This window comes from Nipponia nippon, unplaced genomic scaffold, assembly GCF_047370975.1.
Source record: "Nipponia nippon isolate SJK-2023a ecotype South Korea unplaced genomic scaffold, ASM4737097v1 scaffold_11, whole genome shotgun sequence".
NCBI lineage: Eukaryota > Metazoa > Chordata > Aves > Pelecaniformes > Threskiornithidae > Nipponia > Nipponia nippon.
In genome coordinates, this window is record NW_028262302.1 from 6,529,695 (window position 1) to 6,757,810 (window position 228,116).

The following is a 228,116-nucleotide window of genomic DNA, read 5'->3' on the forward strand; positions in this document are numbered from 1 at the left end:
TCTCCTCCATCATAAGATATATGGCATGAGCCATCCTGTGTCCTTCCTGTTTTAGAGAGAATTACTAGCTACAGATTTCTGCCATTTCTCCAACTATCTAGGCCTAGACAAGGACATTCTTCCTATTCTAGTATTTAGTTTTTGAGGAGAGAGCTGTATGTGTATGTTACTGGAAAATAACATTTTTTTAAAGATGTGAAGACTGAGGGGCAATAAACTGCCCCAATTTCTTTGTGATGCAGCTCTGCTCAGAGCCCACTTCAGTTTGCTCCCATGGAAATAGTTTTGCATATTTGTTAGTACAAATCGTCTTTTAGGGCTTTTCTTCTGAAGGATTTGTATTCCTATGGAGAGACATACTGGAGAAGTTGGTACTTCTTCTACAGCACACTGTATTCAGAGTGCTCTGCTGTTGCTGGCAGACTGGTCAGTGGTACTTCCGAGAAGCCATGAACCATTCCCTCACTGGTACTAGAAAAAATGGCTGTGCTTTGGTGGGTCTGGCAGTGGTCAGGGTCAGGTTCCTCACCTTAGATGTATGCCAGTAGCTGTTTTTCTCTCTCAGGGGCCCTGGCCCATCTATTCCATCTCTCTCTATGAGGAGAGCTGTTGTGCAGAGGCAGTAGCTGCAGAGCTGGTGGGGAGTGGTAGCCAGGTCCTGTCATTTCTGTACCTGCTCCTTCTACTCCAGAAATACCTCTGCAAGAAATGAACGTCTTCTGCAGTCTGTTTATAGAATCATTGAATTACAGAATAATTCAGGTTGGAAGGGATGTCAGGAGATCTCTGGTACAGTCCCATGCTTAAAGCGGGGTCAACACTGAATTCAGACTTGGTTGCTCAGGGCTTTATCCAGTTATATCTTGAAAGCCGCCAAAACTGAAGGTTGCACAGCCTGTCTGTGCAGCTCATTCCAATGTTTGACTGTCCTTGTGCTGGAAAAGCATTTTCTTCTATCCAGTCTGAACATCTCTTGTTTCCATTTGTATCTGTTGTGTATTGCCAACCCATGATCCACTGTAAAGAGCCTGTCTCTGTCTTCTTGATAAGGTCCTTATTGAAAGTCTGCTGTTAGGTCCCTCTAAAACCTTCTCTTCTCCAGGTTAAACAAGCAGTTCCCTCAGTCTCTCCTCACAGGGCAAATGCTCCAGCCTGCTGACCACCTTGCTCACCCTCCATTTAATTTGCACCAGTTTATCAATCTCTCTCTTGTACTGGGGCCCCAAACCTGGACAACATGTTCTAGATAGAACCTGACAAGCCCCAAGTGAAGTGGAATAACTGCATCCCTTAACCTACTGACTATGGTCCCATGAATACAGCTCAGGGTGCTGTTGGCTGGTTTTGCTGCCAGGGCATACTGCTGGCTCATATTCAGCTTACGACCTATCAGGCCCCCAGGTCCTCTTCAGCAGAGCTGCTACCCAGCCAGGCAGTCCCTAGTATGTACTGTCACAGTGGATTATTTCTTCCAAGGTGTAGGACATTGCATTTGTCCTTGTTGAATTTCATAAGGTTCATGTTAGCCCAGTTCCTGCAGCCTGTCTAGACCATTCTGGATGGCAGCCCTGCCTTGAGCATATCAACTGGTCCCCCCAGTTTGGTGTCAAGTGCAAACTTGGTAAGAGTGTGCTTTGTTGCAGCCTCTAGGTTATTGATACAGATGTTAAACAGGACAGGTCCCAGGATACGCCCCTGCATACATCTTGTTACTGGCCTCCAGGTAGCGTATAAACATTGCCCTCTGAGCCTGATTATCCAATCGGTTCTTAACCCATTTGATAGTCCACTCATAATAGCTTTATACCAAACTTGAGACATTCTGGGAAACAGTGTTGAATGCTTTGCTGAAGTCAGGGTAAATGGCTTCCATTCCTCTCCCCTTGTCCACAAGTCCCATCATTTTATCATAGAACAGAATCAGGTTGGTCAGGTATGATTTATCCTTGGAATAGCCACACTGACCGTTCCAAATCACCACCTTCTCCTTCATGTGCCCAAAATACGTTCTATGGTAACTCACTACATCATTTTCCCAAAGGCACAGGTGAGGCTGACTGGCCCTAATTTATTGGATTTTGGACCTCTTTTGAAAATGGATCAGAAGGAAGATATAGGTCAGAGAGAAACCCATAGTCTGTAAAGTCAGCTGCGTTCAGCTGCTTTTTCCTTAGTCAGCTCACAGCCAGCACAGATTAGCTGGTAGTGTGCATGGATGGGGTGACAGAACTTTCTGGCTGCCTCAGATTTGCTACCAAGGGACGTGAGAAGCCAGGAAGGAAGGGCTAAGATGCAGGTTGGAGTGGAGGTGGAATCTCAGAGGTGGGGTTTAGTCGACATGGAGGTGCTAGTGGAGAGGTGGAATGGAACAAAGGGCAGGGTAACTCAGCTGCAATGCTGAAGCATGGTGGGCAGAGCACATGGTGGGTTTTCTCATGACCTTTAAGCAATGACTGACGAAGCTGAGGGTTTGCTACTTGTTCCCTAATCACAGGCTCTGTGTGAGTACATTTATTTCACAGAAATGAAGATCTCTGAGGGATTCAATTCAGGGGCCTTAAAGCCCTTTCCCTGCAACTCCACGCAGTGTCACTCTGCCTCTCACTGAGGGAGGGCATCTGCCCTCATGCTGTCTGTTCTGTATCTCTCCCCTTCCTTGAGGAAGAAAATGGACCTGTACTCCAACCCCAGCAAATGTCATGCACATTAGAAGGACACATTTGCCCTGCCCTCTTTCTTAAGAGAAGTTCAGATAAAAATAAATGCATGGTTTTTTGCATGCCTCAGAGTGAGAGAGCTGCAGCATTGGTCTCATTCCTCTTGAGGTGTACCTGTCAGCGTTGTGATTAGTGATCCACAGGCAGCTTAAACACAGCAGTTGTAATCGAAGCTGTGAAGTTCCTCTGTATGTTGAGAGCTTTCTGTGTCCACTTCCATCTTGCAAGAAGTCTAGAGAGACAATTCCCTTGTTGGCAGGCCAGGAGAAGGGAAATAAGGCTGAGAGAGGGGAAGAGGTGGCCATTGGGAGCACCTCTTTTGATCTGCTGCTGGCCTCAGGGCAAGAGGGCAGGTTTCAGCCCAGTATCAGATGTTGGTTTGTTTTTGTCAGCTCACCTGCAGTGGCCTCAAGTGACAGAAGTAGCTCTGCTGAGAAGCTGTCCTACTCCTAGTGTTTTCCCAGAGGGAAAGGGGGATTTCCATGTGCTCCATCTTCTAAATGGGAGTATTTGCAGTGAGAGCCTTTCTGGGGCAGAATGTGACCCTTACATCCACTGGCATGCCTGCATGTGGAAATGCAAGTACTTGCAGCTGCTGCAGACACTTTTATACAAATTCTTGAGCTCTTCAGCACGTATCCTTGTTTTTCCTTCCTGTAGCTTTTGTGTAAGAGAACATTCACAGGAGAAATGTGCTCAAGGGAGGCTGGAAGTAAGGGATAGGGATGGCTGATAGGGATGGTGGAAGCATTGGGGTTCTTGGACATATCTCCTTGGAAACTGAGGTGGAAAGGAGAAAGGAATGATATGGAGTTCTTGAGAGCAGGTAATGACATCTGTAGAGATAGTATGGAGAACAAACCAGGTTGGGCAAGCGCTCTTGGCTTTCAGTTGCTGTTGCTTATTCACTCATGTTTTCTTTGTCTGATATTTTACATGCATCTGAGTGCTGATGAAGCATTTGCTTCCGCTATATGAAATCCCATTAGCAGTGTGCGTTTGTTCTCCAAATAGGAGAGGGACTGGGAACTTAAAACTGGTCAAAGTATGATGATGACTGTAAAAGAATCATGTAAGCTTGAGACAGAAAGATCTGGTCTTTGCCATTGAAAACCTGGTGTTTAATAGCCTGAAATGGCCAGTGAGGTGGGGCAGGGATCAGCATTCAAGCTGGTATGATTAATCCTTTTCATTAGATATGTGGAAGAGGAGGTAAACAGACCATTAATTAAATCTGCAAAGGATACTAAATTGGGAGCACTGTAATTCCTGCAAAGCGATTTGAAATTAGGAACAAAGGTAAGAAATAAAGGTCCCTGCTGCCGAGACATGTACCAGTAAAAGAAAACCACTTTTACCATGACATGTGGAGAGGAGAAACCTAAAAGACTATAGTGCCAGAAGGAGGTGCAGCCACGTGAGGGTATTCATTTGGCGTCTGAATTCCCATTGGGGGAATCCTAAGACTGTGCTCCTTGGAGGGAAAAATTAGTCTGACTCATTGTTTGTGGAAGTCAGTGGAAAGCCTCCCAGAGGCTTCGGTGAGGTTTGGATATGGCCTATAGACTGTGTATGAGTGTGAATGGATGAGCCAGTGGGAGAGTGGTCAGAAGCACTATATGCACCCAGCTGAGTCAGTGGGCATGCTTTGGAGCAGAGTACCCATGTTCTCTGTAAGAAGCTTCATCTTTAGGGTGTCCTCAGGCCAAGGCAGCTAATCACAGTGTCAGAAGGGATCTGAATGGGAAGCAAGGGTGGGAGCAAAAGGATTTTACTGCAGTGCAGGAGCAGGAGAATGACAGGGGAGGAAATGAGTGGAATCAATAACCAAATGCAATATAACCAACCTGCTCTGGCCTTCTTCAGTGTTCCCCTCCCAGCATCTCCAGAGAGCTGCTCAGACATGGCCTCCTGGTCTACACCATCCCCAGGGAAATTTCTGATAGAGAAAGAGGAGCAGGAAAGTAATGAGGTTGGTGCCAGGGAGGTGTTAATGTGAGTGAGCCAGGCTCAGGCCTGGGAGTCCCAGTTTTTTGTTGGGACGTTGGACTCTAGCTTTGTGTTTTGTCTATTTAGCATTTGAGAGAGAAAAGGGAGCAGTAGGGCTCTTAGAGGTTAACATTCACCCCTTGTGCTGCTGGCGAATCTGCCTCATTGTCAGACTGGACTGTGCTGGGCCATTGCTGCAGGTTGTGCTTCCTTATGCCCCTGACATTCCTGTTCAGCTGGGACATGTGGTAAACATGCCTCTACACCCCCCACCAGCCGTAGGTGGCAACTTTGGACAGTCAGATGATGTGAGAGGACTCTGAAAATCCATCCCTTGAAGAGTAGTTCTGCATGTCTCTCTCACAGCTGGGTGCCATGAGTGCTGTGCTACTCTGCATGGGGGCTTCCCAGTAAACGGGGTCATGGATGCCCCCAGAGGTGTCACAGCAGTGATGAAGTCTCTACACAGCCTTCGTAGTGCTCAGGTGAGGCTGGTAGAGGCTGAGGGGAAGTGAATTACCTTTCCTCAGGGTGAGGTTGTACCATGCATCTCACCAGTCTGGAGAGGTTCTGCTGTGCCTGTCCCATCCTCAGTGCAGCAGGGAGAGGCGAGAAGGTTAAAGGGAATATATATTAAAACTGTTTTGTAGGGTAGCGTTGATTCTGACAGGGCCAAGAACCACTTTTACAACGAGCTCTCAATGAGGTACTGCTACTCAGTTCAGGCCGTGTTTGGGCCAGCCACCAAATGGTGGGGCTGGCTGGTCCTGGGCTGTTGCATCTTGTGGGAAACGCTGTGTGCAAGAGGGGGGATCTCAGTGGTAGTGGGTTGCCAGTCTGTAAAGGTCATGGAAGGGTGAGGCAGAACTGGGAAATGTAAGAAGGGAAGGAAGCTTATCATTTTTTCCTTTGATGGCTTTTTGTACCCTGCAGTGCTTTCCAGCCTGACCTCTGCAAGTTGGGTTCACATGGCCAGAACAGTTGTTCTGCCTCTGGGCAACAAGGCAGACTTATCTTGCTGCAGCTTCTGGTGTCCACACCTATCTCCTCATCTAGACAGGCAGAGGAGGGAGGTCTGGAGAGAACGTGGTGCAGGGGTGTTACGCTGAAAGGAGACATCCAGCACTTGAAATGGAGCTAAGTGGGGTGACATGTAGAAGCATAGAAGTTAGTTACACACCAGTTTGCATCAATTATCTCCCTGCTCCCAAGTCCTGTTTCCCAGGGTCGCTGATGCTCCAGAAGAGTCGAGTTTGAGGGTAAGGTTTTGGTTTTTTTTCCCCTCTTTCTGCTAGTTTGAGGTTGGCTTCAGCTTCCAATTTTGGATATTCTTTGCCCTTTCTCCAAGGGTCCAGCTGGTGGTGCATTGGCAGGCTCAGGGACAGCTCCGTACAGTTCTCATCTCTTTCTGTAGGAACTTTAGAGATAGAAACAGCTATTGTGTTGGCACACAAAGCCTAAACACAAATCAGGCACTTAGGCCAAGCAGTCGCCACCCAATTTATCCATAAAGCCTGTGGGAGGCTCCCTCAGCTGGCATGCAGTCACTGATGTGGGGCTGGGTGCACCATTATTCTCTGATGTTCAGAGTCTTATGAGCTTATGAGTTTTAACTGAATCTCTGACTGTCAGGATGATAATTTTACGAGAGGAGATAGATTGTCCCAAACTACTATGAGGTTCTTGCAGCAAGTTTTCGGTGCTGTCAGTAAGAGAACAGAGGACTGGAGAGCCTGTATAGATCACATCATAATTCATATACCGATCTGATCCTATTTTTAATCCTGCTTAATCTGTATCTTCAGTGCTACCTGGTGGGGGTAAGTTCCATGAGTTAATGTGGCTTCATATATTCTATATTCTCCAGGCACTTTTATCTCCCAGCTTTGCACTCCTGTTTCTGCTCTCTTCCAGAAAATACTCAGTGCTAACTGACAATGGTAGCTCTCTCTGAGGGCATTGTTCCCTTCTGCTCTTTATGGTAGTATCTAAGGAAGGAAAAAGAAGGCAGAGATGTTTCCCGTAAGAGATTCCTCCAGCATTCAGAGATAATGCTACTTTAGAGCACAGAACATACGGACAAAAATTCCTATCCATTATCGCTTAGTATTTCCTTCCTGGTGTATCTGAATGAGTACCTTTTTTTTTTTTTTTATTCCCTGCTTTTTATTTTTTCCTTGCCGCCACTGTAGAGTGAAAGGTCATTTCCATTGAACTGTCTATGTTTCCTGTATTCATTTGGAAATTCCAGCCCTATGGAAGTGCTGTCTGAGGGCAGGCTACATTGCCTGGCTTTGGCTGGCGCTGGATTTCGCCCACAATCCTCTGCCTTTCTATCCAGCTTTGTCACTCTGAGGTTCTTCTCAGTCCACTTTTACCTTCATTAATTTAAACAAGGCTGTCATCTGCAGTTTTCTACCTGTTCTTCTCAGTTTGCAGGTCACTTATAATAGGTCACTCAATAGTCCTAGCATAGACCCTGATGTGACTGAGCTTTTGGCCTGGTCTTGTGCTGAAGACTAGCTGTTCATTCTTTGCTAACATTTTCAGTTTCATCCAATTTCTCATTTGTGACAGAACTTTCACTCCACAGATGCTGGTTTTCCAAGAGTGTCTCTGAAAAAAAGCGTTACCTGAAGGTCCTGAGCTGGTTACCTCGCCAACCTGTTTCAGAGGTACCTTGAAAGAAGTTCACTAAGCAAAGGGCCAACTCTTGTTCCAGAATGAGAGAACTGGCTTAATTGTTAGCTGTAAATAAATTATGTATGTATGGTTGTAATTAATTAAGCTCATAATTGTAACTCCTGCTTGCACAGGTGTAGGGATCAGACCCTTGAGTAAGGGAATCATGCAGATCCCCTTCAGTGTGGCATTTTATTCTTCCCTCACATCCATGATGGGTGAGGTCAGTCTTTTGTAGTAGGGACCCATCCAGGTGCTCACTGGGAAAGCTGTGACATACTGGGAGGAGGCATACTCTTCTCAAGCATCAGGTCATGTTTAGGTGCCCTGACTCCAGCCACAGGGAAGTCAAAGGCTACTACAATCCTCACCGATGGGAAGCGGGAAATGACTTTGAGCGGTTATCGAAGATAATTGCCTTTGCACTCTTTCCCCTTGAGAAGTCTCCTTTAGGCTAATTTCTTAGAGGGAAATGAGCACTGAGGAGTTAGTAGGAGGCTAGTTTTGTGGGAAACTTCACTTCTGAGAAGTCATTGTGGAACCGAGGTTTCTCCAGGGCTTGTGGATGGATTCACTTGGTGTATCTCATTGTCTGATGCTTGACTCTCCCCCCGTTCCAGTGTTCCTGGTTCCCTGCAGTACCCAGCCTTACAATACTGCTGCTATTCTCTGTTCCCTGGCATGGACTTCCCAGGTGCTCATACCCTTCTGCTTCTGAGGCTGACCCTGTGATGACAGCTGCCTGGCTGCCTATCAAAGGCTCCATTTAGAGCTAGCCTGAGAGCAGACAGAACGCTGCAGTGTTAGACCCCGAAATCCGACACAGTGTGGCTTACCCGCTTTTCAGTGGGTCCTTGACAGCCTTTCAGCTCATGTCTGTCAGCCCCCCTGCCAGGCACACAAGTTCACTTCCATCTTGGAAGAAGGGGAGAGCGAAGTGACATTTCACCGAGTGGCGGGCGCGCCGGGGGATGTAGGGAGATAAGGCAGGATCACAGAAGCAGCTGAAATCCCCAGAGGATATTGCGTTGCTGGCTGGATTGACAGGTTAAAAGTATTGCTGGGACAAGTCTCCCTGCTCCCTCTGTCCCAGAGGACTGTGCAGTGAGAACAGCACTCAATCCTAATGATTCTTGGCTTACATTGGGACCAGTTCTGCCATAGCCTGGCATGAGGACATCCATGGGGAATTTGTTTCCAACTTTCAACAGGAGCTACCCATAGAATGGCTTTTTAAATAAATAAGTTCACTTAGCAAACAACAGCAGTAAATGAACAGGAACACTGACGTGGCCAAGGATGAAATATTAGCATTTTTCAAATCCGTTTAGCGAAGACAGCCCCTGGGCACTGGTTCAGGTCCTTGTGTTAGCGGGCTGTTTGCAAAGCACTAAGCTAACTTACAGCCAAAGCCGGTCAGCTTCTTCCTGGAGTTGAGGAGGGCAAAACTTGTCTTAGTTGACAAACTAAGTCTGGTCTAAAAACATAATACCTTTGCATTTCTTTCATCCCAAAGTACTTACAACATGTCAGTCAAAGCACAAGCTTCAGGCAGCATTTTGGCCGCTCCAGGCTGCAGGCAGGGAAAGGAACAGTTTTCTTCAAGCCCCACAAAAATGCTACATAGGCAACAGCAAACCGAGGTGACTTGTTCAAAGAGCACCACTTCAGTGATTGTAGATGATCTCGATGCACTGAAAAGGCTCCCTGTCACATCACAGTGAGCAGCAGGCTCAAACAATCCTGGCTTGGAGAACCTCCCTGCGCAGTTAGGAGCTGTGTCCTGCCCATGGCTGAGTTTACTGGGGAAGTGATTTGTCCAAATGCTTATCTAGCCTTGACTGGTTCACCAGCTCTTGTGGGTTGCAGCACAAGATGGTATGGCTGGAGGCTACTGCCTAGCAGAAGTTTTCCACTCTTGGAAAGATGTGACTATGCCCTTGGGTAAGGAGAAAGTTGTATGGGGAGCCTTTTCTTTGAGGTTGCTTGATCCAACCTGATCTCTACCAGTAAACCTGTGCCAGCTGTGTGATGTGAGTGGTAGTTTCAGCCCAGCAGCCACTAGAGAAAATCCCATGTGCGGAAGCTAAGGCTAGGGCTCCTAACCTGGGGAGAGAGGTGTCAGCCCTGAGGAAATGGATATCAGAGCGGGATGAGGGTCTTCCCAAGGAACTTCTCTGTGTGGTCAACAGTGTGTGACCCAAGCTGTTACCTGTAGGTCCCAGACCAGGGCACTCTCCCAGGCAAGTGAAGGGTCCCAGGAGAGAGGGAGAGTGCTGGGGGGATGGGTTCTGCTGGGTCAGCAGAAATTAACTATGCCAATACACTAGTCAGTGACTGGCTAGGGGACTAAAGGACTGTACTTGCTCTGTGAGGATGGTGCCTGAGGCCAGGCAGGTTGCAAGGGCAGGGAGAGGAGGGTACACAATGCCTGGGGATGCAATGCCAGGGAGACAGGGGATATAGCAGTGGAGCAGAGACATGCTGACATCCTGCAGCCAGTGGGGAAATCGCACCAAGGAGTACAGTGTGCCCTGCTTGCCAGCCTCCCCACACCACTCTCCATTCCCTGCCCACTCCTGTATGTAGCAGATGGAGGCACTACCTTTGTTTTATGCTGTGATCCATGTCCTTTCTCCCAGGTACTGCGATTCTGCACTACCTCCTGCCTGTTGTTAATGCCCAGACTATTCAGCCCCAATATCTAGGGCATGTTGTCCACTTCCTTCCCCCTGTTGTGCAGCCACAGTCCCATTCTGCAGCCCTCTTGCTCTGTTCTGCGTGCAGCAGTGCCCCTTGCAGTCCCTACGGAGAGGTTAATAAAGACCTACTGCCTGAGTTACCTTTAGCTTTTATAAACCAAAAAATACAAACAGCATGTAAGCAGCATTCATTACCTTGCATGCCTTCAGCTGCTTATTGGATACACATCCCCCTCCCTCCAGCATCTCTCTCTTTTTTTAATATGTTTTTTTTTTAATTTGTTTTGATGAATGAGTGACAACCCTGACACCCGATTCGCTGAGATTAATAGAAACGACACAATATTTACGTCGCGCCGACGAGCAATTATCCTGCCATCTATCTTTGAGATTATCTTTCTGATTGAAAACTACTCATCCGTGTAATCGGAATTATTTGGAATTAGAAGGGAATTTATGGCCCCTCTCAGTCTCCCTCCTATTTGCCTCTGTCTCCATCCTTCTTCCCCCTCCTTTAAGAGGGATCCTTTCTTCCTTCGTTCCTTCCATCCTTCCTTCTTTCAGCCCTGTGGGTGGAAACGTGTGCTTCACTGTACAAGGCTTTGCTGTACAAGGATGGTTGTTTGTGGTGATGGGGGAGACTGGGCAAGACTGTGGCCAGGCAGGCACTGGCGCCCGTGGGGATGCAGCGAGGCTTGGGCAGCAGCCGGGGCATAAAAGGCTCTTCAGAAGAAGGCCAGCATGGGAAATAGACACGTGGAGTATGTGACACAGCGGAGGCTGGGCAGGCAGCACTGCAGGGACAGAATAAGTGGAGACACCTTGCTTATCTCCCTTCTTTTTTCAGTTTTACAGTTCCTTCCTTATTAGTCTGTTTTGAAGATGCTTTTCACTGTCCCATTGCTTAGTAAATGTGCTTCTTGTGCATTTATTATATAAATGCTTATCTGAAAGTATTTTTCCAGCTCACTCTGTGTAGGAGAACGACCCATGTTTGTGGGCCGCTTCTTGCTTGCTGTGAACCTTTCTGTAGCTGCTGCTGGTGTTTCTGCTGTTTCAACAGTCCCTAAGGACAGCCTGCTGTCCTCCAATGTGTGGGATGGGGTCTGGGAGTCTCGCCTCAATACTGGTGTCCCCCAACACAGTGCTATCTGTATAGGTCTTCTAGGAAACACTCTTGATTATTTGTTATAGCTTTAAGGAGCTGATAGGTGGTATAGGACCTCTATTGTTTTTTCTCACTGGGAAGAGCTCTGTCTTTTGCATTTTTTCAGAAGTACCAGTGTTTCACATGCTTTTCTTTATTTGCTTTTCATTCTTTTGCTGGGCTGGATGCAGAAGCAGCAAATAGTCACGTTGTCTCAGGTCACTTCTAGAGGCAGGAGACACAACTCTCCCTTTTTGGTGATTCCAGGATGGGATAGCAAAATTCACATATGCTCCCTCTCTTCTCTAGAAGCCCATCTCTTAACACAGTCCTCTCCTACCTTTCCCTTCTCCTGTGTGAAGGAAGACAGGAGTGGGACTATCCTGCTACATACAGAAAAAATCGGTGCTGTAGATCAGTCAACACTGAGAACTACTCCTCCTCTGCAGACACACTTCAAAAACAGAGCTTGATTTTTTTACAGGTAGTTGTGGCAGAAACAAAGACAGTGAAGCAGATGTCAGGGGATGTCAAGCAGCAGAGACATTTTAAATGGATCTAGTATCATCTGTGTCCTTTGAGAACCACAGCATGGAACAGTCCTTGGCTCGTGTGAATCCTGCTGGAGAAGAGAGAAGGGAAGCAATGTAGGTTTATGAGCAACTGCCATGTGCTGAAAGAGAGACACAGGCTGAGTGCTGAAGGAATTAATCCTGAACTCAATTGCAAAGATACCAGCTAACGTACAAGCCAGGCTGACAAAGATGTTTGATACAGAGAGCACTGTAAACAGTTAATGACACAAGGATTTGGAAAAGGAAATGTGCTTTGAGTTACAATTGCTCTGTCAGCTCGAGAGATCTAGGCCCAGATGGGAATCCCAGATCCTTCCGCCCAGAAATACCCAATGTTGTTATTAATTAGTATGGAAATATTTTCCTTTCTTTAGAGAGGGCTGTTGAATTGCCAGTGGGATACTGGGGGGATGGGTGTGTGCATGTGTGGGGTAGGCTATCAAGGAACTATTAATTAGGTTACTTCCCACTGCTGTTGACATGCTGGGGAAGGGGATTGTTTGTGGGCCAAAATAAAAAGGAAAGGGAAACGGAAAGACTGGGAATGAGAATGGAAAGCATGAGGAAAAAAAGCAGTTGGGTAGGACAAAGCACAGTCTGAAAGAAGAGGTATGTGTAAAAAGACATTCCTAAGATTCCCAAAGCAGAAGACGGAAGAACGGGAAACCAGGGTATGGTTAGAACTTAAGAGGAAACTCCTTTGAGGCAGCAGCAGCGTGGGTTGGACACAGCCACACAAGGACTGACTGATGCTCTCCTGCCTTGTCACTGGCTTTGTTGTTCATACTTCCACAAACTTGGCACCAAAGCCAATGTCAGAGTAGTGATATTTTATGCCAACTGTCACTATGGAACAGGAGAGAATCTGGATGAGAAACTTCTCCAGTTGTAGGTTACCTTCCTTTGCTGGCTGGGTCTCTTACCCGCTTCCTTTGGAATGGGATCTTTATCAGCTTTGATAAATAATCATAAAAATACTAGGAATTTTTGCTTGGCTTCCTACATAATACTTCAACCACTCACTACTCTTATCAAGGTCTCCTTGTGGTCTCTAGCTCTGTACTTCTGGTCATAGTGTGTACAGTCCTGGGAGAGCCCAGACACAAAAACCAGCATAAAGTGGTAGTGTAGCCCTGTATATAAGCAGTAGGTGCTGCCTTTACAGTTCTGAGAGAGTGACAGAACAAGAAAGAGACAAGGAATGTGTGTGGCAGTATGAGTTAGAATAAGTGAAGGATCTATTCACAGAGGGGAAAGAAAACTGAGCAAGTGGGTTACCTAAAAATATCAGTGCAGGCTCCAGGCTCCCTTGCAGAGGGAAGAAATCAGTGCAGTTGTGATTATTCAGAGAAAATGTTTTGGGTTTGTGAAGGGGGAGGAGTGGAGTGATAAGACAAAGACATAGCATTGATACCTCATACGGGACCAACACAATCCAGACCTATTTATCCTGAGATCTGACTCTAGAGAACACAGCTGTCTGCTGCATTTTCTTCCAAGAAACCTGTCTAGTAGGAAGTTGGATTCTGAGCATGCAGAAGACCTACCCAGCCTCTTTGGAGTAATACAGCACAGAAGGAAAAAAGCTATCCAGGTTGCAGCATCACTTCAAATCCTCAAGTTCCCTAAGAGATCCAGAATGAACAGAGGTGGTTTGAAACAGAGAAACTGGTAAAAGGAGGGACTAAATCTAGAAGGATAACTTGGCTTTCAATTCCAGAGGTTTGTGCACGACAGTGACAATTTATCAGCATGTGAAAGATCGTTGTTAGCCCATGCACATTTGCTGGGGGCCAAGAAAACTGTTGTCCCTAAATCTGCCACCAGTCACAGAATCCAGGAGCACCCACGGGGCCCTTGCCTGCCCTATTCCTATGCTGCATGCAAGGCAGAGCAGGGTTGAGGTGGGATATGCTCATCAGCAAGGAGAGGTATGGCAGCACAAGAAGAGTGAAGCAGGATGAAGATGAGCACTGCACAGGTGAGGGCTCCTGATTCCAGATCCAGCTCTTTTTGGTTTAAAAGTGGGGTGGGGTTTTTTGTTTGGTTGATTGTTTTGGTTGGCTTTGTTTTGTTTTGTTTTGTTTTGTTTTAAAGAAAATGAAATACAGGTTATATTGCAACATTTTGTTCCTTAGAAAAATGCCTTGTCAGTTTAGCTTGGATTTATTGTGTGGCCTGCTTTTCTAAGGGAATATTGCATATGTGATTGCACTGGGTGGGTTTGTGTAACTTTTGAACCTGTTACCTAATTTCAAACACATTTTGCACCCAGTCAGAAGTCTGAAAGGTATTAAGTTCATACAAGTTTCATGAAATAGGTGGCAGGTAGAAGAGGAAGACCTTATTACTATCCCTTAGGGAAAGACTGCGGAATGAGCTCACTCTTATTAGAGTCCAGAAAATCGACATGGGACAGGGACTGTCCAAATGCCCCAATTACAGAAGAGTTCAGCTGAGGCTCACATCTTACTGTGTGTGCATCAGAGGATCCATTGGTTGGTCAGTGTCTTTTGTAGATTCTCTAGTGACTAGTAAGGCACAAGCTTCCTTCTTTCTGGACATTCATAATGCTGCTAATGCATGTGGATTCCCTGGAATTTAATGAGAGGTGAGTAATATTGCAGCTTCAGTATAGTACAGTTAAAAAGCCTGTCAAACACAACAGAGAAAGCTATTGGAAACAAGGTGTCTTTGTCTCAGGTACCTGAGAAGGCCATGAACGCCCAAAATTTTCAGCAGAAGATTCTTTCCGGAGGTAAGTTGAGGTGCAGATGTGAAACTGCTGATGTCTGTACTAACTGCATCTTCTGCCCTCTAGCTTATGTGCGCCCCAGTTTTCATTGCATTAGTCTCAGGCAGTTTGAGTACTGGTTTCACTGTGATTTTGAATCCCAGTATAGTTAAACTGGTACAGTTCTGGCATGAACATTACTTTGGTATAACATACTTAGTTCGGCATAGTTTCTTTGGAGATATAAGCTAGACTAACATAAATGTGGTTATAGTTATATAACTTTGTTCAGTGCAATATTCTTATAAAATCATTTCTGTGAAGTGGGATAGTTACATTTATACAAAAATGATGGGGACCAGGCCTCAAATTACAAAGTATTTGCAGTAGAGACCATATTTGCATATTTACATATGTGTGGTGTTTAGTGTCAAAGGGCCCAGGTTCTGAATGCTGCTTGTAATAATAACAACAACAACAATAACATAAAAGGATTACAAGTTTGGCTGGGGAGTCACCACAGTGTGCCTGTAATTAGTTGTAGTGAAAATTATCATTTATGAGGCATCTGGAAACACAAACTAACTCTCAGAGATGAACAGTAACTATGTAGTCATCTCTGTCATGGCACAGCCTTAATGACATTTTTGTCAGGGAACCTCCTTACTTTTTGCTTGCTCTGTACCATGAAATAAAGGTAATGGCTGAATGGGTTTCGTTTGCAATCTTGCCATTATGTGGACCACTGAGGCTCTCCATGACCACTGAGGCTCTCCATGACTCACTTAACAATGTTTGCAAGGGGAACGGATAACGTTTTGCAAACACAACGTAGCAATGCAGAAGCATTTTCTCTGCACAGACTCACACACTCTGAAGAAGGAGGTGAAACAAGAGTTTGCATTTATGGAGAACCTGGCTGAAGAAATGACCTTTGGAGGAGGGAACCAACGAGCAGTTCAGGGCAGGGGGCTGCTTCCTGATATTGTGGCTTTCGGTGTCAAGTCTTGTTTGCTTGTTTGCTCTTTGATTAAAGTTTTCCAGAGTGAGTAACAATTTCTCCAAATTACCGCCACCACTCAGAACAATAGTAGTTAACACAGAAGACTTCCAAATACTTCCTTCAAAACTCAGCTTTTTGTTAAATTTCATAAAAGAACAACCAAGCTTTAGGAAAGTGTTTTCTTGGGGAATTTGCTGATACAGTCGAGAAAGATAAAATGCCCTATGGTTACGACCAGCAGTCCACCTGCCTCTAAATTAGAGCCTTGCTTTCTTCCTGGATGAGAGCTAGTGACTGGAGAGAAAGTGAAGAATAAAATAACTTTTTTTAAACATAAGCTGTTTTCTTTGGAAACCTAAGAAGGAGACATGAAAAATTTCCACAGACTATATGTTTTCTGACATCCCATTTCTACAAATTTAAAAATGTGAATTGTGTCATCTGGATAATGTGGCAAAAAGAAACGTCTCTGGAAGAATGACGCAGATGTAGCACAACAACTCTGGAGAATAGGCTTCCCAAAGAGCAGAAGGCAGTAAGTCCTGCAAGTTTCCATGGGGTTTCACCAAGTGAATGAATTCCAGGATCTCATGGCAAGGCACATGACATATTCAAGAGAGAGATTCTGTTCTTGTCTATGTTGCTTAAGGTGTATTTACAGGGCACAGGAGAGCACCATGCAATGATAACTCCGCTTAGATAGATACGATCTCATGGTGCTCTCCATTTGAGTTAATATAGTCTGGTTCTCATCTGGATATAAAGTCCATATGAACGAGGCTATCTTTCTGCCAAAATCCAAACCAGCTGATTCAGACCATGCCGCAGTAGCCCTGTATAGCTCTGTTTTGCTAACGTACCCTTATTTGCTGCTTCTCCTGGAGTTTCTGTTACCTGGCTGCTAAGTGCTCTGATGCCGCTGCCCTGCCTTGCAAAGACACAGAGGGCTGAATCCACCACTTCTTGCACAGAGCTTAATGTTGCACAGAGGTGCTAAAGAAAGGTGGTGATTTCATGGTGGGTTGTTCTTTTTTTCCAAGCTTGTGAGTGTGGGAGACCTGCCTGGTACGTGGTGTGTTAGGGAAGAAGCTACTGTGATTGCTTTAGATCTTCCTCTCTGTGCTCAGCGGGGAGTTGCAGCCAGGCCGTGTGTGAGCCAGTGTGTGTGAGGCCATGCCCATGACACATTCCTTGAGGGAGGGGACTGGTGAGGAGCTGGGCCTCACCTCCCAACAGCAGCAGGGCCCTAGGCACAAGCGATGGAAGGGACTGGTTATTCCAGGCAAGGACAGGTCCAGGTGTGGCAAGAGCACAGAGTAAAGCGACAGCAAGGGACTGAGCAACTAAATGTCTGCACCTGCAACACGGACTCGACAGAAACCTTCCTCAAGCAGCTGTTTCCAAGGTGCTTTGGGTAAATCCACTTGAGGTTAAGAATTTGACAGATTTTTTTTTCCCCTCCTCACTGTTAAACCTCAGTGAATGTGACATCTTTTTATGGGGGGGTAGGTGGGGGGTGGGGAGGAGGAGGGGAGGGCGGAGGACAATACAGCTTGCTATAGACTGTGCTCTACCTGAGCTCCAGCTCAGGTTTCAGCAGCTTTGAGTATCTGTGGTGAACTGCAGGGCACCTTTGGGCTCCGAAGCGGCCCATAGCTCTTCCAGGAGCGTGGGGGGCAGGCACTGCGTGCTCCCCACCAGGGCCTCGGAGGCATTGCAAGGGGGCATGCCTCTCTGTGGCACATGCCAAGACTGTCAGTAGGGAAACTGTTGGGTTTTTGGCTCTTCCTCAGCCTGGTGGGCTGTTGGCTGGCAGCACGTAACTCCCGCTGGCTGAGGGGGCAGTTGTGGTGTGCTTGCCTGAGCACTAGCCACATTATCCTGGTACTCCCTGGCACTGCCACCTCTCTTCTGGAACCGTTTGTGTGGCCCTTCCTTCACAGCCTCCCAGTGCAAAACATCCTCAGACCAAATCCTGAGTGACTGAAACAAGCAGTAAAGCTTGGCAGCAGCACAGACGGCCCCTGCAGCTTGTCCCCTCTCTGTGTGTGCTGTAGCCTTGCTCCTGGGATGAGCTCAGTGCTGGGGAGCTGAGTTTCTGACTGCTTGGGGAGCAGTGGAAAGGAATGCTAAATCCTTCTGCAAAATCCTTCTTTCTTGTAAATATGTGTAACTACATGTAAAGAAAAAGCTCCTGCCCTTTTTCCCTTCCCTCTCTCCACTCTCTTAGAGAAGAAATGCTCTGAGTTTTGAGGTGCTCCAGACTGCAGGGCAGGAAGGGTCTGGGTCGGGAGAGCTTTCAGAGATGACTGGCAGCACTGAGATGAAAAAGGACTTGAGGTGATAGAGTGAGGAGGCCAAGGAGACTGCAGCAGAATCACAGTGAAGAGGGAGAAACCACCTCACTTATTGCTAAGATGAAGCTGAGCCCAAGTTCACCAGAACTTGCTATGGTTAGCCTGAAGAAAGAGAGACGAGGGAAGGGAGGGATTTTACCTGGGTCTGTGCCTGTTCAACACATTACAAGGGCTTACAGCTCTCCGCCAAGGGCCTGGCAGCCACAGAGTGGGCTCAGAAGTGATTTTAGATGGCACACAGCTGAGAGGCATTAGCTGGAAATGCAGATCACAGTTTTCCTTGGGGTGCAAGTGAACCTTGCCGTAGCTTTATGTGCTGGAGAGACTTCCGTGAGGGTAATGTTTAGCCTGCCATTTCATGTTTGATTTACCCACAGTGAGGGAGCAATATTATGGCGGCAGAACTTCACTGCCAGCAAGGGAATTGAGGCAGGCATCTGCATACACATTGCCATGTCTGTGAAAGTCATGTGTGCCCTCAAGTGCCTCCCAAATCAGGTGGTTTAATTCCCTCATCAGTCAGGAGTTGTAGGTAGGGTTTTGGTGTGATCTGTGTGGGAGAAAAGTCTCTCCCACAGTAACAAGACAGTTTCCAGTACTGTTCAGGGTTATTTTTGGTGGCCTGTCTCCTCCTACCCAGCCCTGTGGCACATCCTGCCTGGCACAGGAGCCCTGGCGGCGTCAGCCAGAGATCACCTGGCTGGGAGCACTTGCTTGCCTGGGTCTTGGGTGCAGAGAGAGAGCTACTGAACAAAGCGGATTTTTTTTTTATCTGTTGTGAGATACTGTGGTGGGCTGACCTTGGCCAGCTGCAAGCTGCAGTTCCTTCAGGAAATATCCGCCTGCTCCACCGTGGTCTCTGCAGGGGACTGTCTGCTCTGGCACCTGGAGCACCTCCTCCCCCTCTTCTGCTCTGGCCTGGGTGTCTGCGGGGCCGTTTCTCACTCCTCACTGCCTGTGCGGCATTTTCTGTCCTTTCTTAAACACGTTTTCCCCCAGACACCACCATCTTGGCTGAGGGGCTCAGCTGTGCCCTGTGGTGGGCCCATTGGAGCTGGCTGTGTCCAGCACGGGGCAGCCCCGGCCTCTCCTCACAGAGGCCGCCCTGCAGCCATCCCGTGGCCAGCGCCTCGCCACAGACACCTGATGAGGGTATGCTGAGTGACACTTGGCTGATTGTATTTTGATGGGGGCGAGAGCTGCATCATCTCCTTCAGGCCAGTGAGAGTCCCAAACTCAGGGCAGGGGTAAGGGCTCTTCAGACACAATTACTTGACTGGGAGATGAGGCAGGACAGGAGATCAATGGCATTGCTTTGGAGGGGGCTCAGAAGGGACCCACTGCAGAATTTCTCTTTACTTATTTCCTTGCTTTAGAGGCTGAGGAACTTGTGTGGCACCTCACTTTCCTCTGAGAGCTCTGCTGGGTTGTGGTGACCTGCAGGCATGTCCTCAGTGGGGTGGAGGCAGGTGAGCAGCCCTGAAACCCCTCAGCTTGTGCGCAAAGGGCTTCTCCTGGAAAGGCTTATTCCTCATCTGGGTGTCTGCAGCCAGGAACATCCCCTTCCTTTCAGGAACTTCATCAGTTATTTGCCTTCATTTTTGTTGTTTTAAAAAATGTCTTTTAATTGAGCAAGTCACACAATCAAAGAGTATGGAGCCTCTCCTTGGAGAGAAGAGGGAGTGGTAATAACCCCCCTGACACACACATTTGGAAAATGGAGATGATTTTTCTGGAGAGCTGAGCTAACAGTCTGGCTGTAAGGAGTTTAGATCTGGAGCCAGACATCATGGATAGGCCTGTCTGTGGTTATAATATAGTTGTTTGGATTTTGTAGAAGTTGTCTGAAGGGATCTGAATTAAAAACAAAACAAAAACAAAAACCCAAGGGGAACCTGTTTATGGCAATCCTGGTCCCTATTTGATCTGGCACCAGAACTGGTTTAAATCTCACTTTGTCCTCCTTCTCCTGCTATCAAAATTGCTATGAGCTTTGTTATGACAGTTACCATGCTTCCTCTCCCTCCTCACGATGGCCAAGGTCAGTGAGAACATCAAACTATCTCTTGCCTGAAGCTGACCTTAGTAGGCTGTAGGGCTGCTTTGAGATTTGTCTGAGTGCACAGCTAATGCCCTGCCAGCACAGGTGTGGACTTGCTGGTGCTAAACAAGGTCCTAAACAAGTGGTACAACAACAGTGATGAGTTTCTGCAAAGCATCCACAACAAGTTGAAAGCGCAAAAGGTGCCTGCCCCAAATGATGGAATTGACAGCCCAATGGTGAAACGCGTTGCAGCGTGCAATTGGAAGATGATGATGGTGGTTTCCAGTGAGAGAATATCGTGGTTACACAATTTAGGCAAGAGTACACCAAGAAGTCATACTCTGTTTCGTTGCTTTTGGCAGGGTGTAAACACAGAAGCCCTTTTAGGCAAAGGCTCTGCAGTAGAAGTGGAAGTTTAGGAGGGATCTAAATGAGGTAAGGGTAGAAGGGACTGTGTTATCATACTGTACGTGATAGACTGGCAAAGGTTGTGTGTTTAAATGTAATGCAGCATATGATTGTCCTAGTGCTTGCAGGCTTTAGTTAAATCCTTACAGATTTTGTTTCTCTGTGTATGTGTAGAACTGAATGCTTGCTCTGGATAGTCTCTGAACGCACTCTGGTATGTGTTTTGCTGCTCAGGCCAAGCTATTAGTGTATTGTTATTACTGGTGGACTCAGAAAAACAAGGGAGAGTAGCATTCTTCTGTGCTTGGTCTTGTTCCTGTTAAAGCCAATGGCATAATCTCTGCTGAGCAGCCACAGATGGTGCCTCTCCACAGCCTAACTCTGCAAATAGCTATGCCAGGTGAAGACTCTTCTCTGCCCGCAGCTCTGAAAATGGAAGAATAGATTTGGGTGCTGCCTAATCCAGGAAAGTGCCTTGCTCCTAACCTGATGTGCTTTGCTTGAAGCTGTTCAGAAAGTTTTTGCAGGTTCCCTTCTACCAAAGAGCTTTTGGAGTCCTCATCTCCAGCTGGCAGGCAGCTGGAGGGTGGTAACATCTTACGCTGGAATGGCTAAATCTGGTAGGGGACTTCTTTTAAAATCTTAATCATTTTCACATTCCTGAAAAATAATAAAATATATAGGAGCTAAAGAAGGAGCAAAGTTTACAAGTGTATTAACCGAGCAATGTGACTTTCCCCGGTGATGACAGAGCCTTGACGTGGCAGCATAGCATGCACCATCCTGGAGGGTACATGAAGGAACTGGATGCAGTTGTATAGACTTTGGGTTCAGCGTGTACCAAAAAATATCCTGCTGTGGATATTGGTTGCACAGAAAAAGAACGTTGAAGTAATATGAAGTTTGCAGCATTAAAATCAAATAAGGAAATAGTATCAGTGTTTCTCTCTTGAGCATTTGCTGTTTTTCAGAGTACATTCTTTGTATCAAAATGCATAGTATATTTAACTACCTGTTAAATCTGATCTAAGAGTCATCCTATGTGTGCCAAGCATCTAGAAGAGTGTTGCTACTCAAACTTTTCCTTTTGTTTATCTTTTATTCCTTATCTTGTTATTTTCACAGTCTTAGAAGAGGGGGTTTTTGACCTCCATTTCCTTTATGTGAAAAGAATTATCATTTTATAGTATCTTTTTTGGTGTTTAAGTAGTCCCTGTTTGAAATATGTGCAATTGACACCTCACTAAATCCAGCAGGGCACTAACGCAGCTGTCCTGGAATTTTGGGTTTGTAAGACTCTTTCAAAGTAGCATGACTCTGCTGAAGAAACTTTTTGTTGTGTTTTACAATTGTTCTTCTTAGTTTGTGGCTAGCCTTGGAAACCGCAGAGCTGACTTTCAGTTTATCTTTTAAAACTTATATTCATACCTGCATTTCCTGATATAAAAGCAGCAGTGGTTCTGAGCTCTAAACTTATGGCACATAAATCAGATGTGCACAGAAGCATCTTGAGGCTCACAGGAGAAGAGACAAAGATTATCTGTGTGGTTTAATGTGTGGATGGGGGGAATTGGACCAGTATTTTCAAGCTTCAACTGGTTTTGCTGTGTCCCTATATAAAAGGGTAGCTGTGAATTATTGTTTGTTTTTGTCATTAGAAGGAAAGTATATTTTGCATTCTTCTATAATAGCTTGTATGCAGCTGAGCAAATTCTGCCTAGATTTATATGTGCAAAGCTCAAACTCTTTGTGTTTGAAGAAAATTAAGCACTGAAATTTTACCTCCACCATAGACTTGAGAATCTGAGACTGAAATACAGGCTTATGATGGAAGTGGCCCTAGCAAGAAGCATTTAAAAAAATACCTTCTGCAAGTGCAAGCTTCACTTGCACTTTACAGTGTCTTCTACTTGGGTGCCTCAAGGAAAGAGTTGAGCCTTTATACAGTCTATGAGTCACTGATGTTGATCTTTTTTGTTTGGGTTTTTTTTAGTTTGTTTTTTTTTTTTAATGTATCTGAGGGTGCTTTTGAAATCTTCTGGCTTTCTTTTTGCAGTGTTTTGAAGTGGGCATTCAGTCTCATGGCCTCTACTGTTGGATTCTTTCCCTGCTTCACCCTGAGTCTGGAGGCTGGAATTAAGAGATGTTGCTGCACAGGGGTGCTGGCAGTGGGGGTAGGGGACTTGTGTTTGAAGTTTTACCTACAGCAGATCTTCTCTGGATTGATGGGTACCCCAGTGGGGAGCAACTAAAGTCATACATCCTGCTGTCCAAAGGCGGAGGGGAAGGATGGAGGAATGCTGATTCCATTCAGGGTTCATCCATACTAGCTAACTGTGGCATGCTGGCAAGTCCTCAACCCTTCATCCTCCAGGCAGAAATTAGAAGGATGGGGGACTAACGTAGCCCAGGTCTTGCTCTGCTGTGGAGATGGGATGCCAATGATAAGCACTGGACCGGGACATGAGAAGTGAATAGAGCTTCCCAGCTACCTGATTAAGATGTGCCCAAAGTGTCCTCGTGATTTATACTACATTGTGGGGGTTTCCCTGGGCTTGAGTTTGGCCCATGGCAATGTAATAGAGCAGGGATGATGCTGTTCTATACAACACAAGGCTTGATGGAGTAGTATTTGAAGAACTTCAGATGTCAGCAATATAGAACGGCAAAGAACAGTCTGACAGTGGTAACGTGTTCAGGATCTATGTGACTATGCCTTTGTTAAAGCTGAATTTTTTGAAAGTGACTGTTGGATTTAGGTGCCCCCATCCTGGGACCTTGATCTGCCATGCTTCAGCATGTTTATTCTGTGTACTGAGCGTCTAAAATTCCTTCTGATGGCAATGAGAAGTGTAAAATGTTTTACAGCTCTCAGTATTAAAGCCCAAAACATCTTGTGCTAGCCAGCCCAAATGAGACGGCAGAAATTCAAAATTTTCTTTGGTCAGGTAGTTTTTTATCTGACATCTGATTCAACTAGGTGAAGGTGAAGGACCAGAATCTGGCAGGGTATCGAGCATGTGTTTCCACACTGGACCTCAGCCTGTGAGATGCTTTTCTTTTTGCTCCCCTTCATTTGTAGGTCTTCATCTGTAGATATCAAAGTGCTTTAAAGTGCAGTGTTAAGTATTGTTATCTCTGTTTTTTTTAAAGCTGGGGGATATGCAGCAGTGGTAAAGTGACAAGCCAGACTTCGCACAGGGCAGTAGCTCAACTGAGGAAAATGTCTAAATGTTGTGAGTCTTTGCTCAGTGCTTCATCAGGCCCCTGTCCTGTGAGAATGGCATTTTTTTAAAAAACTTGTTGACTAAATCCTACCAGCTTAGACACAAAGCATATTGACAAGAGGTGAATTATGCATGCAGCAGGATTTGGCCCAAAAAGAGGAAATGACTTTATCTTCCCATGTAATCAATGGCTTCAGTTGAACTGACACCTTGGCTATGATGTGGTGGGTCCTTGCCTTGCTTTAGGATAGCTGCTCCTGTTGAAGTAACTTTCTTTACTCCAGCAAGAGCAGCAGCTGCAGTGCAGTGGAGACATGCCTAAACTAGCCTAAATAGTTCAAGTACTGTTAGCCACCGAGCCAAAGAACCATGGAGTTCAGCATGGGCTTGGTGCCTGAGGATTTTATCCTGCTCTTTATGAGTTCAGCATTTCTTTACTATCTCAGCTCAAGCAAGTCCAGCAATATGTTGAAAAGAAGGCTGTTGGATCTGGTACTCTGTCTGCACTAGTACTTTTGCCTGCAGAGCTGAGCATGGTGCTAGGGATGATTGTAGGAGACACTGCCAAAGGTAGCAGTGTAGTGAAAGCTGTTTTGCCTCTCGCTGCCTGCTGTTCTCCCTCTTCTTCCCCACCCTTCCCCTGGTTTTCATCAGGAGCTGTCTTCCTTTTGAGTCTATTTACTATGAAACTGCATAGCCATTAAGGTTCTACTGGAGATGATGAATATCTAGGAGTTGGTGAAGGTTTGGAGAACCATCTGCCTCCTGGGAAAGCTTTTGTTCTTGCCTGACTGTGGCTTAGATATGGAAAAACCCAGGACCATTACCCCTATGTCTGTTAATGGGGACCAGGGCAGAAGCATTCCTGATGCATTCTCTCAAGTCATTGCCCAGATGGTGGGCTCCCAGCTCAGCCTCTGCAAAAAGCTGTGCTGATACCTATAACTCATCAGTTTTCTCCTGGCAGTCAAGGATATGAGCAGGAATGAAGGTTTGGGTCCTTGGGAGCTAAGTAACTTCAGCTGAGTCAATAGGGGAGGTACCATCAATGCCCTCAGTTTTGCTTTCAGGAACAGCCTCATCAAATAGTGTTTGTGGGCAGAGACCCTAAGCAGACTGCCGAGCTGTTAAATTGCTAACCTACCCACTAGCCCTAGTTTATTCTGCAGCAGAAATACAAGCACGCCTGGACCAACCCCCAGAACTCAACTCTGAACTCCTCTCTCATCCTGTCAGAATCCCCAACTTGTTTCTAAAATGGCATTTATTTGTGTTAAATTGCAAAAGAGCTGGATGCAGTCTGCCAGTTGTGCTTTCTCTCTCCTTCTTTGTGCACTGAATTTTGTTCACTAGCTTTACATGCCTCAAGTTGCTGTAATGCTGCTGGGAAAGTAATTGCCTTGCACTTTCTTTTTCTGATGCCCACGGGTGACTGTGGGGGACTCCTCCCTGGGCACAGTGCAGAGTTAAAAGCCCAGCTTTTGCTGCTTTGCTTAAGACCTGGTTATTTCTTTTCTTTTTTTTTTTTTTCTTTCTTTCTCTTTTTTTTTTTTTTTTTTTTTTTTTGTCAGCTGCCTGTTATATCAATCACAGAGCTGGGATCTATTTATAGGTTGGGACTCGGAGTACTGTGTCCTAGTCACAAAGAGAGGCAGAGACGCAGAGGGGACTGTCGGCTGGTGCAGGCGGAACCAAAAGATATTTAATCAGCAATTAGAAACACCTGAGGGCAAGGGAAATTCTACTCCAGCCTCCAGCTTCATCTCTCAGCCTGCAGCATGTAAGTAGCGAACTTCTACCTTTTATTGCATTTATGGTGTTGTTTTTTGTTTGGGTTTTTTTATCCAAATGTTGCTCTGCACCAATCCTTTTATCTGGGCTAAAAATTATGGCGGTATCTCAATATGGTTAAAGGTAATAATTTTTTTTTTTCTATTTTCACACTGTCAAAGGAAGGTCAGTGTGACCCACAAGGAGAGGAGTTGGTTCAGAACTTCGTAGAAATCAGGTGGTTTCACTATTTGAGAGTGGCTTTTTTCTCTGGAAATAAGCAAATGAAAGTTTGAGTGGAACAGTTTTGTTTTGGGAATAGAAACAGTCAGGTTTGCTGGCATTCCAAAAAGGTCAATGTATAACGTAACTCTGCTTAAGGGCTTACCAAGGACAGGTGCTATTTATCCCATGCTGGTAAAGGCAAACCTGGAAACTTCAGCAGTCCTGTCTTAAAAGAACCAAGTGACACCCTTTCCTCTATTAAAAAAACCCAACGTCCCCTCCCAGCTTCATATCAAACCTTCTCTTAGCAGGGAGATGAAATGAAATTTTGCTTTTACTGAATCCATTTATCATTGAGCAGTTGATGTTTCTTTAATTTTAAAAGTCCCAAAGCAACTGAAGTCTCTTCAATGACAAAAGAGGGGTGCAAGTCTTTGCAAAGTCGGTGCAGTGGCAATCAAAGAAGAAACTTACTCTCCCATCGCCAACGAGTTGTTTGCTTTAAAGCAGCCAAAATGCAAAATGTTTAAACAATGATATATTTTTGGAGTATTTTTGTTAACAGGAATGTGAAGAGGAGGAAGGCAATAATTAGTCAGAAATGGTTTTTTATTAATAGCTTTTAGCACAACGTTTTTGTCAAAACACAAAGAGGTTTTTCTTGTTTCATATTTTTGCCTCAGAGGTTTGGGTTATATCTTTTACAAAATTTAGTTTTTAGATTTATTTTTCAGTATAGGAAAATTTCCTTAATTTCTTGTATTTGTAATGTCTACCCCCCCCCGCCCCAAATGCCAATATTACAATTTTTAATTTTGGTATGTTAAGTTTTTTAGTATAAATTTCTCATAAAATATATGTTCTAAAAACTTTTTCCCTCCACAGTTTACCATTTTTGAAAGTAACAACAAATAAAATGAAGCTAAACTTAAAATAAATTGGAGGAACATGTGTCTAATTAAAATAGAATAATAAAACCAGAGCTGTCTTACAGTTAAAATATTAAGTCCTAAGAAATACATGATAGCTGAATTGCTTGGACTGACTGTAGAAAGGTGACAAATAGGCTTGTTCTTTAGTTCTTTATTTTGTTTTTCTTTGATGTACATTTTATAATACTCAAAGTTTTTAACTTAAGTTCTAGGAACAAAAAATACTGACTACAAATTAATTCTAAGTTTTTAACCATTGATATAAATACTCCATCTTTCAGCTAGAATTCTAGATATGAGGAAGGCTTTTAGGACAATATGGATAAACATGGTGAATTTACATACAGAAATAATGCCCAAAATGATCATTACAATACACTGCTTGCTATGAAGCTCCCCTCCCCCCAAATAAAACAAAACTGTCAGCCTGACCATTCTCATCATAGGAAGCTTCATTTTGATTATTAAGGCTTTTTGCTTTACTTAAAAATGAATGTATTTAAATTATTTAAGTCCCTTTTCTGTTTGTTTTGGCATGATATTACATTTATTGCCTCTCTGTGACAATGCAATGTTATTGCGCAATAAAGGGAGAGCAGATTTTTCTGAAAGGCATTAAAGAAATAAAATTGCTGACTCTGTACCTAACAAAGAATCTATCATATAGGTGGTCTGAGGTCTCCCTAAAAATTGAAAACCAAGAGACATCACTTGAAAAATAAGAACTGAATCTTTTTCTTCCCTACACAAACAGAAATATCAGCATGACTATGCTCGGGAATTACTGAAAAAAATAATTTACTGTACATTTTTGCAGAAATCCAAGCATTCCCAAAGAAGTCCTCCAAGTATAAAGCTGAAAAAGATTTAGTCTTAAGAATTTGTTTGGACTATTAAATAGTTGTGTCCACACAATTGCTGGACTTTATCCTTCTCTTTCAACCACGTGTGAGTCTGTTCCCCTGTTAAACCTGCCGTATCTTTTTATTACTGCATTTGGAAAAAAATACCGAGCATCTACTGTCCTGTAGCATACCTATCAATGGTTTATGGGACCAGTTTTATTTGGAAAGAGGGAGGGAGGGAGTTATCTGTGGTTAGAGGGAAGATTGATGCATTATGTGGAAGTCTTTGTTATTTAGTTTCTGCTTTACTAATGTTTCAGGTTTTGTGGACTAAGCACCTATCAACCTCCAAACTGACTTATTCTACACAGTGTAGTTTGTCACAGGGCTGTTGCATGATTTTTTTTTCATTTGTTAAAAAACAAACAACAAACATCTTTTGTTTCATCCTAGTTTATTTGTTTCTTTGACTGCAAAGTAATGATTGACGTGCAGATTCTCTTCTTCACACCCCTCCTTTCATTGCTGAGTATGACATCTCTTGGGAATTATAAATAAAACCTGTGCCAAATCTGCTGCACAGGTGTCTGGAGTACAGCATGCTCAGGTGTCTCGCTGTAAATCCCTGAGAATATGGAGTAAACACCAGCAGGAAAAAAATACTCTTCTTGAAACAATTCTGTGTTTTTAGGGGCCTTCTGAATAAAACCCCCAAAGCCAGCAGCCAGTTATTAAAGATTGTGTAGCTATCTCTCTCTCTTGCTCTCTCTTACCTCTTTTATCGCTTCACCTGTACATCTGTCCATCTGTTTCTCATCTCTCTATTTTTACATTTCATTATGCTATGCTTGCTCTCCCGCTCTCTTCTTTTCCTTTCCCGAAGACACATTTCTATCTGGCACAGAAAATAAACTCAGATTGCGGGTAGTTATGTTAATCTAATTCAATCCTCTGTGGGTTAGGAGTGAAATTCTAATAGTGGAGCTGTTGAGGGCTTTTTTGTTAATGGCTTGGGGATTACATTGAGTTAAAGGCTCATTTCCTAATCAAACAGAGAGGGAGAGAGTGACTCCGAATATTTATGAGTCTCCCAGCGCGAGTTAAACATTGAACTCCAAAAGCAGGATTTCAGTGCTGCAGAAAGAGTTAAAACCCCTCAGGGCTGCTGTGGAGAGGGAAAAAAAAAAGGAAACCAGTTAAGCCATCAGCATTTTCAACTGCTGTATAACTTCAGTTTGGTGAGAGAAAATAATCATCTCACAGAGCTAAAATGGAAACTGTAGCGAGATATTTAAAACAAAGTCAAGTGATGCTTCAAAAAGGCTCTTCTTTAGTGGAGCAGGATACACGCGGTGCATGCAGCAGCCTAATAGAAACTCCAAATAAATACTCTTCTAAATGAGAAGGATTGGAGGGTGGGCTGCCTTTCTTTTATTAGTGCCTGGAAGACCCAATTTAATTTTTTAATGCATTTGATTTTTGGTTCTACTTAACTCTTGAGTAACCTTTTCTTAAAAAAAGAAAAAAAAAAAAAAGAGAAAGAAGTGTGGATGGGTCAATATCTAAATTGTTCTACTTCTGTTGTGTAGACTGGTATCTTTTGAGGCATTTTTTCTGTCCTTCAGTTTAGCTAGACTCTTGAGTCAAGTAGTCTACTTGGAGAACTGGATTCACTGTCACAGGAATGATTGACCAAATTAATGCCGGATTGCTTTTGTGATGAGTTCATCGTACATACTTGGGTAGACCCTGCTGTGGCTGAAAAAGAGCAGGCCTGCATGCCTGCAGCAAGCAGAGGAACTCTGTGTTGCTAAGGCCTGGTGTGTTGTGAACTAGCCAGCAGTAGGCTTTTTTTGCCCCAAGCGTGGACTTAGAAAATCTGTCTGCAGCAGGTGAACTGTGCAAAATCAAGACTGTGCCGTGATCCTGCCTTTCTTCTGTAAAGAAGTCCTGAGAAGGAATGAGGATAGAAACCTGCTGTCTTCTGACACATGGCCAAGTCATACCTCCATGTTCCTCAGTTTCCCTGCCTGTAAAATGATACATGGCTGCCATCATAAGTACTCCAAGATCTACAAGAGAACAATCTTCTATAAATCCCAAATGGCTGGTTCCCCCTGGCAAAAACTGCAAATCAGTGACACAGGTGCATAGCTTGAAAGCAAGAGGGTTTTGTGCTAGCAACAAGAGTTACCCCACTTTGCTTTTTCTGTTTTTTTAAATATGTTTGGTGCAAGCCACCAAAAAGGTTTTCTGATTTTGGTAAGACAAGTAGATAGAAGGCTAACTTACTCCTAGTATAACATTCAATGACGTTATCCTACACACTAGGTCTGAATTCGGTCTTGGTGACTCTTGTTGAGATGAAGCTCCAGGTTTATTACTCAAAAGTGGTGAACTTTGGCAAAAAACAGTAAGTTACTCTGGTTCCGGAGCCATCTGTATCGATGGTCATCCTGTATACACTGAACTTGGTGTTTTCGCTGACATATCTATCTGGGTGCAGCACCTTGAGGTAAGAATTGGCACCTTGCCCTAGTTTAAAAATTATTTAAAACTGCGACCTGATGTGAATGCCTGAGGCCCCTTTCTCTTTGCTCTGTGCCTGGACCTGCTGAGGAGAGCACCACCAGTTAGAGTGTACTTTATTAAACGCATTTGAAATACATAATAATTGTGTTCTTTCCCTCTAATAACTGGCACCCGCAGCAGATCACTTTGAGACAGGAGCTTTCTGTGGCTGAGCTGAATACTGTATAATATTTTTTTCCTGCCTTCCTCTCCTTCCCATCCTAGATTCCTTTCTGTTTGCCTCAGCCTTGTCCTCTCCTGCACTATTCTGCTGTGGCCATGGCCTAGCAGTTTATACTTAGATTTCCCCTGCTCAGCTTTCAGGCAAAATACTCTTCCTTCTCCTCTTTTTGTCCTTTCTGGTGCTATGCTGAATCCTATGAATGACCCTGCTGCTATTTACCCTGAAGGTGGCTGCGTTTCAGTGCAGCTTTGCCTGGCATGTATACAGTTTACGAAGAACTGGGGAACTAAAAGCTGATCTTCAACTTTTCCGCAAGCTACATAGAAAGCTACTGTGTTCTTCTTGTCCTCCATGCATGCCACAAGTACTTAAAAAAATGGTTTTATAGTAGCGTAGGAATTTCAGGGAAGGAAATACTGTGACTCTTTAAACCTTTAAAGCACATGGTTTAGTTGACATGATGACTTGAAAGTAGCGACAGTTTTAAAGTCTCAGGACTCTTGAAAGTCTCTAGAAAAAGGAGTGTGTCTTTAGGGGAAATTACTTTTTCTAATGGGATAAAACTTGCAACTAAATGTTGCTATTTGGATACTGGAAAGCATATGCCCAACATGTATCACAGGGAAGCTTAAGTGGCTATTTTTATTCATTAAGGAGACACTGCCCTTTCCTTTCCCTCAACCATGTGAGATGTGAATGATCCTGCTCACAAGCGTTTCACGCTGCTTTCAGAATGGATTATCTTTTTCATCGTAATTATGTTTGCTGGATCAGCAGGAAATGTACTCCATAAGTTCTTGTTTCACGAGCCTCCCATGATCACCTCTTTGTAGCAGGCCTGAGCAAATGACCAGTAGCTGTATACTAAAACATAGGCATTTCATCAACATCCCTCTAAAGCCCACAGGACCTAGAGGGTGACTTTCTGGGTGAGAAGAGAGAGTACATCTGCCACCAGGCCTGGCAGACAGCTTTTTGTTTGCGTTGTTCTCCATCCTCAGGCCTTTCTTTTACCACAGGTCTCCTGGGCTTTTTAAAATTGCAGTTATTCTCATTGGCAGCTCTTTCTACTGCTTCCCTTTAAATAAGAAGTTCTTGCCTGTTGCATCATGTCCCCATGGCCTAGTACAGTGGATTTCAGCCTTTGTCTGTTGGTGATGTGAACTCCTGTAGATTGGCGAGGAGCTCATGTGGATATGATTTTCTCAGTCATACTTTTTGGACCCACAGTCTGCAGCACAGAGAGTATGGCAGCACTCAAGTTATAACCATTGGCTAATACTGTCCTTGTGTGGGGGAGGACAGCAAGGATGTTGTGAGTGCAGCATAGGCTAGGAAGGAATTCCTTGCCTAAGCATCCTTTCTAAAGCTTTGCCCAAAAGTAATTTTAGGAGCTTATCCCAAGTACCACTGCTTTTTAGGTGGAAACTTCTGTTTAGACCTTAAATATATTCTTGGCCAATCTTTATACCAAGCTGTTTGTTTCACTGATGTTCTTGAATTCTAGCTCTGACACAGACTCCCTCTTCAGTCTAAGGTGAGTCCCTTCACTGATGTGATGTGTTTTGCCCATCTTAAATGGGGTTCCTGCTTGCCTGTTCTCCATGATTTATGGAGAATTGCATGATCACAGCAAAATGCTTTGTGTTACTGCAGGCTCTGAGTACAGTCCTGTGTTTTACCTCCAGTAGCCCCTGTTCCCTTTTTTACATTGCAAATTATCAAATGATTCTTCCATTCTTCCTGAGCTTTGTCCCCATCCCTCTTACTCTCTTTTTGCTATATAGGATTAAACTTCAGTTTTGTGTGTTTCTAAATAGGCTCTACTTTTGTGACTGTAATGACTGTCTATGGCATCTACTGCCTATGCAGCCCCCTTATGTGAGTGTCCGCTGGCACTCTGGGAGCGCCTTACACTCCCTGCACAGAGAAGTAGTGAGGGATAGAGAGCTATAGTTTCTTTGGGACCCTCTATCCCGTACAAAGAAATCAGATGCAAGGATGCCTCCATGTGCTCAAAGGGCAGTATATAGACATGTTACTGCTGTGCTGAAGTAATGGGCCATACCTCTCTGCAATACCATGTTCACCTGGCTGCATTACTTCCAGCTCTGTAGTCTCTTTGGGCACGTGGGCTCATGGAATGTGTGTTTAAGGAGAATAGAATTAATGGGGTTGCTGCTGTGTTTGTGAAGGGTTAAATGATGGGGGATGAGAGCCACAGCTTCTCCTGGGGAATAAGGACTAGCCAGAAGAATTGATTGTCTTGGCTTATTGATCCTTCAGGAAACAGCACTGAAGTGATAATGCTGTTCCTGCCACTTTGAGGCACTTTGTACCAGCAACATCCTCTGTTTACCTAGGATAGCGCAAAGGAAGAGCTGCTCTGTTGCTAACCCATTCCAGAAAAACCCCGTGCTAGACATGTTGAGTTTACCACTTGTCTGCCTGCTCCCAGGGAGAGGTGCATGTGCAGAGAGGTAGCTCAGCAAGTGTTGTTATTTTATAGTGCTTAATGGAGATTGGCTGCAAATGGTAGTTTGTGAGTTACTATACTGAGTCTTTGCTGGCAGTGTCTTGGTCTGTAGCACACTGTGAAGTCTCAGGCTATCATGTCGCAGGGTAACCATCTCTCCCATCCTTTTCCCTCCCTTCCTCTTTCTGGCCCACGGGCAGTCACCCCCCAGTTGGTCTTGCTTGTAAGTTGAAACAGGGTGGTTGAGCGCTTTTGGTCCTATGAGCCCAATGCTAATTATTCTAGCCACCTGTGTGGGCTGATGGGGAGTGGATGATGAAACATCCCACCTGCTTTGCACTGAAGCTCCAAACCTGCCCTGAGAAGTCAGCCATTTCTTTCTGGCCTCAGGGTGGCAGAGGGAGAAACACCCACCTGCCACGGGAGCTGCTGGAGGAGCAGTGCTTTTTGTCTGCTCAGCTACACCATCCCTATAGATGCATGAAACATGTCCAAAGACCGCAGCATGCAGAATGTCAGCCCTAAGAATCTGCTGGGCGCTTCTGCAACTGTGGGCCTGTGAGGGGTGGGGAGGCATATGTTCCTGCCCGTTTCTGGGCTCTCAGTTGTCCTTGTAGCACAGTGGGCTGGGGAACCCTCACACTGTTCCCCCTGAGGCACCAGTTGCAATCAGCTGATGAACTGAGCGTGGCTCACACCCGTAGCTGGACCATTGCTGATAAGTACAAGATTTGGACTCTCGCCTGTAGAAATAAAAGAGCGGCTTGCTCATCATGCTCCCTATCTCCTTTTCTCTCTGCGTTGTACTTGTACATGGTTTGCACCCTTTCTCTTTCTGGATGTGGTGGTGTGTTTTGAGGAATCTCAGGCAGGTCTCTGCAGCTTCCCATAGCCAGGTTAGAAGGCCAGGAAAGCTTGGGACCATTTGGATGGTATTGCAAAATCTTGCACAAAGCCAAGAGGGCAAAAAGCTATTGTGAAATGCTTCTTTATTAAGTCGGGCCAGCTTATATATAGAGATATGCAAATAACTTACAGAGCCATTTATTTACCTTGTATATCATTTTTATACTTCAACCTCTTTGATGTTGCCAACAACTTTATTGCTGTTCTTGATGTTTGACTTTACATCTCCACCATGTGAAAGCAAATGATGAGGAAAATTGCAGTTTTATTTTAAAAGAAGAAAAGTGTCTAGACCACAAGGTTTCAGGGAACAACTAAAAAGCAGTGCCAACTATCTTCCCTTTTTTTTTTTTTAAAAAAAAAAAAAAGGGCGATAAGAATAACCACCAATGTATCATATAATATAATTATGTTTATTTTGGGACTTGATCAGTAGTTGAACATTTGAGGCTCGCAATACGAGGTTTAATATAGTATGCAACACTGTGTATTATGTAATGTAAAATTATCATCTACTACTTAATAAATCTCATGCTGTGACTGTTCCACTTCTTTTTTAACTAGCTCTCAGACTATGGCTATGAGTTGTACTGGCAGCTTTGGCTGTTGCTTCCGTTTTGCCCTCATTGTTTGTATCATGACACATTCCCTACTGCTGGGGCTTCTGCATTTAGCCATGAGACAGCTTCTGTCTGAAAGAGCTTCCAATCTGATTCAAGACAAGAGACTACCCAGGGGGTAGAGTCAGTCATGAAGTCTGTGGCTAGAAGAAAGATGAGGGTAACAGAAATAGGAATTTGTGGTAATGTATTGCTGCAAGTGTGGCTTGTTTGGAGTACAGGTGGCTTTACTTGCTGTGCACTTAACTAAAAGATAACATAAAAAGAGCTTAGGCCTTTATTTTCCTGTGTGACACCTGCCTAATTCTTTGCTTTGCAAAATTAGCACCTCCAATTTCTTAGCTAAGAAGAGAGCTCTGCTACATATTCTTGGTATCTTGATACTTGCATGTGTGTTTCCCCCCTTTTTTCAATGCTGTAGTCATCCTTTTCTCTTTTAAAAAAGTGCTTTAAATAAACCAAAGGAAGTATTTTTTCACATAACACAAAATTAAACTGCGGGATTTATTGGCCTCTGCATCATTCAGTGGCAAAGTTATGGATGGGTTCAAAAAGATATCAGGCAATTTATGGAACACGTGGACGCACCAGTGGCAAGTACACGTTATGGTGTAGAGCGAACAGCCTAAGCCATGGGCTGCCAAGATTGTAAGGTCTGCAAAGGTGCAGCAAGGTGAAGAGCAGGGAAAACATTCTCCTTTCCTATAGTCTTTCCCTGAGCACATGTTAGTGGTTGATATCAGAGGTAGAATATGGGACTAGGTGACTTCCTAACTTGACCTGGCATAGCTGTCCTCACAGCTTCTCTTGCAACTGGAACCGGTGTTGTCATTCTTTGCAGATAGCTGAATTACTTGTTTACATGATACCCTGTTACAGACATGCAGCATCTGTATTTTGGGGTACCTGATCTTGCTTACCCTGAATGTTTTTCTGCTGTTATAGGCCATGTTTCTAAAGCTGTGAAAGTCCCTAGGATAGATAAGCTATGCTACTGTGAAAGTAGCAGTGAAGACAAGAATGGAGCCAGGAAGCGAGGCTGAGCTAAGCAGAAATGAAGCTTCCTGAATTTATCTCTTCTGATTGGTACTGTGTTCCTTCCCACTGACTGGGTGGCTCTTGCGGTGGAATTTGCAGGGCAGAAGTAGGCCTGAAGGGAAAGAGGCAATGGGTTAGAGGATGCTTTCAGGTATTTATGTTTAAGACCACATTATGCAGCAGCTGTGAGTTTGTTTCAATGTGTAACATCCTCTGCTCTGCAATGCATAGGTCTGCAGAAGGTTTAGTCACCTGATGGGTTTTGGTTTGGTAGTGTGTTGAGTCAGAGGAGCATTGCATTGCTGTGTCACCTGCTGGTGAAGGTTTCTTGAAGTAAATGGGCACTACATTCTGACACTCAGCAGGGCCTTTGCCATGCTTGTACTTGTTCCTTGTAATTTCAAAAATGGCTTTTGGCTTCATCTTTCCCCATCTGTGAGTGAGGGGGAGTGATGTGCCTGTAGTACCTTCCTTCTGCAGTGGAGCATCTGGGAACACCTTCGCAGGTTCTACCTGACAGAGGAGGCATTTGGACAGGAACAAGATATTTTGCTTTTAAGATGAGAGTCCAGTGTGAGAAAGAGGAAGGACCACAAACATTTGTGCACTCAGTGGTTATATGGAGCAGCCAGCTTCTTGTACAACACCTGCCCTGTGAGCCCAGAGTACTGAAAAAGTGCCCTGTTGAAAACTGTATCTTGGTGTTTTGGCTTTTTTTTTCCCCAGGATTTCATGGGCCATCCCCAATGCAGCCATCTGTAAACTTGTAGTTGTAAACCTGTGTAAACTTGGAAGCTGTCTCATGTAGTTTTACTGCTTAATGTATGTCTTCAGTAAAACATAAGTGCCTTGGGGCTTCTGAGCAAATTTACTTTCATGGCCCAGAATTCACCTCTGCAGTGAGAGGACAGCTCTGCATTACCTTTTGGGAGCTGGAAGAGGCTAGGCAAGGGGCAACAGTGCCTCCTATCTTGCTTCAAATGTGGATTGTAGTCTTTTGCATGTTTCTTCAGTACTTTGCATTGGTAGGTACTGACCCACATGGGAATCAAACTCAAAATCTCTTACACTGAAGTCCTGATAAGGACTCAGACCTGAAAAACTCATGACAGGCCTGGGGTGTTGGGGAACCATGCTAGTTTTAGCTCTCCATCCCAGCCAGAAATATTCCCAATTTTCCTTTTTTGTTTTGAGCCTATCAATAATGTGGGGCAATTATGTGACTGTGAAGACTGATTTGATATTGTACAAACATCTTTTTGTACCATTTTCTATTTAAAAGCGGAGCCAAGCAGGAATTTATGCTGCTGGTTTCCCATTCATCTGGGAACTGCTGCAACTTTGGTAAAGGCACGTTTCTGCGGAGAGAGGACTCGAGCTGCTAATTTGACTGTAGGAGTTTATTTCTGGAATGCAGCAGTGTTTCACCAACGGAGCAGCTGTCCTGGAAACACTTACCACATGGGGTCATTTTCCTCTCTGTGTGTAATCGACAAAGCCACCCCAGTTAATCTGAATCCTTTTAAGTCTCCTAAACTAGACCACAGGGAGTGCAGAGAGGTCTACAGGACTCTGACCTCCTTCACTTCCTTCTCCTATCATTAAGGAAGAAAAAAATACTCCCATGCTTAAATGTCCCTTAAAGGGGAAGCCTATAATCTTTTCTGAGCACGGAAAACCATTTCTATAAGTAACATGCTATTGATCTGGGGGGAGGTGTTGGTCCTCCATTTTCTATGGAGAGGTTGTGATAGTAGCTACACCTCTCCTAAGTTTACGAGCTATTCCAGGTTGTGGAGTCAGCAGTCAGAGGTGGGAAAAGCTTCTTGGGTTATTCAGTTCTTTTTCTTCTGTTTGATTTGCTTTGCTTGCACAGCTTTCTTGCATCCCAGTTCACTTCTGGGGTGACAGTTCCACAGCTCAATTCCTTCTGCTATGAGAGAAATTTTCCTGGTTATTGAGTTTAAATTATTTCTTAATTTATTTTCTTTTTTCTCCCTAGTTCTCTCTCATGTTGCCCAGTTCCTTCCTCACTGTTTCCACTCTTCAATACTTTTTGGATGTAAGTCCTGTCTCTAAAGCCTCCTTGCCTCTAACAGGCTCTATGGTTTTTATTCCCCCTGCTACAACCTTGCATCAGTCTCTTGAACTGCTGTATAATCTTTATAGTGGTTCTATTGAGAAGGTTTTACACTTTGAGTTTAGTGATTCCTTTCTTTGTCTTAAACCTGTCTTCTAGGCCAGGGCGCAAGGTCTACCAGTCACAGGTAGCAGTTCTTTGTGGGTAGGAGGACATTCTCTCTCAAGCCTGGAGAAGGCCTTTTTCAAGAGGCTACCACCTGGGAAGTCCTGCACCTGTGATCTGGGCCAGCCTTGCTGCAGCCCTCATGGGTGCATTGCTGGAGCTCTGCAGTGGAAGTCTGCATCTGCCAGGATTCAGAGACTGCTTCTTCGGTCAGGTACTTGAAACTGAGCACACAAATTACTCTGATGGCTGCTGTCTCCTCTTTCTCCAGGCTGTGCTAGCGTAGCTTTTCAGATGAGTAAGTATGACTGGAGCTTCCTAAAAATTAACAATGTCGTCAAGCATTTTTGCCCCTACAATCAGTTGTTTCAGAAAGTGATTTTAAAAAAAGACACCTCACTGAATTCAGCTAGAATATTTAATAGTTTAATTTCAGAGTGAAGAAAACTCTAGAAAATATTCAGTGGATGTACAGTTTCTTTTTCTTTTTCTAAGTTCTTTGCCTTTCCAGATGAGTGATGGGGTGAACATAATTAGTCCTAGGTCACCCTTATGGAAAGGTAGAATCTGGAAAGATGAAAAGGTTGGTGTGATCCCTTTAGAGATAAGGCAATATAGATTTTCCTTACTGAGAGCCAAGGGGCAGTAAGTTGTAGTAGGAAAGTGTGTCTTCCTAACATTGTTTTGGAAGCTGAGGTTTGAGAGATGTTGCAGAAAGGACAGGTGATCAGTTTTTAACACAGCCTGCTATGATGCAAATCAGAGAGGGGGTTGGAGAACAGCAGTGTGTGCCTTTAAGAAGCCTTCAATAGGCAATAAAGTAGTAAATTGACATGTAATGGAGAAGAACAGAAAAATATTTTCCCCAATACTATGACAGAGTCTCTTGTGATGGAACACGGTTATGTTCATTTGAAATTAAATGATGGATGTGTTTCATCTGTTAAAACTAGAACAGTGTTTGGTTAACCAGAGTATGTGAGAAACTGGAAGAACAAGGATTTTCCTCTCTCATTTATGAGCATGCGTTACAGCAGAGTTCACATCTTGACTTCAGGCTTTCAGTGCACCCATAGTGAAAATGCATACTGTAGTAGTGAAGACAAACCTGGATAGTGAGGCAAACATATTGGGATTGATTGATTGACAAACAGGTCTCTTCACTCATTTTGTAACCGTGATGGACTGGATTTATAGTATTTGTTCATTGGCAATTTACTTTATGAAGCTTGAATAAAATTTCAAAACAATAAAGGAGATCTTTAAAAAAATAAATCTCATTTTCCTCACCTCCACCCACCCCAAAGATTACTGAATTCAAGACAGGGACAGATTTAACTGACCGCTTTTTCTCTTGTTTATGATTCATGCACTGCACAGCCCTTGCCATTAGCCTTTATACATTCTTCATAGATGTGTGTGTGTATATATATATATACACACACACACATATATATATACACTCTAGTAGATGAAGAATATGTCCTCTGGCAAAAATGGGTAGTTTTTCATAGCAAGGTTACTATAATGTATAAGAAATTGCCTCATAAAAACCATGTATGACTCCTTAATTGAAGCTTATTGGGAACAAGCAAGTATTGGATATTAGATACAGCACAAACACTTCTTAGTGAATGGTTTCAGCAGACCAAAGCAGATGCTGTCTTTGTATGCATTTGTCTTGCTTTCTACAACTCTTAAAGAACCACAAGGAACCTAAACAGATTTTAAGGCAGACCTATACAACTCCGATGCTCTAGGCCTAACTGCGTAGCATACGCCATTAAAATCCACCTAGGAACTCCTGCAATTATCCAGGCAGCTTCTCAACATCAACGTCTTCTAGAGAGACATACAACCTTCATGTAAAGACATTGTGATAGATTATCCAGCATGCCTCACGGCAAGTTGTCCCAATGGCCAGTTCCTGCTGTTTAAAAATGTCTTTATTGCTAAGTGAAATTTGTCTAGTTTTGGATACCGGGAATAGTCTTGTCTTACATCCTTTTAAAGCTAGATTAAAGAACTTTCCACTATTAAATTTTCCCCCACTTACAATTAGATCAGGTCACCCCTTAGCCTATTCTTGGAATTAAATTTATTATGCTTCTCAGATCTCTCAATGGATAGACTTTGTTTCAAGCAGGTATTAGTCTGACAGCACCATGCTTTTCAGTTCAGTAATTTATGTCTTTCAATCTCATTCTGTTTCAACCATGTCATCATTTACCTACAGGAAAGGGGAAGTTTTCAAAGAAAAATACCCCAGATATGAGTGCTTTTAAGAAACCATTTGACATTGCTAATGGTTTCACAACTTTCATAACTGCTGTAATGTGGGGGTCATGTCATGTACAAGTATTTGTGTACACCTGGTTTATAGTAATCCTGCTTGTGATCAGTTTGAATTAAACTAACCTTTTGGCATTTTTAACCCAGATCAGCTCCTCAATCCGAGCTGTACAAACATGTGTTAACATAAGGGAGGAGGCAGGACAAATGTGGCTTGGGTGGGAAGGATGGTGGGATCTCCTCTTTCAGCAACAGAGGTGGATTAAAAAGATTCTGCAGCCTATGTACAGAGACTTCATTTTCCTACAATCCAATTTGCAAAAGCTAAACTCCTAAAAGAAACATAGACAAGAACAATGTAGTTTTACGCTCTTTGAATGTAACACATCTACATTATTTGTATCAAATTAAAGGAAAACCTACACTTTTGCAGAGGGGAGGAAGAGATCTGAGTCTTCCACTGGTAATTTTTAAATAAAAATCTTATACTAAAATCCCCCAGAGACAGAAACTCAATATGGTCTAAAAGCCTTTGGGCTTTGCCTGTACTGTATGTGGCAGAATGTCATTGTGTTGCTCCAGGAAGAATCTGGGGAAGAAATCCTGGCTTGGGTGCTTCTGCGTTCATACTTTCCCCGCTTTGTACAGGAATAGATGTTAAGAACAGAGTTACTTCAAGGAAGCTGTGCTCTGAAAGAAAGTGAGTTTCACACGAGGCCAGAACTAGTCGCCTGTTGTTAAGGGCATGAGATGGTCAATCTGACAGGGAATGGGCTTTCTTCTCACTTGTGGGATTTTAGAACATTTGATTATTTTTTCTGACATCTCCCCCTGACCTGCCTGCTATAATGCCATGAGAAGCCTGCCTCCTTTCATCCCCCTTTGCTAGGATATTAAGGCTAGTCAAAATCAGACCCTGTGAATGGATGTAGTAATGAAGCCCATTCATCAGTCTCAAATGCAGGTGGCCTGTACATCCATAATTTTACCATGAGTTTTATTCCTCTTCTATTAAATTAGAATTTGATTATCAAGAGAGCAATTGTAAGTGCTTTACTAAAGAATTCCAGAACTAGTTGGTAGATATATTGAATTGCTTGTACATTCACTGTAGCTGTATCCCTAAAAAGAAAATACTTGGATTATGAAATCAAGGTAACAGGGCTTCATGCATCAGAATTGCAGCTGCTGGAGTGAAATATACCCTTCTTTGTACTTTCTCTGAATAATGTGATTGTTTGTGGTATGGACAGTCTAAGATTTATAGAAATAGCTTCTCAGCTGGTGTAAACCGGTACAGCTGCAGTGAAACGAAATGAGCTCTGCCACTGTACACCACATTACAATTTGGCCCTTGGTGTTGTTATGTAGATGCTTCCTTGTTTTTAAGTGGTCAGGTTTTGTATGTGCAATAGGAAACTACAGGGTTGTCAGCAACCTAAAACAACCCTGAGCGTGGTTCTAGCAGAGGGTCTTACTTTCAGACTGTACCTACATGAGGGGAAATATTCCCATCAGGTAAGTGGAACACAGTGGAGAATGGAATGAGAGAGTGTGGGGGAATGGTAGTGATGGGCAAGTCTGATCTGAGTTGGCATTGTAGCACAACAGACCAAGGGGGCAAAGTGGGCAGGCTGCAAATGTTGGCCTTTGTATGAGACTTGATTTTGTTGCATGCCGGCAGGACACCATGAAGCAATGAGGTAGTGTTCTTGCTTGGTACCATTCTGGTGAGACTTTCAGCTCTGGGCCCTAGCAGCAAAAAATGCAGAGGAAACTTGGAAGGTAGTAAGAGAAGAACAACAAAAATGATGACAGAGCTGGAGGGATTGTTTTTATGAGGGAAGATCAAAAGAACTAAATATGTGGAGCTCGGCTAAGTGATGACTAAGAAGGGAACATGAAAACTACCTACAACTGTTTGAAGGATATAAACACTAGAGGTGAACAAACAGCGGGGAGAAATAGTCTGTGAATTTGAAAGTCATTTTTGGTTCAACTGCGTTTCCAACTTTTAGTGCTCACTTTCTGTTAAGACTTGTGCTTTACCGAAAACATTTTTGGGGACAAGCATGCTTGTATATTCAAATGTTTCAGTATCTGCAAGGGAATTCTGAAATGTAAATTCAGGCTTAAAATTTGAAATTTGCTTTAGCTTACATAAGTCACCTAGTGTGTAGTACATTGCCCTAATCAACAGTATGCAAATTTTCTGCATGGCAAGTCAAATATGTGGTTGAAAATTGTACTTTCAGTTTTAATATGGTACTTGTGTGCTTACCTGATGGAATTAGTTAGTTAACTGAGCAATGCAGGATCAGTGCCAACTGCTTTCTATCAGATTTGCACAAAAAGGTGAGGCATTTGCTTTTGTTGACAGGCTGTATTTTATAAATGGTATCATTTGCATGTTGATCTGTTGGGAGAAGTAGTTTTTTTTCTTTGACAAGAGTAAAAAGTGACTAGAGCCCAAAACAAGAGTGTGCTATGTATATAAAAGCTGTTGGTGCAGTTTTATGAAGTTGTCCAGATGTGCTTGTGCACTGTGAGGGAAATCTTTTCTAATTTTTTGGTGCACAATTCATCAGCTGAGAAAGGTGAATTTAGCTCCTGTGAACCCCCGTAGACAGAGCAATTGAATTAGGAAGAAATTTCAGGATAAGCTTAAGAAAATGTTGTATTAATGGTGAAATTTTCTCGTGCTGGAGGTCCACTTGTCATTTAAAGCACTTGGGCAAAGCAGTGGAAGCGGTTGCTGGGCAAGCCTCAGGTGAACTGACTAATTTGGTAAGTCATTTTCAACTTTGGTGATTTGTGAATTCAGGCATTAAAATTCTGTGTTAATACTCGTCAATAGGCTTTTCTAAGCATCTTTCCCTGTTAATGCAGGATTGATGCGTGCTGCCCAGCGAATGACAAGAAATATACGGTCAGCTATGTAGATACACTCTTTAAGAAAATGCCTCTGGAAACGACTGTGTGTATGTATGCATGCATGCGTCGATCCATACTGTACACAGAAACTACAGGCATTGACCTATGCAAACACACACCAAATTATCGCTTCCTATAAACAAATTAGCATGCTTTAAAAGGTGAAAAGCTCTATAAAATTGTCTGCCCTGTTGTTTATGGTGTGAGCAGAGGATGCACTACATTACAGAGGAGCTCACATTTCTCTCTTTTCCCCCCCTCTCTAAATGGACGTGTGCTCCGTCCGTTTCACCATTGTTCCTGCCAGCCCGATCCCAGCAGGGGTTCCCTAATTAGCAATCTCTTCATTTCCAATCAAAGCACAAAGCGGCCCCAAAAGCCTCTCTTTATGAGGGAGCTGAGCGGTGGCTGGGGACGTGGAGTGGGATAATTGCCTTCGCCACTGGCAGCAGTAAGCAGCCTGGCTAATTCATTATTGTAATAACTTTGCTTGTCCTTGGGGAGGGGGGGCTAGGGTGAGGAGGACTGAGCCTGGCGGTGCTAGCTGAGGACAGGGGGAAGGGGGAATCCAGCCAGAATTGAGGTAGAAGATGGGAACAATTGGCAGGAAAGGAGAAACTATTCAAGATTTTTCCGTCTGTCCCCCCTAAATAATTTGAGGATTATGTTAATTTGTGGCATGGCAGCCAGTGCTCCCTGAATAAGACTGCTAAGAGCACCCCTCTGCTCTGCCCTTGTCATGTTCACAGAGAAGGCTGTCTGGAAAGGCATGTAACTTGGCCCCAGGACTGCTGGGGAGGCTGGGGCTTGGTGGATGCGCAAGACTCAGGGGTTGCCTTTCAGTCCAGGTAGGAAAAGGTGACACTCAAGCACTGAGATAAGGTTGAATGACTGAGCTGCCCACACCCAGCAGGTTGTGGCTTTCAGTGATGCACAAGAAGTCACCAGTCCTTCTGTGGAGACTGTATGTTGTATTTCTTCAACGGAGCCAGGAGCTGGCAAATCCTGTGGCAGAGCTTTGTTCACAGAATCATAGAATGTCCTGAGTTGGAAGGGACCCACAAGGACCATCGAGTCCAACTCCTGTCCCTGCATAGGACAACCCCAAAATTCACACCGTATGTCTGAGGGTGTTGTCCAAATGCTTCTTGAATATTGTCAGGCTTGGCACCGTGACTGCCTCCCTGGGAGCCTGTTCCAGTGCTCCACCACCCTCTGGGTGAAGAACCTTTTCCTAATATCCAACCTCCCCTGGCATATCTTCCTGCTGTTCCCTTGGGTTCTAATCTATTCCCTCGGATTCTTATCTATTGTCTCTTTAAAATACCTTTAATCACTTACCTGCCTTCATGTGGGCTGCAACTTTGACTTTGCTGGAGCTCTGTTGGCTTTCAGTAGCAATCAAGGCTCTGCCCTTGTGAACAGACCACTAGGCTGAGATGCCAGCAGCTGCTGGAGCTGCTAAAGGGAAGAGGCAGTGGTGGTGGTGACTTCCTCTTACTTGAAGGGAAATGTCTGTGGTGTGACACAGTGAGTTTATTAGGTTTTTGTTTTTGAAATGGGTACATATTTTAGGTAGGTAAGACCAGTCATATATTTCCAGACCCCCAGTTCTTCCTTTTTGTTTCTTTATGCTTATCTCAGATTGGTGTGGCAGGGTCTTCGCTACTCTGGCTGACTGATGGGACAGCTCCTTTTCCAAATTCCTTTCAGCTCTTACTGCTGTGTATGATCATTGAGCCCATTGCTCTGAGACTGTCACTGTTCATGTTTCTGCACTCGGATGGCTGGTAATGTAGCTATGCATTTTACTGTCAAATATTTTTTTACTGAAAATTATTATTTCTGACATAAAATAAAACTAAAGAAACAGTGACATCAAAGTGTAGGTGCCAAACACAAATTTGTGTGTGGCAGGAGCAGTTTAACATTAAATTATGCCACTGTATTAGTAAACACTTCGTTCTGGAACTATTTGTGTTGTATTTGTGTTATGGAGAGGCACATGGAGCAAGTCCTCAGCCTGATGGGCATTTCAATAATATGTAACAGATCCTTTGATTGCCACAGAGTTTAGCCACCTAAGATGCAAAATTCTTACCGGGAGCAGATGGTTTTGGGGTAGTTGAATGAGGCAATGGAGAATTAATAGGTGTTTGGAGCAGAATTTATAGTTGGCATTGTTCTGATTCTTGTGACCAGTGCTGTTTTCCCAGCTGCCTTGTGCTAGTTGCTGTCTAGCAAGTTTCTCCACCTCTCGACCACACAATCAACCTCTTGGAGGCTGTGCTGCCTGCAGCCAAAGAAATGTCAGCTCAGTGAGTTGACAAGCAAGAACAAACTTCCTCTGTCTGGTACCAATGTGCGTGAGCAGTCCACAGTAGTGATGTGAGTCTCGAGAAAATATGCCTTCTGATTTTTATTTTTCCATGATCAGTGCTGTAGTCCTGGTTGCATCGTGCTTCTTGCTGTTTGATGTAAACACCATACAGGGAGAAAGGTTCAAACAGGCCAATGAGTGCGCACAATGACTATTGTGTGGGATTTCAATCACTCGCTGTGTGTCCTGCGCCATTTCTATGCTTCTGGATCCTCTTTGTCAAAGGATCATTGTAGCGGTGACAGGGGAATTGCACATCTCACAGTTCGCCCAGTTAATGAGTTGCAGCAGTAAACAGCGCATAGGGTTGAGGTGAGCTCATGTAGGTAACCATGTCTGCTAGAAATGGAAATACCCTCATGTGTACATTTATGGAATTCTCCATCATGTGGTACGTCCTACCCTTGATTTGCATTTGTCCCTCCAGCCCTTTGAGAGTGCTTTAACTGTGTGGAAAGTGTGGTGACCAAGAGTTAGAGGCACGCAGTGACTAGACTCTTTGAATGAATTGGTTTTTTTCCTTGTATTTCCAGCTGCTCAGGAATGAGGATAATCTTGAATCCCTTTCCTGATGGTTTAAGAGGCTATGGATCTTACAGACCTTTTGGTAGATAAATTGGGGACAGGCAGTGCAAGTGCTGAAAGACACCTGGTACACAACACACTGGCACAAGGTTGATGGGATGCCAGAATATGGGCAAGGGTGGATGAATTCAAGTAACAATGGGCAGTTTAGTCTTGACTTTTCTTCATTTTTAGTCTGAGACCCTAAATTGTTGCATTGTTAGCAATTGCTTGTGGAGAGGTAAGAAATTGTGGCAATAGGCATGAGAAAGAATATTAATGATCCAATTTCCAGCTGGGTTCCACTCCAAGGCTTCGCTGGGTGATGTGCATTTTTAATCATAACAAACCAGAATGAGAAGGAGTTGTTTGCAGCAAAGCAGGCCTGCATGTGGAGCCACAGAGTGTGACACCATCTCAGACCTCTGCCTGCTGCTCAGAGGAGGCAGTCGCACAAGGCTGCTGTGCTTGAGTGCCACCACAAACTAGGTTGGACTATGACCACAGTAAACCTGGATCACCACTAGAAATGGATCCAGGGAGGGAGTCTAGTAACTACCTTGAATAGCCTGAAGCTCTTGAACAGAAGAAATCACTGAATTTGACTGGAGCTTTGGATCAAAACTGTCCCTGATCCAAAAAGGGCAGAAATACGATTTCTAGGTGCTAGACAGCACTGTGCTGTAGCCATGCTGAATTTCCTGCCAGCTAGTTTTTGCAGTCTTGATGGTTTCTGTGGTAAGGTCTTCTCACTTGTTTGTGTTTCTGGAAAGTGATTTCTCTGACTTTCAAGGGCATGCAGTCTGGCTGAGTGATGTGCCCAACAGCAAGACTGCTTTGATCCTTTCAGTCTTAGAGACACAGAGTTTGAGAGAATCTGGGAGAACCCTGGAGGTTTTCTTTACCCTCTGAGGTGCTTTTCATTCTGAACTTTCAGCCACAGAGAGCTTTGCTGTACTTCTTTGGGAGCCCATCATCGCACAGTTCAAGCAGCCAGTAGGAGTTGCTGTTGAGGGACATGAAGCGCCCCTTGCCTGGGGCTAAGTATTCTGTGATGCAGCTCTGTGCTCGATACACGTTTGAGAACGTGCCAGCTACGTACCCTAACTTATCTGCTAAGCTCCAAGCTCCATGTCTCAGGACAGGTCCCTCTTTGCTTGTCCTTCGTCTTTTACTCTGTCTTGGTGACTGTGTAACTGCTTTGTCTGTAGGGTTAAATGGCTAACAGTCACTTACACCAGTGGTTTAGTCCCACAGTTGTCTAGTGTATGTGAAAATATGGTGCAGAAGCACAGTCTTTCTGTGGCAGAGATGTCTGATACATCTCTGTGGCAGAAGAAGCAGCAGCTTAGCTTTCTCAATACAGGACTTACAGAGCACACTAAGCAGGACGGACATTCCATTTAGCAGAGGGCATGGGTGCCACTCTCTCACTATAGTGCAGGAGTTCTGGTAGGAAGAAATACTTGTCTCACATCCCCTCAAGTGTATATTAAGGCCAGAAGTAAGAACTGACTTTCCTCTTGGAGTTCTCGGCAGCCATTCAGTTGCTCCCCTACATGTTAGTGGTAACCCAAACTGGGGAAAAGGGCTGAAGTACTGCGTGCCTGGCCTTTGTAGCATCATGTTTTGTGTATCTGGCAGAGAAAAGGTGTCTGGTGTTTGATATCCCAGTACTCTTGCTCATTATTTTCAAGTAAACAAGGTGGGGAATCTGGAAGAGACATGAGAAAACTCCTGTCCTGATTTTTATCCCATTAAACTGGGAGCTAGCATTCTCTGGGATGGTCCACGCTGATGCAGCCATCTGTATTGTGTTGGCTGGAGTTAGAGCATCGCTGCAGGAAGATGGGATGCTTTCTGTCAGAGGAGTTTCTGAGACAACAGAGACACCTGCAAAATCGGAGCCACCCAGGCCACTCGCGTCTGCCCCAGCTCCTGCCTGCCGCAGTGCCAGGGGAAATGCCAGCAGCTTAAAGGCTTCTGTTTTGCTTAGGAATAAAAGTTACATGATTCGTGCAAGAGCTGTTTCACCTGAGGAAGGGAATTCACTGAAGTGGCTGAGGCGGGAGTGGGGAGGGAATGGGAGGAGTTGCCTTCCAACATCCACAGTAGATGCTGCCTCTGGCGTAAGTGCCATGGTTGGAGGACAGAGTGAGGGGTTTGTACATGTTGTGTTCACGCAGCAAGTGTGGCCCTGAGAGAGGCACCTTTCCACTTGGGAAAGCTGCCTCACTGCTGACGCTTGACACTCAAGCAGCTAATATGCCCCCTTCACAAAAGGCTTTAGTTTGAAATGTTGAAAACTGCAATTCTGTGTGTGAAAGGGTGGAGATTGAAGGGGCAGTGGTCTCCTCCTGGCGGGGGAGGGGCTGCCAAATGCATATAGCTTGTTGTGATTTTACAAATGCTTTTTGGGGAAGATGGATACCATTTGCTGAGATAGGTGTTTGTTGCCCAGGCAAATCTCCCAGTGTATTTACAGCAGCTCTACACGGTCTCTGTGTGTGCGGTAGGTATGCGTGTGTGCATGTACATGCTTGTGTATGCCTTTATTTCCATGCTCCAGCTGCCTGCCTCTGATTTAAGGGCAGGTTTTATTCCCCAGCTGCCTCAGGGCTCCTCTTTTCTGATTGCATTAAAGTCTCCGTAATTCTCCCCTCATTAATGATTGGCATATTTTTACCTCTCACTAAAGGAGCTTGGAGGCAACTCCCGTGGGGCCCTGCTCGCCAAATGAAACAATTTCATCCTGCTCCAGAAACGCATTAAAAAGGGTTTGTCAGGATCTTATCGCTAGTTAGGGAAAGCTAATCAAATTACTTCTATTTATTAGCTGCTGCAGCAATGTGTCATTCCATCAAGTACAGGTACTGGGACAGGCAGGGATTGCATGGAGAACTCTGTGCATCCAGCACTGCTGCCTTGTTCTGCACAACAGCATTTCTTGCCAAGGTAGACTGTAGGGCCAAGAGAGGCTGTGAACTTCCCAGCGACAGTGCTTCTGCCACCATTCCCAGCAGGACCTCTCCTCTGCTGTCTTTCACTCATCTTTTCCAGGAGACTCTCCAAAGTCCCTTCCCAGTAGCACTCCTGAGCTTTTCCCATTGACTCCACTGCTTCTGCATTTGGTTGATCACTTCTTGCTGTTACTGGTTATATTTTGCTATGGACTATTTGTTTTGAGATGGTTTGAGTTTTTTGGCAAGTTTAGCTCAGTATTAAACCAGTCCAGGAATGATTTGTTATTTAGTTTCTCTTTGGGCCTTGGATGACAAAGGGGACAGTGGGCCAGGATTATGACAATTTGGAAAATAATAAATATAGATACTTTTTTACTTTATGAGACTTTCAGGAAACATTTTTTTCAAGCTTTTTTTTTAGTCCATGTGGTCTGGAAAAGTCATTAAAATTGGAGGAGTGGGAAAGAAAATAACTGAGGCTTTATTGAATAAACTAGGTCCCAAGGACCTAACTGGGACTCTGAAAAAAGCACTGGCTATTGCTGGACTGATGCTGATTGCATGAGCAGTAGCGGTTTGTGAAGCAAGAGGTGTGAACTCAGACAGATAAAAGCTCACTCTTTTATTGATTCCATATGAGGAACATGCATTTCCCTCATGCACATACACAGTGCACTCGTATTTGCAACCATATATGCACTCCCATTCTTGCACATGATCCTAATTCCCAGGGCGACTGTACCTCCTGTGGGCTTGCTCAAAAGGGACATGAAGGCAGGTGCCCGAGAGGCACTTTCAAACTTTAGAAAGTATAAATCTGCTTCCATCTCTTTACTATTTCTTTCATCTTGAAACTAAGAGCAATGAAATCTCTGGTTTGCCAGTGAAAATGGGCTTATTTCAATGTAAAGCTGATCTCATATTAGAGAAAAGCACAAGAATAAAACCATTTAGTGGATTATTTGCATAGAGTGAAGTGTGCCTAAATATAGTTATGGTGATTCACGATGATGATATTGCTGTGCACTTCATGTAAACCTTTGCTGTTTCATTTTGCGCATACCAAGAATTAAACCTTAGCACAAAATCCTGGGAGAGCAGTGAAAACACACCATTCCCATGAATAAGTGTCCATGTAAACACAACGGTGTGCACGTTGTGTGGGGTGTTGGCTTCATTTAGGGAAGGTTTGTGCTGGTTCTCAGCATTTTGCAGCGTATGTACACATATGCACGCTCTGTGTTTTCATAGAAATGATGGAGTGGTTAGAGGTTTGACAGTATTCTGGGACTACAAGCAATGATTTCTGGAGCTTAGGTTGCTGGGGGACGGGCAAGTGCCCCAGCTATTATAACTGTGTGAATTCAGTATACAGTGTGAGTGGCTGCCAAGCTGCAGGGGTGCTGGGTGCCGTTCCTGGGAGCAGCAGTATAGCAGGACTAGTCTAGCCCCATCAGCCCCATGCAGTGAGCCACGCTCCAGCATCCTCATTATCCACACAGTTCAAAAGGCAGTCCTGAGCGGTCCGTCACGTCCTACAAAAGGCTGTATCGATTGGTCTGTCGGAACGTTTCCTGGGGTCCTTTATATCTCTCAGCCTCGTCGTCAGTAATGAAGAGGCCGAGCGCAGGGAGAGTCAGCAGACTCCCAGCTGCTGGGATTTCTTCATCTTCTCATCAGGATTTTAATTAGACACGTCCGAGAGGGCAGCACCATGTGAGGGCGGGCGGGAGCTTTATCAAGCAGGCCACATCTTTAATTACTGTTTACTGACAGATAACAAGGGAGGGGAGGTGGCAGCAGAGATGGTTGTAGGGGGAAGCAGGGAAAGGACGGCAGTCCCCAGAGTGTGTGCTCAGCAAAGAAGACCTTTGCTAGGGATCGAGTGGAAATTGTTCACCCTTCACCATCCTGCCATGCTGTTTACCTGTTGCCAGAGTGAGAAAGGTTCCCCTTGCCCCTTTCCTAGGGGGCAGAAGATAGATCTGAGAGGTGTTAAGTGGTAAGGGCCAGAGACACAAGGAATGAAAAGTGTAAGTCTGGTTAGAGAAAAATGAGAGACCTGTCTCCTCTAAGCTGCCAGGATCCTCAGCTGAGCTGTCCTGTGCCTTCCCATCCTTGGGCAGCCCTGTGGGTTTTCTGACGCTGCACAGTAGGAAGCAAAATTATTTCCTTCTCCTTCTGTCTGGAATTGGCAGCCCTCCTCCCTCCCACCGCCACCATTGCTGTTTTGTCCAAAAGAAACCTTCTTCTGTCTTTCCATGTGCCCTCAGCATTGTTGGTATGAGAGCAGTCTGCTCTGTGGCTGCTGCTGGCACAGTCTTCTTCCCTGCTCTCTCATGGGCCAGCTCTCCACCTGGTGTGAACTATATCTTCAGCCATCCCTCTTCTGTCTGGCCCCAGAATCCGTATCTCCCTCCAGCTCTTGTCTCCTTCCCCTTAGGGTGCTTTTTGGACACCATTTGTAACCCAGCTGCTGTGTCCTGCTGGATTATAGCCCTGTTTTTAGTTTCGTGGAGCTGCATCCTGATTGGTTTGTGGTGTCATGGGGGAATGGTGTTCACAGTCCCCACCAAACCAAGTGGTTGGGCCAGACTGCCGTGGTGGATCGCTGCTCCCTGGCGTGGCCAGCCCTTTGGGACATGGGATGCCTGCAGCGGAGTGCAGCAATTGGTGTCCACGTGAGCGGTCCTTTGCTGAACTGAGCTCAGTAGCCTGTCGCTCTCCAGAAATTTGCTCTGAAGTTCATGCCACAGTCTTGCCTGTGTTTGTATCTGCTGTAAGGTAGTCTTGTGCTTCCAAAATACTGTTGCCATCCCAGAATGGAAGACTGCCTGTGCCAGAGCTTGCTTTCCCTTGGTGTCAACAGACTCCCACTGCTCTGAGCAGAACAAGACCTGGAGGATGTGCTTGGGATCAGCAAGGACTCGGTAATTGGACTGTTGTTCTTTCATTTTGCTACGCAGTAGCAAGCAGATTATAGAGCCCACATGTTATAGATTTCCTGTCATCCCTCATGAATCAAGCTCCACTGTCTTATTTACTGTCGGCCAAGGCCTGTGAATAACCTCACCAAGGGATACACTCTCACGCAGTTGTGCAAACACACAGTACAGAGCAGTTGCATCTGCCTTTGAGCTGTCAGTGTGCCTTCCCCCATCACACCACCTATGGTAGAGAAGGGCCCTCCGTTTCCTATCTGCACGGAATGTCTCCTGGCTTCCCCGGGAGCTTACAGTTTAACACTGGAGGCAAATCTGTGTCATCCGAATAATATTAAGTCCCACATTTTTAACTTTATGGCATTTCTAGTTACAACTCTGGCCATTATGTACACACTCATACCCACATGCACCAATGTGGGATGCGGACTTCCAGTTTCCTGGGAGCTGTTTCATATGAACTCTGGCAGGTCTTCATTTCTTGTCAGTGAGAAAAGATTGGTTTGTGCTCAAGGCACAGAACTGGAAGTCAGGACCATGGGCACAGCTCTCAGCTTCATCAAGGACAGCTAAGAAATTTTGCTGCTCTAGCTTGTAGTATAGTGAATGTAATGATAGCCTTGATTTATGAGAAGATATTTGCTTAAGTTTCCCAAAATTTCAGTTCAAGATTTTGAAAGAGCGTGAGAAATTGAATCCAGCTGGGAGATTTGCCTCAGTGAAGGACTAACACTTTTTTTTTGTTTGTTTGTTTTTGTAACTGCAGTGAGGCATTACTACTGAATCAATTGGAGTCCCCTAGAAGTAAAGGGAAGTTTGGCTTGTCTACTGCAAGCCAGCCTGCTAGTTGCAATCTTGTTTCTTGTTGTAGGTGTTCATATAAAATCTGCAGCCTTCCAAGTGATAAACTTGGAGACGCAGGAATGAAGTTAGAGGGACTGAGGTGCTAATTTGTTTCTATTAGACACGTTAATATTTCTGTTGTGGAAATCTAGATATTAGGCAAGGTCTGGGGAATGTGTCCTCAAATAGTAAGAGGCTTTGTCCAAGAGGAGGTGATTAAGCCAGTTGCTATGTCCATTGTTGATGGAGCTGGAAGTAAATGGGCTTTGATTGCAGTGTGGGAGATTTCAGTTTGATGTTACAAACTTGTATTAGCAATGATGAAGGAGCATTAGAACAGACAGTCTGAGAAGGGCTGAAAGTTTTTCAGAACAGGCTGGAAAAACATCTGTCAAAAATAATGCTGCTGTAGCTGATCCTCCATTGGGATGGAGGGATGCACCAACCACCTGGCCTGGCCTGAGCCCTATTTTCTGTGACTCCGTGAAACGTTAAGACGTGTGTAATCTTGTGTCCAGCTGATGCAAGCTTGAGATGGGTGCAGGTGGGTATATCAAATAAGCACTAGCATCTATAAGCTACCAGGGTAGTGTACAAAGGAGTACAAGCATTCCACTTTCCTTCAAAGGCCTGCCATCCGAATGCTTATGTACCCAACCATGATAAGTCTTAAAAAGAGATGGCAGCAGCACTCTTTATTGCTTAACCAGCTTCCTTAATTTTTATCTTCATTTTCACTGCCATTTACAACAAACAGACTAGTAGCACCATCTTTTTTTACTAGTGCTTCCCATAAAATTTAGCTTCAGTTGTTCATACCACTGTCAAGCTTTAATCATTGCTGTAAACACTTTCTGTGCCTCTGATAGACTTGTTTTGTGGAAATTTTTATCAAAACCAGCAATTTTATATATATATATATATTTTTTTTTTTTTTTTAAGAAAAAGTAGGGAGTATGCCATGTTCTTGAATTATGCCTTCCTTCCATTTAAAAACAAATCAAGAAGATTCCTCTTTGCAAAGCTCTAAATCAGTTTGTGTTTTGGAGCCAGACTGCAGGGACAGCTGGTGCTGTGTCAGGGCAGGGGCAGTGTCAGTAAGTGAGGCCACCAAACAGTAATGGAAAGACAGGACAAGTGGAGCTAGGCAAAAAGGCGAGGAGGGGAAGCAAATAGTTATAAGCAGCTGTTGAACGAGGAGGCTGGGGCTGTAGAGTGTGGGGGAATGATGTTTGGAGGGGTGAGATGAGAGCAAAGGAAAGGGATGGGGTGAGAAGGCAAAGGCAGTGAAGAGAAGAAAGCAGGCTGGGATGATCTGTACAGGAGAAAGCAAGAGGCATGACTTGGATTAAATGGTTGGAAGAGCCTCTGAATCATAGAATACCAGGTTGGAAGGGACCTCAAGGATCATCTGGTCCAACCTTTCTAGACAAGAGCACAGCCTAGATGAGATGGCCCAGCACCCCGTCCAGCTGAGTCTTAAACGTGTTCAGTGTAGCAAAGTCAACCACTTCCCTGGGGAGATTATTCCAATGGTTGACTGTTCTCATTGTGAAAAATTTTCCTCTCATGTCTAATCAGAATCTCCCTGGGAGTAACTTGTACCCGTTACCCCTTGTCCTCACCATGTGACTCCTTGTAAAAAGGAAGTCTCCATCTTCTTTTGTAACTACAATTGTTTATTCCTCAGCTGTCATCAGTGTCTGAAATTCACCCAGTGTTTCATGCTCCTCATGTTAGTCTTCACAAAGGACAATGAGCTACCCTTGCAGCCCATTTACTCCGTTACCTTGGTTGTAGTGGTCCACGTGATGGATTTGTCTCTTCTGATAATCCACAAAAGTGTCATTGTGATACTTCATGAGGGAATTTGTTCACTGTAAAAGAAACAACAAACTCTGTGAAAAGGACACTTTGAAGGGTGCTGATGCAAGAACTGGAAGCTGGGGAAAGACCAGTTATCCTCTGCGTACACTTGTCTACCTGACCGTGTGTCTTATACAACTCATCTTTTAGCTATGTCACTGTGTGCTGTTTCTTCCACAGGACCCCTGCCTCATTCACTGCATGCGATGGACCTGCTCTGAGATAAATCAGAGTTGCACAGTGAAAGAGACCATCTGTAGGACCCCTGCCTCATTTGTCAGGTGTGTACTGAGTGAGACAAGGGACTGCAGGAGAGAAAGAGGAGCTTTTATAGCTGAGGCAGTGAAATTCTGACCTGCTGGTTGACTTTTTTTCTGTGACCATTTCTGTATGATAGTTTTCAGGTTTTTTGAAGCACCTGTCATGCCAGTGGTTCTTTAATTGTGCGTTCCTTATTTTATAGGGGACCTTTTTGATGCCAAAGGACCTGCTTTACAGAAACACTGAGTACTTACAGCTGCAAATGAAGTGAATGGGAATCCACTGAACCCAAAGTGCTATACAAGCACAGATCAGTCAGGCTGTTGGTGTCTCAGACTGGGCACCCAGAATTAGCAAATACCTTTTAATATGGTCTTCAGTCATTCACCCATAAATGGGGATAAAAATACTCCCTCCTCTTATAGAGGTGTGTGAAAATAAATGATCTTGGACTGGTGAAGCCCTTGGACAGTGTAATGATAAGCCCGTAGAAAAACACATAAGGAAAGGAATAAATCTCTAGAGCCAGGTTTGAATAATGTGCGGTAAATAAGGCCTGGGGCCACACACTGAACAATGAGCAGAAACCAGCATCTCAAATAACTGCTCATTACATGGGCACAATCCCTTCTGAGTGCAGTCTGAGATGGGGTACTGTGGAAAAAATATGATCATGTAATTAAGGGCTATGAAATGATGCATATGTACATGAGGCCTAAGAGTATTTCTCACAAGTAAACACAATTGTGGCATTTCCCAATTCTTGACTTCATTTGTAGTCTGCCCTATTTAACATACAGATTTTTTTGTTTGTCTTTGTTTCATGGGTCCTGTCATGCTTTGCAGATTTATGTGCTGTAAGATGGTGTTGTCCTGGCCTCTCCATTTAGATTAAGTGTTGCCATTTCAGGTAGCTGCAGATCAGCTAATTGCAGATAGTCAAAACCTGCTCATCTTATATATTATGTATTCCACAAGTTGTAGTCTCCACTGAGGTGCAGATTTGTGTGAGTGAGAAAGGCAGATCTGACCCTGTAATTTGCCATCATGAGCAAAACTGACACCCAGGTGCTGCTGTTCTTAACAGTGAAGGAATTGGGTATATTTGAGATCTTACAACCTGCTAGCAGTAATTAAAACAATAAAAACCCCAGTCATTTTCCCACGCAGCAATGTGCAAGAGAGGAGAATGTCAGTAGGGCTATGAAATGACTTTAAAAGTCTTTGCTGTAATGGGTGGAGGAAGAATGGCAAAGCTTAAGCTCCTAGTGAAAGTAAGCAGAAATGTAATGCTCAAAATACCTAATTTTAAATAACCACATTTTTGGTGACTGACTATGTGCATGCTTAGGAACAAATATATAATGACTCTAATGGTAATGGAGTAGTGTTAAAATCTATCAAGTTGAGAAGTTGAGTGTTAATGGTGCTGGGATGATTAGTGTCCAAACCTAATGCTGGTTAACCTTTCCATGGCATGTCTGGTATTTGCTATAATTCCAAGGGAGAATGTTATGAATAGTACAAGAAGTGGAGCTGTGACACGTACCCCTGACATTTTGTTTGTAGGAAGCAGTATTGTCTATGGCAAATGTCTAAGAAACATGCCATAAAATCTTTTTCTCTTATATTTTCCCCTTCTCTTCCCCATTCACAATCTCAAATACTGGAAGAAGAATTCATTGGCCTATAGAGGCTGTAGAATGTGATGCCTGTCTCAAGGATGACTAGTATCACTGTTGGCCAGTTGATGACTTGGAAAGCACTGGTTCCCACATGTGCTGCAGATAATGGTTTATTCTGCAAATGCAGTAAGCCAAACCTATCAAACACATTTTAATCTGTGTAAGAGACTGAATGAGTGTCCTTTGTGCGGTGGTTTAACTGCTCAGTTTTAACAGTTTCATCAGACAAATGTATGGTTTAAAGAGGACAGAACGAAAAGTGATTCCAGGGTACCCAAGAACAGGAACTCTGACAAAAATCCCCTCAGGCAGGGCCTGGCACTACTGGCCAAAGGAGAGAGGAAAAGGTAATTAAAAAAATACAACAATCTGTTCTTGTAGTGGTCAGACAGCAAGATGCAGCACATGTGCTGGGTGGGAGCCATCAATGAGAGCCAGTTTCCCCATGGGATATGCAGACCTGGACTATCAAAGTAAGCTGGGGCTGGGACAAACAGATGTTATGCCAGACACATCAGCAGAGCTAGTCTGTTTTGCATAGGCGCCTGATCTTACTTGGCATGCTTTAAACTCTCTTTTCTGAATCTCAGGGTGCAATATAACCATTATGATTTAATCCTAACTGCTCTGTTCTCCACATATGATGCAACTCTGGAGTATTACTTCTAACCTACACAAACGGGAAGCCGAGGCACAAGGTGGCATGTTGCCAGGTGCACAGCTCCTGAGTGTGCAACCCCAGGCACACGCCCCTGGCTTTCCTTCAATGAGAGAAGGAAGAGAGGCTGTGGGGGCACTGCATTACCAAAGCAAACAGTCCTTCCCTACAGGTGTCTTATTGACAGAGTTAGGTAGTGTTAGTGCCCCAAAACTGATGTTTTGAAAACACCATCCTGAGGCATCTCTGCACAGCAGGCACTCTGCCCTCTGGAAAACCAGCTTAGGACAGAGTGGTGAAAATGAACCTGAAGATACGGGCTAGCGGCCCCCACACTGCTGTGGCAGTGCAGGGGTAAGGTCAGGCCTTGGCATCACAAAAACTGCGCGTGACCAGAGGGTGTGATCCTAACCGTGCTCAGGGGCAGGCAAATCACAGTCTCACTCTTTACAGACCCGCCAAGTGGAAAATGTTTATTTGCTGCTCTGGATCCACAGTCTAGGAGAAAAGAATAAAAGTGATTTAACCTCCAGTATGAGGAAAATCACCTGACTGAGCAGGATGCAGAGGACAAATGGGACAGAGGGCCTCACCTTGCCTGGCCAGGAGGGGAAACAGAGGTGAGGCACAGGATTAGATTCGTTAATTATTATTTATTATTAATTTTCTAATTTTTCCCTTGCTCGGATTCCATGACTGCTGGAAATAAAGGCTCCTCTAGCTGTCTGGGTGCATCTGTGACATTGACTCTGTCTTTGAGATGGGGAGCACCCTCTGGTGGTTAAGGATAATCTGACGTTTCCCGGGATTGGCACCCATCATCCCTGCAAGCTGCCAGTTAAGCTGGGCGGGAGGCAATGCTGGCTTTCTGTCACTGCTGGGATGGGTGTTTGGGGCACAAATGCGCTCTCTCTGACTTTCTGACCCAGGAGTCTGAGTCGATCCCTTGGGAAACCTTTTTGCCCTGTGAAAAGGGAGCAAGGTGTGTGTGTTCTCCCTGCCCTGCTGTTGCGCAAAAGCTCACATTCATCCCCTTCTTGCTTTCTCCTGGTGAGAGGGCACATAAAGCTCAGTTTGCTTCATTAGTTCCCAGTGGACACAAAATCTGGCCCTGGCTCTCTCCCTAGGGACTACTGTTCCCTGCCTCTTCTCTTGCTCCTGTCTCCCAAAAGCACTAGTCTTGCACCCAAAGCTCTCCCAGTCCAGCTCTGGCTGGATTTGCTCTGCCTAGGTGCTAAAGCCAGCACAGTACAGTCCCTCACAGGGAGCACAGGAATTCAGCTCAGGTTTCCCTTCTCCTTCCCTAAGTGGATTAACAGGCTGAGGGTATCGTCTCTGCCTGCCTGACTCAATCTTCATTAGCTAACATGTTTCGCCAGCCGCAGTCACATCCTGGTCTGGAGAGCTGTTTGACAGGAGTGGATTCTGGCCCCAGCCTTCCACAAACGCTGTTGCGTCTTCTGAGAGGGCTTTCTTGATAGCAAGGCTCTGTGGGCTGCCCTGGGTGGTAGGGGTGTTGGGCAGGATTGCTGCACAGTGTGCATCCTCGCTCTATGCAGTGTTTGCTTTACAATAACTAATCTGCATCCTCTGCTGACGGAGAGAACTGCACCTGTATGTAATGCATATGCTGTACGAGTGTCAGAAAATGGTCTGTGTATCTGAAGGTGCACCCACATGTGGTTTTTTTCCCCATGTGTTTTCCAGCCAAGGGAGCATCCTGAGTATATTGAGATGTCCCTGAAACTTTTGTTAGTTGGCTGCCGCTTCTGGATGCCCTTTCTTGGGTGCTTGTAGGCAGTCAATTTGAATGCAGTATTTCCTAATGAGCTGTGTGCAAGCAACTGACTCTATCTCCTCAGCCGCTTCTCCTCCCTGCTGCTTTGTGGTAGTTGCTAACAGGTGTTGCACCCTTGCACAGGCAGTCATTTATTTTACAAGTGGTGCTGTTTCCTTAGTCCAGAGAAGATCTTTTCTACACAAGGAAGCTGTACGCTTTAAATTGCATCGATTTTAAAACGATCCATTTAAACTAGTAAAAATCCAAACTGTGGATGCTCTCCTGCCAGTTTGAGAATGCTTCATTTTTGCTCATTAGATGTCTAAACAGGTTTAGTTTCAATAGTAATGAGTGCCTTTTGCACCAGCTTAAGTTAATCTATTTAAAACTGTACCTTAAATTATACTGCAGTAATATTCTCATGCAAAGAAAGCCTGTGAGGAGAGGACATGAGCACTGGGCATCACTAATACCAAATGTCATTGGGGGACCCCTATGCCCAGCAGTAGGGAGGCATTTGGTATCTGTGCAGAGGCCTGAGTGTACCTTAGCAGGAGGAAAAGGCCTCCTCCTGGCTGTCAAATGCATGTAAATGGGTGCAGATTAAGCCTTGTATTTCTGCAAAACTGAGACTCTGTGAAAGCACAGAGCATGCTACAGAAATTATTGTGACTGAAAAATCTCAATGGGAAGTGTTTCACAAGGAAGCAAATGTTCCCCTTTTGTTGTTGTAACCTGACCATTGCGGCAGGGGAAGTTGGTGTGCCAGGCTCTGAAAGCAAGGTCGACTGGCCAGGAACAGAATCAAAATGGACTTTTTTTTCTTCTGGCAAGTTGGAAGGGAAATAAAAAAAGGCAAATGAGCATGAAGGGGCAAAGGACACTGCAGACTCTGGAGGATTTTAGAACCTAAAGCTGTATTTGGCAAATTAAGGGATGAATTGAATTTCCCAAACAATGTGTGTTAAAGCACACAAATGAATAACCCCAGCACTTATGAACTAGCAGTGCATTTGGTTTGGCCCTGTAAAGATTTTCAAGCCACAAGTCAATGGTCAAAGCAGAACAGCTCCCCAGAGAGCCCTGGGTTGTCTGTACTCTAGCTCCCTAGGGGATGTGACCCTCCCTGGAGCAGTCCCCTGTCAGGGCTAAGTAGCTACCAGTGCTTAATGATGTTCTTCCCAGAGTGGGGAACAAAGGTCACACAAATCCTAAAAATATAACCTGTCTCTGAATGGGCAGCAAAGGAAGTTTCCTTTGAGAGACCAAATAAGACCTGTTTCACTGAATGGAAAATGGATCCATTTTATACTGCCCTTTGTTTGCAGGAACATAGACTGGGAGGACAAACCTGTTTTTATATATTTACGAGTAGCAGAAATCACTTTGTTATGTGTGGGGAGGAGCAGACTGGGGAGGAAGCAGTCTGAGTTAAGACCTGCTGAAACTCACTGTTAGACTTTGTTCCTTTTTGATGTTGAGGCTACCTTAGATCACTGATCTTGATGAAGATGATACTCTCTTGTTCTTCAGTCCTTTCCTTTTCAAAGGTTTCCCAAAGCACTTTATGCATTAATGAGTTATTTTGCTACCACAACTGGTTTTGCAGTAGCTTTAATGGCACAAAACAATGTACTGATTTGAGACCAGAATTGAGGAAGAATATCATTGCTGGGGAGTAATGCAAGATATATACTAGCAGAGGTGGAGCAGGAATAAATAGGGAATGTTGAATGAGATGTGTCTAAAGCAGTAGTTCACTGTCTGCTCTGCCCTTTTCATCTCAATCTCTGGCATCTCATCAGTAATGAATTGCAGGGAGACACGAATTGACACAGTGCAGGCTGTACCACTCACATAATCTGTTCAGTCCCCATCAGTGACCCTTTTGTAACACTACTCTTCTGTTGAATCTTCCAGTGAAAAATTCTGGTGGTGTTCGATAGTTTCCAAGCCCTGGTTCTCCTTTGTGGCCCTCTGACCAGCGCCAGAACAAGAGGATAGTTGCCAGATCTGTCTGTCTGGCCAGATCTGTCTGTCTCTACAGCTCTTTTTTAGTTAGTGGTGAAGGGTCAACTCCGAATACTGAAGTGAACTCTGTGATTTTAGGGAATAACTCCTCTTCATGCCCCAATTTGGGGAAACAATAAGAAATTGCATCAGGAAAGACAGTACTGTATCTTGAAAAGGAGTTCTTGATATGGTATCAAGAATTCTTGTATTTCCATGCTGACTTCCTCAAATAATATATTTCCTCCTGTTTAATCTGCTAGTCCCTCCCTCCCCCTTAAGTTTAGAATGTTTAGATGAGCTTTGGATACAGACTAGACTGACATGCTTTCTGTGCAGTTAGGATCTGGTTGCATGTAACTTCAGGGTTGCTTTATCAGCTGTGGATTGAATTGACGACGTCTATTGGGAGTTTCAGGTCTTGGTTTTCTCATTGGAGGTCCTTCCATCAGGCAGGTCTGTTAAACGCTTGCTGAGTCCCTAGAGACATTTGATCTGTGTTTAAAGGGAAGCAGCTGAACCAAGAGAAGAGAGAAACGGCTGTGTACTCAAGTACTATTGCTCTGAAGATATCTTACTGTAAGCTGTGCAAAGCTTGCATGGCAATCTGGGTGCCTGGGGCTCTCTATGTGCTCCATCCCAGCAGAGACCTGTGTGATGCTCTTTCTGGCCTTTCCTACTCTGAGAAAGAGAGTTGATGGCTCCTGGATGTTTTGGGCATGAACTGTGTTTAACTCTCCCGAGGCCCAGGTCAGGAAAACCTCTGGGGGATTCCAAGCAGCACCTGCTTCTTGCTCCCTGCTCCTCTTAAAGCTTCCCCAGTGGAGACACCCACTCAGGGAGAGCAGGAAGTTCATAAATAAACAATTCCCTCTGTCTCTCCTGATCAGCCCAAGCAACTGTGATTGTTCCTGTTGCTTTCTTCTTAATGGCTTTTAAACCAATTTTACCCTCATTTGATGACCCAGCTTCTCCTATTTTTGGAGGAGCAATTTTTTCTTTTAGAGAGAGGGTTTTGGGGGGTATTTATATTGTGTCAAGAGTTTTGGCTGAGGTGAAATACTATAGCAGTGCAGGCGAAGGTACAATTGTTCTACTGGGCTGCCCCATGCCTTATTCTGACAAACCTCTACAGGGCACCTCCCTGGGTATTGTAGCTAGCATTGACCCTTGCTTGAGAGCACTGGACACATGTGATGCTCATGGACATCCCACAAACATTTAATAACTCTTACACTACCCTAAGACACTGCACTTTTTGGAATATGTTTCGCTGTTGAGAGAGCTAATCACTGAGACATCTGTGTGCTTATCCTTTGCCCCACAATGTGTAGGTAAAAGTTTGGGAACATAAGTTAGGAGTGCAGGCTCTCACTTGTCTGTTCAGCTGACCTACAACATCTCATTAACGGGCATTTGACAGCTTGCCAAATATTTAGGGCTTATATTGGTGCTCTTGTACTTTGTACATATGTACTGTAATAGCTCAAAAAAAAAAAAAAAGTGGTCCTTACATAGCAAGTGTATAGGCAAATTGAAAGGTGCTTGGTTTGTATCCTAGTGCAACCCCTGGAGATATTTATTGCTCATCTGATTAGGTTTCATCTAGGTTTGTCTCTGCAGAAGTATTCTGTATTTCTGGAAGTATTAGTACTGCCTCTGCAGGCAGAACGTACCTGCTGGGCAGTAGGACATGCAAGGCATGTTCTGAACATCCTTACAGTGCTGGTCAGGTATCCTATGTGATGTGTACTAGCATGGCCTTGTGTTGTGTTGCAGGCCAATGACGTTCCCCATAGTGCCTTTGGAAGAGGCACTAGTCTACCTGGGTGGAATGCAGCTGCCATGACTATGGTTATAATGCCAAATGGGCTGATTCAACTCAAATGATTGCTGGCTAGTCAAGGCTAATGACCTACATTTTTTTTGTTTGTTTTAACCACCCTGCTTGACCAATCAGTTTAATGACTCTCCTCATGAAATGAGCCCCTGGAAACAGAGTGGTCTCTCAAGGTACTCTTGGCTGGTACCTTCTCCCTCAGAAGCAAGGCAGGGCCCTCCTGGGTGCCATGTCATTGGCTGTTTGGCAGACCTCTGTATCTGAAGCAGTGACAGTCTTTCTTTCCTACCATTTTCTTCTGTCCTGCTTCTGTCTAACTTCTTAGTACTCTGAAAAAGCAGTGGGTTTAACACGGAGAAGTGCTGTCCCCAGGCTGTATGGTTCCCAGGACAAACCCTGTGGCAACGATTTCTGGATGTTATGTCGTAAAAGCCTACCCTTTGCTGAGTTGCTGACCACATGAGTTATGAAATACTGCCAAATGTTGAGAGGCAAGGTCTAAAAATTGAGTACTACTGAGTTCAGCTGACTGTAAATATTTAATGGAAGACTGGTACGTTCAACAGAGGAGCAGAGAGGTGAGGCATCGGTAGTCTTTGATCATCGCTAAAATAAAGGTGTTCAAGAGATGAGCAAAAGACCAAAACTGGATTTTCCTTTGTAAGCATTGTTGGAGACTAGGGGGACCTGTTGCTAGGAGGCTGCAGCACCAAAGGCACCCTCAGACCACATGGGACTGAGATTTGAGTTTGCCTTAACAATGACACTGAAAAGTAATCTTTTCTAATGCTGCCACAGGAACAGCGAAGCTGGCAACACGCGACTTTGAAGGATGAAGGCATTTTTGCTGAAATCCAGTGACGCGTGTTCAGGTCCATCAGGAGAAGGCTTTACCACTACCCACAACTGCCTCTGTGCCTGGATCTCTGAGAAACTTCAAGACCTGGAAGTCACGTAAATAAGATCTTTTCGAGACATCCAGGGACTTGTACTTCCACACATGAGAGAGGTTGCTATCTTTTGGAGTACACAGGGCTGCATAACAGAAGTAGGACTGAGCTAGTGAGGCTTCTTTCCTTTGCATAGAAAAACTTTTTTTCTGGTAACCAGCATCTGTGTCCTTGTGACTGGCTGCCCTCTTGATACTGTATGTGCATATATTGTGTAGCTAAAGCAGACGTGTTTATATGGTCCCGAGTTGCCCTGCCTCTTCTCAATGATGTTTTGTGGTATAGGCAAGGATTATTTTTCTTGTTCTTTTTCCATTTCCTGTTTGAAAAAATACCACAAACCCATGATCATTTGTGGTCTGTAGGCAGGGTGTTTGAATGTTAATGACTTGTAGACAGAGCAGTGATTTCCTAACATGTTTTGCTGCAGGTGTCTGAATGGGATACAGTTGATGGAACTCAGAAGTTAAAAGTATGTTAAGAAGCTTGGGATAGTGTTTGTTGGCAAAGCTGTCTAATCAAATAATCTGTCACATCAATTTGCTCTTGTCCAGAAAGTGAAATAAATGTAATTCAAGTGATAAATAACCTCAAGAGGGAGTTGTAAAAAAATCTGTATTGTTGTTCAAACACTAAAGTTAGTACAGAACAAATCTTCAAAATGGTCGTGTACTTAACTGAGCTGTTTGGAGATCCAGAGTAGAGGAGACTTGCAGTTGTTGTGCTGCTGATACAGCGTGTCAGAAGGAAGCTGGCCTCTGTCATGTCTGGCTCTAGCCAAAACCTGTAGCCTGTTATTGTTAGAAACTGGAATATTCTGAGGCTGGAGAAGGTGACCAGGAGAGCAGTCTTGACCATCTGATGATCTCTGCTTTTTCCAGACTGTCATGCATCAGGTTTCCTAAGGTCACTTGGGACCTGCGGGTTCATCTCACTGTTTTGCATAGATCCACTGTCAGTGACCTCCTCTGTATTTGGCCTGGCTGACCTGGTGAAGTCAATAGTCTTCTACTGACTGTGCCCAGATGAGGCCAGATGGAGGTTCCTGCAGGGAAAAGAAGGTCTTTAATCCTTGCTTTCTTCATCCCTTATACCCTGGATGGAAAAGTCCTTTCACTGCTTTGCTTCTTTATAACTGCCTACATCAGTTTCCAAAAGGACTCTGTTACCTACTCAGAGAACCCAGCTAAGAGGAAATTGTGCGCTTACCCACTGTTTTTTTGTCACGTCATAGTATTCAAACAGTAAAGTCTGGGCCACTGCAGCCACCCCATTGCTGTTGCTGGGAAATAAGTTATCTTATATGTGTTTAAGTTCCTGTTTCCATCACAGACTTGGAAAAGTCACCCTCCATCTCTGCTGCCTAGTGGGCAGGCTCTCTTAACAGTAGTAACTCTGAAGCACTTTGGTTCTTTAAGCCCCACTCCTTTTCTGGGTTCAGACACTTGGCATTATCAATGCACATGCCAAAAATGTTTTAATTCTTTGCTTGCAGCATAACAGTAAGTAACTGTTATTTCTCCTGACAAGACAAGATATTTCTTTTGATCAGTTCAGTGAGTAAGCTGGTACTGTGAATGTTAGGGTCCTGAAGTGATTAGAATGCATGGGCTTGGCGTGCATGGGCTTGGAGAGAGAAGCAGCAAATCATCTCCTCAAATTAGCGAAATGAAAAAGCATCCCCTGTTCTCCTGACCTCCCTCCTTGGCCTTTTGTGATACAGGACTTGAAGCTAGTGTACTGAGGTAGCAAAGCTAAAGGTGAAAAGATGCTGTTTGACTTCATGTCCCATCTGACAGGATGAACCACCACACTGGGAAAGCTTCCGTACTGGAGGATTGGCGACAGCTAAGCAGAGGTATTTCCAAGATTCCTTGATGCCTTGTGTTCCTCCTTCCTCCTGGTAGCTGAGCAAATAGCCCAGCTACTGCTCTGTGGACACCTGGGATCATGGATGGGGAAGGATTAATTTCTGCTTTGCTGCAATTTGGAAAGAGGATGGGAAACAGCAGTGAGTGTGCTAGTAAATGATGTATAGCCGTCAGTGTGAATAAAATCACTTTCCAGTCAATGTCTTGGTCGTGTTCTGCCTGACCACAGTGGCCCAGCTGAGGGTTAGCGTAATACATCACAGGGAACAGATCAGCAACAGGTCAAAATCTGGAGCTGGATCACAGCTCTCTATTGAAATCTTCTAAGTCTAGGAGATCCATCTACCTCTGTAATTACCTATTTTTTTTGAGGAAGGCTTCTGTCTGTTTAGTTAAACAAGAGTTAGGCAAAGATTGACTAAGAAGTAGGTTGACAAAACATGAAAGCAGATACGGTGCAGTATTTCTGGACAAGGAGGACAGAAGTTCCTATCAAATACCCTAGCTAACTGATGATGCAAGAGAGAGGAGAAGGCATAATCCCAGCCTCTCCTGCCTCTCTGTATGTTTCTTGCTATGAGTTCTTCCAAAATCTGGAAAACAATATCTCTCTTCCCATGGTCTTTATTCTTTCCCATTTGGTAAAATACTCTGCACGTGCCTCTTACTTTGATGCCCTGTTTTGAATTCTACAAAAGTTAGTATGGCTTTGCCTGGTTCGTCTTTGTGCCTGTGTGTGTCTGCATGTGCACTTTCATCTAAGACGTCAGCAGGAACACGTTGAGCTCTCGAAATGGAGCCCTGCTATTAACACTGCAAAGACAAAAGCAGGTACAGAAGGACACAAGACAGCATTGGCCCTACAAAAATAGGAGTTATTAAATGAAAGTCTTGACTTTTCATTGGCAATGTAGGGACTATGTTTGTCTTATCGCAGGGCTCCTAACACTGTTGTATCCAAGCACAGAACTTAATGAAAGGTCATGTTTTGGGGACAGAGAATTCTCATTCAAAGCAGGACAGTAAGGGTTAAAACATTTGTATTCAGGCTCTTGCTTTGCTACAGATTTGCTCAGATTGATGTGGGGCAAGCCACATAACCTCTTTATGACATGATTTGGCAGTCTATAGGTTGAGAATTATAACACAGATGTTTTAAAGACTAGGTAATGCTTGAAGCCTGTCTAAGGATGTTCAGATGGGTAGTTATTTAAAAATTACAATGTGAAAACTATTTCCTGCTTAAATAGATGTTGAACTTCAGCAGTGATGGTGGTGATACCTTTTAGATGGAAGCATATTGTTCGTAAGGCCAATTAGTTTTTTTGGGAAAAAAAAAATTCTATTGGAGTTTGGTAGAAAACAAGACATTGCCTTTGGTGGGAAGAGCAAACTCTTTTGTTTGGGTGTAGTAAGGGAAAACAGAGCCCAAAACAAAGAAGGCTGTTTTGTCCTCATGGATAGAGTCTGTATCTGGGATAGCTGTTTGCTGTGGAAGGGGATATATGCGGGAGTGGTGAAAGCCTACCAGCAATCAGGGACCTGTGCTCAGGGGACCTAAGTTTCTCTCCAGGGTTACTAGCCTTGCAAACCAGAGGGATCGGGGCATGCAACACAGTGACTTGTGTGAAGTCCAAGCAGTACTATTGGCCTCAAAACTGTGAAAGGGTTGTCTTCGAAATTCATCACAATGACCCTTCTGTAACTGTTGTTTCCTTAAATGAGACAGGGGCTGGGAAAAGTCTCTTGTCATTGAACTCCTCTTTCCCCAGCAGGCAAGATAAGAATGTGCGCACGCAAGTCTGTTCTGCCATTAGGAGCTTACGTCTCCTAATTATTACGTATGTTTTTTTGCCCTGTGCAGATACCACTTTGCTGACTTTCTTGTGAGAATACAATAATAGGGCCTTCATAAAAGGGAAAAAAATCCCAAACCCCCAAAAGTAACTAGATCTCTCCCTCTGCTGCATTTTCCTTATTCACAAAAAACTAGTGTTATCAACAAGTGAAATCAAGTTTGTTTGGCATGATTTGGAGGTTACTCCTATATTAGACCAAATTAAATTTCTGTCAGTCAATCAGTCAGCTTGCTGGAAAGTTGATCATTATTCCATGATAAAAGTTTAAAAAAAAAGTAAAAAATTAATCTATCAAAAACAGATTAGTCGTTAAAGTATGGGGGGAAAGTCTCCAAAAAAAGTCTCTATCCGTCATCTCTTGGAAGAGCCAGCAAAAGTAGAGACGTCTTCGCAATTCTTGCTTTCTTTCTGGGGAGGGGGATTGCATGCCTCAAGGAACTGAGACTGCCTATAGCTCCATCAGCCTATCGCATGTCAGTTGTGCTCTGTCTGAGGGTAACATTGATGGAAAGTTGTTGCTCTGCATTTGGACCAGGCATGAGGAGAACTGGTGACTTCAAAAGCCAGAGACTTATAAAAGTCATCCCAATGGGTAGCACTGACTAGAGCACCTGTGGGTATGCTGTGCTCAGAGGCCACAGACTGAGCGGCCAGGACTGTTCCTGCCCCTGCCGCAGGGAGAGAGCAGCGGTTCCAGGGCAGGATTCGGTTGGGATAGCAAACAAAGGCTGTGCTCACAGGGCAAGCTAATGCTGCTGTTGCATCTGTAGTTCTGCCTTGTATTTACCCAAACTGAGGTTTCTGGCGTCCAGATCTGCCAGCTTAATCTTACAGTCCTTTCTAACCTTGTCCTGGTACTTTTTAAAAAAACACACATATCGGAAGGATGGGCATGTTGAGATCGGTGTTTCCTTCTTTATTCTTTGGGGGGAAGAGAAATTGGCTAAAGCTGTGAGAAGAGCTCAGCAAGTGCTGCATGTGGAGGGGTTTGCAAAAGAAGATGAAGCTTCCTGAAGTTCCAAAATGAGCCTGCAGGACTCTTGTCCTCTTTCTTGGGGAATTCAGGTTGGCAGATAGGCCCAGCCAGCAGAAACTATTCCCTTCTATCCTTCTCAGAAAGGAAGAGCCAGGCTTCTGCACAGCTATTCTCAACGCAGGGGAAGCTCCATTTGTCCATTTGCACTGAGTCAGAAGAGATTAATGTTACATTTCTGCACCGCTCTGTAAATACCCACCTTACCCAGGCAGTCCTCTGTCAGCAGCAGCCCATTTCCAGAGTACAAACCCACTATTGTACTGTTTATATCAGTTAATTTGGCCCTGTGGACCTTGTGCCAGGTGATCACATGGCTCCCTGCTTGCCTCACCTCAGCCTGGATAAAAGTTAAAGTGCAAAGTTAAAACATCAGCTATTGGAAGAGCAGGACCTGCCTGCCAGGCCATTCCCACTGTGGTCTCCCATTCATTGAGAGACCACACCAGAGCTCATCTCTGCACAGTCAGGATCCAGCCAGGGAGTATCTTTCTGGAGAAAATTGCTTTCCATCAAAATCAGCTCCCTGCAAACACCCTGACTGCTCTTGAACCCGGGGTCAGGGCCAGCCCAGGCCCTGACCCTGTGTGCCTCCTCCAGCCTCTCTTACTACTGTGCATCAGGAATCTTCTTCGTGGGGCAACCAGGCCATCACCGAGTCCCTCTCTGACCTCAGATTTTTGTTGGAAGCACACTGGTGCTGGTTTTATCCTTCTTGCCTCTGCTGGGGTCAGGTGTTCTCTGATGTGGTCAGTGAGATTCCTTGCTTACAATCTGGGGCCCTGCTAATGCTAATGCCCTACTAAAGCTCTTGTCTTCTGTCCCTTCAACATTTAAAGAATCTTAGAGTTTCTGCTGGGCTGATATATCACTTAGGTGTACAAAGGTATATGTGTATATGTTCCACTTGTATTAATCCTGCTTCCTGGAAAGATGTATACTCTGAAGTGTGTCACCTGCAACATTCAGATAATCAGATTCTGCTGTAGTCTTAAAAGTGTGGATGAGTCTTTTCTGACTCCCATTTTCTCAACTAACCTGTTTTCTGTGCCAGCTTCATACATACCTTTCACCATAAAAGACCTCTGTTCTGACATCCTTAGGCTGTCCTGTCTTAAGTATAGTTGATCAGAATCACACAGCTTGTCCCCACACGGCCTGGGGACATGCTAGCGCATACCATTAGTTTGTATGGCATTTATTAAGATCTCTGGTAGAGGAGGCAGTGAGGAAGTTGCACTGATACACTTCAATAAAGCAAGGATGGTTTACACTGACTGTGAATTTGGCCATTCCTCTTTTTGGAATATTCTCAAGTTTCTACAAATACTTATTGTATTAAAAGTTTTAGCCTAATTTAGTCAGTGCTTATTGCCATGTTTATAGCTGAACCACACTGCGTTTTCTTCCATGCTGTATCGGCCCCCTCGTCTGAAAAGCTCTAGTCTGCCCTTTGCTCCTCCTGGTGTTGTGCACCCTTTCCTCAAATTAGATTCTGGGGTTTATATTAAGAAATATCCTCTTAGCTCCTATTTTTTTCTTTTTGTTTGCCTGGCATAAGAGAATGAAGCTTTTATCCAAGTGTGTTTGTATGTATTTTCCCTTTAGAAAGTCCTCTGGTTCTTGTTTATCTGTTAAGGATATTTTTATATATTTGAGCACTGGACATCTAAACATGAAGTAGACGCACAGGAGAGAGACAAGTGAGGTTTGCATGAGCGCAGTTTGGAAGGTGGACAGTAGGTAGCAAGGGACAAACAGACCCTGTGGGGCACCTCTAGGTGAGACAGGCTTTCAGTGCAAGACTGCGTGTGCTAGGCATGTTGCCCGAGAGGCTCGCGTGCTTATACGGACAGGTATTGGTACGTTGCTCTAAATATGCAGTGGAAGCGTATGAGTGTGAAAATGCGTGCAGGTATTGTGAAAGCACAGAGACTCCAACGGCAGCGAGTATGTATGCAGAGCTTTGAAAATGTGTCTTTCATGAAGGTAGTTGTGTGTGCCAGTTGTGATGTTTGTGAAGATTTCTGAGGGTCTGCATCTATGGTTTGTGTGCCTGGGAATATGCGCTGTTATCCTCAATGTCTGATTGTGATCTCATGTGCCAGGATTTATTCCAGTGTGGTTTCATAAGCTGCGCTGAAGCGACACCTGAATTACGCTGCTTTGAAACGGGACCCGGGCACTCTCTTGCATGCGTGCGTTGAAGAGTTTGTGTGTGTGCGGGGAAGCAGATGTTTTGGTACAGCGATTAGGCTGCGTCAGTGCGAGACGCGGGTCTGTGCATGTGCACAAAGTCTGTGTATGTGGAGTCATGTGTTTGCGTGTAGCGGTGCCTGTGACACGCGTGTGGGAAGCGGCGCGCCGGTGCGTTGTGCTGCGCGCGTGGGCTGCCCGCGGCAGGGCCCTGCGGGGCGCGACCAGCTGTCACCAGTCCGTGGGGCACCCTCACCTCGAGGTTCTGCTTAGCCCCGAGCTCTACGGCCGGTGCCCACCAGAGACCGGTTAGCGGGTAAGAGGCAAGGGGAGCGTGCGCTGCCGTCATTGCCGTGGTGGGACCGGGCTGGAGCTGCGATTTCGTGTCACCCGCGCTGCCGGCGGCCCCGCCGCAGGGCCAGCAGGGTCAGCGGCCCGCACGGCACCCCAACTCCTCCGGCCCACGCCCCGGCCTGGGACGCCCCGCCGCCTGCCCCGGGGGAGCGCGGCGCCGGCCGGGGCCGGGGCTTGCGGGGCGCCGCCGGGCGCGCTGCGGTGCCGGTGCCGGGTCCGGCGGCCCCCCCGGCCGTGCCTCCCCCAGCCGCGCTCCAAGCCCAGCCCCTGCGCGGGAGCCAATCGCCGCCCTGCCGTCTCCATCCGTCTCCCGGCGTTAAAGCTACAGCGGGGCTCGGGGCGGCGAAATCCCCCGTGGCCGTGTCCTGCGCGCCGCCCGCCGCCCGCCTCCTGCCGCCGCCAGTGTGTCCGCACGCGGGCGCGGGAGCGGAGCGGCGCTGCCTCCCCGCCGCCTCTGCCCCGCCGCCGGGCTCGGGCCGGCTCCCCTTCCCGGGGCTCCCCGCCCGCCCTGCCCGCTGCAGTTTAGTTCTTCTCTCGTGTTTTTTCTTCCTTTCCCTTTTTCCTTTCTTTCTTTTTCTTTTTTTTTTTTTTTTTTCTCCTCCAACCGGGAATGCTCAAACTGGACTGATGGACATTTCCGAGCTGTGCATCTCCGACCCGCTCGGCTACCACAACCAGTGAGTCTGCCGTGCCGTGCCGTGCCGGGACCGGGCGGGCCGGGGGCGGGCTGGGACCGGCGCTGCGTCCCGCTGCGGGTGGGACGGGGCCGGGGCCGGGGCCGGGGCAGCGACCCCGCGGCCCCGCCGCCTCCCTGCCGCAGCGCCGGCCGCCGGCCGCCCCCGCGGGGCACGGCGTGTGCCGGGGTGTCCGAGCGGCCGGCCGCCCGCAGGTGCGGCGGGACCGGCGGAGGAGCGCTCTGGGGGGTCGGCGTGTCGGTCTGTTTCTTTCTTGCCTTGTAACTTCTCCCTCTAATGCTTCATCTCCTAGGAACAGGCAGCTAACAGTGAGCGCTGGCAGTCCTTTCTGCGCAGTTTTACTTTCCATCTGTGCTAGGATTTTTATTAGATGAATTACTAGGTGTCTATAAAGAGATGTGCGTATAAAATTACACAAAGTAGATCCATTAAAGCACTGTCTTTTATTAAAAAAGTCCGTTTTTCACCTCAAATGCCCTATGGAAATTTAGTTTCCCGCAGCTTACTGTTTGGATAGCCTGCCCGGGGAAAGAGTGGAGTGAGTCGGAGGGCTGGCAAGCAGACATCCCGAGCTGGGACCGGTGGCTGATACCTTAGCACCTGCTACTGCTCTTTGTGGGCTGTGCCTGGTAATGCTGTGTTTAAAATCACTTTGGTATGTTAAGTTTGGTTTGATCCTTTTGGGGAAGTTAGGAAACAAGGCAAAATTTTCTCAGCGTTCGCATCCAGCTGACTGGAGCAATTCATTTTAAATGCATTTCTCCTCTCCGATAAATCTCACCCTGAGCAGAGTCCCCTTTTGTGTGTTTGCATGTTAATCCGTGTGTCACCTATGCAGGTTCTGTGGTGTCATCAGAGGTGGGAGTGAAGTAATTTTGCCTATTTCATTGCTTTTGTTTTAAGAACACATTGTATTTAGTAAAATTGAAACAATTAAAACCAAACAAAAACCCCACAATGATACGTACCTCTCTTTCCTCATTACAGCTGTCTTTTATCTGTCTTTCTGTCTCTTGTTTCCTGATATTCCATCTGTCCTTACACTCATTTCTTCTTCCTTTAATCCCCTGCTTCCAGCAGTTTCATTAAAATGAGACAGTATTGTTAATAGAAATTAATAATCTAACCCGTGTGATTTTCTTTTCCCTACTGGTGCTTCACTTGTGGCTGCTCCATTTTGAATTAAAAATAAACAAACAGTTTCTTAAGGGAAATGTATTCTGTATGCCGCTGGGAGTCTTTTAATATTAAGGCAAAAATAGCAAGTGCATTTACCTTCATTAAAAAAAAAAAAGAGCAAAATGCCACAATCAAAAGCTAGATCTTCATCACTTACTATATTGTCTCTTAACTTTTTCCTTTTATTTTTTCTACTTTTGGAATTGAGAAAAGGAACTCAAACAACATGAAAATAGTAGGAAGTAATCTGCACGTTGGATTACTGTTCTCCTGGTTTACTTTTCTACGGGCTCTGAGTCAGCTCTCAATAATATCAAGTGCACCTTACCCATATCCACAACTCTTTGGCCGCTGAGTAGACAGCTGAAGGTGGCCCTGGGGGAAGTGCCGCTGAGCCCCTACGGCTTTACAGTAGGCAGAGTGTGCTGCTTTTTGAGACGAGAAACTGTTGGAGAGCTCTCTGTTTAGAGAAGTGCTTGGCTTGGTTCTGTGTGCCAGCTAACCTTCTCTTTAACATCGTTGAGGTTGGGGGAGAGAGAGACAGAAATATCATTTAAAGTATCTCAACCTCTATTTTTCAATCTCTCTTTAATTTTTTTTTTTTTTTGATTAAAGGAGTACAACGATGCAGGAAAGTATGGCTAAGTCTGGAAAAAGTTGTTGAGAGAGGAAAAGATGTGAGAAGCCTAAAAATACAGTGTATTTAAAGGTATATGTGCAGTGTATCAGGTACTGATTTGATTTACATTCTGGTTTTGTTAAGGTTACATTTCAGATTGTATTCCTGTAGCTGAGGATAAAAGTTGGCCCAATATATATCCCTTTAGCCACTTTTTCCCTCCCTCTGTAACACAATTATATTGTGAACATATAACGTAAATACAGGTATTGCATTTGTGCCTGTATCGCTTCCTAGCTGTGTGAGCATATTATCCTTATTGTACTGATTTACTCTTCTGACTACTAGCCATTGAAAAGATTTTAATAGTTATTTTCCTTTTTTAAAAAAAAAAACAACAAAAACCAAAACAACTGCTTTTAATTACATGGACAGCAATTTTTGTCAAATTAAGGCTTAAATTAGGGGTGAATTTAAAAATATTGCAAACTGTCTCTTCTTGTTTAGTTGCTTCTTAAGCTATAGGAAAAAATAGGAGGAAGAGTAGAATGTAGGAAGAGAAGTGGATGTGGTCACTCAGTACATGATCCATACAGTTACCTGGAAACTGTGTTTCACCTCACAATTATTGAGAGAGAGAGAATGAACAAGGCAAAGGAGAGAACAGGTGACTCCCTTCACCTTGGAGTTTAAGAAGAACTTAATTTTTCTAACACTCAGACCCAAAACTAAGCAAAGAAATTAGTTGTCCCTAATCCCACTCTTCAGGTTTTGGATCTGTCTTCCTCAAGCAGTGAAAGTTCCCTTTCCTTTGCCTGTGTGTGTGGATCTGCGTGATCACACCAGGAGCCTGTGGAAGTTCTGATCAGCGGGTTGTGTGTTTCCCTCGGTGCAGGATCTTGCAGGGAGAGTAAGAAATTGCTTCTTCCTAATTTTGACTCTCTGTGCATGTGTCCTAAGGCAGCGTATGTATTTAATTTCTTGCTTAGGAATCCAGTCTTTAGCAACCGCTTACTACCTTTTGGTACTGACCTTTGGGGGAATTATTTCTGGGGTAGGTGATGCAGCTCCAAGGATGAAGCTTTTGCATGAGTTTGAATTGGGAAACTAACAAAGACAATGATTTGTACCTGCAGTTTGTCTCTCAGGTGAGGGCATATGGCGAGAATACATTAGTTACACTGTACTGACAACGTCTGTCTGCAGTACAGCGGGAAGGGAATGCGTGTGCAGACACCACAAAGGTACACTCTGACATATAAAAGATGTGATTATATTCACACACAAACACATATGTGTATCTATAAATATTTATGTGTAGGAGTATGCACATACATATGTATAGTCATACTGAATATTGGTGTTGCATCTCTCTCATATGCAAACCTAAGGCTGTTTCAAAGGAGAGTGAAATACGGCATTTTTACTTTTCCATATTAACTTCTGCAGCCCAGAGAATTTTTTTCTGCCTAGTTATAGTTGCCACTAGAAATGTTGATAGGACTACAAAATTGCCATCTCTGTTTCTAATTAATATTCTACATGACAGACAGAAACTGACCAAGGAACCATCATGAAGGGAAAATAAAAATCATTGGCAAATGAGGGCATCCTGCCAGATGCTGTGTCTCGTACACTGTTTCCTCTGATGTACAAGAAAGACACATGAGTCATTGATCTGATAAAAATGAAAATTATTTTATGAATAGAAGGAAAAAGTTGAAAGGAGTAAGTTATATATTTGATAGAGAGACAGAAGGGTATAACATTGGAATTTTAGGTCAATGAAGGAGCAAATTCTGGACCCTGCGACAGAGAATTAACAAAGTTGTTGTCACTGAGTCTAATGCGCAGACTGAGGAAATGTGACTTGATTTCAGAGGTTACTGGAAATCTCCGTATTCTGTGAATGGGAGGAAATCTGAGTCAGAGAAGCTGAATACAACTGTCTGCTCTGAGTATCTCTGAAAGTCTGGGATAGGGAGGAGTTGTTAATTGGGGAGAACGGGGAAGGAGTTGTTTGTTTTATTGACAGAATAAATTGAAAAACCTCTGTAAGGGAAATGGCCTAGTTACTGGGTTCCTGAAGAGGTTCCCATCAAAGAATGGGGTCTCGGTACACTAAGCTTATTGAGCAAAAGGTTTATGAGGAAACTGGTACCTTTAAAGTATTTGTATTAACTTTTCCCTCCTCTTCCAATTCCACTTGTAAAAGTAAAGATGATCTAATCATTATCAATTATTGAGAAATATGGAAAGATCAATATATTTAAAAAATAGGATTTTTTTCATTGTATTGATTTGAAGTAATCAATTAATATTGCATTTAGCCTGAGAGGGGAAAGACTTTGGAGAGATTGCATCAGAGAAAGTTGCTGTGACAGAGATTTCACATCCCGTTTTCTTCCTCTCGAAGAGAGCGGTGCTCTATTCTCCGTGCCCTTTCCGCTGTTATTCCCCAGCCCTGTTTCCGTGCTGTTACTGCTGCTCAGAATTTCATGTCATTTGAAGACACCTGTATTCTTCGAGTCATTTCAGTTTAATAAGAAGTATTATGCATTGTGTCAGTGGGTCTCTTTACCAAATCTTCCAGGGCTCAAAGGATACAAGCTCTCTTAGGAAATGGAAGAAGGGAGAAGGTAAAAGGTTTAAACCTGAGACTAGATGAACTTTACAGGTTCTGTTGGGAGCATGGTAGAATTTCTCCAAAGAGCGTAAAATGTCTAAAAGAGGTTTAATTAATGAAAGAAATAGTAAAAGTAGAAAAAGATGGTGACAAAGCTCGGATATGAAAGCCAAATCCTTTCCCCAGCTTCTCCTTCTAACTTGTGCTCCCCGGTTTAGGAGTTGGGGGTCACAGCAGCAGCTAGTGTTGCACGTCAACAATTCCACTGTAGATTTCAGAGACTGGGAAATTCTTCCCAGTAAGACCTGTTCTTTATTCCAGGGAGCTATTGATGGTAACTTTACAGCCAGGGAGCACAACAGACTTTTTAGTTTGTGCAGTGTGAGCAAGTAAATTTAGCATCTGTCCAGTACCCAGCAGCGAGGTTCCTAGGTAATGCTGCTGTAGAAACTGGGGGAAAAAAATTGAAAGATCAGAGCTTCATGGCAAACTATGAATCGGATGGTTGTTTGTTTAGCGCAGGGGCTTAACGAAGAAGATATTAGCCGTACTTGGCTATGTTGACCTTGCCGAAAATAGGAAAACCTTGATTTCTTTCTGTCTTCCCGGTATCGGCTGCATTTGAGTTGTGAATGTAGTCATCTCTGTGTAGCTTGCATGTGTAAAGTGCTTTGTGCCTGTCATCGGGAACAGAACATAATTTAGTATTATTTATTAGTTATAGCTATTGACCTGGTAAGTTTTACTTCTTAGGTATTAAATTGTAGTAACTTATTCTCCGTGTTTGTTTCCATCCTTGCTATGCTGCCTCTCTCTAAAGCTTTGCCCTGTCTCTTCAGAGCAATAGAGATGCCCACAAAATGATCCTTGCAGCTGGAGCACAGTGCACTTTGATTCTTCCAGTGCTTGAGAGTCTGGCTGTTGGCAGTGACTGTCCGTGAGGAGAAACATGTCTGCTCAAGGTGGAACACACTGTATAATAATATATTTGTCATGTTTGTAATTGCAAATGTAATTAGCAAACAAGCTCTGGGGGATTGAGGACTTGAAACTTTCACTGCACATCATTTGACCCTATCTTGACTGGACCGGAGCTTGTATGCCACTGTTAACCCTTGCTGTTCTTGCAAAGAAATGCTCCTTCTAGTCTGACTGCTGCTAAGTTTCCTATCTTCCCCCCACCCTTTTTTTTTTTTTTTTTTTTTTTTTGCTATGAGCAGCGTTGTACCTGTATTTGCTTATACCTTCTTTTGTTGTGATTGTAAGTGCTTATGTTCCTCCTGCGACACCCGCACTAATATTTCCTCTCCTAGCACTTCTGACACAGTGTGGAAAGCATTCTGCAGTGCCCTTTGTGAAGAGCACTGTGTACCAGTAAGTGCTTTTGCATACTGAGCTGTTCAGTGCATTCCTATCACCACAGGCAACCTTACTATTCAGTGCCCCTTGCACTTTGCAAAGACAACTTGCGAAAAGCAGGTGGCAAGCTGTTATCACACAACCTGCGATGGCTCTGTGTCCCTGCTGAGCTGGAATTTTCTTGCGCTCCCTTTCTGAATGGGGGAGGAATAAATATGTAAGAAATCATGTTCATTTTGTGGGATCCTGGCAAATCTCAGTCTATTCACCCTTAGGATGACTTTGTCGTCCTACAAAGAATATTCCTGATCCATAAGTTTTTAGCAAACAACACAGAATCTGTTCATAAAGTCGCGAAGTTATGTGCACGTAGGAAGCAAAGAGGGCTACTTTGCTTTTTCATGTGAATATTGTCTCTTATTTGTTTTCTTTTTTGTTTTTAAGATAGGTCTTAAATTGCAATAAAATTTGTGATAGGACTGTTCTTGTTTTGGACAGAGTTTTATTTATTCTTGCATTTTTGTGTATGTGAAAGGAAATAGCTTAAGCGTAAAGAGGGGTGGCTGTTTTCATACAATTTTTGTCAGGACTGTAAGGACATCTCACAAATATTGCATCCTGTTGAAGGCTTGGAGGGAAAAGGAAGCCTATTCTAGTTTCTTCTTGGTAGGGCAAGAGCCTTTAATGAGAAGCCCTTCGTTCAGTCCAGATTTTCCTTTTCCGTTCCTGAAAATGATGTTGGATTTACCATGCATTTTAAGGGTCATATATTTTTCTTAAATTAGCAGAGCCTATAATGTGGCTGATGGAAGTGGGACCTCCAGCTTAGAGTATCCTGCATAACAGGAGACAATTTCTCATAGCACCTTTTGTTTTGAATTGATTGTCTGTGTTTTACTGCAGCTGTTTTTAGATGAAGATTTCTTGTTGCTCTGCATCTACTGTTCTGAAAGGCTTTTTGTACATAAAGCATATTTAGAAGTGTTATTTTCTAATTTTTCCCCCTTTTTCTTCTGGCACTTTAAAGTTCCCTTTAGTAATAATGGCCCTCAATCTCCGGCGATGGAGCCGTCACTGTGAACAATGCTGGTGAGTGTATTGTCTCGCTGTCCTTTTACTCAAGAGAAAGGTCAAAAGAACAGCTTTAAGAAAATGTTCAATTCTCCTGTTATGATTTTGCATATGGAAATGATCATTTTAAGAATGTGTAAGCACTTGGGTGAAAATAAGACAGAAATATGATTTTCCATCAGTTGCCGCAAGTACGTTTTTTTAAATGTGCTGACATGAATGATTACAAACCAAATTTCTCACTGAGATTTACACCATTTTATATATTAAAAAATTAAACATCTGAAAATAAGGATACTAAAGAATTATTCTTCAACAGATTGTATTTTTCTAAAGTCTTCTGTGTTGTTTTTGTTTTTATTCAGTCAATCTGAGAAGTTTCTCATTCTCAAACATATCATTTGTTTCCCGATTTAAGAAATTACACTTACCTAGATGAGTTTTTCGCAGATGTGGCAACATAGCAGTGGAGAACATAGGGTGTTACTGATTTCAGGTATTTGGTTTAGAATTTTTTTTTTGGTGCACATAACCAGAATTAGTCGATACGCATTTTCAATGTGTACATTTTCTTTGTACTTTGCTTTTTATTTTTTTAAAACAATCTTTGATTTATACAGAAATTTTGAGGAGATGCTGTTGGTTTATTTTTCTTTATTTCTGGACTGCGTATGGCATGTGATTGCTATCTAGTTTTAACAGTTCAGAAAGTGCTGTAGAGGAAGAAGAGCGATTTAATTCTTTAGCACACACAAATTCAGTCCTCCTTCAGCTCCTTTTCAGACATACATGATATTGCTTCTACTTTTATCTCAAAGAGTTTAATTCAGTTTCTTCATAGTTTTTGTATTTCTGTTGATGAGGTTTTTTTGGTCATTTTTGTAGATGAAGGAGGTGATGGTACAGGGAGATGCTGGAAATGTTCTCCTATGAAACTAAAAACGTTGGTGCCTTTTGCCTGACTCTCTTTAGTAGGCAGTTTTTGTTTTCGGATTCTTCGGTAGCGCAAAGGTATCTGGCTGGATCAAGGCTCTCCGTACACCTCACCGTATTAAGCAGCGACTTCCAAGCGATGATGTGCAGCCTATGATGCGGCCTAACCAGGGACTGGGGCAGGGAGGGGGCCACAGCTGTCTGATACAATCGAGACTCACTTTTATAGCCAAGGAAATCCCGCCATGGGAACCTGCATTTCAGTGCTTGGGCTTTGTGAAGGATGTTGACTTTACTTATTGTGGGTTCTTTTTGCCTTAATAGAGTGTAGCAAATATGACTTCTTGAAAATGATGGTTAAGTGTATCGATGTGTCTATATGTATTACTTTACATAGATGATGCCAGATGCGTCTCCTTCGCAATAATTGACACAAGTTGCGTAGCGGCACCAAGCACGCTGTAGAGGATTAGAATGAGTCAAAGTACAAGAGAAACAGTTTTCTTGCATACAGATCTGTAAGTGCATGGATGGATGTATATCAGGATGTGTGTGTGCACACTTATTTTTAAATACATGTGCACATACTATAAATTAACAGAATGCACATGTATATGAATATATAATTTTATATATAGCCACTTGTTCATTTGATATTGCATAGTGTACTGTTTCACTTAAACAGTTATCTATACAATATCTCTTTGTACGCATATGCAAACCTTTCTTCATATGGTTGCGTATTTCTGTGTGTGTATGCGTGTATAAATGTATAAAAAAAATAAGGATAGGTGTGTCTGTCTTTATCACAAGGTTGTTCTGTCTTTGTTAATTAAAGTTTGTAAATCTGTTGATAGCCTTGCAGAGAAGGTGTTCTGTCAATGTAGAATGCTGTACAAATATATGTAACATTTGTGCTTAAAAAAATTGTTTTTTCTCTTGGAACATATATAATTATGGGTTATATAGGGTTAGGTGCTACTGAACAACTGCAGTTAGACCTTCTGTTTATAAATCAATGCATATTGGAATTTGTGATTTTTAAAGATGAGCAGAGATTTTCTTTAAATAAAGTATCAGAGAGGAACTTGAAAAATGGCGTGCAGAACATAGATCCAGCTATAACATTGTCCAGATAAAGCTGGGCTCGTGTGCTATAGCCAGAAAAGTCAGTGGTTTGGAATGTCTTTTTTTTCTTTTTGTTTAGTTTTTGGTTATTTTAGAAACTTTTATTTCTTCTTTTTTTCTTTTTAATGTGATTTTTGTTTTCGAAGGCTTCCCCTTAATGAAACCCGTTGCTTAGAAAGTTATTTGACGATGAGATACTTTCGTTTTTTATTTCAACACCTACAGTGTTTCTGACCATTCTCTTTTTATTCTTTTAGAAGGGTTTGGTGGTGTGTTGTTTTTTTTTTTTTTTTTTTTTTTAAACAGAGCAGTTCCTTTTCCTCTAGCAATTACAGCTAGGGGACTGTCATTGCAGAGGATTCTATAAGCCCTAATGACTGCCTATGATCGTTACTTCTCTAATAATACGGCCTGTCTCTGTCAAAATTTCCCCTCTTGAGTTCCTGTTCTAACATGGACTTATTTAAAAAATATGAAAAAATTTAATTCCACAGCCTTTTTTAAGTAACATAATTATGAAACTAAAAGCAAAAGCTCTTACAGGGATGTGGTATTTTTACATGTTTTAATACACTAATTTTCCTTAGAATTTTCTCCTCAGATGTTTAGGGAAAAACAGATGCAGCCCCCCCCCCCGCCTTTAATTGTTGGTTGAAAGAAGAAAAAATACCTGCTTTTTGCTGACCTGCTTTTTCAACATACTATTACTTTGCTTCAGTCTCTGAAAAATGTTATAGATTCAATTCCCCCGTTGGACTAAGAGTTAAAAATTAATTCATGAATAATAAAAACCAATCAGTCTTGTTGAGTTTAAGAAGGATTAGAAGAAAGGTTTTTGTACGGAAGCAGTTATATATCTTGGTGGTGATGTTGTTGGGCTAATAGGTATTGTACTAGGTCCCGTTGGTTATCTGATAAAGGCAGCTGATTTGCAAATAGGATTGTTATCCTGATGACTAACGAGTCTAATATTGGATGGATTAAAAGAGGTTGGGCGGCTGGTGTCTATTGTAAGTTCTTGACTCCCTCTTAGGAGATAATTTATTTCATGCAGATGTGTAGATTGAAAAGGGACCAGGTAAATACACACTGTAAAGGAAAGGTTCATGCTGCCTTACTGCAGCTGGGATTTTCAAGGAAGGCGATGTGACTTGGGCACCGAATTCCACCAAGCGTCAGCATGCCTGTGGTGGGGAGTGGTGCGGTGAGAGGCCTGTACAGACATCAGGCTATCCTGCACTCTGAGCACGTAACTGATAGAAAGTTGGCACAGAGAAACTCGTGATCTGCTTGAGATAAAGGAAGGATTTGCACCCAAAATTTTGTGATGCAAAACCTGACCCTGTCCCTACATAGATCTGCTGTGTAACACTGGAGAGGAGGAGAAGGAAGTAGGAGACATGGCTTCAGGGGAATGAGGGCATCCAGAGTGATGGAGATCTCATTTTTTTTAAAAAGGGTTCAGAGCTAAAGCTAGAGTTTAAGGGAGGCTGAGGGACAAAGGTGGCTTGCTTCAGGGACAGTGCTTGAGCCTGACATGGGGTGTAGGAAGAAGGCTGCTCTTCTGCACCAGACAGCCATTCAGCACAGTTAGGTGGAGGTCTGGGGAAGGGAGGAAGAGAGTATGGCTGCCATGGGCAAGAGGAGGAATGGATAAATCTTTTCAAATATCTGCTCCATAAGAGCTTCTTAGGACTACAGAGCCGTGGTGAGAAAAGTATCTTGAGCGACAAATTCTTCTCCTGTAAGAGGGTTTCGCTGTCACGCTTAAGAGCTGCAGCATCTCCGTCTTTCAGCTGTCGTAGGAAAACTTGCAAACGCAGGATCTTTGGGAGGTTAAAGACAGTCACATTCAGCCTGCAGGCAACTGGCTGTTAGATTTGGGTAGAAATAAAGGCAGCATAGAGAGAAGTGTCCTTCTTTTGAAAGGAGAATAGTTTTGCTTCCTTCAGTGGGGGACTGGCCAGTGGCTTTGCCTCCACCTGCCCATTGCTCCAGCGCAGGTAGGAGCTGGAAGAGCTCTGCAGCCATCTGCAGGGCTCCACCGACAGTGCGCCGGGCACCTCACTGCTGCAGAAGGGGCTGCAGGGCCTGTCTGGAGAGCAGCCATCGCACCTTTCTTTTCACGAGCCATCTCTTCAGAAACGTTCAAATTACTTTGTCCTCTAAAAAGTACATCCGAGTTTCTCCTGGGCATCTTGGCAGTGCTCTCATTACTGCATTAAGAGAGAGTTTCCATGTTTATGGACCTTGGGGAGCCTCCAGGGAGGCTCTCCGTCATCCCTAACGGGATCTACCCTGCACACTCCCTTCTGCATCTTACTAGTATATGTTTGGATGCTGTCACCATATCCACCATCTGTGGAGATCTCATGGTAAAGAAGCTTGATGAGGAAAGAGAAACCGTAGTGTTTCCTATATGAGTTTCATGCAGTCTTTGGGAAATATATAACTGTCTTTATGAGTCTTTTGTGCATTTGCACGCTGTTTCCTAAATAAAGCAGTCTCTTGCTTTCTCATACAATCGCAGAATGGTTGAGGTTGGAAGGGACCTCTGGAGGTCATCTGGTGCAGCCCCGTGCTCAGGCAGGGCCACCTAGAGCCGGTTGCCCAGGACCATGTCCAGATGGCTTTTGAATATCTCCAACGTGGGAGGCTCCACAACCTCTCTGGGCATCTTGTGCAAGTCCTCGGTCACCCTCACAGTGAAAAAGTGTTTACTGATGTTCAGACAGACCCTACTCTGTTTCAGTTCATTCCCTCGCGTTGTGCCCCTTGAGTTTTTTTCTTCATACTTGAGTTTACCCAACCATTTTATGGTGTCTTAAAATTCCATCTAGTTTGTCAGTCTCTTTCTAATAAAGTGACACATAGAAATTTTAGATACATTTAGGTGAAACCTTTGTGGAGGAGAAGTATCCCCTACCTGGTACCCTGGCAGTGTATCTTGATGTCACTTTTGTAGGTGACTGACAGCTGGGAGTATAACTGTGTCATGGCGATCTGAATTGCTGGGCTCTTGCAGCCTGAGTTAAGAATGACAGGTATGTTGTCTTAAATTCACAATTGGTTCATCAAGAGCATCTATTGTGTCTAATCAGGAGATACAGGAATTTCTCATCTGGTCTAGAGTATAGCTTGTCCATATCACACTATGAGGAATACGTAGAGGTGTTTGTTTCAGATATCCTCTTTATCTTTTTCTTAGTCAGTAGCTGGTTTATCAGGGTTCTATTCTTAACAGGTTAAATGAATAGCAGTGAGCAGCAATTAAATGCAGATTTAACAGGGAACAGTCCACTCATTCGGGGGTTGCCGTTATATTGACCGCTGTCCTCAGTCCTCATTGTCTCTGGTTTCTTCTGGGAGAATGACATCTGAGTGGTCTCACTGTATCTTTGGTACGTCACCAGTGTGAGAGTTAGGATAAAGACTTGACACTGTTCATGATGTGGACTACTGAACCAGGGAAAAAAAGCTTTAATAGCCGTAGAGAAAAATCTTTGAGGAAGATGCCATATTAAAATGACTTCTACTGTGATAGAAAACCTTCTGCCTGTAATAATGTAGTCAGTACTTGCTGCCTTCTAGGAGCAACTACTGTGCTAACAGGTTCTGTTTCACTCGCAGCCATCGGTAATTTCTATCAGGTTACTTCATCTTCTGAGAGCAACTAACAACCATGAAATGCTGTCACTGTTGTTGAAGGAAGAAGCTGGTGTTAAGAATTTATATGGGAATCTAGACAAGCAGAAGCCACAAGATGAAGAAACCATCTACAAGTGTTGAGCACGTTTGGGAACTTGCTTTTTAAAACTGTCTTCTAAGGTACTTTGGATCTGAATCTGCTGTCATGTTTACTTGTGTAAATGACAAGTAACTGTGAAAATCAGATGGGATACACCAGTGTAAAACTGGCACAAGATTAATATTGGGCCATTCAGCTCAACATTCACAGTAGAGGAAGATATTACCTGGAACTAATATAAGAAATCATATTGAAGTGGGGAGCGGCGGGGGGAGGACTAAAGCTTTGTATGGGAAGGGCAGAAACTAGTCATTTTCCTTCTGTAAAACTCTGCCAGGTGCTGTTAGTGCCTCAGATCACCAGCTGCTTCTTTCAGAGTTCAGGTTTCGTGCTTCTAATGCATAAAATGATTCTTTCAGCCCTTTGGGAATAATTTGGAGTATGTTGGAGAAGGCTACATAGTGGTAATTGGGGAGCAGTTTGATGCATTGCTAAAATGCACAGAGGACAAAATGCCAAATGAGGTGTGAGAGAAGGTGAAGTGTGAACTCGCTGAAGTTGCAAAGAATATTATTGGGATAAAAACACAGCAGAGGTGAGTAAAGCAGGACTCCAAAGAAGCATTCCAACATGTGGAGAATTCCAGAGAGCTCCAGATGAGAATGTCCTTTGCCAAATCTATGAGGATGAAACCCATGGAAGAAGGTGGCCTGTGCAAAGGAGGAAGAAGACTGGAACAAGATAGCTGGGAAGAAGAGACCTGACTCTGTTTTCAAGCTCCTTTTAAGGTATCTATATAATGCCATTAAGCTGAGCAGCAATTGCAGCTTTATAGCAATAGATAAAATCAAGAAAAAGTAGAAGGCAAATGTAACAAATTGTGCCTTAAGCAAAACCTCCCTGATATTCTCCTGTGGGTAGGAAATATAAGTTTAGCACCATCTGATTCTATAGTATCCTGAGAATTCTGATGCTGCAAGGAAATGCAAAAAGCAATGCTAGGCAATACTCTACTGCTCTAGACAAGAGGTCCAAAGAAGAGTTGATGGTTCAGAATGATCTTGAGCATTTTGGATTGTAAACAGTATACTTCCACTGGACACTGTTGCAGCTGTGTTTGGTTGGAGATGGTGAGCTGGAGGAAAGACAAGCAAGGGTAGAACCTGTGTCATGGAGCTCGAGATCAGACTGTGACGGAGTGATGGTGGCTGAAGAGCCGAGGACAGCAGTCCGGTCACTGTGGCTATGTCTTGCTGTGTACTAAGGTTTCTGTCTGAAGCATGGTAGGAAACATCTATTTCTCACCACTTTTCCCGTTTAACTTACTGAACATACACTGAAAACACACAGCCATTTCTTCCTGCAGAAAGCTGGAATTTGAATACAACAGCTTTAGGAGAAGGAGAGATCACAGAGGAGGAAGAAAGATTTTGCTAGCCATGCATAGGTTTCTGTTGCTAAAATTGAACAAGAATTTGCTTAAAAATTGGGGTCAGACCTTGCAAAACTAGTGCTTTGTTTTTCTCCCAGCTTTTTAATTCAGTATGCACTGTATGGCCACTGGACTGGAAATGGGCTTTCCTTCCGATTTGCAGACTGTCTTGTTTTGTCTCTGTGCTAGAAGGTGACAGTTTTCAGCAACATCCTTGTGAGGTGAGGAAGAGGCACATATGTAAAGCCTGCACACGCACAGGTCCCTTCCAGCTGACGGCCCTATCCTGGCCCCTGTCACTGGCTGAAAGCAGAGCCTGCCTCCTGCACCCCTTGTGGGGAACCTGAAAGCCAGGTGGTGCTGGGAGCAAATTGCACTGGGGAGAGGTGATGAGGCATAGGGCAGCAGGATATTTCAGAGGGCAGAGGAGCTTTGAAATGGAGCTTTTGACATTGGAAAGAGCTGCTGTGTATAATGTCATGGGGCCTGAAGAAAGAAGAGAACTGTTCTCTTGGGATGAGGAGATTTATTACAACGTGTTTAGCATCCCTGCAACTAGAGAAGGAAGATGCACATTAGCATTGTGCTGCACTTCTGCTCCAAGGGAGCGCAGAAGGCAGGAATGGCGCGTTGCTGTGAGGTGGGATGGCAGTGGAGTCCTATGAATCAGTTGGGGTAAGTCAGAGCAACATCGGCTTCGTGTGGAAGAAGTTAAAACTCAGCTGACCTTTTTCATTGTAATAGAGATATTATAGAATATCCCTGGGAGAAAAAGCTCACAGTCAGTGAGCTGGAAAAGGGGGGAACTGGGGACCACCAACCAATTTTAAAAATTCTTCCGGCCTGTTCTACTGGCTGCTGCTGGCTATTTGGTTTCTAGTCTTTGGGCTGTGTTGCAGGACTACAGGGTGCATACCTGTTGCCTCCTTGTTGGCTCTTGGCAGTCGTGGTGCAGGAGATGGTTTCACTTTCTCCCAACTTTTATTTTTATCTGAAGTCCTTTCTGGTAAGTGGGAGGGAGGGAACAGAGAACAGCGCATGGCAACACCTCTTGTGCTTGAGAAGTTCGTGGGCTGATGGCATTGCTTTGTAGTTCGTGTTCTGGTGGAACATTTGTGCAGTCCTTGCTCTAGCAGGTGTACACAGAGATGGAGAAGGAAAGGAAGGTTCTGTGGTTTACCTGTTTTTGAGGAATACTTTGCATTGGTATTTCATATAAATACTTTATATGCTAATGAACATATGGAGAATTACATGGTGTCTATCTCCAACTTCTTGGCGTAAATGGATTTGCTACCTCACCTGTGTGCCTTATGCATGCACCCTTTACACACCTCTTGTGTGTGTCCATCTGTACTAAAGCAAGCAAGGATATCTCCCGTGAAGCTTCATCTTGGTTGCAGGAGGTGCTTCTTGCTGAACTGAGTCTCGGAGCATCTCCTTGGCCTGAGGAGGGTGCTGTTAGGACTCCTTCTGTAAAGGCAGTACATAAAACAACCTAACAGGAGTGTGAACTTGCTGAATGAACATATTCAGTCCCTGAGAGAATTCCTGATTCCAGCGGGCGATGTAGATTTGGTATTGGGGTTATGGAGCCAACGTGTATTTAAATAAGTGTCATCAAGACTGAAAGGTATTTTGTGGAGGTGGGTTGAACCGCATTTGCTCTGAGGAGCTACAGTTTTAATGGACAGGGAGCAACATGGTGCTGGACAGGAGAGTATAGTTCCTGAGAAATTAGTTTAGGAACAGCCCGTCCATGACGTTGCTTAAACAAGGTTGTTGTCTATCCCCTGCTTTCTACAGGGATTTAAAGGTGCAAAGTGAAAGATCTCTACAGGAATAGGAGGTAGATGGTGAACCATGTTTCCATGCAGTGATGCTGAGCCTCCGTCAGATGTGTCCTTTCCCTGATGTGCATTCTGACATTTGCTTATCACTTGGGGAGCAAGGACACATCTTTTGCCTCCAGCAGCCCAGCTGCTGGGATGGAGTTAATATTGTTTTGTGGCCAAAGGGGCCTGTTAGCTTCCAGAAGACACCAAACAGCAGCACTCAGAAAAATTAGCAGCAGTAAAAGTACATTATACAATTCATCAATCTTTTGTTTTCAACACTGAAGCAATGCTACTTGGGGCACGTGGGTTACACCGGGGTCAGCACTTTCATTAGGAGATCCCTGGTCCCCCACCCTCAGCCTACCACCCATCCCCAGGGGTGCAGCAGAATTGCTTCCAGCAGTGGGTGCAGGCAGCTGCCTGGCATGGGTAAGTGAGGCTGGGAGCAGCCGTTTAGTTCTAGGCAGTGTGAAAAATCAGAGGCCGTTAGGTACGAATAAAAATATTATAAGTTTCCCTGGTGTCAGCACAGGCCAGTTCTGATTTTAAAAATGAAATATGGCAGCTAATTAATCTAGATCACAGCTTAATCGCCTGTGGTGGGTTTTAAAAAAAACATTTTTGTGTGAATTTAGCACTCATGAAAGTGAGAGGCTGAGATTACTGCATAGACCAAAGCACAGCACGGATAAGCTGTCTCCTGCCGGCTCTGTTCATGCTCCTCCACGGTGGCCTGCAGTAGCCACTGCTATTACCTCCGGAGCTTGCCTTTCGTACCTTCCTCTGCAGCAGCATCCACATGCTCGGTGTGCCCACACCTCCCCAGTGCCTCCGCAGCTCCTTTTGGGAGCAGTCGCAGAGGTTTGGAGGCACAGAGCAGCAGATTTGCAGGTTCACTCCAGGACAATATGGGGAATGCTTCTTCCTAGGGCCCAGGCTGCGGTGTGCTACCTGCTATTAGAGGTGCAGTGAAACACAGGACTGCCCTGGAAAGTGTGGCATGAATAGGGAAAGGAAAGGTATCAGCAGAGAAGGCACCTAGGCAGCGATCAGAAAGCTGAGAAGATGAAGGATTTGCTAGCTCTGTTCTTTCCCCCAGAGCAGCAACAGGCCAGCACTGGGGAAAAGAAAACCAATCTGTCCAATTTTATAGACTGTGAGTGCATTTATGTTTTGTAAAGATTTTGAAAAGACAGAGCGTGAGTCCTTTGTTGCACATCTCGCCCATCATGAGTGAGTTGCTTTCCGCCAGTGTTTTCAGTAGACGTAGGTCTTGCAGAGGGATGTGTCACAGGCACTGGCTGCAAGGCAGTGTCAGCCAGTTGGTTGACTGAAGTGAGGGATGCCATGGGGGAAGGCAGGTGTGTGTTTGAAAGAAGGGCAAAACAGATGGACCAAGCTGAGTGCATGTGATGGATCACAGAAAGGGCCAGGACAATGTGAGAAGAGACTATCTATTAAATTTTGTGGAATGGCTTTAAAATAATCCATCAGCAAAGGGACAGCTTTCTACTCTGTTCAGTCACCTCTTTTAGTAAGAGTCTCCACAGTTAGGAGAGAACCATTTACTTTCTCCTTCCTCTTTCGTTCACACTTACGCTAAATTGTGGTCCTGACTGTTCTTACAGGTTAGCAAAGCTGAGCAGGAGGTAAGCAAGCAAATGTGGAAGGCAGGGCAAGAGCTGGTGTTGCTGATGAAAAATTCTTTGCTCTGAGAGCTGGCACCTCAACCTGGCACCAGGGTTGTCTCTGTCCCCCTGGCACCCATTGTGGCATTGCAGTATAGGTTATTTGGTGGATACTGATGTTCTGATTAATTTCAGCTCAGACATTTACATGGTTCCTTATTTTCCATTATAGTTTCAATAGGACAATTCTTTTTTCGCTTCTTGAACTCTGGCTGTACGCTGCAGAAGAGCTGCTGCATTAGGCTTCAGAGATGGGATGAAACGATCTCTTAATGTGCGTACAATTTTGAGTAGCAGTTTGAAGTCCTTGTGGTTGAAAGATGCTGCACATTGCTTCTTATTCCCCGTAAATCATCATTTTTTAATATATTTTTTGCAATGACCTGAGTGGATAAAAAAGGAACTCTTCCATTTTGTGAGGTAATAACTGTATCCTAGGTGAAATAAAATACAAAGCCAAAAGCTTTAAACAAAAATGGGTTGTTATTATTAATAAAACACAATAGTACTGTTTCATATCTGTAACCTTCAGCGATTATACTGACCTATGTAGGAGCAAATACTTAGTCCTTAATTTGAATAAAAACATTATTTCTTATTTTGTCATTTAGATGAATTGAGACGATGAAGCAGTCACTGAGGGTGTGGGGATAGTGAGGCCAGAGGGCAAGAGAGATCTGAAGAATACGGTTCCCATTCAGTCAGCGTTATGACCAGCAAAGAAAGTCCTGTCTCAGCATAGCAGCTGGGGAACAGACATGATTTTCAACTTGAAAACACAGTATTAATGGGTTGTATTTTGTTGTGCAATATTTGATCCATGAGGGCCCTGTGGCCAAAAGCCCGTAAAGCAATTTGAAAAATGTAAGGTATGTGTAACAAGGTAAGAACTCAGAGAAGAGGCAAAGAATTCATAGCAATGTGGAATAGGTTGTAGTGAAAAAAAGGGAGAGTTGCACACATCAAAAGGCACTTCAGAATGATTCCAGATATGCACGCATCGCCTAGGTCAGAAACAAGGAGAAGCTGTTTTGTCCTCTTCAATTTACCTTCGTTATTACGCAGCACATATCCCCACAGCATCTCAAATCTTGCTGTTTTGTCTGAGGAAGAATAATACATACATGAGTTTTTGGAATACCTGTAATTTGTTCTTGCAAAACAGGGCTTTGAGAACCCTGTGGGCACACAATTAACTGTTTCATTTTAATTCAGCCCTGTGGGAAGGGGTCAGGGTCTTTCACTCTGTCTCTTTGAAATTGCTTTGTAAAGGAGATGGTTAGTTAGCATCTACTGAGCATCTGCCATCGAGGCTCAGTGAATAATCACCCAATCCCACTCTGGATTAGAAGAGGAGAGAGAAATCAGACAGGGCTAAACACCAATGATTAGTTAGCTTTACTGCAGTCTAGGCATGCATGTGGACTAGGCAGGATTTATTTGGCTTTCCCAGTTTTAATTTCCATGATTCTCCATGAGCTAGTCAAGACAAGGCAACTAGCCATCTTGGAGGGAAAAGAGTGGAGCTGATCTCTCCTTTTTCTCTTTCTTACTTTTTGTGGAAATTCTCCCCTTTTTGTATTCCTTCGTTTGCAATTTTGGGTCACAGAAAGATGAGAGCATCCCTGAAGATGGCAGCACAGACTCCCCAAACCCTAGCTGTGGTGCTCACAGAGTGTGGAGTTAATGCTTTCTGGCCTGGCCGAGGGAACCTTTCCCTGTTTCCTTCCTTCTCCTGCAGACACTCAATTAGATGTTTCTCCTGTCCAGGACTTCCTTCTGCTGTCTGGTTCGTGCTCCCAATAAGTGGGGATTATCTCTATGACATTTTTTTTTTTTTCCCCCAAGGAAGTGGTAAAATTTTAACTTGAGAAAATTGATTTTTTTTTCCTCGCTGTGCTGAAATGAAACAGAGTTCTCTTTGCATAGTTATCATTTCTGAGAGAAAACTACCCTTCTCTTAAATGAAACAAAATCAAACCAAACATATATCATGAAGGAAGTAAAATCCTGAAAACTCTTCAAATGTACTTATACTATAAGTTTTGGAGCAAATTGAAAAGATTTTGCAGATGTGAACGGGGTTTTTTGTTGGTGGTCTTTTTGTTAAGAAGAGATTGTTTTTTCTTTGGTATTATGTCCCTACCAATAAATGAAGTACATCCATAGCTCTTGGAAACATGCAAAGTAATTCCTGTGATTAAGCTGCTCTCCCACTTTCTTTTTCTTAAGGAGGGTGGATGGTCTAAAGCTGGGATCAGGATTGAAGCCCAGTTCCCAGCTCTTCTATAACCTCCCTAGGTGAACTGAGCAAACACTTCAAGTCTCTGAGTCTCTCCCCTTCCTGTAACTTGTGCATCGAAACATTTTCTTTCTTTTAGTCTGCCTTTGGAATGCAAGTTCTTACAGACAAAGACAGATATTTAATACATAGTACAGTGCCTAACACTTTGGGTCTGTGAAGTGCTTTTATAATGAGAATAACGCCTTCAATAATACAACCTGCCTTGTCCCAGTCACCATCCCACAAATTAGATTGTTGTCCATTTTTGCATTGGTGGGAAGGAAGTTCCTGAAGATGGGCAGCCATGTGCCGAGCCCTTTAGTTTGAATTTCTGTAGCCAAGATGAAAACTTATGTGCTGTGCAAATGCATCAGTTCTACCTTGACACACACTTTTTAGGTGAATGGCGGAGACCTCTTTGCCTCTTTTCCAAGCGTGTTCCTATATGTGTATATAGAAACTTACACTGCACGTGTCAGTCTTGATTTGCACACTCAGATATTGGAGATAAGCACATTTTGTAGTTCTGGAAAATACCCTTCTTTGAGAGGAGGTCTCTGTGTATTGCACTGCAAGCATAAGCACTGATTTCAGAGACCTTTTTACCTTGGCAGCATCTATATCACACTGTCTGTGCCCTGCCTCTATTCATACTCTGTGCCAAAGTCATAAAGGACAAAGTGTTTTTCTTGCTTACCTGTTGACCGTCTCCTTTTGAGGCAGATCTGCTGCAGTCTGATCTAGATTACCTTTGATTTACAGTTAGCGGAACCTATTTTTTTGTTCTTCTTTTCTGCCGCCTTTTTGAGTCTTCAGAGAGTTAATTTCTCTTCTACCCCATCTCCCGCTGTTTCCATCTTCTTCTGGGTTGGCTCTGTCTCATTAGTGAAATCCGGGGCTTCCCAGGACTGCATCACATGCCTTTTTGAGCCACTGAAGGTTTGTTTCTCCTCTCACCTCAGCCAGACCTCTCCCTCATCTGCAGTGTTGCTTTGCCCCAGATTGGTTGAGTTAAAGCTTTTGAATTCTACCAATGTGAATGCGATGTGCCTCTGCTATTCTGGGAAGCTTTGTAACTTGAAGAAGGGCAATATTGATGGGTTAATTACTTCCCAGGTCAGTAAGCAGGGCAAAGCTACTATTCAGGTTTATCTCCTGGGCAGTTCTGCAGTATCATCCTTTACTTCTCAAATTTAGGACCTGAGTGGCCAAAGGCTCTTTAAAATGAAGGTTCCAATAAGGAAACTTTACTTGGAACCAGTACCAGAGAAGAAGACCTGTGGATGGCTGACACTGGAAATCTCTGTACTCAGAGTCTTCAGATAGTCTCTGTTCACCATCTATTTGTCTGATGTGCTCTGCAACTGTACGGCTCTGTTCAGACCCAAGCAAAGCTTAGTGGTGTCTGCAACAGAAATTTTACTTCCTTCTTTCACCAGCTAATGGCTGTGGTTTCAACACTAATGTTATATCTTCACCTGTCTGGAAACTGCTACCATCAGCAGCACCTACCTTTATTGTGACAGGGTGCCATTCAGCAGCCTTCCCTCAATTTCCTGGGAAAATGGGACCACACATCACTGACCCTGAAGTGCAACACTAAGTGTATGAAGTGTTTTGGCTGGGGTTGTAGGACATCCTTTTCCCTGTGTTGGATTCAGTTCTAGCGATCTTGAAACACCCACTAGAGCTAAAATGTGACGGTCTGTAATGATAGGGGAGGAAATTGCTCTTTGAGAATTGAGACATCACTGAACATGCCAGATACGGGAAGACTTTGTCCTTTCATGTGCAGAAGTCTAGGTTTCTTCAACTCCTCTTTCCTATAGCCAAAAGTTCAAAAAACCTTAGTGATTTCCATCCGAAGATTGTCATCTTGTATAATGGTAGGCTCCAAACTGACCTCCAGGTGAAGTAGATGTTACTGGATGTCATGCAGAATGTGCATAGCCCAGCATTGTTAAAGATGTTAACAAGAATTAAATTTCTTCACAATGCATCTTCCATATGCATGTTCTGTCCCCTGCCCCTCTGCCTTTCAATATTGAGGTTCTGTGGGAAGTGTATGCTGCTCCATGAGGTCTACACACAAAGCAAGAAAGTCTCCCAGTGGAAGGTGCACATGGACAACGCATCTCAAAGCCCCTAAGGCCAGCTGGTTGGTAGCTTTTCTTCCCTTTTTTTATTTTTCGATGAGTGAGTATATGAAAAGGAACTAGAGTTTCAGGTAGGACATGCAGCTGAGTCCTGAATGGGTCCTGGCTATATCTTTATCACACTGGAACATTGAAAACACTCTGGGGTTATGTGATTTTTGAAATTTGAGCCAGATCTGTGTTTGAAAGAGACACTGGGTATTTGAAAAATACAGCAACAGTTTGTAAAAAAGAATGAGGAAGGTGTGTGAAAATAATCATGCTAAACAATACAAGTGAAAGGAAGCTTTATTGAAAGAAGAAAACAAAGATGGAGAAAGGAGGAGTCTGTAGTCTTGCAATATTTGATAAGAGGCCTCTTTTTGGAAATGATGCACCAGTTATGGTTTTGTTTCTTAACACAAATTTCTTGCCCTCAGCATTGCAGAAGGAAGTTTGATATCATAGAATCGTTCAGGTTGGAAAAGACCTTTAAGATCATCAAGTCCAACCGTTAACCTAGCACTGCGAAGTCCACCACTAAACCATGTCCCTAAGCACCACATCTACACGTCTTTTAAATATGTCCAGGGATGGGGACTCAACCACTTTCCTGGGCAGCCTATGCCAGTGCCTGACAACTCTTTCGCCGAAGAAATCTTTCCTAATATCCAATCTAAACCTCCCCTGCTGCAACCTGAGGCCATTTCCTCTCGTCCTATCGCTTGTTACTTGGGAGAAGAGACCAACCCCCACCTCGCTGCAAACCTCCTTTCAGGTAGTTGTAGAGAGCAATAAGGTCTCCCCTCAGCCTCCTTTTCTCCAGGCTAAACAACCCCAGTTCCCTCAGAGGTTCTTCATAAGACTTGTGCTCTAGACCCTTCACCAGCTTCGTTGCCCTTCTCTGGACATGTGCCAGCACCTCAATGTCCTTCTTGTCATGAGGGGCCCATCATGGCTTGAGAGCATGCAAGTAACCCAGAAAACTGAAACAGACACAGAAAACAAACAACATTTTTTATTTGCAGAATTTCTTGATTTTAAAGCCATTTTAATAATTTTTCAAGGGTGTAATTTAGGTTCTAGAATTTTGGATGCTTGAGTTTGGGGACATGTCTGTGGCAGGTTTGAAATTAAAGAAGTGCGATAGACTGAGCACTGCAGGGCAAATCTCAACAGGGACTGTTAAAGTCATAGGCAAATGTGGGTCAGGTTTGTACTTCTCCAGAACTCCAAGACTGAAATCCCTGTGGGCTGTATTGACAGCATGGCTTGATGTGGGAGGCAAAGGTCCCTGTTGTTTTCTTCCTCCCTCTCTCCACAGGCAGCACATGTTTGGGGCCTTATCATGTAATATCAGATTTGCATGCCACCCTTCCCCCCCCCCCCCTTCCCACACCTCAACAGCTAGAGAGGAGGAAAGTGACTCAAAACTCTCAGCCCTCAGTACAGTAGTTGTCACCCCCCACCGAGGGGCATGTCTTATTTCAGCTAAGGAGAATAAAACAGCACAAAAGCCTGAGGCTCCATCCCAGATCTGGTTCTTCCTAAGCCACAGGGCAGTTTCCTGCCTTCGTATCACCTCTGGGGTAGCCCTTATGTTTTCCTATCTGAGGAATTTTCCCCTTTCTCCTGGCTGTGTGCTTCTGCTGCCCGGGGTACGTTCCTGGAAGAACGCTGCCTGTGACACAGCAGATCAATGGGCGCAGACCCAAGTCCCCTCTCCCAGGGATCAATATGATGCTGGAGTACGATGCTGGGGCTGGCATTGCCTACTCCTTTCAGGTCTGGCATCGATTAGCTGCAGCCTGCAAATAGAAGTGGAGCAGTAATGCTCTGCAACCCTGATAACCCATCCTCAGGAGCCTGCCAGAGTCAAGGGGCTCCTTGCTGCCGCAGCAGCCAATAGAGCCATTTCATTAGACTGGAAAGGTTAATTGCATTGAAAACTGGCGTCATCGTCAGCACATGACCATTGTAAAACTCCACAGTGGTGTGAGGCCTGAAGCTGTCTCAGGGAAAGTGGAGCCCATCTGAGCTCTGAGAAATTTTACTCCGCAAGGCTTCTGTGTAGGACAGTCAGACCCTGCATCTGCCACAGTTCTCTTCCTGAGGTCCCCTTTGTTTAGAGAAACTGGTGAGGGGTTGACTGATAGGGGTGGTGGTTGTGGTCAGAAGGGCATTTGCTGGTTTCATACAGCCTTTGGATTACATCCTGCATGCACGCATGCAGTAAATATGGAGGAGCAGCAGCTCATACAAACTACAGGTTTTACTCTGACCCACGCAGATGAAGCAGGAGCGTAGCAGGCTGCGAGTCATGGTCTGCATGCGGCTCTGCACTGAAAAGGTACCTACGATCCTCTCTGTTCTGTGCTAACAGTAAGCAAAAATTGTTGCTGCAGCCCCTTAAAAGGCACAGTTGGGGTTTTCTGTGCTGCAGGAGGCCACTTGTGTCCTTCCAAGCTCTAGGAACTGTCACCTGTCTGAAAACCAAGGGGAAGGCTCCCTCTGTTGAAGGCTGGCTCTGTGAAAGTTCAGGTGGTTTCTTCTAGTGCGTTGTTTTGCTTGTGTGCGTGTTAGGCTAGTTTTGGTCAGAGAAGTCTATTTTGTAATGGATATATTTTTGTCAGGATTTTGAGGGGGGTCTGCTGTGTATGCAGAATGTCACAATTCAATTTGCCAACCAGAGTTTTGGAAACAAGGAACATTCTGATCATCTGAGAACTTTTGAGGATGTAAGCAGCATATTTCCTCATAGCTAAAGAGGAATTTCAATTTTTGAAGTGAGTTTTGTTAAGACAGATTTTCTGTTACCTTAGCAAGTGTCCTCTCATCATCCTTTTATTAGAAACAGTGTCTTAGAAAGCAAATGGTTATAAAGACTGATGCTGGTTTCTGAGATTGGGCTTTCTAATGTGTGTGGAATATTTTGAGGTGCTTTTAATGAAAATATCAAAACAGAGCAGAATATTGCTCCCCAACCTGACAGAGAAAACCTTGCAAAACCACAGTTTTCACAGATTGCTTTATTCTTGGGTTGTTGGTGACTGAGCAATAGACGGGCTATTAAATCATCAATTGCAGCTTCTATTATAAACTTTTTCCTGCCTCCCCTTCATAGTCACCTTCTGTGGGCAATCTTACCTAACGTTTTTTTCTTACGTCTTCTTGCTCTTCTTTTCCTGGGTGCCACGTTTCAAACCAGAACGTTGGTTTCGGAGGGGTAAACGTGCTGCCGCAGATGAGAACTTCCACTGCTAAGAGAGATTGGGACAGAAGGATGTGAAGATGCTAGGTGTGCGCAGCTGCTGCTTTCTAAAGGGAGCTCTCTACCATACACTCAGTGACATCTCTGTCAGGATGCAGCTGTTGTGGCATCCCAGTTATATGTGCCAAGCACCAGGGCAGTGCCCAGCGTCTTGTGTGTGTCCGCAGGGCACCTGTGTTGAAGTAGGACCTTGCCTTGAACCCGGGCAGCTGATTGTCCACCTTGCCCCCTTCTTACAGATTCATGGGACAGGCCTAAAAGGGTTCACATGCTCTCATTATGTCTAATCCCTAACATACCAGGGCTCTGTAGGTGCCCTGACTCCTCTGCCCTCTGTGCAGGTCCCTTCTGCTGCAGCTTGACGGGAAGCAAGTGAGAGAAAGGACTTAAAGGCCTGAAGGAGGAAGACAAGAAAGGAGGACAGGAGGGAATATCTTAGGTTCAGGAGAGCTGTTTTGTGTTTTGAGGTGCTCTTCCAATGTGTACAGGGTTCTTGGTGGGAAGGGCACAGTGAAGAGCTTTCTCTTTAATACAGTGTGCGTTTTATCTCCGCAGACTTCTTGCAGACTTAGTTTAAAGATCTTAGCTCAATACCATTAGTGTATCTCTGCTGAAGGCCCTTTATAAAATTGATTAGAAAGTGGGCTTTTGCATGTGTGTGTGTGGGCTCTAATCTGATTTGAGTCCGAGATAGTATCTTTAATTCAGTGCATCGCGGCAACTAACTCACGAACTTCACCGAGAGTCAGAGCCCCTAATTTGGTTTGAGAATACATTAGCAAAACGAGCTCAGAAGGCCCCTTTTCGGGGAGAGGGGGAGGGGATGTCCTGGGGGGGGCCTTGGGGGAGGATGGGAAGAATTGACTTGACAGAGAAGAGTCGTGGATTTAAACAAGATCCTGGGCATGATATTCCTGCAATGGTTCCCAGGAAAAAAAAAGGAGGAAAGAGAGAAGATTGATTGATTGATGGCCTTGCACAAACCATGGAGAACAAAGTGAACCTCAAAGCAGGTTTAACCCTTTCTTGCCATGAAAACAGAGAGAACTTGAGGTGCTGTTTATCCAGAACTGTTTCTCCTCTTCCCATTTGTTCATCCTGCTCCGTGGGCTGGTGCCTAAAGCAGACACTAACATTGCAGAACAGTATGCTTTTGCCCTGGTAGATGATCCACACTATCAAAACTTCTTAGGACTGATCCAACTCAAAGGAAAATGTTAAACCACATGCCTCTCCTCCTTTCCTCCTTACTTCCTGAAATAGAAAACAAATTGTTAGAAAGAAAGAAACAGACCAGCACAGCTTATGTTTGCAGTGGGACAGTGAAGGCAGTGTTCTCCTGCAGGTGACATGTAAAAGCCTACCCTGGAGATCATTAGACTTAGCGGAGTAGATATGTATATCCACTGCCTGCTTTATAAGTAACCTTCACTCTTCAGATCCTTTATTCCTCTATGATATGTACTGGGGGTTGTGTAGCATTCTGTATGATCCAGCAGTTATGGGGGGGAAAGAAACTCTCCAGATTCCCCCCAGCCCCTTTTAAATAAAGGATTATTTTAATTTAAGAAATTGTTAAAGTAAATGGGGGAGTAACTCATCTTCGATTCTGTTGGGTGCTATAGAAGTACTCAAGATAGAAGTAAATATTTAATTTGAAAATGTAATTAGTAAGCTGTTAAACACAAAATGTTTGCTGTGTTAATTCAGTTTTATGGCTGAGGTCTTGCACACACAGGCATCAGAAAATCCAAGTTCTGCCTCCTTCAGTATCGGTATTGTATTCTCCTTGCAGCTGCATAGTATTTCCTCTTGCCAGGGGTATAGCGTTCTAGGACTTGCTGCCTAAATTTTGTGAATTGGTACAATTCTGTTTATTGCAAGGGAGCTTTACTGGTTTATACCCAGTCTGGCCATTAATATCAGGTCTGACTTACATTTTCAAATAGAGTCTGCTAAATCGTGTTTGCAAAGTACTTACAAGATGGACATGTGATTGCATAGACAAGGCGCTCATAGACACAAATGACTAATATAGTTGCACCTACGTGTTTATGAACAAAGCTGACTGAGCCATTGTTTTTGCAGTAAAAGTGTGTGTTTTGTAGTTGCAATTCAGTATTTGTGTTTGAGAATAAAACCCTCTCTGTGCAATGCCACATTATGGTTGTTTGAGGCAGAGTAACATCAAATTTTGTGACTTGAGTATATTGCGAAATGTTTGGTATAGTGGTCCTTTACGATGTATGTTTCCATTCCATTGCTTGCGTATAAAATCAGCCAAGACCACAGCTGCAGAGGGGGCATGACATATTCAGAGATTTTGAGCCCCTTCCTCTCAAGCATTGCATTTTGGAAGAGGGCGCTGACTATGCTTTCAGGAATGAGGAATCACAAAAACAGATACCTCAGAAATGGAAGGCTTTGGCAGTAGGTCTTACTACTGTCATTTGGATATGCAACTGGATAGATGACTTGATTCAAATGCCTAAGCTCAGCCACCTTCCAATAATTATTTTTGTTAGCCTTCATGCTCTGCAGAGAGTATACCATATGCTTAGTTGAGGTTCCTTTTTCCACCTTCTCTGATGAGCTGCTGAGGTCAGCAATTTTATTTCAGTAGCTTGATCAGATGAACTTTATTTCTACACCAGCCTCCCCATCCAGACAACACTGCAGTGCAGAGAAATAATCCAATTTTACTTGATTATTAATAATTACTCTGAGCTGCTATTTTTTCAGTTGATTGATTAGAATAAACACTGCTCTGACGGGATACACCAGAATCCATAACTCCCCTTTCTTCTCTACTGCTACTTTAGCCCCTGCTTCTGCAGGCACAATGTGAAGTGGGGGGGTTGTAATGCAGAGTGGCTTTTTAAATGTGCCTTCTTGCTGTTCTTTAACTAGCTATGACCAAAATTCATTTATCTGGATTGGTGGAAGTCCACAAGCTCTGAATAATGTCTCTGGTTTGCAAGCCAGTGCTTTTGCTAAACAGATATGTTTTCCACTGTTCAGGATTGAAGCTGGACAAAACAACTTCAATCTTTGTTTTAGTCTTCCAAACTGATCAAAGAAACGTGCTTCATATTTGTAACCTTGTCCCATGTCTGACTGGTTGTGTATCCCTCCAGTAGGGCTTCAGGCCATGAGTCACTTTGGAGGGATCTCATGTTGTAGTTGTGTGAGGGTTTTGCTGTACCAAATTTGACAGTTTCCTTCTAATATTTGGAAGGAGCATATCAAAAGGTGCCCTCTCAACAACTTGTGGCCTGAAACTCTATCCAGCAGCTCTGCAGGGACAGAGGAACTTTAAAGTGTTGGCAGATTTGTCAGGAACTTAAACATCTCAGCTAAATTATGCACAAAAAAAAAAATAGGAAAACAAACATGGATGTTCATGTTTGCACCAGCTTTGTGCACAGTCAGGAACAACCTCTCCCAGCACTGCAGTCCAGTCTCTGTAGCTCCCTTGCTGATCCAGCCTATTTTGTACCAGATTTGCTGTGAATGACAAGTGATGAGCAGTACTGCAGCCAGTACCTGAGGAAATCAGAACAGGCAGTTCAGGTGTAGCTGGGATGAGCAGTTATTTTTCTACAAAGTAGCTACTCTTAACCCTGTGGACTGAAATTCTCTCTGGAGAGATGGTCAGTGCAGCATGGGAAATGGTTTTGCTACTTGTAGGTGTTTTGATTTACAGCTTGGGTTCCTTAAATTCATCCTGTTTTGAGAATAATGCTATTTCCAGGGTGGGAAGGTGGGAAGTGAGAAGACTGCTTGAACACGGACAGAATTTACCTCCTCTTTGCAAGCAGGACAGTTGTCAGAGGCACCTAGAGCTTGGGCTATTTATCTGCTTAGGATGAATCCAAGGAAATAAATGAATCCTTATTAGAGAGATCTTTTTAGGGACCCTGTTGTTGCTGAAGTTCCTCTTTGGAGTGAAGTGCACAGGGTGGACACGCCTGTCACAGCTGGCAGCAAAGTGGCTTCCAACAGATGCTTAGGCCGGTGAATGGCACCCAGAGATGGAGATGTGTGAATAGATTCACTGTACGCCGTGCTTGGCAATGGTTGGGTAGGGCCACCAAACTGTGCAGTGTCACTGGCAGGAGAAGAGTGTTTATTAGTGTAAGTGGGGATTTCTGAGAAAGCCGTCTACTGGGAAAGATTTGTTCATCTTGCTTTCCTTCCAAGGAGCATTTGAAATAAAAGTGTGTTTGAAGGAGTAATTTAACACTAGAAGACAAGTCTCCAGCAATCCAGTGAAGGGCGTGGGATAGCTGCAGTGTTCAACATTCAGATGACTCTTCAGATCCTGAGGTCCAGTTCCTTTTCAGATCAATAGAAATCACCATTTAATTTCAATAGTAGTTGGATCAAGGCTTAAATGAAGGGATAGGATACTGTTCCAACTACTTGTGATTTATTTCTGCTGTAGCTACAAAATGCTGGGTAGGGTTCAGGTGGCAAGTAAGATATTTATACTCAATTCCAACAGTTTTTCCTCAGCAGGTTGTAAAATGAAGCATCGTTTCGTGGCTCACATAGGTGCTAAGAATTAGGACTCCTTGCCATGAGTGAATGAGAAAGAAGTTTCATTTAAGGTCTCATCAAAGTGGATAAAATGTCCAGGTCAATTTTTCTAAGTTGATAGGGAGCCAGGGTTTCGGAGCTTCTGATCACATGCCAGCAGTGATTTCCTTGTGATGCAGAAGGAATGGGATAAAGCTTAAATGGCACCAGATGGAAAAGCAGAGCTGGGTTTCTCCAGCACCACTCAGCTTTCAAAACAGAGGAGTTGATTTTTGGCTGCGGGGTGCTCCTTGGCACATGGTTAATCCCTATCGTGTAAAAGGACTGAGTAATACAGGATGACCATTTTATACAAGTTGGTGGCACAGCTTCCATGGTACTCCTGAATTTCCAGGAGTGTCAAAACATTTCTGTGTACGTTAGAACATACATGTTTCTGAATGTATATAAATAAAGAGACCTGCTGAGTGAAGCGCAAGCAGAAGGCTGTGTGGAAGATACAGGTTGTGGAGCTGCCTGAAAATTAGAATCTTGTTTCACAGAATATTTGTTGTTTCAAAATGTTATTTCATCCCAAATCTGGCTGCAACCTGCAATTTTAAGCAGAGTGGAAATTCCAATAAACTTTATTTTGAGGAAACTTCCAATATTTTGTTCCATTATGTTCTTGAAACAATGCACGATTGATCAGTCAAAGAACACATGAGGCAGCACATGACAGGCTGAAAACAAAGTGCTAGGAACAAAGCAAAATCAAACATCTCGTTTTCTTTAGAGTTGTTTTGGAAATCTTACAGTACAAAACAATGCTAAAATTGACTTAGTTCTGTAATGAAACAGAATAGCATTTTTTAACAGAATGAATGTTTGATGAAAAACTTGTAGTGAAGTGTAACTGTGAAGGAGAAGGAAAAATGGGTTGTATGGAGGTGTGGTCAGGAAGGCAGTTGGTGTGTGAAATGACATGCAGGGAGATGGAGATGGGATTAGGCAGTATTAGAGATAAGGTTATTGTGCAGACCAGGTCACAGGGGACTGGACTTAAAGTACAGTCAAATGTAGGAGGAGGTCAGAATTGTTCTGCATAATACAGACAGATTTGTGAAGCCAATGTTTTATTCCTCTGGCTAGCTTGCATGAAGGAAAACACTAACTACTCACACCACTTACACAGGCAAATATCTGAGCTGCAGTACTGAAGAAAGAGATTCAAATTCTGCTGATAATCTGGAGCGGAGGCCATCATGTGAGCACTGGGCTTATCTGTCCATCGTTCTGTTTAGCACACTCATCTGCACGCTCCATTCTTTCAGTCATGGTTGCTGATTAACTCTCACAATGTTCCTGAGAGGTAGGTCATTCAGGACCATATCCCTCCTTTTCAGTTGGGGAATCAGTGTCTTGGAGAGCTGCAGTGACTTGCTGAAGTCTAGGAGAAGATCAGTGTTGAGGCTGGAATTAGCTTTGAGACATTTTGGCTGCATTTTAAGGGCTCGATACCATGTACTTCACTGCCCTGTCGTAAGTACAGCCAGTGACCAGGAGTCATAACATGTATCTGGGTCCTTAGGCTGCCTTTGGGGCATGGATGCCTAGTCATTGGGGAGAGATATGATCTAGGTGTAGAATGGCTCCCAGAAAGTCTGCTCCCAAGAGTGGGCTCAGAGAGAGGATGGGCACAGAGACAGATCTGGGAGAGCAAGCTCTACAGCATAGACCTGGCCACAGAGAGACGGGTGTGGGACACAGGCTTAGTTTGCCAAGGGCAGAGGGAACTGGGAGGCTGGGCACACAGAGTAGATGAAGTGTGAGTGTGTGGAGTTATAGATCCTGTCTTTATGCATCACATTGATCTCATTCAGTGTGTTATACTTAGCATTTCATTTATATAATGTCAGGGTGTTGCACAGGTTTGTTTATTTTTAACTCATGGATGACTGGCAGTTTCAGTCTGGATGCTGTCTGGTAATGAAATGGGAGAAATTTGTCCAGGTCTGGCAAAAGATCTTTGTCAAAGGATCTCTGGAAATTGAGAGAAATGTATTTTCTTGGCTATTTATGTTACCTTGTCACCTGGGAGCTAAATCCAACACAGACATGCTATGTAGGGGTGGTGAAAGCACCAATGTAAATGGTTCTGTCGTTTTGTGATATGTGTTACATTTCATTTAGGAATTTAGGTAGGAAAAAGAAAAGGGGCCAAGGTGCATTCTGCATCATACAGTAGGAGTCTGGTGCAAAACCAGCCACCTGGTGGAGTACATCACGTGACCAGAAGAGCTTGGGACTAGAAGCAGTCTCATAACCGTATAGTCATGCCTGACCTCACTGCTGGTGGCTGCTCACTGACGTGCTATTTGTGCTGTGTTTCCCATTATAGACAGGGTTTGAGTGAAACCAGTTTGGGGATTTGGCAAAGGATTCCCTGATGTAAACAGAGTGCTGAATTAATAGAGACCAACACTTGCCAAAGATCCATCTCTTACAGACACCTGTGGATGACCCTTTCTTGCTGTATCACCACCAGATTCTTCAAAGATAGTAACATTTCCCACTATACCGAAGAATCCAGCAAGCACTAAGAGGGTTTCCTCCCTGCAGGTTTACACACAGCACCCTGCATCCAGCCCTAGGGCCTACTGAACCCCAGTGGAACTAGGCTCCAGAACTTGCTTTAGAAATGACCCTGTTTGCCCTGATGGGTTTGCAGTGCTCGCTGCTGGCTTGTCACATTGATTTCCATTTCCCATTGCTCTGAACTCTTGCATGGCTCACATACAGTGAGCTCAGTCCTTCTGCTGTGAGCTGTCGGGGTTGTCCACTGGAGGGAATGTCTTTAGCTTCCAAGACTTCCCACCATCAAAATATTTGGCAAAGCTGTGTTGTAAATGCATTTGTGCTTCTGCCTATCCCTACCCCTTGTCCAGGTTGCTCACACCTTCTGTTCTGCACATGTCTGTTCCCCTTCAGCCCAGTACTGTCTGTCCATCTCCTTCTCTTTCTATGCATCTGATGGAGGTTGGTAATCCCGTTAGGTGCTTGCAGCAGGCGCTGCCGAATTTGCTTGCAAACGCCTGTGCCAGGTCGAGTGTCATTGCCAGCAGCGCTCTTGGCGGGATGAAGGTTGCATTAGTGAACAGTAATTGAAATGCAAAATAACATTTTGATCGAGCGAGCAGGCTGTTTATTTATCAGATCAATAGCCAAAATGCCCCATCTGGAGAAGTCAGCGTGATAATAAGTGATAGCATTCCAAGGGCAAAGGGAACAAGCGCAGTGGGGAGGACACGCCAGCAGGGTGGGCTGGGCTGGGTCACACCGGGCCGTGGGTTGCTGAAACTTGCTGCTTTTTGGGCCTCTTCTTTGAAGAGGGCAGCCCCCCTCCTAGTAGTATCTGCAAAGGGTTCCAGATCTCTGGACAAGAACAAACAGTTCTTAAATACAAGATCAGGCAGAGTGCAGATGTATGTAAAATCATGTGAGGTCTTCTTCTTATGCTCTGGTAGACACAGGGTTGTGACTGAAGGTGCAGACCTCCAATGATGTAGCTCAGTTGTGCAGTGTTTTTTTGATTGTTTGTTTTTGCTTTAGTGCATTATGTTTGCTATAAAGGTCTGAACACTCACGGTGATGGTCTTGAAATATGAAGTCATAGTTTGGCTTCTATAGCGAAGCTGCTGGAATGGTATCTAGGTGCATCCACATAATGAGGAAAGGAGAGATGCGGGAGGGTGTGTGTGAGGAAGAGGTTTGTGTGTATTTGCACAATAAATTTGTTACATGTATGCATACCTGCTATACACAGATACCCTACAGAATAAAGCTATGTAACATTTAAGCCTATCTCAGAAAGGTACTATATGAAAGTGTAGAAGCAGATGTATATCTTCTTTGTGGGTGCCTGCCTGCCTGCCTGTCTGCTTTGCTGTGTCGGCTTCTGTTTGTCCACGAGTAGGGACGCTAAAGACATAGAACGGGAAGTGAAACTGAGGTTGAAGATCTTGCAAGCTTGCATTTTTTTCTTTCATGTCCCAAAATAATAACAGGGAAAAGTGAAAACTTCCTGGGATGAGGAGGTAATCTATTCACCATGACAGAAATAAATATTTTTGTGGGGTTTTTTTTGTAATCACATTTAGTTAAGATTTTCAAACAGTAATGCCAATTTGGGAGTAAGATGGAGGTAATTTAAAAATATTTTGCTTTAGAATTTGTTTGGGGTGTTGGTTTTTTTTTATCTAGAGAAATTAATGTGCAAATTACACAGAGTGTTGGGGAAAATTATGTGCTCGTTCTGTTACACAGTTTTCTGTCTAAAGAGTGGTTTGTTGGCTATGGTCTCCTCATCTCTTGGTTCAGGCAAGTAAGGAAGCAGGACACTGTGGGGCCTCAGGTAGGGCTCGGCTTGAGTGGACTGGAAGCTACTTTGTCAGTCAAAGGAAATGGGGACAAACAGTCTGGAAGATGGATGAATGAAGTGGATTTAGAACAAGTCATTAGGGTTTGAAGCTGGAATTTGGGTCAGCTACAATGGACTACTTAATATATGTAGTGTGTGGTAAGAGATCTGCTAAATACCAACTAAAGGTGGGGTTTTAAAGACTCAGCAAAACTGAACCTTGAGGTTATCTTAAATAGATAGCTAAAGATAATCCTGTATGTTACAGCAGTCTAAGATGTGCAGAAAGAAACTGGGTGTTTCCATGTATCACCTATTCTCCTCAAACCTGTGGCGTTCATTAGCTTGAGAGGAGCCTGGTCTACAGGTACCTCTGTCATGTACTCCCTTTCTCTGCTTGTTCAAGTGCTGTATCTTAGCTTCACTGTGTAGCATGTGTTTTTTGTCTGTCCTTGACCCCATGTAGTTCTCTTGTGCCTCCATTCTCACCGACAGCCCAACTCACTCCCACTTCCACACTTTTCCAGTGGTTCTGGGACATCTCCCCTATGCCAGATCCAGTGTTTGCTCTCACACTGTTATCTTGCTTTGCTACCATATCATCTTAGAAATGCTTTCCAGAGAGTCAGGGATAAGATTTCAAACTGAAAGGCGCTAATTGCCTATTGTTATTTGCCACACTGTAATTTATGTGGAACTAATTTCAGTCAGTTTTTCAGGATCTGTCTGGCTTTGAGTAATGTTTCTAATGATGAGGCACCTAATTATAGATTTCTCTGAGAGCTACAGGTGGAATCTAGGCAAAGCCCATCTATTCTGTCTGGATTGTCTTGGCAAGGGTGGGAGAAGGAGGCAGAGTCCCGCTACAACTGTAAGTTTTGAAGTGTAAGAAACAGAAACCCTCCAAAAAAAAATTAAAAGGTCAAACTCAGAGAATTTCTAACTGCATCCAGGTTGGAGACCACACAAGTTCAGATTTTGTCTGAATAAAACCTAGAGTGCCTGTTCAGTAAACTAGTATTCATAAAGAAATGTTAATTCTTAAGTCTCTTTTCACATTTGTTTCTAGGATGATGTCCTTGATTTGTAAGTATCTCCCATCCTAACTCCTTCCTCAAACACTTAGAGGAATTAAGCAATACTTCTGGGTCTCTTTTTTCCCTGCCGTTGTTCATCATGATTTGTAGGCAAGGTTGAAGGGAGGGGTGCCTTCAATGGATATCTTGAAATGCGAGGAAGTGCAGGCTGAAGAATTTGCACTGGTGGCAGTTTTCTCTCAGAAATGCTAAGAGGGTACTGAGTGGAAGAAAAGGTCTATGTGAGATGAGACAAGGGATGAGGCTGGGATGCAAAAATAAATGTGATATGAATGGCAGTGCTGGAGGTTTTCCTTTCCTTGCCCAGCTGAAAAGGTGGAAGCAAAATTCTGATGTACAAGTATTTGGAGTGTGCTTTACTGAGCATGTTGTTGTATGGGTCTCATTCACAAGTGTCTGAAGGACACTGAAGGTACTAAGGAGATACAGATTATAAGTGCCCTAGATAGGCAGAGTATAAAGACAGACATTCAAGAAGAAATGAATGTCTAGCTGAGCATTTCAACAGGGATTGAGTTGCAGCTCTGCTGTATGTAGGCAAAATTGTTGAACTGGTGTGAGCAGTCTTCCAAATGTAGAAATAGTGGGGGAAGAAGTGGAAATGCGAAACACAGAATGATAACATGGCGGGAAAAAGGATGGTATTAGAATTTGGATAAATAGCGAACAGCAAGTCAATCCTGGTCCTTTTTTTGCTGTGGTATCAACAGTAAGTATAAGCAGGAAGCATTAGGTCAAGTGCTAAAGCAATTCACTCTGGAAGGAGTGCCATTAGTACACCAGAGGTCAAGGTACCTTCAAAAGGCAATACATTAATAAAAGACTGAACTGATAATATATGTCACACCTCCAGATTAATTGTCACTTCATCCGTATAATACTTCTTACGATTTACTAACAAGAGTGTCAGCCTAAGGGTGAAGAGAAATTACAAGAATGAGGAGAGGAATGAAGGCTAGTAGGAAATCCTTAATGTCTTCTGCCCATGAGAAGCCTTTTTTATTTATTAAACAGCCTCCAGACAGTTTGCTGCGGCAGCTTTCATCAGCATGAGCTAACTTGGGCTAGAGAAGATCTACCAATATGTAACTGGGCTCTGGTTATGCAATGGGTCAAAGGGATAAAATGTCTCCTGGGCATTAGACAAGCAAATACTATTTTTGTAAGAGCTAGAATATGAGCACTTGCTGTCTCCATCTCCTTAGCTTACAGAAGAGCCCAGCTTGGGCCTGCATCTCCCCTGCTATGCAAGGAATGTGTTCCTCCAGTCTACATGTCAGAACTGGTCTCATCCAGTGACACACTTCAGTAGATCTCATACAACCCAGTACGCTTCAGGAATACCAGGGGAACGGACCCCCGGAGACAGGTCTCTAGATAGGCTCTTGCAGCTGGGGAGCTGTGGGACTTTGCTAGCTTCCTTACATATTTTCATTGTGGCTTCTTCAGCCTCCTCACTCAATAGTTCTTCCCCTCACCCACCATCAAATTATAAAGCAAGCAAACAAACAAGAAATCTATATCTCTCTTCAAAGCAAGGGTGAAAGGCAGGCCAAGAGTGATGCATTTTTACAAAATAAGCTAGGTCCAGATGCCCAGCAAAGCCAAAAGCAATAGAAAATGGTTGTAATTGGAATTAGGATGGTGTAGCTCTTTTAGAATAAAATACTGACAGTTGGACCTTGTTACAACCTGGCAGTCCAGGTTTGTGAACTGCAGGTTGGTATTCATGCTATGGAGTAGAAGTTACACAATGCTTTCCACTCCAAATTAGAGAGCAAGCTCATCAGCCTTTTGCTAAGCTATGGTTCATGTTTGTTCCAAAGACAAGTATGTAGTATTTGTGTGGGTGTATTACAGACAAATGCCTTGCAAACAGGCTGTCTGGGGCTTGCCATACTCTACAGAGTAGAAGCATAACCCATGCAAGCCAAAGGGAGCTGCTACTAGCAAATACGACAGAACTCTTGGAAATCATATCTGCCCTCCAGAGAAAAATATTTAGGTTGATCTGAGGCTCTGACTGTCTTGTCCTCTATAGCAATGCAAAATACTGTGATTTAAAGAAAAAAACCTCTAAAGCCTATGCACTGGTAACTTGGTAATTTATGTTTATGATCATGCCTATCACACGTGTGGTATCCAAGCTCTTGCCTACCCCCAGGGAGAAATGAAGTTTGCCCTGGGAACAGGATGTATTCCTGTATGATAGAATAAGCCCAGAAAAGCTTCCTGGACCGTGACTGATATGGCTGAGTTATCCACAGTTATCCACTGTACAGGAGTAAAGTGGCACATTGGCAGATCCTATTATTCTTGGACTGTTGTGTGGAGAAAAGCTGTCAGTAAAGGTGAGGAGTGTCTAGAAGAAGTCTCTCTCATTTGAAGTCCATATGGAGTAGAAGAGCAGGGGAAACCAGTGGGTGTGCTGACCCCTTGCCTCCCTAGCACCACGGTGGGTGTCCTCGAAGCGCAGAGGCAGGGATGGGAGCATGTGTGTGAGCTGTCCATGGTATGAGCAGGTCGCCCAACAGGTGTGGGCATCTCAGCTCCATGACATTAACTCTTTGCATATGTGACCTAAAATTACACTAGCTGTTATTGCAGCTGTCACATTTAGCCTGCCACTTGGAAAACATTGTTTATTTCTGTCTCCTGTATCTAAAAAAAAAAAAAAACACCTGACAAAATTTGGCTTGTTACTGGAGTTGTGGCCAGTGTTTGAGAAGCTGATCTATATTGTTTGTCGGCCAGCTGTGGGTTGCAAAGCTCTTTCTTGTGTCCCACAAAGGACACAAAGTCTGTGTTGCCCAAATGGCATCATGGCATGATACGCACATCTCATTTACACATGCAGTGCAGGTTTATATCATCTGGGCTAACAAATACTGATAGCAAAAATAGGCCTGTACTGGAGAAGAGGTTGGATGTTTTATCTCTGTTTCAATCATTGGTGTTTCTGCAGATTAAAGCTTCTTTGGTCTTTCATGGTTGGCTTAAAAATGTCTGTGCAAAGTGTGCTGTTGTCACAAGCTGGGGCCTGAAGTGAGCAGGTTTATAATAGCAGTCTTCTCAGGTTTTGTCAGTAAAGCTTGAACCTACTGTGTGGACTCCCCGTTTGTGGACTTCAAGACTAAAATGCAGTTCCACAAGCACAGCCATAGGGCACCTGAAAGTTACAAGCTGTACAGGCATCTCGCCTGCAGGGGTTTTCAATTTTATGGTAGATCTTAGAGGACTTTAAAAAAATCAAGATTTCATTCTGTCTGGAATCCACATCCAGCTGTGAGAACCACTCAAAAAAGCCCATTTCTGACCTTTTACATTTCTCCTTGTGCCCTAAATAGAGAAGGTTTTGCCTGAGGAGGGCCTGAGTGTTCTCTCACTCTGCCCTTTCCTCAGCTGATACTAGTCCTACAGCTATATTTCAGCATTCATTTTAATGACAGTTTTAGTCTTACTGTTGGAAATATCCAACATGTTGGGTTGGTGAGTGTGTGATTTTATGAGAAAATACTGGTGAAGGGACTGGCCTACATGGCAGAACTTCTGATGCCCATTCCTTATATTCCTCCAGGAAACTGGAGTATAGCACTGAGCTATCCTTGGCTTTCCTATTAAAGATCACGTAATGAGGATCAGCCACTAGAGAAGATCAGCAGTGTTGCCTCTAAACTTTCCTTGATCCAGTATGGAATAGGGAGTGCTGCATGGAGAAGGTACAGGGTCAAATACTTGAGTTTGCCTCAGCACTCAGATGCTCAGATGGAATTAATTTACTGAATTGTGGATACCTTTAGCTGATGAGAATTCTTCTGGTGGGGAAAAGTTACCTTCTGTTACAAAGTCAGATTTACAAAGCTGGATATTGTTCTGGCTGTCCTGCTAAGCACGTGTGAGTGTTTTCTCTTGAGTCAGGTGAAGGCTTGTAGATAGAGTACTGAATTCCTGTAATTTTCATATCCAGAAGTGGGGTAAAGAGGTGAACATAGCTACAAATGACTATTTCTGGCAAAAATAACCTCAAAGGACGTGCAATAAAATAGCCTTATCTGCATGGATCCCAAACTTGTAACCCTTGAAGTTTAAAAGAAAAATAATTGGGGCCAATATTTACTGCCTTGATTTTGTAACACTAATCTTTTGTCCCTTTCTGGTCCTGTCCATCTAGCAGTCTTTCCCTCTCTTATTATTGCTGTTGTTCTCGAGAGCATTAAACTCGTAAGTAGTCCAGCCATTGTAGAGAAATAGCAAAAGATGAAAGTCTAAAGAAGAATTAGAGAAACTTGTAACATTAACCCAGCATCACTGCCTGAGGAAGATAACACTAATGGATAAAAACCTAAAGCGCAATCTCAACTTGGTCTAAACCTGTGTATTTACATCCAGAATCACTGAGATTGGAGCATGCTTGTCTGAGAGCAGTTATAGGCACGTAAAGGCTAACAACATTGTTAGTGATAAACAGCAGTGGGTTTATGAAACAGGAGTACAGCAGACAATAACCTTTCTTGATACAATTAGATAATTAGTGGGAAAAAGGAATGCAGTGGATAGACTGTCTCTAGACCATGCATGGGCTTCTGGCACAAAGCTGTGCAAGATCTTATTAGGGAAATGAGATCAAATTGGTTTTGATACAAATCCTATGAAATGAATCATGGATTAGCTGACAATGTGTAAACAGAAGGGTTAGAGACATTCTTTATCCTTCTGCAAAGGTGGTGTCCAAAAGGGCAGTGTTTTGGTTTTAAATATTCACTAGTGACCCAGAGGAAAATGTATAAGGAATAGTTCTCAAATTTACAGTTGACACAACTGAAAGATACAAGAAAAAAAACAGTAGAAAAAAGAAGAGCTAGGCTGAAAAAATGAGCATTATTAACTGGCTTTGGTAAAACAAGTGGCAATTAGCAGTGTGTGGCTTAAAGATGATACTGGATCTACTTTGGAACAAGGAGAATCTCCAAATTTCATGTTGTGCAGAGCACAGTGGCAAAAGCAGCTTATGTTCAGAGAGGTCCTAGTGAGACAGCAGCTATCAAATTATGTGAGCTGATGTGCAACCTGATGTCTGGCAAAGCTACTGCTCAGTTGGTCCATATGTGTGCCCGGCTGTGTGCTTTCCAGAGTGACTCTCCCCTGTAGGGCTGTGGCATCGCACTGTGTGATTTGGGGCACCTTGCTGTAAGAGAGACCCAGGCAAGTTGGAACAAATCCAGAGAAGGGCCACAAAGATGCTAAAAGGATTAGAGGGAATGACCTATGATGAGGAAAGGTGAAAAGAACGAAATGTTTAGAACCTCTAAGCCTGTTACATGGGCACAGAAATAGTAACGGAGTTTCCTGTGCCAGCACAGAGGAGAGCTGGATCAAGTCTCTCTCCTTTTACATTCCTATTAAGGTAACTAGAGCTGAGCAAAATGGCTGTCCATCACTTTGAACTCTGCAAAAAACATTTAGCTGTTCTTCTTGAAGTTCAAGATGTTGTATTTCATTTCCAGGGGACACTCTGAGTCTGTTTAAAAATCACCACGGGATCTCCATGAGACTTGCAGAAAGTCAGAGCTGGTGAGGCTTAACTCAGTGTGTGCGCTGCCCAGCAATAATCAACTATGCAAGTTGTTCCAGAGGCCAGAAAAGAAAAACACAAGCTCTGGAATGGCTGGAGTCACCTTAAGCTATGATCTTTGATCTGTCTTGGTGTTAAGCACTTTTGCCTCTAAAGCATGCATTCACAGCTAACCAGAACTCGCTATGTATTACTGTCTCCTGGAAGGGAACAGGAGCATCCTCAGCTGTAAGGATGTAGGGGGTTTGTTGCTATCCTTGATTCGCCATCGCTCACTGTTTGCCTGCCTTGGGAAGGAAGGCTTCTTAACTGAGGTTGTGAGTTGAGAAGTGAGTTGGTCCTAGGAGACTGATCTCCCCTCTTTTTTTTTTTTTTTTCTTTCAGTGAAGAGAAATACCTCAGTGGGTCCTTTTGAGGTCCTCTGTGAATTTTGGGCTTTTTAAGAGACAGAAGCTGGGATTTGAACTCCGCTGACTGAATCTGATAGTACAGCTCACCTCCTTGTCATGCCTTTTTCATAGTGTTGTCCTCTGTCTGCCCTTAACATTACAATTCCAACTCCTTTTACTGTGGAGTTCCTCAGTGCAGAACAGTGTTTTATGGTGGTTTTGCCTTCCATTTTGACCCTAGACTCATGTTATTGTGCCCAATGATCTTCAGGTTTTTACTACAAATGCACTTCTCAGGTAGGGAAAGGTTCCAGAATCTGGCCAACACAGCAGCTTTCAGCTTTGCTGTGAGATGCTAAGATCTGATCTCAGCTAGCAAAGCTTCATCTTCCTCCACACACTCAGCTGGCACTACACCAGGAGATCTGCAATCTGTCTAGGTGCTCTGAGGGATTAAAGATGAATGCACCTGCAACAATTATTCCTGTAACTGCTCCATGGCCTCTAGTCCAGTGTGACCCTCCGGGCAAAGCATGGGCATTCATCAACTCATCCGGCTGTCTCTGAGAGGGACCAAACTCTGGATTCCTCTCAAGTAACGCCAGGCAAAGCAGCCGCGGAACGTGAGATGCCTGCCCATACTCTCAAGGTCAACAGTCTTGCCAAATAACAAACTTGGCTGATCGATCCCAGAGATAGGAGATGAGGTCAAACATTGAGGATGAAACAGAGAAGGGAAAATTAGGAGATACTTGGGTCAAGTGAGATCATAAGGATGCAGGACTGTGAAGTGGCTGCATATCAAATGTGTACATTCATATCCACAGACACAGAGACGTGATATATATACCTGTGCACTCCAGGCTTGCTGTATCGCAGAATATTTTATCCAGTCCCCTGACGGGTTTGACCTCTTGGCAGAAGGAGTTGCCACAAATACCAGGTAAATAGGCTGAAACTGAAATAGAAATTACCCACATGACCATGGTATTGTAACTTTAAACCAGCAGAGCTGCCAAGAAGAAACATCAAGCATGCCCAGTCACTCAGAATTCTTTGGACATATCATCAGGAAAATGCATGTTTTTAGGTTTTCTTAAAAGCCTTTGACAAATTATCTTGCTGAAGGGAAAATTTAACCTCTCAGGTTAATACTATTATCAATTAAAAAGTGTCTGAGACAGAAAAGAAAGGGTAGACACACCCTACTCAGAGAAGAAAGAGAAGTCAATTTCCAGCATGATACAGGTTAACACAAATCACCCACAAAGATCAGTGTTGTGGTGTTTGATCCATATGTTAATGATCTGGGAAGTGGGTGAACAATGAGACTGCAGATGACATCAAATTATCAAGGAAGACTGAAGAACTCCAGGGGATCCTAATAAAGCTGGGTGCATGGACAGCACAGTGGTAAATGAAATACACTGTTGACTACTGCAAAACATTGCACACCAGAAGGCATTAATTTGATTTTTTTTTTACATCTTAATGGTTTCTAAATTAACTGTAGCAACTCAGGAAAAGATCTGAGGATTGCAGTAAGTAACTTGCTGATATTCTCTGTTGAAGAAATGGTAACAATTTAGATTTTAATTTAAAGAGAAAAAAACCAAACAATGTAAGGAGTTATATAATAGGTAGGCTGAAAATAACATTGAAAATATGGTAACGTCAGTAGGTAATTGATGGTGTGCCTTTGTCTTGACTACTGTCCAGACCTTCAGCTGGAGAAGTGATGGAGCAGTGCCAGTTTCATGCTGCTGAGGAGCTGGCTCATTGAACTCTGTTCTGGACTGAACAGAAATAGCCAGACTAGAGGAAGTTCAGAACTGGATGATGAAGCAGATAAGAGGTCTGCAAAAACTTCTGCGTGAAGAACAATTATATAGATAATGAAGCGCTGAATGAGGAGAACATGGCAAAAGTACACTTCCTGAGAAGGAGAGTCAGGAGATGTTCAGGGAGCCTGAAAGGCTGCGAATACATAATGGGCAAACAAAAGTGGGATTTTTTTGTTTGTTCATACACCGCACAAGTAATCCCTGGGATTCATTGCCACAAGATATCATAAAAATTAGTAGTGTTCTAAGAAAAGCCTGAGCATTTATATAAGGAGTAAGACTATCTGTGACTACCATAAATAAGAAGAACTTGCAGATTTGGCAAAGATGCAGTCCTTTCCATATACTTAAGAGCATAACCCTCTGTCTAAGAAGTGGGAATCTGAGAGAAGCGTCTCCCTGCAAAAGCCTTATACTAGTAAATAGAAGAAAGATTAAGATTAAGCTGAAGGAAAGTTTTGATCAGATAATTTTTTCCTTCAGTTTCTAAGCTCCCCTTTTAGTAATGATAAGCGGAGGGGAAGGAATCCAACATGAAAATTAATCAAAAACTTCTGTTTTACAAATGAAAATCCAATCTGAGCAGGTCCTTCCTGCAGGGTCTGCTAGTGAACTTCTTGGTTAGAGCGAAGGCAGTGCATCCTGAACTAACCAAACATCTTTTTCACCTGGCCTACCACAGGCAGGCTCATTTTTTTCTGCTGTCCCACGGGTAGATTGTGCATCTTCAGCACTGATGCCCCTTCCCAGCACTGCAGGCTGTGAACAGTCTGAAATTGTGATCTACATGAATAGCCTTGACTTTATGCTAGTGTCAGTTTGTGGGGAGCAGGTGGGCTGTCCTTAGTGAGTTGTACTGATATTCCTGAAGGAGAAGTACTGGGGGGGGAGGGGGGGGAATATGGTGTGTTGAACTGCCTGAGCCAACTGGAGTTGGACTGAGGTGGGAAAAGGGCTCTCTTTTGACCAAGCTGGAGATGGGTTTGGCTAGGAGGCCGCTGAGTGCCTTTGCTCTCTCCCTGCAGGCTGCTCGGCAGAATGGCCACGGAGGAGCGGCACCTCTCCTCCAGCTGTGGGTCCTTCATCAAGACCGAGCCCTCCAGCCCATCTTCTGGCATCGACGCCATCAGCCACCACAGCCCGAGCGGCTCCTCCGATGCTAGCGGTGGCTACGGCATCGCCATGGGCGGCCACCCCAATGGCCTAGACTCACCACCCATGTTCAATGGCACGGGGATTGGCAGTGGGTCCTGCCGTAAGCGTTATGACGACTGCGCCAGTGCCATCATGGAGGACTCGCCCACCAAGTGCGAGTACATGCTCAATGCAATCCCCAAGCGGCTGTGCCTGGTGTGCGGGGACATTGCTTCTGGGTACCACTACGGCGTGGCTTCCTGTGAGGCGTGCAAAGCCTTCTTCAAGAGGACTATTCAAGGTATGGTGGGAAGGGAGGGAATCTGAGACATTCACTCCATAGCAAAAAAGGGAGGCAGCCCCAGACATTGTTGAGACTGCAGTGTTTCCGTGTCATATAAAAGGGGTCAAGGGAGGGTGAATATAATGCACCTAACCCTCCATCCTTTTGTATGCCTCCTCTCTCCTCCTGCCCAGCTCTGGTCCTTCCAAATCAACTTGGACATGAAGTTGGGCTTTGTGGTGGTAGGAACCTTTGCCAAGTTCCTAGCCTGGCTGGTTACCAGATCTGGGTATCTGGCCTAGTGGGTCTTCTAGCCTCTGCTAGTGGCCCTGATACCCTAATAATGTGGCTGCTAGTGGAGTGAGGCCTGGAAAGGAAATGCTTTGCACTCTAAAGGTGGTTTTAAGGCCCATTTGAAGAGTGGATGCCCCTGCCGAGAGATAGCATCTCTTTAGAGATGTCTGCATCTTGAGGTGAAAGCTCCAGCATTACAAGAGTAGAGAGACTCTCACTCTGTCCTGCCAGTCTTAATTTATGGCCATGGACTCCATACAGATCTCACCACAAGGCTGGTCAGGGCACTTGGATGAGAGTCAATCCTGTGTTCCTCCTTTTCCGGTTCCACCAGCCCTTTTCATTAAGATGCAACTTCTTTGAAGATAAAAAGTTTAGGCACTGAAGGAGATAGAGATACCTAGTTTTTGTCAGTCTTACTAAGGATGAGAAATTCCTCAGGTGATTTTGAAAACCTCAGTGCATGTATGTGTAGATGAATTGCAGTGCCTTGCTCCTGCAGATACAATTCACATATGAGGTGTGTGGCTGTGTTCTGACTGCCAAAGGTATGCTGCAGATGTGCACACACGCAGGTACAACAGTACAGCCAAAAGTGGGAGTGCATTCAGGCAAGCTCCAATATCCGTGGATGCTTGGGTGTACTTACACAAGCAGGCCCTGTGTGAGCAAACATGCCTGGATGTACAGATACTCCCTGTATTTCCTGCACTCTCTAACTGGAAAAAGGACAGGATCATTCACCTTCCAGTGGAAAGTGTATTGAGTTTACCCAGCCATGGTGGGGACAGATGTCCAGTGAGCAAGCAGCTGTGTGTGTACTTGGCTGTTGGCTGAGGTCAATCCACCACACCAACACTTCCTTGTCTCCTGTGAAATGAAAGAAATGCACATGTGGGGAGGGCACTTGTTTTATTTTTGTCCATTGGATGGGCCTGATTACACTCCGTCACTGAGGATGTTCAACTCTGGAGTGGACAGAGCAGTACAGAGTGCAGTTCAGCCCAGGTCGCTGCAGAATTCACTATTTCTGGCTTAATTTCTTAGATTCTAGATGTCTCTCCTTCCTATTACCCAGCTGCGGAAATAATCACTCTGTATTGCCCCACTGACTCTCCCTCTTTTCTTATGCCATGTGGAAAGCATGGCCATCTGTAGGGCATTGGCCTGGCAGGGTTTCTGTGATTTGTCATTGCTGAATCTCCTGTGATTGAACGTGAACTTTTACTTGGACTTCTGTCGACACTGACTCTGTCCCTCCTCCAGCACTTGGACCCATTCCCAGTGTTCCTTTTTGGCACATTCAGGTGCTAAAGGAGGGACAGGGTAGTACTCCGAAGCAAAGCCCTAGGGGCTCCTTATATAGGAAGAGACTGAAAAACTAACCCCTCATGAGAGTGATACTGGAACATCTCTGTGGCAGAGTGGAAGAGAGGCTTAACCTGGAGAGAGAGAAACAGACCTAGGAACTTTTGAAGAGTTTTCAGAGAAAATCAAAAGAAAATGATGCAGGGTGGCAGTAACTAGAGCCTGTATCAGCCTGGGTGATATGTCAGCTGACTTAATCCCAAGAAGGGAGAGTGCTTCCTTCCAACCCCCTCTCCCCAACACAGCCATACTCTTCCTGTGGTTCCCTAATTGACTGCCTGTTAACATGTAACAGATGGGGGAAAGGAATAAGCGGAGATTTCTCTCACCCTGTCATCAGCTTGGGCTGGCAACTGAGGTACCAAAATGCTTTTATTCCCAAGAGTGGGAGAGTCGAGTGTGTTGTGCCCGAGGGTGAGCAATTTCAGCTGTGGAGCTGAAGGCTGAACCCAGGGAAGTAGGCAGCAAATAGGGCTCCAGAGTTTGGTTGAGTCAAGAAAATGCACTGTTCCCAGGGCTCTGCAGCAGTGCATGCGATATCTAAGCACAGACCTGGGTATGCAGGGGAAAAGGGTTTAAGGATCATGTAAAAGAGGCAAAAGCCTTTCCAAAAGGTGTTCCTCCTGCAACTCTATTACGTTCAGTAGATGTGTTAAGCATCTAACTGAAGAAGTGGGAAAATATCCATCCAGGCTGCCTAACATTGATATAGGGTATGCAGAAGGCATGCAGATGTGTACGTTATACAATTGCATTCCCTGCTAGTATCAAAAGACTTGCCATGATTCTGGTAATGGGAATGGCGTTGACTCAATGGTTTGATTACAGAGATGGAGCTATGACCCCAGGATTTCCCAGGTGCTCAGGAGATACAGTAGGTAAATTCATCATAAGGCTTTTGTGGTCTTGGATGAGCCACTTCACTCTGCTTGAGTACTGAAAGATAAAAAACTAATTACTGTTATGAGAGTACTTAATCTGGTGGCCCTATGTTTGGTAACTTTATTAAGTAATAGGTGTGCATGCTCCTATAAAATGGCTCTAAATCTGTCCTGAATGATTAGACTCCTGCAACCCTATCTAGATACCCCTGACCATGAAGCAGAGCTTCATGCGAAGTCCCCCCTCCAACTACCCCCCTCCCCTGCTACAAATGACCCCAGTCTGCCTATTGTTTTTTTTAGCTGCATTAACTCCTGTAAAACTGGCATGTCTTGAGGCAGGGGGATCTTGCAATAGCGTCTCCACTCCCCCTGCTGCTGCCACAGCAGTGGGAAGAGCAGACATCCAAGCTGCAGAGCTTCTTTGAGCCTGACAGCTCTGCAACTCACTTTCCCCCTTAGCCAGGTGAGGCCAGGCTGTCCTGGACAGCACGAGGGCTGTTGCTATTCAGATGATGAGGAGAAGATAGGCTGAAAGCCAACATGGACATAGCTGGTTATCTCTGAGGTCACAACTACAGCTGTGTGGGAGTTTTCCATCAGTAGGATTTTTCCAAAGAAAAGCAGAATTTTTACCAAGTCAGATTTCCCCAAGGAAAGTTTTGATGATAGGAGAAAAAAAAGAAGTCAGGGAAACCCAAACCATTGATTCACTTCAAGCTGAATTGGGAGTGGTTGGTTTTGCTGAACTAAGCCAGGATGACACAATACGTCCTAACCTGTCCCACAGGTTATGGGCGGGTCACTCCTGTGACCTCTCTCATGTTGTGTTACATAGACCAAGGGAAGGATCAAGGCCTGGAAACCCGTGTGCCATTTCCACTTTGCAGCACTGGCAATGCTTGAGATGGAAAGGTGAAAACCTGCGACAAGATGACAGCACACACCACTGGGTTACAGGCCTTTCTCTCTGAACATGTTATTTTTAACCCCAGGGCTGGACTTCCCACACTTTGAGGCAGTCAGAAATTCTGAACTGACTTGAAGCATTTTTGGTCAGCTAGGCTGCCTGACAAAATTTTAATCCTATTTCTCTATCATTGTATTGCTTTGTGGGAACAGTGCTTTGGGTCCCCATTATATTCTAGCTGCAGTCTGCATTTCCCTCCATGATGCAAGTGTCCGCCATAAAAACATGTGCCATGGGCATCACCTGACTTTGTGAATATTGTGGAAGGTGCAATCTAGCAAAGATAGGAGAGAACCTGAGCATGCTGAAGCGTGCTGCTATTGGTGCTTAAGAGAGATATGATTTGAAACCAAGAATTTCCTATTAGGTGAATGTAATGGGACTGGTCTGTTACATGAAAGATAATGTGTTTTGGATGTTTCTGAATTAAAATTTTTTGAATTTCTATTCCATGGAAATCCTAACTAATCCTTTCATCCAAATTTAGGACAAAGGCAAATGCTGGATTTCTTACGGGATACAAATTCTTAATCTAACTTTATTCCTTCTTTTAATGGTTTGCTCCATAGATAGAGCATTATATATATCAATCAAATATATTGTCATTATCTTTTGTTCATCAGTTGTTACAACTGGTGGGTAGTTTCGCCTGTTCTGAATATTAACTAATAACAGTGCTGTGTAACCATATGAGCCCTTTATTATTCAACATACTCATGACTATGGCTACCCTTCATCTATTTTTCATCTTCAAATAGTGAGACTTAAGGCTGTTTCTAAAATGACCCATTAATATAAAATAAAAGCTTAAAGCTCAGCAAAATAAATCTGAACTAAGATTTCCCTCTCTGATCTTTGTGAATCATCTCATTGTGGGCTTGGAACTCATACCTGTAATGTGATACAACAGGACTTGCAAGGAGTGATATTGGGGAGAACTGGTTATTGGAGAGTCAGAGAGAAAAGATACATTTACCATCATCTTCCGAGTAGGCAGGTTATGTATCAGACAAAGTGCCTGCATCTGTGGATTTCCTGCTTAAGTCTTGCAAGCTTCAAACTCAGTGAGTGTAGCAATACAACTGCTATGCTGGGATGCCCTTACACCAATAAGGGGCTTAAAATGTGGATAATGCAGCTCAGAAGACTTGTAGGGATTTATAACAGGCTTGTAACAAAATCCATAGTCTTCTAGGGCTTCCTGGTTGTCATTACGGTGGTTACAGTGGCTCCTGGGAAGGGAGGAGCAGTTGAGAGAGTTTGCTCATTTTCATGAGCAGAAGAGCATTGCCATCCACAGGATCAGCAAAGGGCCTGTGAGATGCAGAAAGGAGGTTTTGTGTCCCTGCAGTAGTGGTCATGGCACCCAGGCACTGTCCTATCCTCCTGTCCTTCTCAGAAACATGTCTGCTACTTCTCAGGGGGGAGTTCACAGCCAAAAAACATGAGATGTTCTGAGCTTTCCAAAAACTTTTGAAGCATAACCAGGGAAAGTGTAGTATTCCCTGGATCTAGTGCCTGAGTGCTGCTTACTTTTCACAGCTCTAGCACTCGGATTCAGAAGACCATCTCCAGTGCAACTCAACGCTATGAGTCTTGTGTTTTCTTTTTGCCTCAGTGCATCTGTACAGAGCACTCTGTGCAGACAGATCTTTTCTGTGGAACTCCAATAAAGTACTTCTGTGTCAGAAACCCTACAGACAAATTTGCTGCCAGTAGGTAGCCCCAGGCCCCATCTCCTGCATCCTCATGCAAGCAGGAGGCTGATTTGAGTGAGGTTGTGCGAAATGTCCAAGTCCTGTTTCGTGAAGCAGGAGCCAGGTGTGCTACCCTGAGGAGGCCAACAGTGTTGGTGTTACATCTATAGCTACCCCCTCTTCCTCTCATAGCATCAAGAGTCCTGAAGCCTTGGTCCTCACATTTCTGTTTTTTCTTACTGTATAAGCCACATGAAGTAAAATTTTGGTTAATCCAAGCACTAAGGCTTATCTCACCTGCTTTTCCAAAGTCTCATTTTCCTGCAAGTGAAAAACTAGGGTGGAGAGTTTTTTGGTTTTGTTTTTGGTGGTTGGTTTTTTTTTTGTAGTTTTTTTGAGTTGGTTTGTTTTTTTAATTTCCAAAAATAGGAGCCTCTACTGATGCTTTTATATACTCAGGCACCTAGATCAGGTACATGTCCCTGGAAGCATAGGACAGCCGTGCTGAAAATCAGGTCACTTATTCAAGTGCCTAAATACAGATTTACAGGTCCAATATTTTAATCCCTTTCTTTGAAAACTGTGGCTTAAAAATTAACCCCTCTTACCTCAAGCAGATCATTGGAGAGATTTTCTGATTTTCACAAGTACCTCTCCTCACACCAGGGCTCAGGCTATGATGCCTCAGTTAGAAGGGCTAATTTAAGTGGAAGGTAATAGAGAATCCACTCCATACATATTATCAATGTTCCCCATCCTGGTGCAGGAGGTCAGACTGGTGCCTGCTGAGGGCAGAGGAACTGCTGGTCTGGCACTACACTCACCGAGGGCCTTTTTACAGTTTTCAGGTCCGTTTTCACTGAGACACCCAAATGATCTGTTTACCTTCAGTATCAGAGATAAAAAGGATTCAGGACAAAAGCTTATGGGTACTGAAATGAAAGTGTCATCAGAGCTAGTGGCTTATTGAAAAGTCAGGTTGCTTTCTCCTGCAGGCTGTCCCAGTCATGCAGAACAGCTGTACCATGGAGGCATTATACTGACTGCCTGATGGGACCTTCCTAAGGCTATGGTATTTTGCAAGCAGTTCTTGTAAAACAAACAAACAACAAAACCAAAAAACCCCAACCAAACAATCAAAAAAAAATGGGGTCAGTGTAACACTTCTTACAAAAATTGGGATAAAAGGAAACAAATGCATGAGCTGAGGCGTCTATGAGATGGATTTCCCTGGGAATTCCTGCTCTCGGCCATCTGGCCCTAGGGGACCGACAGAGAGTGGGACCACACCGTTGGTCACAACTGCGGCATGCTGTGTCAAATCACTAGGGTGAAAGACATGACTTGAACGAATGGAATTTGGAACTTAATAGCAGATATGTCTGAATCTGGGTTTTCCCCTGAAATTCAGGAAAAGCTGCAGTCATCTGGTCCTCTGAGTCACCCGAAGAAAGAGATGAGAAGTCTGTGTGCAGCAGTGCAGAGCGGGACAGAGTATGCAAGGAAGGGAGAGGAGAGGGAAAGAATGGTGAAAAGCAATGAAGAAGAAACCAGAAAAAGAAGAGAAATGGAGGGGGGGGTTCTTCAGAAAACAGAAGCTGAAAATGTTTTAGCTTTAAAGACTTTCTTGTCTACTTCTATCTAATCTTTCCTGAATTTCCTTGTAGAAAGGCTTTATAGAAAGGCAGGGTCAGTAAGCAGGGAGCAGCTTGTGGTCTCAACACTGTACTTAATTCTGAGCCCAACTCCCCTGAGGAGCCCTGTCCATAACTTAAGCAGGAGCTGGGTGGGACTTTACTGCGCTCCCCAAGCTCAGGGAGGCATTCTCCGCTTCCCAGTCCCTCCCCTTCCAGAGAGGTATGGTGACTATGGGGTCTCTTGAGTGACCAAGCTCTGGTGTGCAATTTTCAGGTGCTCCTATTATGTGTGCACTGGAAGTGATGTTCCAAACTGTTTAACAGTCAAAGGTCTAATTTTACAGAAAATAGGGTAATTTTGCAGTTCTCCAGCATAAAAAACATGATCTATCACTTTAATAGTCCTTGGCTGTTTCTTAGCATCTCTCATCTAAAGGCTTTAAAGTGCAGTTAGACCTTAATGAATCAAGACTCACATCTCCCCAGAAGGTAGGATTGGTGCTTGTTTCATTTTGCAGATGAGCAAACTAGGACACAGAGAGGAAGTGATTTGCCCTCCAAGGCCACATATGAAGGCTTAGAACAAATCTAAACTCTGATCTGGCCACCCACCACTTGATTTTTGAAGCCATTATTTAGGTAGATCTTGTGCCATGGCATCACTGATGTCCTAGCAGTTTTTTCAGATCAAATGTAAATATTGTCCGAATCAAGGAAATCTCTTCTAATAAGCAACAGTTCAAAGCAAGGCCTTGTCTATTAGATTATCCCATCCTCTGCCCTTTCTTTCTGGGTCACATAATCTACAGTTCACAACACACAGACTTGACTCAAATTTTATACTTGCATACAGACTTGTCCATGTGCACCCTTCTGTGCTGACGCTCTTCTGCAGGGCCTTGCAGCACCCCCAGCTGCTGCAGTGAAGGGGAAACTCTCTCCGAGCCCCCTGTGCCGGCAGCCGGGCTGGTGGTGTGACTGCCAGCCACTGGGAGGCTGCTGGAATTTCGATGAGTTAATCTCATCACTTTATCACAGGGCACTTACAGAAATTACAGAGAGCTGTGAGCAGCTCACAGTGCTGGCAGCCAGCCCCAGGACCCATAAAAGAAATTGAGACACACACCAAAAAAAAAAAAAAAAAGTCAGAGAACTTTGTTAAAGTTTTGGAGATGATAGTTTTTCTTGGACGAGTTCTGCTTGAGTAATGCTGATTGTGCCTTCCCTGGTGATGTCCCTGTTTCCTGCAATAATGGCAGGTATTGCCCCCAGCTGTAGCTCTTAATCCATGCAGTGCAGAGCATGTTTTGGGGCCTGATGTAAAACTCCATTTACTTTGGCAGCATTGTCTTATGTGAAGAGGGTACAGTGGGCCTCACCTCTAGCATTTGCACCTGTAGAGCGGGCTGTGAGACACAGCTGCTGGTGCTTTCTTCCTTTAGACTGGGCACAGTGTGTGGAAGGGGAACATGAGCCTGTGTTCAATGTGAAGGCAACAAGGTGTGCTGAATGGGATGTCCCACCAGTGCTGGGTGTATTTTTTCACCTGTGCTTACCAGCAAAGCACATGGTTGCTGCACTATATGGTGGCCACTGCTTTGCCATCCAGGAGGGAGAGCTTTGCCCAGTGCCCACCCTCCTCTGGCTCTGCTCCTTTAACAGTCATGATCCCAGTACAGAAGTGCCTTTGAGAAGTGCTTATTCAAGCTGTACATACAGTGTGTATATGGTAACCAGTACCTACTCTGACACTATCACATTTAGTTGTCATGTATGTTTTGTAGACCATTTCCAGTACTTCGCTTGCCAAGGGGTCCATGGGCTGGAGGCGCAGGGAAGCTGGGGGATCTGCTTGACACAGTGTAGAGGGACCCTGAGCTGCCAGATGAGAGCTGTCACTGCCTCCCGCTGCTGTAAGGGCTCAGTACCCTTGGTGTAGTGTCTCTGTGTTAGGGGGCAAATATTTGGCCTTGGGACCACAAAACACGAAATCTTACAATTCTCCAGAACTCTGGTCCTGGCTTTAGTGAGAAAGGTGGGCACTGAAACTAAGGCAAAACTTTCCAAAGTGATACTGCATTTGAATTTTATCCCAGAATTTGTTCCTGCTCCATTCCTTCCTGTGTGGGGCACAGCAAGTATCTGATCATGAGGTCAGGGCCTCTGTACTCATGGGTCTGTAATATGTTGGAGCTCTGTGTCTAAAGCAGGATTTTGTTTATTACCTTGAGATCAAGCCTGAATCTCAATTTCCAGTTCTCTGAGAACCTTGATACGTTGCTGGCTATTGAAATTCAGGTGCTGCACAATGACGAAATACAGTCTGAATGGAAGCAACTTGTGCAGCACACGATGCTCCTGCAGACGGACTGCATTTGGGGGGCAGATGAGCAATGGTTAGGAATGAGGTGGCTGGGCTGGAGCTTAGGGGCAAGTTGCAAGTCTTGTGACAAAACAAGAGGCAAGAGGTGGAAGGTTTATAACTAGTAGGCAGATCACCTTTAGGCTTTGGGGATTGTGTGCTCCTGGGGTTTCACCCAGCATGGGCCAAGTATAGTGAGATAAATCAAACGGTGCTTTTTTCCTTTTGAACCTATGCTCTGTCTTCCACTCAGATTCCCAATGAGCTTTCCAACTGCTTAGTTAGCCCCAAGGTCTAATCACCACACCCAGAGATTGATATGTATCAGATTGTTGGTCTTTATTTAGAGGAAGGAAGGGTCTTGCACAAGAGCATAGAAATCCATTGCAGAAGTAGCAACAAAAATCAAGTCCTGTCCCAGTGCTACTAAATTGTAAGCTCTACTTCTAATCGGATGGTATACGAAGTCTGTACTGTGTGTTCTCTCAGCTCTTACCTACACTCCTCCCTGCAGCTCTGACTGAACTCTTGAATCTCAGTTTCCTGCTCTAAACCACCAAACTAACTTTTCCGTTCTTCTGAACTGACTGTAGTGCTTAGAAATCCTTTTTGGAGGTGCCTGATTTACCCAGTAGCTAGACTGCCTTAAATGTATTGTCGTTGTCAATGCATCACTGTCAAGCTTAGATTTCCAGTCCTGCTCCACAACAAACATTGAATAACCCTCTTCAGAAACATCACCTCCAAAGCGAATGGCAGGATGGAGATAGCCGTTTCTGTTTGTTGTCTTCTAGGACTAAATAATTGTTGCGTTACACTGTGATCCAGCATAATTCCACTTAGGTCCTCATAACAGACCTTCGCATCCATGTTTCAGTTATGTTCTTCACTTATGATAAAATACAATGTGACCAGATATAAATTTGGGATGCTTCTTTCCCTGTTTTGTCTTGGAGGCAGTGTTGTGAGGTGTTGTGACGTGATCATAAATGAAAGGGAATGAGGAAAGAAATACCGATGCTCTGTGCAGAGGGGTGAGAGGCAGGTGCACAAGGACTAATAAAGTAAAACTGGAAAGATTTGCATGGAGTGCCTGTGTTAATTTTACAGGACATCTTATCCATTTTTCTCAATCCATACCTACCGCTTCCCTGCTACCTGCAGTATGCCAGCTGGCAGGAGGAAGCAAAGGGGGAAATGCCATCTCTGAGCTCCCTGGTCCCCCAAGCAAGGCAAGAAAGGACAGGTGGCATCCATCCCACAGACATGGAGCAAGACTGGCAGCAAGAGGAATGCTGCTAATGTCTGAAATGCTCCCACTCTCAGCCCTGGACTTCAGGGAACAGGCGAGGTTGTAAGGGATGCAGCACAAGGGATGATGACATGCCTGGAGGACACATCGTGCCTGAAGGCCCAGCACTGCAGTTGGCCCCTTGGATGGACAGGTTTCTCCCAATACTTAGAGCAGTATTGCTTTTATCTGAAATGTGTTCTAGTAAGTAGTGCTGGACTTTCTAAGAGCCATCATCAGCCAGCTGTGGTCTCAGAGTACGTGTGTGTGCAAATGAGTGAGCAAACATACAGCGTATACAGACTGATGGTGGTGGGAATATCTGGGCACTACAGCCTGTCCCTGGATCAGCGGGGAGAATGTGGTTCCTGGGTGACCGTCTCTGTGTTTGATTGCAGGGAATATTGAATACAGCTGCCCGGCCACCAATGAATGTGAGATCACGAAACGGAGGCGCAAGTCCTGTCAGGCCTGTCGCTTCATGAAATGCCTCAAAGTGGGGATGCTAAAAGAAGGTAAGACAGAGTTAGACTGAGAATTGTTCTCTGTCCCAACAGCACCTGGGACTCCAGGCCTTGCAGGATCTCCTAGGCTAACTACACACTTGCCCTCTCTGGCTTTCTGAAGGTATCTTCTTACAGGCTTTGTAAAAGAGTCAGGATGGGCAGTGATCAAGAGGGCAGTCCAGAGAGGAGAGTGGTTCTAGTCAGCACCCTCATGCTAGGATATTACTTCTAGCACTTGCAAATTTGATAAATAATAATTTGATAAATTTTGCAGTGTTGGGGGGGAGAGGCTCTTGCATGATCATGACTGGGTTGGCTGGGCTTCGTAAGGGAAGGATGGAGTTAATGCAGAGCTATGGCAGAGTGTGCAACGAAGGTTTGCCCATATTCACACTCAGGAGACTTTGTGAAGATGGTGGGTAGCACAGGTTTGTCTGGGAGCTGTGGGTCCCCTGCCCTGCATGCTCAACCTGCGTTGTGCTCAGCCTATTGATCTGTTCAGCGCGCTCTGAGCAGTGTTCAGCTTCTCTCTTGTGCTGCTTTTCCTCCCCCCACCCCCCTCCCCAATCCTGGTCCATTCAAGGTGAACCACAGGGAATTCAGTGGCAATTAAACACATTCTTATGGATTGACTTTAAAGCTTTGTTTCCCTTGGGTCCCTCTGGGAAAGGCAGTGAGCAGAGGAGGGGGAAGGAAGGAGAAGTGTTGCATGTAACCCTCTGCATTGCTGTACCTAGCAGAGCATGGTACCCTCGGTTTAACCACAAGAGCAGCTGGCTGTGGTCTGAGCAAGTCCTGTATGCTGGAGCCAAGATGCCAGCCCGCACCTTGCTTCCAGGTCATACCATCACAGCAGCTGGTGATGAATTGTACAATGTCACTTGAGCGTGTATTGCTTTGCGCTAGGGCGCTCTCATTTCTCGAGAGGCAAGTTGATGGCAGCCAGTGTTGTTAAGAATGTAGATTAGATGTTAAACCCTGTTCTGTTCTTTGATGGATGTGTAGTTTCTGTGGTTAAATATCTTCCTGCTAGAGCACACCAGTTACCAAGGGGAGGAGATGCAGACTTGTGTAGTCTGGCCTTCCCTGACCTAGGTGTAGAGGTGGTAGACTTGGAGGATCTTGATCCACTGCTGGGAGGGAGGCACCTACTTTTGGAGTTAGTAGAGGGACCACTGGAAACCTGCTTCTCTGCACGTGGTAGTTTGGGGAGGGGATATATCCCCTTACCCACGCGCCAATCCACACTAGTGACACTGGCTTTAGTGGGAGCACAGATTCGTAATGCACTCTAGCCTGCTCATATGAATCCCATAAAAAAAAAACCCTAAAAGCCTGATGTGGCTCCAGTCACTCTGCAGAGCAGCAGCAGCATGGGTCCAGGCTCACTGGCTGCCTGCGTCTGTGCTGCCCTGCATCCAGGCAGCTGAGCCTCTTGGAGCTGGCAGCTGGGGGAGCAGAGTCACAGGAGCCGGTGCTGGCGTGTCTGATTGTGTGGCCAGGACATGCTCTGCTTCCAATTCTGGGAGTTCCACACAGTCCAGAGCAGGGTCCTGTGAAGGATTTTGTGGCTTAGCCTCCAAGTTGTGTGAAGACAATTAACTGCTTCCAGACCAGAGTTAGGCTGGAAAGCAATTTAGGCTCACTCCCACCATGCTGTGCCTGAACTCCTTAACCCTATGCGATACTACTCATGGCAAACTGAAATTTGACTCTAAGGCTGCTTTTGTGCTGAAGTGTATTTAGTTATTCATATAGGGATTGATTCAGCATCATTAAAGCCGCTGGGGAAGGGTGGTTTGCTACTGATGTTAGTGTATCTGTGATCCTGCCCATAATATTTAGAGCTGTGGAATATACAGTATAAAGATTTATTGATGGTAATGGGATGCAAGAACACAAGACAATATCAAGAGGAGCAGAGGAGACTACACTGGCAATCTGCAAATAGGACTCCTGTGTTCTAGCACAGAGTGGTCAAGTGATGCTGGGCAGGCATCTTTTTTTCTCTTTCTTTTGCTTAGTTTCCCGAGCTGAGAAATAAGGGTCATACTGCTTTGCTTTGCTAAAGGATTGTGAGGACCAACTAGTTAAGTTTATGTGAAGCCTGGTGGAAGCACAAAGTATTAGTATACAGAATTCAATCAATACACATCTTTCAAAGCAAAATCCAAAAAGGGAGAAAAATGGTTTTACAGTCTTTGGTCTCCACAGAGCCAGGAGTTTCTGGAAAGAATAAATCCATAATTGTTTGACTTGCTCAAAAATGCAGAATTGACAAGGGATTTTGGATTAGAAAAGGTTCATTGGTCTTTTCCATCTCTGATCTGTCATCCTATTAGCTCATCCATCCCTTTTCTCTGCCAGGGCAGGAGTGTTCCCAGCTGTACATTTCTAGTAGTTTAACTGTTTTTAAAAATCCCTCGTGTCTTGGTTTCCTCAGCGAGCCTATTCTGCAGTCTCCAAGTACTCATTAGGACAAGATGTGTCTTGATACTTGAGCTATGTTTTTTTTCCTTTCGGTAGTTCCCTTTCCTACTTTGCCTCAGTGTACCTCTCTCTTCTTCCTTGGGTTCATCCATGGCAGAAGGTTGCTAAGCCAGGTTCTTTCTCCTGCTTGATTACCAGGGGAAAAACGGTCTTGTGGTTAAAGGCGAGATCTAGAAACCAGTTTTTCTCTCGACAGGTTTCTCCTTGACGTCCTTGGCACTGGGCTGGTAACTTAGTGGGGACATTTCTGGGTAAAGAAACTGTCCTTCCTTTGAAGAAGAGGAGTATGGTATTCCATTAGTACCTAATTAAGGGCTTCATGATTTCTTCTCTGCCTTATGCTTGAAATGCTCAGCTTAATGCTGCAAGAGAGACCTAGGCCCTCCCCTTGGGGAGTGCATATGAGGGTCACCAGGAGCCTTCTCTCATCCCTACATGGGCTGCAGCTAGGCAAATAGCTGTGAATATAGCCCTTTAAGATCTGGGGAGACTGCCCCTAACACAGAAGTGCACGTTATTCAGGCAATGCCGAGTGAATGAGGATCAGGGCAGGGAGAGAGCCGATGGAGCAATCAATAGGTGTCTCAGATATCCAGGTCACTTTCTTTAAGAGAGCTCTGATCAATGCATTGCAACAAGGGAACTGCACGGACACCAGAACTTTGCTGTCTCAGGTTCTCCTGGTGTGACGCTGCAGGGCAGGCGAGACTCGCTGGGGGAAGCATCAGGCGGAAAGCTCTGCCCACGGAGCCCAACTGGCTCAGATGTCTGAAGTGTTGGCCTGTCTGGCTGCCTGTCTCTCGCTTTCCCCTTCCATCTGGAGTGTGCCCCCAGAGAGCATTAATTAGCCCCTCACTAGCAGGCTCAGGCAGGAAGCTGCTGAATCTGGAGTCCAGGATTCCAGTGGACTCCAGTCCCAGTGCCCCTGTGGAGGCACCATCCCCAGAAACCCTGTGGTCTGCTGCTCTTGGCCTTGCTGAAGCACCAGCCTGAAGGCAGTGGGAGATGGGGCATCTTCACGGCTTCCTCCAGTAGAAGTGCATGTCCCCCTGCTCTGCAAAAACTGGGGAAACCTGAGCAACCTGTGATACTGCTGTCCCCAAATGGAGAATATGATATCTACATACATGCCTGGCCAGTGGGGATGGCCAGTGAAGGAAAGCATGCCCTGCAACTTGCAGAGGAGAGGCATTGTTTGGAGCTGGGCATCCCTGTCTTTGGCCACCCCATTGCCTCTCTTTGCTCCCAGCACTGTCTGTTTTGTGGCCACAGTGACCAAAGTGTAGCTTTTTAACTCTGGGCTCTACAAAGTAGATTTAGGTCTCTCTGGCTCTCTAGAATGATGGATAGAGAAATTTCAGCAGTTTGGCAGCTCTCTTTTAAAACCTCAATATACCTTGTCAGTTTTGGGAAGAATGTACCCTTGCCATTCACGCTCTAGCCACCCATGGCCTTTCTGTTCTACAGCAATTTGTTTGTCTTCAAGAGGTAGATGTAATTTCAGATGACACATGGCTTGCGTAAGTGGGCTCAGAGGTTTGATTTTGGACATTGGTTGGTGAAACATGACCTCACAGCCTTGCCCTCCGCACCTCTGCTGTTTCTCTGAAGTCACAGTCCCGTGTGTCACCTTGCAGAATGGCACCGTGATGAAGACAGTGATGTCAGTCCTTCTCTGTGTCAGTGTGGTGGGTTGAGTTTTGCTGGCCACGAGGTGCCCACCAAGTTGCTCTCTCACTCCCCCACCTCAGCAGGACAGGGGGAGAAAATACGATGAAAAAGCTCATGGCCTGAGATAATGACAGGGAGATCACTCAGCAATTACTGTCATGGACAAAACTCGACTTGGGGAAAATTAATTTAATTTATGGCCAGTTAATAAGAGAGTAGGACATGGAGAAATAAAAACAAAACTAAAACCACTTTCCTCCCACTTTGCTTCTTCCCAGGCTCAACTCACTGATGATGTCTACCTCCTCCCGCCCCGAGCAGTACAGGTGGATAGGGACTGGGGGTTTGTGGTCAGTTCATAACACTTCGTCTCTGCTGCTCTTTCCTCCTTACGCTGTTCCCCTGCTCCAGTGTGGGGTCCCTCCCATGGAATGCAGTCCTTCATGAACTTCTCCAATGTGAGTCTTTCCAATAGACTGTAATTCTTCAAGAACTGCTCCAGCATGGGCCCTTTCCACAGGGTACAGTCCTTAAGGAACAAACTGCTCCAGTGTGGGTCCCCCAACGGGCCACAGTTCCTCCCAGCAAACCTGTTCCTGCATGGTCCCCTCTCCACGGGCCACAGCTCCTACCAGGAGCCTGCTCTGGCATGGTGTCTCCACAGGCTGCAGCTTCCTTCAGGGCACGTCCACCTGCTTCAGCGTGGGGTCCTCCATGGGCTGTAGGGTGGGTATCTGCACTACTGTGGTCCTCCACGGGCTGCAGGGGGATAACTTGCTTTACCATGTTCTTCTCCACTGGCTGCAGGGGAATCTCTGCTATGGTGCCTGGAGCACCTCCGCCCCTCCTTCATCTCTGACTTTGGTATCTGCAGGGTTGTTTCTCTTGCATTTTCTCACTCCTCTCTCACAGCTGCTGTGCAGTGTTTTTTACGCTTTCTTGAATATATTATCATAGAGGCACGACCAGCATCGCTGATGGGCTCAGCTTTGGCCAGTGGTGGGTCTGGTTTGGAGCCATCTGGAGCTGGCTCTGCTGATGTGGGGGCAGTTTCTGGTGTCTTCTCACACAAACCACCCCTGCAGCCCCCCGCTACCAAAACCTTGCCCCATAAACCCAGTACAGTCAGTTCACGAAAGGGAAATGTTCTGAGATCATGGAAAGAGGGATGGAGATCCCAGGTGAGGTGCTATGGGACATAAAGGCCTCTCTTTGGGTGGAAATGACAGACAGGCAAGCGGAGGAGAGGCAATACTGGACATACCATACCAAACAAAGCAGGCTGGCTGTTGTCTGGGGATTTGGTCCTTTACTGTTGTGGAAGCCCTGCAGAATTTTTTCTTCAATGGATTCCCACTTGTATTGTTTCTAAAGCTGTGTTGCTCTCTGCTCTGTTCCCTGTTCTGTGCTGGTGCATCTGCAGAGACCCAGATGGAGCATAAACAGCTCTGAAAAGGAAGGAAAGCTGGGTCACTAATGCTTTCATGAAGTGCATGCATGTGCAATCATGTGTGGCATCAGACAGGGACAAACCAAACAGCAAAGAAAAGAACTGCCTAAAAAATCTAAGCCAGGCATTGAGATGTCATCCATTATTCCACCAGCCGTTGAGTCTTGTTTTCCTTCTCAGTAGGAATAATGTGTATTATGTTGCTGAAGATCGGTTGTCTTCTGCTCCCTGCCAGTGTTGAGACTTGTCTCATCGGAGTCCTGCTCATGACTGAGGCCCAAGAGTAACTTTCCGAGATGTGTGAGTGGCTTCTGTCCAGTTTCTTGCAGACATCACTGGCTGGCTTCCAAGGAAGGGGGCAAAGACTGAAAGGGCCCTGGGGATGTGTCCTGTGGTAGACCAGGTATACCTTATTTCAGAAAGTAGAAGATATTTCTGGAGTCCCCCAGACCGACATGCATTTCTTGTGATAAAAGCAGGAGTGGGAATTCCCAGGATAGGAAACCTGCCCTTAACGAGGTGCTTTGCCCCACTCTGAACGTCTCTGAAGGCAAGCTGTCCTCTGGCCTGGCCTCCTGGCTCTGGGGAGTCACCCAGAAGCTGTTTCTTGTGTGGTGAGGGTGAAGACTACAAATGCAAGGAAGGAAGGTAGAGGAAGATAGTCTTGATCTGGATGCAGAAAAGGGACGCTCTTTAACAGCAAGACAGAGGTTAGGCAATTATCCAGGAAAGGCATATGATTTATCTACATGACGCTGTTTCTTCCCAGAAGTGTATCTGCTGTTGTGTAGTAATCCCAGGTACAACCATTCCTTTCTCAGGCTTTGCTCCTTCGCTCCTAATGCATTTCCATAAGAAATGCTAGAGATCGTGTTAAAATTCAACAGGGCACCCAAATTCTTTGTTACAAATCCCCCAAGCTCTTCAACTCCTATCTGTGTAATCTAATTTCTGATGTAGTAATTGCTGGAATGTGTGGATACCAACACTGCAGGGCCAGGTAGTGAAATATGAATGAGAAGTGAACAGAGGAGAGCTACAAAGTTCATTCAGCTCATCTTCCCCTTTCCCTCCTCTCACTGGTGTCTTTGGGAATACCCTGCCTCCCAGGAACTTGCAACAACCTGATAATCCTTGTGCTGCCTAAGTGCCTGCATCTCCGTGAATGTTGGAGGTAGTCCCCACTTCAGAGGTGGTGAGCCTTGAATCTCCAGGTTTCAGAAGTGGCTGTCTCTTAAATCCATGCTACTTCTGTTCAGGACCCTGGCTGATTAGGAGATGCTGTAGCCAGTGGAACTTTCCTAGTGTTTACTCCTGGCTCTGCTGTTTCCCTTACCAGCTGCAGCCAGTGGCTGATGTCATAAATGTTTCCCGAGGAAACAAATCTGTCACCCTGGGCAAGCCTGGCTCTGTGATGTTATAAATTGGGTGCAGTCGTATCTAAACAAGGGATTCCAAGCGCTGGCAATCTCAAACTACTTCCACTTAGTAACTTAGCCTTCATCCTTCACTAAAATCCAGATAACTGAATCAAGAGCAGAGCTCCTTTTCAGCAACGTAACCAAATGGAGGATGTTTCATTTCTGTTTTCAAGTGAAAGAATCTCTTAATGGAGCAGTGTTTCCAGCAACCTCTCCCCTCTCCCTCCTGCCCCCATCCCGACTTCCAGACCATGTGTTCTCAAAAAGATATTTGATTTCAGTGAAAGCTCAGCTGACATCCCTGCAATATGCTCGGGTTCTTGCTTTGTGCTTCCTGGGAAGGTTGAGGGCTCCTCCGGGGATTCTGGGTAATTGGGTTAGTGGCCAGCTCATGTCAGGAAATTAAAAGGCAGCCCTGATCAGGTTGCTGCTGCATGCGATTTAATGGCTTTGTATTTATAGAGTATTCTGCCTCCAGCCGGTGCCAGAAATATCACTATTGGAGGCATCCAAATGAAAAAAGAGAATGAAAAATTATTTTTCTTTCTCTAAAATACCTCTGTGTTTAAAAACAGACAGGCAACCCCCTGTCCTTTGAAACAGGATCTCCAGGTGCAGTGAGTGGCATCTTGATGTCTATATCATCCTCAGCCAACTATTTTCCAAGGCATGAATCGAGCATTTGCAATCCGGCTGGAGCTGGGCTGAGTGATGGCGTGACACAGAGCATGTGCTGCCTTTGGCAGGGCGATGGTAATTCTCCAAAGAGAAGGTTTCCAGTGGATGGGCTGTCGACAAAGTGCACATTGGGCTGATGGCACTTGATATCTGTTTTCTGGCCGTAAGATTGGTGCATCCAGGACCCTCCCCACACCTTCTGCCATATCCAATGAATTATGAATCTGTTTAGTTTGGTTCCTCCCATTCATTCTGAATTATTAATCTGCCTAGGTTCTTGCCATACCTAACTAAATCTCCATTCTATCAAACATGAAGTTCAGGCTCCATCAATGTACATCTGTATGGGTTCAGAGCAGCATCACCTCTACACAAGTTTATGGTAAACACTTTGTGCCTTCTGTCACCAGAAATTGTGCTTAGTGTTCTTACAACATGTACAGAAAAGAGGAAGCTGATAAAAGGTGCAACCATCCAGGGATGTTTAGACCCCAACCATTGTGCTACAAGCTTTTGGGCAGTTCTGACAACATGGTAGGCAAGATCCTCTGAGGTGAGCAAGAGTGGGGTGGGACTGAATGTATGTTCCACTGCTCTACAGTAATTTAAGGCATGTGCATCAACATTTTCACAGGCTCTGGTGACCTGCGCTCACCAGTGACTCAGCTTTGCCGCGATTTTCAATCCCTTCCCCTGACTCACCTTCAAAGACTGTGCCAGCCCATGGGCTGCAGGGTATCCTGAGAGGGTCTTTACTCAGAATTGCCTGGCACAGCTGTTCTAATTTAAGAATTAAATAATAAGTGTATACTAGTCCTTAGTGTTGGAAAAGCCACTGCTGAGGTGAGGACTTCAGGAGAGACTTCAAGGCTGCAAAGCCCAAGCAGAGTTGCTCTAAGAGGCTGCCAAAGCAGCCGCAACGCTGTGTTGGTGGGTCTGACTCCCTCACCTCTGTGGATCTCCGTCACAAGCAGGCCTCTCTCCCTGCAGTGGTGGGGGTCTCTCCATTGTGTCATGTATCTAAAAATTTGGTTCTTGGTCCATGCTTATGCTCCTCTACCTGTTCCAAAAGGCTCATATGCTCTACGTAAATAGACTAAGACAGAAAACTGGGCTAGAGAAAGCATTGGTTTGACCCTGCAGGGGTTCCCTTGGTAGTCAATGGAGAAGCATCTGTCATCGCTCCTCCTCGGGTAAGTGTCTGGCTGGTGAGGTGAATGTGGAGGTGCCTGCTTGTCTCTGTTGCCTGTCAAGGGAGCCCAGATGCACAGAAGGGAGCTATCAAACTCTAAAGTAAGGTGAGTTAAATCACACCCAGGGCTGCAGGTTCCTCTAGGCAGCAAACACCCCTTTGAGGATTTAGCTCTGAGCACTACCTCTTGGAAAGTCAGTGGGGCTGGGGCTTTGTCAACTTTTAGTCCTCTTGTGAAAGGCATCCTTGGTCTTTTCCTGGCAGGCACGTGCCTGCATCTGTTCCTTTCACACAGTGCCCCTCAGCCTGCTGCTAGGCAGGCATTGCTGCCATGGGTGACATAGCCAATAGACCTGCTGTCCTGCTTCAGACTGTTTAGAGGGTTGGGAAGGGAAGCAATCAAAGGAGAATATTTGCATGGACCATGAACACAGGGTGAGTGTGTGGGGGTTATTACAGAGAGCTGAACAAGGTACTGAGGTATTCTTTCTTCCCATCTGCCCTTGGAGCCCTTGTTAATTCCTGACTTTCCAGGGTGAATGGGGGGCGAGGTGAGAGGGGCTCAGCATAGGAAGGAAGCTGTACATTTGAGAGACAACAATGGCTAATGCTGCAGAGACACCTCTGCAGAGCTGGCAGCCTTGCAGCTGGCACTGGCAGAGGAGAAGGGTTGGTTTGCAAGCTGTGTGGGTTACGCCAGATCCTGTATGCTTTGGACCAACCACCTGGGACATGCTGCTTGTGTTTCTGTGTGTGAGGAGCAAGGACGCCTTGTGTCACTGCTCCAAGGCATTTAACAGCCTCTGGTACCGGGTATCATCAGGCATCATAGGGCTAACCTGTTCCTCTGAGTCCAGGGACTCTTTAGCCAGACAGACAGCAAAGGAGCTTTCCTACCCACTAACATATCCCTGAAAACATCAAAGGTGGAGCAGGCTGCAACATCCTGCCTGAACTGATCTAATCTCTCTGTAGGCCCTTGTAACACAGGAGATGGATTTTTCAACTCCACTGCCCCCCACGCCAGGCTAGTTCCCATTGCAAGTGTCGCTTTCAGGCTTGCTGACCTGCGCCATGCTGGTCGCTGGGTTTTTCTGGCCATACTGACCTGCAACCTTCAAGTCACTTTCCTGTGTTTCAAATGAGTTGGGTAATTGCACCAGTCATCTACCAGGAGATTTTCTAGGGGCTGGCCTCTTTTTGCAGCGGTGTAAGAGCCTAATGGTATAAAGGGGTCTTTTCCCCTTCCCATGCTGGAATCGAGAGTAACAAAAGAGAGCCTAGTCAGGTTGCAGCCTCTCCACTCTCGTTAGAAGAGATGCCTTTCTCTATAGTCTACTTCTTTCCCCATTCTGGCAAACCTAACTTTTATGGTCATCGCTGCTCTCCGTTTCCTTGATAGGCCTCCTCCTGGCTCACTCATCCCATCGCCACATCCTATGGTCTCTCCTGAAGTTCAGAGCAAAAGGGAAGAGGGAAATTCTGTAGGAAACACCTTCGGCACAACCCTTCTCCATTCCGTTCTTCTCTGCTCTTAGCCTACACCTTCCAGCTTCCTTGGGCAGTGCCAATCTACGTGCTTTAGACTGCAGCTCCCGGGTACAGGGGCATCTCTGTTACCTGTAGAGTACAATCCCAGCTCAGACCCTGGGAGAGCAAGCAGGCTGCATTGGTGCAGGCACTGCAGCTCAAGGATTAGGTGGGCAGTGGGCACAGGACCTGGCTGGTGTATCTGGGAAGCTCAGCAAAAGCAGCCCTGCGGGCATTGCTCCCTGGCCAGCACTTGCCCTGTGTTCCCTTTGGTTGTGTCCTTCTTGGTCTAGATGCATATTGTGCCATGCAAACCCTATAGCTTGGCTCCTCCGTTAGCTCTTTTGGCAAGATAGATCTTTCTGTTCCTATCAATTCATGGGCATGTGATAGGACTCGATGGAAAGTGAGGTGAGGCTAGTAATTTGACACGACAGCTGATATTGGGCCTAGACTGCATTTCCCACTGGCCACAGCTTAGCTTCACAGAGCTTTTAAGAGTATTTTTAGTCCGTAGAAAATAAAAGAGAAACTAAACCGGACTGTGTGCTGTCGCCTCTGCATACTCGGCTATTTTTACTTCCGACAGACTCGGCCTGGGTCCAGCTTTTAAAAAAAGCTGGAATTATTTTACTTCCATTAAGAAAAAAACCCCAAAGCCTGATGTTATCAAGTCAGCAAGGGGACATCTGATCCCAAAGTTGTCGGGCAGACGTCTCTCCGAGGGGCATGTCAGAGAAATGCAGGGAGCTTGAACAGATCAGCAGATCAGCTCTCCCACTGCAGAGGCTTGGTGCTGGCACAGACTTCTCTGCAAGAGCGCTTGGAACACGAGTGGCACCCACAGGACGCTTGGAAAACTGACATCCCTACCCCAGGCAGCATGCTGAGCCGAAAAGTCCTGCAGAAGTCCTGGCCCTGTCCGCCTTGCTGCTAGGTCCGAGGGGGCTCAGGCAGGCTGGGGAGCTGAGAGCGTGCTGCCGGTGAGCTGGGACTCAGTCCCTGTGGCGGACACCGGGGTCAGCTCCACACCTAGGTCAGACGGGGTGGCAGGGCTCTTATGCAGGGTGCCTCAAAAGATAACAAGATTCAATGAACGGCGGCACTTCCTTGCAACACAGGGGAGTGGGAGGAGTGGGGATGTTTCCAGCACAGCTAGCCTTCATTTGTGAAGAAGCAGCTGCCAGAATGGTAGGTTATCAAGGGGTGGTACTTCCCAAACTTTGCCCTATGCTGTTGCATCTCACATTGTGTATGTAAGCCTTCCCTTCTTTGCTGCTCTAGCAGCCCCTCCTTGCTGATACTGTCAAGAAGGGGCGTCCAGGAGTGCCTATGGTGGTCACAGTTTTGTAGGATGAGTGCCTTCTCTCCTGGGAACTGGCCAGTTGGGATCCATGTGAGAAATGGGCTTGTGCAGGACGAAGGCAACTGCTTTCTCTTGCTGCTGCCTTGTTGTCAGGCTGTGGCACCAAATCCTTTGTAAGAGTCTTCAGTTCAGACCAGCTGCGTCTTGTAAGTGGCCACTGCACCTTGCAGTTAAAGCTCAGGTGGCTGCATGTTTGGTGTGAAATCTGCCCTAGGGATTACAGTGTATGAACCACTAGCCTTGCTCCAGCCCTCTCTCTCTCTCTCTCATCTCCCTTCTCCTTATACTCTCTCACTTCCATTCATACCTCAGTTTACACCCCCCTCCATTTCTTCTCTGTTGAGTGCTTTCCTTCATGGTGCTTCTCTGAGCTCACCCACTGCACCTCCCCACTCCATTTTAATGTCCTTTAGTGTCCCTCCCAGAGCTGCACTGTAACCAGCCTGCCTATCTTAAAGTCGACCACCGAGGAAATCAAAGTAGAACAGCAGGCATTAACAAGCCACCTGAATACCACAGCTCAGTACCGGGTCCTGATTTTTGGCCATGCCCTTTCCTGCCATATAGATATCACCCATTAGGCTGTCAGGTCTTTGGGGAAGGGATTTTGCCATGATGCTTATGTCTGGAGTGTCACAGTCAGGGACTCAGGGGTTGAAATGCTTTTGTTTGCTGTAGCACCTGCAGGTTGCTGCACTCGGTGACTGGCGCTGGGATGCGCTACGTAGGGGTCAGCCTATTCACTGGCTCTGCAGCTGGAACGATGATGACAGGGTAGAATAGCCGCTCTGCAAATGCTGATTGAAAACATTTGCCTCAAGGAGTGTCACACAGGATGGGGAACAAGAGGAGGACAAACACTTGTTCAAAATTAACAAGCCAAAGTCCTTGGGCAAACAGACCTCTACCTGCTCAGTGAGAGAAGGAGGGATGGAGGGTAAATCTCTCTGCGTCTCTCTTATCTTTTTTTAATGCACTTAAGTCCTTTGTGTCCTTATAATCTGATTGAGGGTCCCTAATACTGCTGCAACCTGTGCAGCCATCCCTCTGCCAAGCACTGGAGGATGCCATGCTTCTCCTTGGGAGAAGGAAACGAGCGCCTTCCCTCATTTCCTCCCTACCCCTCCCAGTCCCCCCTCCCCGCTGGTTATCAAACTGCATCGCAAAAGCATCCTGGAGGGCTGTGTGTTGGTTTCTCCTGTGCTGAGAACGGCGTCTCCCTGCACCAATGACATCGTGGCCACTGGCGTGAGGGAATGGACCCCACTGTGACCCTTCTTCTGCGAGTGTCCTGGGGAGCTGTGATTCAGGCCTGCAGCCTGTTCTGGATTCCTCCATAATCTTTGAACAGTGTATTCCTGACCCTTTTAATTTTCACACCAGGTTATGTGGTTTACTGGCAGTTCCTGAAATTTGTGTCTCTCCCTCCTCTCCTGGGTTATAGGTAGGTGTCATTCATTCAGCAGAGCATGGAACAGAGGTCTTCTTTCTTAGGAAACCAGGGCACATTTATAGAGGGAAGGAAATCATGGATGGAAATGCAAGTTTCCTCCTTCATCCAGAACTTTATTAGGGCTGTTCCTCAGGGATCTCCCTAGATAATCTCATGTTTGGGATTCCCTGGCTGCCCTTTCTGAAATCACCCTCTGGAACATTTTGGGGCTCCTTGGAAGGAGCCTTGCCCACAGGCTACCTGCTGCTGGGAATGGAGGTAAAAGAAGCAATGGGCAACATTTTCAGAAACACTACCATGTAACGGAGGAGAAAGGTGGTACTTATGCTTAGGGATGTCAATGAATTCTCCACACAGAGTCAGAAACAGAAAATGGGGCAGCAGAAGGAAACTGCTCAGTTTGATCTGAGTTCACCTCTTCGGCTTCATGTCTTTCTCTCCATCTTCCAATGTCTGCCATCCTCCCATAGCAGCCACTTGCAGCAGCAGTTCCTTTGCTCTGGAGAGCTCAAGGCCTGCTCATTCCTGCTTCTCCTGATCAATGGGAACAGCAGGACTCTTAAAAGGAAGCAGCTGTTTAGCATTAATAACGTCATGCCTATGAGCCTCTGTCCCCAGACACCGCGGCTTACAGGTAATGCCACCTAGACCTCCATGTGGGTGTTGCTACTGCAAGAGAGATTTTGCTGTCAGACTGTATAACTGAGTGCTGTTGGCCTGGTTGGTGTTGGTTATTCTTGCTGTTGTGGGGCTGTTGGTACTGTCTGTCAGTCAAGCTGGTTAGGGTGCTCCAGCCATGAAGAGTATCAGGATCTAGATGTTGTGGCAAGATGTGTGGTGCAAGCGGGGCTGGTGTGAGCATTACAGTAGAAGCTTTCTCTTTTCCATGGCATAGCAAGCAAACGTGGCATTGAAATGCACAGTGTAAGTGACAGACGTGTGCCTCTCTCTAGGCTAGAATATTTGTCAGCAGACTGCAGGTTTTTTCAGGTGTACAAGTTGTTCAAAAAGCATCACTTCAAAACTGATTTGGAGTGTTTGCTTTTAGCTGCTTGTGTTTATGCAGTGGATTGATTGCAAAATATTAATGGCTCGATGTGATTAGTGAGTGTATCACATAATTAGTTCCTGTGATCAGACTAGATAAACTCATGTGTGTTTCTAAGGAACTACTTGTATAGTGTAAACTCAAATTGTTATTCTATTTGAATGCTCCTACATTTACCATGAAAGATTTTTTTTTCTGCGATAGCTGTTTCTCCCAGCAAGTGTGAATTACCCCAATTTCACAAGAACTGATTACCAGAGACCATATGGCTGGCCAGAAGTAACTGACAATTGGACAAATATCTATGGCTTTTTTCACGATTCATTTTTAACATTGTATTTTGTACTGATACAACAGTTCAGCTGCTGTTCCTGGTCTATTGATGCTGCTATGGTTTTTTGCATGGTGACAGTCACTGGTGTTTCCCAGTCACTGGGAACTGTTTTCAATGTGCTATTTGCAGTTTGATTCACTGTATTTTGAAAGAGCTGCAACAAATTCTTCAGTGTCTCCCTACTTCAGCTTTATCATTGCTTTATTGTAGTAGAGGTTGTTTCTAGTTATCTGGGTTCTACTTTTATTACAGATGCCTTACTTGATCAAGGATGAAACATCTATGTTGAATTCATAGTTCATAATCTATTTGCTACAGGTCACTTTTTTCAAATATAAACAGTGAGAGGTCACAGAACATTTAACTTCTCATTTTTAAGAACAATCTAAAAGCTTATTTTTATAACTGCAGGTTTGATGGACATTTAAAGTCTTTCTTTTTAAAAGCAAGATCATGTAGAGGGCATTGAGGTCTGAAGCTTTTCATTTGCCCATCAGATTGATGGTGATTCAAGAGTTTGAATGGGTTAATTTCTGTCTTCATTAATGTTTTGAATAAAAGTAAAGCTCACAGCAGCATGGTTAGAGCTGGAGGCAGTCTAGCTGGTATTATTGGGATTGCTGGGTTCAGCTGAGATCTCAAGTGTTTGGGAGAAGGAAGCTCCCTGGAGTGTGGGGAATGTCTTACTTAGCAAATTTTAGCATCTGCATGTCAAGGTTCCCTGTGGCACTAAGGAATCATGAGGATTTATCTTGTTTTACCTGCAGGTGTTCGTCTGGATCGAGTCCGCGGAGGCCGTCAGAAATACAAGAGGAGACTGGATTCTGAAAGCAGCACTTACCTAAGCCTACAGATCCCTCCCCCAGCTAAAAAGCCACGTATGTATTGGTCTTGAATTGTGGTCCTCTGATCAACCACTATGTTTCTTTTTATTGGTCTCCCAAAACATACAATGGAGCAGTTGCCACTTCTGATTCCCGTCTCAGTCACCAGTGCTAAGATTTTTTTTTTTCTTATGATCATAGTGCAGAGGTAGATAGGTACGCCTAAGGTACAGCTCAGGTGCTGTATTCGTTGTACCTAGGGTTAAATACTAGATCTTTCCTAGGAAATTATGTAAATCAATTTAGTGGTATTCTGATCTTTTCCTGTATCCAAGCTATGTCAACAAAACTAGCCCCATGCTGATTTCTCTTTTCCATACTACCCATAGTTCTCTCAACTTTTCCACATCCCACCAACTGATTATTCATGCCTCCTCCTCCCCTTGTTGGGCCTACCTGAGACAACGGCTGGCAACCTTACAGTAGCTTCCTGCTTTTGTCGTCCCTGCACAGAGCTGGTTTTGCATAGGCAGATCACTACAGCTTGTGTAGCTGCAGTGTAGTCTTCTCCTGTTGTGACCAAAACCATTTCTGAGGTCCTATGGCCTCTATAGTCATGTCTTATCCCAGAAAGGTCCTTCTAGAAAGGGCTGTTATGACTCTTTATTGTTATATGTCATGAGAGATACAATAACAACTTCTCCTTTGAAACGCGCAGTGACTAAGATCGTCTCCCACTTGCTGGTGGCTGAGCCAGAGAAGATTTATGCCATGCCTGATCCAACCATGCCAGAGAGTGACATCAAAGCCCTGACAACCCTCTGTGACCTGGCAGACAGGGAACTGGTGGTGATCATTGGCTGGGCAAAGCACATCCCAGGTAAACAGGAGGAATTACAAGGATGTAAGCATGAACAGCAAAGGGAGCTATTATTTATCATTGTGCTTATCAGTTTTGTCTTCAACCAGGATTTTTACATATAGTGATGGGTGGAAATCACTGTCGCAGAAAACCGCTTGTGGTAGGTTCTCACTGGTAACAAACTCCAATATAGCTTATGGCGTAGGTGCATAAATTGATGACTGTATGTGTGCGTACCCTGGGATTATGCAGAAGGCTTTGAGATGATATGATAAAGTTCTCAGTTGTACCTGGCATTGAGTGGCACAGTGAAAGATCTTGGGAAACAGCCCTTGGGATGGTACAGTGGACTTCAGTGATTTTGCACTGCATCAACATGACCTAGGTGTGTTGTGTATATGGAATAAATGACCTAGGTGTGTTGTGTGTATGAATAAATGTTATGGCAGTGACTGGACTTTACTGCTAATGACAAGGCAGGTACCCACCCTGTCTGTAGCGGGCATTCTTGCCCAGACTCAGGAAAGCTTATGTCATACTGGATTCATCACAGAACAAGTCTCATTGGGATGTGGTACATACTCACTGCTGTCAGTGAATTTCCAGGCTTCTATGCTGACAAATAATGAGGACACCTTATTGGCAATGAGGGTGCCTGTGTGATTGAGTGACATGGTAAGTGTCTCACACCTGCAAGTAGGATGGACCCAGGCTGAAGGAGCAGAGATGGCCCTCAAGGGGGTTCTAGGGACAAAGATTTGGACTGGGAAGGGAAAATGCCCCCTCTCTCTAATTCCCCACACACCCCAAAAAAAGGTAGTTGGATTTGGCTGTGGAGAAGGTTGGCCAGGGAACTTAGGGCATGTCCTTGGGGTTTATGTGGCTGCTTTCCAAAGACTGCTTCAGACGCTTACTATGAACAGCTCACTATAGCTATCAACAGCTCTCTACAGCTATCTCCTGCCTTCTGTCCCCCTTCCTTGTGCCAGGAGAATATCTGAGGCTCAGCTATAGGATCACAGGATTTAACCCATATTGCACGTTGTCTGTGTCTTCCACTGCATGGGTCTGTGTTCTCTGGCTTTGCTTCTTGGCTTTAAGTTCTTCCTGGTTTGGTGAGGCATCTTAGCACGAGTGATCAGACAGTTTAGTTCTCCCATGTATTTTGCTTCTCATTGTAGGTCCTCTTTTGGCTTTTTGGTGGCTGCTTCTCGTTTTTCAGAGGGAGTTATTTCTCCTGTGACTCAAGAGTTAGTGGTTTCCTGGGCTATATGGAATATGGACTGTTATGTGGCAGGACTATGAAGTCTGGAGAAACTTTTTCAGGACAGTGTTTCTGAGTAGAGGTTAATCTCAGTGGTGCCCTTCTTACGCGAGATCTGCAGTACCTGCAGGGATTACCCCCGTCACTAGTGCTGGAATCTTTCTGGGGCTGATTCATCACAAATGGGGTTACAGTGGTGATTAGGGAACTCAGCCTGGATTGCTCTACTAACCCAGTACTTGGGGTGTTAACAAGAATCGTTTTAATGCAATGCAATTAGCTGCTACAGCTGCCCAGTGAGGTGCTGTTCTATGTTCTTTTAACCTTGGCTATTTCTGTTCGCGCAGGGTGCCCTGCTGTAGTTCCCTAGCTTGCGGCTGTGGGATGAGCGTGGGATGCAGAGCATTCCATCAGAGTTTTCCAGCCTGCCATAGTGATATTATCCCAGAACAGGAGTATAGTAGAGATTATTCCTGCACTGTGAAAGGGGCTTTTCCTCTCCTTTCTGACAGGCAGGACATGCCTGCCATCATCTCAATTTTCTCTGCATATTTTCCTTTCCTATCAAAGGCCCTGCAACATGTTAACAACCATCAGCCTGACACAGCTCAGAGCCGGAGCAGTATTATAACAGGACCGTGTGTACAGCAGAGAGCTCAGGGATTGTTACGCAAGGGAGCAGTACCAAGAAACAAACGTAATAAAAGACAATTCATAAAAATGTAACAAAACACCCTATAGTTATGAAACAAGTATGAAACATACTGAGTTAGGCAGCAAGGGGGCAGAGCAGGGCAGGGCCAGGAGGCTGCCAGGTGTCTAGATTATCCATGCCCTGTATTTCTGCCTTCCAAGGATTTTGAGCAAAACAGGACATTGCTTCCTGTGTGCATGAACTCTTGGACAGAGAGGAATGGAGAAAGGAACAAAAGTCACATATTCCTGCCTTGTGTTTCCACTGGAATTGGTAAAGAACAGCGTGACGTTGAAGTCATACCAACCCTTCAGGATCCCAGGTGTTGGCACAAACTTCTACTTCACAGTGTTAGCAAATAAAATCAGTTAAGTTTAAAGACACTCTCCTGTGATAACAAGAAAGCATGATTTAATGGTGTTTAGCAAATGTTATTAGCTCAATAGCCTTATTAGCCATTAGCTCAAAAGCCACGCTTAGCCATTGTGGAGTTGTCTCCTTCTGTATGAGGCCCCCTCCCCACTACTCACCCTCCCCCCTGTGCTAATTGTCTTTGAACAACATCTACCTTTTCTGCGTGCCTTATGCAGGGAGACAAGACTTCTCTTGAGGGGTGACGACAAAGGCTCTCCCAGGATAGCTGTTGTGCTGTTCTCACTAGGAAGACGATAGTATTAGCACAGAATGAAATATGGCAAGTGGAGTGACAGCAGCTGTGTCTGGAGTGGCCTCAGATCCTATAATTACATCTCCCTTTATTACCTCTGCTAATAGCCCTCCAGGATGACAGAAATGATAATAAATTAACAGATTATGAACTCCACTTGCCACAAATTATGTGACTTTTTTTTTTTAATTCTGGGAGCTCCCACTGCCAAACCACTGAAATAAAAAAAAAAAATCACAAAAAATAAAAACCCTGAATGTCACATCAGCTATTGCAAATAAAGCAGCTTTTCTCAACCTGCATCTGGGAAGGAGGGAAATGCGCATATGCAGCTCCATGCTAGAGACAGAGGCTCCTCTTCTGGGAGCCTAGGGATGGTAGTGGAGCATTCAGCACCTTTCAGGATAAGACCTGAGAAAAGCAGCAAGAAACAGATCACTAAGGGTACTTCTGGATGCTGTGCCATTGAACAGCTCAGGAATGCAAAAGGGCTGGATTCTAGCAATTCCTGGGAGCTGTAAGATGGCGAGGCAGTTGAATTTCACAACTAGAGGTTCTCCAGTGTTGTAAACCTATAATAGCAAGCCTGTGATTTTTGGCCAGGTGAAATTAGCATTCACCTTTCCTGATCTCAAGTTTTATAGCATGGGAGACCCCAGGTTATGTGATCTTCCCTTGTCTGTGCAGCCTGCAATGATACAGGCACAGTCCTCCAGCCCTTGCATTCTACGTGTGTAGACACTGGAGGAAAAGGGTCCCAATTCTGTCAGACGTTTCAAGCCCAGGCTTGGCACCGCAGCACTCCCTCCCTGATGCCCACCTGCCAGAACTGGAGTTGTTCGCTACCTTGGAGTGCTTCTGGCAGGGGGCTTTCCCAGGTGGGTAGGGCAATTGCAGCTGGCTCTTCTGTTCTCCTTGGCACAGGGTAAAGCATGGTCTCTCCTGTGCAATTCCCACCTGCCATAACTGCCACTGGGAAAGAGCGATTAACAGAGATGCTGGATGTACAGGCTACTGCTAGGGTTAAGTCATTTTTTCTGCTTTATTCTCTAGCATAAAAGTGTGAGCCGTGTCTGTCCTGAACTCTCTCACTCTACTACATGACTGTTTCTCAATCTTTAACAAATTTTGTTGGCAGACCACAGTGAGGCGATGGCATAAACCCTTTTGTAATCCAGATGGGGAATGAAGATGCAAAGAGGCCACATGACTGATCCAGAAACTGGACTTAAGGCAGCAGCCTAAATGCTGTGCTGTTCTCCATGGCCACAGCTAGGAGAGGGGTGACCAAAGGAGAGATTCCAGGGGCTGGAGACTGTGACAGTGGCTGTGCATAGCACCATTACCCCTGTCTCAGGGCTAATTTCATCAGTTCCCTGTGCAGCAAGCAGAAGACCTGGGGAAACAGGATCCCAAGCCTTCAAGCTGCATCAGCCTGCACTTGGACTCAGTCAGGAGGGCTGCCTTCAGGAGCAGCACAGTACTGACTGCAGGAGGTAAGGGGCAGAAGGGTGAGGCAAAGGATGAGGCACCCTGAAGTACTCACAGCCTGAGCAAGGGGTGGGATTCACCAGGTGCAGGGCTACGTGGAGCACAGGCTGTGCTGTACAGGAATCAGTCTCAGAGTCATGGAGCTGTATTTGCAGCTCTTCTCTCCAGTAGCCTGGACTCCTCTTTAGCTGTTCCCTCTGGCACTCCTCCCCAATGGTTTATTGATTCTTCCCTCCCACCCACTGCTCCCCTCAGACCTTGCACACACAACACGTGACAGCTGATTGGTATCTGTTAATTAATGTGGCCTGAGGCCTCTTTTCTATTCAGTGGCCTGATAAGGGAAATTGGATGTCCAAGGGCTGCCAGGCCATTATCACCCTTTGCTTCCCCTGGCAACACAAACACAAAACATGGCGTAGTGATAAATAAATACCACTAACCCACCCTTCTGCCTTCTCTTCCCCAGTTGAGATAGTGCAGATAGAAAAAGAGAACCCACAGTCAGTCAATATAGCAATCATCAGCTCTTTTGTTAATTGCCAACTTGATAACAAGAGAAATCAAATGATCATCATGGTGGCTGGCTACCTAGGCCCCGATGCGGGGCCAAGAACTGTGAGCAGGGAGGGCTGTGGGATAAAGGAGTCCTGCTGAGCTTAGCACACAGCCAGGGGGACTGGGGGGCTCCTGGACAGAGGCTAAAGAGCTCACAGGCCTCTTGGTGAGCCCCAAGGCTTAATAAGCATCTGGGGAGAAAACTAGCAGAGGAGTCTGGTGGAGCATTGCCCCCCCAGCTGAGGGGTGCCTGAGTGTCCCATTCTCTCACAGCCCTGGGAACCTTTAGATGCAAGGACCTGCCAACAAGCACAGTCCCTGCCTGTCAGTGGTGGGCAGGAGCCCAATTGGGACCAACACACTGTGCTCGGCATCCCTGTCTGTAATGGTTGTTGCACAGTGCCCGTCTCCCAGGATCTTTCATGGTTTGGCCTTCAAGGGTACCTGGTACAGAGGACATAACAGACACGGCTTTCCTTCCTGTGCACTTTTTTTTCCCCCTCGGGGCAGACAGTGCCTCTGTGATTCAGCCTCTCCGCTGTCTTAAGTGGGCTCTGGGGCTGTCAGGAGGGGTCTATCTCCAGATGGTGATTGCTCTTTCTGTATTTGAGAATGACTTTGTTCACTGCTGGGTGCTGGTTCCATTGCTCCTGGGTTTGGCTGTGATTTAAGTACTTGTATGGCACCATAAAAGTGGTTTTGATGCTGGGTAGGGCTGTTGGCTGTGGGGTTAAGAAAGCTGATGGTGTGGAGCTGAGGGAGTGATGAGGAATAGAAGAGGATTCAGTTCACAAACATGTTCAGCTTTTGAATACATTCCAGTGCTCTGTTGTGGCAGGACCTTTTCTCATGTTGGCCAAAATGAGAGATTGTGGTATGCTTATAATTCAAGCCTGCGTCATTCCCTCCCATCCAATCAGAAGCCCTCTTTTCTGCCTTCTGGAGCTCTTCTCTGCTCTTTGGTCAGCTGGGGCAGACTAAATAGGCTACAGTACAAAACTACAGAGGAATAACGAGCAGGACAACGTGGTACAAAACAGTTGCTGCTATAGAAGAAACAGAGATCATTGAAAAGAGGTTGTCATTAATGTTGGGTTGCCATAAATGCAGTCAGAGCATCAGGACTCCTGTTTGAGGCTGTGGGTTGGCATGGGAGCAAAGAGAAGGGTAAGGTCCACGTGTGCTGATTGCCACAGAGACAGGGTCACTTTAGTAAGCTTTTTTTTTTTTTTTTTTTGAAAGCAGCAGGCTAATTGGGGAGAGTGTTTGCAGTGGATCCCAGGGAAACTAAGGACCCCAGGCTCCTAGAGGCTTTGCTGCACACCCATTTGACCCTGCTTGTCTTTTGCCCTGTCAGGGTTCTCCAACCTCTCGCTTGGGGACCAGATGAGCCTCCTGCAGAGCGCCTGGATGGAAATCCTCATCCTGGGCATTGTGTACCGCTCCCTGCCGTATGAGGACAAGCTTGTCTATGCTGAGGACTACATCATGGATGAAGAGCACTCTCGTCTGACGGGGCTGCTGGAGCTCTACCTGGCCATCCTACAACTCGTGCGCCGCTACAAGAAGCTCAAGGTGGAAAAGGAGGAGTTTGTCACGCTCAAAGCTCTGGCCCTCGCCAACTCAGGTACATCCCTGGCCCAGCCAGCCTCACAATCAGGGAGTCAAGGCCCACTCTGGGCTGGGAGGAAACTAGAGCCTACTGCCTGAGACTGTGCTCTGCCTGTGCCATGCAACGTCATGCACCATCCTTAAAGCTCCTCTCTGTCCACAGAGCAGGACCTAAGCTGGAGAGCAGGGAGAAGTGAGGCTTGCTGCTGCTAGATGCCCAGTTGTGCTCTGGCCCTGTATTAGGGAGTGGAGCCAGGCAGGGGTGGGCTGGCTGCTGGTTTCTGACAGTAAAAGAAAGGCTGTGAAGCCCTTCTCCACTAGCAAGCTGACTCCAGTGCCTGGAGTTCAGAAAAGGGGAGGTGCACCATGGCTGCATCCACCTCAGTAGTGTTGGGCAGTTACGGCAAACATGGAATTTCAAATCCCACAAAAAGCTGTTGGGTTGGGGCTGCCTGGTCCTGTCCTGGAGCTGTTCAGTGACCACAGACATTGAATCCCCCTTTAATTGGGAGACAGTGTGGATCTGGATGGTAGCGAGTAAGACATGCTGGCAGAAGCCTGATGTTGCCTGTTCTGTTTCTTCTTGTGAAGAGGATGAGCCCTCAATCCAGCAGGCTGTGGGAGATGCAAGAGGTGCTGTGTGCTGCACTGATGTTGCACAAAAGCCAGACGCGTATTTGCTCACTAGTCGCTTCGGAAAGGGAAGCTGCTAAAGCTACTGTGTGACGAGGGCTCCCTCTACATCCCTTGAGTCTCATTGTCTCACATCAGATCTTGCTGAACTGCATCGTGCAGGTCACAGAATTCACCCTTGCAGCCCAGCAGTGAGTGCAATATCTGTGTTTGGCTAAAGCCACCTTCCAGAAAGACACCCAGTGTGAAGCTGAAGGGATTAAAAGAGGGGGAATCTACTTCTTTTGTGGTAGCTGACTCTAATAATTAATCGTTCTCTCAGTTTAAAAAAAAAAGGCACCATATCTTTAACATCAGTTTGCTTGAGTTCAGCCTCCAGATACTGGTCTTTGTTGACCTGTGTCCTATGACCCCAGGTCTTTTTACACCTGACAGCTTGACACGATAAAGTTCCTGTTCCATAGTTGCATTCCTTGGCTATAGATATATTACTTCAAGTGTAAGCAAGTGGTCCAGAATGCTGTGAGACTGCCCTGTCCTCACCATTTTACACTATTCTGTTCCTCTTTGCCATCCATACTTCTTAGCAGCAGCAATTTAAAAGAAAAAAAGAAAAATTACTTACAGCTCATTGATAAAAATGTTGAGTAGCATCTGGTTTTTTACTGATCCCTGTGGATTTCCACTAGAAAACTCCTCCTTCAGGGATGATTCACCACAGATAGCTACTTTGAGGTCTGTCATCTAGCCAGTTACTAATCAACTGAAAGTGTGCTTTATTGATATTGCATAGTGCTAATTTTTTAATGAGAATGTCCTGTGGTGCTAAGCCAAGTGCCTTATAAAAGCCCAAGTCTATTATATCTATGCAGTTAACTTTATCAACCAAACTTGTAATCTCATCAGAGAGTGAAATCAGGTTTGTTTGGCAAGACCTCTATTCCAAAGTATCGTGTTGACTGGCAGTAGTTGTAATACCATCCTATAAGTCTTAATTGAATGACACTTTTTTTTTTCCTTTATTTTGCCCTGGTTCACGTCAGGCTAGCATGGAAATTATCAGATAAGGCCTAGGAAAATATGTGCATCATTAGAACTTTTCCAGTCATCTTGAAATTCTCAAAAATACCAAGACTTGTTAATCATTAATCTGCCCTAGATGGGCCTCAGCCAGCAATTTTAGAACTCTTACACCCAAGTTATCCAGCTCTGCTGATTTCTGTAAAGTTTGTCCCTAACAGATGTCTAACGTCTTCTTGCATAAACAACAGACTAAGAAGTCTTCATCATCTTCATATAACACAGGTACATAATGCTTCTTCTTTCTAAACAGGATAGAAATACTCACTGAGGACTTTTGTCTCCTCTGCACTGCTATTAATAGTTTAATCATCTCCAGGTGAAAAGACATGCCCCTACAAATGGTCATTTTTCTTCTATTTCTTAAATATTTATAAAACTTTTTTATTGTCCTTAGCCCTTCCAGCCATGGATTTTCCTCCTGTGTCCTTCACTTCCCTTATCGATTTTCTACACTTCATAACTTCTGATTCATATAAATTGCTATCTAGTTCCCTTTTTCAATTTCTCATATATTGCTTTTTTAGCTCTAATTGCTGCCTTCACTTTGCCACTGAACCAGGATGGGCAGATGGCCAAAGCTGGCCTCTCTCAATTGTGGGACGGTGGCTTTTGGCAATGTAATCAACTCTTGTTAAAGAACCTGCCTCCTGTCTACCAGGAAGGTCACAGGATTAAACAGGGAGAAAGGGTCCTCAGAGAGGCTGAAGTGCCAAGGTAGTGGTTGTGACAGGGTGACAAGTGCCACAGCGGCACATTTATCTGGCCCATGCTATGAGCAGCAACAGTGCAGGACCTGAGCCTTGGTGCTGTCAAGTTCCTCACGGTGCAACAGAAGCGCTCTGCTGATGTTGCTCAGTTGTGCTGTCAGGACTAAGCCCAGGGTAGTCCCTTATGGGACAGTCTGTATCAGGAGTGCAGAAACACTGAGCAAAGACAGAGCAGAACAACCAACACTCACCAGCTGCTTTGGGGTTCTGCTTCCAGCGCCATGGAGTAAAGAAACCAAGGTGAGGGTCAGGAAGCACAGGCCAAAACATGGTCCCAGCTGGATGGGAAAAGCCATTCTGACTTCACTGGTTTCTCCTAGTGCAGCTAGAAGTACAGCTATGTAGGAGGATAATCCACAAAAATCCTGCTTTGTTATTCATATTGAAACATATGAAAGTAAAGCATGAGAGCTCATTTTTCATGTAATTAAAGCCTCTCACAACACACACATAAAGAAGCTAGAATAGGGCAAGTGTGTTTTTCTAATGTAACCTTCACTTTCAACCTTCACATTCTTTTAATAGAAGTTATTTTTCTTAGTGTATTTTTGACATGGAGTAAACTTGCAGAGCCTGCATGTATGTGCTTGCATGCAAACAGCTGAGTCCTAAAATGGTAGGAATGCAGACTACCTCTGGGCCAGGCCTCAGCTCCCTTGGGTCAGAGACAAGGCTTAAAGCTGAGCGCTTAGATGAGCACCTGTGCTGCGTAGACCTGCTTTCTGCCTTGCTTCCCATATAAATAAATTCCTGAATTTCCCCTATCCATGCTGGGTATAATTGCTCATGCAACCCAGCATCTAGGGACTTTCCTTTCTTCCATGCAGCCCTGTGTATATTGACCCTTTGTTTCTAGGAATTAAAACAAATGAAAACAGAAGTGGGGGCTCACTCACTCTTCACTAGAGGAGAAGCTGACAATAGGCTGACCTTGCCAGAGCTGTGGCTGACCTCTGAGTCCTCAGTGTAACGCACCAAGGACACACCTGCTGGGACCGGCAAAGATTATTCAAGCGAACTCTGTCTTTAGTAAGTGCATTTTAGAGAGCCGAGAAATGAATTCTTAATGTCCAGAGCAGCAGGCAGGTCCCAACAATATGCTCACCCATTCTTTGACAGAGTAGGGGTGGTGTAGACTTAACTTGTTACTCTTCAGAGCCAGCCGTCCCTTCTTAGGCATTCCTAGGTCCTCTCTCCTCAGGAATACAAATTGATCAACCTGTGTGTTGAAGAGTGCTCCAGGTTAGCATTCAGCACATGTTCAGTTAAGGACATCCCAGACTGGCCAAACCTTATTTCCCCTTTTTTTCCCCCATGTATTTTAGTGCTGAGATGGAGTTAACAAGGTCTGGATCTAGCAAGGGGATGTGTAGCTAATGGGTCCTGTGAGGACCCTGCTCCTCCTGCTCGTGTCAAAAGCTGCAAGGAAAGAGTTAGGTAGGAGGCAGTGGGCCTTGTCCATTCTCACACCTGCGCTGTACCCCATACCAGCAGTGCTGGAGAAGGGCTCCTGACATGAAGCCTGACTTCTAGGCCAGCTGACCCTCAGGGACATGGTCAGGCAGCCTCCCTCCACCTCAGTGCTCTGACAGCTGTAAAAATTCATAGCTATTGATTTTGTAATTAACAGTTTATCAATGCCATCGACACCAGCTCACTGATGGATTGCAAGGAAATTAATCCTGCAATGTTATTTTATTTTTCGCAGTCAGCTGCCAATTTTGAGCTTCTTTCAGCAAAGAGTGGGGGGGTGGGGCAGGCGTTGATCTTTATTTCCCCGATTCCTCTCCCTGTATACATCTAGTTATTTAGTGCTGTTAAAGTCTCGTCACCTTACACAAGTCAGGTGGCAGAAGGGCACAGCTTTGGCATTCTGTCTACTGTACAGCAGCATCAGTACCCAAAACCAGAGCACCCACTTTGACCTGAAGCATGGCTCATTGCCTGGTGCTTCTAGCACCCACCAGGATCTGCAAACTGTGATGGGCTGCGATTACTTGTCCCCCCTTGTGCCCCTAGAAGGACATTAAACAGAAAGGCTGCAGGACCTTTCTCTCCAAGCTCCGGCTCTTCATGCTTCCAGTCTCCAAAATGACCTCTGCAACTTGGCAGGAAACCTATCCCACTCACTTCTCCTGGATGGTGCATGGAAATTTTCCAGGGGTGCTACCTGGCTGGGAGAAGTTGCCAGACTGATTTGGCAACATGCTTCTCCCTCCCAACTTTCCAGAATCAACCTCTGTGGCTGGCTCAGGTCACTGTGATGACCTACCAGCCCTTCTCTGAGCTTCTTTGCCTGGTGTCTTGGATACAAAAAGCAAATGCAGCAAGAACAATCCTTCCTCAGTAGGCTTCTTGGAAATACAACCCTTTAATATCCTCTAATTAGTGCATTCCTTCTAAACAGCTTCTTAAACAGCTTTCTTGCTAGACATGATATTTTCCCAACTGTTGTAATACTTTATAAATCGTGCATCATAAATAGCATTTACGGTACATGTATCTTACGGAATTCAGAGTCTCTAATTTGTGTTGCACTCTCCATAGAGATGACACATATTTCTAGAGAGATTTTGGCACTTCAGCCAGCTTTCCTCCCCTTCACTGCTGTCACTCTGAGGAGCCCATGTCCTCACATTTGTGTTGTATGTGTGTGGGCTGAGCCAGAGCACTGCCACACTGCAAAGCCCAGCTGCAGTGGCAGATGCTGCAACTACATGTGTGCACGTGTGCTTGCCGTAGCGTCCCTTTGCTGCTGCTTCTGGATTCATTGCCCTGTGGCAGGAATCTTTATCAATGGGTTCAGTATTGATTAAAAGTCTCTGAACAATGAAGACAAGGGAACAATGTCTCCAGCTCTGTCAGGGTTGTAAGAAAGAAGCATCAGCAAGAGGAACAGGAGAAAAACCTTCAGTGAGGCTGTGCCTGGTTAGCTTCATTAATCTAACCTCTCTGCTCTATGGTGCTGCCCTCTGTGACCATGACTTACCCACAAGTTTAGCAGCCTGTGTTCAACTCAGGTTCCCCAGCTTGACCCTGGACTGGGTCACTACCAGCTACGTTTGCCTTAGAGACACACCAAGGAGCTTGCTAGCCTCGCAAACCCTGCTAGCCCCTCCGGCAGCTTGTACAAATCTAACTGGCAGCCTAAGGGAAGAGGCCTTGCAGGAGATGCGGGTTTCCTTTACTGAAGCAGAAAGCTCCCTGAGCAGCTGCTGGCAGTCTCTGAGAACAGGGGCATGTGCACAAAGGTGGGGCTGGCAACACCCCTGGGCACACTGGTTGTGACTTACTGGGGCTTTTCTGTCTTGCTGACACCCTGAGCAGCTGCATGGCAATTAGGCAGTTTAGACAGATGAAGCGCTATAGCAGTGTTAATTATTCTTAATGAGATTGCTCCCAAGCGGCAGCACAGCAGCTGCTGCCCCTTGCAGGGTGACTCTCCCCATAAGGAGCATGGAGGGCAAGTGAATGTGCAAGTCACAAAGGCCCCCGGCTGATGCCCTGCACAGCCTTGGGGTGGCTGAAATGGGCAGCACATGGGGCGCAACGCGTCACCTACCCCGGCAAGCTTCCCATCCCTGCGCTGCTAGGGCCAACTCGCTGGGCTGATGCTGAACTTCACAGCAGCAGCACCAACACCTGCCAGCAAGGTGGTTCTTTTCCCCTTAAGAAACAAAACAAAACAACACCCCACCCCAGCCCTCACCCCCCCCAAAAAAAAAAAAGAAAAATTAAAAACAAGAAAAGGAAAGAAAGCATCTTTAGCTTCAGGACCATAAAGGATTTCCTTCCTCATGTCTGATTTGTCTGTTTGCTGTCTTTTCTCCCTCCCCCCAGACTCCATGCACATAGAGGACATGGATGCAGTGCAGAAACTCCAGGACCTTCTCCACGAAGCCCTGCAGGACTACGAGCTGAGTCAGCGCAACGAGGAGCCCCGGCGAGCAGGCAAGCTGCTCCTGACCTTGCCCCTCCTGCGGCAGACGGCCGCCAAAGCTGTGCAGCACTTCTACAGCATCAAACTGCAGGGCAAGGTTCCCATGCATAAACTCTTCCTAGAAATGCTAGAGGCAAAGGTCTGACAGCCCCAGCGCCAGCCAACAGTGGCCGGGGAACAAACTAGAAACAAAGATGCAGACAACGGAGCAATCCAAACAGCAGCAGCAGCCACCGCCGGCTTTTATCTCCAATCATTTATTATGGAAGAATTATTTAATGTCTATCTGTCGGCGTGACTGCAGAATCTCATGTACAGGAGGGGGGAAACTCTTTTAATCAGTCACCTGTTTCTCTTTTTTTCGTTTGTTTTCTCTGTGGGAAATACCAGAATATGCTCTTGCACTTGTTGAGGCGGTCATCGGGGCTCAGCCCCTCTGAGCAGTGATGCTCTCGGCGCTGTCCAGGCCACCTGCTCCCCAGCTCCCTCTGCCAGCGCTGGAGGGGGCGTGGGGACAGAAGCAGGAAGAGAGGAAGAATAGAGTCAATATAAACTTTATCTGCTGGTGTTGTGAGGGGTCAGATAGAAAGGGAAGCAGCCAGGGTCCTTCTTTTTGTCACCTTTCTGGCTCTAACCATAGAGCAGATGCTCCTTTGGAGAAGAGTGCTGCTGGACCTCTCCTGATCAAAACAGCTGCCTCCGAGGCTCCTCTAGCGACAGCTAACACTTGTACATACAGGCCCCACTTCTTACCGGGAAAGATGCTCCTAACTGTGTAAGATACTCTGCGACCTTGTACAGTGTGTCATTACGCCTGGCTAGTCCCTCCCATGTACAATCCCCACAGGCCCCTGAAGAGGTAGGATGTATGACCTGAGAGAATGCAAGTCTCCTTGCCCAGATGGCAAGAAAAAAAAGAGCCCGATGTTATGCTTCAGTGCTGGGTTGACTTGATAATCTCTGCATCCTCTCCTATGTGGTGCTAACTACAATTCTTCCACACTTTTCACCCCGTAGTGTATCAAACCTGCCTCTTCAGCTCAGCTGAGTGCCATTCCCCACTTGTTCCTTGTGGCAGAGAACACAAGGCTTTGTCTGCATGGTTACTGCCCAACTATAAATACACCCCAAACCAGGGCTTTCCTAGACTTCATTAAAGTGATAGCTCTTTGCCTCCACAGAGACTTAGGCTTATTGCCAAATGCTAGTTAGGAATCAAGGGCACTGCTTTTCGGAGGAGGCAGCTCTTGAGCCCAAGAGATTGCTTTTTTGTGGCAGCCTAGGGAAATAAATTAGAGGGTGGCGTGAAACCCCCGATATCTCAACTACTGTCTTCCCCTGCCTCATCCCATTATCCTCAACAGCAGCAAAAGAGCTAGCATAGATTATACCTGGGCCTGGTAAGAGGTTCTCTCACTGATGGGAAAGCAAATACCTGACCTTGAGGTGGTGGGAGAAAAAGTGGGGGAATGTTCATTTACTCCTTCTCATGTAACCAGGTTCCTGCTGTCTCCACGCCCTGGTTTAGATCTGCTGCGTAAGCCACAACTGCTGCATTCCCAGTAGCCAGAGGGGAATGTGGGTGACTGACAAAACTGGCTGTTGGCATTCTCTGAGATTTTATTTTCTAGGTCACTTAGTTTAGAGCCAGCCCAAGCTGATGAAACCTGAATGTATTGTCTGTTTTGTGGTCAGCGGCGTGGCAGTAGAGGTGAGAAAAAGCTTCTGATCTGCATTTGAGACACCACTAGCTGCACTGCCTCTGTTCCCCTCAAGCCTCCATCCCTCCCTGGATAGCCCAGGAGAAGGGTGGTGTGGCAGAGCAGTAACTTGCCCCCAGCAGGAAGCCTTCCAAAGCAGCGTTGGGGCATGCGATCAGGGAGACACTGGGTGCTTGTTTTCTGCTGGAGCAGAATGTGTCTCAGCGGGGCTGTCAGTGCTGCAGAGCAGCGCCCAGGCTAGCTCAGAGACTGGGTGCGCTAACTCATGCTGGCCTCGCAGCTCTTGTAGCCAGCCCACTCCTGGTACTTGAGTTAGTTCAGTTCCGTCTCCTTTTGAGTTTGTCCAACACTACACAGTCATAGCTACTGTCACTCATTTTGTACTCACTTGATAAAGGAATTCAGTCTTGCTTCAGGTACACTAGTAAACCAACAGAGACCTAAGGGGCGGAAGGCACGTGGGAGCTGGGACTGCTTGGGTGCTCACAGCGGTAGCGATTACACAGTGGCCTTGTGCTTTGAACAGATACTTGTGCTTCTCTCCCCAGCTCCCTCCCCGAGGCAGCTGGGGAGAAAATGAGAAGCTTTTGGTTGTGCTCATGATCCCTGTACCCATCTGTGACTGAGAGGGACCAAAGTGAAATGCACGCCACCGCTATAGAGCCAGCTTGCCATGTGCTGCACCCTGGCAACTCTTTCTGGCTGTGGCATAAATGCTTTCACGAATGCGCTGGGTTGCGCTATCGCCTGTAAGTTTGACTCACTTGATCACTGTTGCTTCCCTGCTGACTCCCACCCAGCTCAGCCACAGCACATTGTCTCCTGACCTGCTGTGAAAAGGTAGCTGTCCCAAAATGGGCTGAAAAGATCCTAAGAAGCAATTCTTACTCTGTTGGACGCTGGCTGGAAAGGTCACTTACTTACAAAAGAAAAAAAAAGGCTCCTCCAGCTTTGTTGTATTTGGGCTCGGGCCTGCTTTCCAGAACAGGGAGGGAGAACTATCTACAGAACATGATTATGGAGAGCTGCTGAGCTAGTGTCTAGCCCGCAGAGACTGCTGGCTATTTAGAGTAGGGCTATGGTATGGAGGCAACTCCTGCCTTGGCAGAACAATATCAAGATACCAAATGCATTTTTTTTCCAGGACCTTCTTTCGCCATTACAGCTGCATAACCTTGGAGCCCATCTCGATATCCCTCATTGCTTGAAGATAATATGCCTGGAAATGTTTGCATTGCTTCTGAAATAGGATGGGAACTGAACCAGACAGTAATTAGCATATATTAATCTCTTTAAGCAAGGAATGCAAACTCTTCCCAGGAACTGGGACAGAAACACCTGCCTAGATTTAACCCGTAAAAGGCTTGTACCATCTTATATTGGGAACCAGGTCAGGTCTCTTGGGCCCTTCAGACCAGGAATCTTTTCCCAGTTATTCTCATTTGCTGTGGATCATTAGTACTATCACACTGCCACACCTGAGGGGCATGTCCAGCTATGCAGTGAGCTGGCCTTGCAGAGAAGGGTAACATCTTAGTGTAGTCCTCTCAGTGCGCTTTGAAGTAGGAACTGGGGCTTCAGCAACCGCTTAGGTCTTTGAATGCTCACAGTCTCTTACAAAAAGGTCTGGAGATATGGAAGTTGAGACATGAACTAGGAAATGGGTTCTGGGTCAGCGTGCTTTATGCCGTTCATTTGTAAGATACGAGTCACAGAGTCAGAGCCACACAGCTGTCTTTCTACATGGGGGAAAAGATAATGGAGCTTGAGCTTTGGGGCACAAACAGGCTCTATCACTTACTTACAGAAAAACAAAGCTGTAGAGGTAAGTGTATCAGTGACAGTGAATAAGCATGAAGCCCATGTCCAGCAACTGTGGTAAAAGCAGCTCCGCCCCTGATTTGCATGTGCGGATAACAGAAACCACATACCTGTCAGCTACTACAAAAGGCAGTTCTTCCCAAGTGACCAGCTCTTCTGTTCTGGGCACATTCTTCTCTGGGAACAGCGATGTCTGGTCTGTAATGCAAAACAGATTTCATGGGGATCAATTAAAAGAAAAGGTAAAATACCACACAGAATTAGGTTTCTGGGGAAACTTGGGCATTACACCTTGCAGCAAAACTGTGAAACTCCCCCACAACAATCAGAACCTTGCAGTATTGCTCATGCTAAGGGGGCATTATTTTTCTCTTTGTAAGCTAAGTCATCTTTTTTTTTTTTTTTTAAGCTATTGCAAATATATAAAATACAACATGCTGCACCAGAAACATGTAAGCAGCTATTAGAGGGGAAAGTCATTGAGAAAGACCCTAGAATGTAACTTGTTGAGCTTTTATTACCTATCGGAGCTGAGAAAAAGAGCTTCCACTTTGTGTCCACAAGCTATAATCAATCATATGGCCAAAGGCCACTCTGTTGTTCTTGTGGCTGGGTTATGTGGAGAAGCCAGAGAGACAGAGGCTGTGAGAATGATGCAGGGAGTTATAGACAGTCAGTGAAATAAACAGTATCTACTTAACTATTATCTGCTCCTTAAAAAAAAAAAAAAGAAAAAAGAAAAAAAACCTGTTAAATAAATTGTATTCTTGTGGTACAGGTCATTTCAAACAAAACAAGAAATAAAACACAGAAATGTAAAAACTAACCCAGACAGAGTAATGTTTATTGTGTTAGGAGCTGCTCCGTTCTGCCCCTCGGGATGCACATAGCCCCACGGAAGAGGCTGGGGTGGGGGAAGGCATGATTGGCGCATGCTGCCGACGGGGAGGAGAGCCCCAGCCCTCTCACTTAGAAACACTCATTTGGTGTTTTCCCATATCCAGAAAAAGAAATTCCCAACAAGCTTCTGAGTTTTTGTGAGATTAGATTTGTTGAGGATTGGTTAGACCGGCACTGTTGTCAGTCTCTGCCACGGACTGGTCTGTTTCTTCCACTCACCCATTTTCTCACATTCTGCACTTCCCTGGTACAAGGAATAAACATGAGCTAGCAATGAAAAAGCCTTGAAGTTGTTCCAGTGAAAAACAAAATCTCTAATCATAAAATAGACCACTGGCTGAAACCCAACAGTGACATCATGAGTGTTGCAAGCATTGCAGCAGCTGTCCAGTGCTTATAAAGTGGGTGCAAGTGCTGAAGTCATGGCATTGGCATTGATCTGGTGGTCAGGCGGTGCAGGAGGGCGAGCTCATGTCTGCTGGAGAAAGCAGAAGGAAATGCGCTGTGGTAGTTGGGGCAGAGATGTGAGAAACAAGGACCCCAGGTTTTTATTCTGCTTCTGACTCTATTGAGCACAGACAGCATCACACCCCATGTAAGCACTGCCATCTCCATGCGCCTCACTTAGCCAACACCGCTAAGGTCCTTCTTCCAGGCAATGGCGCTCACTGGGATGCTGCGTCCAAACCAGGCAACCAAGAGGCCTCTCAGCCTGCCCTCAGGAGGAGGAGGAGGAGGCGGCTGAATTAGTGGTGGTCAGTAGGAAAGGCGATGGGCTAGAAATGAGCTTGAATGAAAACCCAAGATGAGTACAGAGCTGGAGAGGGAGGTGAAGCAAGGTTTTTGTACACTTACAACAGCTACCCCCAGCCCCACAGTCACCACCACGCTGACTGTGACAGGCTCAATCTTTGAACTAACACAATCCCTTTCCGAGTTGACATAGGCACCTCACAGTCTCCCCCACGGCCCACCTGCACTGAGTACTTAGGCCCTCTGAACATTGTATCCGTTCACAGAAGGTTTGGATTTGGCCACCACAGTAGGACTTTAAAACGGACTGTACTTCGGGTTAAATATAGCACAGGGGGAGTCTATCTCTGGCTTTGCGAAAGGCAGCAGTTTTAGGGTCCTGAAAAGGTTATGTGGGGCTGGAGCTGCCAGTGTCAAGAGCTCAGTATGGGTAGCCAGAGGACTACAGAGAGCCCGGGCCCCACTGGTCGCTCTTCAAACACCCTTCGAGGGACATAAGCTTGCCTCAGTCCCTTACCTCTAAAGTGGCAGCTGCCTTCCTTACATTTCCTGGGCACCCTTCTGCTTTGTCTAGGTTTTTCAAGGCTTTCCTTACTTTTCTTACTAGTATTCACTCACGCTGGAATTAAAAAAAAAAGGGGGGGGGGGGTTGTTGTCTTTATAGTAAGCACACTGAGCATTGGGAGAAACTGAGGACAAGCTGAAATTTCCTCTTACAGAAGAGCTTCACAGGAAATACTAGAAAAATATTCTGTTTTCTCTGATTAGCTGGGGAGGGAAGGAGGTTTCTTTACTAATCAATGTTGAGTTCTCTAAACACGTGTCTCTCCTGTTTCTCATGTTTAACTGCTGGGATATGTTCTTAAGCTCCAAATGTTAAAACACGATTGCAGTAGTTGTTTGTGGCTACCTGCACACAAAATAAAATGAAAACCAACAAGATTTTTCTCTTTCAGGCTAAGGTATCACACAGGGAATCAAAGCAAATATTAGCTGATGTACAGAAAACTTCAGTGTTCAACTTTGCAGTGACAGAGAGCTGGAGAGGCTGTGCTGCGTGCCTGGCTTTCTTTACAAAGACATTCTCTCCCATTGCAACCAGTTTGAAATGACACCATGGTAAAACCTGAACACCTGCGCCTGGGGAGCAGGAGGATTAGCCTAGCAGTGTGCGGGGTGCCCGGAAGAGACAGAGGCTGGTAAGCGACTAATGCGAGTTGGGTTTAGAAAACACAAGGATGGTTGAGCAAAACACAACAGCCCTGATCGAAAACACTGCTGCCAGCCAGTCAAAACCAACAGCCTTGCTTGAAAAGAACTGCAGCCAGCGAGTCTCTTTACATTAGTGCTAATCAGCTCTGAGAGGCCCATCGTGCTTCTGGTCTTTGTGTGCTTCCTTCCACAGGGCTTGGGTGAGGCTAGAAAAGTCTTAAGCTCTAGGAGTAGCAGCATCCAAATAATTATAAGTCGGAGTGAAGTCACAGGAAAGATCAGAACCGGCCAAAGGCTCAAAGCGGCTTTTGTAAGAAAAACTGAGAAGACACACAACAGCTACACTGACACATCACAGATTTGCTAAAGACTTCAGTGCTTCACCGAGCCCTTCATAAATCTCACCAGTCACACGCTGACTGCAACCATCGCTTGGCAGCACGCACAGCACACGCAGAAACGGCCGCATTGGTTTAGGCCACAGGACCGTTTAGGCCAGTGCCCCTGCTCTGCTGAAGTGGCCAGCAGCAGATGACCGGAGAAGAACATAAAAACAGGGCAAGGAGGTATAATTAAGTCTCCCAGTGATTTAAGGATCGAGGACCACCTGCGCTACAGATAAAGTCTTTGCATTGAACAACCCCCAATGATTTTTCTTACATTAATTTCTCCAGTCTCATTTTCAACCACAACAAGCATTCAGCCCCCGCAGCACCCTGCAGCCATGAGTTCCGTGGATCAGTGCTCGAAGAAGTGTGTCCTTTGCCTGTTCTGAACATGCCATCAGCTCATCCTATTTCATGCTCCTACAGCTTGCATTAGAAGACAAAACAAACAGTCCCCTGCTCACTTTTCCCTACCATTCACAATCTTCTAGGTCTCTCGATTTCACCCACAGTCATTTCTTTTTCAGGGAAGAAGTAGAGCTGCCAGCCTTACCCCTTCTCTGGGTATGCACTGCATCAATTAAGTTAGAAAAATATGACAATGAGAAAGGCAAATGGCTGCCTTCCACCACTTGATCTTGATGCTTTAAAGACAAGTACAAAAACCTAGTCCCTGTCTGAGATACAAAGACAGATATAAACCTCTCTTTCTGTAGCTATCTGCACACAAATGTATATACTCATTGCATCTCTTAGTTATGCTTTCGTTCACAGCACTACTGGAGTTCACATTTACCTTCAAAATAGCTTAGAAACAAGATTAGCCTATTTAAACCATATTTTCCTACCAATAATAACAATAAAAGATCAGAATCCTTCCTCCTTTACATGGATGCAACCTTCTCCCCAACAGATCTTTTTTCACTTTTTCATCCATCTGAAACAAACAGAGGAAACGAAAAAGGCACCTTGGCCTTTCTCTGATATAATCCTTTTATTATAACACAAATGAGTGTTTTAAAAACAGATTTTAATGCAATCCTTGATGTATTGAGTAAGAGATTTTTTTAATGTATTCCTTCCTATTGCACAATAAGAAGCTGATTTCTGTTTAGAAATCCCAGCTTGCTTAATTCAGAAATACCAAACTCTTGCTTTTCTAAATGCTTAAAATCAGGACATTGGCCATTCTATAAAAAGTCTCACAATAAAGTGCATTATTTTAATGAATTAAATTATTATTATACATTTTGTTCTCTGATTTCAAGAAGCTGGCATTACATTTTCAATAAGCTTTATCACACATCCTCGACGTAACTGCAGTTGTTGAATAATAAAGGCAGGGCAGTGATCAGATAAGGAGAAGCCAGGACAGAGCAAACTGAAATCACTTTGCCTAAATTGGCAAGAATCAACACAAAACAAGGCTGCATTTAATAGATCAGTTAGAACAAAGCGCATAAATCATGGTTTTGAGAGGGGTTAATTTACACCATATGCCAATTAAGTCAAGTGCAATACATAAGTTATGAATAATCTCATTGGAGTGAAAAGTGTTATATTTGGAAGGAAAACGATTTAACTGAAGCCAAAATTATAATCACCTTCAATAATTACATTTCCAGCATTGTAAATTTTTTTTCCAGCGCAACACTGAAAGCAGTCAATGCTGCAAGTAATTTTCTATTACCATTTACATTATTAAACTCAAACACATTAACCAAACTCTTGTTTATATTTTTTGTCAGTGGTTAATGCTACTACAAATCGATGATCCTTTGGGTCAGCCTTAGGAAGTACAATTTCATCAGATATTTTTTCAATCTAATGAACCCTTGTAACAAAGCCTGGGGTAATCACTTATTTCCCCCATTATTTTTGTCATTTCCTCCATTGTTTTTCTCATCACATCATAAAAATTCAGCAGTGTCCTAAAGGAGTGATGCTTATGGGAACAGCATTAGCACAGGCATCAGCTTTTTGGGGTGCTATCCCCAGCTCTGCCACTGCCTTGAGCACTTCTAGCTCAGACTCACTTTTTCTAGCTGCAGAAAATCCTAAATCACTACTGTTGCTTCTGTGCACTTCTTCTTTCCACTGCAGCTCTATGATTTCTCACCATCAGGCACCTGCTATGATCCAGCCTGTTTCCCTGGTTAATCTTTGACATGTTTTGGTTTCTTCACCACTGTGACAGCCTCTCTTTCTCCAGCCTCCCTCCTCCTGTCCTGTTTCTGGCACAGCGCCCGTGTGGGTGGGGAGGCCACCAGTGAATATTCAGTCCCCTGTGGCAGTCGACCACACTGAGCTGCTCCAAACCCCTTGCGGGATAGACTGTTCCAGCTCCCTTAAAAACAAGACCCCCATGGCTAGCAGCCAGCTCACTGTTCTGGATACCTTCCACTTGGAAGGAGGGTCACCCCAGTCAACGTTTGTTGTTTCCCATTGCTGAGGCTCTGCTAAGATGTCCTGGCTTTCCAACTCTGCAAGGAATGCAATGCCACTGAAGTGACATTCACCAAACCAAGGGGAGGGCTACAGCAGGGCATTTGCAAAATGACACTGTTACTGCCATTTGGGTGAAGTTATCCTTCCCCTTCATTCTCAAGCTTATATTTGCAGACAGGAATGAAGTACAGGCCTGAGACAGTCCACAGTCAGACTAGATCCCGGTAGCTTCTGTGGCAGCTCTAGTTAATTAGACAAACTATGCCAAAGCAGTGAAATAACACACTCACCTCAGGCTCCAGTGCACAACTCAAGAAAACCTCAATATCCTGCCTGCATAAGCCAGCAAGGCCATGCAGCAGGGTAGGACATAGCAATGTGTGGTGTTGCCAGTGCTGAACCAGAAAAGCTGCGTTCCCGTGATGCTGTGTTCAATTGGCAAAGTAGTTGTTAACCCAAACTGAGTTAGAGCAATTATAGAAACACCACCACGTTGACACTCAATGATCACAGAAAATAAAACATTTTACAAATAAATCATAAACACCTTCTAAATGTGCCTGGGAATGTAATAGTGAGAGAAACAAGGAGTGAAAAAGAAAGAACAAATCCTGGACATACATTGTACTCTGTTTCTCAACTTTCTTGAATCAAGAGGCCACCTTGCCTTTTCAAAAGAAAAAGATGCCTGGACTACCTTAGGACCCATGTACTCTATCAGCTGTAAATGAGCAGGGGATAAACAAAACCTCAGTAGACAGGCAAATAAAATGTTTTGGGGTTACAAAATGATAAGGCTATTATCATAACTATGAAAACCTTACGTAAAATTTTAATTGATAGAAAAGCAAACGTGACCCAGTTTTGCAGCTCTCCCCTGAGCCTGCCAGCCTGTGCTGCAGGCAGAGTAAACCTGCGTGAGAGGAAAAACTTCATACCCCAAGTGTATTCTGAACTCTAAGAGACACTGCAGCTGGCTAACCCCGCTGCCCAGCACGCTGCGCCGTTCTAGCTCAGTGCTTGCTTCTGCCACCCATTGCTTACTGCGACCATTTCGGGCAGGAGTCTCCTTTGTGTTCCATGGCTGCTCAGCGCACATAAAGCAGGCCCCTAGCTCACCTCTTTTTCCACAGGGCACGTTGCTTGCAAATGAATATATCCTAAAAAGTGGCTGAAACCTCAGGTAAGTGATGCCTGGGAGCTCTCAAATTCTGGGAGACTTAATCACTGCATTGGCTGAATCATCTTGGACTGGGACTCAAGAACTGTCTTTTTTTTTTTTTGTTTTGTTTTGTCACATGGAACATCCACAAAAGGGGGCATCAATGACTCATTCTTGAGTTTGTGATTGCCATGTGTCCCAGAGCACGTTGCTAAGTTACTCCTGTCAATTCTCTGGACATTCTCACAAACAAAGATGGTACCAGGCTACCTATGGCTGCCTGACTGCTGTGCGTGTTATTTATCCCACTACAAGGAATAAATAAATTATGCCCAAGTTGTCAGTGACATAACCATGCTAAGTACAAACACCGTCACCTCCTTGGTACCAGGTTCCATACTCTGCTGGTTACATTTATTCTCACGCAGGTCATCACAGCAAATGCCCTTTTCACCGAGTCTGGCCCTACACCCTCCACAGCGCAAATTGTTCATCTGGCAGATAAGCATTACTCTTTTCAAAGATCAGAAGAGTCAAAGAACAGAAACTGCAACAGAAACTGTCTGGGCTATGTCTATGAGTAGTTGTAATTCAGCTGTGCTATGCCAAGGGAGAGGGGCTAACCTGCAAAGGGACAATGCTTCACAAGGTGAGCAGAGCTGGCTAGATGTCCTTCACAGAAGCGTCCTGGTGACTTCCCAGCCATGATTGAGAAATGAGATAATCATCTCTTCCATGAGCACTCATCAAGTAACTAGCTACCCAGCAAGTTGGGAACACGTAGTACCTCTGAAACAAAAAGGAGAGAAAAAATATGATCTAGTGATAACACAGAAAGAACATTAAGCAGCATCTCAGCATCTCTGTGCTTCAGACTTGGCTGAGGAGTCAAACACCCTTTGCAGTTAGCCTTATGCTTCAGTTACTGCTGCTAAACAGGTTAAAAAAATAGTCTTACTTTTGTTACTCCTCTCCCTTCACAGTCCCCAACCTCCACTGCTTAATGGGAAGGGGGAGATGTGGGCATAATATTATTTCCCTGCCAGTCCACACCATAGGTACCACTTATTTCTGCTGGATCATTTCTCATGACTAGGAAGGCTTCCGCCTTTGTGCTTAGATGTATTTTGAGCTTTCAAAGAGAAAAGAGAGAAGCACAACAAAGATAAAACATGACACAGTTTGTTCCTTAACTAGTTGGCATAACTAGCTTTACTGCCTGTTTCCCGTTCATCAGCCTGGCAGGAAAACATGACATAGACATGAAGATTTTTGCCCTACCTTTGCCATCAACCCTTGCATCAGTGAGAGTGCAGTACGCAAATAGGAGCCCAATGTGCTCCAGGCAAAGGAGGAGAGAAGCAACCATGAACAATGGAAAACATTAATGTCACCTTGTTCCTCACCCTAGCCCTCACTATGACTGCTCCGTTTCTTCTCTTCCTAGAGTGAATCTTGGATGATTTCTCCTGGTTTGCAAGTAGATGCAGGAAAAGAAAGGGAAGAAAGAATACATAGCGAAAGGGAGAATGTGTCAATTCAGAGCTTCAGTATCAATGGAGCTGAAGACTTCCTGAAGATGTCAATGAAGCTTAATCAGATTCCCACATACAGGAGGGGTGACAGCTATTATGTGTTTTTACTGTGTATTTTGTATTTCCAGATGGGACAGTAATATTGAGCTGGATGAGAAAAGTCCATCTGAATAAGGCAGGCAGAGCCCAGCACTCTTCAAAGCCAACAGAAAAGCTGAAAGATATTTTTCTCATCAGCAAGAGATTTCCCCATACCCTCACCACATGCTCTGTTCCCTGGGAATCATCATCTCTTTGGCTGAGAAGCAGAATTCAACCTACTGCCCCACATCTGGGGTTTGATAGCCAGAAGCAAAGAATCCAAAGCAGAGGGAATGAGGGGCATTAGATTCAAAGTAAAGAAGTTCTGGGACTGCTTCCCAGCAGGAGGTAGAGGAGCAAAAACTATGGTTACCTTTGAAATGCCGCTCAACCTGTATACACTTTTTTGAGCCACAGGTTCCCTCCTGCTCCCATGTTCATGTGTTCCTAGTACTTTTTTTTTCGTGGAGAAGGGATGGCTATAAGTGTCGCTGCATCACACAAGAAAGTCTCTCTTGGAGAACCAGGCCTTAAAGGCAAGTACTTACCCAGATATCAAAAGACAGTGCTTCTCTGTGCCAGACTGCACCAGAGAGAGACCTGCTGGAGAGACCTCTCTCCTAGAATTACCCTTTCCAAGTAATAAAGATGAGACACCTTCTGAGACTGAAGTGTCAGGAGAGCAGATGCTAGAACAAACTGTTAAAGAATAACAGATCACCAGCGCAGTGTACCGTGTACATCCAAGAGATCTGTAGGGGTTTGGGATGGAAGTGGCTGAGCTGCTAAAAACATGAATTCTCTCATTAAAATCAGCTGTTCTACTGGAGTAATGAAGGGTAGCAAATCCTGTAAGTTGTTCTAAAAAAGGCATATGGGGTGATCTGGGGAGTCACAGACCACTGAGCTTTACTTTGAATCAGGTAAATTGGTTGATTTATCAAGTAAAATTAGAATCACAGGAAAGGACTAGCACAAAGAATTCATTTAGTTTTGCTCCAGTGTCCTTGCCCTCTTTCCACTGCTCCTCAGTACCTTAAAAGTCCTGTTGATTCCTCTGAAGTCTCCTGCTTAGATCATTCCTCATTACTTTTTGCGCATTTGGCTATGTCCTACAGAAAAATCGCTTTTCACCCTCCCCCATTCCACCTAATTTGTCCTGGGAAAAACTGCATAAGCACAATATTTGTATTTATTCATGTACTAACTGTTGCCATTGTGGGTACTACAGAGGAAAGCGGCAATAGCAGAAATCATACCTGATGTCCTAGTGACACAGCATTGGTCCCTCACTCATCCCAATTTTAACAGATAAGAACTATATATTCTAGGAGGCTAATTACTGAAACTATTGCAAACTGGGCTTTGCCATGCAAAGACCATGCAACAGCCTATAAGAACATTTTAGCAAAGAGTTTTCTACATGAACCCTTATATGATGCCTGATCCATATGGAGCCTTAGGATGGGACTAAAGGCCAGATGATCTCTCTGGTTTTCTTGGCAAGATACACAGAAAAGAATGATCCAGCAGGTGTCTTGGTTCTGTGCCTGGAAACTCTTTCCCTGAAAATAAGCATTCCCATCTACACTCACACACACACACCCAATTCAGGATATTCTTTTATATTGCAGCACAACTCCTTTTTCTGAGCAAGTAGAGGGGAGGAAGCAGCAACCTACGAAAGATGCTGGCCAAGGTATGGCCAGGCTATTGAGGACACAGCCAGGATGCGACACCCAGGAGCAAACCAGGTGATAAATACAGAGCAAGCTCCACTCAGGGAACTGGGAGCAGGGGAGCTTGAAGCAGAAGACACAAACCAGCATGGGTTTCTTCTGGGACAGCCAGGCAATGCGTCTGGGTTTCTACCTGTGGGGAAACATCAGAGGCTAAAGGCAGGGGGGTCCCAATCAGAAAACCCAGAAGCTCTGGTATGTGTCCTGAAAAAACCTATGCTGGAGGCACAGAGGCACCCAGCCTGCAGCTGACATGCCCTAAAGGTGCACAGACAGACCCTATTACAGTTTAACTTCTTCTGTTTAGATCATTGCGCCATGAGTACTTGCAAACTTACCCTTTCTTGCCTAGCAATTATTGATTTAGATTAGTTTAAGATAACATATAGCCTAATTAACACTCATTACTTTGGCAGGTTTGCTTCTGGTACTGTCATTACTACAGAAAATCACATTTCTTTAAGTAGAAACTTAACAAGTTACCAGTTTTAACAGTTTTTGTTGTTCAAGCAGAGGAGATAGGATTTTACCTAATACCTCTTCATGCAGTCTGGTGTCTGGAAACACCACCCTGAAGAAGGCACCAAAGAATCATGCTGATCCTGTACTAGTTTATCTATCTTGCATATTCATTTTCTAAGTACTTAATGTTTCTAACACCTAATTCTGTAAGCACCAAATGTCACTAAGTAGTGACATTAATGAACACATTAGACTATAATTCATACTAATGACCCGTATCACTTTGATCAAACTAACTTCAGTGTTTACTCGGAAACTACCATAGTTAAATAGTTATTATAATTTCACTCCACATTTTTTTAAGCATTCTGACTTAACAACTTTCATAACTATCATGACTTTGTTTTCCTTTCTAACTACGAAACTAGGGTCCCAGAATTTTTCTGAGTAGACATTAGCTTCCATGCATCCACACGATGGCAATGCAATTCACTTTCAGACTCCTAAGGTCCTAATTTCCCTATTTGGGTTTCTGGAAAACTGGAACACCCTCTGCAAGGTCACAGCAATGCTTTCTTTTCACTTTAGTCCCAAGTCCAAGTGGATATTAGGATTTATAAACCTTATGGCCTTTATGGCCTGGCAACTGGAGCATCTCTGTTCTTGCCTCTGAGTCACTGTGCACCTGATGCCTCACTAATCCCCAAGAGGTTTGGTGTGCCACGGCACTGAACAGCTATAATTACTTCTGGAAGCCAGCTGCCAGTCAAGTGACAAAGAAGTCTGCAGAGCCGTTTCCCCAAGCCCACGTCACTGAGCACTTGGACCATTTGAATACAATATTAAATAGAACAAGACGTGGGCAATATGTTATTTTTGCAAAGCTGAGCTTGTCACATTTGCAAAATTAATATGGTATGGCAGGAGATGAAAGGGCCACCTTCTCCATGGAGCTCCCACATCTATGGAGCCAGACAGCATGAGCCCAATCATGAAGTGCCTAGCTTTGCAAAACCACAAAGATTTCAGGCACGAAATGGGCAATGAGCAGTACATTGCAAGTCCTCTGAGATAAGCACAAAGATGAGAAAGTAATGACAGGAATGGGTGAAAACAGGATACTAAGCCTAAGCAAAACTTTTCTGGGTCTCACTGGAGCACCGTGCCAACAGGCCTCTGAATTTTGTTGGAAGTGTTAAGCCCTCACAGTGCAGCAAGCCATGAGCACCTGGAAGGCAAAGAGCACTGGCAGCCTCTAGGAGACATTCTTTCTGGGACGTCTGGACAGTGTTATGTAAATGATTTTTATTTATTTAGCCTCCTCAGTGATCCCTGCACTTCATGGACAAAGGAGAGGACTGAGTGCCTGCTCCAAGGAACCCTGCAGCCTAAATTACAGAAAAGTCCCTGCTGCTGTTCAAAGAGGGTTACTTTCTGGACAAATTTCCTTTTGTTTTGAAAGAAAGGAAACACTTAGGATATAATAAAGAAGATAAAACAACTGCCGCCTTTGCAAAGCAAGCTGTGTTCCCTTGGTAAATACCAGCAGTATCACCACAGATTTAATTTTGTTCCTTTTGCCCTTTCTTCAAACAGAAGTTAAACTCATTCATTGCCTCCCTTGCACACTCTCCTCTTCAGAGAAAGACATGGCTCAGGACACCACCTCCAAATCAGAACTTCACTTGGACATGTCCTGCCAATAAAATCCCCAGCAGAAACGGGAAGGAAGCGTGGCATCTTTTGCTTTTTTGGACAACTTGCAAGGTGGATTTTTTTTTTATATACATATATATGTGTCTGTGTGTGTATACACACATAATAGATACATAATACATACATATAATACATATTGTACATATGCATAATACATGTGGATAATACACACATATATTCAGTGCTGCATGGGTGCCAGCCAGCTCATGTATTCCCAAGACAGAGAAATGCTGGTGATGTGGGGGAAGCCTACCCTGAGCCTGAAATCTGACCAGGAAAGACTGAAGGAAACACAGGAGGCTTCAGACTATGTGTCCCATTCAAGCTTGACCTTCTTGGTGGGAAGCCCATTGACTGTGTGACACTGCCCACACAGCCCAGAAATGTCCACAAGCAACTTCACAAGCCAAGACACGCAGCAGGCTTTTTTCTCTTCCCCTCTAAACATAAGGTAGAGTCAGTGACCTTCTCTTCATCCCACTTGAGAGTCCTCTTTGGGAAAGAGAGAGACCATTTTAAGAAAGGGAAGGTACGTCCTATGCTGGCACTGGGAATCCCTCTGACTGACAGGGAGCAGTTCTACAGCAATTGCTTTGTTTAAAATGCAAAATGTGGATGTGTTTAGAGGACGTATCAGCATCAATCACTGTATGCAAATACTGCCTGTGGAGAAGAGCTTCCCCTGTAAGTCACTCCTCACTGCCCTAATCGAGTTAACGCTAGTGACTGAGGGCATGTTGAACGCTGATGGGCCGCTGATAGTGCTGTCCCAGGAGAAGATTAATAAAAGGCAGCAGAAGTGCTTAGCCCCAAGCAGGGCACAAAGTCAGCAGGGGAGGCGAGGGGGGAGGACAAGGGTGTCTTTCTGTCTAGCAGTCGTTGCCCATTACCACAGACACAAAAAAAAGCAAAACCTTGCAGCCCTCTTCCACAATCACCAGCACACTTGTGAAGGAAGGTCAGCACAGATGACACGCACTGACTTGGACAGGAGACATTGCTGACTTGCAGTCTGTAACTCCCTTCACAAGGGAACACAGATCCATAAAAGAAAGGTTAAAAAAAAAAAAAAAAGCAACTCTTCTGCTGTTAAGCTTAGATGTACCTAAAACAGGGGTCTGCATCCAGCCTAGGGACCCACAAGCTGACACTGGAAACAAGAGCTGTAGAGAGAAACAACGCAAGAATTCACTTAGTACATCATGAAGGAGACACATTACACACAGGCCCCGATACTCACTGAGGAAAAAACACCACAACTCTTGTGCCAGCTCTGCGAGGCTGATGGTGGCAGCCCTGCAATGCCCACAGCCAGTGCCTGGAGAGGTGACAGCACAAATCCCAGTACTGGGCTACGTGTGACTGCACGGGAATGGTTTTCAGGTGGTGGTGATCTCTATCTAAGGCATGAAGGCAAGGTGCTGGCTGAAGTGAGTAGCAGCAACTACAAGTGAACTTCTCTGGCAAATGCAGCCCTTGTCTCTTCCTGGCAGATGAACTGTAAGTACTGCTAATGATAGTCATTAACATCATTCCCTCTCTTTCTCAGCAGCCAGAGCAGTAGGAGAAGGAGAGTGGGGAGGGTGCAGATGTTCTCAATTTTCTCAGTGCTGGGAGCAGAAAAGGAATGGAGCACTGCTAGTTAGGTTGCTTTTCATCCATCCCTTGAGAGCAGTTTTATTGCCTACACTTCCCCCTTCTCTTCCTAGCCAACTCCTAAGCCTTCTACCTTGTCACCTTCTCTTAGCTTCTCCCATCATCACCTTGGCCACATCACCCACACGTGCGTCCTGCACCAAACTGTTGCCAATAGTTTCCCTCCTCTTACAGCCTCCTGTTGCAAAGACTTCTGCCCTGAGCTCCTCTTTCACCGTGTCTGCCCTCCTCAGAACTTGAGTTATTGTCCCATGACTCCTGTACATCTGAGTTACTGTCAGCTCCATGCAGAGTGGGAATCTTCTCTTTTATGTATCTGTAAAGTGCTCAGAACATTTATATTGCTCTATAAATAAGGATAGTAAGAGTCTAATGCTGGCAGCTCTGGCAGATGCATAGGAAAAGGATGATGGCCTGCCCATCGAGTGAGATCATTCTGCTTACTGGAAGATTTCATACCAAAACAGGCTTCTGCCTGGAGTCCAATACCTATCAAAATCCTTCTGAGCCTAGCAAGAGTAAAGCTAGTGCTGTGTTAGGGAGCTGATTTAATGCAACAATTCTCAGCACTGCACTTCCACCTGGCAAGCAGTACGGAGTTACAAAGAGTTTGTATGAAAAGTACCGTCCAGATGTGCCAGTCAGTGAAGTGCAACTTTTGCTCTCCTAGAAAACACCTAATAGTGTAGGGCCAACCTAGTTCATGAGGAGCTTGAAATCAGAGATTGTGCCACCAACCCAGCTGCAGATTTGTAATACCTGCACCTCTAAACCACTAAGAGGACACCAGACTCAGTCCTCCCAAAAAAGGAGCTCACATCATTAAAAGCCTTGCAAAGCTGGTCTTTCTGCAAGCAGTCTTACCATTACAGCCTGACTCTCCAAGATGGGCTGAGGAGTCCCATACAGTGTATACACAATATTTCTAGAAACACAGTACAATGCTTGTAGGCTTCTAGAGATGAGACTCACCATTACTGCTGAACCAAGAGCGAGACAGGGAAGGGAGGAGAAACAAATCGTTTGGCACAGTTCATGTTTACACCACAAATGGCAGCAGCGTGTTGCATACCTCCAGCTCCAAACTACATTTTTGCAAACTTCAGGTTGTTGTTTTCTGAAATCATTGCCAGAGCGGGAAGGAAGGGGTGAATGCTAAGTCTCCTTTCTTCACCCTGTCATCTCCAAGTCCCAACAGATCTTTCTGCTTGCCTCTGAGTTATTTCAGCTTGTCCACAGAAACTGATGGACCACTGATCTGCAGTTAGAGGGCTGCTTGTAAATTATTTTGGGACACAGATGCAAGAAAGAAGGTGGCAGAATGTTCTTTCAGTTATGTTCTAGCCCCACATATTCCACAGCTCTGACACAGGCATGCTATAGCCCAAGCAGCTTTGAGGGACATACACTGAGCTGAAGGGTAGGGATTTTGCACACTGCATCCCTTTCTCCATCTCTAGTGTTTGAATGCTTATGTCCTTCCACAGGCACCAGCTGTATAAGAGTTCCCCAGATTCAGGACCAGCTACCATCAATATGGGATAAAGATCAGCTATCAGCTGATCAGCTATCAGCTCTCCACTCCATGACTGGAGTTGCTCCTCCAAAGCCCAAGAGCTGAAACCCAGCCAAACCATCACCATTGGTCACAGCAGTCACTTCAGGGAGCAGAAAGGATACGGTGTCTTTTCTAGTACCCAGTGGAAAGACAGTTTGTTTCTGGCATTCAAGCTGTTTCCCTACCAGGGCAAGAGTGGAGGGGGAGCAGAAAACCTAGCATAGAGGGAGGGCGGGTGAGCAGCGGGTTCTGGCTTTACAAGAGGATGATAAATGATAACAGCATTAGGAACAAAACCAAACATCTTTCATGCTGTCAGAGCAATGAAGCCGGCACATAACAAGACGTGGGCACAGGGCAGTGCGGTTGCTTTCCAGAGAAGCACACAACTACCAAGTTACTTCTGCTCTCAGTCAACAGACCAATTCATCTTCACTGGGTTCCTGCAGAAGAGGGCAGGGGACAAAGGGGTAGCCGTTTCTCTCCAGTTAGCTAAGAGCTTCAGCTGCTCCACAGTGCATTGAATTCAATAGACAGGGTCAGGTCAGCACTGGATGCCAGTGCAGAAGAGCTGTAAGAGGATGTGGATTCTAGAGCTCTAGAAGATCATGGACTTCATCCCACACTGCCCTAGTAGTTACCAAAGGGTACTGTGGGACACTGCCTTAACACAGAAAGAAAAGAGCAGTCCAGAATATGAGGCCCACAGCATCCAAGACCCTTCACAGTGTTCCCCCAGATTCAGACTCCACAGAGAGCTTTGCCATCCTGCAGATGAGAATAAAAATCGCTTCCTGGGGCTTACCTCATCTTCACAGGAGGAGGTCATCAGGGCAATGGCAGTAGCTAGGGAAGGCAGGGCTGCAAAAGCAATCACCTCTGTCAGGCTTTGTGAGGAGTAGGTTCAATGAATTAGTGTTCTGCTCAGTGCAGCTGCCCTCCTGCCTTTGTTGTAGTCCAAGGCTTGGCAGTAAGGAAAAGATTAACGGCCAGCATAGAATTAAGAATGGGAAGGGGTGTCATGCCCGGTTTTACTTTTACCAGCTCCCTATTGTCTCCTTCTAAGCCCAAGGTTAGCCCTGTTCCCACATTGAATCAAACAGAAAACATAGCACTCAGTGAACATACATGCATGTAGCCAGGAAGGACTTTCAAGCTCTACTGGCCTGGCAGACCATTCCTTTTAATATTAGGTGGTGCTGGAAAGTCGTTCCTGCTAAACTCCAGTTCTCTTTAACAGAACAGTAACAATACTTGGTGATTCTTCCCGTGACAACCACGTCTCGTCTTCCTCCACTAACAGCAAGAGACACAGATAGCTGTTACTGTTCCTAGCTTGCATCTGGGGAAACGGAGACACTGTAAGGGAAGTGAGCTTCCAAGGTCAAACACAGCAAGGATTCAAACACAGGCTTTCACAACTCCTTACTCTCCATACTGTTTACAATCTCTTTGTTTTGCAAATGCTCTCTCTCAAGATTATCTAAAACCTCTAGGAACTCACATACTTAACCACTGGATTGTCCATGAACTTAGGTAGGCATCCTCCTCATCTCACTGCAGACAACAACTCTGTAGGGCCCCATCAAGCAAGAAGGCTCTGCAATGTCAGTTTGGGCTTGTCTTCTTTTGGCTCTGAGGACTGCTGGTTACTTTCCCTCCTGCTATGAGGGGTGGCCATGGACATAGAAACTTAAACAGAATGAATTGCTTTGCTAAAGACACTCTACGGTCAAGAACACAAGCAAAATGGGAAAAGTGTGAGTATTCAGTGGAAAACATCTTTGGAGTCAGGCATGACCCAGATGTGTCACGTGAGAAAACACAACAGGAAACGTAAATCCAGCCTGGCAGAAGGTGATAGAAAGGAACACACAAATTCACACGCCAGGTAGAACTGAGCATGCCCGAGGAATCCTGAAACCATCTACTGAACCCATTAAAAGTAGCTTTGTGAGGAGTGGGATGACTGAATTCCAGCTTCCTATGTATTTGTGTCTGCTGAATTTACTATGCTGCATATAAAAACAGGTTAAAGCCAATCAGAGTTTTCCCTACAACTAAGACATTTATGCACCCCTTTTGCAGGACTGTCTTTTGTCCGTCTAACAAGGGGTGAGGTTAGGAAACTTTAACTCAGTGCAGACACTGAAAAATTGTCTTCTCTGTCGAGGGAAATTGTTGGGACATAGCACTTTTAAGATCTCTGAATCTCTTTCAAGTAAATTAATTTGGGGGTGAGAGGTTGTGAGGAATGAGTAAAAAAAAAATAGATAAAGACAGTCACAGACAGACAGTGTGATCACTTAAGCCTTGTTTCATTTGGAAATGAGGCTTGAAGGAATTAAAATCTTCTCTATATCTACTGGAAATAGAAAGTTTACCAGAAAATTAGTGGGTCTTTGAATTATGAGAAGATTTGCATTATAAGGAAGAGATTAAGGAAGACAATGACACTGCAAGAAAACAGCACTATTTCTTTGGCACCAAAATTTTGAGCAGAGATCAAACTTGGAATTATTCTTTTCAGATGATAAGGATGAAGCTTGGAAACAGCAAGACTCACAGTAGGAAGAACTGGAAAAAATAATAAACTGAAAAGGAAAAATCTCCCAGGATTTTATGTCATTTGTTTGGGACCCCTGAAGAAAATGAAGAATAGAGCAGCCTTGCTGCTGAGACAAAGCACATTATAGAAATAGAATTTGCTGCTCTACAGACTGAATTCCAGCCACCTACCCAGCCTCTACAGCGCAGTAAAATGGCTGAGGTCGCTGGAATTAGTGAGGGCAAAATCAGGCCCATCCAAAGAGAGAAGAGCTTCCTCTGGCAACCTAGCTGGTGATGTTCAGCATGCCTGTACATTTCCCCGCTGTGGGATACATGCCCATTTCTCTAACCACTCCTGGCCTTGTTATTCCAAATAAGTATGAAGAACAATGAAGATATCTCCTCTGCCAGAGACCTGAAGCTTTGAATTGTGTTTTTCATGCTGGGCTTGGCCCTTTTTTGCCTCACACACCAGATGTCTTTTCTGCATCCTGCGTGGCTTAGTCTAGCTCCTGTTCTAGGGACATGCTTTCTCCCCAAGTCAAAGCAGATGACTCAAGCCCTGTGCCAGACATGGAAAGCCATGTAAGTGTTACTGCACGAATGCTAACATTAGTTCCCAATAAGGTCACACACTGAAGAGGTTAGCGAGCTCCTGAACTGGAAAAGGGGGAGCAAGAGAGGTGCTGGAGAGTAAGGAACACTGGTCCTGTTGGAGTACCAGGTGACCCACTGGGACCCTTACTGTGATTGGACATAAAACAACACCTGTGATGGGAGTCAAAGTCTGGGGTGAAACAGTTGTTTGGGGAAGTAAGAAAAATCATCCAGCTGTGTCTGAGCAAAATCTAGGATGTATAAAAGCCTAAGCCATAAACCATAAAGATGTCTTCTCTCTTAATAATGGCCTTATGGAAGCATCTTCTATCCAAGCACCAGTGCTCCTCCACAGGGAACGTAGTCAGTCTTGGTCCGCTGTCCCCACTGCTATTCCCATGTCGTTCCAGCCTAGATGGCTGTGCAATGCCCCATCCTCTCTATGGCCAAGCACTCAGATCCTCTAGTACCTGCCTACCTCTCAGTCCAATTTTGGACCTTTCTTGTCACATAAAATGGATTTTTAAAATGCATATTTAACTTCCTAGAATTTATATGCCACTGAGGAGAAATTCATACCCTCCCCCCAAATGAAAGAAGGAAGAAATAAAATCCTGTCCTTGACTTAACCTTTTACATGCACTGTCTCAGCAAGGATGGAATTCATTCAGCAACGGTTCATTGTAGCTTTATTTCTGAATCACAAGTGACTAGTGCCTGACCCACAGGCCAATTATAGCCTCCAAAACTGTACAGCAGTATGGGATAGCCTAATGACTCCTTTATCACTCAAATAGTTTTCAGTGGTTCTTTCTAAAGGTCCCAACATACAATGCTCAACTCAGACCATTTGTTTGAGTTCTGTGGTGCACCACATGGTTTGCTATGTAGTTTTCCTGGGTTGTACCTCTTTTGTCCAGACATGGAGGACCTTTCATTTGTTGCACTGGACCCTATCATCAATGCGTTCATGAGGATAGAAGTGGGTTACAGTGCCAGCTATCTGCAAGGTCCACAACGCAAGGCAGCTTGCTCCACTGAACAAGTCTCCATTAAGTGTTGTTCCCACAGGAGGTGCTGTGTACCCCACAGGAGCACACACAGGGTTAACATTCTTGAATTTCTTCCCAGAGACAAATGGTTTGTGTTGAGGAACTGCTGCTGGGAAGGAAGAAAAAAAAAAAAAAAAAAGCCCCTTTTTTATTATTCCGAGGTGCATTTTAATTTGCACAAGCGACATTGTGTCTGTGATGGATTACACGAAGGGAAACATTACAGCCCAGCAAGCTCGGCAAGGAAAAAAATAAGGGAGATACGGGGAGGATTAAAAACAACCTATTGCAATGCAGAATTCTGATAAGGGGTCCATGGTGCCTTCAGAGCGGGAGCAGGTGGAGCTCAGAGTACCAGGAAAGAGAAGGGGCATGGTATAGGGTGAGGGAAGGGGAGCATGGTGGGAGCGCAGGCTGGAAGAGACTCCTTGGTCATGTAGTCCACTCTATTCCTGTTACCAGCACCATCACAGAAGCCCTTTCCTAAAAGATCAGGCTCCATCTTAAAATTCATTCTGTTTCTTTTCCCTTGGAAGGATGTTACAGAATCTCACTTCTCTTTCTAATGGTTAGAAACCTTCATTTAATTTCCAGACTAATTTATTCTCGGCCAGTTTATACCCATTTGTTCTTGTGCCAACATTGTCCTTAAGCTTAAATAGCAGTTCTCTCTCTTGAGGGCTTTGTGGTTTGATGTATTTATTAGGCAGAAATCATATCCCCTCTTTCCTCATTTTGCCTGACTGAACTAGCAAAGCTCTTAATATCCTGTAAAAGAGATTCCCCATATCACTGGTCATCCTAGTACCTTTCTGTGCTTTGTTCCACTTCATACCCATCCTTCTGGGATATTAATGACTGGAATTGTACGTGTTATTTCAGGAGTGGTCAAAACACCCTCTTGGACAATTGCATAATAGTTCCATTTCTCTACTGGAAGCATCTTGATGCTGAAAATGCCTCCTAGCTTTGGACCTTTCATCAGCACCATGCTGATCATTTGTCCGAGGCCATTAATGGTCAAGACAAGATCAGTCCTGAGAAAAGCCTCCTTTCAGCATAATACTTCAACTTTCAGCACTACCTATTGCCGTCCCCCCCTTCAGTCACCCTTATGATTCCTCCACTAATCACCATGTGGCACCTTACCTAATGATTTTCTGAACTCGTGATAAACAAGCTCTAGCCAGTTATCTTATCAAAGCCAGCTATCTCATTGCTTTTTATCCCATCTTCTAGTTTGCTCTTGTGCAGGTCCTTTTTCTTTAAGAGTACAAAACTACTGTACAAGCTAGAGAAAAATCCCTATTGCCTGCTAATGGTATACAGTTTACAGCACAAAGGCAGGTAATTCTGCCCCTTTGTTGGGGGGAGCAATGGTGATATGCAGTGGTCTCATTACTGCAGTCTTATACTTTCTTACACACTCTTTGGGGTCTCAGCATAACCAGACTCTTTGTACTCCTCCATTTTTTTTATCCAGCCTCTTCTTGTTTTGAACTAATACAAAAAAGCATTTCTCCAGAGATATTAGTGCTTAGAATTAAAGACGACAGATTTCTAGCACTTAGGGATGGAGACGTTTAATGACAATAAAAATGCAGCTTAGTAGCTGGTCTGAGAAATGCCCTAACACAGCAGGAGAGACTCAAGAAAGCAAGCTGAATTAGGCAGCCTGTTGGTAAACCAAAGCATCACATTTTTGTACTATGAATCACAGGGAGTATTTGAAGTGACCACAATAATGATTTATCTGTTAATTTATAGGATGTGTCTTATTATAAAAATCCAGGCACGTCCATAAAACGGAATGAAAAAAAACCCCACCCAGAACATCCTCACTAATAAGCACATAAATAAAAACAGCCAGGCCAAAATCTAGCTAAGCTCCAATTCAGAGTAGTACTGAGCACCTGGAAACACCAGCTACTTCCCTGGAAGCTACACAGGCTCAAAATCTTGCCTAATCAGAAGTTGAAAGCCTATTGCCATAAACCCTGGATGCTTTTCCTGCAGAAGAAATAGATGAGCCCTGTAGGACCCCTAAGGTCACTATAGCTAGGCTCTGATGCACCACATGAATGGTTTCTGTTGAAAACAGTTGGCTATCAGTGCATGTATATATTTGTATACTGCAACATAAACACATGTCTATTTGTCTTTCTTGTACTTCTATATGTGAAACGGAACTAAAACTATAGAGGAAGGTGTGAGTACTTGAAGCTTATATGACTCCAAACATAATGTGCTTGTTTTTATAAGGCTATTATTACTTGTCATGAGTAAACTTACCCAGGTCTCACAAAATCATGCTGTATTTTGATTCCTTGTGCCTTGTCAGTAAGAAATGCTCTACTGCTTAAATACTGCCTGTCCCTGACTAATGCTACAGGCACAATGCAACTGTTTCCCTGCCTCCCTCCACATGTCTTCTGGGAAGTCACGATTGGACCCATTCAGTTGGTAAAGGAGGAACAGAATCCTGCATTCTTCCCTATGGCCCTGCTGCCTAAATCGAACTACAAAGTAAAAGATCACAAATGCTTCTTTTTGATTCCAGTGTCAGTAATACTAACTCTACATAACGGCTAACAAGAAGGTAACATATTCAAAGACAGTTTTCAGAAATGTATTTTCCTTTTTCCCCATTATCTGGGGCATCCCAGTACTCTCTATTAATGAAAAGTTGACTGTGATCAGTTTTCAGAGCAGAGCTAAACTCTGCTACTCTAAGACTCTAGAAAGGTCAGTGTTACACTTGTACTTGTCATGTCGCAAAAGTGAAGAATCGCAGAGTCAACTTCTAGAAAATGCTAAGTGAAAAATTTTAATAAGAGTATTACTTCTGAAATCCACTTGTCTCTCTGTGCCTCTCTGTCTTTCTGGCTTAACATTTTGCAAGCAGACATCTTGCTGTATGCTTGAAGAAACTGTGTATCTCTCCTCAGAACACACAAACTCCGCTTCCTCCTCTGGGGGAGTAAAATGTGCTGCTTTAAATAATTCATTGCAGAAAATTAAGAAGTATACAGTATTATTTGGAAGATTCCATGTCAGCTAATTAGTAATAGGCAAGTAAGCGTTGGGGTAGGAAGAGGCTGAATGCATTAGATGAGTCATTCAAACTGAATGGTTTAGGTAGCTCAAGTGTTAAGTCCTGTTCCCTTACACTAATGTTACTGTCACTGAAAAACAACAGAACTAAAAGGGTACCAGTGACTTTTTCTAGGCAGGGATTCTGAAATACAGCCATTTCCCTCTCTCCCAGTACATCCCTAGTCCTGCCAGCTCCTTTCTCTTCTAAGTGAGGTTTAGGCAAGCAGGCAGCACAGACTAATTGGTTTCTTTGATGTGACGGACATTTGAGGGGATCGGTTAAAGAGCTCCATGATAACCTTCCTCACTGAGATTTGTTTTCAAGACACAATGGATGTGGCAGGTAGCATTAGTACAGCCTGAAGATCTCACGATATGGGAAGGGTCCTTTCTCACAGTGATAGTATCATAAACACCCCGTCACCTAAGCAAGGCCCACCATCCTTCTGTGGAACAAATAGACAGTTCTCAGCCCCATTCCTGGTGCACAAACATGCACCCAGCTGAGGTGGGAGGGACAAACCTTCTCTCCAGACTCCCGAGCAAAGTGCTCTCACAGGCAGGGTGCCGGTACTGAGAACTGGCAGCAGGGAGAAACATTGATGGCCATTGCTGCTGCCATAGTTACTCTGCAGAGAATGCCTCAGGCACATCCATTCCCCCACATCAAATGTGTGTTTCAAAAAAAAATATTCTACCTCAAATTCAATGGTATTCTACCACTGAAGATCTCAGCTTTGCTCTTGCTCCCAGCTAGCAGATCAGTACTGGTTGAAGTGGGGAATGGGTGGCTGGTGTCACATAGAGGGTTGGGAGGTATGAAAGAGAATGCAGAGCCCTTGCTTCTTCTATGTGGGGGCCTTGGGGAAGCTACCTAACATTGAAAGGAAGGTGAGGTGGGGTGGGAGGCAGTTCAGGCAAGTCTCTGCTCACAGTCTTACACAACTCTGCCAGGTTTCAAACTACTCAACATAATTGTCTGCCTCTGCTTGGACACAGAGCCTGCAGGTTTACCTACTGTCTTCATACTGTATCAGTGTTTTTCCAGAAAAACACAAGCTGCAGGAAGGAAACGGTGATTTCCAGCAGCCAAATCTGGAAAACAATAAAAAAGCCCATTTTAAAAGTTCTTTCCATGTCAAATTTCATACTGCCATGAAACAGTGGAGCATCTAAAAACGTAAGTTTAAAAAAGCTTGACTCAAGGCAAATTAAGGTCACTGCCTCTTTCTCTAGAAAGAGACTGCTGTGAAATAGTAGGGATTTCTAGGGAAAACTCTGAACATTAAATCATTCACACAGAGCTTTTCAACAATGAGACAGCAGAGCAAGGTAGTGGATCTGTCATATCAGTGTTCGCTATATGCCAGGTCCTTGGGAGGAGCCAGCTGGAAGATTAATCTACTATTGAACCACCTTTCTTAAATTATGTTCCAAAAATATAGGTCAAGCTTCAAGGATCTTCACCTAAAAAAGACAGTCAGTGTCCCCAGCCCACTGGTGTGTCAGATGCTAACCCAGTGCCCATAAGTCTGGGTACAGAGTGAATCTCAGTTACTCTACAATTCATGAAACAAGTTATGGGTTAATTTCACGTGTAATGGATGACTTTGCCAAGGTTCAGTCAAATCCTTCACATTATTAAAAACAACAGTGTCAGGTTACAATTACTAAAGAAGTCTCAAGTCACACAAGGCTTTAGAGATTACACCCAAAACTTTGATAGGACAAAGTTTACGTATCCATGGACTACTGACCTCCTGAAAAAATGAGTTGAAAGATTTTCTCTCACTAACTCTTTGGGGACTCCCAGCCCCTCCCCAGCCTCCTAGATTGCTGCACAAGCTCTATTTTTGCTGCACATTTCAGGAAATACGATGTGTTGGTAACGCCTTGCACAAGCACCATTTGTGTAGCTTCCCCTTCTCATTCTTTGCCAGTGACTTTGCTCCACAGCTCTACCAAAAGAGGATGGCCATTGTCATCTTCGTGCCTACACAGGCAGTAGGGACTGGGATACTCCCAAGTGAGGAATCATTCAGTTTAGCTTAGTACACTTTCCACTGCAATGTCAGCCCACTTCTGGACACCTGAAAACATGGTATCATTCTTTAGGGCACATATTCTTCTCTCTTCAGCGAAGATTTTTTTTTAAATAACAGTATCAACAATGCCTTTCTCCATTATGTTTTGAATGATAATAAAGTATTATTAATAAATACAGGTAAACTGAATACACTTCATCCTGACAAGTCTTGACCTTGAGCCAGCAGCTTTCCCCGCATGTCAGAAGCATGGCTCTCTTTTTAGGCTCTATTTTCATGTGCACAGCCAATAGCAGAATTAAGAATTGCCTTGTATTGCTCTTCATGGAAAAAGATTTCAAATGTAGACTGCACCACTACACACTTTTTAGATGCACTTAACAGTGCCCAACATAATATTGTCTTTTGGTCCACAGGACGATGCTGTAGGATGAAGCCAAATTTCCACCATCTCCAAGTAATTCTCTCTTATGCATGGATTGCCCAGCCCAGAGTACACTGAGCTCAGAGTATCATTGGTCTTTGGGGTAATGTGGAGCAGTATTATTGATTACTGAGTTACATAGTGAGTACCAGCAACCATTCTTTGCCTGACAGGACGGAGGGAGTGTATATGAATCACGTGGGATAGGAATGACTTGAGTCATGCTGAGTTAGCTCCTCTATTTCTTTATTGAAAGATACCTGTGATACTCCTTGGTCAGAAAATAACACTAAGGGCTTTAAAGAATGAGAATAAAGACAAAATGAGAATAAAGATGGAAAATGAGAACACAGAGGATTTCCTCTACTCTTTCCCCGAAGAGAAAAAAAGATAAACATGCCAGATAAACATGAACTGACGTGTTCCCTTTGCCACCCTTGTTTTGCTGTAAAGGCCTTATGTCAAGAAGCTGCACTGTAATTAACTCCTACTTTGTTTTACTGTTTATGCATAAAGGCTACTGCTCCTCAGATGGAGATGGCAATACCCACTGCAGAGCATGCCAGCTATCTCCTTGCTTATGGGTTCTAGCACCAGCCAATTCCTTTTTGTGATTTATCACCTGGTAATCCATCTCCTCCATCCATTATGCTGCACAAAAATCAGCTCTGGACAGCCGCTTTCTCTGCAGCGTAGCAGGCAGAGCTGTCACTTTGCCTACCCTGTTCTCAGCAGGGCAAGGGAATTTTGTCTTTTCAGATTCAGTAAGCCTCATGGCAATTTGGTTGAATGTCTTACAGGTGGAAATAACAGCTCTGTGCATATTAGGCTACACTGATGACCTGCATAAACATTTCTCTCCAGCTGGGATGGCTCTTCCAACTTAGGACTTAACAGCATCTATAAGATTCATGCAAGTTAGCCCTCATGAACCTTTTTTATTTTCTACAGGCTATTTAAGCATCAATTAATGAAGCCTCCAAAAAACATTTTACTGAAATCAAACAGATCTGTTATCTCTATGCTGAACTGATAAACATGACATACAGTGATTTCAAATGCTCCAACAGTAGCTTGTGCAAACATTCAGCAATAATCTGAATTGTTGTGAAACAATATATATAAGCAAAACAATGTATTATTGCATGCCAATTCTTTGATGTTTGAAATCTATTTCTAGGATTTTTATATATGCAATCCATGTGCATATCCATCCAGCATCTAAATAGTGCACCAGACTTATGGTACACTAGAATAACATTCATAAGCAGTATCAAAGGTTTTTATATTAGAAAGGTATAGCTATATCAATAAATTCAACACATTCTCCTAAAGTAGACATTCACTTACAAGTCTACAGGTACAAGTACAAGCTTGGTTTAAGCTGATTTCATGTTCGGAATCAATGAAGCCAACAAAAGTTTCTTGTGTAGACCTAGACAGACTAAATTATCAGGGTTTGAGTCCAGATCAGTGCCTCCATATTTGTACGACAACTAGCTAGGAACTACTCCAGTGCAAATATTAGCAGTGGTGAAGCATATGCAGAAAGATAACACACTGCAACAGAAATTAAAATTCTCCTGCCTGCAGCTGTGCGGCTCACAAAATATCTCTGTTCTGCAAAAAGCTCTGTGTACAATAAAGAAAAAGGGAATAAAGGAAGAAAAACTATGTTTTCCTTGAAAGCCTCAACAAAAAGCAACACATCCTTTCAAGAACAAGACTTTCACCTTTGATACAGCTGTACTGGATCTAGAATTTGTCATGTGCTTAGGGAGAGGACTCACAAACCCAAAGAGAGTTCAGGTTGGGAAAATAATTAATTTCTATTCCTCTCCTTCAGCTCAGTCAACCTCATGGGGGGAGGTGCCAGAAAACATTACTGCCCTCCCTTTCTTCAAATTAAAAAAAAAAAAAAAAAAAAAGTAGATGAGGAGGGAAAGGGGAAACAAAGATACAGAAAGAAACTGGGGAGGGGAAGAGTAGGGATGGCGAGCTGAGAAGCAAGAAGAAAAAAGCATTTGTAAAATTAAAAGGCAGGGCCCATCAGATTGTGTCGGGCAGGGGAAAGCGTGTCGTAGGCAGGAGTAATTGGTAATCGGAGCAGAAGTGAAGAAGGGGATGATTTATGGGAGCATGGAGACAGGGGTGGAATAATTTTTGGAGCAGAACGGGGAACTTACTGAACGCCTGAAACTCAGCTACTTATCCACTCGTTCTCGTGATAAATTAGCTCTTGTTTAAAGTAACCGGAGCTCCATTTTTCATTCTGATTACTACACTTGATATCTCTCTCTCTCCTTCTGTTTCTCTCTGACCACTGCCCCTTAGCAGGTTCTCTGAGCTGAGGCAATGGGTTTATGGAAACTCTTCACCCCTTCATTACACCGTTTCCCCCCACTCCCCGCCCCCTCCCCTTCCAATTACTGTAGGGTTAACTCTTTAAGTTGCTGTGTGTTTCTCTGAGCTGCTTAAACTCTTTCTCAGGGTTGACCTGGGAGCATAGGGAACATGATCCTTCATTTATACTATGGTGGGGGGACGGTGGGTGTGGGCGGGTGTGTGGGGGTGTGTGCGCGATGCTTGCATGCATAGGGAACAAGCACAGCAGTATGTCATGGCTTCCAGCATTTGTGTGTGTGCTTGCCACGTTTGGAAAGCAGCAACATGTCTGGCCTAGAGCACATCAGGTTATTACCTGGAATTATTTATTTTACGGTACCACCCAAAGTCACCCCACCTCCCTCAGGCTCAAAGTCTCACCTAAATCCATATGAAGACTCAGGTGAGACACAACAGGCAAGACTGAAACAAGTGGCAGAAAGAAGGAGTTGACATACAGTGACAGACTTGCCGCAAGCAAGAGTAGATGATTTTAAGACAAGCTCATTTAAAAATATGCTTTTAATAAAAAATTGTAAGACAAATAAATACTGAGTTTCTTTCTGACATCAGAACAAGTTATTTTCCTAAAAGCATCAAAATACTGAGGAGGATCATAAAGAAAGGTTTGAAGGATAAAGTGGTTTTGCCAGTCATTCAGGGAATACAAAAGACAAAGTATAAAGGGTATCACAGGAGACAGACCAGCTAGGTTTCTGCTACCTTCCCTTATGAGTGAGAAAGACATGAAGAACAAATTGTTGAGAATATCAAGGAATAAAGTACAAGAACAGACAAGCCAGGAGTTGGCTTGCTATTGCCATTAATCTAGAACTAGGATATAAAAAGATAGGGTTATTCACTGAAATTAAAAGATGACAAAGTAATTTTTCCACACACAAATATATTTAGCTGGTGCGATCCTCACCTCAGCTGCTACTAATGCCAGGAGCTTGGCACAATTGAAAAGGATAAGGCTGGTGTAAGGACATAGGTATCTAGACCTGTGTTGGTTTGTGTGGACACCAACAGCTGAGCCCCTCCACAAGAAGCCAGTTTCTACGTATACAGTCTCAGCAGATGTGACCCCACAGTCCAACTGTTCCTTAACTGCCCCCTGCCTGGAGTCCTTGCACCTTCTCCGCTCGTTTTGTGTCAGTCACAGCAAAAGACAAGGTATCAAGTTAGCAAAGGACACCAGATCTGACACATCACAGCAGCACATGACCTCCCATATAGCATGGCACAGCCATAAAGCCTTGCTGAACAAATAGACTGCCTGCCCAACATGGTTTACGCTCAGTGAAAACTCTATTACATACAACAGGACACAACATCAGTTGAACTGCGCATTCAGTTCTAGCTCTTCTGAAGGAGCCATATTCTGATGAGTGTTGTCTGTCTGATTTGCTACTGTCTGCCCTGTGACACCTCCCGTACTGCCAGCCTGAATACACTCTCCTAGGTACCGTTCAGTTAAATCACACCAAGCCACATTCAAAACTGAGCTAATTCTAGTAAAGGTAGCATAAACTTAACTCAGGTTTCTCTTATATTTCTGTAGCCAGCAGGTAGTATTACTACACATCATCTCTACGCCAGAAAAGTTTAATATTACGTATAGGTACTTTTCCAAATGAGAAGATGCACCTCAACAAAATGTATTCATGCTACTATCTCTCAATATAGGCCTTTTTCTTATGGGCTTTCAATGCTTATTCTAGAAACATAATGATCTTCAAGTTCAAGCAGAGCAATCCCATCTCCATTGCCCCCTTATTCATACTACTATAGAACTGTGTGTTACATGAACAACCTGCTAGCACTGAACTCCTGCTATTACCTGTGTTAGTGTGAGAGGCATTCTTTGAACAAGTAATTACAGCTTGAGTTATGAGGTGTTTAGGAGGAAAGTCTAGGTAAAGCACAAAATTAGGAAAAAAGCTATAAGCATTGTCATTACCAAAACCAGCAGGTGGGCAGGTTGCTTGGAAACCACGATGGAGTCTCTGCCTTGAAGGAGTCACAAAGCGTAAGAGCCCAGCCCTCCTGAACACTTATTTAAAAGTTCACAGCCTGATGTGGTTTTCACAAAACTCACCAGAAAAGTATCTTTGGAAGACAAATGGGACTACCAGGTATTACACCATTGGTATTTCACCAGTGATGTCAACACAACTGCATTGTGCAGGCAGGGACTGCAGACGAAGGCCCAGAGTAAAAAGCAGCTGCAAGAGAAGCAACAGGCAAGGACAAGGTTTGCAATAAAAGGGTGAAGATAATGAACGTGCATTTTCTTTGAGGTGAGTATACTGCATGTTCTCTAACCTTGGAGGATCCCCAGGAGTTTTGGAAAGGGGATGAGGGTGGTTCACAGTTGTTAATACATTTTTATTATATATTTTATTATATGAAGTAGAGGGCAAACTGATCACTATGACCAGACAAGGACAGGGAGATTAGCCTTACTGCAGTGATGGGCAGTTTCTTACTTGGAGTCCAGACAGCTAATCTACCCACCACATTTCAGACAGCACTGTACATGAGAGCCCAATCCCATCTCTCTTCTCATACCTTTGATAGCAAGCAGCTAGATTTTCAGAGATTTCAGAGAGCTGAAGTATATGAAGCAAATGAAGACTCTGAAAGTTTTGCTTTTATATACGGCAATTGCAATGCAAGAGCATCTAGCATAGTCTCAGATAGGAAGAGTTACACCTGGGAATCCAAATCCATATGTTTTTTGGTTGTTTGTTGTTGTTTTTTTTTTAAATGTACTTAAACTTGCCGAGATTGAGGCAAAGAAGTAGAAATATATATTCAAAGATAAAGTCCTCAAAGCTGTGGAATATGAAATGCAGCTGATTTGAATAAATTAAAAAAGGATCTTTCAGAATTAGCCCAGAATTGGAACTGTCAGATTTCACAGGAAAAGAAAAAAAATCAGTGAAACAAAATGTCTGCTCCTGAAACTCCAGCATAAGGCATTAATCCAAGAGAAAACAAAGGGTGGATTTCAAAGAATAGTACTTAGTTTTCGCTTCCCCTGCTCAGTGCTGCTGCACAGGAGCATATGTTTTACACCAAAAGAATAGAGATGTTTGTCTAAAAGCTTTCACAAGTTTTGGAATACCTCAAGTTGAAAAGCATGAAGAAAGTATGTAAAATTTTTCTTTGGGGAAACCAGTTTGTTGCAGAAACATCAGGTAGTAATCTTGCATCCCTTACCACAGCCCATTAGAAGACAACTAGGAAAATAACCTTTTTTTTTTTATCTATCTCAGAGGAGACCTATTGTTTTTACTCTTGGATCCCAGCTGACAGACTTGGCATTTGAGAACACAAGCAGAAGCTTCATTTTCAGGAAAATTTCAAAGGTAACAGGCCACAATCCTGAAGTAATAAGCTTATGCTTTCTTCAAGGAAGTGAAGTAGATGGGGCCTAAATGAGCTATATGGTTCAAATCCAACCTGCATGAAATTTGGCACACCTGTAGTTTTAAACTGGCGTCTAGAGCATCTTGGGTTTCAAAAAACAAACACACACTTATTTTTTCCTGAAGGACTCTCAAGTGGTGAAAACTTACTAGGCAGGTCTTGCTATAGACCATATGGAGGGAATTATTCCTTTGTTAAACTGTGATATTTTCCCTTGTGATTATTTTCTAAACGACCACGGTCACGGTGGCTTACCGCAGCGGCTCCTCTCTTCTAGAACTACCTGACCAAAACAATGCTAAGATAGCATTGAAGTGACTACACCAGTAGACAAGGGAAAAGCTATGGATATCATCTATCTGGACTTCTGTAAGGCCTTTGACACAGTCCCCCACAATGTCCTTGTCTCTAAATTGGAGAGATACGGATTTGATAGATGGTCTGTTCGGTGGATGAGAAATTGGTTGGATGGTCACATCCAGAGGGTAGTGGTCAATGGCTCAATGTGCAGATGGAGAACAGTGACAAGTGGTGTCCCTCAGGGGTCCCTGCTGGGACCAGTACTGTTTAATATCTTCATCAATGGCATACACAGTGGGATCGAGCGCACCCTCAGCAAGTTTGCAGATGACACCAAGCTGAGTGGTGACGTTGACACGCCTGAGGGATGGGATGCCATCCAGAGGGACCTGGACAAGCTCGAGAAGTGGGCCCACGTGAACCTCATGAGGTTCAACAAGGCCACATGCAAGGTCCTGCACCTGGGTCAGGGCAATCCCTGACAGACTGGGGGATGAAGGGATTGAGAGCAGCCCTGAGGAGAAGGACTTGGGGGTACTGGTGGATGAGAAGCTGGACATGAGCCAACAAAAGAAGCACAGCCAGTGGGTCGAGGGAGGTGATTCTGCCCCTCTACTCTGCTCTGATGAGAACCCACCTGGAGTACTGCATCCAGCTCTGGAACCCTCAGCACAGGAAAGACATGGACCTGTTGGAGCAGGTCCAGAGGAAGGCCACAAAAACGATCAGAGGGTGGAACACCTCTCCTATGAAGAAAGGCTGAGAGAGCTGGGGTTGTTCACCCTGGAGAAGAGAAGGCTCCAGGGAGACCTTATTGCAGCCTTTCAATACTTAAAGGGGGCCTATAAGAAAGATGGGGACAAACTTTTTAGTAGGGCCTGTTGTGATAGGTCAATGGGTAATGGGTTTAAATTAAAAGAGGGTAGATTCAGACTAGATATAAGGAAGAAATTTTTTACAATGAGGGTAGTGAAACACTGGAACAGGTTGTCCAGAGGGGTGGTAGATCCCCCATCCCTGGAAACATTCAAGGTCAGGTTGGATGGGGCTCTGAGCAACCTGATCTAGTTGAAGATGTCCCTGCTTATTATAGGGGGGTTGGACTAGATGACCTTTAAAGGTCCTTTCCAACCCAAACTATTCTATGATTCTATGATAGCTTATGGACAAATCAGAGCAGCTTAGCATAAAATGGTGTACTAGTTACCTCTGGCATCCGATTGGCTTTTTACCGCCTTGGCTCCAACCTAGTCAACAAACTGCAGACAGTCAGAGGGTCATTCGCACCGCAGCCTTCCTGATGAGACTGCCAACAGGGAAACTTCCCAGTGCAACTCTCAGCCATTTTCTCCGCAAAATGAGTAAGACACTAGTTCAGCTGGGACACTAACTCATAGTACACGGACACGAGGTAGTACTGACTGGCTGCATTACTGCAAGGTTAATGCTGCACACTGAAGCACTACTCGATCCACAGCCAATTCACTGAGCAACTCTTATTTGTTATACCTCAGTGTATCTGATACTGTAACCCAAAGGTTCACATATAGCAGTTGTCTCCCTCAGTGACCAAGTCTACATGGATGCAAATATGACACAGCCCCTCATGTACTGGCAAACTCATCCTGTTTAGCTTAGGAGCTCAGATGAGCAAGCAAGCAAGCATTATCTTTGCAGCCTCGCCTTCCTGCCTCTGTCCTGCAAAACCAGCTAGCCTTCAGAGGAACATCTGGCACTCAGTGGAAAGGAATAACGGAAATATTCAGAGGATGTCAGGACACCCCTTCCTTACAAAGAAAGAAAACATTAATTTATGGGACAGAATCAAAATTCTGTGGCTTCGCTTTCTGGCCCTCTCAAGAGTTAGAGAAGTCACTGTTACTCAGCGGACAGCGAAGAGTTCTCCCAACTTTTTTCCAATGCCAAGCCAATGGAGAAAAACTTTTGTGGAAACTTTTTTGAACAAGACCTAAAGTTCTTAGAGTTTCTTCCATTTCTGTTGGCCTTGTAGACCATACTGGAATTCAAATAACCCATCTGATTTATTTGGGGGGTTGTAAAATACCACAGGTAGAAGGGAGAGGAAGGTGGAGAAAAGAATCCTAAGATACAATGGATATATTTATTTTTTTAAGAACTATCATTGCTCTCTTCTATACCCCCTCCCCTGGCAAAGGTGAACTGCATATCTTTAGTTAATAATTAACTTGTCATGAGCTCCATCAATATCCCATCATCTAAGTGACAGAGGGAAGGGAGGCGATGGGGGAGGTGATCAGCACGACGTGCCAGCTCTGCCCGCAGCCTGCGATCTCGTCTTGGCCATAATAAATAGGATGAAATGCGCTCCTGATAAATGCCCATGTCATGGAGAGATTTTACCTTCACTCAGAAACAATGTAATATCTCAGCTATTACCCAAAATAATTTATCAATGTGTAATAGCTTTGTGCAGAGCTCAGATAGGAGGGGAGCAGCACTGCCCGAGATGGATGGATCCTACCTTCTGCTTTTAATTTTTAATGCTCGTAGGCAGCTTCACATTAAAGGCCAGGTGTCATATATAGACTTAATGTAAGAATGGAGTTCATGAATTCTAATCAGGAGAGAATCTCCCTCTCTCTTCTCTTGCTTTAGTCACTTCTCTTTTTTATTTATCAATTTTCCTCTCTTTCTGTACTCCCATCTTCTTTGCCTCTCTCTTTTGCGGTCGATTTCTTCCCCCCTGTTCTTCACATACATTTTACTCCCTGTCTCTGTAACAAAACCATTCGAGTAGCTATTTGCTACTTCCAAAAACTGTACCATCAACTTAAGGACAAAACAGAAGACCGGATCTACTTCTGCCTTGGTCCTGGTATCATCATTTGCACCTAGAAGAACAAACTCAACACAGGTACCAGGCTAGAATATTAGCATTTTATATCCAGGCAAAAAAACCCAGCACAGTAGTGATCAAGAACAGAAAAATCTGGACTGTGGCCATCAAAATTAATAGTGGAATTGTGTTACTGAAAAGATCCTGGCTGCAAAGAGCCAGTGGAGAAGGCCCATCCCATATCCCAGCCAAATCACATATCCCTGCAAAGAAACGTGTTCCTTTAATTGGCAAGAATACAGCACTAGGATGAGTGGATCCAAAAAATGCTGTATCCTAAGGTCTCATTTTCCTAAGATTTCTTGTCTCCTTATAGCTATGTCAGCCACGTAAATGTTCTCCTCTTCGCTTTTAACGTTATGCATAAAAAAACAGTTGGGGCCCATCTCATCTGGTGGCCTGCATCAGAGGAACCTATTCAAGGACCTCTGTAGCAATATGTAAAATCTCCAGTATGGACAATGGGACAATGCCAGGAAGTTCTGTCATTAAAAACACACCATTAGGGCTCACATTAGAAATACCGTTATTGTATCAATACACTACATCAAAGCATGACGTACCGTCTGGGTGAGACATACCAGAAAGCAACAGCAACGTATGACAGCGCTTCTTAGCTCTGCGCAAAGAACAGAGCTGTAGGAAGGAAGCGGGGAGCACCACTTACTGGCCAAAATGTGCAGCAAGGGACAAGACAACAGTTAATACAAGCAGCAGACACAAAGATCAAGGAAGAGCCACAGGCTGCAAAAAGGAAAAGATCGACTGTTCGGACAACAGCTTTTCTTTGCACTCTGATGCAAAGGAAAATAAGTGCATACCAGGGCAATACTGCCCACAGGAGGAGCACTGCCAGAGCTGCAAACCCTTTTACAACCACTTTGCTGACTTGCAAGTTATGAAGACACCAGTGTTGAGAGGAACTTGGGCTTCATTTCCTGCTTTCTGTCACCAAAGGTAATGTTAACTGTACCATTTGTTGGTTGACAATGCAGGGACTACAGACTGACTTAGGAATTCCTTCAAAAGAAGAGACTCCTCTTGTGCCTCAAGACGAGGATGGCACAAAAAGTCTCTGCTGGTGCTGCTCCCGAAGTTCCCTTTTAGCAGATAAACAGAGGACAACCACCTTTAGGGGCTGCATTGTCAGTGAATTATTTCTCTTTTCCTCACCACTCAGACATCTTTCTTTCCAGAACATAAGAACTTAAGATGCAGGCCATTTATTCCCATGTAGTATTTAGCATATTCCTCAGCCTACCAGATCAACACAGCAGAGTTCTGTTCTCAGGCACCACATTCACTACAGAAACAATCTGTAGGACACTGTGTTGTTTCTTACCTTCTGCAAGGATTGCTCTGAGAACATTTCTCTATTTTCACCTTAGTCCTTTCCCAGCTCTGCATATCACGTGGTTCTGGAGGTCAGATCTGTCCCAGCTAAAACAAGTAGCATGGCCAAAACTTCATTGGCTTTGCATTGCTTCTGACTAGGTGGCTGATCAAGGGAAGAGAAAGGCTGGTGTCCCACTGTGACAAATCCACTCTGCACACTAAGAAGCCATCTCTATAAAACACGTTAAAAACAAGTTTTAAGAAAAAGTCATTGCATAATCAATAAAAGACAAAACTTAGCTTTGTAAATGTCAGAATAAGAGACTGCAAATCTTTAGACAGCAGACCTGAAAAACAGGAGGGTGGAAAGCCAAAGCTGCATTGCTGGGCCATAGTGTGGTACTTCAGGGTACAGGGAATGTGTGGCTGTTTGTGGGCAGAAGCTCTGGAAACTTCAGGCTGTCTGTGAAGACTCCCAGCTTTTCTAGGAACATTTTCTGAAGACTGCCTGCATGGTCATGCTTCACCAAGCACATTTTGCTCTTCTGTGTCTGTGTATATGTGTAGCACTGCAAAGGCAAGACACTAGCATCCCCTGGTGCAGCAGCCTTAGGATACCCTCTGTGATATACAGTTATCTGAACTAATAAGGAAGAGAGATGTTGTTTGAAGACAGACAGAAAGATAGCCTTGCGTCCCCTGAATACCACTCACTTAGTGGCTTTGGCCTGGCTCCAAGCCAGGAGGAGAGCAGCATGCCCTTGACTGTGTTGAATGAAAGCCCATTGCTGGCTGCCAAATAGCCTCTGGCAGACAGTGACTCCAAAGACCAAACTAAGAGCTCTAAACTCATTCACTCATAGTCCAAGATCCTTCCTAACCCTAGGGGGTTGTGTTAGAGAAAAAAGAAAGACATCCCCCAGGTAACAGTCTCTTGCATCACACAGCCTGAGCCTAATAAGGGTCTATTGCTGTCTCATTCCATTGCTAACACTGTGACTCTAACTGCCGTGTACTACAAATTAATTCATTCCTTCAGGCCTTGCTGTTCAGTAACTGGCTGTCACAGCAATCTCCCAAGGAGCTAATTGAGAGTTGTGATCCGTGCAGTATTTCCATTAGTGCTCTAATGACAGGCAGCCAGATACACACACATGCATGCTCGCACACACAGAGCACAGGTTCCTCTGTCCCCATGAAGGGAAACAGATAACAAGCCAGAACCATCTAAACTGTTAAGCAGCAGCTGGGAGAAAGAGAAAACAGGAGGAACAATTTCCATGATTCAGACTGAGGTCACTCAAACTTTGCCTGAATGAGAGCAACTTGCTGGGAGCTCAAGACAAGCTCCTGATTCACATTACTGGAGTAAAATCCTTGACACACTTCCCTTCTGTACAGTGGCACTGTTCCTAGAGACTGCAAATCCCACCCAACAAGTCACCTCTGTTTGAATGGCCTTCCCCATTGCACGGTGGGACCTGTAGTCTCCATAGAGATGCTTCTTCAGGGTGATTGCAGTTGCAGTTGTGTGTAGCACTGTAGAAGCTACTAATATTAGTCTTACAGGTTCTGTTTAGCAAACTAGAAGAGGTGTTAATTTGGGAAGAATGTATTTGATCAGTTATGATGTGGTTCATTCAGGAACCTGCATAGCTCAGGCATGAAGTCTGGTTACAAACTTATTTTTATTCGTTTTTCTTTTCATGCCTAGTTTGCAGAGGATTAGCAGGAAAACATTAAATACAGCACCTCCTGTAGCTGTGCCACCTGCTGGTAAAGGCTTAGCCATCTTAAAGGACACATTTTATGTCTGTCCTGGTTTCAGCTGGGATAGAGTTAATTTTCTTCTTAGTAGCTAGTATAGCACTGTGTTTTGAATTTACTATGAGAATAATGTTGACAACACACTGATGTTTTAGTTGTTGCTAAGTAATGTTTATAGTAGCCAAGGACTTTTCAGCTTCCCATGCTCTGTCAGGTGCACAAGAAGCTGGGAGGGAGCACAGCTGACCCAGACTGGCCAAAGAGCTATTCCATACCATATGACATTGTGGTCAGTATATAAAGCTGGGGGAAGAAGGAAAGGGGGTACATTTGGAGTGATGGCATTTGTCTTCCCTAGTAACCATTACACATGATGGACACCTGTTTTCCTGGAGATGGCTGAGCACCTGCCTGCTGATGGGAAGGAGGGAATTCATTCCTTGTTTTGCTTTGCTTGCACGCATGGCTTCTGCTTTACCTATGAAACTGTCTTTATCTCAGCCTGTGAGTTTTCTCACTTTTACTCTTCCGATTCTCTCCCCCATCCCACCAAGGGGAGTGGGCGAGTGGCTGTGTGGTGCTTAGTTGCCAGCACAACATCCTCACAGTTCTCACCCAAAAAGCAGAGACATGCAATTCTGTGCTGCCACTGATGATTATTTAGCAGAGTCAGATAGTGAGAAACGTGTGTTCTCCTGGGGGTTTGTCCACTTTTCTGAACTAACTCTAGAACTACCACTACCATATCTGAGGCCTTGTCTATGTACAGACAAACATGTATCCATTTAACTTAATTGTCTTAGAAGTTAGTCAAATTGATGCAGACTAGTTCAGCAGGCACTTCTCTCACTGAATACTTTATTAATTCCAAAGTTGTGACCAGTTTCTTTATAAATTAGAAAGTTTCAAAGTCTGTTGTTAATGGGAAACTAAATCACAACAATTATTTTGAATGACAATGAATGAATCCTTTAAAAAAATGTAATTCTGGTGTTGGTCTTTTTAGCCTTAAAGAGTATTTGAAGTTTCCCTAGTAATTAAAATTCTGTGACATTTTAAGTATCTAAGCAAACCAGGATGCATTTGCAAGTGAATTATTTCGAAGTGATCTGTGTGATTATTATAGCAGTCAGACCGATCTAAGTCAACAGCACTAGTCACCCTCAAGTTGAGACCGTTGCAAGAGAGGTTACTCAGATAGCCATGCGTAAGGAGGTAGCTCATGCTGGGAAACTCACAGAGAGCGAAGATATCCTCGCTTGGGCCTGGACAGCTCTCGCATAGTCCCAGGTTTCCAAAGGCAACTTTTTAGCAAGGGAACAAGCTGCAGGTTCTTCAGAGCATTCCAGAGAGCACAATATGCTACTCTTGACTATCAGTGCAGTCTGGCTTTATAAAAATACCTATGGAAGATACCTATTCAAGGTACATAAACATCCTTTAGGGCTTAGATAGAGGATTAAGTTATTGAGCCTTAAGAAGTTGTGGCATATAATCTTAGCTTGATAATTGAACACGTGCATGCTCCTGGCATGTGATAAATGCAAGGTCGTTTGACTTAACCTAAGAGAAGACAGCATTAAGTGGAATTAGCCCATGTCTGTTGCAGGCTAGTTGTGCACACAGCTCCAGTACCACAGCTGAGCTGATACATAGCAATTTGTTCAGTTGTGTTAAATGTTAATGCATGTACAAACCCCAATTTTGCCCTCCTGTGACAATATCAAAGGAAAATAAGGCTCTTCTAAAAGTAATATGAATTTCATAAACAAAATACAACAATTTCAAAAAACCTTCACAACAGTGAAGTGCCCCTGGAAAGTGGGTTAACGTAGAATATTCTGAGATATCCACATAGACCCATACTGTAATGTGTTTGTCTTTCCTGTATATAACTGTAATCACAATATTCAATTGGACATCGCTGCAATAGATATAAAATAATCTCAGAGGGACACAGCAGAAGGCAACAGATCGGGTGCATCTGCCTCTTCTGCAGACAATCTAACTGAAAGCTCACACCACACCAAGAACAGACCTTACCATCACTCATGGCAAGCTTCAGAAAAAAGACAAGAGGATGTCAGTGAAGAAAGTTCCAAAAGCCCGGGGCAGAGGAAATCCTAGAACAGGCCACACAGCCCATTACAGTATGGTGTGTCCTGGGACTTCATTTCAAGGATCATTCAGGGTATGCCCAAGGAATACACAAAGTGGGCATAAAGCTTATCTCTGTTATCAGTGTTGGGAAAGCCGTGGTATAAATGGAAAAGGCCCCAAGTTCTGACCAATAACTTCTTGTTACAGAAATACCATGCGCCACAGAATAGCTTTGGCTTCTGTGCAAGTGTAAGTCATGCCTTCTCCCTTAAAATATGATACAAGATGGTTTCCAGCTGATGGGTGGGGGTGGAGTATGGACATACAAGTAGTGATTTTTTCCAGACTATTTTGAACTGATTACTTGGAGCGAGCTTCCAAAGTGTGGTTACTGATTTAGTGAGCACAGCATGTATTTCAATACAAACTGATCTCTTCATAACTCTACCATGCCAGCACACATATAGTTACATACCACAACAGGATCACCTCAAGCAACCTGAATCAAATTCTGTGGCTGTAATATGTGAAAGAAGTCCCTGTTCATGTCAGCATTTGACATTGTCATGGTCTCCATGCACAGCATAATTTTGGGGTCTGACTGTTTGGCTGCCAGCAAGCCTCAGTGTCTGTGTTTCCCACAACATAATCCTGTCAATATTTGCACAAGTTTTTTTCCCATGGCTCACCAATGCTTGAAATTTTTCTTTTTAATAGATGAAGACCTCAAGCCTGTCAAACTTTCAGTGCACGCTGCACTGTTCAGTTCAATCGTTCAATCACATTTCCATAGTCTTTATTTGAATGTTCTTGCAATAAGCAATGCCATCACAAGCAGAACAGCTCTTGCACATATGCTGTTCCACAGCTCGGTCATGGGCTGGGGTGGGCAGAAGGGGAAGCACACTTGGACCCGCTTGGTACATTGGCAAACAAAGAGCACTTCTGCACATAGGCTCAGGGAAGTCTGGTAAGTTCTTGCAAGATGCAGTGAAAACCAATTCCTAAAAAGTTTTTTTTTTTCAAGTTAGGGCAACACGGAGAACTCTGGGCTGTACCTCTGGAGATCCTTCTGTGAAACCCGGGTAAGTACTCAGCACAGCTACTGTATGTGAGTAATGGGGTGTGTGGCTCTACAGAACTGCCATGCTCTCTCCTGGAAAGGTTTGGCACATCCTGTACTGACAGAATACCTGAGGGACACCTGTACAATGTTACAGTGTGGAGATGTCCAAAAGCAAAACAATGAAACAGGCCTGTGATATAGTAACTGGTCTCATTCACTGGGCTGTACTGGGTCAGATACAGCAACGTGAGGTCAGCCAGTCTCCTTGCTTTTATCTAGCAAACCCAAGAGGAGCAGCAGAACACAAATCTACGTGCAGCCTTTACAATACACCACTGCAGTGAAGCTCATCCTACCAATTAATTTTTTATAAGCCAGGCAGTGGCTGATGAAACTTTTTCGTTCATATAAACATAGCAGTAAAGCCCTGAAAATAATACACAATCACTTGTCTACATGAGAAAGCTTTACCAGTTCAGCCTAAATCTCATTTTAAACCTGTTCTCTACCTTCACCAGCCAAAATATAAGGAGATGCTTTCATACTGAAACAAGGATGCTGTAGTGGAACCAACACCAACTTGACTAAGCAGCTTTAGAGATCACCTGTCAGCTTAATTAATTCAGTTGTCTCCAACAGACAGGCCTTAGGAGTCTTCCCATTAGATATTATATCTTCAGTTCAGTAGGGCTAGACCTACAGTTCTGCAAGTGTCATTAATTCTCTGTTAGGCTGGATGAACCATGGTTCCTTCATATTATTCTTGCTCACCAGCAGGGAATAGGTTATCGGTCCCCACTATAGTTTGATCTTCACAGGATGGTTCTAAGCTAGAGACAAAAAACTCCAGTACGAGGTGGAAGAAAGGCCTGAGCTGCGCAAGTTCATGAGACATACACACTGACTTCTCTAGCAATGACCAAGTCTGCTGCTGGCTCCATATATCTGACACACAGAGCTGAGAAACTGGAGACAAGCTAATGTGGAGATGCACCAAGTCACCAGCTTCACAGCAGAAAGCAGATAGGGCAACTAAAGGCCCTTCACACCACACCTTCTCCAGCAATCCCAGGCCAGCCCCAAGGTGCAGTACACTGCACCTTGTCTCAGCTGGAGAGGTCCTTGCAGCTTGTGTTTGATGGAAGACACCTGTCTACCCTGTGACTAGATATGCTGTTCCTGTGAGAACAGGGATCTTGAGAGAGGAGGAGTTGTCCTGGTGCAGCAAGCTCATCAAATCATTTGGAAGGAACTTTGGGGGGGACATCTAGTCCACTCATGAAGTGGGACTACTACCACCACTAGAACATGTCAGCTGTGCCTTTGCCTTAGTTGAGTCTTGGAAACTTAAAAGGATGGAAGTTCCACCACATCTATGGGTAATGTGTTTCACTGCAGCACAGGGCCCCTAAGGAAGTTTTGCCTATGCCTCACCTGAATATCCCAAGACACAGTATGTACTGCTGGCCATAGCTGGCAGAAGACCAAGTCCTATCCAGACTATTCTAAAAATGGTAAGCATACAATGAGAAAAAAATAAGTAAACATTTGGAAACAGGCTCACAAAAACAGTGTACAAATGCATTTCTCATGCTACCTGAAACTCAGCACGAACTACAGGAACTCCTTCAGGATTTCTGTTTTCAAAAGCTCTCTCAGTCAGCAGAACTGAAGAAAGATTATGGTACTCTGATACTCCCTCTGACAGAAAAAAGCTGCATGAAAACAATCAAGACAACATTAAACAATGTCTGACTGCAAGCCCAGCTTCCACAGCATTCTCTGTTCAGTAGGGCAGTTTACAGAGTAGGGACTTCAATCTCTGATTATGGGCCCCCATTTATGCTGCTCAGTTCTCCAAGGTAGTTATCAAGTGCAAATAAACTCACAGGGGGACACTTGCCTCCTCTAGTTCTAATTAATGACACTGAAACTCATCATTAGCTAGGTGTATGAGGGCAGCTCATACACATGTAACCATCTATCAGGAAAACTCTTGTATAATTCCAAACAGAGCGAGTTTGAGTGAAGGGAGCCTTTTCTTCAGGAGATGCTTCTGATTCAGTTCAAGAGAAGGCTAAAGCACCAAAACTCACATACATCATTTGGCTCTTTGCCCAATTTCTTGCTAAAGCAAGGAAGTAGTTTTATTCTGGTCTGCCATGTTCCAGGTTAACTCACTGCATAATTTAGTGTAGCTGTCTTACAAATCATGCTTAGAATCATAGGCATTAGGATTGGAAAGGACCCCTGGAGGTCATCTGGTCCAAACCCCTGCTCAAAGCAGGCCCAACTTTGAACTTAGATCAGGCTGCTCAGGGCAAATCATGACTGTCTCTGAAGACAACAGCCTCTCTGCATACACTCCTGTTACGAAGAACTTTTTCCGTATAGCTATTGTAACTCCCCTGTTGCAAGTTGTATTCATTGCCTCTCAACCTTTTTCTGTGCTCCTCTGAGTAGAAGTTGTCTCTGTCTTCTCTTTAACTACCCATTAGGCAGTTGAATGCTACAATTAGACCTCCCTTAGTTTTTTTTCTTCCTCAGTTGAATAAACTCAGGTCTTTTGGTCTCTCCTTTTATCTCATGTGCTCCAGTCCTCTAACCATCTTTGTCACCATTGGCTGAACTTGCTCCAGTTTGTCAACATCTTCCCTATACTGTTCAGTCCAAAAATGGACACAGGACTCCATATACAGTCTTGCAATTGCTGACTAGAGGGGAACAATCACTCCTCTCTACTTGCTGGATACAATCCTATTAATGCAACGTAGTATGTGCTCAGCCTTCACTACCACTAAATCATGCTGCTGATTGACCTTCAACTTTTCTATCAGGACCCCCAGGTCCTTTTCTGCAGGGCTGCTCTCTAGCCACAGAGATTCTAGCCCACACTTCTGTCAAAAACAACATTCACTTTCTGACATGCCTTAGCAACATCACAAAATCAGCATGCAATTTTTAATTCAAGGCCAGTAAATACACCTCATGAACAGAACAGAAAATAGATGGTTTGTGGGGGTGCCTGAATTTCCTTGCAACTGATAATTTAGGAGGCATTTAGACATAATTTACAAATTGTATGCCCCCACCTCCTACTTTATTTCTTTTCCCAGCACAGTATCTGTCCCTTACATGTTTGTGTGAGATGCCACAACTTTTGCCTTCTCTGAGGCTTCATGCACCAGATATAGCAGGGCAGCCTGATCATCTGGGGTCCACTGGGGAGAATGAACAAGGAGCAAATATCTGCTGCCAGAGTCAAAGGAAGCAGAAGGGACACATCCTTGCACCACAGTCTCTAACCTATGGGCAAAAGAAAGTTCTCTGGTTCAGAGTATCTGGTTCAGAGCAGAGGCCAAGGAGCGAGGGGTGGAGGAAAGGCCAGGAGTTGAGCACTCCCCCCCATCTCCTCACTCTGAGTTTGAATGAACAGAGGGAGGAAGAGGAGAAGAAAGACGACCTGTCTGGTCAAGAGAGTGGCAGAAAATAGTGCAGCTCTCCGGAGAGGAGACCACAGCAAGGAGCAGTGAGGAGAAAGGTGGCTCAGGAGCCCATTATGTTTTCACCAAACTGCCCTCTTCCACCAGAATGCCCTAAACATGTCAGCACTGCCCCAGGAACAGATCTACAAGATTTCTCTCAAATCTAGTTCTATACCTGGCTATACCTACCTCCCCAGTGTACACATCAGATTTTATATTCCGACTCATTTGATTTCTGGTACTATTTACTTTTTAACTCACAGTATGTTTCTCTTTTCTGTGGGTGGTTTAGAGCGGATTTTACAGCTGTTAGGCTTTAAATAAAGTATCTGTTGTACTTAATTGTATTTTAAATGATTCACACTCTGCAGGTGTGCCTCTTTCTCCCCTCTATCTGCTCTATTTTCTACTTTGCCCAAGCACAATAATCTCCCAAGACAAGATCCATTTTGTCCAGCACTGTAGCTATGTCAGTCAAGGGCGCAATCGATGTTAGAACATTACTTCTGGCAATGGCCTAGAGCAGATACTTAAAGAAAGATGATTAGAGACAGGGCAGGAACAGAATGTGTCCTTGGGGCACTGGGCTGATGCTTTGGAGATCTAACCACAATGACCCAAAACCCCTTTCCAGGTGGTAATATAAAACATAGCATAGTTTGGGTCGTTTTCTCTCACCCCCTGCCTTCGCCCTGGGCATGATTTCATTTTTGAATACTGTGAAATCCTCTGTTGTGGTGATTCTTCCATTTTTATTTATTCACATATCAACACACTTAATTGTCCATTATGGCTTCTAGTGATCTTCTTGGCCTAGAAAACTTCCCTTCCTTGTTTTTGGAGTTAGGTAGTATCTTTGCCACCTTCCTTCCCCATTATTTAAGTGCGATGTGATTTTGAGATGAATGCAGACACATATACAAAATGTGCTAGTGCAAACTTAGTAATATCTTTGGAACTGTACCAAGTGGGAAAAGATGAGGCTGGTACAAGCCCTGTCAACAAAGCTCCACAGCTGCTGCCATATTAGTTGCTTTCACGCTAAGCACTTGCTACAGCATATGGTAAAGCTTTCCAGGTATAATCTTAACCAAAGAAAGAAACTGCCACCAAATACAGAAATTCACTTGGTGACCTACTTATTTAAATATATCAATCTTATATACCAGAAACTATCTTGTAAGGGGTCCAGCATTCTGTAAGGATACATCCTTGCCCATGTGAATTCACAGGCTAAACAACAGATGCATACAATAACTGTAGAAGCATATGCTGCCAACAGGTTCCTATAACATGGCAGAGTTTTAATGGAAAGTTGATCATTTTAACAGTTTCTTTTTATGCTACTCTGCCTTGTACAGATTATCTCTGTGTAATAATAAAATAAAGTTATGGTTTCTATTTTATTTGTTCTGACCTTATATATAACTAACATCCACTCATGCAAACTGAAAGAACTTCATGGCAGATCTAGTATTAAAATATTCAGTCTGAATAAACTGTTTGGTAGGATTTGGCCAATCAGGACAGTATTAAAAAACCCAATAACTAATAATATCCTATTGCTTAGTACTTCTACCACATTTTACAGTTAGAAGTACTGTAAAAGCAACATTACTCGATTAATCAATTAATCAAGAAGTTATAAAATTAGCTACATTAACTAATTAATTAATCAAGAAGCTATTAAAAGCCTGACTGAAAGGATATTGATTGCTGCTAGAAATAACAATGCAATTGCAATGTTGTTGTGCAAAGATAAGAATTTCAGAATTGGGAAACAATAGTTCGCAGATCTATGAAGATTCACGTGCATGGATTTGAGATGCACCCTAAAGCGGTGTGTCATGGGAAACCAAAAGAGAGGTAGAATATGTATTGTCAAACATAAGCATAACAGCTTGTTTGAAATGGCACCACTTTCAAACACAAAAGAACAAGCTATGGCTGAGATCCTGCCTTGCAAGAAATTCCCACCCTGAAGAAAAGGTAGGAAAAATTAAGAGAAAACGTACATCTACTTTATTTTTCAGCCTCGGTATTGACTGCTGCCTTTATTACGGGTTCTCAGAGATCTACTGAGATAAGAACTAAAATGGGTATTTACCAATTAAATAATCTCTGATGAGAAGATGCTAATGGCTTGCTCAATACATGCTGCTCACTCTAGAATCATGACTCAATTCAATTTAAGGAGTCTTTGCAAGAGCTTTGCTGCTAGCCTGTAACATAACTTTCAGAGGCAGGGGAGACCAAGAGCTGCACCCAAATACAGATAAAATAAGCAGCAGCACAGACATCCTTCCCATCTCCACTGAGGGGCATGGTGTGGAAGGGCCAAGCCCCAAGGGCAAAAATGCCATTTCCCCTGAGGGCAGGCAAGTTAGGCATCCACTTACTCTTTACCTCTTGCTTATAACTAGGCCATCTATTTTACAACCCGAGCACCTTACCAAGCTACACACCTTACAGAGCAGAACTGCAGCTAATTTCAGTAACTTCTCTGATCCAGTCCTTCTAAGTGCTGATTTTTTTGCCCCACTTCGACAAGGCCAAGCAGTAGCTGAGTTTCATCTGCTATTAGCACACTCATAACTCTAAAGCTACAGGAAAGCATGAGTGAAAGCAGCCACATCGATGGCTGCCAGAAGGTCTTGTGCACAGGGTTTACCAGAACTACAGGCTGATTGTTTAGGATTGTCCATCTCACAATCCTACAGTCATACTTCTGATGGGATATTGAATTGCCATAGCAATCGCAATAGCGGCACTTCTGGCACAGAAGGGGTATTTGAGGCACTGCGGATCTCCTCCACCTAGTGATTCCAGAACATGTTAGGCTACCCCTCTGTACTGAAGATTAAGATAGCTGCAGGTAACAATATAGGGCACTATAGACTGTATATAATCTGCAAGCTACTGCTTAGTGATCATGGCAGTAGAAGAGCTGAGGGGAGTTTCCCATTCTTCCTAAGCTGGCCTGTGGTAAGACAGGTTTCATGTAATAGCATCATTAATCCCCTCCCTCCACTTTCTTATTGCAATTTTCACCCCCCTCCCTTATATTTTATTAAATTTCAATCTCTCTTTGGTAATAGCGAACAAACAGAAAATGAGAACAGAATATTATATCCCATAGCATCACAGCAGCTTGAGAGACAGACACATCAGCACAACTGAGGGGAGGAGGAGGGGAAGTTCATATCAGGTATTGCCTTCCCTCATGAGGCAAATATATAGACATAAAGAGCTCTTACACAAGTGAAGAAAGCCCTCAGTTTGCTTGGGTCTTGAAGCAGAGTACTGGAGCAGCCTACACTTCAACTTAATTGGCATAAAATAAGGCACGTTATGGTAGTCAGTGTCTCCAAGGACGAGCAGCAGAAACAGATTATACACCCTGTCGCGCAAGGCACAGTCTGGTCCCAGTCCTTGCATCCTATGAAGATTGTAGTTTTGTGCATATTGTATTGCAAGAGCCATATATACTATATATATGACGCCCAAGGTTAGGTTAGGAGCCTGGGCTACAACTTGGTGCAAAAAAGCGAACAGCATTTCTCACTCAATGCAGAACAAAGCCTAACACTTTCTGCACAAAAACATTTTCTATTCCATTTCCCAAATGGAAAAAGAAAATCCAATTCTGAAAAGCATAGACGCAATGTCTTTTTAGTCTAGCTGTGGTGAATGTCTATATGGCATACTGCTGGTGAGGAATCTTTCCTTTCCCTGCTAACACTAGATTAGTAATTCTCTCTTTCACACTGTATGGCGCTGGCATCAACTCCACTGTTCAGGAAAAGCCCGGACTCCCTGACTGAGATCACTATTTATACTGGATGCCCATTAATTGCATTGCTTGGAATGATTTGCTGTGGGTTTTCTTTTTTTTATTCTAGCTGCATTATGTCGTGATCTGATGATTGATTGGGCCTTGTGAGCAATCATGAGCCCAAGCCTATTGCTGCTAGCTTGATAGAGTGTATATCTCTATTTCATATTCAATAATGATGAATGGTCATGGCTTACATTTATATAGCGCCTTTCATCCAGAAAGATCCCAAAGCGCTTTACAAATTGATTTACTGTGCAAACTATGGGGTTTATTCTCCGCTTCATAAGCTCGTATAAATCCCATTGAGTTACTTGCACTTCATCACGGTACTTGGTACTGCCCAAACAAAGCACAAGCACTCTTTATAATACACCTAGGAGAGAGTCAGGGAACACTTATAAAAATATGCAAGCGTTCAGAACCTCAGCTTTATGTCTTATCCAAAAGGCAGAATCTTTAGCAGCAAAGCATCCGCCTAACCCTGGGAAAGTGCTACTTTCTGCACTACTAACAGGGCTTCCTGTATCAAAGGACTCCTTGGAGAGGACAGCACCAAGGGCTAAGCCTGCCTGCTCACATGACTGCACCCTGAGGCAGTAGCTGCTAAAAACAATCAGTTCCTTCTGGTTTTTAAAAAACACTATTAAACAGAAAGCTACTGGCAGTTGAACATCAGGAACCATCAATATAGATTGCATGGGTTTCTTCTGGGTTGCAGAAGAATGAAACAGGAGGAAGGCTCAGGCAACCTTCCTGGCAATAATTTTGAGCAAATATTTAGCCACAGCATGATGCTCTGCACTAATGTTTTGAAGCAAATTACCCAATTTCCTCTCCTCTGTTCAACTTGGGGTGGGGAAGGAAATGCATCAGGTGTGTGCCTGGCTTCAGCAGGCGCTGTTGTTCCCCACCTTAGTGACTAGCGAAAGGGAGTCCCAGATCTGGAATCTAGCCCTCGCATCTTCCAAGCCTGAGGGATACAGAGTGAAGCGGGGAACTCATGACTGAGACAAAAGGTAATCACCTCAAGTATTTTTTCAACATTCCCCACTTAGTCTAAAAGCTTTAAAGGAGCAAGAGCATCTCTGCCTCCATGACTTTGGCAGAGATTTAAGTGAAATACATAAAAACAAACGTAGAAATTCTCAAACAAATATGGTGCCTGTGAAAATGAGATGCCAACAGTGGCTCTTACCAGTATGCCATGGGTGTAAGCTGAACAAGCTCCTGAGTACCCTTTTTTCCCTGCTGTATCACTTCTGAAATGGCTGCCATACCAATGTTAGTTCTAATCTGATCAAAGACAAAGTCATGTCAAGTTATCCAATGCTTGTGTGAAAGACCCACCTCCTAAGGGATTTTAATCTAAATATGTTCTCTGGGAACCCAAAAAGAAATAGCTCACAGATATTTGAAGGTAAAAGGTATCAATCCAGTGCTAGAATTACATATGACTTTCAGGTTTTTGCCACTGTCTTTTCTTTCTTGGCCTATCAGAATTACCATGCTGACATACTACAGCAATAAGTACAGTTAAAAAAAAAAAAAAAGAGAGAGAACAAAACCTTCCCTCCTTTATACATTATGGACTGTTTGCCAAATTCTTTATTAACATCAAATCAAAAAAAGAAGATGACAAAGGTTAAGACAGGAGAAAAAAAATCCCTTCTTGAAGACATGAGTATTTTGAAAAATAAATCTAGCAGCAGCATTGACAGCATCAGCCTGAAAGGCCCCATTTAACATGCATTCCTGGGGCAGGGAGGAGGGGAAATCACACAGGAAACATAGGAGGATTTATCTAGCAGTTTCATAATATGTTCAGGCCAATATAGTTGCAGTGGGTCCCTCAGTCATGCATGTCCCACCTCTGTTTTGGTCAGGTCTAGCAGCTTGCCCAATACCACTAAAATCTTTTGGACCACAAGTGAGTGAGGTTTTAAGGAGGCTGTAGGTAGACATGTCCTCCTATCTCCCCGTTATAAATATCCTGCCCATTTGATCTCAGTGGAAGATGGTTACAGTGAATGTCATAGCAAATGGGATGCTAAAGCACATGGAAGCCTTAGAAATGTCCTGTGGTATAGGCAGAGAGAATGCGACAAAAACATTGCCCAACAGTAGATGTTAAGGCCAGTCAGACACAGGGCACCTGCCCCTGCTGCTCACCTAGGGCATGAGACCCCACTAACCACTCTGAAGACTGCTCTCCCGCTTTCCTTATTTCTGTTTGTCATCTACATTTTAAGTGTGGACCTCAGTCATACTTAATGCACAGCTACATTTAGCACAGGGTTTAAGTGGAGTATCAGTTTTTTCTTGGACACCTCCCCTCTAATACCTAGATATGTCACAAACACTAAGAAATTTCTCTTCAAAATACCTGCATGGGAGCTTGTGGTATTAAAGAACTGCAAGATGAGGGATACAGCCTAAAGCCTACATTACATATTCTTTCATTTTAGGGGACCACCCTGGTGTGAAGGTGGCCTGTTTTATCAGCCTAGCTTCCACAACTTTTGTGTGGCTAAATTTCAGTTCATTTTTTACTTCAATTCAAATTCTTCAATTTCATCTTCAACTTTACATTAGGTGCTTTGCATTTGCATCCAAAAAGCAAGAAAATGAAGAACATTTTGAAATAAATGGCCTGCTTAGCAAGAGGGGAACCCTAAGCAACCTTCCAACACCTAAAAGGAGATTATTAAGATACAGCCAGGATCTTCATGGAGGTACATGGCAGGAGAATGAGAGACTGTGGGAATTAATTGCCAGAAGGGAGATTCTGACTGAATATAAGGAAAAACGTTTTCACTGTAAATAAGCAGAGGAACACGTTACCCAGAGAGACCGTGGAATCTCCATCCTTGGGGTTTTTCAAGGTCCAGCCTGATCCTTCCTGCACACACTCCTCTGCTCATCTAGCACTTTTCCCAAGCCCCTCCCTTACTTGTTTAATTCCTCTTGTGTCTTGTGTTCTGCATGCCAGCGTGGCTCCTTCTTCTCCTTCTGGTTTTGATGTCAATAGCAGGAGAGTGAGAATAAGAGCAAGACTCCCAGTTCTGGTCTGTAAGATGACAGTGGCCTTTAGATGTTTGGAGAAACAGTGACACAGCAGACCAAATCACAGACCTAAGATAAAGCATGTAACTGCATCAACAGGAGACCAAATGAGTAGTTCCATAATGAGGACGGGTACTTGCTTGTTGCAGACAGCATTATCATGATTTAGCTGCCAAACACTAGCGAGCAGCTATTGAGCTCATATGAGCTACTGAAAAAAAAGTCTCAATCACTTACCTATTTTTCATAATGCAGGGATACTGGAAAAAGTATAATAATGACCCTTTACCTTATTTTAAATCCTTACCCCATTCCCTTCATGCTATGGAGACATCAGAGTTCCTTAGCCAATAGTGTAAATGCTGTTATACAGACAAAATACATATTGCTGGCAGTCCAGTGGCAGGGGTTTTTTTTAAAGTTAACATTGGAAGACGTTACAGGTTCCACTTTTGTTACCAAACAAATGTTTAGAAAGTATGCACTTCCATAACTGTCCTATTTAGTAGATTTATATAACCAACAAAGAATGACTAACTCATGAGATCAAAGCCAACATGAATATTTATAAGGAGGAACAGGCATGCTGGTAGAATAGCAAGAAATTCTTACAATCTGTTATTTGTAAGCTTTAGAGAAGCCACAGAATCATCCCATAGCTATTGTGTGAGGCTGGGATGCAGTTTCTCCTAGTTATTGATTCCCCAACCTGACCAAGCTCTTCTAGCTCCCCAGGCTGACACCACCAGAGCAGGGCACCAACAGGCAACATGATGCCAACGCGGGTGGCTCCCTACCACAGCTGCACCAGAGTGCTAGGAGACTGAAGGCCACTGAAACAAAGTGACAATAAACTTACCTCAGAACCAAGGCTGTCAGACTAGAAGGGAAACAAACTCCGTATTTTTAGAAACCCTGAAAAATTACCAAGCACAGGAAAAGGAATTCACCCCATGTGAGGAGACACTGTCCAGTCCAACTGTTCAGGAAGTAGTTGGAAAGATTTTGATTTTTTTTTTAGCCTTAGAAAACTTGCTGACAATGACAGGACATCTCATCAACATTGAAGAACAGGTGACAGAAAGAAGAAAGCCAGAAAGTAATTGTAAATTAAAGAAATCCCATCAAATTAGTTAAAGCAACAGGGTCAGAGTCCATTTTCTGGCAAAATAGCTTTCCACTTCATGAGAAATGCCAACATAAATGACATAAATTGGACTTTTACTGGTACTCATCTGCAAAGCCAAGGGCCAAAATAACGCTTGAGACTGAGATTCTCCTGATCTAGGAGGATCCTGTCCCTCCATAGCAGGAGACACATTCAGAGGCAGGGATGCCAGGGAAGCCTGCATCACTTTCCAAAGCTTTATTTATCCCAAAGATAAAGAGAAGATTCTGACAGCCCTCCACATGCATCAGTCTATCCTTGTTCAACACCACTGAGATCACATCATATCAGCACTATTAAAAAAAAAAAAAAACAAACATGACACAGGCAGCAGTTTTGGAAATGAAAGCAAAAGCTTTTAAAAGCTCTGCAAGAAGACAATGTGACTGATAACGCTCAAGGACCTTAATTTTTTTATACAGAGAAATAAGAATAAAGCAACGTGGCATAAAATTTTCAAGTTCCTTGGCCTTTGCAGGCAGATCAGTTTGGACAGAACATAACAGTGCTCAGCACAGTGTGTACCAAAGATCTCGGTGTCCAGCTCCACGGGCCTAAAACATCATTGTATCCTCCTGTACATAGTGCCTCCCACTTAGAAAGCAAGCTTTCCATCCTGCAGCTCTCCAGAGACGGTGTGACATGAGCCCACAGCAGCCAGAGCTACGTGTCTGGTAAAGTCCTCTGAGCTGAACAAAACATGACAGTACCCAGAATCATCACTAAAGCAGGAAGATGGTCCAAAAATATATATGAATCAAAGCTTGGGAAGGCAGTGTTTTACAGGAGCTTGTTACAAAAGCAAGTGGAAAACTACTACGACCCTGGGGTTTTTTCCTTCCCAAAGCAAGGAAGTGCCAGAAAGCATGAACCCTATTTGTACAGGAAAACACACGATCCTCTTCAGACTCCCAGTGTGGAGAAGCATGTTGAACCACACCATCCCCCTGCAGCCCGCCTGCCCGCCCTCCCTCCCTCTCCTCCGCCGTAGATATACAAGGCTAAGTTGATGAGCTGTTCAGCTTAGTGTGAAATGTGTTACATTTTCCCCCCAGCTGCTTCCTGATTGCAGTATTTACTTTTAATCTCCTCTGCCTCAATGCCCGATAAAAACTTTGTCACATTAGATGGTGACAGATGGGAAAGAGAAGGGGGGGATCACTGCAAGGGAACGTCCTGGCTTCCCAATAATTTTTCACAACGCCAATTATGTCCTTCAGTGCTTCCCGGCATGTGCACCCATGTCAGCAGAGAAGGAAATAGAAAGGCATAAATAAAGACAAAACCAGGCACTGCGTGGCTTTAATCTGCAGAATAACATTTCTCATTTGGGTGAAATATTGTTGGATTCTCTCCTGTGCTGGAAATGGAGACACACACACATATATACAGAGACACAGATGCACAGAGTTCACAACTGCTTTCCTTATGCTTGGATACTACCCATTCTCGCAAGCAGCTCTTTGGCATTGTGCACAGAAAAGTACAGGTTTCTCCTGCTTTCTGAAAGGTATCCATATCCAGCAAGCCACATCTTGTGCTCTTTAATCCATCCACCATTGACTAAATAGGGGTACTGTGAGAATTCTCATCTTTAGGGTATCAAAATAGTTCTTCGAAAGTTTAAGATCATGACATATTATGCTGTGCTTGAGGCTGCTGGCAATCATCAGTTTCCAAGCCTACTCCTGGATGATGATACATTTGCCACCATTAGATGTTCCATCCAAGGTGGCAGGCTAAAAGGAAAGTCTCTTGAATCTGAGTTACTTCTTGATTAGGTCTCAGAGAAATGAAATACAGGTAACAACCTGTATTGGTGAAGATGTATATAGCAACAGCTGAAGGTAATCATGGAAGCAAAGGGAGAGGGCCCCATGAGGAAGGTGAGAGACAACTTTGACCTGGTCTGGGATTTAGCCAGTCCTATCAGGACAAAAAATGCCCTACTTTTTGTTTGCCCTTGCTATATTCAAGAAATAAGGCTTTAGGTACTTCCTTTGTAAACAAGAAGAAAAAAAAAATAAATCAAAATATAGCACTTTCCCAGCCATTTTTAATTTCAACTAAGAGAACCACACATGCTTTGGACCACAACTAGTACTCCCTTCTTGACAATCCTGTCTCAGTCCCGAACAGGGACAAGAGTTTGGTGACTTTCATTCCAAGAAGAATGGACAGGCAATGTCCCAGAGGAGTGCATAATGAAACAACAGGAGCTGCTCTAGGGCACGATGGAAATGTAGCAACAGACATGATGAAGGGAGAGGAGCCTCAACTGGAACGGAAGGAAAGGGTAACTTTCCTAACAGGTGAAGTATATTATGATGGTGTACATGAATGTTCACAGGTAGGACACATTCAGGCATCTTCCATCAGGCCAAAACTTGGCCTGCAGGAGTCTTGGTAAAAGCCAAGACAATGCCCCTGTCCACATTAGACATGAAATAAGATATGTAAATATGTAATAAAGCAGGTACTCTCAAGCCAGAAGGCTTCCTGGTAGCTACAAACTGGGCATCAGCCAAAGCTTTACTGATTCAGTCTCTGGAAAAAAAAAAAAAGTGAAAGAGTCTCTGGGCTCAGGGCTAGAAAATAGAGCAGATATCAGGCAAAGGGCTGTGAGCCACAGAAGTGATGAAGAAGCCACTGATAAGATGAACTATGCTTTATAAGAAGCCAGGGAACAAATGGCTGGAGCTGGCACAGAAAAGATAAGGCAAAGGACTGTTGGTATTAAGTTCTTTACCTGTAGATGTGCTCTGCTGAAAATCGTGAACTAGTAACAGAAATATGGTCTCAGACAAAGCATCCTCATGGTTGTACATGACCAGATTTCAGCATTCCTATCTGTATTTACAGGCCTGTCAGTATGGACATATAGGCAGGTTTACAGAACTGGTTATGCCAATGAAACTCCCCCAGAAGCTCAACTACAATGGGCTCAGTATGATATAATAGTGGCAGAGAAAAATGTCCTTTTCCCTACAGACAGACCCAGTGAGGAAACACAGGTCTCTGAAGAACATGTTGACTGAAAAGGGCACAAATTAGCACGATGCAGGAGCAAGAACAGCCACTTACAAGAGAAAATTAACATGCAGAAGAAATGTCAAGGCAAATAGATTTAAGAAGAAGGCCAAAATGGAAAAACTCAGATCCGAATAATTTTTAAAACCCTGTTGCCTTTCCAAAGGATGAGCGCTAGAGACTAGGAACTGTACATGGGCCTTACCCAGTAGGATCCTCTGAGAAGTACCTGGGATAGAGCTGCTAAAAAACAGCATCATGTCTGCAAACAGATATAGCGTACAATTGCTTTGGTGTGGTACCATATCCTAGAGTGAGGTTCTTTGTCCCTTCCTGTTTTTATAAAGCCATTGACCCCAATCACTTGTGGTTGACTAAGTGATAAGACTTTAAATAATCTGGATACATCTACATTTTATTTTTTGTTTTCATCTAGCCTCCAAATTAGTTACTCAAAGTAATATTCTTAGCTCTTTACAGCAATATTTTTGCAAACTAAATGAAGGTGTTTCTACAAAGAAAGGAAAAAAGCAGACATCTACTGTCCTAATGTCATTTGATCTAGAAGTGTTTTTTCCTTAGGCAGAAGAGCTGAATCACATTTTATTTCTCTGATTCTCCCTAGAGATGGTCAATTAGTTTTACTTGAATTTGTTCTCATTTGCAAATTATGTTAAAGGAGTGGGACTGTCCTAGGAATCAGAGGCAGAAGAAATATTTTCCTACTTAAATTTTGGTTTCCTTCTAAATGAGAAGGAAAAGAAGCTCATATGCAAAGGGCTCTTTCTCTTCTTTCATCCCAAGTTTATCAAGCAATACTCATGCCATGGCTTCTCCTCCCAGTTTAGCTGCCTTATCTTCCACACTTTAGCACAACATGATCAAAGGCTTTTTTGCCCACTTATCTTAGAGCTTACACTTAGACTGGGACTACTTAAGCACAATGACAAAGACTTGGAGAATTATTTTGGTTTTCCTGTTAAGAAGTATGTACATTTTGAATGTTTCTCCCCCAAAAACCAGACCTTCCTTCATTTAGGCACAACAAACTTCCTAATGATGGGAGAAAAACAACTGCCAGATATTCAGTGACCACGTAGCTGTGCACCAGGAGGGTTCCACATACCACCCCATTAACTTCAGTCTCTAGAGGAAAGACAGGAGCTCAGTTTCAATATGCACTCAACTTTGCTCTGCCCTGACTTTTCTCAGTGAACATCACCAGTTCCTTAGGGGAAAACTCCAGCTCCTGAAAATAACAGAAAATTCACTTGGCTTCCTCTCACCACACAGTCCAGCATTGTAGTGTAAGGAAACAAAGTAAGCCAACCTTCCAAGTCAAAGATCTGTCTCTCTGTTCAACACAAAGCATTGCAGATTATATGAACAAAATGGTCACTATATTACAGAATATAAACATGTAGGAAAGTCTTACTTGTTTTGCCAGGAAAATGTGCTTGAAGGAAAAGAATACAGGGGGCCCACCTTGCCAGCTAGCAACCCAGCCAGCTGTGCAGGAAATACCGATGTCACACTTAAGGGGTATTCAGGAATTAAAAAGCATGCACTTCCTTTGCCTGCTGTATGAATGCATGCAGCACATAAACTTGCACCTTCTCAGAGAACTTGCGTTTGTACCTGGCAACGTGCTTGTCAAGGTACTTGTCAACAATAGTACAAGAACATAGCCTATACTTTTTTAAATAGTCCAGAAAGTCCTATCAGCATTCCACAAACATTACACTGAGATTTGCAGAGGCCTATGGAGGTTAGAAAACAATTCCCAAACCAGCTTCCCTTCAGTCATTTTGAACAGTCCATCCTCAGTGAGTACACAAGTATTCATATCAGTGGTTTCAGTCAGCCATTATTTTCAGTCATCCACACTTGTTAGCTGCCCTTCCAAAGGAAGCATATGTAGGTTAAAAGGATTAGCGATACTTTACTCAGCTGGTACTTCTGAGGTATTTAATACAGTATATACTAATTCCTGATAAGGAACAAAAAGCAACATTCTCCCTGCCCTATACAACATTAAGGTCAAGTACTGCATGCCCGCATCATCCACACTAACGTATTTCAGCTTACAGTCTGCAGACCACTAGGATTCTTCAAAATACTTGTGAGAGAACCACAAAAAGGCACGTACAAGAAGCAATCCCATTGTCAGGAGGCTCAGTGTCACTATACAGGAACCCACACGTCCATGGAAAAGTATTTGAGAGGTCCACAAACTTAAAAGGCTGAAAGACATCATAAGTGTGGCAAATACTACATAAACAGAAACATTTTAGCTGGATTAATGAACAGGCATCAGTATGTGGACACCATTACTAGATTTGCCGTGGAAGACTTTAATGATAAGTGAAGCTCCTCATAAATTCTATTGATTTAAAAGGATAACAGATGTTTACAAAGCATCTGTATTATTTTGTTTCAAAGCACTTCTTATTTTCTTAAAAAATGACTAAACTTATTTAGGAAGAAATCACAATGATATTTCACATGTTTCTCATTCAAAGTCTCTGTAACAATAGCATATTTTCAGGACGAGTGTATTTTTCCCTTCTGTTCTGCAGAAACTTAGTATGAATAGCAACGTATTTATCTGTAGGGGAAAATAATGCAATATGGTAACAGAAACCAAGAGATCTGGTTAGAGAGCAGTGATTCAGTGGAAAAGCCTTTGGTCAGAGCAGATACCAAAGCAAGCAAGGTGATTTTATTGCAAATGCTGTTTTAATATTTATCTACAGATAAAACTTTTGTGAGACCGATGGGTGACAATAACTCCTTTTTATTCAACTTCAGTGAGAAGGTTTAGGGCTGTATTCAGTACTGCCCCCTTGCATGTCAGAACATCAGAAAATCGGAGAGTCATAGAATCATAGAATTGTTAAGGTTGGAAAAGACCCTTAAGATCATCAAGTCCAACCGTTAACCTAGCACTGCCAAGTCCACCACTCCAGATAAGGTCTCTGAATATGCTGAAGGGATTAGTTAGCATATTCCAAGCCATTCAGCATGGAACAGAGGCATTGCAGAGCACTTGGAAACAGACCACAACTGTGACCATGGCAACAGGGGAAAAAAGAAAAGGAGGAAGAAAAAATAAACACAAAAAGTTGTTGTTAACAATTCTGGTGGAATGGCCCAAACTGATTTGAAGCAACAACTCCCACCTGCAAGGTCACTGTATCCAGTGGTCCTCAGATCACATCAGCAGACGGGAGCATCAGGACTGGACCTATGTACAACTCATCACCTCCTACTGAACAGGAGGAAACAGCACAGGAAACTACTGGATATGGTCTGTGGATCTTAGGCAACCAGTGAACCACAGCTCAATAGGAGGGGGCTGCTGTGATACAGAGGCTTAGCTTAAAGACTGCACCCTGCTCCTGCAGAACCAAAGAGCAGCAAACACACAGGCTTCAGCAGGACACAGCAGCAAGCAGGTCTGGAACATTAACATTAGGATCTAGGTCAACCACCTCTCACCTTCAGGTGAGAAAAAAACCCACCTCTTTAAAGAAGTTTCAGAAGTAAGTTTTGACCACACATTTTTGTCCACAGCTAGTTAAGATGTGAATTTGAGCCCTGTGGAAGCAGAACAGGGGCCGTTTTTGCTTCTCAGGGTTTGTGAAGGCAAGGGTAGTGGGTTTCAGAAAGATTATCTCACAGTTCAAACTTGTTAATGAAAGAAATAAATTAACCAAGCTCATTTTTCAGGGAATTCTTGTGTAAACTGGAATTTTTCCAGTCTGTGAGCCCCGCACTGTGCTAACCCATAAATCACAGCAAGCAGGTTGTCTGTATAGTGAGCACAGCCACGTTTGGAGATGGAGTGGGGGGAGAAAGCAGCATATGTTCATGGAGAAAAAAATCCATAAAAGCAAAACAGGAATAAAGAATACCTCCCTTGCCCACCACTGGAACAAAATAAAAGGCTTGGCCTCAGGCACTGGAACATACGCTGTCTGCAAAGAGCCCCCCAAACCAGGGGAAGGCACCTGAAACAGGTCAGCTTTTAATTGAATACAATATTAATTACTGCGTGCACCATTAACGGTTTGTGGGATTTGACTAATTAATGTAATAGTTTCTGAGTCACGCTCATTAAATATGAAAATTACGCCGGTGAAAGGTATCGGTTTCATTATCAATCTTGTATGGACAGGAGCGGGGGTGGGGAGATTGTGCAGTGGAAGGATTCCCACCCCAAGTTATTGTGTTATTAGCTCTCTTCTCTTGGAATTGGTTCAGGTGGGCAGAAGGAAGAGCCAAAGTGAAAAGGAAAGAGGCAAGGAGAACAGGAAGCATTGCCTAGTGTCATGAGCTAGTGGCTGCAAGTCAGGACCCAAAAGCTATCCAGCTCAGAGTGAATGTACACTTTTGCTTAGTGGACAGAGCTGGCTGGTCTGCATGTAGCTCCAACTAGTTGTTGACAGTTCCCACCATAATGCTTAGTTTCCTTCATCCCCCTGGAACAAGCATAATGAGAGAGACTGATGTCACATGGGGTACTTAATTCATTAACCCATGTAAAGCGCGCGGCAGTTCCTTAGTGGAAAACTACAGGGAAGGCAATTATCACTGTTAAAAAGTCAGCTCCAGAGCATAATTATGCACTAAGGATATGTTGAGATAGACTGCCATGGGACACACCCCTCACACGGGGCAAAACTGTTAGAGAAGGAGGGCCAGAGGTGTTCTACCTCTCATTCCTACCTAGCAGTCCAGGGTAGGGGCAGCACTGATGTACTCTAGAGGGAGCTGCCATCAGTCCTGTATGGGAAGAAGAGTCACCTGCATGCAGGATCTCTGGGGAAAGAAAGGAAAGAGAACATCAGTACTCCAGGGTCCCCTTGTGCCCTACCCACCACAACAGAACAAATGCAGAGGTCACCTTCTAGACTAAAATTTGAGAATAAGTACACAGCTGAGACAGTCGGAGGGGAAAAAAAAACTCAAGAGTGAGATAAAAGTCTAACATCACTTAGGGGGACCATTTTCCCAAGCACCATAGAGGGAGGTAGCATCACCATCCTGTTAACAACAATGCATAAATGCTGCACAGGGAGCCCTAGGGGAGTAGGAGAAGCAGAGATAATGCCAGTGATATTATTTTTGTAGCAGTCCTCTTGACTTATTCTTAATGTATTTGGCACATGCTATGGGGGGAAAAGGGGGAAGGGGATGGCCTTGTGCCAGAGCTGCACACCTTCACATTCATGCTGCAGGTATGCATCAGCCTGGAAGGCCCAGATACAGAGAAGAGAAGCCAGCAGGTGGGGAAAAAGCAAGAAGAGGACAATAGCACACATGCAAAACTCAACGAACAACTCAAATTGCTGATTCTCCTTAAAAGGTAGAGGGCAAGCAGTAAACCTGTAAGAAAGAGGAAATCACATACACTATGTTAGGGCTTTTATCCATTTTGTCTAACAAGTAATGGCTTTCTGATTTTTCTTCAGAATAGATGCCAGTGTTCTTTCTAAAGAGCATCAGTTTACCAGGAATCTGTGGCTGAGCCTGGTGAGAGTTGGTTAGATTGTGCACAGCCTGCTCCTCTTTGGGCTTGTAACATACACAACCAAGAACAGTCGGCAGGTTCCTGTACTGCACCTAAGGCATTATTCCTTCTCCACTGTACGTCTTCAGTCGCTCACACATAAATGTTACTTCATACTCAGAGCTTCATTGCCCTGTACAAGCAAGGAAGGCAGGTAGCTACAATCAGTTCTGTTTCATATAGGAACTATGAGTGCCACAGGCTCCAAGAAAGCTGTAAAATTTGGAGGGTCCCTGGTATAATTAAATCCAAAGTTTTGATTAAGATGATAACAGGGGTCTTTGCAACCACATTAACAAGGCTACATTTGCTCTGCATAACAAGACAAGTAATCACTCATTTATGGAGTGAGAACAAATTCCTCCTGTGATTCAAATCCTATACCAAACAAACAAGAACTCTTCTGGTCTGAAACAATGCCCCATACAGATGGTATTTTCTGGTCCTCCCTTCTTCCAGGTCATAAGGTTTCACTGAATTCCTTCCCATCTATTTGAAAGAGGGGCTTTGCATTTTTAATCTGAGTTAATCAAAACAGCCAGGGCACTACTGCCCTACAAGCTACTCTGGAGCTGGCTGAAGGTATTTTGGTTACACTATTGTGTACATTTCAGGGATCAAGAGAAGATCTAATTCATACTGCTCCCCCTCTTGCTTTGATAAATGTAGTTTGGCCTGGGCTTATAAAAGTCTTTGTAAGGACCTTTCATCACAGTCGTTAATATAAAACATTTGGCTCAGGAAGCCCCTAAACTGCTGGATTACCAAACACTACTGTTCTTCCCAGAAATATGCAATAGTGCCATTACCAAACAGGACATCAAGCTACATAAATTCTTCTTCAAACTTTTACAGCTGCTTCATACTGCCATAGTTCCCACAAATTTTGTCAGTGACGACAGAAGGGACAAAGGCAGAAAGTTCCCCTACCAAAAGCAGAGTTAAGATACTCTCCTCTAGGAAACATGCTGAAGAATCATGCTCAGCCCCTCGCTTCTCACTAGCACTGCAACAGCTTTTAGCAGCTCACACTTACTTTTAGCTTCACTGACTGTATCCTCTACACACTAATTCGATCCTTTTTGGTTCCTCTCATTCTCCACAGCTTTTTTCTGTGCTGATGAAAAAGGGAGGACTTTCCAGACTGGAGTAAAGGCCAGGATTCTATATACAGAAGTCCTGGTTGGAAAAAGAAAACTCGCACCCATCACAGAGCAGTTTGTACTAGGGGGAAAGCCTTTGCAGCCATAAAAATACCCAGGTTGCAGCTACATAAATCAATATATATCATGGTCTCCTGTATCTCCCATAACTTTACTAATATGAGTTCACAGTGTTTAATGAGTTTAGCACTATATACTGTTGAGATATGCTGTCATTGCCCGTTATCTCTTTCTATTTCACATTTGAGCTACGGAAACATTTAAAATATCTCTGAATCAAAGTCAGTGTTCCCAAATGAACATGGCATTAGACACTTTCAACTTCAGTTACAAGAAAAGCACAAAGTAAGAACATGCAAGCTAATACTCAGTTAAACTTTAAAGCAGGTAAGCATGCCTATACTGAAGCTGCAGCAAATTAAGTTATTACTTAAATACCAGTCAGACAAAAGCAACAGCACTGCCCTTCAGATCAATAATGTTCCATCAGACATCAGAAAGTAAACCACCAAAGAAGAGGAGGGGTTGGTTGTTTTGTTATGTGTTTTTGTTACTTTAGGGTGTTTTTTTTAAAAGACATCTCTTCCACCCGATCACACATCACAATTATAGGTATGTGTCAGCACCTGCCAACAAATATATTTAGGAGATAGCACCTAATTGCTGCCAGTACTTAATTTAATTGTTACAACTGCACAGACTTTATTTATGACACCATGACAAAGTGGCATTTATCTAAGCAAAGTTATAAGTACTTTATTCATCACTTCCTCAGCACCAGACTTGAGTGGATAAATTCAGACTGCCTTAGATTCCCCCTCACAACATCATTCTGCGCTTCTCTGGATTAAAAGAGGACAAGAATGGGTCAATGTAACACACAAACAAAGTGTGGTAAAGCTAGGGCAATAAACAGTTTTTTTTCTTACTGTAAGAACTTTCAGGTTTAAGACAAGCATCAAAGTTCTGCTTTTGTAAGCTTTACAAGAAGGACACTTTAATTTTTCCAAACAAAAAGATAAAGATACAAACCAGCAAGGGGATTTTTGAGTTTCTCCTTTATCATTCAGCCTAGCAGTTCTAGGCACAAAGCATTGCTTAGGTGGTTCTTCTTGCCTGAAGACTTTGGAATGGTTTTAGAAGAAGGTATTGCTGTCCCATCAAAAAGTACAGCACAGAAACCAATAGCAGGTTCTCTAGGACACAGGCGTCAGTGACAGAACTAGGAATACGAGCCCACAGCTGTGACATTACAGCTAAAACAAGCACATAATTCTGAGCACAGGGATAAAAATAACATCCTACTGTTGAATGATGCTTCACAAGCAGAAACACATCAAAATTACTGCTCTAGAGAATTTACAGTGCCAGCATTTGTGACAAAATCCCTAAAAGCAACATGTTGATAGACGTAACAGGATTTGAGGTATATATGTATCAGGCTTGGTCTCCTACTTGCTCGGGCAAGCTGATTATTGGAATTTCAATATGGAAGAGATGTATCAATCACATCATGCATTATGTGATTTATGAACTTATGCAAGGAACTGTCTGTCCTAGCAAGACCAGGCAGCAGTGAGTAGAGTAGCATGCTCTACCCAAGCCAGATCTCTGGAGAGAAGCCCTCACACTTCTGCTGCTTTTGGCAGAGGTACAGTCAGTTTTCTTCATGGTAGCTAGCATGGGGCTATGTTTTGGATTTCTGCTGGAAACAGTGTTGATAATGCAGAGATGTTTTCGTTACTGCTGAGCAGTGCTTACAGAGAGTCAAGGCCTTTTCTGCCTCTCACCCCACCAGCAAGGAGGCTGGGGACGCACAAGAACTTGGGAGGGGACACAGATGGGACAGCTGACACCAACTGACCAAAGGGATATCCCATACCATATGACGTCATGCTCAGCAGATAAAGCTGGGGGAAGAAGAAGGCCGGGGGGGGGGGGGGGGGGGGGGGCGGACACACACATTCGGAGGTTTGGCAATTTTTCTTCCCAAGCACCACTACATATGATGGAGCCCTGCTGTCCTGGAGATGGCTGAACACCTGCCTGCTGATAGGAAGTAGTGAATGAATTCCTTGTTTTGCTTTGCTTGCGTGTGTGGGTTTTGCTTTACCTATTAAACTGTCTTTATCTCAACCCAAGAGTTTTCTCACTTTTACTCTTCCAGTTCTCTCCCCCATCCCACCGGGGGGAGCAAGCAAGCGGCTGGGTGGTGCTTAGTTGCCGGCTGGGGTTAAACCACAACAGCACTGCACAAACATGAGGTGTGAAATGAAATTTAAGACAGGGAAGCAAGCCAAAGCCAGTGGGCCTGCAGTCAGAAGTTTGCTGTCCCATGCAAGCCAGACAAAGCACCATTTGCCTTTTAGTTGTTAGCAGCATAAGAAAAATGAGACTTCATTTGTATCCAATAGCTTCCTCTGCTAGTGGGGAAACCTAAAGTAACAGCCATCAGTAGAGCTAACACATTAGGAAAAAACTGATGCTTCTTCAAAACACCACCACAAGAAAGTGAAACATTTTAAATTACCTGGCTCATGTATAACCCTTTCCCTAGTAGTATTCAGCATCTGAGCAGAAAATTAAGAGAGAGCATTCCTTTCCAAGTTGAAAGTCCTTGCACAGGCTTGACTGGCAGCACTCCCTGAACTTATCAACCAGCAGGAGTTATGAGTTCTCAGAGATTTGGGACATATGTTTTCCACCAAACTGAAAAGACAGATTTAGGGAAAGACTCCAAGAATTAGAGGGTAGCCTCCCTTACCAGGCACAAGGCAGCACTTTAGTAAACAGAAAGAAGAGCACAAAGGCAGCTTATAACCAAGTCTATTCCCACTCCTGGCAGTAGCTATGTGATGGGCCTCTCTCACATGGAGCTTTCACTCAAGTCAGCTCTATATCCCATAGACTCACAGACAGACACCCTTGGTGGCTGGGCCTATATGGAACATTTTCAGAGGGGAACAGGTGGGCAAGAGGACATTAAACTCTATGCTAGAGCTTGTTCCATGTTCCATAATTTTTTCTTCTCCAAAATACCTATAGATGATGATGCTATCTTTATTCCTCCATATCAAAATGGGAGGCAAGCACAATGGGTGGAACTGACCTGCACTGCAGCACTCTCGCCTGCACTTTGCTTCCTTAGCCACTCCTGCTTCATTTCTTTCAACAACTCCACCTCCAAAGAGCTTCAGACAGCAAATAAGAACATGGCAGATCACTACAGATATCTGCAGGAATAGGTCTTCACATGTAGAATCCAAAAAGCTCTCCTGACAAATAGTTCATAGATGGCACACAGTTCACTGCTTCTAGCAGCTGCATATTTTCTAGAGATTTGTCCAGTCTAGTTTTAAATTTATGCCAAGCAGCAGAGATGGTATCTCTTGTCTTGAGAAACTGTTTTTCCATCTTTGGTCCAAGCTTTTTCTTTAGTTCCAGTATCCCTCCCAAGACTTGCCAAAAAGCATTAAATGCTAGCAGGAGCTTTATACATTCAGCTTGTTTGCAGACTGAATGCACTTGGCTCTCTCTCCAGCCCCCTGATCAGTTCTTGGGCTTCTCACTTGGACATACTCAGCTATTTGATCCAGAAGAGGAAGTGCTGTTTCTACACAGAGACAAGAAGGAGAAATAATAGCAGCCATTCAGGAAAGCAGTCGTATAAGGCAGACTCTTGATCTGAAAGAGATCCAAAAAATACCCCTTTCCCCTGTTCACACAACAGTATTATCGTTACAGTAACATAATAGCGCTTCTGCATCCAGCCAGGTGTGCTCTGCTTCGGTTCAGCAATCCTGGTCTTGTACACCACTTAAACTGTAAGGGGCAACACTACATGGCAGTATTCTGCTGGAGAAATGCCCAAGAATACTCCTCTGCTTTGGCCCCCATTTACTTAATTACACACTCCACCCCCAAAATGGCAGCCTCTACCCATCAGGATCCTTTCTGAGAAGCAACAAGAGGCTTGACTGACTGTGTGCTGCTATACAAAGATATGTGGATCATTAACACAAGCAAGCCTCCAGCTTTACCATTAATCACTGGCTGGCTCGACACCTGCATTCTGCAGACAGCCTTCACTGAAGAAAGTTTGCAGCTGGCCCAGCTCTGGCTGAGCTTCCTCATACCCACCAACTACCTCCACTCTCCATTTGTCAATTGTAAAGTGATAATTTCTATTCAATCTGATACATATTATAAGAATATAAACAAATGCCTCTGGCTGTATCGTGGCTGTGATCACTTCCCTTTATAGCCATCATTTATTACAGGCGGACAGGTGGCCGTTCAGTGGAATGCCAAAGAAGCTATCACCTGGACAATCACCAGGAAACACACTCACATTTACATTCTTCCCAAGCAGATGGGCAAAAGTGGCATGTGATTTCTGGAAAAACTTCACTATGGTCCAAAATTTCTTCTTTCCCAGCCATGTAAGTCACAGGAGCAAGTCTGAATATTAGCAGCCTAGCCCATCAGTGAACACCAGATTTCAAATTTAAACTTATTTAGGATTTTTGAAAATATGGAGGGGGTCTGGGGAAGCTTTGCCCCCAGTTGCTTCCTTTTATGTCTTACAGTTTTTATACAGGATAAGTGCTTTTTCTAAATACCGACTGTTTTACTTCTCAAGTGTATACAAAACACTGAGATGGCAGCAGCTTTGTTGCTCAAATGGAGTTTGAAAGAAGGCTTATTATCTACTACTGCTAGGCACATGTAGTGTTTCATTTCAAAAAGACCTTGGAATTCATATATAGGAATCATTTCACCTCCCTTTAAAACATTGTCATCTCTAAAACAGATACATGTCAGGTTACTTCACAATTCAAGCAGCAACAGTCAGGACAGAAAGTGAGCCGTATTGCAGTGACAGCGCTTACAGAACACGGAATATAATTAACACATTTGTCAAATTCTAGAACAATGATGTTAACATCAGCTCTTGCATCAACACAAAAGGACCTCAGCCTTAAACTGCCTCTGAAACATTGCAATCTCACAAGCACAGCATCGTCGGAGATCAGTGCAGGATATTAGTTCAGAACAGACTTGCATAATCACAGTTTCAGCAAATCCCTGCCCACAATTCTGAGAGCAGGACCTGGGCTCCCCATGTAGGCCCTGGTACTTGTTAACTTGTTCAAATGTAGGAAGCTGGACTTTTGCACAGAGTGCTGCAAGGCCAGAGCAAGGAAGACTGGAGCAGAAGAGCTGCTGTAGGATCTTGTCATAGCTTTTAACATTACTAACTATCCATCGTTCTCAAGATTAGAGCTTACATTGATTGTCATAGCAAAATGTGCATTATCAAGTTCATAAGAACAGACAGTCCAAAGGTCCATCACACCAAATATCCTCTCTCACCAACAGCTAGCACCAGATGCTTGGGAAAGAGTCCACCTTCTCCAGGTACACTCTTCTAGCACCCAGTCCTTTAAGGAGCTCATAAGGCCAAAGGCTGTGTTCAAACCATTCCATTTATTAGCCATCAATGGACTTGAATACCAAATCTCATTTATATTCTTGGTCACTCACAACATCCAGTGAGAATAAATTCTTCTGTTAAATTCAACTTGATACCTGAGAGTATTTCCTTCTTCTGGTCTTCACGTAGTACCCAATGAAACCTAGTGGCTTATTCACTAGTTTGCATGATGGGAAATGGGTGGTCAACTGTGATTGAGACCTACAAATTGTACACACCCCTCTCTCCAGTGCTGTCCTCCCAATAGGTACAGATGAGAGTTCCTTTATTACTGCCCAGCATAGCAAAGTTATTATTCAGTGAGTCCCCAGTCTATCAGCAATGGAGTCACATTTTAGGGCACAAAGGCAGGCACCAGACTTGAGATGTCAATGCCCAGTAACTCTGTCGGCAGGTCTGGGCAAACCCCTTTGCCCCTTTTTACCTTTACTTCCCTACCTTCAAGCTAAATATAACATTTTCTTACTTTAGGAACATGATCCAAAGTTACACTATAAATGCCTGCAAAGCATTTTATGAACATGAATAAAGGTAACCATAAATACATTAAATGTAACTCCCCAAATTTCCACACTGTGTCCTACCAAATGTCATTCTGATAAGAGATGGGTACAACTGAAAGACATTAGCTTGGAAAGAGAGAAGAAATACAGCAAACACCTTTACCATTTCAGCATATAACCTGGAGGTGGAATCAAGTCGGCTTAGAGCAGAGCTTCACACAAGCAGATGGCATGTGACTTTCAGCATCATAGACAACTATGAAGGCACTATAATAACATTCCTGCATGTAACAACATAGTTGTTCTCAGCATCTTGGGACGATCCTGTGAAATAAGCTTCCAGGATAAGCATGAGTAGGTGCCATCTGCGATCGTATCACTCAGCTGGGAATCATTGCTGCCAGCATGCTCAGCAGAGCCTATTGCACACCAATGCTCACTGCTAAAGGGACCTTCTAAAAAGCAGGAGAGGCAGAAAGCACACAGTCTGCCCCCAGCCTCCTGAGACAAAGAACGAGCTCTAGGCTTGGTGCACTCACAGAAATGCTGAAGATACTTTTACACAGAGGTGTGCTATTGGTGTCGGTCCAGTTTCATCCACCAACCAACCTGAGATATGCCAAGGAAAATTTCA

General features: G+C 44.3%; 1 protein-coding gene across 4 annotated transcripts; it reads left to right on the top strand.

Annotated features, from left to right (window-relative positions):
• The first annotated feature begins 12,087 nt into the window (after positions 1-12,087).
• On the top strand, positions 12,088-160,345 carry ESRRB (estrogen related receptor beta). 4 transcript variants are annotated; one of them, XM_009474487.2, is made up of 10 exons: positions 12,088-13,793; positions 14,516-14,570; positions 25,198-25,365; positions 54,362-54,462; positions 115,553-115,962; positions 126,843-126,959; positions 142,351-142,461; positions 143,126-143,287; positions 149,301-149,570; positions 155,878-160,345. In XM_009474487.2, the coding sequence occupies exons 4-10, from the start codon at positions 54,383-54,385 to the stop codon at positions 156,120-156,122; spliced, it is 1,395 nt and encodes a 464-aa protein (XP_009472762.1). In that variant the 5' UTR covers positions 12,088-13,793; positions 14,516-14,570; positions 25,198-25,365; positions 54,362-54,382; the 3' UTR covers positions 156,123-160,345. The 4 variants fall into 4 exon arrangements, with proteins under 4 accessions (XP_009472762.1, XP_087603506.1, XP_087603505.1 ...); XM_087747380.1 differs by lacking the exon at positions 54,362-54,462 and adding an exon at positions 113,511-113,626 and having other exon boundaries at positions 12,090-13,793; XM_087747379.1 differs by lacking the exon at positions 54,362-54,462 and having other exon boundaries at positions 12,092-13,793.
• Positions 160,346-228,116: the final 67,771 nt, after the last annotated feature.

What these genes read in the sequence shown, in the direction of transcription:
- ESRRB (XM_009474487.2), top strand. Translation starts at nt 54,383, where the DNA reads ATGCGATGGACCTGCTCTGAGATAAATCAGAGTTGCACAGTGAAAGAG. An exon ending in ACCCCTGCCTCATTTGTCAG is followed by an intron (nt 54,463 to 115,552) that starts GTGTGTACTGAG and finishes CTCTCCCTGCAG; the next exon opens with GCTGCTCGGCAGAATGGCCA. An exon ending in AGTGGGGATGCTAAAAGAAG is followed by an intron (nt 126,960 to 142,350) that starts GTAAGACAGAGT and finishes TTTTACCTGCAG; the next exon opens with GTGTTCGTCTGGATCGAGTC.